This window comes from Saccostrea cucullata, unplaced genomic scaffold (assembly GCF_032062105.1).
Source record: "Saccostrea cucullata isolate Sc308-1 unplaced genomic scaffold, CSIRO_AGI_Scuc_v1 ctg130, whole genome shotgun sequence".
Taxonomy (NCBI): Eukaryota; Metazoa; Mollusca; class Bivalvia; order Ostreida; family Ostreidae; genus Saccostrea; species Saccostrea cuccullata.
The window spans coordinates 340568-584360 of NW_026939106.1; the positions used below are offsets into that span (position 1 = coordinate 340568).

Below are 243793 nucleotides of genomic sequence, written 5' to 3' on the forward strand. Positions count from 1 at the left end.
TGATATCCTCCCAGATAGTTCTCACAGACCCCATAACTACACAGACTGCTGCTGTCTCCACACTCATCAATGTCTGCCAATATCAAAATTCATATAAACTCATCAATGTCTGCCAATATAAATTCAGATTTATGGTAAAAAAGATTGTCAAAGAAATTTAAAATACAGTAGAGCTTTGTTAATCTGGACACTAATACTCTGGACACTCAACATTTCCAACAAAGTTTGGGATTAGCAATTTAACTATAAACACTAAGAATATTTTGGTAATCCAGATGTTTCATTATTCAAAAAATTTGATCTTGATCAGGTGTCCACATTTAAAATGCTCTACTGAACTGTTTAGTTCTATTCAAAAAATGTTTCCAAAATTAAAGCTACAGATCTTAGTTAAGGAAGATGACCTTGACAGGACTGTCCATCAGGGGAGAGAATGAGTCCTTCAGGACATTCACACAGGAAAGTTCCAGGAAGATTCAGACACTGTCCTCCTTTACAAGGGGCAGGTAACTCCTCACATTCATTTATGTCTACAAAAATCATCATATTAAGTTAGTTATGACAAAATTAATCTTTAAACACTTAAATCAGTCAAACATTCAAATGACAAAATATGACTAATACCCTATGATCCTGCAAAAATACAGAATTTTCAATAGCAACCATTTTCCTCAAATTGTAGGGAGATATGTAAGCATTCAAAATAGGGGTGGAACGATATACCAATACACCGATACATATCGATATTTTCCTCTAAGATACGGTTTACGATACAAGCATTCAAATATCGGTACGAAACGATACACGAACGACTTATCCAAAATTGAAAATGAAAGTACATGTCCTTGGAAAATGGCGGCCCGTACGAAGCGAAGAGATGATGTTGATTATTGAAAACACACTTTAGAACTAATAAGACGTTGTTTAGGGGTAAAATGTTTTCACTTTTAAGCAGCCTCGGAAGATTGAACTAGAAAAGTTCAGTATGTAATGCGTGCTATACACAGAAAGCATCGTTTCCAGAGCATTTGTTATTATTAATTGTAACAGTTAGTCCATCTCGTTTTTTTGTAATCTCAGCTTTGCTACAGACTTTCAGCAATAAATAATAATGTAAATGTGATGTTTTTAAATGAATTTTAGTTGGTATTCTCTGAAGAACTACACAACTATTTGTAAACAACTTCTTAAAAGTAATTTGATAATAATAATATGTACATGTATTATTTTTTTTTTGTAAAGTTTTAGTGAATGAATGATAATTGATAAACTTTAAGTATTAATTTCAAAGCACACATGATTTGATATAGAATAATTTGTTGATTTAATGTCAAGGCAAAAAATGAAATAAAATACTTAATAATTCTTTTGAATAGTTTTATAATTTATCATGTTGATTTAATGACAAGACAAGAAATGAAATAAAATACAGATTTTTAAAAATAGTTTTATAATTTATAATATCGAGATACGTATCGTATCGTGCCAATATATCGAGATACGTATCGTATCGCAAGATCTGTGTATCGTCCCACCCCTAATTCAAAACAAGAGGCCCATGGGCCATATAGGTCACCTGAGCATCATGCAACAACTTTCAAATGATTGAATTTGGTTCATGTTTTAAGCTAGATGCTATGGCATTCACAATTTTGAAAGAGGCACCATTGCTAATCATAACTATACTTAGCAATTGTTAAGTTTGTTTACTTAATACCGATAAGCAAGGTAGGGGAACAAAAAAGTATGTCAACTAATCAGTAATATTCAGCAATAATCAGGAGTGCTCCTACCACACATGAACCCCTGACCCTAGGTCTACACATTGCACAATTTTTGAAAAGGCACACTTGCTTATCAAAAATGTTTGATTAATACCAAGGATCAGATTTCAAACAATTCATTTTCAGTATATAAGTAGAGCCCCCCCCCCTCCCCATTTTGGTATCCCTGACCCAGGGGGCCTTGAAATTCACAATTCTGGAAGAAGAGCCCAATTCATAACTATGTAAATAGTTCATCTGCTTATTACCCAGGAGTAGAGAAAAAGATTTTCATAGATGTACTGTATTTTCACCATATAATCATTAAAGTGCCCCGCCCTAACACCAGAACCCCTGACCCTGGGGCCATAAAATTCACCATTTATGTAGAGACACTCTTGCTCATCATAACTATGTACTTAATTAGTTTATCTAAAACCTAGGAGCAGAGAAGATTTTCAAATATTTCATGCATTTTCACTATATAATCAATAGAGCCCCGCCCTAACACCAGAACCCCTGGCCCTGGGGCCATGAATTTCACAATTTTGGTAGAGGCACTCTTGCTCATCATAACTATTTATATAGTTAGTTTATTTAATACCTAGGAGCAGAGAAGAAGATTTTCAAAGATTTAATGCATTTTCACTATATAATCAATAGAGCCCCGCCCTAACACCAGAACCCCTGACCCTGGAGCCATGAATTTCACAATTTTGGTAGAGGCACTCTTGCTCATCATAACTTTTTATTCAATTAGTTTATTTAATACCTAGGAGCAGGGAAGAAGATTTTCAAAGATTTAATGCATTTTCACTATATAATCAATAGAGCCCCGCCCTAACACCAGAACCCCTGACCCTGGGGCCATAAAATTCACCATTTATGTAGAGACACTCTTGCTCATCATAACTATGTACTTAATTAGTTTATTTAATACTCAGGAACAGAAAAAAAGATTTTCAAAGAAATAATGCATTTTCACTATATAATCAATAGAGCCCCGCCCTAACACCAGAACCCCGGACCCTGGGGCCATAAAATTCACAATTTTGGTAGAGCCACTCTTGCTCATCATAACTAAGAACTTAATTTGTTTATTAAATTCCCAAGAGCAGAGAAGAAGATTTTCAAAGAATTAATGCATTTTCACTATATAATCAATAGAGCCCCGCCCTAACACCAGAACCCCTGACCCTGGGGCCATGAATTTCACAATTTTGGTAGAGGACTCAATGCTGATTTCAATCATACCAATAGTTTGACTGCTTGATGTCCAGGAGTAAAGAAAAAGATTTTTAAAGATTGCACTAATTTTAGTGGTTTTTGCCCCACCCCCCAGGCCCCAGGGGGGCTGGGACCACGAAATTCACAATTTTTGTTCCCCTTCACCCATAGATGCTCTATGCCAAAATTGGTTGAAATTGGTTCAGTGGTTTCAGAGAAGAAGCAGAAAATGTTTAAATGTTAACGCACGACGCACATTGCACAACAGACGACGACGGACAAAAACAGATAGCAATAGGTCACCTAAGTTTACTCAGGTGACCTAAAAATAGGATATTATAGTATCATTTCTACTTCAGACAAAATATCCGAGAAAAAAGACTTACCCATACACATTTGGTCCATCATGACAGGCCTAAATCCTGGGTCACACTGACAACGGAACATCCCTGGAGTGTTGATACAGGTACCATTGCTACAGATACCAAAGGAGATCTTACACTCATTGATATCTACAATCAAAACACGAAAAATACATTCCAACAGCTGATCCACTTGTGATTTAATACTTTGTTTTGATGTAATTTATATACGTACCTAAGCAAGTGGTTCCAGTCTCATCCAGAGTGTATCCCTGATTACATTTACAGGTAAAGCTTCCCACTGTATTACCACAAACTCCATCTTTACAAATGTCTGGGAACTCAACGCATTCATTGATGTCTATAAAAAATAAAATAATTAGCACACAAATAAGAACATCCTGTAATTTTTAAATTATAAGAGTGAGATGGACAAAAATTGAATAAATACATTTTTAATACCTGGTTGTTTCGTTGTATCACACAGCTGCCTGAATTCATCTGTAAATAATAAATTCATGTACTTTAAACAGGCAGAACAGACAAAGTTACTATAGCTTACTGCAGCTCAAATTGCATATTACCTAAAAATGCAACTGAATTTAAGTAAGGTAAATCAAATATTTTAAATGTGAAAAATTCAACTAATTTACATGGTTATTTCTGTTATGTCCCCGGTATTCCGAAAATATTGTTTTTAGGGAGGTAGGCCAAATCTTTCTTCCTCCTGTGGGCATGACAACAATTACAGACCCTAAAGCGTGCTACTACACCTCAGAAACGAACTGTACCGTTCCGTGCAGAAAGCGTACCGTACCGTGCACAAAGTGTACCGTACCGTCCACAAAGCGAACCGTTCCGTGAACAAAGCGTACCGTTCCGTGCACAAAGCGAACCGTTCCATGCACAAAGCGTACCGTACTGTCCACAAAGCGAACCGTACTGTTCACAAAGCGTACCGTACCGTCCACAAAGCGTACCGTTCCGTGCAAGAAACGAACCGTACCGTTCTTTGGTTAATTATGCAAACCACGCCCCCAATCATTTTTGAATCGTATAATGACCAAATAAGTCATTTTGGTTTATTTCTCGCTACGGCGCCTGTGGAAGAAGGACGGAGGTTATGTCTGCCTGTTCGAAACACCATTATCAAGTATCATGCGTCTGGATCTTCAACTGTAACCAGAAGTCTCTGTCGAGACTGTAGCTCTACTGGTTTGTACTTATCAAAAACCATTGCACTATTTTATGTATCTTTGTGTAGTCTACTTGTGTGCCAACTTATTTTGAAATCAAACTAGAACTGTAGAAGGAGTAGCGTTTTTAAGGAATTTCACAGAAAATTCTATTTTTAGTAACCATGGTAATACCGTTAATCGAAATCAGAAACCGATGCACTATTCTATGTATCTTAGTGTAGTCTACTTGTGTGCCAAGTTATATTGAAATCAGACCAAAACTGTAGAAGGAGTAGCGTTTTTAAGGAATTTCACAGAAAATTCTATTTTTAGTAACCATGGCAACTACGTTCATCGAAATTAAAAACCAATGCACTATTCTATGTATCTTAGTGTAGTCTACTTGTGTGCCAAGTTATATTGAAATCAGACCAAAACTGTAGAAGGAGTAGCGTTTTTAAGGAATTTCACAGAAAATTCTATTTATAGTAACCATGGCAACACCATTCATCGAAATTAAAAACCGATGCACTATTCTATGTATCTTAGTGTAGTCTACTTGTGTGCCAAGTTATATTGAAATCAGACCAAAACTGTAGAAGGAGTAGCGTTTTTAAGGAATTTCACAGAAAATTCTATTTTTAGTAACCATGGCAACACCGTTCATCGAAATCAAAAACCGATGCACTATTCTATGTATCTTAGTGTAGTCTACTTGTGTGCCAAGTTATATTGAAATCAGACCAAAACTGTAGAAGGAGTAGCGTTTTTAAGGAATTTCACAGAAAATTCTTTTTTTAGTAACCATGGCAACACCGTTCATCGAAATCAAAAACCGATGCACTATTCTATGTATCTTAGTGTAGTCTACTTGTGTGCCAAGTTATATTGAAATCAGACCAAAATGTAGAATTCTATGTTTCTACTTGTGTAAGGAATTTCACCAAAACTGTAAAAGTTCTATTTTTAAGGAATTTCACAGAAAATTCTATTTTTAGTAACCATGGCAACATCGTTCATCAAAATTAAAAACCGATGCACTATTCTATGTATCTTAGTGTAGTCTACTTGTGTGCCAAGTTATATTGAAATCAGACCAAAACTGTAGAAGGAGTAGCGTTTTTAAGGAATTTCACAGAAAATTCTATTTTTAGTAACCATGGCAACATCGTTCATCAAAATTAAAAACCGATGCACTATTCTATGTATCTTAGTGTAGTCTACTTGTGTGCCAAGTTATATTGAAATCAGACCAAAACTGTAGAAGGAGTAGCGTTTTTAAGGAATTTCACAGAAAATTCTATTTTTAGTAACCATGGCAACATCGTTCATCAAAATTAAAAACCGATGCACTATTCTATGTATCTTAGTGTAGTCTACTTGTGTGCCAAGTTATATTGAAATCAGACCAAAACTGTAGAAGGAGTAGCGTTTTTAAGGAATTTCACAGAAAATTCTATTTTTAGTAACCATGGCAACACCATTCATCGAAATCAAAAACCGATGCACTATTCTATGTATGTTAATGTAGTCTACTTGTGTGCCAAGTAATATTGAAATCAGACTAAAATTGTAGGAGGAGTAGCGTTTTGAAAAATTGTTTACAGACAGACGGACAGACAGACGGACAGACAGACAGACAGACAGACAGACGGACGGACGCCGGACGCATTACTATCGCATAAGCTCTTCTGGTCTCTGACCAGTAGAGCTAAAAATAAGGAAACTACTCGAAGCAAACTACAACTGCAAAACAAATAGACAGAGTGTGAGACGATTCCTTATTTGCTTTAAATTAAATCAACTGGTTGTGTTTGTGGTCAAAGGTACAGTACAGGCCACGAGTTTATCCCGCAAAACACGTACGGGGCACTGTGGACCTCGAACAATGTCGGCGTCTTTGAAGTCTTTCATTTTCATACTACAAGTTTAAGCAAATTAAATCAATTAAATTAAATAAATTAAATCAATTTCCTTTTGAAATATTAGCTGTTTTTAAATATTCGTTATTTAACAATACATATATTTAAACTAATATTATAAGATGCCCCAAAATTCAATATAATTGTGCTCGTGCCGGGGAAAAAAACCGCTTAAATGTGCACATGTACAATAATTCATGTTTCATAATCCTATACATGTAATTGTATTTGACATAAAAAAAAGTTCAATATACTATAATACCACTAAAATAGAAAACGCTTTCATGAATTAATTCCCTGGTTGTCTCTACTTTTGATTTTAATTCTGCTCATTTAAATTATTAATTTAAATCTTATCGGATTCAAGCATTTTAAGCATGCACATATCCGATGCCTGATTTTACTAATGAATTATTTTGTAAGAATTTTAAAACATATATAAACTGTCAAATTTAAAAAAAGATCCGTATTAGACTCTCACATTAATTCTGTTAAGATTCTTACTATAGGCGAATCATTGGTGCAGTTATACTTGCACTGAAAATCTGTAATCATGTTAAATATGGATTAAAATACTACATGCAGTAAACATGAAGAATTCTACTGAACAGACATAGATAATAATCTTACTGATAAAACTGTGATCAACTTTCACTCTGCATACTTCATTCTGAAATACATCTTATGAAGAATGAAAAAAAAAACAGTTTGCGAAAAAATGAAGATATTATAAGGTTTGTTACACTGTACCCCCATCCCCTTTCTAGAAAGCAATACGAATTAGCTGGTTAAAAGTTCTTTAAAAGTCTGCAAAATGGTACGTTGTTGTAAATTAAAATTAATCATAATCTACAGGAAGCATTTTTATAAGTGTCTGAAAAAGTTAATTTAATAAATAAAATGAAATTAAAAAAAAAAGTATCAATCCTCTTTCAAACCATATTACATTGTATGTTTGTTACCCCCCCCCCCCCTGCTCTAGAAGGCGATACTTTTGCGAATTTATGTGGCTTTAAATTGTGCTTTCGCAAAAAAAGAAAATAATATTATAATTTAGGGAAACATGCTTATTTATTTTTGTCTGAAAAGGGATAATTTAGGAAGTAAATTTGTAATCAGTGTTGTGGTGAAACCTGGAATATGAGTTTGCTGGATGTCTGTTGAGTGATTAATTACACTTGATGTGGTCAGAACTAAATAATTTGAAAGGTGTGTTAAACACACGCCCCCACCCCTCCCCCGTCTCTCCGGTTGTGACCCAATATTTTTTTTTTAGACAGGTGTGAACTATGAACTGACCAAAAGAATGTTTCATATCACAGGAGAAATTCTACCTGCGTAAACAGACTTTTGGGGTCACCTAGCGTCATACCATTTTGATTGACAGGTGATGCACGAGGATTTCATGCGGCAGCATGCATGTACAGAGAACGGATTATTCATTGCACAATATTTGTAAATGGGTTGATTAAATAGCATCATGGACTGATTAATTGTGACTTTGGCGATGTAAATAAAACGAAAAATGAGAATAAATACAAGTTATTTTTTTTACAGATAGTGTACATGTATTAAGGGTTTTCATCTCTCTCTCTCTCTCTCTCTCTCTCTCTCTCTCTCTCTCTCTCTCTCTCTCTCACGACATTGTTTTTACAGACTTAACAAGAATAGAATAACTTAATAAAATTAAAAAAAACTTCTAAAAATAATTAATACACTGAAAGGATTATTGAAAACATAAATACTTGTCTGTGAAAAGAATGTTTTTTGTTACGAGAAAGCGCTCGGAAGTTATTGTATTAATTTTGTGTGTCTGCTGTTGATTTTTGTATTTATTTTGTTTACTAATATTTCTCTTCTGAAGCAACGTTTAAGCGATAGATCTACAATTAAAAAAAAACAAACAATTTACATATCTAATTACTAGGAATAACCAGAAGTCTCTGTCGAGACTGTAGCTCTACTGGTATGTACTTATCAAAAACCATTGCACTATTTTATGTATCTTTGTGTAGTCTACTTGTGTGCCAACTTATTTTGAAATCAAACTAGAACTGTAGAAGGAGTAGCGTTTTTAAGGAATTTCACAGAAAATTCTATTTTTAATAACCATGGCAACACCGTTCACCTAAATTAAAAACCGATGCACTATTCTATGTATCTTAGGGTAGTCTACTTGTGTGCCAAGTTATACTGAAATCAGACCAAAACTGTAGAAGGAGTAGCGTTTTTAAAGAATTTCACAGAAAATTCTATTTTTAGTAACCATGGCAACATCGTTCATCGAAATTAAAAACCGATGCACTATTCTATGTATCTTAGTGTAGTCTACTTGTGTGCCAAGTTATATTGAAATCAGACCAAAACTGTAGAAGAAGTAGCGTTTTTAAGGAATTTCACAGAAAATTCTATTTTTAGTAACCATGGCAACATCGTTCATCGAAATTAAAAACCGATGCACTATTCTATGTATCTTAGTGTAGTCTACTTGTGTGCCAAGTTATATTGAAATCAAACTAGAACTGTAGAAGGAGTAGCGTTTTTAAGGAATTTCACAGAAAATTCTATTTATAGTAACCATGGCAACACCGTTCATCTAAATTAAAAACCGATGCACTATTCTATGTATCTTAGTGTAGCCTACTTGTGTGCCAAGTTATATTGAAATCAGACCAAAACTGCAGAAGGAGTAGCATTTTAAAGGAATTTCTCAGAAAATTCTATATTTACCATGGCAACACTGTTCATCGAAATCAAAAACCGATGCACTATTCTATGTATCTTAGTGTAGTCTACTTGTGTGCCAAGTTATATTGAAATCAGACCAAAACTGTGGAAGGAGTAGCGTTTTAAAGGAATTTCACAGAAAATTCTATTTTTAGTAACCATGGCAACACCGTTCATCGAAATCAGAAACCGATGCACTATTCTATGTATCTTAGGGTAGTCTACTTGTGTGCCAAGTTATACTGAAATCAGACCAAAACTGTAGAAGGAGTAGCGTTTTTAAAGAATTTCACAGAAAATTCTATTTTTAGTAACCATGGCAACATCGTTCATCGAAATTAAAAACCGATGCACTATTCTATGTATCTTAGTGTAGTCTACTTGTGTGCCAAGTTATATTGATATCAGACCAAAACTGTAGAAGAAGTAGCGTTTTTAAGGAATTTCACAGAAAATTCTATTTTTAGTAACCATGGCAACATCGTTCATCGAAATTAAAAACCGATGCACTATTCTATGTATCTTAGTGTAGTCTACTTGTGTGCCAAGTTATATTGAAATCAAACTAGAACTGTAGAAGGAGTAGCGTTTTTAAGGAATTTCACAGAAAATTCTATTTATAGTAACCATGGCAACACCGTTCATCTAAATTAAAAACCGATGCACTATTCTATGTATCTAAGTGTAGCCTACTTGTGTGCCAAGTTATATTGAAATCAGACCAAAACTGCAGAAGGAGTAGCGTTTTAAAGGAATTTCACAGAAAATTCTATTTTTAGTAACCATGGCAACACCGTTCATCTAAATTAAAAACCGATGCACTATTCTATGTATCTTAGTGTAGCCTACTTGTGTGCCAAGTTATATTGAAATCAGACCAAAACTGCAGAAGGAGTAGCGTTTTAAAGGAATTTCACAGAAAATTCTATTTTTAGTAACCATGGCAACACCGTTCATCGAAATCAAAAACCGATGCACTATTCTATGTATCTTAGTGTAGTCTACTTGTGTGCCAAGTTATATTGAAATCAGACCAAAACTGTGGAAGGAGTAGCGTTTTAAAGGAATTTCACAGAAAATTCTATTTTTAGTAACCATGGCAACACCGTTCATCGAAATCAAAAACCGATGCACTATTATATGTATCTTAGTGTAGTCTACTTGTGTGCCAAAGTATATTGAAATCAGACCAAAACTGTGGAAGGAGTAGCGTTTTAAAGGAATTTCACAGAAAATTCTATTTTTAGTAACCATGGCAACACCGTTCATTGAAATTAAAAACCCATGCACTATTCTATGTATCTTAGTGTAGTCTACTTGTGTGCCAAGTTATATTGAAATCAGACTAAAATTGTAGGAGGAGTAGCGTTTTGAAAAATTGTTTACAGACAGACGGACAGACAGACAGACAGACGGACGGACGCCGGACGCATTACTATCGCATAAGCTCTTCTGGTCTCTGACCAGTAGAGCTAAAAATGAAGAAGGAATAGTCATATTTATTTCTTTAGATCAATCAATAAAAAATAATTTATATATGTGCATAGCGTTATATGTATAGAACAAGTATATACGTGGTATATATTAATTCCTTTTCATTATGTTACAACTTTATTTTAAAGTGAAAAAATATTTCATTTTTTTTTCCTTTTTTAAATGAAGGGTCAGCATACGTAAAAATTAAATACGGAAATATTTACGAATTCTGTATATATTAATAGCTTCTGTACGCTTTGTGCAAACACAAACGTTCTGTATATATTAATATACAATATGTGCAAGATTAATAGTAATTTGTTAATAGCTGAAATTCTGTATATATTAATAGCTTCTGAAGATTGAAAATGAAAGCGCTAAAGCTTAACTGAGGATTTTTGTGTTTTCTTTTTACCTTTTTTTTAATATTAATACATATTTATACATAATGCAAAAGACATCAGTGGGATGATGTTTTTTCTTCCTTTCATTTTTTTTTTTCATTTTTCCTCCATCACCGCTGTAGTGTAAAATGTTTAAATTGAAACCGAGAAATTAATTTGTTAATAGCTGAAATATAATTATATACATGCATTAAGTACTTCAAAAGTCATTGAAAATGAATAAATGTTTAGCAGCCAATCAAGAATTAAAGTTAATAGGCTCCGCCCACTTCATTTGCATACCGTTTCACAAAGCGTACCGTTCCGTCCACAAAGCGAACCGTTCCGTGCACAAAGCGAACCGTTCCGTGCACAAAGCGAACTGTTCCGTGCACAAAGCGTACCGTTCCGTTCTCAAAACGAACCGTTCCGTTCACAAAGCGTACCGTTCCGTGCACAAAGCGTACCGAACCGTACCGTTCAAGTGGTGTAGTAGCACGGTTTAGGGTCTGTACCTAGTACTCCTTTCACTGTCTATCATTACATAAGCTTGATGCAGAAGAAAATTAATGTTTTAAGACTAACCTGACCCTCTGCGGGGACATGCTGAACAGTCTGGCCCCCAGGCCTTCCCCAGAGAGCAGCAACACTTGACCTTGGAGTACCTCCCTCCCACTGGACGTTCACAGGACCCTCTTCTGTACTCCAAATAACAGGTGCCTTCCCTCCTATCTGTATCAAAAGAATTCAGACTTTTCATATGAGTTCAGTCAAATACTGAAAGGTACTCTAAAGAATACCAACCCATATCATGGATCTTCTTTAACTATATTTTAACTATATTTTCAGTTTGTCTTTAAACATAGTGGTTTTTAGGAACATATTTTACAGTTTTTAATCTTCCTGAATTATAAAAAAAAAAAAATTTATATTAAAGCTATCTTTCTATCGCTTACCTATACATTTCCTGCCAGAGGCATCTAGAATAAGTCCAGGGGGACAGTTACATCTAAAGGACCCTTGACTGTTGACACATAAACCTCCTCCTTCACATATGTTCTCAAACATCTCACACTCATTTATATCTGTTGACAAAAAAGATTTTCATAGTTTCTATTTTTTCCATCTTTGATAGGTGCAAAAGTATGTCCATGTTAAAATGCATGTAGAAACAAATAATTCTGTACAACATTCAACACAAAATACAGCCCTTATTTACCTAAGCAGTTTATGCCATCATTTGTGGCATACCCTGGGGGACATTGCCTCTCCTGTGATGTGGGACACTCCTCACAGGGACTGCCCCAGGCTACACCTATGCTTCCACAACACTCTGACTTAGTCACCAAGGTCCGAGCATTGTTCTCACAGCGACCATTGTTAATCTCTAACCAGCAAGATCCTTTTCTGTTGTCTACAACACAACATACAGACAAGAGATGTTTGAGAAACATAAATACACCCCGTGAGGCAATTTTAAATGGAAATAACTTTAAATTTTGAATGTCTGGAAAAATAGTGAATTTTTTTTCCTACTTGTCAGGGCAAACATAAAACTATTAAAGCCTGATCTCTGTCTGACTGGAATTTTTCATATTTTGTGATTAAAAGAAATTACTAAGTCAAAAATCATGATTTTAAACAAAAGTACTTTGAATTTGTTATTAGTGAGAGTTCCTCAATAACAAAATCTATGTGTTCCTCAGGGACAATTTAAAAACTGTTGGAATTCCAATGGGAGTTAATTGTGCTCCTTTACAAGCCAACCTTTATTCCGTAACTTCAACATACATGTATAATTTCTCAGAAACCCCCCCAAAAAATTTAATGAAAATTCAGAAAAAATGATAGGGTATGGGGCAATTTGATGGGTCAGTTCAAGTATATAAAAAAAGATTATTTTTCATAGTTTGCCCAAACAGATTCACCATATATATGTAACAGATGTAATAGAAATACTAAATACAAACTAATACCTAAACATATCCTTCCAGTAGCATCAAGTTTTGTTCCTGGATCCAAACAGTCACATCGGAAACTTCCCGGAATGTTGTTACATGTCCCTCCAATACAAGGGTTGCTCTGCCTGCACTCATTTATATCTGTAGAAGTCAACAATATCAATTTTAATCACTTGCGTTTTCCTACCCGAGAAATTCAAATTCAATTTAATTTTCCTAACATGATATTTGACATAATGATTATTAATGGTTTCCATGTTACCTTCACAAGCAGTAGTGGATGGATTGAGTCTGAAGCCTGAGGGACAGGTACAATGAAAGCTTCCTATAGTGTTCTTACAGGTTCCACCATCACAATAGCTAGGGTACCTCTGACATTCATTAATATCTGCAATGAAAAGCATTACAAAATACATAGCATTATCTGCAAATCTAAATCCTGACACCAACTTTTTGAAGCAGTTCAGATTTATCAAATGTTTTCTTAATTTTTTTATTTATTAATATCTATGCTTTGAGCATTCCATTACTTTCTCTTACCAAGACACTTTTTCCTTGTGGGATTTGGGGTGAAACCCTTGTCACAAACACATCTGTAGGTTCCTTCCAGATTCTCACAAGCTCCATTTTCACAGATATTTGGATTCAGCATACATTCATTAATGTCTGAAATAAATATCAAATTTTCAATAAATGCACATTGGAATCAAGTTGCATAAATCATCATAACTATATATACATGCATAAATAGTCAGTTGTCATTCATTCAAAACTCCATAGAAATGAACAGAACAAACCAAGTTTTACCTTTTCTGGTTAATATAATATTATCTAAGCAACACTGACCTGGAATGTCTCTACAGAGCTGTGAGTATTGTGCCTCTCCTTTCCTTGGACACAGTTCACAGCGAGTTCCCCATGCCTTCTGCACATCATCATCCATACAACAGCACAGTGACTTTGACATCTGAGCCGCCAGAGCATTGGAGCAGCGTCCCTGTCTGTACTCCAGGTAGCAACTACCACGTCTTATATCTGACATTTGAATCAACAATTTTTTTTTTAAATTAAAAGAAACAATACGTCTCTACCATTTGAGATCATTCAAATCAAAAGCAAGCCTTCTTTTACTCAAGGTCAAATTTATGTAGCAAGAAAGAATGGTCTCACCTTGACAAGTTTTCCCATCGCTGTGTAATTGGAAGCCGCTAGGACACTCGCACCGATAACTTCCCTGGTTGTTAATACATATTCCATTCACACAAGGATTTCGGAGACATTCATTCACATCTAGAAAAATCAAAATTCATGTAGTTTTATAACTGACAAGTGAGTTAAAAAACTACCGTAATTTACGGAATATAGGTCGATACTTTTTTTCTCAGAACCGCTGGGGTCGCCCAATATTCAGAATTCGACCTATTTAAAGCTCAAGTTTACGAAAAATGCCCCAAAATCAGTAAAATTTACGTCAATTTCAAAGGAAATTTGTGCCACTTTCTTAATTTTTTTGATTATTTTTCGCAAAAAAATTTAATGCCCCGGTAAATATTTATTCTATAGCTTTCTTACAAAATAAATTCCATTAATTATCCGTTGACATGGTTGATGACAAAGGAAAACAACATTGCTTCATCTATTAAATAATTCCTCAAGGTATTTTCCATTTACATCATGCGGTATCCATCTTGTGAAGTTAGGAAGTCGCGATCGTGTACTAAAAGTAAAACCTCAACCGTATCAAAATTTAAAATACGAAATTTTTTTACGAACACAACTGTAGTGTTTTAACCATTTATTAGTAGCGATAAATTGAAATAGTATATTAAAATATTTTTTATTGTCTTATGTTTATTTAAATGTAAAATGAGTGAAATAATTTGTTGCCATTTAATTACCAAAAAACCCCGAGTCATTACTTTTTTTTTTTAATTTTAATTAATTATAATAATTATTAAAAACAAGAAGTACATTGAATTACCGGTATACAAAGATTGGCTTCTAACAGAATTTTTAATTGTCTGACAGATAAAGGGATTTACACTGTGTACGCAAAGGTGTTAAAACCTGTGTTGGTTTAATGCCTGCGGGGCATGATTAACAAACCCACGTGCCGTGGTAGGGTATTAGTGTTACACATCATTGAACAAACAAAGCCGAGAAATTCATGTTGACAGTGAAATTGTGAATGTACTCTCAATCAAATTTATAAATTAAACTTATAGAGTGTTAATATGATTTCAATTCTTTACTGTTGCTTGATATATACATTCAATGATCATTTGCGTGTTTTAGCAAATCCCTGGAGAAGAAAAATAAAAATGGCGACACTGTTTCAATTTATCGCTACTAATAAATGGTAAAACACATCGAAGTAATTGTCGTCCACCGGTAAATAATGTCTGAATAAAACTTATTAGGAATGTGTCCAAGTTGTTCTGAAATCGGAATTACTATTCTTTGGTCTCGGGTATTTCCCGAATTATAGCTGTAAAATAATAACCTATTTACGTGTTATTTATGCCTCTGATTTAACAACAGTGTGAAACTACGGAGGCATTGAACAGGCAAGTTGGAGAAAAATATAAGTAGTAATAACACAATTCAAAGAAGTTTGAACATTTTTAAAAAAAAAATTATTTAATGCTTTACTCATTAAAATACCTGTTTATTTTCTTGATACGTTAATGTCACAGAATAACCCCAGTAATTTTAGGGTTTACCTGTTCTGATACGTTGTATCTGCGTAAGAATCTTTAGAAAACGGGAAACAAAGCCTCGTCCTATATAGTAAGTTCGTCCTATCTTAGGATTTTTCAAAAATTAAGGCTGAAAATGAGCCTTTCGACCTATATACCCCATCGACCTATAATCCCAAAATTACGGTACAATTTTTCTTTTAAGGACACTTCTCCATAAAAAGCAATTCCTTAAAAAATTACACCCTAAATGAAAATCCTTACACATATGATTGATCAAAAATTCAACAACAAAAAAATTCCAACCTCTATTTTCCTTAGAATCAATGTATGCCCCTCTCACCAAATGCCCCACTTTTCCCTTCAAAAACTTCTTGATATCAAATTCAACCTACCAAGACATGTTCTGCCATCAGAAGAAGATGTGAATCCAGTGTTACACACACACTTGTAGCCACCATTTAGGTTTACACATACACCATGTGTACACATACCAGTACGAGCACACTCATTGTAATCTGTAAAGAATGTAAATCTAGTTAAAAATTGTCAGTCTGAACTTTTAATTTCACTCATTTGTAATAAGGAAAGTTGTTTTAAGAAGAGTTACAAGTAGAATTCTGGATCACTGTTTTACATCCATGCATTAATTCACGTAATATTTTAACAAATTGAAAAGAATGTGATAAGTAACATATTTAAACAGCTCATTCATTTAACTTCTTAAGTAAGGTACCTAGGCAGTAAGCCCTGTCTGGAGACAGCCGATAGCCTTGGTTACAGATACACTTGTAAGATCCCTCTGTATTCTGACATCGACCGTTAGTACACAGTTTACCATTCTCTGTACACTCATTTATATCTGAAAAACACAATCTTTGCTACTCAGAAGCTCAGCCACTCAGTGGCTCAATCACATAAAGCATTTAAAAAGATAGGTCCACTGGCCATAATCTGATTAACTCTGCTTTGATTCCGTACTCTCAAAATATGTCAACAGACAACTTTGACATCATAGTTAGAATTCATTGTTTACCGATCCCAGATTTTTGGCAGTTGTATAATTATAAATAAGAGGTATCTCACTTAAACCACTGTATTTTCATTCAAAGGGTGACAACACAGTTGTAACCCTGCATGCTCGTTTGCACTATTTCATTGTCATCTGAAAGGTGACAACAGTTGTCACCTTGCGCATGAGGGAGACATCACAAATTGTCTCACCTCATGTGACATGTTCTAAACCAATCAGATCGACTGTATAATTGTGAAGGATAATAACATTAAATATATCCATTAAACTCCTTTACAGTGGACCCCAAACCTGAAGATTTGCAGACAATAATTAAATCTCTAATTTTTTTGCATGATGATCAAAATCAGAAGGAATTATCTAAATATGTGACTATTATCCTTCAAAAATCTTTTTTTCCTTCCTTCCAGACCTTACCTACCATAACAGACCTGTAGGTTAGATGACGGGCGATAACCTGGGTTACATTCACATTTGTAGCTACCGTCCATGTTAACACACCGACCATTGGGACACATCCTACTTGTGGCACATTCATTCACATCTAAAAACAGAATATACACTTTTAAACCTAAATAATTTATTTATTTTAATATTTCAACATTTTTTTTTTTTGGTGGGGGGGGATGAGGGGGTGTTTTTTTTTTTATGTAATTCAGAAAATAATCAAAATATAATTTTTGCATATTGCAGAAAGTTAAGCAACATCAAAATAGCATAAATAAAGAACTATTATAACTTTATTATTAATTATTTTCTTTTTTTTTGGTCACATACCTATTGGTTCATGCCTTTCAATGATTCATGTCAAATAGTTAACAAGAGGCCATGGGCCACGATGCTAACCTGAGCCACCTTAGCCCTTCTCTTCTTCAGACTTATCCCCCTTCTTTAATCTCATTAAAATTGATTCCATACAGTAATCAAACCCATACCTAGAGGTTTCTTGACTAAATAGACCTTAAAAAAACCACATAAGAGGGTGTAAGCTTGCATATGACTAGGAAAAATTGATACAAAGAACAAAGCTGAAATTCAGTTTCATGCTTTTTTCTTGATTATCTCTCCTTAGAAAGCCTATGGCACTTCATTGAACAATTTTAAATATCTTTAATCCCAGAATGCTTTATTACAATTTCCAGATGAAATTGGCCCAGTAGTTCTAGAGAATGGACAAAAAATGTGTAACCTTCAAAAGACCAATTTAAAGAACATCTGACAACTAGTGATCAGAAAATATCAATTACTGTAAACCAACTTTTATTCGCGACGACTTTATTTCGCGATTTACCACGGATAAACTAGTTCGCGACGATTTATTTTCGCGATCAAGCCTTTTTGGATCTGTTGTTAATAGACACATACACTCTAAGGACCGGTTCGCGGCGAGAAATATTCGCGATGACGAGACTCTCGCGAACTTCGCGAAAATTTCTCGCACGCGAATAAAAGTTGGTTTACAGTAATTGGGCTAATAGCACAGGTGCAACCAAGAATATTGTAATATTTACTATATCACAATTATATCATGATCATGCACAAATCAGCCTTACCTGACACTTACCTGTACATTTCCCATCTGATGACAGTACGTATCCACGGTTACAACGACATCTGTAACTTCCAGGAGTGTTAAAACACTGACCATTACGACAAACACCTTGCTGTTCAGAACACTCATCTATATCTATCAATAAAAAAGAAATTGCAAGTCAATTATTTGAATCTGTGTCATCTTTCTATAATAATGTCTCCTTTGGAGGAATTGTAGTTTTTTGTTTTCATTTGTCCACAGAAAATTCATATTTGGTATCTTTCTTGTAGTGACAGAGAAAAGCAAAGTGAAACGAGCAAGAAAGGTTTTCATACATTACTTCATACAACACTTAATTAATCAAATGTTTTAGCAAAACCTAATGGGAATACCATTAAATAGTTGCTTTACCATACTCTTGCAAAAAAAGTCTTCTTTGATTCAAGAGTAAGTTAACTAATTTGGTCAAAAACCTACTGGCTATAATTATAATAATTTTCACAAAATATTTCATATAAATCATTTATAAAAGAATTTGCTTCTGTTACATCAATTTTTGAAACCTAGCAAGGCCATAACTATTACTTTGAGAAGTATTTTAAAGCAGCCAAATTCTTTGTTTTATGATTACCTGTGCACCTGTTTTTGTCTGTTGTAGGTTTGTAACCTGGGTAACACACACACCTGTAGGAATACTGGGTGGACTCACAGCGAGCGTTCACACACAGATTGGGAAACAGTCGGCATTTGTCTCGAACTAAGCCTCCCCCTCTCTGACAAAGTGCAGAATGGGCCTCTTAAAAAAAGAAATTAAATACATTAACATATTGAAAGTAAAAAGAATTGTAAAGCTACTTCACACTTTATCTTGCTAGTTGATATCTGGTAATTCAGGGCTTAGCTAACTCAGGAAAGGATCTTCCATAAACTTTTTTATAATATCAAGCAGGACTCTATCACATGAAAATTTGATATAATTCTGATAATTAATTGAAGACTTTTAATCTTGCCTAAATGGAACCCCAATCATTAAGACATTTTCAACATTAGAATGAACTGAAAAGGGACTAAGAGTTTTTCATAAAAATATGTAAAATTTCTGAATACACATTTAGATTAGACAAGTTTTACATGGCAATACAGCAAATAACACCATAATCAATACGGTTCATACTGACTTTACGAAGCAAGCTAAATATATAGCAATGAACATTACCCTCTCCAGGTTTTGGACAGACTTGGCAGTTAGAGACATCTCCCCACCCTTTTCCCGAATCACAGCAGCAATCAGCCAGTGATAAAAGAGGTACCAAGGGCCGAGAGCATCTGTTGTTGACAGCTTGCAGAAAGCATCTTTTCAACTGTACTTCTACAAATTAGATTATTCAAATTTTATTTTATAAATTGAAAATGGTAAGACATTGGTGAAAAATTTTGCTCTATCATTTTTTTTTTTACCTCAGATAAGCCATTAGAGGCTCGGGTGAGCTTTTTCTGACTGTTTGTCAGTTGTTGCTTTGTCTGTCTGTCTGTCTTAACCTTTTGCATTTCTGCTTCTACTCAAGAACCAATGGACCAGTTTAACCAAACCTGACATAAAGCATCCTAATGAGTAAAGTGATTCAATATGTCATTTGTTCAAATGATGGGTCAAACAGTACTATTGAAAGGGAAGGGATAAAAAAAAAAGGCCAAACGGTATAACCTGTATGGGTGTTTTAAAAAATCTCATTTAGCTAAAAGAAATAGCTTAAACTTAGGTGGAAGTCTTCTGACATATAGAATAAAATAAAATTTGATTGAATCAGGTCCCATAATAGGACTATGATTAATGCAAGCATCCTCCACCCCCACCCACAAGAATGTATATATACCTATGAAAAACAATAAATCTCAATCAAAGTTGAAAATGCGACTTGTGAAAGAAGCCAGAATTCAGTCAGGTGAGATTAAAACAGAAATTAAATTTAAAACATTAGTGCAGGATAATAAATGTAAATGTTCTTTAGTTTTCAATTGCTTTGTCCTTTATCAGCTGATAACAACCAGCTTAAATTCTAGAATTTATCTCTAATTCTAAACCTCTCAGCATCTGCAGCTGCACTTTTACATCATACCATGAAATGAATGTAAACACTCAAGGTAAATTAAGTCCTTGTGATCTACACTTTAAACATCATGAAATCTTTTCAGGCAAACGGTAGGAACAAATTAAAATATTTCTCCTAAAAGGCAACATAAATGCAGACTTATCATTTCACAGAACACATTATCCATTACATTATTATCAAAATGAATGTTCTATCAACTTCAAATTAAGTACAAGAGAGTCTTTAATTCAGAGATTTTGAGAAAAACTGATACCCTCAATTCCCAGCTAAAATCACTTGTAATTAATGCATTACGTAATTCAAACAAAAAAAAAACCCTCATGATTGTTTACACTCTGGTGTTAAACTTCTGTGTTTTTCTTTAGAAATGCCTAAGAACTGTAAAGTGGATCTTTAATTCTCAGTCAATGCTCTCAAAGAGCAATGCATGTATGTAAAGTAGCTTCTGCATGAATCACAGAATTGTAAGATGTCAGAACTTCTTTTTCGTGAAGTAATATAATCCATCAGAGATGATTAAACCCCAGCTTGATACCTATCAGATAGTATGGAGAACAAATTACCCCAAAGCCTTACAATTACCCCAGCCTCCCTCAAACTACACTGAGCTGGAAGAGAGAAGATTGATGGCAGAAATGTCTTTTTCAAAATAAATAAGTGTCTGGAATTTAATTGAAATGATAAGCAGGCTGCAAGATTCTCTCTCTAATACTTTTATACTTGGAAGTACATGTATATCAGAAAATTGAAAGTTCAAAAAGGCCAAGCTCTATATCTTTTTGCTTTAAACATCTTTAATTATTAACAGATAATTAAAATTTCTCTTTCTGATCTAGACAATGATATTGGTTGATTTTTTTTTTATAATAATAATAAGTGTGTAATCCAGAAGTCTTTAATGTGACTTAGCTCTACTGCTTTACAAGCAAGACAGCTCACTGAATTTAAGTTAATGATTAAGTAGATAAATAAAATCTTGATGTGAGCTGCTTCTTGTATGAAATCAGGCAAGTGAAGGACATTCTAAAAATTGTTTATGACAGATAGATGGACATTTCGCCATCATATAAAATATGTCTATGACCAGCAGAGAACTTTTGGCTGCAGTGAGTGAATTATAATCAATCAAATCCTCTGAAATTCTTTGTGAATAATTCAATTGTGGATTGCAAAACATAATTAAATGATGCTAAAGTCATTAAACTAATTCCAAGAAATTAGTTTCCAAAATAAAGCTTTTTCTTGTTATCCTTAGGGAACAGGCCACGTACAATATATGTTATCTTCTACATTTATTTGATCTACTATTTCCTATAAACATGTATACTATATCTCATCTCCTGTATCATATGTCAAAGTTTCAAATATCTAACCATCAGTCCTTCTATACATACCTACACAGGTAGATTTATCTGGGGACAGTTCAAACCCCTCATTACAGGTACAAAAATAGCTGCCTTGGGTGTTAGTACACTTCCCATTCCTACATATATCTCTTCTCTCAGCACACTCATCAATGTCTACAATTAAAAACATCTACAGTAAAACTCAGCTGTAACCAAGTCACTGGGCCTATAAAATTACTTCGCTATATCCGTAATTCATTATATCTGTATAAGGAATTTGTTAAATTTATATATCCAGGGAAACAAGATATTTTCATTATATCCATGAATTCGCAATATCCCTGTTTGTAATAAACGAGTTTTACTGTAAGTACTTAGTCTGTCCCATTATGTCATACCAGCCTACAATTTTTACCCTAAAATTGTTTAATGTACAAGATTATAATACCTTCACAGTCCTGAGTGATAGGGTTCTGTCTCTGTCCCTTCTTACATTCACACCTGTAGGAGCCTACAGAGTTCACACACGTTCCTCCTCCACACACCCCGGGTATAGCTACACACTCATTTACATCTACAACAGATTACTTTATGTGTAATACAGAAAATAATCTGAAAAAAAAGATTTATGCACAGAAATAAAATAACACTTCATTAATAATTTTAATAAATAATACTGACAGTTCTGCTTTAAAATTATGCAGAAATAAAATGGAAACATTTATATTTTGAATTCTTTACCTATATGGGAATTATAGGATTGATCTCACAGACAACAAGAAAGGCAAATGTGATTACCCAGTGGTCTTGGTCAAGATCAAGTCCATGCAGTGACAATACTTATTTGAATCTTAGCATCTTGATTTAATATCCAAAACAGAGGCCATGTAGTTCATTTACTAATTTCAAGGTCAAATGTCAAGGACTAATTCAAAGGTAAATACATCTATTTAAAAAACCTGGTTAACTTAATTAATCAAAAGTTCACAATTCACATCAAATCATATGCAGATGAAAGGCATTGGAGAGGAATACATTTTACCTTGACATGTGTTAGTCTGTAGGTTTGGAATGTAACCACGGCGACAAGGGAATGGTCGAACAGGGCACTGCTCACAGGGATTGCCCCATGCTTTTCCTACAGTGGCACAGCACAGATTCTTTGTACAGACCAGCCCCGTCAGCTGACCCCTGCACATGTTGTTTGAGAGTTGGGTAAAACATGGTCCTATTCGATAATCTAAACAGGAAGAAAAAGATTGAGACATGAGCTAGGGTGTAATAAGTTCAGCTTTTGTAGATGAGCTACAGGTTATTGTAAATGTTATACACATGTGGGTAAATTTAAGTACTGTAATTAAATACGACAGAAAACCATATACAGTATTTGTTGTGCACTATGAAACTTTGATGTGAAATTATCAGCCATACAGAGTGAAATGGATCAAAAGACAGAGACATATTTTATCCTCTTTTCAATACAATCAATCCAATCTTGTCATGTTAGGCCATGATACCTTTCGACTGTAAATATTCTACTTGCATCCTTGGTCATTAAAAAATTCTTCTAAACAAAAAAAATCAGCTTTTTTCAAAATCAATTCAATTTAATCAGTATTTATCTATGTATACAATCAATGTAAATAATTGGACTTGACATCAGGCATGACCTGTTTAAGTTATCTTTTCCAAAATGCTTAAAGCATTCAGTGGATGTTTTGATTTATCAAAGTCAAATGCTTCTTAGCATAAACACGTCGTTTTGAACCGTCAGCCTCTGACAGCTGAATGGTAAACTATGGACTGGCAGGTATGACTTAATATCAAATGTCGTAGGAAGCACCCCCTAAAATAACCACTTCTATTGTGAAATGGTAAACAGATCTTAAAATAATCTACAGATGTGTTATTACAGAGCATCCGAAATAACGTCAGGTTTAATCTACTTTCAACCTGACATATATTGCCTAAAAGCCTTGAATTCACCTACTGACATATAATGCTTAAACGCCTAGAGTTGAACAAACCATGCCAATAAGAGTATGATAAATATTGCTGACATGTATCTATAATGAAAAATTAAAATCTAAAAAAAAAAAATTTCTCCCAATATTATATTTCACTATATGCAAGTGCATGTACTATATGCTCCTTGCATGGAACCTTTCTAAAAAAAAGTCTTCCATTTCAAACAATATGCTACAAATTAAATGTTTTTGCTGATTGACTTATAAATTATGATAACAGAATAGTCCTAATAGAGCAGCATGATCAGTCATATGAATATATATGCAGATCGAGAGAAAACTTGTTTCTTAGTAATCAGTTTGAGAATAGAAAAATGTTTTTGATGTCTACTTAAATTTATTCAACTTTGCAGAAACAGTAAAAAAAAAAACGATAAATCCACCATAAATGTCTTTCAAATTTGTTTTTCAATACCAGGTATGCAAAAAATGGCAACCTAATAGGTCACTTACGGTTTAAGTGGTCCTGTAATTTGATATTTAAATGCAATAAAGTAAATCAATTTACATTGTGTACTTATAAAAAATATTTTTAGAAATGCACATAATTCCAAAAATGCAGTAATAAAATGACCTATTAACAAGTTGTTAATGTCAGAAATTTACAAATGTTCTGACCTGAATTTCAACATTCTTTAACAGGTACAGTGTGAATAATTACCATTTTCGCACCGTTTCCCTGAGAATCCATAGGAGCAAGCACATCTATTGTTTCCGATACATCTTCCTCCATTTTGACACTGGGGGTTACACACAACTACAAAAGATCCAATAAACTTGTGGATTTGCTTTTATAAGTGTAGCTTCTTTTTCACCTTTGAAAAATCTAAGCTGTCCAACATTCTTTGATAAAAAAAACTTAATTTAATAGGGTACATATAAGGGACAAAAATTAAGATATTTCAGGGCTAAAATTAGAATTCTAATATGTTGACAGTGCAACTATTATTGTGAGCAAGGAAAAAAGACATATATTATTCACTAAAATATATTTTAAATGCAAAATTAATTTATGATTTATAATTGATATTTATTATAAGTAAAATAAAATTAATATTTACGATTGTGTGTGTAATTTGTTGTTATTTGTTTGGGGTTTTTTTTCAAATATAAAGTAAACACAGTATATGTATAAAATTATATATTTTTAATTTTAATAGGGCTTGTCAATGAAAATTAGGGCTTAATTTTTATAGATTTCCCCTTGATCTAAACATTTTTTAAAGGAATTTCAACTAACTTAAAAATAATTAGCATTTACAAAAAATTAGGGGTGTAAACAGCCTGCAATGGAAACAAATAATTTGAAATATAAAATCACATTAAAATAATTCAATAAAAAAAATATAGTTTTGAGATTATTTCCCTTTGTGCGCAATCTTTAGGCATAAATGAGGAATTTAATCTAAAACATATTTCTTTTTCAGGCATCTCACGTGAGGAGAGGAGTACCATTTTTTAGCGTAACTGACGCCAGACACATTTAAAATAAAAATAAATATCGAAATAATATAAAAATATATACATGTATATTAAATAAAAAATATATACATTTATATAAAAAATTGCCAATTTGCTTTCTTAAAAACAGACAGGTGGGATGAAAAGATATTTATACGATGGATACATTGCATCATCGATATACTGGTTTATCATCACTATATGATTGTCAGGATGCACTCTTCAACTCGAGAATAACTAAATTAATATAAAGGCATCATTTTTAAAAGCAAAACAATCGTAACAAAAAAGGAAATATCAATGGATGTGAAAATTTTTCGACGAGGGTAGAGATATGGTAGGGCTGAATCGATACACCCCCTCCACGGTACGATACATATTGCAATACTTGTGTCACAATTCAATTTTTTCGATACGATACATTTTAAAAAAGAAACAGATCATTATAGGTTAAAGAAAACATAATTAAGATTCTAAAAATCATAGAAGGTGGCGATACAAAAAGAAAACGCTTCTAGTGCTTCTGTCGTCTTGATTAAAATAGCGCATTGTCGGTGTCAATTCTAGAAGCGGCAGCCAGCTCTGAAACTTTTCTGTCTCAGTTTTCTCTCTCTTGAGTATCAAACTGAGGACAAAGTTGGTCATTTCAAGGGATAATCTAACCTGATTATAAAAAAAATGTATTGAATTGAATATTGAGGTAGTGAATCCAATATTGAATTGAGGAATTATATTGAACAATATCGATATTTCAATGAATTGTTTCAGCCCTAAGATATGGACCTCTAATAAATATGGTACACATGCATCTGATCATTGCACATCAGCAATTTAAATGACCTATTGATTCTTCTCCTTATTATAACTTAAAAAAACACTAATTTTTTTTTTTTTTTAGAAAATGTTCGTACAATCAAGAAAATCGATTTCTTTTTATAAAGACTACAACGTTTTTTTTTCGTTTTCAAGTACCCTATAATTGAAAGTAATATTGTAAATATGCATAGTTGAGCTTTATAAAATCATCAAATGCATCACTGCTTAACATCATTATCTTTCCATAACATTTAATAAATCCTAATTTATTCATGCACGTTTGTATACAGAAATAACCTGTCTCACTTCCATGCTGAAATTAATACTTTTTGCGCCTCTATCGTAGGAGAGTTACAAAGCAGCAATAAAATAACCCTCTCCACAATACAATTTAAATTTATTTCTTTTTTGGGGGGGGGGGGAGGGGTGGTGGTGTCCAGGTTTCCCTTCCCCTGAAAACATCAGCTAATAATTATCGTAGGGGGCTATAAATGCTACAATATCTAGCGTGTTTTCCAACGAGACAATTTAAGCAAGAGTTATTCCCCTTGGTCGCCATATTGTAATCCTACAAGATTGCGGCTAAGGGGAATAACTCTGACGCAAAATACATCATATGAAAACAGTCTACACTAGAGTTACTTGAATAAAAGTTTGTAAAATCAAGATGTACACAAATTTAAATCAGATTCATATCAATCCGACAAATTGAAAGAAAGCGCGATGCCTCTCTTTTAAATTCAATCACGCCGCGCCAAACTTTCACGCGTTTGAACAGTTTTGCAACAGCAGTTGATGCAAACTGCAATTGCAAAGACATTTAGGCCTATAAAATATGCTTTCCTTTTCATTAAATGTTTGTTTTGGAATATCATAAATTTCTAAAATAACCAAACAGCATACATTAGGCCTACATGGACTTCGTCTGTAATCTGTGAGGCATTCGAACCAGACGACTAAACTGAATTTGGTTAGGTCGTACGAGTCAGAAGTCGTTCGTTTTTTTTGTTTTGTTTGTTTGTTTGTTTTTTTTTTTTTGTTTTTTTTTTAATTCTACTAACTTGAACATTTTGAACTGAATTGTTAGAGGTAATAATGATACAACATAAAAATGCATGATAAATCAAGCGGAGGACATGTGGACTTAATATACAATCTATAGATCTAGGCCTAATGCAAAACGCCAGTGTAAACTCATTTTTTTTATTATTATTATTTATGCACACTTTGTTGAATTTCAGGTGCCAGCATGACATTCGTGTTTTGCAAATAAATTTCTAATCATTTTTTTCATAAAAGGGTTTTCTTTCTCACAAATCTCAAATGGTTAGGGGGGGGGCTTGACAATACTGCAGCACACAGTGGAGGGAGACAGACTAAGATTGAAAATTTCCCAACTATACTTTTCTCGCAGTTTCAAAAAAGGGGTTGGGGACTGGGGATCGACATCCCAACTGCTATTATATAGGGTAAAGAAGGCTTTTTTTTCAACTTTATTTACCTGCATTTTGACAAGAGGTGGAGGGCTGCCCATTTGAACACAAACACAGATTAGGGCGAATACATGTTCCCCCGCCACATCCAAGCTGACAGATTGCTGAAAAAGTAAACATTGAACTGTATTCAGTATACATGACGTCAAAATACATACATGTACACATAAAAATTTATTTTTCGTTATCATAAATTTACATAAGAGTCACAATAATATTCGCAAATGAAGACATCGTAAATTTAGTAAATATCTGGTCTGATGACGAATTTTTGACTTCATCCTACATATTTGAGATATTAGGACTTACGTATAATACATCTGTATTGTCCCGGCTGTCGAGTCCACCCCTGGCAGCAGTATCTTCTGGAGGCCGAACCGCATGTGTTTGGTCTGAAAAAAAAATTTGAAATAAAAATTCAGGAGAGACTACACCACAATTTTGGTCTGTGGGAAAGAATGGAGAGAAATTTCGAATAAGCAAGACTTGACCCCCCACCCCACCCCAATTCAATGTTAACATCTTTGATCCTTTCAGTGCTCTTTGAATCGAGAATTTTCATTAAATCAGTAACTGTTCATTACGATATTTAGAAAAATACTTAGACGTGTTTATCTGTCAATATCACTTGCAAAAATATTTTTCTTAACATTTGCCACATTATATGTTCTTTGTCCGAATAATATTATGGTGGTGTAGGGAAGGATGGGGTCTTTCGTAGTTCTCGAGTACATTTCATATTCTTCTTTATAAATGCAACTCAAGTTGAGCATCAAACACCATAACAAATCTTTGAAGTGAGGCAAGACGGGATTTTGATTATTGTTTAATATGAATGATAAAAACGAATGTTTGAAAGCACTTGATAATGTACGTTGATAGATATAAGTGATGGAAAGAAATCCTCCTGAAAGTTAATAAGTAAAATTCCTATTTCTTAAAGGATTACTATCGTATTTTAGTGCACATTTTATTTACCAGTGAAGAAACAGGAGACGGCTGTTCGTACTGAACAGGCATAACCCTGAAAAATCACTTTTAGCCAGTTTTATAACATAGTATCTAAACAAATCAGTGTCAAATCTTTCCTAAGCTTATATTGACCAGATGCAGTAACCTGTTACACCCCATAAGGACTTACCATAATGATTTTTCACTGTATCCAAAAAAAAAGTGAAGAAAAAAACCAACCTTTATAATATATTGCAGTGCTATTTCATGTATCTTATTAATTATAATTAGAGCTAAATCTTGTTTTACTGTTGGTAATTTTCTAAAGATTATAAATCAATTACTTAGTAGTCAAAGCATGTAGAGAATACATTTCGAATTATAACTTTCCGCAGTCAGCCAGAAAACGGGAAAAAGTCTACGTTTGCCAGATATATATCCCAAGTCAGCAGACGATATGACTTGTGCCCCCCAGACGATATGACTTGTGCCCCCAAATCTGCCTGTCGAGTGTCAAAATGGTAAATTAGAATTACATAGACACTTATCGGCTAGTTTTAACCCAAATGACCAAAGGAAAAATTTAGTAGCTGTTGAATTTCGCCAGCAAGAGCCTGAACTTCAGACAAACGACTTGATAACATTTTACGAGGTTGTGTACATAGATTTGATAGTATGAACTCTATCAATCTTTTAGATATTTATTTTAATTATAACGTTTTTATGTGTATTCTACTGGGAGATGCCGACTCGTGAAATTCTTCTGACCCTGGCCACGTTAAAGCACATCTGTAATGTATTACACAAAACCAATAATTTACGCTAAATAGATTCTCTTTTGATCCGCACTCAAATAGAAGCTATGCCCTCTTCTGTAACAACGTTACTGTATTACGAATTCACCGGAAAAACAGACACCAAAGTAAACAAAAAGTATTCTAAATACACAAGAAACTTTGATGAAGAAAGAAAACTTATGTTTTTAGATATTTGCAAATGGAGTGTGATGAAAGCAGTTTACCCTCTCAGAAAGTTAATATCCTGTCTTGCTGAACTTTTGCTGGTACGTGAGTTAGAACTATCTCTTTGGTAATAAGACCAGTAGTTTCGCTGTCTTTTATTGCTTTGTCCATTCACATAATGTCTTTCAATGACACTTATAAACACGGCAGTGAAGATGATGATATTTAATTTTTTCCTCACACAACTCATTCTGGGTCCTCTATGGCTTTGCTGTATCAAAAAATGACTAATTTTTTTCTTCTTCCACAAATGATCAAATAACACACAAATACAACTTTTTAGCTTGCCATTTCCTTGAAATTTTGTGATAATGGCAAAAATTAGGTTGAAAAGTCCCGGGTACAGGGTTCCAAACCCGTCAGCAAAAAAGCAACAGTCACAAAAAGATTAAGTGGACAAAAATGTCAGCCAATTTTATCTCGGGAAATAAAACATTTAAATCCCATGCTTCACTTTCCAAAAAAATTCCCAAAACGTAAATTCTTAACCCGTCTAGCAATCTCTCCTCATGAATGGAACATTTGCAACTTTGTTTGCATCAAGTGTGCTACTTCACGACTACCGAGAACCCATGTGGATCACCGGTCTTATTGCAGTCACCGTAATCCTACAGAAGGATGGAGGCGTGTACACTGTAACCTATTAATGATACCGTGTTGCTTCTGTTAAACGTTTGTCGACCACCTGTTATTTAAAACATTTAGCGTAGCAAAGCCCCCCGCTCAACGCAGGAATGCAGGGTCCACAATGTCAAGAGCTCTTAACTTTCCTTAAGTGCCAAAGGATTAATATATCTTAACCTCTAATTTGTATCATTTCTTTAATTCATACTTATCTGTTCGGGAACCTTGAATATATATAGACACAGAGCCTCTGGATTTCAAACTACTTTTCTGCGTGTCACCTTCGCATAAATTCTACTGCATATGTTTACCGTTTGGCGGATAAATGTTTAGATTTTTAAAATTTATTCTGCTCAAGATAAAGAAAAAAAATATTGGCTCCCTTATCAGCAAAGGTCTAGAAAAGTGTGAGTATGTCGATATCGCAAATTACACTGCATTTTAAATGAGCTGAGCTGATAAGCAGGGATGTATGTTCTGTACAGTTAGTCAGTTTAGTGAATATGCAAGCAAAGTCAAAGAATTGTGGTCCCCCGCTCACGGTATCTTAGTGGATGGGATGACATTATTTATGGCACTCTGTGTCAAATATGAACGCCATATTATATGTCATTCAAAAGTAATCACCAGGTTTTTGTTTTTTGTTAAGTCAAAAATGAAGGTCAAGGTCGAGGGGTCAAAAATCATAGCATGATCGTAAACATTTTGTGACACGTAATAGACATCTCAAATTTAAAAGGAAATATAACATTTTTGAAAAGTAGGTCAAATTTTCAAAGTCAAGGTGATAAGACAAAAATACACATAATGTTTTACAATATTTTGTCTCACAGGTAATGCATGTATTTAAACGTAAAAGCCCTATCAGTGTTTCAAAAAGTTACGTATATGGCCAATTTAAAGACCTGTTAAAATTCACTGTACAGGTCAAGGTTGTTTCATGTATAAATTCACAATATGTTGATAACGTTTTCATAATTGTACTTATGAAATATGAAAACATGTTTTCCTTTAAACGTTATTTCAAGGTTAATTTTTTTAATACACTAAAAGAATATTTAAATTTAATTCGACAGTTCAATAATTTTTTTTTCACTTTTCAAGTACGCCCCGATTCCTGTCTATATCAATCAAAAGCGCCCTCGTTCTTGCTAGACCATTATTTTCATGAATATACCATCCATTTTTTTCTGCTTATCCGGTCATGACAAGGAGCATATATATAAACGGCGTAACCGGTCGACAGGGGTGTTTATAACCTCCATGGCACCTGATCCCAACTCGGATATTCTTAGAGAAGTTGTTTCGTCTGCTCTCTCTCTCTCTCTCTCTCTCTCTCTCTCTCTCTCTCTCTTTGATGATTGTTTGTTAATTTAATATTTCATGATTAAATCTCGAGGTAAATTATAGTTGTTATGATTTGACATATTTAAATTTGACAAACTCGTGTTAAAGTCAAAGAAAACATTACTAGTATATATGTTTTGTATTTTCTCTGATTTCGTTTCGATTATACAAGACGGTACCTTGGTGTTAAATGTATTAATAAAATTTGAATCAAGGTAGACTTGTATATATATGATTCCTGCATATTACTAAAGAGGCTTATTTCTGTCATGTCGATTATACATTTTGTTTAACTGTTTCATTTAGCGTTAAAATTGAGATCTATAAAGGTACAAATTTCACACATGGGTAAAAGAAAATCGTTTTAAATACTACAAATACAGATTTGATGTTTATCTACATTTCCTAACTAAAATTTTGTGCTTCAACTGTGGGGCTTACTTTTTTTTTTAATGCTAATTAAGTTGAGTTATCGAATATTTGTGAAGGAAATAATTTACAAAAACCTTTGAAGTTTGGTATCATTTGATCATCTCATATACGTATTCATAAATAGGTATAGGAGTGTGTGATGGTTTTTGTGTATATCATTCAGTGAAGTTTATCCATTACTGGTAAATTAAACTAATTTATCTCTAGTTCTGTTGTGGGCGAGTTATTCTGATTACACTGTATCATATTCATTTATTTATTTATTATTTATTTGTTTGTTTGTTTATATACAGTATTTATTTATTACTGCACTCTTGATTAGTATAAAATTATTTTAATACTTATATAATTGGTTTAGATGCGATTTTCACAAAATATACATGTATATTGTGATATAAAGCACTTTAATTATTGGCGCCTTTTCAGTTATTTATTTTAAAAATTATCTAAAATGTAAAATATTTATAAATAAGGTGAAAGGGGGTACAACTATGACAAATGGTTTTGTTCTGTGGCTTTTGTAAATTTACACATTTGGTTGACTTTAAAAACTTTTACTTTACAGTCTTCGAGTTATCTTTCTTCTTATTATTTCTCATGGCTATACCCCTACTTAAGCTTCCAGAAATTCATTGCATGCATACTGTGTACACATTATTAAAGATCATATATAATTTCAAGTACATTTTGGTATCCGGATCTAAACTTTGTAAGTAAAGGGTAGAGTGTCGTCCTTATAAGTAGGGAAAACTGACACTCTGAAACAATATTCAGCTTTTCACAGGGAGGGAAATTCGTTCTTAGATTATAATATTGTACAATCATGTAGAACGCACAGCATTTAAGGGTTCAAGAGAGAGGGTTCTGATCAACCAATACATGATTTAAATATGAATCGGGAAAAAAACTAATAAACTGGGAAAAAAACTTAAAAATGGGATACCCATAAATTCTATAATCATAATGTAAAAGCTCACGTTTCATTTTAAAATCGGGAGCCGTTTTCCATGGATCTAATTACATATTATCTCAAACTATAATATAATAAACTTTTCTGAAGCTTTTAAATAATTCTTATAATTTCCAGCTATTTTTTGCATTGTCAAAATTTGCATGTATGGAAATTGTAATCTTGAATATCAAATCATAAAAAATATTATATTACATGTGTCTAATATACATATGATAAAAAAAAAATCCATTGATTGCTATCCACGGGATGATGGGGGTAATTAAATATGGGATAAATCTCTCTCTATCTAACTATCTCTCTCCCTCTCTCATTTTTCTCATATATTTCTTTTTTAATTGATATGAATTTTTTGTCATCATTATTATTGATCACCTATGATAATTTGTATTCTGTTTTGCTTTTTTGATTTCGTTTTTGTTTAACTCTCTCTCTCTCTCTCTCTCTCTCTCTCTCTCTCTCTCTCTCTCTCTCTTTGGTTGAAGGGGGCGGGGTATTTTTTATTCAGGTTTTCAGTGAAGCTACATGTATATGAAATCCCCTTACGTAAAAACATCGTTGACATATATACTTGTAGATTTTTTTTCAAACTGGTATAAACACATCACATACACATTTATATCACATATCTTTTTTTATCCCAGGTGTTTTAAGTATTTCCCTAAATATTGACCCACACGTCACTGTCCGAATGCCCGGATTCTAGACTTCGCTCCCCCTGTGAGTGATACTTGGTATGCGGATTTCTATAGAAGCTTTTAATTCATACTTTGGAGTTGTCAGCTAAGTCCATTAAACGCCATCAAATCTCGCCTTGAAATAATCAGACAATTAACCTGTGAAGATTTTCTTGAGTAGTACATTCCTGTGAACAATACCTGTTATTGACTTGCAGATACACCGTTTGTGTAAATATTCACAGTTATTCCCCCTGTTTTATTGACTCCCCACACCATACCGATATAGATAGTTTGTACGGACACGGCGACAATATTGATAGTTCTTCATGATAGCATATTCAAAAGTAACGTGTATGTTTTTATTTTGCAATAACCTTTCCACCCCACCTCTCCCCCCTTTTTTTCGTTTGTTTCCTTTTTTTCTTTTTATAAACAGAAATAAACTACAGCACGTTAACTCTTTAATTTACTAATGTTAATTTTTGTTTTGTATTTTTTTTAGGGAGGAGGCTTTTTCTCTCTTGCCTTTTTTTCAATTTTGAAAATTCATTTGATATGGGGTGGAATGGGTTTTTTTGTATTGTTGTATGTATTTTTATTGTATTTTTACTCTGATTTTTATTAAATTAGATTGTGGTTGAACTTTTTTTTATATTCAATGAAAATAATTTGTCAAATTTTTAATAAGTTTAATTAGGTTTTCAGTATTTAAGTTCGACTTAAATAAGATTTTTACACATAATATTCGTGCATCTCCGTGTTCAGTTTAAATGTACATATCAGTTGAACTTTATTTTTTGTTTATTACTTTAAATCGTTTATGCTATGCTTGTAAACTATTGGTTGAAAATGAAAAACATTTTTCAAAGAAATTGTTAACCCATGTGATTATAATACTACAAAACGTTTATGTAACTACTCTTTAAAAAATGCTTTATGCAGAGAAAACAAATTCAGAGACTAGAGACACGATAAAGAATTGTGTAAAATTGTATTGCTTGCAATTATATTTTTTCTTCTTTTTTCTGTTGTATGTCATTGGATTTCTTATTTTGATTGTATACCAACATGGTGATGTCAATAAACTAGAGGTACTGTGAGCGATTAGCTCACTAAATGATACCCCCCGCCTCCCATATGGTTATAACTGGTGAAAAAGTCCATGTTTTCCTGTGGCCTGGAAACCCAAAATATGTGTCGGATCAAAAAGTAAAATAGGAGGTGCACAATGGCAATATGTAATAAAGATTCTGTGAAAGTTGCATCAAATTTCATTCAGTGGTATGAGAGGAGTTGCGGATAAGAGATGGGTACCCCAAAGCGTAACAGACGGACGGACGGACAGACGGAAGGACAGACAGACGGACGGACGGACAGACGTACAGACGGACGGAATTAACGATTACTATATACCCTCCCGCTTTTCAAGCGGGGGGTATAATAAATGAACTGAATTATTACGGTAAACGTTTATAATTGTTAAATTATTTTCATATGATAAAATACGTAGAATTTGTAAAAACGATATACGTGTGCAAAGAACCATGACTTAGTAGTATATAAACACATTTTTTGCCTGATAGATAAACTTTATATTTTATTTTTTTTTAAATAAAAATTGAATGTCAAAATGTTTTTCCTATGATATCAGAGTTGCTTATACATTTTAGAGATAAAGAATTATATTTATTCACGTTTAAATTTAACTATCGAACTGACACAAACCATTTTATAACAACTGTCAAATCATGCAATTGCTTTGTTAGGTAAACACATCCAAAATAACAGTATCCCTTTTAATTAAATTGCAAAATTACCACAGCAGTTGGATCTGACAAATTTACCAAAATTTTCAGTAAAAGAAAAATAACGCAATGTTTTTTAAAATAACATTTAATTCTTTTGATTTACTAAAAAATTCCGGTGAAATTGGTAACCGAAATTTTCAGTAATTAAAAAAACATATATACGTTACAATAATAATAATAACAAATAATATTAATTAAGTATCAAGTATTTTTTTTATTTACTAAAAATTTACTTAAAATTGTAAGGTATGTCAACTCCAGTGAAATAACACAGGGATAACGGTTGACGCCGGTACTATCATACACAAACTAAGTAGAGCGTGCAAGGGGCGGGGAAGAAAGTAACAGGTTAATTAAAATGACGTAACACGACGCGGGGGGCTGGTGCGACAAAAAATGTCGAGAACTTGACTGAAGGGAAAACGGGTCCGTATGGTCATGCCCTGTTCACACGGAGAGTTTAATTCGAATTAAACGTAAAGTTACTGCGAATTAGCTTCGCTTAGCGTTCACACGGAGAATTTAATGCGAATTAGTTTAATTCGAATTAGTTTACTGCGCATTAAATTACTTCGCATTAGCTCCGTGTGAACGAAAGTAATTCGAATTAAATTTTGACGCATGCGTAAGGCAAGAATTAAGTCACAGGACGCGTGTTGGTGGTTATATATAGGTATTTGTTTTATATTTGGTTCAAAAACTGAGGGAAAGTATGTTAATCACTAAAATCAATGAAGACCTGTTGCTGCTACATGATGTATCAAAGGATGGCTCTGCATACATGACGTGATTTACAAATGACGTCATAAATATATACTGTAGAAGAAAAAATTTAATTCGCATTAGTTAACGCAATTTAATTCGCATTAATTTGATTCGCATTAGTTTACTTCGCATTAATTTACTGCGAATTAAACTCGTCGTGTGAACAGGGCATCATAAATCTGTCAAGTCAGACGAATGCCAATAGAGAAAAAGAAAGTATTCAAATCAAAATTTGGAGTGTGTTGCATAAGTACATCTGCAAAAGAGAAACATTTCATACTATACAAAGGAGTTTCCATTCCAAAGAAAAATAAAATCACAAAAAAAGATAAATATAAACTGATAAACCGGTCTGTCCAAAAAAAAAAAATTTGGAGAGCTACAGTTCTGGAGCTAAAAAAAAAAAAAAGAAAGAAGGAAAAGAAATAAATGTAATTAATTTTAATTTCAACTTTAATAATTTTATTTTTTTAAATAATTGTTTTATTGAATGGGTTACCGAGTTAATTGAGACCTGCATTTAAAACAACAAAACTGGGGTCATCTGTATTTTGTGCACCCAGCGAGACAAATATTTTCGGAGAAGATCCAGTTTAATATTTTAAAAGTCCGAGGTTTGTTGCGGCTAATGGCCACGATAGTCATTGCTTCTGGCATGTACAGCTAAAAACGTGGGAACCTCGACACTTCCACTGGAGCTGAAAATGACCAGGGCTCTCCAATTGTTTGTTGATCTTTGTCAATTAGTAAATCCGTCCGTTTAATTCCTTATGCAAATAAATTCAGAGTTATTATCTACTTAAAAGGTTGGTCTTCTATATGTTGTAATTTTGGAGTAACAAAAGGGAAAATGAACAGTTGGTATCGGGCTAGAAGACCACGTGCAGGTGTTAGGGATAAGTTGAAAACTTCTGAATTGAATCCAAACAAACTCCTCAATGATGACATCATCGTGACAAAATTTCTTCATTTCCAAAAAGCATTCATTTTCGAAGAGTGGCCGAAGTTCCCATGCTTTATGGCCTTTTACAAATGTGTGTGTTCAATTTTAAAACTGACATTTTTCAATATTTTTTAAATTAAAAGTCATTATTCAGAAAAAATCTAATTATCCTTTGGTATGAGTCACCCAACAAACTGATATGAAACGATGGAATTGCATAAATAAATATTAAATATCTGCATGAAGAGATTGGGGAAAAGGAGTTTTAAAAATCTTATGAGTTAATTACTTTAATTAACAAGAAAAATAATAATTTTCATTTTAAAGAATATCATTTGTTTGTTTTAAACATATTTTATTGACAATATGTCAAAGGGATTGGACACAAGTTCCAAAAACTTAGATAATCCTCTCGCATACATAAAATCTGAATAGCCATACAACATTTACAAAGTTTTACAATAATATATACATGTACATAGAAAAACAAAAACAATTGTTTTATGAATAAGAAAACAATATCAATAATTATCAATAATGGTGATAATAAATACAGTGTTGATATTGTAAAAATATACTAATTTCAATAGAGATAATACAATTTAGTGTTAATTAAAACGACCTGATTCCTGAATAAATTTTTGAATATCATTTCATATACAAAGATACAAAACATAAAATGTTTGCAAATATTTATCAAAATATGATAATTTAATGCAAAGATAGATTAATAATCTTCTTGCCTTTTCTAACATTATAATTGTTCATTTGAACAAAAACTTCTGGATATAACCAGAGATTTGTCAAACATTTTCAGCATTAATTTTTTTCCAGAAAATTTCTTTTGGAGTGGACTATTGAATCCGGGGGCCAAACTTGACATGTGTTTTGTGCCGTTTTATACAAAGGGGGATTAATTCAGAGCTGGCTTTGAACATCGATTGTCGATTTGTCGCTAAACAGTCTTTCTCAATCCACAGTCAAAATATTGTTATAAGCATTAAAACTGACTGGTACAAAACCATTAGCAGCAAGGACATTTCATTTTAATGTTGAGCGAAAATCGAAGTACATGAATTGAAAATTGTAAAAACATATTACGGACAATGAGTATATATGATGTCCCGTATTGTTGGTATTGAATTATTCATGGCAAATCTTGTACTGGGATTAAATATAGGCTAAATTACTTTAATTAATGATTACTTAACTAATTCCCATCGTATTTGCTTACGTCAAATCATACAGAAGTAAAGATTCATAAGTTTTCTTTGCAATATCTGGATTTCCATTCACAAGATTTTTATTTTGTAGTTAATGGCAAAGTAATATGAAGACCAGTGACAATGTATAATTTATTGTATTTTTTATGACAAAAAATTACATTATTACGGTAAGTATAAAAAAAGGGAATCGTCAAAATTCTATTATTTTACTGGTGGTCATCTTTCGTGGCTTCAGTATAACAAAATTAATGAACAGACACTGCAGCAGTAGTTGACTACCCAGTAAAATATTTTGCATCTACATGTAGAGGCGTAATAATTTCAATAATTATAATTATTAAAATAATAATTAATGAAGCAAATTGCGTATTCAAAGCTTCATCAAGAGACAAAAGCAGATTGTGATACAAATCTTCTGAGATCAGAGATGACATTTTTTTCAATTGCAGGTCGGCATTTAAAAATCCTTAAAGAATTCGAATTACATGGCTTTTTTGCAGTCTGAGTGATCTGCCCTCATTTTGATATTTAAATAAAATAATTTGAAAATCGAATTTCATGGCATTTTATGCAGTTGGAGTGATCTGCCCTTATTTCGATATTTAGATAAAATAATTTGAAATCCACCGTGTATTATACTCACTTTGTGATAAATTCAGTCACTTTTCTATACCATATTTATATAAAATATTCAATTATCTACTGAATTTATAGCAGTATTAATTATGTTTCGTATGTGACCATCAAGGTTTCTTCTTTCAAATACATTGTAACTCGGATTTCTATTGTCCAGTCATTTCTTGCACTTGAAATTTCGTGAAAAATGGGAAGTATACGCCCATTTATTTTTGCCTTTGATTCACAATCGCTTTTACGTTGCAGATCATTTAATTATTAATAGAAATTACATTTTTTTTAAATTACACCCTTTCTTGCATTACTTTAGGGTATTTTTCTAGCAAAGTGTTACTTTACGTTAGGATATCTTTGCAGCAATGTTTTCAAATGTAGATGATAATAAAATTTTAACAGGATATAAATACTACACTTTTTTCAAAACACATCTTCCGAATAAAAATCTTACAATACACCGTGAAAAAATGCAGCTCTTAGTATGATAAAAAGTTTTGCACGATTAAAATGAGCACGTACTTTTTGTTGACCCAATTCCATGTCCCCTGAATTATATCTTGGTTTATTCTCTCTATATATAAATATTTTATAAGGAATGTCTTAATTTCTTTAATTGCCAAATAGTACTACGTACTTTATGATAAATGTGGAAGATTTAAAATCTTAAAATGTCGGAAATTAAAACCATAAAATATCGGAAAAGTTGAGTATATTTAAACTTTTAGGGAATGAAATGCAGCCTACAATATTAATTGGGTTTTCGAATTTAGACAACTTTTCTTGCTTTTTATTTTGTTTGTCATTTATTTTGTTATTTTTAGTTAAGAACACTTTCTTACGTTCAAAAATGGCACAATATATCTTCAATCCCAATGAATGTGTTGTACATTTTTCGCTCCCCCAACTGTTTCAGAGTACACAGTCATTCTTTCAAACTACACAATTTTGTATGGAAAGTTCTATTTATATTGTACAATTAATTTCGGACAAAATTTATCATTTAGAATCAAATTTGGAGAAACTGGTAAAATTGTTAAGACTATTATTGACTTATTCAACAACGGAAAAATATATGTCTGTTGTGTAAAGAAATGATTTCGCGATAATTCCAATGTTTTAATTTTTGTCAAAATTCTGGAGATAACAATAACATGCAAAAGATGTACACACCAACGACTTTGTGGAACGTTAATAAAGTATAAGCGAAGCACGCCGGTCTTGCTTACCGATTGTTTCTAGTCCAAAATTCAAACAAACAAACATGCTAAATCAGGCAATATTTTCTAATCTATTGTCAAAACTTTCAAAATATTATTTTGCCATTTTAAATTGTTATTTTAGGGGGGTGGACTTTGAAATATCGGATATATCTATTTCCTGAGTATAGTCACTGAATTTCCGGCCTTGAAAAAGGATTAAAACGATTGATTTCAGTTTGTCGAGAACTTGAAATTCCTGTGAACACCTGGACTATCCAAAGAAACTTTGTTACTTAATATTTAATTGACCAATTGTGTGTCGGAGGGGAGAACATTTACACGTTATCTGCTTCAGTGTTACTAGAAATGGATACCAACAAACCCCAAACCATTGTTTTTCCTAAGAATTTATTCCCAAAACGGCGAGAAATAGCTTGTAAAACCAACTTATTTATGATTAATGGTCAAAATATTTTAAGATTGATACACAAAGATTAGTGAAACCCCTATATAATCGCAACGTTTTAAAACTCTTGACCAGAAGTAGTTTGGTCGGAGTACTTCACCGTTAATGCAAATTTGAAAATCAAACAAAAAGCCCAAAGCATTTGTTGATCTTTTGGATTGGTCTTCCTGATGCTGCAATATGGAGCTCGGTTCTCTCATTATGTTCGTTGTTAATTATGAACCCGTTTTATTTGCGGAGGGAGGTCTTCGATGATACAAATTGAACACCTGGGCACAATACACAAAAATATCTGTGGAATGGACAAACAAACCGACAGTCCCGTGTTTGACTCTGGTCAAAATTATAAGAGGATAAACCATCTGTTAATCTGTCCCAGATTCTTAATTAGTTACATGTAAGCTCTCTCTCTCTCTCTCTCTCTGAAAAAAAACAGTAAAATAGAGAAAAACTTCAAAAAGAGGGTGACTATTTTTTTGAAACGATTCTTCAAGTCATATAGACCACTATGTAGGCAATAAAGATTGCAAATATTCAAACGTATATCCACTATATATCAAAATCACTACTAAGGAATAAAAAAAAGATTAACAATTTCAAATTTTTCCTGATCTTACACAAAGACAAAATTCCCAAATTACCGGTATAATGAATTAAATCAATATTATAAAAATAATTTAAAGAATAAGTTATGTCTTGGACTCTAAAAAAGGAAAATGTCTTGGTCAAATTACAAGTACTTTTTTAAAGTATACACTGTAAATAAATATTTTCAATGTTTTTATATGTTTAAGTTTGATTACATTTTTTATAAACTTGTAGGAAATTCATGAAACAATGTTGTTCTTTTGTATTTTCATTTTAACAATATTTGAATTACAATAATTAGGAAGTGGAAAACATGTTCATAAAAAAAATATCAATTAAGATTTTGTATCATGACACTTATTAGTAATCATAATTTCCCCCTTCTCTTTGCGATGTTCAAATACTTTGTTTGTATTTCTTTAAAGTATAATAATCTTATTGTCTTATTTCCTGCTATTTTTTTCTCGAAAAGAATTCAAATTTATACTGATTGATTATAATAAAATAAATCCGGAAGGAAAATATTTTGTAAAATTAATATTTTCTATATTTTGTCAACTTTAGTATTCAGTTCAATCTTCCTTTTTTAAATATTTATTTATATTTAATTTATCAATCATAATAATAACCTTTTTTCAACACAATTCCACGAGTATTTATTTTCTTAGTTTGCCGACGAACATAAAACAGATTAGTTGTGCTATAAGTTATTCACTTTTTTGTATTTATAATATATTTATGTTGTGTTAAAAGAATGTTTATTCAATTTCATAAGAAATTATGCATTCTTAGATGAATAATTCTTTTCGAGTTTGACTCCGTTAATCGGTGCTTAATTGGATTAATTGCTCTCGGGGAATTAATGGGCGACAAATACTGTCGGAACCTTTGATATGTTGCTTATCCAATGAAATATTTTATAGATTCACAGCTATTATTTTATAATCCAATAATATGTAATAAAAATGTATTTAAGCCAAACACAATCAATTTAGAAATCTAATAAATAAAATAATTCATACGTGAATAAATAAAATAATATCTATGTTTCGATTATACATGTATATATGCAGATACTTGAAATATTTAATTAATTTATAGCCAGTTTGAAAAGTATCAATATTTGAAATATTTCTGTCAATTAAATAATTTTATAGACAACGTTTTTCACAGACATTTAATCCCCTAACATGTTCGTATGGATTATATAGATTTGTTTCCTTGTGGATGCCTGTCAAATTTCACATCTAGTAGACTTTTTTTCAGGTGGGCCCTAGGGCCACAAGATTGCAAGTAACACTCGGGGAAAATCGCAAAACAGATAATTGAATTCCTTGGAAAGTTGTCAATGTCTCGAAATGACCCTGTGTAGATTACAATAGGTATCGTGTAAGTTTCCATTATCATCGTTAGATGTCATCATTGCCTGAAATGACGGGCAACTTGACATCTTGTTTAAACCTGACGTGTCTATTTCGGGTGATTTTTACGCATTGTAACTTTTTTTGGCCACATGCTTTTTGATTTTAATTTTTCTTTAAAAATCAAAACTGGAACATGCATTGACTTGTAAGACAATAGCTGTATGCATGAGATTTTTTCTAGGTTGGTAGGTAAAAAAAAAAAAAGAAAAGAAAAATTATGTTTCTGTTTGTTACTTTCTTCAATGAAATACTATATGGATATATAAATAGTAAAAAAAAATATATTTATAGATTCCAATCAATTTCTAAAATCTAAACAAATTTATGATTTGTGATACAAAAATTGATGGAAAAAATTAAATTATTTGTTTTATTAGTCCTGAAAAAAATATTAATTAAATGCTAGAAACTGATACCTAACGGTTTCTTAATTCGGCGGAGGGAAAGAGAGAGAGAAAGAGAGAGAGAAAAAAAGAATTTTACTGGTCTCTTGATTGATTAAGTTAAGAAAATTAACTTCAGTAATCATTTATACAAACAAATAGCACCGTCCTAATCCCCCTTTATCCCCATTTAGTCTGCCCTTTCTCCAGATAATCTTGTTACGTGTAGATTCACTTTCACTTTGAATGAAGCCGACTCCCTGAAAAGGCGAACGAAATCCACCTGTAAAAGTAGACTGAAGAAGTCTCAAAATATTTATTCAGACTTTAAGAAGGTTATTTTTTGATTAATTCTATCAAAAGTTAGATAATCTTCATTGTTACTTGAGGAATTGATTATAAGATCTAAATTTCAAAGGTAAACAGCTAATTAAAGATTTAAGAAAACAAATGTATTTTTATAATTGATTTTATTTATTAGAAATGATTTTAATTTTTGTAGATTCCCGAGCATGGGAAATTAAAGGAAATCCTTTAAATAGTAAACACACATATATAAAGTTTCTCAAAAAAAATTAAATACGGGAAAATTTTATTCAGACTGTTGAAATAAGGGATACGTTGGTTGTGATTGCAGCCCTTTTTTTGAATAAACAAAATAAATATATTTGATAAAAAGTAAATTAATCATCCAATGCTGTGCTTTTTTTTTGTGTTCCGTGAAAAAAATCTTCAAAAATGCATAAAAACCAACAAAATGGTATACCTTATTTATATTTTTAAAATATCTAACTCAGCAGAAGAGGATATCCATCCCCTATTTGGGAACCCCGCGACGGTCTATGCACAAACAATCTATTTTTTTCAAATAAAATAAATCGAATGAAAAAAGGGGGAAATAAATAATTAAGCTTCAGACATCAATGTATACTGCAAAATTTCATACATACTACAGGTGATTGAAGTTAACATTTTCAAAACCGTTTTTTTTTTTTTTTGGGGGGGGGGTTCATTACTTTATGAAAGTCACCATTTTACAATTAGTGTCAACCTCCTTCTCGTTGAAGTTCTTACATGAAATTTTCCTGTACAATATCATTATTTTTTTTTCTTCAATTTTTTGTATCTGACTGTTCATTCACATAAAAATTTAAAAGGAAAAATTCTTTAAAAATTCTTAATTTGCGGAGGATAATATAGTTTTCAGTTAACATACATGTAGAATTAGAACAGGTAATTGATGAACGCCAGTGCATTATTGCCAGTTTTTTGTTGTTTTTTTTTTTTCAAAAAACTTTTCCTAATGTCTTCAATTTTATCTAAATTCAAATTTATTAAGTTCCCTTCCCTGCAAACAATCGCTCCAAAAATTATCGACACTGACCTGCATGGTGCACGCGAAAATTGTTTGACATTGGCCAGAACAATATTTTTACCAAATTTTCATAACATTTACTTAATTTTCCCGGGATGATTACTGTTACTACAAAAGCTTATAATAAGTAACAAATTTTCATATCTAAATAATCACGCTTATCAAAACTATCTTCAAAAACATATTGGTATAAATCACCGATCTTAAACATATATTGAAATAAAAACACTAAACATTGAAACTGTTGTTTGCAAACATTTTGATTTCTTGTCGTATATTTTCTCAGCAATTTCTCCCCAAAGTTGTTTCTTTAATCATTATGCAAACACGGACCTAACTTGTAGGAGGAGCTAATTTTGGTCCTTCATTCAAAAACAAATTAGTGATTTCACAGTAGGTTGGTTTTACTGTACACTTCGTATCCAGGGGCGATTCCATATTCAACTTTCAACTGACCGTTAATCTCCTTACAAAGAAGTAGTTAAAGTCAATTAGCCTATAAAAACATGCTTCTGGACTGCAACTGACCAATCAGAAAGCTCGGTGGTGTAATTCTTTATATCATAGAATGGTAAAAACTGAAGCGAAAAACACGACTCATCATAGGTTAACTCTAACCTTTCCAGAGAAAACATTGACTTTTCGAATTCTCATATCACAAGTAAAATATTTTTTCAAAGAAGAGATAATATTAATTTTAATTTGAAACCAAACCATGTTAGAGAGCAACGCCGCAGTTTTGGGTGGACATGATATGGAAGACAAGTCCTCCTGCATGATGGCATCCAACGCACACATGATGCAGAATCCGGTCAACATGTATGGAAATATTCCTCCACCCCACGGAATCACCGAGGAAGATCAGACCAACAGGAATCTAAAGTCGGACCACAGCGACTCCGAAATCCCGGATAACGTGAATTCCCCGGAGTCAGACATTGACAATTACGACATGAAATTTTCCGGAACTACCACCCTTTCCCAGCAGAAGAGAAGATTCGCAGACGTCAAGCCGCCGTATTCTTACATCGCACTCATCACGATGGCTATTGAAAGTTCTTCTTCAGGAATGATGACATTAAACGAAGTTTATGCCTTCATCATGAATCGTTTCCCTTATTTCAAAGACAACCAACAAAGATGGCAGAATTCCATTCGACACAACCTGTCGCTGAATGACTGTTTCGTGAAAATACCCCGAGCCCCCGGAAGACCAGGAAAAGGAAACTACTGGGCTCTACACCCGGGCTGTGGGGATATGTTCGGCAATGGAAGTTTTCTGAGGAGGGCCAAAAGATTCAAGCTTCAGCGGGCAAAACGCGAGGACCCAGCCCACGTACAGCATGTGAATTCATACGGACATTTCAGTTTGTACGGGTCCCCCTCCGGTTACAAGCCCTACCCCTCCTTTAACTCTATGGCGCTTTCTGCGTTTTCTCAGGGACTACCACAACCTCAACAGTATGGACTTCCGTCAAAACCGGAATCTTGGAACACGTCATCGCACGGTGGGTATTCTCCGTATTACAACACGCCCGGGATGAATATGAACTCCACCCTCGGATCTTCTCTCGGATCGTCCCTCAGCGGGTCCTATTTACCCGGATCTCAGGTCCCTCCTGTTCCGTCCTCCACCGGTTCCCTTCCCGGATATTCCTCCCTACCCCCGCCATCAACCTACTGTGGGTCTCAATACGCAGGTCTTCAAAGACTACAAACAGCCCAGTGATAATACGCAGAAATTCGTGTGATACATTGTGATATCGTTTTATACTCAAACCATTGGAATACGTTGTCTCCAAAAACTCATGTATTTTTTGTTTATTAATGTAATTTTGACTTCTTGGACTTGTTTTAGTGCTATGGTGAACATTTTAATTGATATATAATTGTAAATAATATTTGTAAATATGTAAAGTAGATTAATAGTTCATGTGCACAAGTACGCAATTTTTTAATGTATAAATTACCTTTTGAATACAAGTATTCGTATGAATGTGTGTGAAAAGACATTTTTTGGAGATGAGGAATCTCACTAAATAGTGCAATAAATAAATTGATTTAACAGAAACAGTTTTGTTTTTTACTTTGAAAAATTCGTATATTTATCTTATCAAAGAATTTCCTTTTGACTTTTTTTTTCTTTTCTTGCAAAAAGAAAATTGGAACAAGAAGGTAGGAAATATTTAATTAAATGTTGATTTTATTTTATTTATTTATTTTTTAGACTTTCAATTAAATGGTAAACATGCCGGGTTTCTTGCACCGTATCTAACTGATGGATGCTTCACAGTTATTTCACAAAACTAAAATATACGTTCAACATATTTGTAATACAAGGAGGTTCATTGAAAGTGACTGTTATTTCTTTGGGGGTGTTGATTTTATCAATAAACGGTTTTGATACATTGATAATTAATAAATGCATTCATTAGAATTCTTTCCGGTAATAAAAGGCTATGATTATTGGAAGTTATAAGGTCAACATTTTTTCACCTTCATCAAAAGAAAATATTTAACCAGTAATAGACCGAAGAGGCGATGTTTGCGCAGTGTTGACACATATATTTGTTGACCAAATACGGTGATTTACCGAAGTATTTGCTTGTCTTGAGAGAGTGAAATGACACCGAGCAGGTGCCAGCAAGTAACTAGTTGTGACTTATATACATAACTAAGGAATGGTTTGAGAATTGTTTCACTTAATTATAATACATTAAAATTTGACGCAACCTCTTGACAGCAAACAGAACCATTCCGAAAATTATCTTTCAGTTTCTACTGACGAAATTTTCAAAACCCCGCCGTTAGCACAGGAACAGAAATAGATAATTAAAGGATATACATCCCCATAATATTTTTTACTCTTAAAAATATCTGTTTTACTAAATGTTTTTTTTTTTTATTTACGTATTGCAAAGAAACTTTTATTTTGATACATGTATCTGTTGTATACTATGTTATAAAACATGTACACGTAAATTGTTTCCTTATCGCAGTCATTAATCTGTAGAGGTATCCAATATAAGAACACAATATCAACTGGCTTTCTTTGATATTTTACCAATATACGTAATTGTGATTTTTAAAAATCAACAACGACCTAAAATAATCTTTTTAAAACAGATTTTCTCCACCCCCCTTCCAACCCCCCAACCCCCCCCCCCCCCCCCCAATAATTCCAGATCCAGATACCTTCATTCCCCGAAATGATTTTATATATAAAATAAGTAAGAGTAATCACAAAAAATTATTAATTTATATTCAAATTTGTAAATAAGTGTCCTATATAATGATAGAAAGAGAACAAACTGTGTAGATTTATAAGGAACAATCAAAAAAAGATACTTGTGACCATCATAGAAAATATAACACTTAAAAAAAAATAAAAATAATTTTATATTTGCATCGTTTTTCATGTTTTTGGAGGAAAAATACAAGAAAAAAATCGAAAAAGATATACCAATCTATGCAATGTCATCCATTTTTTTTTGTTTGTGGCAAGTTTCCAAATGGAATAATGACAAACAAATGAATAATTTTCCCTTACACGTTTGCGTATTGATGCTGAATGGAAGCAATATTAACTCCACGAAGATGCATGCTTAATAATCCTATGCATGCAGAAGTGTTTTGCGTTAGATTACCTGATTTTAACTTAAATTGACTTCCCTGGTCAAATATTGGTGAATCGTAAACGATCGTTTTTCTATGGTGAAAATATTGATAGACTAGTATACAGAAAGGCTGTTTTCCATAAAAATTAGACAGAGATTTGTAGCAACAATATAATCGTCAAAGAAAGAGCAATTTTAGATAGACGAAGACCTGTTTTTGCATGGTCTTTGTTACGAGTTTCTTGTTTTTATAGTTCCTGGGGCTATTCTTAAATTCTTTCAATAAAGATTTTTCCGAACGGCTGCTTAATAACCCCATGCAGAACTTCATTATGGAATTAAAGAAAGATAAAACCATTCCTGTGTCAATAAAATTAAACACGTAATTCCTCCTGAAAATATTGTTCTAAGAGATCGCAGAAAGAATTCTTCAGCGACATTTCGAAAAGTATAAGTGCCTTAATGTTCTGGGATAATTCTTGAACATGATAAATTCCGGGATAGATTCCATTAGAGTTAAAAGGAATTTTCCTATGTGAACATACAAAAGACTTTTTGCAACTTGGTGAAATATTTCAATGATTCAATTTAACTTAAATTAGACCTTAGTCAACACAAAGTGTTTTGTTAAAAGTTGGAAAATAATCATTTTCAATGTATATAAGTTTTATAATAAATATAATTTGTTATAAAAGTTAATGTAATTTGGATCAAACAATTTTTCTGTTATATCGGTATTTTAAATGCAGAGAGCAATGACTTTGGACATACGTGATGCGAGGGCAAAAATGCATACTGTCCAATCAGATTTCAGTCAATAAAAAATAAATCATTTAATTAAATAAAGTAATAATTACAGTAACAATTACAGTAAAAAAGTTATATTTTTTTCGAAATTGAGACTTATTTTTTTTTTTATATTAAAATAAAAGAGTAAAGTGTATATTTTATCTGAAAATGTGTCCCAGTGTTAAGGCTTGAATCGATTTAATTTTAATTTGAATACTTTAGTAATCAGGCAACATGGCCACTTTCACACACATTTAGATTGCTGGTTTAAAATCAAATATTTATTTTTAATAAAATAATATCTAGAATAATATTTCTGCAGTTGTCATAGATTAGTATTCAACTAATTCTCCGCCCTTTTCGATGCTTTATTAAAAAAAAAATCAAGATATCTGGAATTTGACATTTCATACCCAAGAAAAGAAAGTCAAATTGTTAAGTAAATATTGACCGATCAGCAGATAATGAGTTGATTAAATAGATAATAGGTAATTTGTACTTTGTTAATCTTTTAATCTGCTGTACTTGTCTATATGCATGTCAGTGATGATTAGATCGCACCTTTCAATTCTATAACCCCCGGCTAGAGTGTCAAAGTCAATTTTCTCAGCATTGCAAAAATATTTGTATTCAAATCGGAATAAAAACAAATTTTCCTCAAAAGGTTGTTTTTTTGTATTTAAACACGCTGTTAAATAAAAAAAATGATAAAGGATATGCGCAACGTACATGTTCACTCTCTCTATAAAGTATACTTTTCCCACTGAATATTTTCTGAGATATAATCAATTTTCAACTCGTAATAAGGTGTTTTTAAACGAAAAAATATCGTGCGTTATCAGTTTACAACAGATATAAAATAATGGAAATCCTTTCATTTTTTAAAAATAATTTATCATAATAAGAGTTTTAGCTGGTAACACCCCCCCCCCAATAAAAAATGTAGAGGAGGTCTGCAGTATTACCTGGGATCATAAAATCACAAAAGAGATCCTTCATTAATTGGAAATTTTTGAATTTTTGAATTTTTGAAATTGGAAATTTCAGTTGGACAGGGAATAATGAATTTAAAAAAAAACAAACAAACAATGTAACTGAAATTCTAGTTCCCTTTCGTCGTGCATGTGTAATCGTTGTGGTGGTGGGAGGGGACGTTAGTCAAGACCTTTATGAATTAAACAAATCAAATAAAAAAAAAAGATAATTGGCTTAAAAACTAGTTAAGCCATAAGATCAACATGATCAATATATAACAAAATAGTCAAACATCTCCAACAAATAATTAATATATATATCTTCTGAAAAAAAAGTCATTATGAAGACAGTGCTCTGATCTTTACCACAAGTATTTCATGTATATCCCCCTTATATATAGAAAATAAAATGTTTCAAAAATGTAAATCGGTAATACTTATACATGAAAATACAATTTAGTTAAAACACATACATGTATGTGAATAACATCTCATCGACTCTAAAAATATCTCAGTGTTCAGTATATAGATCGAGGTTGAATTCTTCGCATCCATATTTTCAGCCGAATTCTTTGTCTAGCCGTATGGTTTTTCAAATTGTATTAGAAAACATAAAAGATTTTGAGGAGTTGAATGTTTTCAGCAAGAACACACATAGTTCATTTAACGAAAAAATGCTCGGAAACAATTTTGTTACGGTTATTTAGATAGAGTTACCTTTCTTTACCCTTCGTTTTTAAGGAAGAGGAGCTCACAAGGATGAAGTGATAATTATATTGTTTAACGCCGAGTCGGCAATATTTGAATTTCAGGCATATTTCGATGGTGAAAAGCTATGTTCAGGTTTGATATATTTTTGGGGTTTCTCTGGCAACCTCCAGTGAGTCTCCTTTTTTTTTTTCGAAAAGCGGAAAACTGATCTTTTACGTGCCTGACTGCAGTCAAGAGAAGGTAGATATACATTTAAACATATCACTTGCATTGTTGAAATCTCATCAGCAAAGTACTAGTAAATGAAAATTTTGACCCAGCAGCTCAGCCTACTTAAATATGTGCATGATGGAAACAACATCTCTTAACACCAGAACAAAAGTCAACACGTTTGAAATTTTAAAATCTATAAAAAGTTCTAAAAAAAAATCTTCTTTCTATTTTCTTTAATTCTAGTGGAACAGTTACGCAAATTCCAACTGCGCAAGTTCGAGGTATTTTGGGTTTATTTTACGAAAATAATATGCTGAAAAATATTTAACAAGATGTGTTTGTGAAATAATGATGCCTCCCTATGGCAGCTTATGGCGAGGGTTGATTTTTGAATCAATTTTCTCAAATGCATGTTAAACTCTCAAGGTTTAAAAATTTTGGAGGTCTTATCGCAAGGAATACACCTGTGAAATCCCTTGTTCTAACTGTTTAAAAGTTAAAAGTAAGTCAAACTCTAAGGTCAAGGTAAAAAATATTGATACCCACTGAAAGGCCTTGTCTCAATAAATACACAAGTATGAAGTATGAAAGCCCTAGCACCAACTGTTCAAACGTTAGGACCAAGGTTAAAGTGTGATCATTTTTTTGTAAAAGTGGGTTAAACTCTTAGGTCAAGAGGTTAAATTTGGTGGAACCCTTAGAAAAGTCACAAGGATTTCAACTGTAAAATTTGAAAGTCATAGCCCCTCAACTCAAAAGTTATGCACAGGGTAAACGTTTTTGCGAACAAACAGACAGACAGACGGACGGACAGGGCAAAAAATAATTATACGACGAAATGGAGTCTAAAAGGATATTTCATCAATAAGCTTAAAATACCGTAAGTATGAAATGCCTATAAAATCATTTATTTCAGACATCAAACAATTGGATAATGTGTGCATCCAAGGTCGGGTTATGATGGTCACCATGCTCATTCTGGAAAAGGACATTGGGGGGTCGGACCCCCCTCCACCGGAATTTGCAGCGTTATTGTTTATACTAAACCAAGTAAAAGTGACATTGGACCCCTAGACAACGCAGATTTGTCCTCAGAAACGCAAATCTATGTGAAATTGGTACGAAAATCATAAGTTATGAAGTTTTTAATTTGCTTGTCAGGAAATTTATGGGTTGGATTTTTTTTTGACTGGAGTTCCCCCCCAATGGGCCTTAAAAAATAAAACTGGGCCGTGCGGATACTTGAGAACACTCCATTAAATATTTATCTACACCTGCACTCCATTTAATATGGAAGGGAATTACCGCCAAAAGTCTATGTATCTTGCTTTTATTCTTATTCTGCCTACTTCTTTATGCTTTGTTATTATTGTAATTATATGTCACTTTATTGTTTTCATATTCGTCTTTATTACATTTCACTTTGACCCCCCGGCTAACAATGAAGCATATTCAATGAAGACGAAAAAAATCAAAATTTAGTGCGGCATTATAACGCTAGGTGGCGTAGTGTTCGCTACGAGTGGTTGGTAAGAAAACTAAAAAAACTATGTTCCCTTTTTGGTAAAGGTCAAATAAGTTAATGTAGTACGTATAGTAGGAAGAAAATTTAAATTTGATTTTATAGAAGAAGTTGAATCTAACTCAAAACCCACCCCGCCCCCGAAATAGGATTTAATTGGGTTGACCTTTGAGAAACTCCATATTTTGAGGAGGGGTGGGGTGGGGGTGGGTTTTTCCAGTCTAGATCCGCACCTGGACATTGAAATCAAATTTCATTTCTCTCATGGAAGTACATCTTCCCCAATCAAGAGTTTCTGCTCCGCTCCGCTGCAAAGTTTATGTGGAGCGGAGCGGATCAGAAACTCTTGACTTGGGAAGATGATGGAAGTAATTCAATGTAGTTTTCGAACTTTTTGATCACCCCTCTTATATTTAAAGTGCACAGGTTGTGAAATATACATGCTGTGAAATGAATATAAGAATATGAATATAAGAATTGCGAAAACAAAAATTCTATAGATCAATGGGCCTTAAAAAAATAAAACCGGGCCGTGCAGATACTTGAGAACACTCCATTAAATATTTATCTACACCTGCACTCCATTTAACAGTCGAAAAACAACTGATGACCGATGCTGACATGCATACCACATGACACAATACAATATGAAAATAATTTTTCTTGTTTTCTCATAATTATTTTCATAGTGCTTTTACTTTTTAAAATACTGTAGTAGCCTGATCATCACCTTCATAATTTATTTGCTATTATATCGTCATGCATAGAACAAATTACAGTGTATAAATGATTATTACAGAAAGACAATATTTGGGAATACAGAAATTTTATATAGATTTGTGAATATATAAATATTCAGGTAACCATATTTTTAATAGAAACTGCGACTAGATTGATACCAGGATAACCAATTAAAAAATGAGAGCTTATTTCCAATGGGGTCCTATCTTGAATAAAATTATGATACCAATACAAAGCTTTATAACTAAAGCACCATAAAAATTGTTTGGGTCTATAATTTAAGTTCTGTGCTGCATAAAAATCGAATAGGATTTACATTGGATGATAATATTGATGGAACTTATCAAAATAATTATAAAAAATGTTTTTAAAAATTAGGTATGAAGCATATTACTTTCATGTTCTAAATTGCCCTTTTGAAGATAATCACACTTCACTTGTTTCTTAGCTGCAGATCTGTAGCTTGCTGGTCAAAATAATTATAAAAAATGTTTTCAAAAAAAGGGATGGACTTGTTCCTTAGCCAAAGAGCTGAAAAAAAGGGATGGACGACCAAAGAGCTACAGTGCCACCCATGTAAAAAAGTGTATATTTTTCACAATAACCCTCCGGGGCCTAAAATTGAGTCCATGAAAAATTCGTTCGCCTGTATGTTAGTAGTACATTGTTATATACGGAGAAATTATTCGAGAATCAGATACAACGCATTTTTTGTTGCGCAATAAATATCCTAAGTACACTTTTTTCAATGGGTACCACTGTAGCTCTCTGGTCGTCAATTCCAATTATTTTTCAGACCAGCGAGCTACAGATCTGCAGCTAATTGTTTCTTAAAAGCACTGACTCTTTCCTTTAGTACATTTAATTGAGACTGGTAAAAAGTTCCAGTGCATAATGCCATTATAATAAAAAGTGTCTGCTTGACATACTTTCACATGAGGTAAAAAAAATCTTCACTCTGGTGTTGTACGAAGACAACTGATTTTTTAAAGATATGATGGCGCCATGGAAGATGTTAATTGGTTTCGTCTGAATCGTCATGCCTGATTTTCCATATTAAAAAAAATTAATGAACTAAGCTCTTTGTAGTTGATGGAATGCGTTGTAGCAAAAAATGCAATTCATCCTCAGCCGGACTTGAGGTGCAGTAACGACAGACTCTCACACCTGGGGAGAATTTTATTTTTATCCAGTTTATTAAGTTTCTGTTTCTACTCTAAAGCAATGATAACTAATTCTGAATTTTGCGAGAATTACCCGATTGTCCTGGTTTTTCATATTAAAGTATTTTCAAATAAATAAATAAATAAATAAAATAAAAAATTTCTATACAGTACTTAAAATATGTACTTAATTTACCAAATTCTTTTAAATAGTTGGTAACGGTTATCGTTTCAAGAGTTTTAAAATCTATAACGTAATTGCATTTTAATGTACAATTTAAATTTGTTTTCACTTCATTAGCAAAAATCTTATCTCAGTTGTATTTAGTACGTATGTCACTTTCCTACTAGCATTATCTATATAGATGAATATTTGACTTAAGCTCAAGGGAAAAAAATCACTGAATTTGATCTAATGTTGAATTTTCGCATTAAGTAGACAAAAAGTACAGATTTTCCCCCAATTTACGTGTTTATTTTTTCGCCCTGTCAGATTGTGAAATCCATAACAATTACTCCTAGTTTAGAAAAATATATATTTTTCACATAAATATCCAAATTAACCCCCCCCCCCCCCCCCAAATGGTTATGAATTCTCTAGTCCTTAAAAGTACACATGTAAGTGATATTAATTTACATTTCTCTGCCCACACAATGTCATCTAAGTAATACATGCACTTTTTCGAATTCCGCACACGATTTTTATAAGCTTCTTAGTAGTAGGGGGACACCCGATCAAAGCCTCTTAATACTATAGGGGCAGGACCAAATCAAAGAGATGGTCAAATTATAATGACCCTCTTCACGACATGTTGATCATATTATCGCATACCTCTCAATACCACAATAAAAAAAGAAAAGTCTTAAGTTAACAGTAAATTCAAAACCGGTCGAAACGAAAAGGAACATAGAAATGTGAATCTGTCAAAAGTTGCGAACAGTTCTTTAGACCACGGTAGGTAAGTTTTTAACTGATTTAACATGCAACTTAAAATGCTTTGATCACTTATGTCAACTAATAGCAAGGTAAATAAATGTTAACATAGGATTTCTTTAAATGCAGTGATTTGGCAATATAATGTCAGTATTACACGGTTTTCAGATATCCTATCCAGATATCATCTTGTATCTCGAGTCACATCTTAAGATGAAATCAAAGGAGGAATAAATTAAGCGAATGGTTCATTCTCTGTAAGACTGTTTTCCGTTGTACAGCGACTTCAAATTAAAATTTAAGGTAATATTTTTTTCACTTAAAAATTGCTTGAATCATAAGAATAAATTAATAATCCAATTTAGTGATAAATGTTGTTTGGTTCTGTAGTATTTGTTATGATTTAGGGTCACAAAGTTTAATTAGCATTAGGGTAATGGCTAGAGGGTAGGTACGTTTGGTAACTCCTACATATGTCATAACCACCTTTAACCCACAACAAAATTTGCATGCAAACTTCTTATTAACATAAAAAGTGACTACAAAATTATGAATTTGGTTAAAGGCGGGTATGACATCTAAATAAAACTTTTTGTTTCATTTTAATGATAATTGTAGGGAAATCTTTCTTACTCTAATTGAAAACTATCACCTTCTTTAGATTATTTGATGGGTTAAAATTTTAGTAAGCGTACAATTTCTAGCTTATAAAGGAAAATGAATTTAAACCATGCAATTTTCACTCAAAAATATAATTTTATAAATTGAAAATTCAAGACCCCGCCCCATCTTAGATTTGATGATCGAGTTGATTTTCAACTGAATAGGTCTGAATATTATACTCACATAAAGTAAACTATGATTATTATCATTATTTTTCTTACTGGGACAGTTATCTTTTATCAGAGCCCCCCCCCCCCCTTGACTAGTCTTTGTCATGAAAAAATTTAGGTAAATCCGTTGTCTGACATTAAACAGGTTAGGGTCACTAGTTTTTCTGATTGAATCGAATATTTCCTGTTTCACTCAAAACTACTAAAAATGTGGTTGCGAAGATATTGCATTTAAGAGAAAACTTTTGAAACTTTTATATGTACAGTCTTCACTCCATTCCGCTTTTTAACCCAATCCGTCGGAAGCCACGGGTTTTAGAGAGAGCCAAATGTGCCATTATGATAAATACTAGAACAAGCTAATTCAGAGAATGTGTGCCCCGCTTAAAGGTGCTTATGAACACAAATTTGATGTTAATATTTTCTCAAATTTTCTGTATCATTTCATGACTTATATGTTGCTATAGCATTTCATACGAAAATATAATAAAAATCTTATTTTTTCTGGAAGTTATTGAAACTCTGAATTTGTAGACGCAGTTCCTTCACAACTACACTTTTAACTTCATCCTTCATACTTAAAAAAGTAGCAATTTCGTTCTGTATTAATGATACATATTGGTAGAAATTGATGGAAGAGGACCCATCAGTTGCTCTGCTGGTTTAGCTTTGTTGCGACAACATTTATTGCACGGTCGCTCCAATTTCCGAATCTCCTCTCTATCGGATATTATCCAAAATCGCGATAAGATAAAAAACAGAGTATGATTTGTTCCTGTTCAATACACCTTTTCCTTTTTCATGATATTACTGGATAATAAGAGTTGTGACATAATTGTGTCTCAGAGGAAAGATGGGATACAGTATCTAACATCATAAGGTAAGAATTATGCATATTTCAATCGTCCATCACATCTCAAAAGTCCATCTTCATCATTCACAGGGTTTGAATACAATAACTTGCTGTTCTGTTGGATAGTTTTTTTTTTAGGTCACCTGAGTAAACTTTATAGCCCGAATTCTGTGGAAAATATCGTCTAACTCCCCCCCCCCCCCCCTTAATTCAAAAGCTGGAAATAGGGATATTTTACTATTTAGCACAAATATTAAAATAATTAATCAATTACAGTTGAACTGTTCTTTGTATTAACAAAGATTTTATGACCAAATTATCAATCTTGAATGAAATGGTTGTAAAATGTAGGCGGGAATCGAAAGTTAGCATGTGTAGTTCTTTATGACTTTGACCTTTAACCTTTTGACATCAAAAATTTCCCTAGACCCTGTAGGGAGTTGCTGTGTAAAATTTCATTGCAAGAGCTCAAAAGCTTCTCGAGATATCGCTGGAAACGAAAGTGTTACAGACAGACAGAAATACAAATGAAAGGACAGACGGACGGACAGGCGGACCAAAATTAATATTCCCACTTTGTGAAAGTGGGGGACAAGAAGCTAATATTTAAGTATTTTTTTTTTATTATTCATGCAAATTTATTATTCAGCCGTGCCCGAACTTAGTGTCAAAAACAATACAGACGTGTCCTGAATTAGTAATTCTTTACACAATAATAAGTTTTATGTGTCATTGTCCACAGAGATCAGTCATCGATCCTAGGTACAAAGACACCTATATATATGTATACTGTTCTTATGTAGTTGAATTTCTTTGTTTTAAATATGCCCTTCGTGCATTTATCTTCTCAAGTAAGTAGCATTAAAATTTTAATATTAATTGTGCTGAGAAATAACTTGCTTATTTCAGAATATTTCCATTTCTTATTTTTGTCTCTTTGATAACTCTTTGAAACTTAGCGGAATTAATTTCTTGATAAATCTGCCGGAATGTAAATTAGGCAGGTCGAAAGGTCAGGGGCTAGGGATGCATAATATGCATGCAAATCTCGTGCGCATCTGTCTCTGTGTCTGACACCAAGAATGCCAAATATGCATGAAAATCTCGTGCGGCTGCCTTTGTATTTGACGTTAGTGGGCGAGGGCTATGGAAATTGGCAAGGAAGTCCTCGTGTAATTTAAATTTATGTCTACATTTTAAAAATATAAATCTACAGTTTTATTTCACAATGAAATGGAAATATAAGGAATCACTGTTTAGTTCGTATAGTATGCCAGGGACATCAACGATAGTGGGAAACATGGGATAATTTATGCATAACGGGCTTCGCCCGTTATGCAAATTATCCCATGTTTCCCACTTTCGTTGATGCACTGGCATACTATACGAACTAGACGGTGATTCCTTAAAAAAATCTACGAAAATTCTTTATATATAAATATTTAGCATCGCGTTTTGGATTAGTCCTATCTTTACCGACTCTGTCATTATACGGCCCCAATTCAGATGAATTAAAGTGGCTTTAAATAAAAAATTGGACATCATAATTCTTGAAGTGATTTTCATTCCCTGTGATTTTGAACCATATCTTAGACTAGTGTTAACGGATATAACGAATTGCGTTTATAACGATCAAAATTGGTCTTCCATAGCACTTCGATATAAGCGTGTTTTACTGTAACTAAAAATGTGGTCTCGTTATTTATGCAATTTTGACATACCCCTTCTCCAATCGGAACATCTCTAGGCCTTTTCAGTCAAGTCAAGAAAGGCCTGAGTGATGTTTCGATTGACCCATATAAGGTATCGTTACGGAAGTTGATGCAAAAATAAATGGATTGCTTAATTGCTTACCCTTTTCAATGAATATTAATTTTACAACTTTAATTGAAATAGCAAAAATCATTAATACCGATTAAAAAAAATCACAAGCTAGTTCTGTGACATTGTTTCTTGTCTAAGAATAAGGTACATACTAAGTATATAATTTAATAACATTTGATAACCCTTTTCATGATGTGCACTTATGCACGTGTCTAGTATAAAACATTGTGTAATCAGTATCCAAAAAAAATCTCTTTTTTTTACTTAGAAGCTCACCACGTCTGAATCTTGTGCCAGCTGAGACTATGGGGATTCGGTCTGCCGATGTGGATGTGATCCTTCGCGAGCTGGGGGCTTACGGTCCCTACCAGATATGTCAGTACGCATACTCCCTACTCCTGATGCTTCCGGTCTCGTATCCGGCCCTAATCTACGTCTTTATAGGTACTTAACATCAATTACATGTATTTACTTTTATACACAATATACGCATTACAGAAAAAAATGTCCTTGTGTCATTTGCAGCTGTAGCATATTCAAAAAAATGTTTTGCTAGTTGAACAACTTTTCAATTTTTATTTACCCTGCATTTTTACCACGTCATTATTATCCGGAAAACCATGACGATTTCCTTTCATATCTCACACTCTCGAAAACAAAATGTGTCTGTGAAACACTGATGCCCCCGTATGGCAGCTAATGGCAAGGGTTGAAATATCTCAAATGCAAGTTAAACTTCAAGATCAAAATTGTTGGTACTCAGTGGAAGGTCTTCTCACAAGGAATACACCTGTAAAATATTTAAGCCGAAGTACTAACAGTTCAACAGTTATGGTCAAGATTCAAAAAATTTAAAGTGGATCAAAATCTAAGTCAATCAAAGTCAAAATTGTTGAAATTCAAACAAAGGTCTTGTTACAAGAAACACAGCTGTGAAATTTGTAGCCCTAGTGCTAAAGAGTTAAACGTTACAGTCAAGGTTATTTAAAAGTGAGCCATACCTTAAAGTCAAGGTCAAAAGGTCAAATATTTTTATATCCAATGAAAGGTCTTTTCACAACGATTACACATGTAAAGTATTTACACCAACTATTCAAAAACTATGGCTATGGTAAAAAGTTAGAAAATTTTAAACTCTATGCCCTACCCACTCAAAAGTTGTGGACAAGGGTAAAGGTTTTGCGGACAAACCGACAGACAGACGGATGAAGATGGCGAAAACTATATACCCCGAAATCTTCGATTACGGGGGCAGAAAAACTTGGATTCAATGGTTAAAAATGTTAAAGACAGAAACATTGAAGAACTTGTTTTGGTCTTTTTGAATGTACTAGATGGAATAAATATCACAACACGCATAATAACTGCTTGATCCATTGGGCTAAATTTGCGTTTCTTAATTACATTTTGACTATGTAAATTATTTATATTGCAGGATATCCTCCAAATTTCCAGTGTAAGAATTTTACTGCGCCCTCTAATGCATCGGTGCTAATGGAACCACAGACTTGTGACGTCACCTACATAACCACGTCATTGAATAAATCGGTGTCTACAGATACCCCCTGTCCAAGTGGATACAAATACGAAGGTCCACAAACTGCAGTAACGGAGGTGATTTCATATCTACTGATTTTAAATAAAACACTTTTTTCACTGAACACACGTAAAAAGAAACAATTGTATCGCGAAGTGATTTTAATTCCTGTAGATTTTAAACGTTTTATAAACTGAATTACCTCTAAGGCAAAACAAAATTGACTGTCCCTGGTACTTCGATATGAGAAATTTTTGTACAATATATATTTATTATCACAATCACACTACATACCAATGCCGCCCTTTGTTGTAGTGGGACCTGATATGTGACAGAGAAAGTCTGGGACAGATGTCGACTGCTGTGGTCATGGTGGGACAAATGCTGGGAGCCACCATCTTTTCTGTTATTGTAGATAAAAATGGCAGACATGGAGTCACGTGCTTCTGTTTCATAGCTCTGACCGTCTGCTCTCTTGGCCTTGCCTTCAACACCTTTTTTGCACTGTTTGTTATTCTAAGATTTCTTATTGGTGCATTTCAACAGGTAATCAATTTAGCTTGTTCTAATTTAGTACTTGACATATATGTCAAATGATGGTCAGTTTAAAGCAGTTTAAGTAAATTATTCCTAATTAGTGGAAAATCTAAAAAAAAAATCTCATGTGTATAAATTATAACAACATCTGAAATATTTATACTCAGGGGGTCCAAATGGCGCAAGGTTCGCTTATTATAGAAATGTTTCCGGCGGAATTCAGAGCTACCACCACCCTAATAGGTGCTTTAATGTGGGCGGTGAGTGTGGCGTCCCTCTCTCTCTTCGGCTACCTCCTAAGAGACCAATCTTGGAGATACTTGCAGCTTCTTGTAGGTCTCATCGGCATCCATTGTATTGGAACGCATTGGTGGGTCTGAAGTTATTACTTCCTCTTGCTTCTCCTTGAGGCGTGTAATTTAGTACAACTCTCTGTTATCCTTGGACTTTCTCAGTAAGGCGTGGTATTCTCCACGTTACATAATTAAATGTAGCGTCTGAAATTTACACAGCCTTTCATTCACTGTTGAAAAACTGAGTACACATGAGATATAAATTCGGGCGAATGTCAACGAGTGAAGCAATGATCCAACGACAGCGTTTCCTACGGCAAAGAGGTGGGGTCAAGTCATCTCATCGTTGTCAACAACAATTTAAGCTGCTGATGTTATTATGAAAACTTGAGAGACGTTATATAGCTTCGAGAATACCATGCCTCACTAAAAGTCCAAGGATGACAGAGAATTGTACTAATCAATGTTGTTTAAACAATCAGGTTACAACACGAATCTTTACGGTGGTTGGTGGCGAATGGCAAAGATGAAGAGGTAAAAGTTTGGATACGTAGAGCAGCAAAATGGAATAAAAAGGACCCAGAAAAGATTTTGAAACGGTTGTACACGCCATCAAAGGAAGAAGTAGAGATACTGCTTGCGAATTCAGATCATCAAATAGCAGACAATGAAGATGATCCGATGAAAGAAAAATACAATATCCTCGACATTGTACGAAAAAGAAGAGTTTTATTCTTATCTTTTATCCTGTGGACTGCTTGGTAAACAATTTTGGGCTTTTAGAATAAATTTCTTACCATTTACAAGTGCTAGAGAAAATTTTACATGTTGATCTCTATGTTATAAAAGTTAAATATATTTTTGTTGTTATTTAACTAGGTTTGTCGTCAGTCTGTCTTATTACGCCCTGTACCTGATGTCCAGTAGTTTATCAGGAAACAGATTTCTGAATTTCTTTCTAAATGCGTTGGCAGAAACTCCAAGTCAGTTCGTTCTTTGGTATCTTGTCGGAAAGTAAGTTATTCAGCGGAAGTGACGTAACCATCAATGCTTAAAGTTTACTTAAAAAGAGCACGCGTGAATACAAATTGAATCAAAAAATTTTGACCTATATTTGCTTTAGGATAGGAAGAAGATATACATCCATTGGCTTTTTCGCTCTCTCAGGATTCTTTCTCATTGCATCTGCACTTATTTTGAAATATACAGGTAAAAACACAACTTGCCTTTATCAATTCATATCACATTTTATAAATATATTCATGCTCTTGAGAAGATATTTAAACAATGGAAAAAAATTAATGTGTGACCAAATTAAACTCTTGAATGTCTCATAGTTACATGTACCAAAATATTTGCTGAATATGTTGATAACGAAAAACGTCTATCTCTTAAAGTCAACCTTATTGTCCTTTCGATGATATTTAGCCTGGTAGGAATGTTTGGAATTGCTGGTGCTTTTTCCTGTCTGTTTCTCATCACGCCAGAGTTGTATCCTACCAACCTACGGTAAGAATCAGAGCTCAGTGAAGATAAACCACTTTGTTGTTATATTACCTACTTAAGGTAATGATTAGAAATAGAGAAGTAAGCCCATTTTGTTAGTTTTCTACCAACCTAAGGAAAGGGTCAGAGCTCAGTGAAGATTGCTCACTTTGATGTTATCTTACCATCTTCAGGTAAGGATGAGTAAAGGCTGCCCACTTTGACGGTATGTTACATGTACCAACTTAATCTGAGCGTCAGAGATCAGTAAAGGTAGCCCGTTTTGATAGTATCCTACCAACCTAAGGTAATGATCAGAAATAGAGAAGGTAACCCATTTTGATGTTATCTTACCCCCTCAATGTAAGGATCAGACTAGTGAAGGTAGCACTCTTTGACGGTATGTCCTACCAACCTACGGTAAGGATCAGATTAGTGAAGGTACCCCACTTTGATGTTATCTTACAAACTTAAGGTACGGATCAATGAAGGTAGCCCACTTTGACGGTATCCTACATGTGCCAACTTAAGGTGAGTGTCAGAGATCAATAAAGCTACATGTAGCCGTTTTGGTGACATATACTTCAAAATATAGATCGGCGAAATATGGCTGAAATATTTCAGACTCGGCATACAACACCAATAATCAATCAAAATATCGACATTTCTTTGGGATTTTGTAGAAGCACAGGCCTTGGTCTGTCGTCCACAGCTGGTCGGATTGGGTCCATTTTATCGCCATTTGCCTCCTCTTTCGTAAGTGTTCAACTGTCAGTATTATTTGTTTGTCTGCCTTTTTGACACAAAGATTTGTCTACGCCGTGAATTTGAAAGTTATTAAAATTTTTGAATATTTATAATTTAAGAGCTGTTGTGGTTAATAAATGTATGCGCATGCGCGTTTGTATGTATACAAATATACACACGATTTATGTACTGTTTTTCGTTTTAAATCAGAAAGATTTTTTTATTTTTAGGCTCTACACGTGCCTTGGGGACCAGGGTTAACATTTGGAACTTTGTGCTTGATTGTTGCGTTCCTTTTCTTGTGGTTACCGGAAACGAAAGGCAAATTGTTACCTACAACCGTTAATGATTTGGACAACCCACCAAAGTCTGTCTAATCAACAACTGTTAAATCACTTATGTTTCACTTCATACAGACATTATACTGTGTGTATACCGCTAAGGGCATCATTGATGAATCTTTATCAATATAGACATACAGCTTGAAAAAAAATTTGAAATTGAAAAAAAATGTTGAAAAATGACCCTGAACCTGAAGAATAGTACGTGTATCATAATGTTTTATTTTATTTATTTGTTTGGTATTTTTATGTTTCTTCGAGAGTACTACTCTCACAGTGTGGGGCAACCACTTGCTGATAGAGGGTTGCAAATTTTGTCCTTTACTCGGCATTTAGGGCCATTGACGGATCTTTTTCATGACAATACTAGTACCTTCTCGTTCATGTGGTCTCATCCGAAAAAAACCAGTCTCCATGTCCTGCAGTGTGATTCGAACCCGCAACGTAAGAATCAAATCTTCCATCGATCTAACTACGGCAAGCAAAGGGGACAGCGTTTTAAGCAATTTGCAAATATAGTGAATATGGTAACTCTCCAAAAAAAAAATTAAAGTATGGGACCAGATCAGAGTCAGGTTTCTTAAAAGGAGGCGGGTATGCAGCCGAAGGTCTTAGTTGGGTACTTTCTTCGTTATGCTATTTCATTTGAAATGGATAAAATTACTTATATTTACTATTTTCATTGGTCCTGGTGTATTATTTATTACATGTTATAAGATATTTTTGTTACAAAAATACAGTGAAATTTGAAATATTTTGAAAAAAAACTATTTTGCATATGGGTTGTTATTTTTTAAACCCTGTCTTTTAAATGAAACATATGGAGGTAACGAACACTGTTCAAGATCAAAAGTCCATAAAACAATACAAAATAGGAGCAAAGCAAACAAGGACCTCCAAAAAATCGGATGTGGGATCAGGTGCCATGGAGGAGTGAGCATCCCCTGATGACCGGTTCGATATTCTCAAAATTTTACACAATCCATGGTGTTTGATTTATTTAGCCTTTATTAAACAGTTCTAATAGATGTAATAAGAACATAAAGTCCGCCGAGAACCTGTTTTATACGCGATAACTCTCCTCATGCCCCTGCGCTAAAAATAGCGACATGTAATACTATAAATACTAATAAAACAAACGGGGTGGGGCACTTTGAGAGGGGCGAGAGACGTCCTAGGGAGTTTTGGTATAAAATTACATTGCATAAGCTCAAAATCTTCTTGAAATATCGCCCGGAAATGATAGTGTTACACACAGACAGAATGTATAAATTTACGACCTTGAACTTTGACCTTTTGACCTCAAAATCAATAGGGGTCTTCATTAGGCCACAGGGAGTTGTTATGTAAAATTTCATTGCAATAGCTCAAATGGTTCTAAAGATATCGTGTGGAAACGAAAGAGTTATAGCAGAATTTGCTTATTTATGACCTTGACCTTTGACCTTTTGACCTCAAAATCAATAGGGGTCTTCTTTAGTCCATAGGGAGTTGGTATGCTAAATTTCATTGCAAAAGCTCAAAGGGTTCTTGAGATATCGTGTGGAAACGAAAGCGTTACAGACAGACAAAAAGACGGACGGACGGACGGACAAACCCAAATTAATATCCCCCACTTTTCAAGCGGGGGACAAAAACGTCAGACACTGAGACAGATACTTCGGATGGTATCGGGTACCAGGCTACGAAAACCAGACAATTTGAACCTTTAAGGTCATAAGCAATTTTGTTTGAACTTTATTGGGATATTCTTTGCATCGAGTTGAAGAGTTCCACTAAATGAAGTACCTTTTAATGTCTATATATGGATTGTACACAACTTCTAAAACACATTTTGATAGGAAAAATTCTGGAATTGATGTTTTGTATCTTTTGTATATTTTTCTTTGAATAATGCAAAAATTTTCAAAAGTTGATATCTGTTCAAAACGCCTGGTAACGCATGCTGATTTTTTGTCTAGGAACATGTAATGGTACCATAACATTAAATTGATAAAATCTTGAAAAATTATCGGTAGGTAAGGTACCTTGCGTATGTCCTTATATTCTGACATATAACTGTCTGCTTATAACTTCACGACTTTGCTAAAATAGCTGGTTTGTACATGTATTTTGGGTAATGTCCCTCTCGGGAAATTTTTACTGATATGGAGACGCCACCACTTGCTGTGAAGGGCTGCAGATTTTAATCTATGCTCGGCACCCAGGGCCACTGACCAGTGATCGAGGGATCTGTTTCGTGCCAGCACTTACAGCGACACGGAACCTCGAGTTACAAAGTCTCATCCGAAGGACTGGTCTCTATGTCCCGCTGTGAATTTGAACCTGCGACGTAAGGATCAAGTCCTTACTTCAGAACTCTGAAGCAGACAATCTTACCACTGCGCCACGTGGGCAATGACATTGCTATGGAACAATATGTGTTTAGTTTTTATTTCATTGAATTTCAGACATTTCATTTTGGTTGAAGGCCCTGAATGGCAAGGGAAAATTATTGTCCCCTGCTTTCGCGAAAGCGATGGGAGATCGAATCTCATTCGTCTGTCCTCTTACTGAACCTTGGTCATAACATTTGAATGAAAAATTAAAAAAATGGAACTTTGGTAATAACTTTTGAATGAGAAGAGATAGGGCTTTCATATTATACATGTGTATTTTGGTGGTCCGTGTTTGCTTCATTTTTGTTTTGTTTAATGGACCTTTGAGCTTTATTTTTCATATTTCACAGTGACAAGACCTTTCTAAATACACTGCGAGTTTTGACCCTTTGACCTTGACCTTCATGTTTGACCTAATTATTGATGATGTTTTTGTATGGCATATGATAGTGCATTCACATTTGATACAATGTGCTATATACAATGGCATTCCATCCACTAAAACACTAAAAGCGGGAGACCACAATTCTTTGAATTTGCTTGTTTTGAAAGAATACTTCACATTTCCAAGGTCTTCAAAATACCTGTATGATACAATATCAAAAGCTTATTGAAAAAAGAAAAATTGTATGAATTTTTTTTACATTAATTACATTATTTCACTTAGAGATACAGAAAAAGAGAATGACCGCACATACGAAAACGGACAATGAGTTGCAGCATACCGCTAAGTAACGACGTGACTAAGAAAACAATTCACCTATTTATATGACACTATAATATTGCGTTAGTCTCGGATTTTCACTATACACGATTCTACAAAATGGCAATAACACAAGACTTGGATGAAATTTTGCGTTCTTTGGGCAAATATGGACGATTCCAAGTTCTCCAATTCGTGTACAACCAAATTTGTCTGCTACCTATAGTTTTTCCGGTCCTCATTTTTGTGTTTATAGGTAATGTACTTTTGTTAATTGCCTTAAAGCTTTGTGTTGCAATTTCTTCTAACATTTATTGTAAAAATCTCTTATATGGTTTTTTTTGACGATTAAAAAAATTGCAAAAAAAAATTAAATGGTTTAAAAGAAAAGACGAAGAATGGTAAAAATTATATGCGATTTATTTTTACCCCTCTTTTAACTTTAAGTCGATCAAAATTATTTTTTGACTGGAGTGGTTCCCTAGACCTGAATTCTAGAGAAAGAAAAGAAACGAAAACATGCAAAAAGCAAAGAGAAACATAGGTAAAGCACAAACAATGAAACTTAATTAACGAGAATTTTTTTTTTTTTTTTTACAAAAATCAAACAAAGAAAAAGAAACATAGATGTACATACATGCATTACTACCAAAAATTCTTACTACCTCTACATAAAATGCTTTATTGCGGGTGAATGATAATGCTGCAAACGTTATCGAACACCTCTAACATTTTGACTTTGATTTTTATAACATTACATAATAAATACATGAATGTACATTTCCCAACCAAGTTCCCAAAGCAACGCTGAGAATGACACGATGCTGAAATATTTTTCTGAGATAAAATTTATAAATAAAAGATGGTCTGGCTTTTCCCCTTTATTGAATTGAAAATTAACAGGTCAAGGTAATGTAAAATACAATGAATATTTCCAAAATTGTAAACTTAACTACAGAAACGTGTTTTATTTCACTGTAATATTTCAAGTTGAACGATACCTTTTCACCGATGTATTATACATAACAAGTAGAGCTTTTTAAAAAAGCTTACCGTCTTTAGCAACAATCTTAAACAGTAAACTGATCTACACCTATGAGGCCGTATAATTCTTTTGAATTTCTTGATTTTGTATTTCTACATTAGCTTTTTACTGGCATTAGCCCTACCACGGTTGTCGCTCGGTCATCTCCGTAAACTTTGACTGGCGGAGAGCTTTCGACAAACCTCGGCTGATTCCATTCCCTTCTTCAAACAAGAAAGGGGAAAAGAATAATAACAAATTGTAAAGCCTGCAAGCAATAAAAATCAAATTTTATTTATAATGAAATTAAAGAGATCTTTTATTTATTGCTATACAAAAAATCATGTTATTAGGAATTAATTACTGCTGATTTTGTTGTTCGTTTTGTAATTCTTTTTAAGATTGAAAATCTTGCAAAATTGTTTAGTCGTACGAAAATTAGATCATCAGAAGGTTATCTCCCTTGCCTTGAACAGCATTTCAACCAATGAAATAATTGAAAAATTTCTCATCATGCATTTTCTACCAATCACAAAAGAGAGGAAGTGCATAGTCCGAAGACTGTAAAATACTTCAACTATACAATAGCGTCTTCCAAGGAAGACGGTAATGAATAGTTGAATTTTATAGACCCTTACTATTGAGCAAAGAGAGATAAATCGGGGTTTTCCAAATTCAATGAAACGTATAAATGTACACTACATGTCAAAGGGCCTGTTTTCGAATGTTACAATTGAAATTGACACTTCAAGGAAAACCATTGTCAACCGACGCGTCAGCGGAAGTTAATAATGGTTTTTCCGAGGGATGTCAATTTCAACTGCTACAGTGTCGGTTGACAAAATTGCAAGGGCAGATAAGCATTGTATAGGGAAAACTCAGAGGGTAATCGAAAGCGAACAGTAACACTCAAGGACTTCCAGCTTCGCGGAAAAAATGGGTCGATTCAGCGAGATGAGCTCAAATCGAAGAAGTTGTATCCGTTTACTGTTGATTAAACGCGAGTTCACGACTGACAACCTCATCAACATTTAGGAAAATCATCACTGTAGGGGACAGAGCCATGATACCGAAATAAATTAATGGTTTAGAGTCCAGAAATAGGCACTGAAGTGGGCGGGGGTATTTTTTCCAAGATGGGAGCTTGGGTCCCTTATAGAGTTTATGTATATAGGTGTGGGTATTTTTTTAAACGTGGTTTTTCTTGACTGAAAGTGTCAGAATCTTTATTTTAACAAGTTTTAAGTGTATTTAAAGAAGATTCAAAATTTTAAAAATATATTTTTCATTTACCAATCTGTAAGACAAGCCCCTATGATTGTGACACGGGACCTCAGTTTATACGGTCTTATCCAAAGGACTTATTTAATTAATCCACGTCCCACAGTGGGATTCGAAACCGCGACGTAAGGATTAATTTCGTACTTCGCGACTCGAGAGCATACGCTCTAACCACTAGGATGTGTCAGAAAAAAACCGTCTTTTAGTCCACGTTTAGAAAGCTTTCAAACTCCCCCACATGTTTTTCTTAGAAAGGAAGCTTTGAAAAATATTCACCGACCTCTTTATTTTTTTGTTTGATACTAAAGAGGTCTTTAATCATCTTACGTTTTGTAATTTCTGCACTCGCAAGCATGTTTAGTCTGTCCTTTTCAAGTAACCTATATCGGAAGCAGTGACGTCACGTTTATTCGGCTTCTTTCAAACGCACAACTGACGTTTTTAAGAATTCTACGGATATCCACACGCGCGCAATTTGCACGCATGTGACATTTTCGTTGTGTAGCCCATTGTCAATTGAGTTGCTTACGATGAGGGTAACATTACGGATTGTTAAATGCATCTAAACCAATAAGATTTTAGTATTTAACATTACGGATTGTTAAATGCATCTAAACCAATAAGATTTTAGTATTTAAAATGAAAGAACATTAATATAAAACTCATAATTGAAATATTTACATGAAAGACTCTTCAGGAAATATACCAGATTTTCGTTGCCGAGACATTTCCGTTATTAATTGGAACGGTAAAGAAATTTCTACGAATAGCAGTGACGTTGACATAAACTATCACAGATGTGACGTCACTATTCAAGTAAATCAGTCAAACACTATTGGGAAATCTCAGTTGACATGTATCAATGGCTACGAATACGAAGGTCCAGAGACAGTTGCAACAGAGGTGGGTTATTTAAAATTCGTCTTTCGAGATAAGATTGTGTCAGGCAGAATTTTTATGCTTCCTTATTCTTAAATACATGTTTAACCTCCTTTCATCGAAGTTTCGTTTTAAAAAAAAATTAATTACCTTGCGTATTACTTGTTCGTCATAATTGCCGAAAAGAAAACTTCCCAAATATACCTTTAAGAATTAATTTGTGGAAAAAAAACCTTGTGTATTATAGTGGAATTTAGTTTGCAACAGAGAGGGTCTAGGTGCCATGTCCACAACGATACTCATGGTGGGTCAGACGCTTGGCGCCAGCTTGTTTACACCTATGGCTGATAAATATGGACGTAAAGTCTTGGTGTACACGACCTTCCTGTCAATGACCATTTGTACATTACTTGGAGCAGTTGTTCCATGGTTTCCAGTTTTTGTCATCCTACGATTTTTAATCGGAGCTTTTCAGCAGGTAAGACGGTTTAGAAGAATTGCATAATGTTTGTATTTTAAAACGCTTTGGTTTTAAACTGCGATAAAGAAAAACAGCAAATATTGTCCATTACTTGCAGGGTTTTGGACTTACTCTCGCTGCCTTGTGCATAGAACTTTTTCCAGCCGAATGTAGAGGACCAATGATATACATCACATGCATAGTTTGGTCACTAAGCATATCAAGCATCCCCTTGCTTACTTATTTTTTGCGTAATGAATCTTGGCGCTACACAATGTTAGCAGCTGGGCTCACGGGTTTCCATTGCATTGGAACACGATGGTAAGAAGTACATGTGTATTTTGACAGTCTGTCTGTTTTCCATATCCAAATATTCTGTACCATACGAGGAAAGGAATTGTTTAATATCATTCCTATGACTATTTAATAGTTTATTACATAACACAAAATCCATATTTTCAAATCCTGAAATTTACAATTTTTTTTAGGATATTGGCTGAATCACCCCGTTGGCTCATGGCAAATAACAAGACGGAAGAGCTGAAGGCATGGATAATAAGAGCTGCAAAATGTAATGGAAAGCAACCATCAACAATCTTAGAATTAAGTAACCTTAATTCTACATCAAATGCCTCCCAGTCGTTAACTGGTGGTGAAAATGGTGAATTGCAAAACTCAAAGCATCATGTCACCAACGAGACATATACTGTTCTTGAATTATTCCGCAAAAGGCATATTTTGCTGACATCCATTATAGTATGAATTGTTTGGTAGGATTTTTTTTGCATTTAAATTGAACAATGCTCATATTGACAGACTTGCATGGTTTTATCATTTTAAGGGGACTTGCATAGAATGGTATATATTTTTGCAGGTTTGTAAATAGCTTGACATACTATGGTATATTTCTGACGTCTGGAACCATGACCGGAAATAGATTCTTGAACTTTTTCATAAATGGTATAATAGAGATTCCAAGCATGTTCGTTTGTATGTTCACGGCCAACAGGTAAGAGCAAGGAAAGTGATTTATTTTATTCTTTTTTGTGTGTGTTGTAATTAGCGAAACTTTTTTTGTGCATTCCATGACACGATATTTGTTTCCCTTTTTAGTCCTTTTATCTCGTCAACAAATATTTTGGAATTATCTTTTGAAAAAAGGATTTTCCCAACTACTTACACCTACCCAATAATTTTACCCAAAGTCGGGAGAGGACTATAACTATTTATTTTAAAAGTGGTCTTAGATATTGTTTATGTTTAGGTATGGTAGAAAGAAAACGTGTATTGTGTTCCACGCCATTGCAGGAATCTCCCTTGTCCTATCCGCCATATTGTTGACATTGAAAGGTATTCACTACTGAAAATTCAACTGCATCTTTATAAAAATGTAAACATTAATTTTTTTTTAATTATAGCGAGCATCGCGAAGCGAGCTCATTAGATTTCCCAGAATTCCTTTGCTACCAGGATTCCGTGCGATAATGGCTTATAAATAACATAAAACATAAAAGGCTTTTGGGTTTTGTAGAAATCTTAAAGAAGAAAATACTCTACAACGAGTTTCAACCAGACGCTCGGCTTTCTTTGTAAGCTACGACATGCTCCGTGACGTCGTGTGACGTCACAGCTAGTCGAGATGTTTCGTGCGACTTGACATATATTATATGACATTTATAAAATGTACGATTTATGTACACTTTTTCCATGTGTGCAAAATAGATGTTTTTTGATCAACTTTGCGTTTTGTCCCTTTGCAACGAAGTTGGAGGGAATACAGTAACTTTTAGATTGTGTGTTTGTCCTTGAACGAAACGGAAGTGACGTAATTTGCATTCTGTCTTGATTTATATATTTATGTACATGATCTTTAGCTGCAATAATGTAGCCCTCTCCTTGTAATATGTTAATTATTTTTTTTTTTTTTTTGGGAGAGGGCAACAACTCCTTACCCCACACAGGATCTCTATAATATGCGGCAGTGGATCACTATTTCGGCTCAAATTTTTTATCAGTAAACGGCTATTTTATTATTAGCTCTTACCTGGAATCCAAATATGTAATTATGCAAAACATAAATCGATCCAAAAATATTCACAACGACCCATATATCGGTTATTTTTCGTGTGTGTCACCAGCTTAACTTGAATTTATCCGCCATGTTTACTGACCTTGATGGATTGTATATATTGGGACAGCCAATCTAGAATTTATTCTTATATGAGCGGATCTTTTACTAGGAATTCCCTTATTTTAAGCATACGTACGCTGTTTGCGCAAAAAAACACTTGAAATGGTTTTATTTATCGATGTTTTTGTAATGTAATTAAAGCACAATCGTTTATAAACAGGTGTACATTTGCTTCATTTGGTTGTTCCAAATTTCAAGCGAAAGTCTCATACGTCACGCGTGAACTGTCATGGCTGCTGAATATTGCAGCTAGGAAAGACACAGATTTATTTTACATGGTTTTCGAGTTTAACAGGCTATGTTGTTGACAGTGAATAAAAATTCCGTCTTATAAGAAGTAAGTTTACTGTAAAAATAATTTATTTTGCCTCCAATCACCCGTATCAAAAAAATATATTTGCACCATTACGGAGATGCGATGGAATTGTAGCCCTCTCCAGAAAATATCAGATAAAAAAAATCGGAGAGGGCTACAGTATTGCAGCTATCTTGATTTATATATTTATATACATCTCTTTATTCTTTGGAGGAATGTTCAGCTTCGCGGTGCCCTTGTAATATGTTAATGTATTAAATGACTTCTCTGGATTTTTCAGAACATTAAAACAAGAGTTGAAAAATAAGTGTACCCCACACATGACTTCTATATAAAAACAATTATGTCAGAACTATCATATGGAACTTACAACCAAATTTTTTATGCACTTAAAGAAATGAAACGACAATTAATGTCTCGTTTTCCCTCATAAAAACTAAATTACTGGAATCGATATTCAGAAAAAAGTATATTACTAAGAATCGATATACAGCAAAAGTCGAGTATATATTCATCCATACGCTAAATACTGATTTGTAGTGATAACATTGATCTGCTTAACTATTCATTTGTTTTAAAAGATTTTCATATACATGTATAGTGTAGTATATTAACCGATAGACAGGTGCTCGCAACATCTAGTTTTCTTAATTGTTATTGAACTTATATGATGTCATCTTTTACTAGACATTAATATTCTCACAAAATAGTCCCCCAGATACCAGGTACATGATACCCCCGTTATCAAAAAACTTGGGGTATGTAGTTGTTGCCCTGTCCGTCTGCCTGTCTTTGTTTGTCCACAAAAGATTTAACCTGCGCATAACTTTTGAGTGGATGGAGCTATGGTTTTCATATTTCAGGTGTATTACTTCAGGCTTTCTTTGGGTACCACCAAATTTGATCTCTTCACCTTGTAGCATAACCCACTTCTACAAGAAATTACCAAACTTTAACCTTGGCCATTACTTTTCAATAGTTCGCACTAGGGTTTTCATACTTCATGTATTCATTGTGACAAGATCTTTTAACGGGTATGAACATTTTTGACCTTCACCTTTTACATTTTTTTTTTAAAACTTGAACCTTCGTCATAACATTTGAACAGTTGGTACTAGGACTTTCATATTTCACAGATTCATTGCTTATAACAAGATCTATCTTACCAACAAATTTGACCTTCTTACATTGACCTTTGTATTTGAGAAAGTTCAACACTCGCCATAAGCTGCCATATGGGGGCATCAATGTTTCACAAGCACATCCTGTTTTTCATGCAATTATTATTATCATTATTTTTTTTGTTTAGATAGAACGTCACTTGTAGATGGCTTTTCGGCATTTTTTAACTTCATGGGAAAATTTGGAATCAGTGGATCCTTTGCAACCATTTTCTTGTACACTCCCGAAATTTATCCAACTAACTTAAGGTATGTTTGTCCTACACATGATCATTTAAGAATTTAATTGAATCATTTTCTGAATTTTATATGGTAAGACGCGCGAAGAGAATGTCTGATGGCAAGTCATATAATTATATTCGATTGATAAAAAAAAAATGACCTATTGGGTAGACTGTGCCCAACAATCAACACATCAAGTATAATACTAAGATTTAAAAAGATCTGACTTTGTGTGATGGCATAAATACTTTATGTATCTTTCGATGGAAAAAGTCTTCTCATGAGAATGTATGGAATCCGGATAGGGCCATGCAGTTCACTATCGCATCATCGCACCATCGAGGTTTGGGTTGATAAAAAAACGATTTTGCGATGACGATGAAGCGATGGTGCGATAACGATGAAGTGATGGTGCGATAGTGCGATGACGATGAAGCGATGGCGCGATAATGCGATGACGATGGTACGATAAATGAAGCGATGGTGCTATGAAGCGATGGTGCGATAACGATGGCGCGATGGTACGATGACGATGAAGCGATATTCACTTTTACTATCGATCTATCGCACCATCGTCATCGCGCTATCGCATCATCGTCATCGCGCTATCGCACCATAGCTCTATCGTCATCGCACCATCGTTTCATCGTTATCGCGCCATCGACCTATAAGTCGATGCTCGATGGTGCGATAGTAAACTGCATGGCCCTATCCGGATTCCATAAGAATGCGAGGGTTTTTTTTTTTTTTTTTTTTAAGAATTAAAATGACTCTTTGGTTACGTACAGTAATATCAATAAAAATTGTTTTTGTAATCGAGTTTTTCGTGTCTGCTTGGCGCATTAATAGTTGGTAAAGTACAAGTACATAAAGAATGAAAGGCTATGCTAATGGTTGACCAACTTTTTACCAAATTGAAAGACAAGTTTGGCATCAACGCAAGTTTAGAATAGATTTAAAAACAAATTCAGGATATATGTTACGTCTTTAATCAATATCATGGATCTCTGTCATTGAGTTCAGGTACGAGCCACATTCATTTTATTAGAGGAAATGCAACCGAGTTGTTTAATGTAATAATAGCATGCTGTAAATTTTAAATTTACTAGGAGAGGTAAATGCAGAACGTTATCGTGTAACTTTTGCATTTACCTCCCAATAGTAAATTCAAAATTTACAACATAAAACCATGCAGACAATACCTGTATTGTTTAGGTCTGCTGGATATGGCATGGCGTCTGCCTCAGCCAGGATTGGCGGGATGCTGTCCCCATTCACCACAATGTTTGTAAGTTATTGTCGAGTTGTAATTATTACTAATCATCTTTTTTATATCTGAATTTCTTAATGAGAAAGATGTGTTTCTTCTTTCAGGCAGCATTGATCGAATGGGGTCCAGGAGTTGTGTTTGGAAGTCTCTCCATTGTTGTTTGTGTTCTGTTCCTATGGTTACCGGAGACCAGTGGTCGAGAGTTGCCTACAAATCTAGATGATCTTACAGATTTCTATGTTATTAAGGTCAAACAACCCAAGAAGTAAATAAAAAGATTGTTTTCTTGGGTTCAGTTTTGATTAAGGAAGCTTACCATGAGTTCTTATGCCTTGGATTTTTTGTATACTTAAAACCGGAATATCCTTCATTACATCGTGGAAAAGAAAAGGAGGAAACAGTACTACCTTGCCTCACAATTGCAAATACAAATGTATGTACACATAAACAAAGAGTAGTCATTAGGGGAACATCAGATTTAAAATACAGAATACAATTTATGTGCTACGTACAAAAAGGACGCGGAAGTAAAAGCACGACATGCAATTTCTTGTAACTGATAAAAACTATAGAATAACAAAGATGAGCACCGTGGTATAAAATCCGGACAGATACTAAATGTTCCCTAATTTCGTATCTTTTAAAAGATATCTTTGTGTGTAAACGTGTATTTTTTATCCCCACGCATAAGAGCTGGAGGGAATATAGAAACGCAATCGTGTGTGTGTTTGTGGGCGTGTTATGTCCTGTGAGAAACGAAAGTGACATAATTTGCATCGAGATCGATGTCTAATCGAATGTTGCCTTGATTCATATGTGAAGTATGAATACCTTAGCCCTTACCGTTCAAAAGTTATGGCCAAGGTTAAAGTTTTTTCATAAGTACGGAAATCTCCAAGGTCAAGTTCAGGTCAATGTTTTTAGTATCCAATGAAAAGTCATGCCAAAAAAGAAAAAATACATATAAGAAGTATGAGAGTACTAGTATCTACCGTTTAAAAGTTATGGCCAGAGTGAAAAAAAATGGCATTTTTGTGTAAAATGGGACAAACTCCAAGGTAAAGGTCAAAATGTCAAATTTGGTGGTACCCAAAGTAAGATCTTGTCACAAGGAATACACATATTAAATATGAAAGTCATAGCTCCAATAAATGAAAAATTATGGTAAAGGTTAAAGATTTTGCGGACAAACAGACCGTCAGATAGACAGACAGACATACAGACGGACACGATAAACTATATTCCCCCGAATCTTCGATTACGGGGACATAAAAAGAAATGATCTTCAATTAACTTTTCATATTATGATACAGTATAAAGAAGACGTTACAAAAATGAAAATGTTTGTTCTGATTTTCATATTAAATTCTCTGAAAAATATACTCAGAATTGAGTAAAAAGGTGGAGTAAAACAAGAATTAAGAAATGTAATAATGAATACTGTGTGCTAAATCAAAAGATTATGTCTTCATGTATATTTTTTGCATTAGAATGTATATTTTACGCTAGCCCATAGCTTTACAGAGCATATTTTAGGTGTTAATACCCACCCCACCCCCTTACTTATTTAGGAGGAAGTCGATTATCAACAAAAGCAACAAAAACAAAACTACCCTACCTTTATTTTTCTATAAGGAGGGACTAAAAATAAGCTTAAAATAATCTACTATTCTACTAATTTTCAACTGTTACTTTGCCACAATACTTTCATGTATATAAATTTTGTATCACTTTAAAGGGGGTCATTTTTTCAATGGGGGTCAATTTTTTATAGGACTAACATATAAAATAATGACCCCTAGGACTCTTTTTCTACAAAAAATGTTTTTTTTTCCTACGGGTGGGGGTCATTTTTTGTCGTTGAAAAATTACCCCTGGTCATTATTCGATGGGGGTCATTATTCGTCTTTACACTGGCGGAATTCAGAGCTACCACCACCTTTATAGGTGCCTTAATGTGGGCGGTGCCTTAATGTCTTCGGCTACCTCCCACAAGACCAATCTTGGAGATACCTGCAGCTTCTTGTGGGTCTGATCGGCATCCATTGTATTGGAACCCATTGGTGAGTGCTGTTATCATGTCCTCTGCTCCTCCTAAAAGCATGTGATTGAGTACAATTCTCCGTTCTCCTTGAACTTTCAGTAAGCGTGGCATTCTCGACGTTACATAATTAGCGTCTGAAATTTACACAGCCTTTCATTCACTGTTGAAATATACATGGGATAGAAATTCGGGCAATAGCCAACGAGTGTAACAATGATCCAATTACAGCGTTTCTTACAGCAAAGAGGTGGGGATTAGTCATCTCAACAATTTAATTACTAATGTTATTAAATTCTTAACAATGACAATTTGAGAGACGCTAATCGTTTAGCTTCGAGAATATCACACTTCACTGAAAGTCCAGGGATGACAGAGAATTGTACTAATCAATGTTGTATGAACATCCAGGTTACAACACGAATCTTTACGATGGTTGGTGGCGAATGGCAAAGACGAAGAGGTAAAAGTTTGGATACGTAGAGCAGCAAAATGGAATAAAAAGGACCCAGAACAGATTCTGAAAAGTTTTTACACGCCATCAAACGAAGTAGAGACACTGCTTGCGAATTCAGATCATCAAATAACAGACAGAGATGACGACTCAATGAAAGAAAAATACAATATCCTCGACATTATACGAGAAAGAAGAGTTTTATTCATATCTTTTATTCTGTGGACTGCTTGTTAAACATTGTGGTTTTTTAAAATACATTTCTTGATTTTTCATTTAAAAATGCAAGAGAAATTGAACACGTTGATCTATGTTACATAAAAGTTGTTGTTTACCTAGGTTTGTCGTCATTTTGTCTTATTACGCCCTCTACTTGATGTCCAGTAGTTTATCAGAAAACAGATTTCTGAATTTCTTCCTAAATGCTTTGGCAGAAACTCCAAGTCAATTTGTTCTATGGGATCTTATCGGAAAGTGAGTTATTTAGCGGAAGTGACGTAGGCATCAATTTATAAAGTTAACATAAAAACATCACGCGTCGATGCAAATTAAAACAACTAATTTTCAAGTACAGGTACATGTATATTTGCTTTAGGATAGGTAGAAGATATACATCAATTGGCTTTTTCGCTCTCTCAGGATTCTTCCTCATTGCATCTGCACTTATTTTGAAATATACAGGTAAAAACATAACTTGCCTTTATTAATACATCTCATTTTATAAATATATTCATTCTTTTGCGAAGATATTTACATCATGGAAAAAATAAATGTTTGACCAAATTAAACTCTTGAATGTCTCATAGTTACATGTACCAAAATATTAGCTGAATTTGTTGATAACAAAAAACTTCTATCTCTTACAGTCAACCTTAGTGTCCTGTCGATGATATTTCACTCTAAAAAAAGTTTTACTTGTTGTTTTTAAAATAAGATATTAGATTAAGAAAAACTAGTAATTATTAGTAATTCATTTAGTCAGAATAGCAAGTAAATGACTATTATGGTTAGTAATTGTAAACATAATTAGTAATAAGGATGAATTGATTTACTTATAAAATGATTTACTAAGTATCAATAGAATTAGTTTAACAATAGGAATTATATTACTTAGTAATTGAAATACTCATTTTTGGTAAATTATTATTACTTAATTTAGAGATAATATGCTTTCTATTTACTAAATTTTATGAATTATTACTAAGTAAATGTAATACTGAAAAATCTAGAATATTATTACTTAAAAGAATACAAGGTAAATGAAATAGTTATCATATTTACTAAAATCAATATTATTTACTAGAAACACTGCAATGTACCGACCCTCTGATAAGAGAGATAATTTGTAAGTACAAAATATGAGTACTTCTCGCAGTGTTCTTGATCAGACTTCCCAAATTGAGACCTTTGAGTATTCAGTTAGATGGAATCGACATCTGACTGTCACATGATGGAAACGATACTTTCTATTTCTTTTGCCAATTTCTTTGTAATTGTTTTATTATATTTAACAATAAAACATTTAATTCCAACATCAAAAGCCTTATAAATTGAATAAGTTGTATCTTTTTAAGGACCATTTTAAAAATGGTTTAATGCTTCAAGTACTTATTTCAGCATTTTTATTAGTATGACATTTTTTTTCACATGAAGGAATATTTAGAGGAAAGATAACTCCTCCTCACAGACCAATTTAAATGTTACATTTCAAGAATGTAATCCCGATAGTAATTAGACTACCATATTTAAGTAATTATTTTACTGCAACTGCTCTGAATTTTCCTTAATTAAGGAAAATTCAGAGCAGTTGCAGTACAAATAATTTCATAAATATGGCAAATTTAATATATTGGTATTTCTTGATATCTCCAAGGTCAAGGTCAAAAGGTCATGGTTGCTGGTATCAAATGAAAGGTAATTAAACAAAAAATATATCTGTGAAGTATAAATATCCCGGTATTTACTGTTCAAAAGATATGGCTAAAGAAAAAAGTTTGGAATTTTTGTGTAAAAGTGTGTCAAACTCCAAGGTCAAGGTCAAAAGGTAAAATTTGGTGTTACCCAAAGAAAGGTCTTGTCACGAGGAATACACATGTGAAATATGAAAGTCATAGCTCCTCAAGGTTAAAGTTTTTGCGGACAAACAGAGAGAGAGACAGACGGACGTACAAGACAAAAACTATATACCCCTGAAACTTCGTTTTCGGGTGCATAAAAATATTTTGTAATAGTTAGTAAATAGTAAATAGTGGCAAAATGTAAGTAAAGACCAAGTAATGTTATTACTTATATACACAAATTTAAGTAAATATAAATTACTAAGTAAAACATTTTAGTGTGTAAGTAAAACAATTCTTTAAAATACAAAAATCAAGTAAAACATTTGAATTTAGTAACTGACATATATTTCAGTAATTGATTTAAAATTTTAAGTAAATGCTTGTAATTATCATAGTTATATGTATCAAAATATTGTGAATTTCAAGATAAAAAATTACTCTTACAGTAAAACTTTTTTAAGAGTGATTAGCCTGGTAGGAATGTTTGGAATTGCCGGTGCTTTTTCGTGTCTGTTTCTAATCACACCAGAGTTGTATCCTACCAACCTACGAAAAGAATCAGAGCTCAGTGAAGATAGCCAACTTTGATGTTATATTACCAACTTAAGGATCAGAAACAGAGAAGTTAGCCCATTTTGTTAGTTTCCTACCAACCTAAGGCAAGGATCAGAAAAGAGAAGTTAGCCCAGTTTGTTAGTTTCCTACCAACCCAGGGCAAGGATCAGAAAAGAGAAGTAAGCCCAGTTTGTTAGTTTCCTACCAACCTAAGGCAAGGATCAGAAAAGAGAAGTTTGCACAGTTTGTTAGTTTCCTACCAACCTAAGGCAAGGATCAGAGCTCAGTGAAGGTTGCTCATTTTGATGACATCTTACCACCTCAAGGCAAGGGTTAGTCAATTTAAAAGTTGCTCACTTTGATGACATCTTACCGCCTCAAGGCAAGGGTTAGTTAATTTAAAAGTTGCTCACTTTGATGGTATATCCTACCAACGTCAGGTAATGACCAGAAATAGAGAAGATGGCATATTTTGTCAGTTTCATACCAACTTAAGGTAAGGATCAGAACTCAGTGAAGGTTGCTCACTTTGATGACATCTTACCATCTCAAGGTAAGGGTTAGTTAAAGTTGCCCATTTTGACGGTATCCTTCATGTACCAACTTAAAGATAAGCGTCAGAGATTAGTAAAGTAGCCGTTTTGGCGACATCTACTTCAAAATATAAATCCGCTGAAATATTTCAGACTCGGCATTAAACATCAATGATCAATTATTCAATCAAAATATAGACATTTTCTTTGGGCTTTCACAGAAGCACAGGCTTTGGTCTGTCGTCCACTGCTGGTCGGATTGGGTCCATTTTATCGCCATTTGCCTTCTCTTTCGTAAGTGTTCAATTGTCAGTATTATTTGTTTGTCTGCCTTTTTAACACAAAGATTTGTCCACGCCGTGAATTTGAAAGTTATTTAAAAAAAAAAAAATGGAATATTTATATTTCAAGAGATGTTGCGGTACAGTGTATGCGCATGCACGTTTATCTGTATATTCCCGGTATATGTTTTGTTATTCGTTTTAAAACGGAAAGATATTTGTTCTTCAGGCTCTACACGTGCCTTGGGGACCAGGGTTAACGTTTGGAACTCTGTGCTTGATTGTTGCGTTCTTTTTCTTGTGGTTACCGGAAACAAAAGGCAAAGTGTTACCTACAACCGTTAATGATTTGGACAACCCACCAAAGTCTGCCTAAGCTACATGCTTTATCGCTTATGATTCATGTCATACAGACATTATATTATACTGTGCTTTGTCCTGCTAAGAGGCCAAATCGATGAATCTTTATCAATTTTCTAGCTAAGAAAAAATATTTGAAATTAAAAAAGAAGTTGAAAAATGACCCTGAACCTGAAGAATAGTACATGGACCATTAATGATAATGTTTTGTTTTATTTGTTTGTTTTGTATTTTTACGTTACTTCGAGATTATATCTCTCACAGTGTGGGGCAACCACTTCCTGGAAGAGGGTTGCAAAGAGCCATAGCGTATTTGATAGTCACTTTCGCCTACTCTAGAAGGGATTTTTAAAATACATTTTTTTCACCAAAATTTTGCCATACAATGTTAGTTTATTATGGTGTCCCGATAGGGCCATTGCAAAAGTGTATTAGCGCGTTAGAAACAACGCGCAAGCGCATTAATGACAATGCGCTAGCGCGTTAATGACAACGCGCAAGCGCGTTAATGACAACGAGTTGTGTGTTAGCGCGAAGTCGTGTTTTGAACAACGCGCTAGCGCACTAATGCAACGCGCTAGCGCGTTAATGACACCGAGTTGTGTGTTAGCGCGAAGTCGTGTTGTGAACAACGCGCTAGTGCGTTGACATTAACGCGCTAGCGTGTTGTTAGAATACAATAATCCACGTGGAATAATAGCATATTCTCATTAATACAAGAATACAACAATACAAGAATACAACAATACAAGAATGCATCAATACAAGAATGCAACAATACAAGAATACAACAATACAAGAATGCAACAATACAAGAATACATCTGTAGAGTATTATCATTAACGCTCTAGCGCGTTGTTCAAAACACGACTTCGCGCCAACACACAACTCGTTGTCATTAACACACTAGCGCGTTGTCATTAACGCGCTTGCGCGTTGTTTCTAACGGGCTAATACACTTTTGCCCCTATCGGGACACCATAGTCCCGATAGGGCCATTGCAAAAGTGTATTAGCGCGTTAGAAACAACACGCAAAGTGCGTTAATGACAACGCGCTAGCGCGTTGATAGAAACAACACGCAAGCGCATCAATGACAATGCGCTAGCTTTAATGTCCGTGGTCTAGTTTGACGAGGGATTTTTAATATTTGCAAGTATGATGCGCCTTTCTGGCTGCAGTGTCCGTAAGTTTAGACCTCAAAAGACTGAAAACAGAAAGAATATGGTTGCAGGGAATTTATTGGACGGAGTTTCAGACGAAAATACTAGTGCTGACCTACTTCGAAAATCCAAGATGGCGGGTTTCGATGGGTACCTTGTTTATTATTGGGTATGTGTATATTTTTTTTCATTAAAAGAAAAATAAATAACGTCAGGTGCCTGTGATTTAGTTTGAATGTGAATTGAAAAGGTACATGTATCTATAAATAGAAACAGGTGATTTCCTTTTAAATACTTGAGTCGGCCGAGTAGTCGGTAAGGCAGCTATGGCTCTTTTGTCCTTTACTCGGCACGTAAAATCTTTGACGGATCTTTTTCATGCCAATATTAGTACCTTCTCGTTCATTTGGTCACATCCGAAATAATTGGTCTCCATGTCCTGTAATGTGATTCGAACCCGCGACGTAAGAATCAACCCCTCCATCTAACTATGACACGCATCGGGGACAGCGTTTTAAGCAATTTGCAAATGTAGTGAATTTGATTGATTGATTGTTTAAAATCCCTCTCGAGAAATTTTCACTCATATATATGGAGATGCCACCACTTGCCGGTGGAGGGCTACAAATTTTGTCCTAAGATGCTCGGCACTCTGGGATCCTTTTCGTGCCAGCACCTTCTGCGACACGGGGCCTCGGTTTATGCGGTCTCATCTGAAGAACCTGGCTCCACGTCCCACTGTGGAATTCGAACCCGTATAGTGAATAATTATGATGTCTCTCCAAAAAATTAAAGTATGGAAACAGGACAGAGCAAGTTTCTTAAAAGGAGGCGGACAAGCAGCTGAAGGTACCTTCTTCGTTATGCTATCAAGAGTTTCATTTGAAATTGATAACCTTACTATTTTCATTGGTCCTGGTGTATATATTTCATGTTATAGGATATGTTTGCTACAATAATACAGTGAAATTTGAAATATTTTGAATTAAAACTAACTTGCATAATGGGTTGTTATTTTTCTTACCTTGTCTTTTAAATGAATTATATGGAGATAACGAACAGTATTCAAGATCAAAAGACCTCCAAAAATATTAGAGGTGGGATCAACTGCATGTAAGATTGAACATCCCCTGCCGACCGGCAAGTCTTTTCTTCTTTTTACGCATTTCAGATTTTGCATAAATTCTGCTTCATATGAATATAAAAATAGGTCTGCTAATAACGGGGCGCAATTGGTACCCATGGATTTCCAATAGATTGTTGGAAGACCAGGTCTCCAAAAATGACATAGATATTGTCAATCAGAAACTTAAGCATCTTTTTGATGTCAACATCAGAGTACTTGTGTGTACAATCAGAATGTTTTCTAACAGAATAAGTTTGCAAATGACAAAGTTAGTAATTAATAAATTTACGAGTTCTATTTTTATTGAAAAAGTAGGTGTCAATGATATCAAGAAGCCTAGACTTTAAATTATTGTGGGGAATGGTTGTGTATAAAGTTGAAAAGTTGTAAGTTTATAAGCTGTTGACTTTGGTGAAATCTTGATTTCAAATTGTTCAGAAGTTCCTTTGAATTTAAAGTATCCATTTCTAATTTACACCACTTCTTGAATATATTGTTGCAGAGTATTCTTGAAGTTTCTCCTTCACTACGTTCAAATTTATTGTGATTCTTTGGGATATTAAAAATATGCAAAGTTGACATGTGATTTTGAAGAATTTTTTTCCTTGGAAAGGGAAACTTTGCAAATAATCGACTAAAAATCGAATTTAGTTTATTCCAAACTGGAGGGTATCTTTGAAGCAACCAAATCTTAATTATAAATGTCTTCGCCGCCATCTTGTTTCGCTCAATCCAGTATACATGATCACGACTGTGACAATGATATTATGCAATAAACATTTTATTCAGTAAATTAAGTAAAAATTGCAGATAAGGTATTGTTACCCAAAGTTTAACGGACGGACATATAATTATATGTTTTAACGGACAAACCTAACGTTTTACACCGCCCCAATTTTGGAATTGGGGGGGGGTCTGAAGTCGATTAGAGAAAAAGAGAAGCCAATAATCATATCCGATAAATTCATCTTTACAAATTCACACATCAAATCAATGTGTCAAAAATTGTGACATATAATTATCTGTTCATAACTTCAAGACATTGTACCGGTCACGGTAGTCTAGTGGTAGAGCGTTCGCTTCGTGATCGGGAGGCCCAGGTTCGATTTTCGATCGCGGCGCCGCGTCATACCTAAGACGTAAACAAGGGTAGTGACTGTTCCTTTGCCAAGCGCTCGGCACTAGAAGTGAAAGTCTCAGGTCTTTCGGATATGACCTTAAAAACGTAGGTCCCGTGTCACGGTAGGCGCTGGCACGATAAAGAACCCTCACTGCTCAAAGGCCCTAAGTGACGAGTATAGGTCAAAATTTGAAGCCCTCCGGCATACGGTGACGTCTCCATATGAGTGAAATATTCTCAAGAGAGACGTTAAACAATATATAATCAATCAATCAATCAATCAAGACATTGCAAGCATGTCCCTCTCGGGAATTTTTCACTGAAATGAGACGCCATCACTTGCCATGGAGGGCTGCAGATTTTAATATATCATCGGCACTTAGGGCCATTTAGCGGTGATGGATCTGTTTCGTGCAAGCAGCTACTGCGACACGAAACCTCGATTTGAACAGTCTCATCATAATATCCACGTCTCACAGTGAATTCGAGTCCTATACTTCACAATTCTGAAGCAGACACTCTAACCACTGCGCCACGTAGGCATCGACATTGCTATGTTATTAATAAGTGTTTAGTTTTATCTCATTGAATTTCGCACATTTCATGTTGGTTAAAGGCGCTGGATGGTAAGGGAAGATCATTGCCCCCCGCTTTCGCAAAAGCGATGCGAGATCGAATCTCATTCGTCTATCCGTCTGTCTTACTTAACCTTGGTCAAAACATTTGAATAATAAGAGATATGAAATTCATATTTCACATGTGCATTACTTATAAAAAGATTTTCTAAATTTACTATGGTTTTTGACCCCGCGACCTTGATCTTGAAGTTTGACCCATTTTTTAAAACAAATTTTAACATTTCATTAATTGGCCATAAATCCTGAAAGGGAAAAGGTAATATAGACCTCTCATATTACACACGTGTTTTAACTGTGACAAGACTTTTCTATATACAGTACGTTTTGACCACGTGACTTCGACTTGAAGTTCATACGTTCTTTTCAAAAACTTGAACTTTGGTTTTTGAATGAGAGGAGATAGTGCTCATATTATACATGTGTTTTTAGGAAGTCCGTGTTTACTTACTCTGCTACAATTTTGTTTTGTTTAATGGACCTTTGAGGGTCATTTTGTGTTCGCTATTATCGTCATATATTTCACTTCGACAATATATATATCTATATATATGACGAGATTTGACCCCTTTGACCTTCTTGTTTGACCCAATTAAAAAATAACCTTGATGATTTTTGAATGGCATATGATAGGGCATTCACAATTGATACAACATGCCATGCATATATTATGACATTCCATCCACTAAGACACTGAAAGCAAGGGGCCACTTTTTTAAAAAGAACTGCGGACGCTATTATTGTTCTCCCGCCTACCTCCAAGTCAATTTTCAAAAGTTAACATATTCGATGATATGTTTTATAGATAATTATATGGATTTTCATAAAACATGACTTATTTGGGAAAACAAAGAGAGATAACTTTAAAATTTTGGTAAAACTTGTGTTTTTCACTATAGAAATCAACGGAAAACGAAAATTATTTTTTAAACATCTCCCCCCCGTGTCAGAAAAATTCCTTTTTACATGTGATATGAAATGTTATTTCACAAATTCATACCAAAACTTTTTGTGTGACACGGAAGGGGGGCATATGTTTATTGAAAAAAAAAACGATAAAAATGCTTATTTTTCACCAATTTCAAAGCGATTTACAACAGAAACATTATATCATATTGTAATATCTACGTTTTATTTATTTGCCTAAAACATAAGAAAAGATGTAAGGAACATTTAATCATATCCAAGACTATTTCAAAATATGGTGATGCTTGAAACTCCGATTTCAATGGAAAATATCGTCTACCCTCTTTTTTCAAGAGCTGGAATTATGGATAATTAACTGTTTAGCGCTGGTATTAAAACAATTCATCAATTACCATTGAACTGTTCTTTGTATTAAACAAAGATTTTATGGCCAAATTGCTATTTATATTGAATTAAATTGTTCCAAAATGTAGGCGGGAATCGAGAGTTAGCATGGGTATTTCTTTGCTTGTTATGATAATACTTCATAAGACTCTAAGACATTTCCAAAGTCTTTAAAATATCCTTATGATGCAATATCAAAAGCTTCTTGAAAAAAGTTAATTTTATGATTTTTTTTGTACATTATTTACATGATTTCACTTAGAGATAGAGAAAAGATGAATGGCCACGCATACGAAAACGGACGTTTTGCAGCATACCGCAAAGTAACGACGTGACTAAGAAAAAAATCATCTATTTATAAGACACTATAATATTGCGTTCGTCTCGAATTTTCACCACATGCGATCTTACAAAATGGCAATAACACTCGACTTGGATGAAGTTTTGCGTTCTTTGGGCAAATATGGAAGATTCCAAATTCTCCAATTCATGTACAACCAAATTTGTCTGTTACCCACGGTCTTTCCGGTCCTCATTTTTGTGTTTATAGGTAATGTACTCTTGTTTATTGCCTAAAAGCTTTGAGTTTTGTGTTGCAATTTCTTATAATAGTTATTGTAAAAATCTCTTAAATGCTTCTTTTACGATTGAAATCTTCAAAACGAAAAATAAAAAATAATTAAATGGCTTTAAAAGAAAAGACGAAGAATGGAAAAAGTTACATGTGAATGGGCTTTAGTTTCATCCCTCTGTTAAACTTTAAGTCAAAATTATATGTTTGACTGAAGGGTACCTTGAATAAGACTGAAAGAAAGAAAAGAAATGGACACATACCAAGAGCAAAAGGAAGCGTAAACAAAACACATAAACTTAATGAACGAGAAACAAAATTTACAAAAATCAAACAAGAAACAAGATGTGTTTGTGAAACACTATGCGCCCGGCGGCAACAAAGTTCGAATAGCAATGTCTGTCCGTTGTCCGTCACAAAAACTTTAACCTTTCCCATAACTTTTGATTTAGTAGAGCTATGACTTTCATATTTACATGTGTATTCATTGTGACAAGACCTTTCTTTGAGTACCACCAAATTTGACCTTTTGACCTTGACCTTGGAGTTTGACCCACTTTTACACAGAAATTTCAAACTTTTACTTTGGCCATAACTTTTGAATGGAAGGTACTAGTAATTTCATATTTCAAAAATGTATTGCTTGTGGAAAGACCTTTCATTGGATACCAATATCCTTGACCTTTTGACCTTGACCTTGGAGATTTCCGTATCTATGAAAAAACTTTAACCTTGGCTATAACTTTTGAACAATAAGTACTACGGCTTTCATACTTCACATTTATAATCCTGATGAAAAGATCTTTCATTGGATACCAAGAACTTTTACCCTTTGACCTTGACCTTGGAGTTTCAACTACTTTTTAAAAAAAACTTTTTAGACAAGGACTTTTATATTTCACATATGTATTCCTTGTTGCAAGACATTTCATTGGATACCAACAACCTTGACCTTTTGACCTTGAAGATGAAAAACTTTAACCTTGACCATAACTTTTGAACGGTGAGGGCTAGGGCTTTCGTACTTCACATATGTAATCTTTTTGAGAAGACCTTTCATTGGATACCAACAACTTTTACCCTTTGACCTTGACATTGGAGTTTTAACTACTTTTAAAAAATACTTCAACTTTGGTCACAAAAAACTAGGACTTTTATATTTCACTTATATATTCTTTGTGATAAGGCCTTTCATTAGATACCAATAAATTTTTACTTTTTGTCCTTGACCTTAAAGATTTACGTACTTATGTAAAAACTTGAACCTTGACAACAGCATTTGAACGGTAAGGGCTAGGGCTTTCATGCTTCACATATGTAATCCTTGTGAGAAAACCTTTCATCAACAACTTTGACCCTTTGATCTTGACCTTGGAGTTGACCTACTTTTAAAAAACGTTAACTTTGGCCATAACTTTTTAACGGTCAGGATAAGGGTTTTTATCCTTCAAAAAAATCAACTTCAATGATAATTTCTATGAAATGACATATGATAGGATGTTCATATTAGACACAATATGTCATAAAAAATAACATCTCACCGACAAAGACACCGAAAGCGGGGGACCACAATTCTTTGAATTTGCTTGTTAGCATATAGGTCACAGTCATTGTTGTCCTTGGTGTCATTTAAAAGCACGTAATTAGTGGAGTATGCATATCAAATATCAAGTCTCTATTTTCTTGGGTTTTAAAAGTTATGGCTAAAGTTCGAAAATATTTAGCATATAGGTTAAAGTCAAGGTCACAAGGTCATTGACCTTGTTGGCATTTGAAAGAACCTATTACGTGGACTAAGCATTCCAAAAATGAAATCTCTATCTCTCCTGGTTCAAAAATAAAGGCGAAAGTTAGAAAAAGCTATTTTAAGCATATAGATCAAGTCAAGGTCACAATGTCATTGACCTTGTTGACATTTGAAAGAACTTAATTAGTGGACTAAGCATACCAAATATAAAGTCTCTATCTCCTATAATTTTAAAAATAATGGCGAAAGTTCGAAAAATCTAATTTTAGCATATAGGTCACAGTCAAGGTCACAAGATCATTGACTTTGGCGTTATTTGAAAGAGCGTCATTATAGGGGTATGCATACCAAATATGAAGACTGTCTCCTATGGTTCAAAAGTAATGGCAAAAGTACGAAAAAGATAATTTAGCATATAGGTCACAGTCAAGGTCAAAAGGTTATTGACCTTGGTGTCAATTAAAAGTGATTGATTAGTGGAGTATGCATACCAAATATGAAGTTTCTATCTCTCACGGTTAAAAAGGTATGGCGAAGGTTAAAGTTGACAACAGACAGACAAACAGCTAGACAAACAGACAGAAAGGACAAAAACAATTTACACCTCGAATCTATCGATTCGGGCCCATAAAAAAAATATAGATGTACATGTATTTTACCAAAAATTTCTACTACCCCTACTTAAAATGCTTAAGGGCGAGTGAATGATAATGCTGCAAACGGTGTCGAACACCCCTAACATTTTGATTTTGATTTTTACTTTACATAATACCGCTGAATATATGTACTAAATGTATGTCCACCCAAGTTCCCAAGGCAACGCTGAAAATAAAAACGATGCTGAAGTATTTTTCTGAGATAAAATTCATAAAGATTGTCTAGCTTTTCCCCTTCATTGAATTGAAAATCAACAGGTCAAGGTATTGTAACCAGAAGTCTCTGTCGAGACTGAAGCTGGTTTTTACTTAAAGCTAAGGAAGAGAAAAGTAGCTGTTGGGAATTGAAACTTTATAACAGCAATAAATTATAGAATTATAGAATAATGATCCTTGATTAAGTCTCTTTATGTTCTTAGTGTCTTCTTGCATGCCACATTATATACTCACGGTAGAGCTACAGTCTCGACAGAGACTTCTGGTTAACTTCTTCTCTAGAACCACTGGGCCAATTTTAAACAATTCACATAGAAATATGTATATTTGTATGTCAGTCTGTCCATCTGTCTCAATAAATTTAACCTTGGTCATCACGGTCATATCTATTGAATGAGAAGAGACAAGGCATTCATATTAAACATAATTATGTATTTGTATTTACCTGTGACAATGGCATGATTTTTTTTACCCGTAACCTTGAAGTTTGACCTGCGTGCAAAAAATTACATGTTTTAAATTCATCATTTTGAAAGGGAAAAGTTAGAGCATTCATATTATACATGCATATATATTATAACCTGTGATAAAACCTTTCCAAAACCAGATGTCTCTGTCGAGACTGTAGCTCTACTGGTTTGTACTTATAAAAAAGGATGAGAAAAGAAGCCATTGACATCAGACCAAAACTGTATAAGGAGTAGCGTTTTAAAGGAATTTCACGTTCATCGAAATAAAAAAACCGATGCACTATTTTATGTATCTAAATAATAAATCAGGGTTTTTTTTCCAGATTCAATGAAACGTAAAAATGTACACTATATGTCAAAGAGAATATATTTTAAATGGTGCCTGTTTTAGAAGGTTTCATTTGAAATTGACACTTCAAGGAAAACCATTGTCAACCGACGCGTCGGCGGAAGTTTGCAATGCTTTTTCCGAGGGATGTCAATTTCATCTGCTACAGCGTCGGTTGACAATGGTGTTCCTTTTTGTCCTATGCTCGGCACTCAGGGTAGGCCATGGAGCAGGAAGGGGTCTTTTTCGTGCCAGCACCTATTGCGACACGGGACCTCAGTTTATACGGTCTTATCCAAAGGACTGGTTTCCACGTCCCACAGTAGGATTCGAAACCGCGACGTAAGGAAGGACTCCGTACTTCGCGAATCTAACCCATACGCTCTAACAACTAGGATGTGTCAGAAAAAAAGCCATCGATCGTCTTTAAGTCCACGTTTAGAAAGCTTTTAGACTCCCCACACCAGTTTTCGAAGAAAGGAAGCTTTGAAAAGATTCATCGGCATCTTTATTTTTTGTTTGATACTAAAGAGGTCTTTAATCATCTTATGATTTATTATTTGTTTAGTCTGTCCTTTTCAAGTAAGCTATATCGGAGGCAATGACGTCACGTTTATTCGGCTTCCAAACGCACAACGGACGTTTTGAGAATTTGACGGATAATCACGCGCGCGCATTTGAAAGCATATCACATTTTCGTTGTGTTGCCCCTTGTCAAGTGATTTGCAAACGCTGAGGGTAACATTTCGAATTGTTAAATACGTCTAAACCAATAAGATTTTACCTTTTAACTTGAAAGTACATTATTGTAAAACACATCATAATTCAATCATTTACATGAAAGATGGCGATAATAGAATTAATCAAATAACAGCAGTATAATTATCTTTTTAGGAACTATCCCAGATTTCCGTTGCCGAGACATTTCCCTTATTATTTGGAACGGTAAAGAAATTTCTACGAATAGCAGTGACGTTGACATAAACTATCACAGATGTGACGTCACTATTCAAGTAAATCAGTCAAACACTATTGGGAAATCTCAGCTGACGTGTATCAATGGCTACAAATACGAAGGTCCAGAAACAGTTGCAACTGAGGTGGGTTCTTTAAAATTCGTCTTTGGAGGTAAGATTATGTCAGGGAGAATTTTCATGCTTCCTTATTCTTAAATACATGTTTAACATCCTTTCATTGAAGTTTTGTTTTGTTTTTTAATTTAAATACCTTGCATGTTCACTTGTTCGTCATAAATACGAAAAAAAAGCTTCCCAAATAAATCTTTAAGCATTAATTTGAGAGAAAAAACTTGTCTATTATAGTGGAATTTAGTTTGCAACAGAGAGGGTCTAGGTGCCATGTCCACGACAATGGTCATGGTGGGTCAGATGCTTGGGGCCAGTTTGTTTACACCTATGGCTGACAAATATGGACGTAAAGTCTTGGTGTACACGACCTTCCTATCAATGACCATTTGTACAATACTTGGGGCAGTTGTTCCATGGTTTCCAGTTTTTGTCATCTTAAGATTTTTAATCGGAGCTTTTCAGATGGTTAGAAAGTTTAGAAAAATTACGTAATGTTTGTATTTCAAAACGTTTTGATTGAAACTGTGATATAGAAAGGAAGAAAATATTGTCCATTACTTGCAGGGTTTTGGACTTACTGTTGCTGCCTTGTGCATAGAACTTTTTCCAGCAGAATGTAGAGGACCAATGATATACATTTGCTGCATAGTTTGGTCTCTGGGCATATCGAGCATCCCCTTACTGGCTTATTTGTTGCGGAATGAATCTTGGCGCTACACCATGTTAGCAGCCGGGCTTACGGGATTCCATTGCATTGGAACACGGTGGTTAGGTCTTTTCATCTAATCAGTGTGACAGTCTATCTGTTTGTCATCCGTTTTTTTAATAATATGTAACGTTACCATACGAGGAAAAGTAGTTGTAGTAGTAAATTTTATTTATAGTCGGACTATATACACATAACAAAGAACATGAGCTATCAAGTTCTTTTACCGACTAAATAATATACTTGTTTGATATCATTCTTAAGACTAGTTAACTGTTTCATGACACAAAATCCATATTTTCAAAACCTAAATTTACAAATGTTTTAGGATATTGGCTGAGTCACCACGTTGGCTTGTGGCAAATAACAAGACAGAAGAAATGAAGGCATGGATAATTAGAGCTGCAAAATGTAATGGAAAGCAACCATCAGCTATTTTAGAATTAAGTAACGTTAATTCTACATCAAATGCCACCCAGTCGTTAACTGAAGGTGAAAATGGTGGGGCGCAAAACTCAAAGCACCACGTCACCAACGAGACTTATACTGTTTTTGAACTATTCCGGAAAAGGCATATTTTGCTGACATCCATTATTGTATGGATTGTATGGTAGGATTTATTTTTTGTACTTAAATTGAACAAATATTGATGCTCATATTGACAGACTTGCATGGTTTTATCATTTTTAGGTGACTTACGTAGAAATGGTAAATGTATATATTTTTGCAGGTTTGTTAATGCCTTGACATACAATGGTATATTTCTGACGTCTGGTACCATGACCGGAAATAGATTCCTGAACTTTTTTATAAATGGCATAATAGAGATACCAAGCTTGTTTGTTTGTATGTTCATGGCCAACAGGTAAGAGTAATGAAAGTGCTTTCTATTATACTTTTTTGTGTGAGTTGTAATTAGCAAAACTTTATTTTTGTACATTACAGGACAAGATATTTTTTTCCTATTTAGTCCTTTTATCTCGTCAACAAATATGTTGAAATTATCTTTTCAAAAAAGGATTTCCCAAACTACTTATACCTACCTAATAATTTTACCCAAAGTCGAAAGAGGGCTACAAATATTTACACTAGATGCTGTCAGAAGACAGTAATACCCGCATTAAGGTGTTTGCCTCTAAATACACACTCCTACATATTGGGCGGTTTTCCAAGGAAAAAGTCAAAATAATTCTATAATTTACACAGAACATGTACATGTATTCGTCAAATTGAGTATGAAATTCTCAGTCCTGTGACCATGTGACCTATGACTCAGAACCTCTTAAAAATATGTATTTTACATGCTTAATTTATTATCAGTTTGAATTTAATTAATGATGTAAATTAGATTTTGATAAATGTTTTGCTCATAATAAGACCTTTTTAAATTTACTAAACCCCCCCCCCCTCGACACCACAAACACACGGCACGTACGTTTTTTTTTTTTTTTGGAATAGGCTAGATGGAAAAGTTTTGTTAAAACATCGTTTGTTATGAATTAATTTAAAATTTGTTCTTGTACTACATGTATACATGTTTACATGTACATGTAAACAACACCTTTTGGAAAATTTCTACATCACATTGGGTTGCTTCACCCATTATCATATTTTTAGATTAAGCAGCACTCGGACCACCTTGGCCGATTCCTACTTCATCTGATAAAGCGACGGAATCGACCAAGGTTTGCCGAATGGGATAGCATTAGCACATGCTGCAGTCTGGTGTGCATTGGATTAATTAATTTTGTGTTATAATTGGATTATATTTCATGAAGTTGACAGGACCTATGACAGTCGGAAAGTACAAGTTTAAGTATAGTGGGGTAAAATAAACCAAAATGCAAATGATTAGGTTAAAGTTCAAAAGGGTCAAAGATCATCGCATGCCACTGAAGACGAATTTCATATTGTGAAGTTATCTCCCGTTGTAGATGTAACATTCAGTTACTGCCAATACGGGTGCAGATCCAGAATTTTTTTTTCGGGAAAGGGAGGGGGTTTACATCTCAGTCAAATAATTCCAGCCCAGAATTTCCTGACAAGCAGGAGAAAAAAATGAAAACAAATAAACAATATAAAAACAATGATAATGGGGTCGTGGGGTCAATGTTTTCTAAGTAAGGGGGGGGATGCCCAAAGTCATTTTTTATTTGCTTCAGTATATAGTCATTTAAATACTCAGTAACAAAGCAAATTCCAAGGGGGGGGGGGGGGGGATCCAATCTTCCTAGCCACCCCTTGTCCCTGAAATAACAATCAATCTTGTGACTCCAAAATAGTAGATTTTTTCCCATTTGACTAACTATACATATTTTGTTTCTTGTGTTTATATTATGTCTGTCTGTCTATTTGTCTGCAGAAATGTTAACCTTGCCCATAAATTTTAAGTGGGATAGGCTATACACATGGCTTCCACATTTCATAGGTTAATTCCTTGTGACAAGACTTTTTATTTGGGTACCATGAATTTTGACCTCTTGATCGCTTGACCTTGGATTTTTACACGTTTTTACAAGAAAAATACCAAACTTTAAACTTGGCCTAAATTTTGATCAGTAGGTGCTAGGACTTTCATGCTTTACACGTGTATTCATTGTGAACTTTCAACAGGTATAAATATGTTTGACCTTGACCCTAGAGTTTGAACCACTTTTTAAAAATAATTAAACCTTGGCAATTAACTTTTGAACAGGAAGTACTAGGGATTACTTATTTCACATGTGTATTCCTTGTGACAAGACTTTCTTCTGATACCAACAATTTGAACCCTTTGACCTTGACCTTTGAGTTTGACATATATTTGAGAAACTTCAACCTTCACCATAGGCTTCCATACGGGGGCATCAGTGTTTCACAAACACATCTTGTCTTCATTATTATTTGGTGGTGTCTCTATATGAGGGAAAAATTCCCAAGAGAGATGTTTTCACAACAAACAAACAAATTACTAAAGAAAATATAAAACATGAATATGTTGGTCATATGTCTGCATGAAAAAAAAAACAGCTTTTCAAATACTGTAACCATTGTAACTCTTTCAAAACACTCATTTGAGCTTTTCTGGTTTCCTTATCATATAACGCCTGTCGTCCATCTGTTTGTCTGAAAACTTTTTACATTTATAACTTCTGTAAAACCACTGGGACAATTTTACCCAATTCACATAGAAATATGTACATTTGTATGTCAGTATGTCCATCTGTCTCAATAAATTTAACCTTGGTCATCACGGTCATATCTATTGAATGAGAAGAGACAAGGCATTCATATTAAACATATGTATATGTATTTACCTGTGAGAATGGCATGATTTTTTATATGTGACCTAGAAGTTTGACCTACTTGCAAAAAAATTACATGGTTTTAAATTCAACATTTTGAAAGAGAAAAGTTAGGGCATTCATATTATACATGCATGTATATTATTACCTGTGATAAGACCTTTCCAAATAAATCATGACTTTTGACTCTGTGACCTTGACCTTGAAGCCTTACCTACTTTTCAAAAATGTTGCATTTGCTTATAACTTTTGATTGAGAAGAGATATGACTTTCAAATTTGACATGTGTATTAATTACTCATAAGTCTTAGAATTCTAGATGTTTCCCAGCATGCAAATTGAATGCTTTTTACCCCTTGACGTTGATGTTTTACCTAATTTTCAAAATAATTAACTCTCCTAAAAGATGATTAGGCTTCTGAGTAAAATTAAGGAGGAGTTCAGGGAAGATAGGGCTTTTTGCATAAAAAATATCATTTTTCGACCCCCATTCGACCCTCCGGGGCAAAATCAAAATTCCAAAACCTTCCTGCCCATCTACATGACACCATCAACCATCTCCCTAAAGGTGATTAGGCTACTGTGTAAAATGTAGGAGGAGTTCAGGGAAGACAGGGCTTTTTGCATAAAAACATTTTTCGACCCCCATTTGACCCCCCGGGGCAAAATCAAAATTCCAAAACCTTACTGCACATCTACATGAAACCACCAACCGTCTCCCAAAAGGTGATTGGGCTACTGTATAAAATGAAGGAGGAGTTCAGGGAAGACGGAGCTTTTTGCTTAAAAAACGTCATTTTTCGACCCCATTTGACCCCCGGGCCAAAATCAAAATTCCAAAACCTTACTGCACATCTACATGACACCACCAACCATCTCCCAAAAGATGATTAGGCTACTGTGTAAAATGTAGGAGTTCAGGGAAGACGGGGCTTTTTGCATAAAAAACGTCATTTTTCGACCCTCTTTGATCCCCCCGGGGCAAAATCAAAATTCCGAAACCTTACTGCACATCTACATGACACCACCAACCATCTCCCAAAAGATGATTAGGCTACTGTGTAAAATGTACGAGGAGTTCAGGGAAGACGGGGCTTTTTGCATAAAAAATATCATTTTTCGACCCCCATTTGACCCCCCGGGGCAAAATCAAAATTCCAAAACCTTACTGCACATCTACATGACACCACCAACCATCTCCCAAAAGATTATTAGGCTACTGTGTAAAATGTAGGAGTTCAGGGAAGAAAAGTGTGACAGACGGACGGACGGACATGAGTAACAACAATATACCCGAACTTTCTTTAGGTTTAATTAGAAGTTGTTTATGTTTAGGTATGGTCGAAAGAAAACGTGTATTGTGTTCCACGCCATTGCAGGAATCTCCCTTGTCCTATCCGCCATATTGTTGATATTGAAAGGTACTAGTATTCATTGCTGAAAATTCAACTGCATCTTTATAAAAATGTAAACATTAATATTTTTCAAAATTATGGCTAGTGCAGCGAAGCTCGCGAGGCGAGCTCAATAGACTAACTTGTAAGAGCAGAGGAAATTCGGAATGAAGTCTGTAAAAACGCCAAGCAAATTTTTTGTGTGAAACCTTCCCAGAATCCCTTTGCTACCAGGATTCCATGCGATAATGGCGAGTAAATAACATAAAACATAAAAGGCTTTTGGGTTTTGTAGATTGAAATCTTAAAAGAAAGAAGAAAATACTCTACAATTACTTTTTCAAAAAATTCATTACAAGTTTCAACCACCTAGACTTTTTCAAAATGATGTCACAGCTAGTTGAGATGTCTCGTGCGACTTGATGTTTGAAATGGCTGATCAAAAATGTTTCAAATGTGTTGTTAGACCTGTCTGACATTTATAAAATGTACATTATAATACTCAACAAAGAAAGTTAAGGGTTTCTTCGTAAGCTTCGACGTGTTCCATGACGTCACAGCTAGTTGAGATGCCTCGTGCGACTTCATATTTGAAATGGCTGATCAAAAATGTTTCAAATGTGTTGTTGAGACAACTGTCTGACATTTATAAAATGTACATTATAATACTCAACAAAGAAAGTTAAGGGTTTCTCCGTAAGCTTCGACGTGTTCCATGACGTCACAGCTAGTTGAGATGTCTCGTGCGACTTGATGTTTGAAATGGCTGATCAAAAATGTTTCAAATGTGTTGTTGAGACAAATGTCTGACATTTATAAAATGTGCATTATAATACTCAACAAAAAAAGTTAAGGGTTAAGTATAATATACCCCGGTAGTTAATTTGAGGAAATTTCAATTCTGAAATTTATTATGAATTGATGTGAATGTTTATCCATAACTACATGTGTTGTTTGCTACACTTCACTACTTTATCAGTCCACGTGTTCGAAGCCAAACGAAAAGTATCAACCCTAGTCAGCATTGCAGAGTAGAACTGGTAAGCATGTCTTTATGAAATACATGTACTGCCAATATTTCATGCTGACAATAAATAAGGACAATTTAACATCTTTTATACACAAATGAATTACAGGTGACACCTCAAAGAAGACGTTTGACTGTACAGGAAGCCGGTAGGGCCATAGGGATGCTACAAACTGGAATGTCACAGGCTGCAGTGGTCGGATGTGGCAGAGATATCAGATTACAGGATCAGTCCAGGAAAGGCCTCGAAGTGGAAGACCACGATGTACGACGGCCCGACAGGACCGCCAACTTGTACTGCAGGCAAAGCGAAACCGATTTAACTCGGTTGTTGCTTTGAAAAGGGACTTTCACAACACACATGGAATAAACATCTCTACTTAAACATGCAGGAATAGGCTTCGTGAAGCTAATCTAAAAGCAAGACGACCTACCACACGCCCAATTTTGACTGCAGATCACAGAGTAAGGAGACTGGAGTTTGAAAGAGACCATGCAAATTGGCAAATCCGCTACTTGAGATCGGTACTCTTTACAGATGAATCTAAATTTTGTGCAGATCATAAATGATGGAAGGCGACGGGTGTGGAGAAAGAAGAATGAGCGTTTGAGTGACTGCTGTGTGGCTGAACATGATCGCTTTGGTGGAGGTTCTGTTATGGTGTGGGGAGGCATTTCTATTCAGGGGTCCACGGAGTTGTACATCATCAGAAATGGAGCATTGACCGGTGTCAGATACAGAGATGAGATCCTTCAGCCAATTGTTAAAACATTTGCCGGGGCAATAGGAAGGGAATTCATTTTGATGGATGATAACGCCAGGCCACACAGAGCAAACATCGTAAACCAGTACCTTGAGGCAGAGACTATCGAGAGAATGGAGTGGCCTTCGAAGTCAGCAGACCTCTACCCTATTGAACATGTCTGAGATGTTCTTCAGAGGCAAATTCAGCAGCGGGACCCTGCCCCATGCAACACCAATGAACTTGAAGCTGCTCTGTTAGAGGAATGGGATCGGATACCTCAAAGGACCACTCATTCGAAGTTTCCCCAGGCGTCGCAGGGCTGTTATTCAGGCAAGGGGAGGCCACACCAAGTATTGAGAGTTGTCAGGATAATTGTCAGTCTTTAATTAAACAAATTATGCAATTACTGTATATGAAAATTCACATTAAAACCCAGAAGTCTCTGTCGAGATTGAAGCTCTACTGGTACTTATAGTCAAGGAAGAGAAAAGTACTTAAGCAGTTGGGAATTAGAGCTTTACAACAGCAATAAACAGAATAATTATCCTTGATTAAGTCTCTTTATGATCTTAGTGTAGTCTATTTGTATGCCACATTATAATATAATCAGACAAAAACTGTATTTGGAGTAGCATGTTGAGCGAATTTCACAGAAATTTCTATTTTTAGTAACCAAGGCAATAATGTTCTTCGAAGTCGAAAAACGATATATATATAGAATTATGTATCTTAGTGTTGTCTACTTGTGTGCCTAGTTATATTGAAATCAGACCAAAACTGTAGGAGGCGTAGCAGTTTGAAAGAATTTCAAAAAAAAAATCTATTTTGAGTAACCACGGCAACAACGTTCATCGAAATCATAAACCGATACACAGAATTATGTATCTTAGTGTAGTCTACTTGTGTGCCAAGTTATACTGAAATCAGACTAAAACTGTAGGAAGAGTAGCATTTTTAAAAGAATTTCACAGAAATTTCTATTTTTAGTAACCACGGCAACACCGTTCATTGAAATCAAAAACCGATATATAGAATTATGTATCTTAGTGTAGTCTACTTGTGTGCCAAGTTATATTGAAATCAGACGAAAACTGTAGGAGGAGTAGCATTTTGAAAAATTGTTTACTGACAGACAGACGGACGGACGCCGGGCGCATTACTATCGCATAAGCTCTTCTGGTCTCTGACCAGTAGAGCTAATAAGGGTATCCATAATTGTTAATCTTGTTCTTCTGTCCAAGTGAACATTTACCATTACTTTTTTGTCAAATGTGTTATAACTTTACAGAGGAAATTATGTAATTTATTTTGATTAATTATACTTTTTCGACCTAGAAATTATAACCCTTTCATAACCCTTAACTTTTTTTGTTGAGTATATTATATAAACTTCTTCCATGTGTGCAAAATAGATATTTTCTGATCAACTTTGCGTATCATCAGTTTGCACGGAGTTGGGGGGAATAAAGTATTTTTTTTTAGATTGTGTACGTGTCAATCGCATCATCTCGGGTCTTTCCGTCAGTGGTCGGAAAAACAACCTCGAATGTATTAACATCGCCGGATGTTAAAAATTTATACATTTCCTGTTTAGTCAAATGTAGGACAGACGGAGTTAGAAGTCTCTTCTATAGTATATTTTAGGTAATATCAAATGAATAAAGTTAAACTCCATATTCCACAGATAAAAGGTCTCCATGCATTTATTTCAAAGATCGTGAAAAAGGAGGGTTGTAATGGCGTCTACCACATACATTCGAGGTCGTTTTTCCGCTAGTCGGAAAGGCCCGAGAAGTTGCGATTGTGTACGTGTTTGTCCTTGAGCGGAAGTGACGTAACGACATGAAGCGACATTAATGTCTCGTTTTCACCCATAAAAATATATAATTACATGTACTAGGAATCGATATTCAAAGAAAGTATATTACTAAGAATCGATATACAGCAAAAGTCGAGTATATATTCAACCATACGCTAAAGACTGATGTAATTGCAGTGATAACATTGATCTGCTTTACCTATTCATTTGTTTTAAAAGATTTTCATCTATAGTGTAGTATATTAACCGATATGAACTTAAATGATGTACATCTTTAACTACACATTAAAATTCTTACAAAATAGTTTCCCAGTTACCAGGTAAATACTTTGATGCCCCCGTAATCGAAGAACTTGGGGGTATGTAGTTGTTGCCCTGTCCGTCTGCCTGTTTTTGTCCGAAAAAAGATTTAACCTTGCGCATAACTTTTGAGTGGATGGAGCTATGGTTTTCAAATTTTAGGTGTATTACTTAATTTAGACTTGACCTTTCTTTGGGTACCACCAAGTTCGACCTCTCCACCTTGGAGCATAACACACTTCTACAAGAAATTAGCAATCTTTAACCTTGGCCATTGCTTTTGAATAGTTAGGCCCAAAATAAAATATTGTTTGTTTGCAGTTGCTTACCGACCCACTGAAAATGTTCCTGTCCCAAACTTTTTTCCAGCCACTTTGTAATATTAAATTTTTTCCCAATTTTTCAGGATATTGAAACTGTTTCATTTTCAATTTTTGTCTTTATCAATCCAGTATTTTATACCAAGAGTGGAGCATATTCGTGTATGGAAAAACTCTCTTTTATGTTATCTACCAAAAATCTGAAAACAATTTTTTTTTTCACCAAAAAAAAAAAAAAATTTTATTGCGTTTAATCGCAATAATTATTGCGTTTAAACGCAAAACATTGCGTTTAATCGCAATAATTATTGCGATTAAACAATGGCAACAAATTGCAATATTTTGCGTTTAAACGCAATAATTATTGCGATTAAACGCAATAATATTTTTGCGTTTAATCGCAATAATTATTCGTTTAATCGCAATATTTTTGTGCATTTAAACGCCATAATCTTTGGTTTTAAAAGCAATCATTTCTATTGATCTTTGAAGAGTGTAATGGATCCTGGCTGATATGTAGTAACCTATGAGGAGAATGGTGTATTGTTAAGCTTTATAGATTCAGATTCTTCTGAACAAGCATTTTCTGAATGGTTAAATCAGTGGTATAGATTTAAGGAGAAAGAAGTGTCGGTCTGTAGAAACAAAGACAACCTAAGTAAGATTGATTGATTGTATATTGTTTAACGTCCGTCTCGAGAATTTTTCACTCATATGGACATGTGGAGACGTCACCGTTTGCCGGTGAAGGGCTTCAAATTTAGACCTATACTCGGCACTCAGGGCCATTAAGCAGTAAGGGTTCTTTATCGTGCCAGTGCCTACCGTGACACGGGACCTTGCTCAATTGCTTACAAACACAAATGACATTTCTTATATTATTTTCTCTACGTTTAGTTTTTAAAACTATATAAACAATTTTTAAGGATTTTCGAAATAAAAGACCGGAAAATTAATAATGATTGAAAACTATCACTCCACGTTGCGGCCACAAAGTTTAAACCCTATACCTGTATAAAGGGCTTAAGGAAACAATTGATAAAATATTTAGACTTATGATGTATATGTACATGTACATGTTATGTATATGTATATTCACATCCTTTCCTTTGATCACATACAGTAAACACGAGAACACGAGAATTAATTAGCTGTGGTACCTAAGGAATTGATTAATGGCTGCGTTAAAAGCGCTGGGCTCTAATAGCTTTATGAAACTTGGTTGTTAGGATGCCATTGTTAAACTTAAAATCTCACAAACTGCAACATTTTCAAAAAGACACAAAACCAAACGGCTCTTCTTTAAAGAATCGGGCCATAGTATTTATCTTAATCTTGCATTTAAATATAAACTAGATGCTGTCATGAGACTGTAATACCCGCAATAAGGCGTTTGCCTCTAAATACACACTCCTATATATTGGGCTTTCCAAGGAAAAAGTCAAAATAATTCTATAATTTACACAGAACATGTATTCTTCAAATTGAGTATGAAAATCCCAGACCCTGTGACCCATGTGACCTATGACTCAGAACCTCTTATATGTATTTTATATGCTTAATTCATTACCAGTCTGAAAAAACAGAATTTAGTTAATGATGTAAATTAGATTTTGATAAATGTTTTGCTCATAATAGGAGTCCCCCCGACACCACAAACACACGACTCGTACGTTTTTTTTTTTTTTGAAATAGGCTAGATGGAAAAGTATATAGTTTTACCGTTCAGGGGCGTAGCCAGGGTACATTTGATGTGGACTCCTGGATAGGCTGGGGGTTTGGGGGTCGCCTTAAGGCCCCCAATGGGGGTGGTGAATTTTCGACGATTTCGATGTTCATGTTTGACCCTTCTGAAAATATTTTCTTACCCTTTTTCTGTTTGTTATGCAGCCACATTTAAGGTCTGTTCTTTCCTTGTATAAAAAGCGGATAGTCACTTAAAAATGAGAAAAGATCTGTCCAAAAGCGAACCCACTAAAATACGTATGGTAACATACGGTAGTTGGTTAAAGTGGTTGATTGGTTTAGACAGACCACGTAATTGACTGATAGTCAGGCTTACATTAATATTAAAAATACATCTCTAAAGATTGAAAATAACAAAGACAGAAGAATTCTTTTCAACACATTTTCTTGCACATTACCTATGTATACATTGTATACATTTTAAGATGAATGTTCATAAATATTTAAAAATCTGGTATCTTAAACTTTTTGCAACAATTATAAAAACATGTAAAATATACTACTGGTTTTAAGAAAGTGTTACGGATGCCTTATCAGGGGTGGATCCAGGAATTGAAGTTAGGGGGGTGCAAGATTTAGGCAGGGGGACTGGGGGCCGCCTTGAGGCCTGGTGGGGCCCAGGGGGCGAAGCCCCGGAAGCTCATGGATTCTAGAGGTTTTGTAGGGTAAAAATGAGGTCTACCAAGTACTGCGAGTAGACGTTTTAAACATTAATTTTCTCGACAAAACTATGTTTATGCTAACTTTGACAATTTTAGGGGTGCGCCCCCCTTAAATCCGCCACTGCTTATTATTATTTTTTTAAAGGTTAAACTGAATTTTACCAATTTTTCGATTTTTGATGTTCATATATAAAGATGAATAATGATTTTTGAAGTCTCCCATGAATCCGATATTACTGAGGTTAAAATTGGGAGGGGGGGGGGGTTATCGTTACAGAAGTTAAGCATTGCGGTTGGAAGGTAATTTCCATGAAGAGAAATTGAAATTATTGGCATTAAATAAAATTATCGTTTCTTTTAAGGGAACCGACTGGGGTTTTATTGTGTGACATCTACAATAGAGAAACTCTTTAAGAATGTAATAATTTATTACACTTGAAAAAAAAATCAGCAATATTCGATAGTTAATCAAAATCTGGGAAAATCTTTTGATTTCAGGTAGGTGTATAATATCGTATTTTCCACCAAAACTGATTCTGTTGATTTTGATTTTCATTTATTTTTTTTTTATCGTTAATTCTAAATTGTCTCTAAGTTTTTTTTTTATTTTTAAAATTATTTACTAATATTTTGAAAAAAAATGTGAGTACGCTTTCCAATATGTCGCCTGTCTCGTTCTCTTCTCCTTTCTTTTTTTTCTTTCTTTCCTGGTTCATACTTCATGTAAGAAGTCACGAAATGAGATGAAATGGGTTGGTGGGTGGGGCAATTGTCCAAGACAGTGCTTCTGGTAGAGTCAGCGGCATTTAGCGGCATTTCTCCAAGACAGACCTTCTGGTAGAGTCAGCGGCATTTGTCCAATACAGACCTTCTGTTAGAGTCAGCGGCATTTAGCGGCATTTGTCCAAGACAGACCTTCTGGTAGATCAGCGGCATTTAGCGGCATTTGTCCAAGACAGACCTTCTGGTAGAGTCAGCGGCATTTAGCGGCATTTGTCCAATACAGACCTTCTGGTAGAGTCAGCGGCATTTAGCGGCATTTGTCCAAGACAGTGCTTCTGGTAGAGTCAGCGGCATTTGTCCAAGACAGACCCTCTGGTAGAGTCAGCGGCATTTAGCGGCATTTGTCCAAGACAGACCCTCTGGTAGAGTCAGCGGCATTTAGCGGCATTTGTCCAACACAGACCCTCTGGTAGAGTCAGCGGCATTTAGCGGAATTTGTCCAAGACAGACCCTCTGGTAGAGTCAGCGGCATTTAGCGGCATTTGTCCAAGACAGACCCTCTGGTAGAGTCAGCGGCATTTAGCGGCATTTGTCCAAGACACACCCTCTGGTAGATTCAGCGGCATTTAGCGGCATTTGTCCAAGACACACCCTCTGGTAGATTCAGCGGCATTTAGCGGCATTTGTCCAACACAGACCCTCTGGTAGAGTCAGCGGCATTTGTCCAACACAGACCCTCTGGTAGAGTCAGCGGCATTTAGCGGCATTTGTCCAATACAGACCCTCTGGTAGAGTCAGCGGCATTTAGCGGCATTTGTCCAAGACAGACCCTCTGGTAGAGTCAGCGGTATTTGTCCAAGACAGACCCTCTGGTAGAGTCAGCTGCATTTAGCGGCATTTGTCCAAGACAGACCCTCTGGTAGAGTCAGCGGCATTTAGCGGCATTTGTCCAAGACAGACCTTCTGTTCTTTTTCCATGGATTTACTGATATACAGTAATTAATGGAGAGATGGTTTACAATTTTATGTATGAAAGATACTTAAATAGTATAATAATATTTGCTTTTCCTTAATGACAGGGACTTTCTCAATTAGTAATATGTATATATATATTTTTTCATTTGATTTGGTGGTATTTCCAGTATTATTAAAGAAATATTACCCCAGTAATTAAATATCAGTTTAAATTGTACAAAGAGCTCTTTGTACTTTGGTAGTATATTTGAAATAATTCAATTAACAGCTTTATCTTGGTCAACACTAGCCATAAGTATCATGCTAATTATCAATTTGCAGTTAATGATATCTTGCAGTCAGATACAGACAAAATTACCACCATTATAACAAAACAGAAGATGATTAGGGAAAAGGTGTCAAACATCTGGCTTCATGCATTTGATATTGCTCGATTATCTGATTATTACTTATAAATTAAAAGTACAACATGTATAACATATTAATTATTAAGTTATATTTATGAAAATATGTCAAATAAAATACAAATGTACTAAATAAAGAAAATAGTGTAATTACTCCATAAATTACAGTAACAGAAGAAGCTTTACTTTGAGAATGCTTCAATATTATCTCATTATAAGTAGGTGTGTCTTAATTTATTCAACAAATAAACTCTCTGAACAATAAATAAAATCTACAAAACTATTGGTCAATCAGTGTAATTTTATCTACAACAATACCCAAATAAAAGTCGTGATAAAGGTTCAATTATCTCTTACTTCACATCATCGCCAATCTTCTTCAACCAATGACCCTTGTTTAAAATTTCTACGTATTACAGCAATTACTGTCTTTTCAGTCAACACTATCATGTACAACTGTCAACTTTGCAGGATTTAAAACGAAAGTAGAATGGTAGATGAATACCGATCTCGATGAGAATTAAGACAAAGAAAAAAATCGAGGCAGGGTATAAATTCTAGGTGGGCAGGGATGAGAATCTAGAAATATATTTATTATGGCCAATATTCAGTAAAAGATATAAAATTCAGATAGGTTAAAATTCTGTAATCATGCAGTTTATTCCGTAAAAGATATAAAATGCAGCTTATTCCGTAAAAAAAGATAAGTATGCAGCTAATAGTCCGTTTTCCAATACCCAACTCCGGCGTTGGTTTCCTCTTTTACATTACCCGCGATCACGTGACACCAGACATTCCTTCGTTGTTTACAAATGGCGAGTAGTTGCTTCGCTTTGTTGAAGGTAACTGATTTGCAGAAATATTTATCAGATCGTGGCATTACTGCTACAAATTTACGGAGGAATAATCTTATTGAACTTTGTGAAGCTGTTAAGTCACTCGATTTATCAATTGATCCTGATTTTACATGCAATACTACACTTGATCTAAAGAAAAAGTTGGTACAACTACCCATTTCAGATCCATTCCTTGACAACGACTTCACGCCCGATTTCTCAGAGATTCCATCCAATTTCACTTTATATGACATATTTAATTATCTTTTACACAAAACATCAGACTATGATAAAAAGAAGTTAAGAGCCTACAAATCGTGTGAGGATTATAGATTATTTATAGACGGCCACGTAGAGAGTCTGACATTCAACAAGTGTGGAGATGCTGAGGTCTGTTTGTTTCGAGCGAAAGTTAAACCTACTCAAAAAGAGACTACATATATGAGTACAAAGTTTTACCAACTATGGTTCTCTATCAAGAAAGCAACTGGAGAAGTCGCTTCAGCCTACTGTACATGTATTGGGGGGTTAGTATGTTTTAAAGAATGTGTATTTAAGCTTGTTAAGTAAGTCAGCTGATTGCATATTGTTACATTTGAAATAAGTAATTTCAGTTCAAAAAGGAATATGTGATGAATGTTCTTTTTATGATTTTAGAATGGATGGTGCTTGCAGACATGTTTCTGCTGCTCTGTATGAGCTTGAAGACTTTGAAATGAAGTCGGTGACAGATGGGGAAAACAAATGGATGAAAAGACCCAGAAGCCACGACTGTCCAGTGCCTGTTAAAAGGCTAAGGATTGTAAAAGCAAAGTAAATATTAATACAAGTTGTTTTTGTTTTAAAAAATTCATTACATGTTCTTGTTTTTATTTTTCATTTCTATTTTACTTTTTTGTTTATATTTTCTCTTTGTAGTTGAGGTTTAATTTTGAATAATTCAAGAGTGTTGACTGTTACCTGTGTTGTTGAAACTGAGAAGTCAGTGAGCCGTTGCTCACTAGTAAGTAAATCTAAATTAAACATGCATTTCTTATGTTTTTCTATGTATTTATTATAATATTTATAGAACACAAGGGTAGTTTGAAATCTGACTCAAGTAATATTTTGCTTTGTGAAAAATCTTTCATGATTTTCTTTCATTTAACAGATTTTCCGTTTTGAACGAAGAGAAAGAAAATTTGCTGGATCTGTATGATCCTAGATCAACTGAAGATCGCAACAAGGAGATCAACATAGCTAATTTTGCCAAGAATTTAACACAGGTATTATTACATCAATTATGAATGAGTTGTTAAAACATTTTTATGTATGATATTGTACATTTTATCATTCACTAAGGAATCTGTTGTATTTAGTTGCAAGCAGATACACAGGCACTAGACATTTTAGAGGATGGCAGTATTAATCCAACAGCTGAATCAAAAGATACGGATATGTCATGCCTTGCCAATTCAGTGAAAGAACAGTTAAAGAATATTTCTAGTAAGAAATTAATATATTGTAAGAAATTAATATACGTATAACATGAATTTGCATTTTCATCCCAGCATGATTAATATTTCTTATTCATAAAATTGGTTATACCAGCTGTAATTTAAAAGTCTGTTTATAGTTGTTAGGATGTAATATAAGAAATTCAAAGTGAGATATTTTTGTTTTGATGTGTAAATTTTAAAAGGAAGTAATGTATTACTCAAAGCTTTTTTTCACATATCACCTATTTTATAATATCAACAAAATACATTTCATGTTTTTGTGCATTTCTATTATGATCTTTGAATTGTTACAAAATTTCAAAAAGTTTCTACATCCAATTTGATTTTTTGCATCAACTTTTGTATCATACATGCATGTATTTTTACTGGATTTTAGTGTCTGACCACGGAACTCCAACTGTATCCCAGTTTCGAGAAAGTTTTGGACAGTTGCACCAGAAATTATCATGGATATTGAGCAGAGCACTAGAGGTCAAACTGAAAATCCAGCATGGACGGCTATGAGATATGGAATGCTTACAGCTTCTAATTTTCGTAAAATTTGCCAAGCAGTAGACAAGGGTCACTGCCCACCGTCACTTCTAAAATCAATCATGTTGAAATACAACACAAGCATTTCTGTGCCTTCTATAAATTGGGGGTTAAAAAAAGAGAAAGTGGCTCGTGAGCTTTACACAAGGGCAAGTAGGTGTTTTCACAAGAGAGTGTGCGTCGAGGAAAAGGGTCTGTATGTCATGAGTGATTACCCTTTTATTGGTTGTAGTGTAGATGGAATTCTTTCTTGCCAGTGTCATGGAAAAAGAATTTTTGAGATAAAATGCCCATTTTCATTAAAACATATGCATCCTAAAGAGGTTGCTGTTCAGAAAGGCTGTTCAGTTGTTGATAACATGTCTTTTGTCACCGAGAAATCTGAATATTATCATCAGATGCAAGGTCAGATGGGTATTTATGGTATTCCACACTGTGATCTTGTCATTTATACAGAAAAAGGTATCCATGTTTCACAACTTCCATTTCATGAAGCATTTTTCAGAGATATGATAATGAAAATGAATGTTTTTTTTGATCGTTATTTATTTCAACAGTTGTTGACTGATGTATCAAATATGGAATGAAAATTAAAATGAACATGATGAACTGTACTTTTTTTCACAGTTCCAGTAAAAAACACATGAGTATTAGTATATAGTTCTATACATTGTCTTGACCATAATTAGAAAACAACTGCCACAGCATATGATATCATTGATATGCCCTTCAAATACAATATATAAAGTTAACATTGCAAAAGAAAAAAAAACAACTTTAACACAAATTTCTTATTTTTTCCATTCCTTATACTCAATGTGTATATCATGTGTTATTAGTAAGAACAAATAATTCATTACATCTTGATCGCTTGTGATAGTACAGTTTTAAAAAAATCCATGTGCATCTTTGTTCATTGTACATTTCATGAATCAATTGATAACAATGCTGAAGCTTAATAAAATGTCAGATAACTAGTTATTATGTTTATTCTTTAGACTATTGAATTATTATTTTAGTGAGACACAGCACTATGCAATTTGTTAAAGAAATATAAAAAATAAAAAATACATTATGCAACATCACATAAGTTATAATTACTTTACACCAAATTTATTTGAAATCTGTGGTAAGCCAGCAATAACTATTTAATAATCTGAAACAAACGATCAACTGTAATAAAAGAGGCTAGATTTTCTCTGCTAAATATTCCCAGCACTTATCTGGCATACATTTCATATATGCTACATTATTTCACTAGCTGGTGGTCTAAATTGCATAAAGCTGCACACAAGCATACTATCTGATCAATGATGGGCTTTAATTTAAGGGGTATAACACCCTGCAAAATGTTGAAACATTTAAGTCGACCAATTGCCCTCTCTACATGTATTCTTGCCCTAGCTATGCGTCTTGTTTTTGTTACAGCTAAACCCGATAGTTGTCTGTTAAAAGCAAAGGGGGGAATGTTTAGCGTAGCTCCTTTTAGAGCCAGGTTTCCTCTTATCAAAAAGCCTTGATCTGCCATTATGTCATCCCCTCTTTCTATACATTCTAAAAATCCAGATTCTTCAACTATCCGTTTATCAGAGATGCTGCCAGTGAATAAACTAGACAAAAAGCAGATTGATCCTGTTGGGGTAATTGCAATTAATGACTTTAGAGTATTGTGGTGCTTATAAGATGACCAAGTAATTCTCTGTGAGGAAGGTAGACTGGGTTTTTGAATAAAAAACTCTGTGCAATCAATAATACACCTTGTGCTGGGGAAATATTTAAAACAACTTGGTAATTTTTGTGCAATTTGATTTCTAGTTGGCCATGAAATTAGAAATTTAAGTTCCAATGCAAGAAAAGTTGTCCATGTGAAAAAAATTTTACTGACAGTTCCAGCCTGTACACCAAAGATAGCACCCAACGTTTTTGTATCTATCCCTCTTCTGAGGCGCATCAGGGTCATCACCATTTCTTCTCGAATAGATAATAGTCTCTTTGACCCTCTCCTTTTCATCTAAAAATGTAGTATAGTTCTTGAAGAGTTCTATAAATGTCACTAACAATAAATACTAAATTTTAATTTAAGTTTAAAACTTAAACCTATTTTTCTATACACAATTTGAAAATTTTGAATATTATAAATTTATGTAAATACTTGAAAATCCTATGAAATGTGGATGATCAAATAAGGCAAGAATGTACAATTATATAATCCCTAGGAGTTAATATATTATCTTAATAAGAAGCAATAATACCTCATTATTTTCCAAGTTAGTTTCCTTTCCCCTCCAGTATGAAAGTCTGGCAGCTTTGTCTTTGAGCAAATTGAGCAACAGAAAGAAAATTCCAAGAGAAAGCCCTGTTATAATATTCATGGACATAAATTATTGTGAAAATTATATATCAAGAAAATACCGTACTAATTTATGCAAGCATCATAACAGTGTAGACAGCTTGATGCTAAATGAATAGTCTAAGATTTATTGAATTAAAATTAATTAAAAATAGATTTTGACATACCAGTGTAGAATTTACAGGATGCATCATTCTTCAGGACATCATTCATGACATGGCTTCTTCTCATACTGCCTTTGTCCTTCAGATGAATATCATCATATGCTGATAAATCTTCTAATGTAACATCAGTCTGACACTGTATACTGGTAGTGGAAACAGCTGTGGTGTTGGCTTTTGAGCAATATGAATGGTCAACTTAAAAAAAGAAAAATAAATTGGCCATTTTGAAGCAAGTAAATTTTGCCACCAGATTAAAACCAACCCTCAATCCCCCCCCCCCCCAAAAAAAAAAATATAGATCATTAATGTGATACCTTTGGGGATGTCATCCTTTCCTTCTATTACAGGCAACACTTCCACATCTTCATTATGTATTTGTAGTACATCACAGTCATCACCACTTTGAATTCCTTCAACTTCTGAAGACATTTCTTCATGGGCACCCACATCCCAGCAAAATACCTCTGATTAAAAAATGTTATTTTCTAGATGAATTATTAATTAAACCAAAATACATAACAGAAAAATTATTACTCAACAATACAACAGATCAATTTTAATACTAGTATATAATGAGTGATATTCATTTGAACTTGCCACAAAGGTGATTTATAGATCATGTACCATTTTTTATTTTATTTTCCTGTGGTCCATTTCCGTTGTCAGTGTCAACTCTGGACAACACTCGTCTCTTTTTCCTGTATGCTCTCTCTATATCAAACGAAGTGCCTGATGCTGGCAACGGGTCTGGGTGCTCTTCAGTAGGCCTTCCAGATACAAAATGCTTGGAGCATATATAAGTGGACTTGTTTACATTAGCTACGGAGAAGTTTTTTCCTACCACACAGTTTCACCCACCTCTGGCATTTATCTGCCTGGGAAAACGGTTTTGGAAAAGGAATCCACGTTACTCCACTCATGTGCTGTCTTTCTGAATACCGTGAATCACTCTTACAGGTTCCCCAACAACAATGTTTAACCATACTGGCACTTTACGCAAACTATAGCTGTATCAGGTCAAATAAGCCGCGCGTCGTAATGTCTGGTATCGCTTAAAGCATTGATAATTATGACGTCAGGGCTCCTTATATCATGTATAATTGGAAAATCGACTATTCCATAAAAGATATAAAACTGGGATAGGTTAACATTTTGTACTCATGCAGCTTATTCCGTAAAAGATGTAAAATACAGCTCATTCCGTAAAAAAAGATAAAAAATGCAGCTTATTCCATAAAAGATATAAAACTGGGATAGGTTAGCAATTTGTAATTATGCAGCTTATTCCGTAAAAGATTTTTAAAAATGCAGCTTATTCCGTAAAAGATATTAAAATGGGATACATTTTATTATCATGCAGCTTATTCCGTAAAAGATTTAAAATGCAGCTTATTCCGTGAAAGATATAAAACTGGATTAAGTGAACATTTTAAAATCTAACAGCTTATTCCATAAAAGATATAAAATGCAGCTTATTCCGTGAAAGATATAAAACTGGGATAGGTTAATGTTTTTTAAATCATGCAGTTTATTTCGTAAAAGATATAAAACTGGGATAGGTTAGCAATTTGTAATCATGCAGCTTATTCCGTAAAAGATTTTTTAAAAAATGCAGCTTATTCCGTAAAAGATATAAAACTGGGATAGGTTAACATTTTGTACTAATTGTAGGCCTACAAATAATGTTTTGTACTTTGGTAGTATCTTTAAAAATAATAAAATTAACAGCTTTATCTTGGTCAGCACTAGCCATAAGCATCATGCTGATTAGCAATTTACAGTTATTGATATCTTGCAGTAAGATACAGACAAAATTACCACTTATAACAAAACAGAAGATGATTAGGGAAAAGGTGTCAAACATCTGGCTTCATGCATTTAATATTGCTCGATTATCTAATTATTATTAATAAATTAGAAGTACCCCATGTATAACATATTAATTATTAAGTTATACTTATAAAAAGTTGCAAAATAAAATACCAATTAAAGAAAATAATGTGTTTACTCCATCAATTACAGCAACATGCAGAAGAAGCTTTACTTTAGAATTATAAGTAGCCTTGTTTAATTTTTTCAACAAATATGAAGATCTGTCTTGGAAAAATGCTGCTGACTTTATCAGAACGTCTGTGTTGAACAAATGCCGCTGACTCTACCAGAGGGGTCTGTCTTGGACAAATGCCGCTAAATGCCGCTGACTCTACCAGAGGGTCTCTCTTGGACAAATGCCGCAGACTCTACCAGAAGGTCTGTCTTGGACAAATGCTGCTAAATGCCGCTGACTCTACCAGAAGGTCTGTCTTGGACAAATGCCGCTAAATGCCGCTGACTCTGCCAGAAGGTCTCTCTTGGACAAATGCCGCTAAATGCCGCTGACTCTGCCAGAGGGTGTGTCTTGGACAAATGCCGCTAAATGCCGCTGACTCTACCAGAGAGTCTGTCTTGGACAAATGCCGCTAAATGCCGCCGACTCTACCAGAGGGTCTGTCTTGGTAAAAATGCCGCTAAATGCCGCTGACTCTACCAGAGGGTCTCTCTTGGACAAATGCCGCTAAATGCCGCTGACTCTATCAGAGGGTCTGTCTTGGACAAATGCCGCTAAATGCCGCTGACTCTACCAGAGGGTGTGTGTTTGACAAATGCCGCTAAATGCCGCTGACTCTACCAGAGGGTGTGTGTTTGACAAATGCCGCTAAATGCCGCTGACTCTACCAGAGGGTCTGTCTTGGACAAATGCCGCTAAATGCCGCTGACTCTACCAGAGGGTCTGTCTTGGACAAATGCCGCTAAATGCCGCTGACTCTACCAGAGGGTCTGTCTTGGACAAATGCCGCTAAATGCCGCTGACTCTACCAGAGGGTCTGTGTTGGACAAATGCCGCTAAATGCCGCTGACTCTGCCAGAAGGTCTCTCTTGGACAAATGCCGCTAAATGCCGCTGACTCTGCCAGAGGGTGTGTCTTGGACAAATGCCGCTAAATGCCGCTGACTCTGCCAGAGGGTGTGTCTTGGACAAATGCCGCTAAATGCCGCTGACTCTACCAGAAGGTCTGTGTTGGACAAATGCCGCTAAATGCCGCTGACTCTACCAGAGGGTCTGTGCTGGCCAAATGCCGCTAAATGCTGCTGACTCTACCAGAGGGTCTGTCTTGGACAAATGCCGCTGACTCTACCAGAGAGTCTGTCTTGGACAAATGCCGCTAAATGCCGCTGACTCTACCAGAGGGTCTGTCTTGGACAAATGCTGCTAAATGCCGCTGACTCTACCAGAGGGTCTGTCTTGAACAAATGCCGCTAAATGCCGCTGACTCTGCCAGAGGGTGTGTCTTGGACAAATGCCGCTAAATGCCGCTGACTCTACCAGAGGGTCTCTCTTGGACAAATGCCGCTAAATGCCGCTGACTCTACCAGAGGGTGTGTGTTGGACAAATGCCGCTAAATGCCGCTGACTCTACCAGAGGGTCTGTGCTGGCCAAATGCCGCTAAATGCTGCTGACTCTACCAGAGGGTCTGTCTTGGACAAATGCAGCTAAATGCCGCTGACTCTACCAGAGGGTCTGTCTTGGACAAATGCTGCTAAATGCCGCTGACTCTACCAGAGGGTCTGTCTTGGACAAATGCCGCTAAATGCCGCTGACTCTACCAGAGGGTCTGTGTTGTACAAATGCCGCTAAATGCCGCTGACTCTGCCAGAAGGTCTCTCTTGGACAAATGCCGCTGACTCTGCCAGAGGGTGTGTCTTGGACAAATGCCGCTAAATGCCGCTGACTCTGCCAGAGGGTCTGTCTTGTAGAAATGCCGCTAAATGCCGCTGACTCTACCAGAAGGTCTGTGTTGGACAAATGCCGCTAAATGCCGCTGACTCTACCAGAGGGTCTGTGCTGGCCAAATGCCGCTAAATGCTGCTGACTCTACCAGAGGGTCTGTCTTGGACAAATGCAGCTAAATGCCGCTGACTCTACCAGAGGGTCTGTCTTGGATAATTGCTGCTAAATGCCGCTGACTCTACCAGAGGGTCTGTCTTGGACAAATGCCGCTAAATGCCGCTGACTCTACCAGAGGGTCTGTGTTGTACAAATGCCGCTAAATGCCGCTGACTCTGCCAGAAGGTCTCTCTTGGACAAATGCCGCTGACTCTGCCAGAGGGTGTGTCTTGGACAAATGCCGCTAAATGCCGCTGACTCTGCCAGAGGGTCTGTCTTGTAGAAATGCCGCTAAATGCCGCTGACTCTACCAGAAGGTCTGTGTTGGACAAATGCCGCTAAATGCCGCTGACTCTACCAGAGGGTCTGTGCTGGCCAAATGCCGCTAAATGCTGCTGACTCTACCAGAGGGTCTGTCTTGGACAAATGCCGCTAAATGCCGCTGACTCTACCAGAGGGCCTGTGCTGGACAAATGCTGCTAAATGCCGCTGACTCTACCAGAGGGTCTGTCTTGGACAAATGCCGCTAAATGCCGCTGACTCTACCAGAGGGTCTGTCTTGGACAAATGCCGCTAAATGCCGCTGACTCTACCAGAGGGCCTGTGCTGGACAAAGCCGCTGAGTTTATCAGAGAGTCTGCCTTGGACAAATGCTGCTAAATGCAGCTGACTCTACCAGTGAGTCTGTGCTGGACAAATGTGATGGTATGATGTTGTTTGCCATGATTTTCGTGACAACTTACATGAAGGAATAGCCTTCTTTCCTATTTTTTTTTTTTTTTTTTGTAGAAAATGATGTGGACGTTTTTGCGTATAAAAGTACGCCTGGCTAAGCGCATGCCGTTTGTTATGAATAAATTTAAAATATGTTCTTGTATTATACATGTTTACATGTTATGTAAACACCTTTTGGAAAATTTCTACATCACATTGGGTTGCGTCACCCATTATCATATTTTTAGATTAAGCATCACTCGGCACACCTCGGACGATTCCCACTTCATCTGATAAGATGATTTTCCCGAAGGGATTATAAGCACATGGTTTGGTGTGTATTGAAATAATTGATTTTGTGTTTTAATTGGATAATATATCATGAAGTTGACAGAATCTAAGACAGTCGGTAAGTACAAATTTAGGTATAGATAGGAGTAAAATAAACCGCAGATAAGGTTAAAGTTCAAAAGGGGTCAAAGATCATCGCATACCACAGTGGACGAATATTTCACATTGTGAAGTTATCTCCCGTTGTTGATGTGACATTTAGCTACTGGAGTAGATCCAGATTTTTTTTCGGGCGGGGGGGGGGGGTGTCACACCTCGGTCAAAAAAATTCCTGACAAGCAAAGAAAAAAAATAACTTAAAAGAAATCAACAAAATAAAAACATTGATAGTGGAGTCGTGGGGTCAATGTTTTCTAGGGGGAGGATGTCCAAAGTCATTTTTTATTTGCTTCAGTATATGTACAGTCTAATTCAAATAACAATTCAAATTCCAAAGGAGGGGGGTTACAATCTCCCTAGCCACTCCCTGTCTCTGAAATTACAATAGAACTTGTGACTCCAAAATAGTAGATTTTTTTTCCATTTGACTATAAATATATACATATTTTATTTCTTGTATTTATATTATGTCTGTCTGTTTGTCCGCAGAAACTTTAACCTTGCCCATAAGTTAAGCTTTAAGTGGGATGGGCTATACACATGGCTTCCACATTTCATAGATTAATTCCTTGTGACAAGACCTTTTATTTGGGTGCCACCAATTTTGACCTCTTGACCTTGACCTTGGATTTTTACCCATTTTTATCAAACTCTAAACTTGGCCTTATTTGGGTGCCACCAATTTTGACCTCTTGACCTTGACCTTGGATTTTTACCCATTTTTATCAAACTCTAAACTTGGCCTAAGTTTTGATCAGTAGGTGCTAGAGCTTTTATGCTTAATATGTGTATTCATTGTGAACTTTCAACAGGTATAAATATGTTTGACCTTGACCATAGAGTTTGACCCACTTAAAAAAATATTAACCTTGGCTATTAACTTTTGAACAGGAAGTACTAGGTATTTCTTATTTCACATGTGTATTCCTGAGAGAGGTGTTTTCACAATAAACAAACAAATTACTAAAAAAAAATAATAAAACATGAACATGTTGGTCATATTTCTTGTTCTCCCTTGAATCAGAAATGATGATATAAATATTTTAAAAATAATTATTATAACAGTTGAAAAGGTTGTGCATCTGAAAATTGAGTAAGTTCTGTGGTTGAACTAGCTCTGATATGTTTAATAGCTTTATTTTGCTGCTCAAAACACCTTGATTGACTATATTCAATCATACTGTTTTCTGAAATGTTCAATTTTTTCAACAATGGATACATGTCATACATTTTCAGCTTTTCAAAACATTGCATGAAAAAAACTTTTCAAAAACTGTAACCATGATAACCCTTTCAAAATACTCATCTGAGCTTTTCTTGTTTCCTTTTGACATTATGTCTGTTGTCCATATCTGTTTTTCTGGAAAGTTTTTACATTTTTAACTTCTTCTCTTGAACCACTGGGTCAATTTTAACCAATTCACATAGAAATATGTACATTTCTATGTCAGTCTGTTCATTAGTCTCAATAAATTTAACTTGGTCATCACGGTCATATCTATTGAATGAGAAGAGACAAGGCATTCATATTGAACATATGTATTTGTATTTACCTGTGACAATGGCATGATTATTTTTTTACATTGACCTTGAAGTTTGACCTACTTGCAAAAAAATTACATGTTTTAAATTCATCATTTTGAAAGAGAAAAGTTAGGGCATTCATAATATACGTGCATGCATATCATTACCTGTGATAAGACCTTTCCAAATAAATCGTGACTTTTGACTCTGTGACCTTGAAGCTTAACCTACTTTTCAAAAATGTAGCATTTGCTTATAACTTTTGATTGAGAAGAGATATGACTTTCACATATGATATGACATGTACATTAATTACTCATAAGAATTCAAGATGTTTCCCAGCATGCGATGATGTTTTACCCCTTTATGTTTCACCTAATTTTCAAAATATTTAACTCTCCTGAAAGATGATAATGCTGATGTGTAAAATGTACATGTAGGAGGAGTTCAGGGAAGAGGGGACTTTTTGCATAAAAAACATCACTTTTCGACCCCTATTTGACCCCCCGGGGCAATATCAAAATTCCGAAACCTTACTGCACATCTACATAACACCACCAAATCTCTCCCAAAAGATGATTGGGCTACTATGTAAAATGTAGGAGGAGTTCAGGGAAGACGGGGCTTTTTGTACCAAAAAACGTCATTTTTTGACCCCCATTTGACCCCCCGGGGCAAAATGAAAATTCCGAAACCTTACTGCACATCTACATGACACTACCAACCATCTCACAAAAGATGAATAGGCTACTATGTAAAATGTAGGAGGAGATCAGGGAAGACGGGGCTTTTTGCATAAAAAACGTCATTTTTCCACCCCCATTTGAACCTCCAGGGCAAAATCAAAATTCCGAAACCTTACTACACATCTACATGACACCACCAACCATCTCCCAAAAGATGATTAGGCTACTATGTAAAATGTAGGAGGAGTTCAGTGAAGACGGGGCTTTTTGTACAAAAAACGTCATTTTTTGACCTCCATTTGACCCCCCGGGGCAAAATCAAAATTCCGAAACCTTACTGCACATCTACATGACACCACCAACCATCTCCCAAAAGATGATAAGGCTACTATGTAAAATGTAGGAGGAGTTCAGGGAAGACGGGGCTTTTTGTACAAAAAACATAATTTTTCGACCCCCATTTGACCCCCCGGGGCAAAATCAAAATTCCAAAACCTTACTGCACATCTACATGACACCATCAACTGTCTCCCAAAAGATGAATAGGCTACTATGTAAAATGTAGGAGGAGTTCAGGGAAGACGGGGATTTTTGCATAAAAAACGTCATTTTTCGACCCCCATTTGACCCCCCAGGGCAAAATCAAAATTCCAAAACCTTACTGCACATCTACATGACACCACCAATCATCTCCCAAAAGATGAATAGGCTACTATGTAAAGTGTAGGAGGAGTTCAGGGAAGAAAAGTGTGACAGACGGACGGACGGACGGACATGAGTAACAACAATATACCTGAACTTTCTTTAGAAAGTGCGGGTATAAAAATTATTGCCATTAAATGCAAAAAATTATTGCAATTAAACGCAAAAAAATATTGCGATTAAACGCAAAAATCATTGCGATTAAACGCAGTATTATTGCGATTAAACGCAAAAAAATATTGCGATTAAACGCAAAAATATTATTGCGTTTAAACGCAAAAAGTGTTGCGTTTAATTGCAAAAGTATTGCATTTAATTGTGATTAATGATTGCGATTAAACACAAAGTACTTTGCGTTTGAACGCAATGATTATTACGATTAATCGCAATGTTTTGTGTTTAATCGCAATAATTATTGCGATTAAACGCAATAAAAATATTTCTCTCTCTGAACTGGCCTCAACAGGATTCCGTACCTACCTAACTACCCAGTCTAAAATTTATAGGTCGGAAACTGCAAACAAAGAATTTTTTAAGCTTGGCCTTAGCACTAGGAAGGCAACATTTATGAACTTGACCTTTTACTTACTTTTTTTAAAACCTTTGTCATAACTTTTTAACAGCTGGTACTAGGACTTTCATATCTCATGGATCCATTGCTTATAACAAGGTCTGTCTTTGGATACCAATAAGTATGACCTTTTTACCTTGACCTTTGTATTTGAGAAAGTTCCACAATCGCCATATTAAGCTACCATACGGTGGCATCAGTGTTTCGCAAACACATATACTGTTTAACATATTATTATTTTCATATTTATTTTTGTTTAGATAGATCGTCACTTGTAGATGGCTTTTCAGCATTTTTTAACTTCATGGGAAAATTTGGAATCAGTGGATCCTTTGCAACCATTTTCTTGTACACTCCCGAAATTTATCCAACTAACTTAAGGTATATGTTTATCCTAAACATGATTATTTCAGAATTTATATTGAATTTTCTGATTTTCACAGGGTAAGAAGCACGAAGAGAATGCCTCATATGGCAAGTCAAACGTTGCAATATTCGATCTTTTCCATTTGTATGGTAAAATTTTCCATTTGTATAATTTTTATTTGTATTCTGTAATTTTCCATTTGTATTGTATAATTTTTAATTTTCCATTTGTATTGTATAATTTTTCATTTGTATTGTATAATTTTCATTTGCATTGTATAATTTTTCATTTGTATTCTATAATTTTTCATTTGTATTCTATAATTTTTCATTTGCATTGTATAATTTTTCATTTGCATTGTATAATTTTTCATTTGTATTCTATAATTTTTCATTTGCATTGGATAATTTTTCATTTGCATTGTATATTTTTCATTTATATTGTAAAAAAATCATTTGTATTGTATAATTTTTCATTTGTATTCTATATTTTCCATTTGTATTGTATAATTTTTCATTTGTATTGTATCCGAGTGATTGTTTATTTTGGTTTGTTACGAAGGATTTCATTGGTTTAATCTAATCTTATATCGGATTTGGTTATACTCAAGATGTTCTGGGAAGTTTACACGTGTTATCCAGTCTGAACATAGACTGGCTTGCCTGTTTGATCCTCGATAAACAGACAGGTGACCAGTAATGTAAAGGGCCTTGCTCATAGGCTATCAATTATAACAGCCGATGTCTCTGCACTCTGTCGCATAGGCGTCAGAACCGGCTGCATTTTATTTCCGGAATTTTTTGTAATTATAAACTTTTCATTTCCGACATTTTTTATTTTTCATTTCCGACATATTTCAAATACAAATGTAGTACTTTTAGTAACAGATCTGAAGACCTTAATTATGAGAAATCTAAAGAAAAAAATCATAAATAAATCATTGAAATCCAATATATGAGTTTTGTAAACCTATCAATGACTTGGACGTAAATGTGGTGCTGTCACTGACATTTAATTCAATGCACATTAAGTGTGGTGAAAAAGTTTTATGCTCATTGAACTCTTTTACCTAGACTTAGCGCTAGATGTATGCATATATATGTGTAGATGTTTTTATTTTAATTTTTATCAATATTTTGTAAAAAATACTTTTAAAATTCCATTTTCACTTACTTAGAAAACCTTGAACTGCCGCACAGGTAAATTCCAGAAATGAAAACAAACTAATGTCGGAAATGGAAACAAAAAATGTCGGAAATGAAATAAAAAAATGTCGGAAATGCTATGCATATTTCCGGAAATGAAATGCAACGTCGGAACCGCGGGGGGGGGGGGGGATAGCGGGGGGAGGGTGCTTAGCCCCCCACTTTTTTTTTGCAAAAGTAGACATTATATAGGCATTGAAAATTGGGATTTAACTTTTTTTGGTTGGGTTAGCCCCCCCCCCTTTCTATTAGCCCCCCTTTCAATTTGCTTTCGACGCCCATACTGTGATCTGTTTTTGTTTCCCCGAGACGGAAACCAAAACATATCACAGCATAGGCGTCGAAAGCAAATTGAACGTAGGGGGAGGGCTAATCAAGAAGGGGGCTAAACCAACCAAGAAAAGGTAAAAAGGCACTCTCATAGGCGTCGGAACAAGGGGGAGGGGGCGTAACAAACCATACAATGCAAATGAAATATTATAAAATACAAATGGAAAATATAGAATACAAATAAAAAATTATACAATACAAATGATTTTTTTACAATATAAATGAAAAATTATACAATGCAAATGAAAATTATACAATGCAAATGGAAAATATAGAATACAAATGAAAAATCATACAATACAAATGAAAAATTATAGAATACAAATGGAAAATTATAAAATACAAATGGAAAATTAAAGAATACAAATAAAAATTATACAGTACAAATGAAAAGTTATACAATACAAATGGAAAATTATACAATACAATTGCAAAATTATAGAATACAAATGAAAAATTATAGAATACAAATGAAAAAATTGACAATACAAGTAGAAAATTATACAATACAAATGGAAAATTATACAATACAAATAAAAATTACACAATACAAATGGAAAATTATACAATACAAATAAAAGTTACACAATATAAATGGAAAATTTTACAATACAAATGGAAAAGATCGAATATTGCAACCTTTGACTTGCCATAGCCTCATAGCAAGTCATATTATTATATTCGACTGATGAAAAAGAATTGACCTATTGGGTAAACTGTGTAAAGCTAATCAACACATTAAGTATCATACTTAAACAGTTTTAAAAAGGTTTGACTTTGTGATGGCATAAATACTTTATTTATTTTTCGATGGAAAAAGTCATCTTCTTCTCATGAGAATGCAAGTTTTTTTTTAGATTTGTATTAGAATGACGCTTTGCTTACGGAGAGTAATATCAATATAAAGTGTTTCTGCAATCGAGTTTTTCGTGTCCGCTTAGCGCAGTAATAGTTGGTAAAGTACAAGTACATAAAGAATCAAAAGCTTTGCTAATGGTTGACCAACTTTTAACCAAAATTGAAAAAGAAGTTTGGCATCAACGCAAGTTTAGAATAGATTTCAGGATATATGTTACGTCGTTATCCAATATCATTGATCTCTGTCATTGAGTTCAGACACAGGCCACATTCATTTTATTAGAGGAAATGCAACCGAGTTGTTTAATGTAATACTAGCATGTTGTAAATTTCAAATTTACTAGCAGAGGTAAGAAAATTATCGTCAAAATTTTGCATTTACCTCCCAATAGTAAATCTTGTAAATTCAAAATTTACAACATAAAACCAGTCAATACCTGTTCTGTTTAGATCTGCTGGATATGGCATGGCGTCTGCCTCAGCCAGGATTGGCGGGATGCTGTCCCCATTCACCACAATGTTTGTAAGTTATTGTCGAGTTGTGACTATTATCATCATTTTCAGACCTGAATCTCTGAATGAGAAAGATTTTTTTCTTCTTTCAGGCAGCGTGGATCGAATGGGGTCCAGGAGTTGTGTTTGGAAGTCTCTCCATTGTTGTTTGTGTTCTGTTTCTATGGTTACCGGAGACCAGTGGTCGAGAGTTGCCTACAAATTTAGATGATCTTACAGATTTCTATGTTATTAAGGTTAAACAACCCAAGAAGTAAATAAATTAAAGATTTTTTTTCTTGGGAAAAATATTTTTAGCTCACCTCGAAGGCTCAAGTTGATCAAAATTTGTCCGTCGTCTGTCGTTGTCGTCGTCGTCGTTGTTGTCGTTGTTGTCGTCAACTTTTCACATTTTCATCTTCTTCTCAAGAACCACTGGGCCGATTTCAACCAAACTTGGCACAAAGTATTCTTGGGTGAAGGGGATTCAAGTTTGTTCAAATGAAGGGCCACGCCTTTTTCCAAGGGCAGATAATCATAAATTTGTTAAAAATTAATGGCATTTTTAAAAAATCTTCTTCTCCAGAACCACTGGGCCAGGAAAGATGAAACTCATGTGAAAGCATCCTCAGGTAGTGTAGATTCAAGTTTGTTCAAATCATGACCCCCGGGGCAAGGGTGGGGCCAAAATGGCCAACCCAAGTTTTACATATGAATATATAGGAAAAATCTTTAAAAAATCTTCTTCTCCAGAACCACTGGGCCAGGAATGATGAAACTCATGTGGAATCATCCTCAGGTAGTGTAGATTCAAGTTTGTTCAAATCATGACCCCCGGGGCAAGGGTGGGGCCAAAATGGCCGACCCTAGTTTTACATAGGAATTTATAGGAAAATTTTTTTAAAATCTTCTTCTCAAGAACCACTAGGACAGGAAAGATGAAACTCATGTGGAATCATCCTCAGGTAAAGTAGATTCAAGTTCGTTCAAAGCATGACCCCTGGGGCAAGGATGGGGCCAAAATGGCTGACCCAAGTTTTGCATATGAATATATAAGAAAAATCTTTAAAAATCTTCTTCTCCAGAACCACTGGGCCAGGAAAGATGAAACTCATGTGGAATCATCCTCAGGTAGTGTAGATTCAAGTTTGTTCAAATCATGACCCCCGGGGCAAGGGTGGCCAAAATGGCCAACCCAAGTGTTACATAGGAATATATAGGAAATATCTTTAAAAATCCTTCTGAATATCCACTGGGCCAGGAAAGATGAAACTCATGTGGAATCATCCTCAGGTAGTGTAGATTCAAGTTTGTTCAAAACATGACCCCCGTGGCTAGGGTGGGGCCAAAATGTCCAACCCAAGTTTTACATGGGGATATATAGGGAAACCTTTTAAATTTATCTTCTTTTCAAGTACTTCAAAGCTATGATTAGTGATATTTATATGGAATCATCCTCAGGTAGTGTAGATTCTAGTTTGTTCAAATGATGAATGATGTTTTTGGGCCTCTTGTTTCCAGTTTTACGATAAGTTCTCATGCCTAGGATTTTTTTTGTATACTTGAAACAGGAATATCCTTCATTACCTCGTGGAAAAGAAAAGGGGGAAACAGTACTACCTTGTCTTACAATTGAAAATATGTACACATAAACAAAGAGTAGTCAGTAGGGGAACATCAGATTTAAAATATAGAATATAATTTATATGCTACAAAAAAGACGGACGAGGAGGTAAAAGCACGACATACAATTTCTTGTAACCGATCAAAAACTGTAGAATAACCAAGGTGAGCACCTGGAAATAAATTCCAAACAGATACTAAATGTTCCCTACTTAAGTATCTTTTAAAACATATCTTTGTGTGTAAACGTGTATTTTTTATCCCCACGCATAAGAGTTGGAGGGGATATAGAAACGTAATCGTGTGTGAATGTTTGTTTGTGGTACATGTACAGTGTATGTCCTGTGCGAAACGGAAGTGTCATCATTTGCATCGAGATTGATGTCTAATCGAATGTAGCCTTGATTCACAGATCTGCTCTTTGCAAATGGATGCCTATCTACATGTATATGGTGCCCCTGTTAAAATTTCAGCCTTATCCCTAAGACAGTCGTACGAATCTGACTCCTAGAAATGTAGTATTAACTTCTTCTTTATGCAGTAGTAACTTATTCTTTATCTTTAATCTCTAAGGTTGTTGAGGCATAACAGAATATTTGAAGTTCATTCGAACATAAATATTGCTATCTGAGAAAGAAAATATGAAAAGACCAAAGAATTGACTGAACAATCAGACGCTTTAACATTGGTCAGCAGCTCAGTTACAATCAAGAGTTTGCATGATGCCTAAATAATTCACAAAGTTATCTACTCCATCATTACAATAAATCAATATATACAGTTAGTGCAATCAGAGATACTGCAAATGAGCTCATAAATGATACCCCGTCGAATAAACGTATTATAACGATATTATTAGCCTGAATAAGGTCATATCGTCACGCACTGTCATATAATTATTCATAATATAACGTAAATTGTCACCGACGACAAAATATCGAGTGTGAAGGTAACCAACTTCGTCCGTCTAGTTAAAAATAGTACCATTATTAATATAAAAGTACTATAAGACTGAACTTTGTACCAACTAATACTGCTACTTTGATGTAAATTCAAGTTTTATCGTCGCACAAAAGCTTACGGTCCTCACAATTCACAAAATCAAAAGCAACATTCTTTCCCAAATTTATTTGGTTCACTTGAAAATGATATTGTGAACAAGATCGATGGGAATTTGTATTCATTAAGCTTGACTGGCTGAATTGTCAAGAAGACATCAAAAAACTAAGACATTAGATATGACGTCACTTCCGATATACATGTATTTTTGTCCTGAATATCGCGCGTTATAGAGCTTCGTTTATAAAGACTTTCATTATCTTTGAGACATTATTATTTCCGTCATTCGTTTAATACATGATTTAATAAAATTCACGAATCAAACAAAAGACCTACGCACATGTATTCATATTAGAAAATCCCCCTTTCATCCTTAAGTTTTGACCTTATCTTGAATTACGCACCTCCCTGGTAATATTCCTTAGTCGTGTCCAGTTTGTGAGAATTCACTTATCAGCATCAAATGTTAAAGCAAATCTCAGATGTTTTCGCAGATTGTTACTTATGAATGCTTATCAAGATTTACAGGTAATCTAACCAAACAATCGTATGGTCGCTCTAAGAAGTGCATCAAACATCGGTTATAATTAATACAGGCCGCAAGGTTGACGCTCCAATATAGTGATAAATGCGAGATTTCGCGAGAACGCTTCACATCAAAGAAGTTAATTTATCTTCGAGACCAATTCATATACATCGAACTTTTTTTTCTTTATTTAAAAAAAAATAATAAGAGACAGAGGACAAATATTCTGAATCAGACAGTTCAAGGATCGTTGTGTGCAGGATCATTCGGATATTCCTGAATTATACAGGTAAATCAAATTCAGATATTGGGGCAATTGGAAGAAATAGCTTGTTTAATGATTTAGTCTTGAAATTATTGGCACTTAGAATTTTAGAATCATTATTCACCTACTTGAATTATATAACCGAGGTCAATTGCAGCATTGTCATTGGATTCCAAGAGCCCCGTGGTTAATCTGGAATATTAATGCAAATCCACCTCATTATTTTGCGGATATGATTGCCATTAACATTAGAAGAGTGTGTGGTTGGTGTACCAAGCATTGTCATCGGATTTCTGTCTGCGCTCTCTTTCATTATCAATCAAAGTCTGTAGAAACTGGGTAGATGGTGTAGGGGGAACAAGAGAAAAGAGATCGTCCCGTTTCCTGATTTTCCAATCGATAGATATACAAGTAGGGTAAAACTGAGTTTGTCCAAATGTTTTCAAATAAAATTCAATGACATTCCCATCCATGCCTTCCGGCAACCGAGACTTTTCAAATACGAATCTATTAAACCAGTAAATGGAAGGATGGAATCGCGGATGTTATAGATTCAAAGCAAGATGCCATTTCTGTAGGTTTATAATTACTCTTTGATAAAGTGCAGAATTGATGAAAAAGCTTTCTAATGCTAGCTATTTCTACGTCCTACAACAACACACCTTTTTATTTTACGATTACGACCCGATTCGGAGGAAAATAGATATCAAAACAACTGTCATATCTGTAACTTTTAATGGTGAAAAATATGAAGAAAAAAAAATCATGTCTTTTTCGTGCGCATATTGATTTCCCGCGGATGTGGGCTGTCAATTTCATCTCTATAATATATGCTGAGATGAACTGTGAATCAAGAAATGAGCCATGCGTATATTTTTATGACTTCTTGATCACAATAAAATCTGATGGATTAAGTATTTTTCATCCGAAGTCAAACCCTGTACATGTGTAATATAGATTTACTTCTAGTAGTGGTTAGATTGCAATTTGGATAGGAAGGTTTTCTAAGCTCTGATCTCGAAGGTATGTATATTACTTTGCATTATAGTTTTTTAAGGTGGCAATTACATAAGAACACAGTTTTACTTAATTAAAAACTTCACCTTTGTTAAGTTTTAATTACAGCTATGTTTGCTTTCGGACGGTTCAATGACATTGAGATATTGGTTATAACACGTACATCAGTGTACGAACATATTGCAGTTGAATAGAACCACTGTCAATAAAACATGCATCTTGGGGGTTCTTTTAAAGGAAGCGACGCAAGAGTATATATGCCTGGGTTTTTTTTCCACATGTCATAGGAATCGTTTTTACGCACCCCGCATCCCTGTAAAGACTGTGATTTACATATGAAATTTAGAGATAACGAACAGTATTCAAGTCCATTCAAATAATACAAATAAAACACGGACCTCTTTAACATCGGAGGTGAGATCAGGTGCCAGAGAGAAGTGAACATACCATACCGCTTTATATGTGCAGAGATGTACCAGAACTCTAAATCAAGATCATCTACGTTAATCGACGTTTACAGTAGTTTTTATAGATTTTGTTTTGCTCTGACTTTGCCATTTATTGATATCAGTCCAATAATGATCTAGCTTGTATTAGTTCTGAAAAAAAAAATAGACGCGTGTATCATTTGTTTATTTACTATAATTCACTTCTGCCAAATTGAAATTTTGATTGCAGTCAATGCTTGTAATAAAGTTTTTTTTTTATCTAAATCTAAAAAAACTACATATAAAATCATTGTTACAGCTAGAACATCTTTAAATTGAGTGAAGTTGATTTTTACGGGGTAGGGGAGAAAAAAAAATAGGTAAATCTCTCATAATCACTACATAGTTATCAAGAAATAAACATGTATGTGAATCAAAAGCAAAATAAGGAATTGAAAATAATTTAAAGAAGTGACATTATTAGTACAATACCGATTTGTAATAAAATCTTATTATTGCCTCGTCCGTACCTTGACTTATAACACTGAACAAGATTCTGTTTTGAAAAAAACCCAGTAATTTTATTGGTTAAGAAATACCGGTATTTTACAAAGCAAAATATATCTCTTGATAAAATATTTGTTCTCTTACATATATTTTTTCTTTCTCTTTCTTTTTCAAAAAGGAGCAGCATCTATTGCTAATATATATTTCTTGAACTTTGTCCAACTTTTTTTGGTCCCGTTTTCGAAGATTCGGGAGTTTATTACGTTTGCCCTGTTCGTCCGTCTGTCTGTCCACAACAATTTTAACCTTAACCATAACTTTTAAGTGAGTGAGGCTTTGACTTTCAATGTATATTCCTTGTGACAAGACCTTTCAATGGCTAGGACTTTCACATTTTACAGATGTATTTTTGTGACAAGACCTTGCTTGGGATATCAGCAATATTGACCTTGGAGTTTGACTTCAACCCTCACTATAAGCTGCAATAAGGGGGTATCAGTGTTTCAAAAAACATTTTGTTCTCTCCAAAGACGCCGAGGGTCCTTAAAATATTAGCCCCCAAAATACTAAAGATTAAGAAATGTATTCCTATTGTCATAAACTTTTTTTATGGTAAAGGGAAAAACCCCTTCATGTTCAAGCTATAATATTTTTATGTAATTTCCTATATATTAGATATTCTTCAAATAAAATGGCCATGCTCACGCATCCGAGTAATTATCTAAATGACATTTTACAGTTCGTGGTGGAAATAAATTCGTCATCATACATCATCGAAAATTAATCCTCACGAAAATTATTGATTTTACAGTACATTTAGTTATCTTTCCATATAACGGTACTTTGAAGGAGAAAAGTCTATTTGTAAAACGAGAAATCTCCCTTTCGAGAATAAAGATCGGTGTCAAAAAGTGATCATATCTGTTATAATTAACGGAAAGATCTATCTCTTTCTGGCGCTCGATTCATTTTCATCAAAAATGAAAACGAGGTTACCACGCATGACAAGAGGACATCAAAAAGTAATCTGCTTATGATATTCGACATAAACCAAATAAGATGTCGCTTTTTTATGAAAGGAGCTTAATCATAAACCAGTGATGTTGTAACAAAATACGGGTCTATTATACCATGTGCTGCTCAGGTTTTATTCTAGCATGCGCAGTATCGCCATTTACTTCGTTATGTACAGAGTGAATTTACTCGCTCGTCCTGAAATGAAGTGATCTGTTTTATTGCATGGATCTCTGTATTATCAGAATGTAAATGCAGATAACGATCGAGGCTTATCTGGGTACAGTGTGATAAATGCAGTAAAAAGTACACGGAAAAAATATGTTAATTTAATCTGCTGCAGAGGCTTCTATTTTCTTCAACATGCAGTCTCTGTAAATGAAGAATCAATTTTCGTGATTGGGAGTGCAAGAAGAGAAGCAAAGTTGCATTCTAGCTTGTATACTAGTATTACCAAAGCAATTAGCATCAAGTGAGGGTTGTTCTACGCAAGCAAAATCTTTTTTGTTTTGTTTTATTTTTAAAAATCCTTTCTTGTTTTCAGGAATAGGTTTAGTCAAAACGAAAACGTAAGTAAAACTTACATCCTTGTGGCATGTGCGTTTTCTTAGGAAGAGAATATTTTTCACAAAAACTATAATTATTTTGCTTAAAAAAGACTTTTTATGAATATTTCTGTATTGTCAAAAATGATATCTCAAAAAAAATCAAAAAAAATCAAAAAAAAAAAAAAAAATTGGAAAAAAAATGAATCAAGGAGAAATTTGCTTATGTTTTGAAGATTTCTATTTTGGTGAGAGATATTTAATTGAACAAGGTATCTTTCAGAGGGATCAACTCTTTTTGTGTGTGTGTGTGAGGGTGTTTGTGTGTATTAATAGAGAAGCATATATATCTTTAACATAAATTCACTATTCAATGAGATTTTTTGCTGTTAAACGAGATATCTCTCTTAGACAGTTAAAATAAATTTCCTCCAAGAAAGAAATATCGACATTGATACACATGTACCCTTTTAGATTTATTCAAGGATATCTCAATATATAAAAGTGCTTTCGGTTTAGATAGAAGCTAGGTCGACTTGCCATTCATGTACGTGTACATGTAGAAAAAAAGTACACCTGCACATAAAAGCATTTAACTTTCAATCTTTGCTAAAAGTCAGTAGTTAGGTTGTATGGTTAATATTCACAAGGTATCCATATTGTTTAAGTTCATTTTCAGTCATAGTTCTTAAGGATCTTTTTCTTAAGATCTTCATATACGAAGCTTTATTACATTTTTAATGAAATACTGTAATTTATATCAAACATGGATTCTACTCATATCCATTAGATACAACTACATGTACTTGGATAAAAATCCGCGGGTATGCTTTATTCATATCTAATTTCGGTTTTGACTCAATCCCTCGCTTCAAGATGAAATTTTATCAAAAACGTTTACGCAAATGAAATGTGTTTCACGGATGCCCAGTGTAGCAAAATTTAAAGATTTTTTTAATGCATGTCAAAGTCAAATGATTAGAAATGGTGTTACCTAAAGAAATGAATAAACTGTGGGGTACGAACCGTTTAAGTGTTGGTTAAAGTTTTTTTTTTTTTTTCAAAAATGGTAAAACTTCAATATAAAAAAAAAGAAAAAATAATGGGTCCTAGGGGAAAGTTTTGTCATAAAAAATTAACTTGTGGATTATAAAATCCCTAGCACCAACTGTTTAAAAGATAACGGTTGTCAAGGTAAATTCTTTTCAAACGTAGGTCAAATTCTAAGGTCAAGAACAAAAGGTAAAAAATTGTTGGTATTCAAAGAAAGGGCACATAATAAGGCATTCCCCTGTGAAAATACGAAAGCCCCTACTGGTACTAAATGATCAAGAGTTATGGCCAATTAAGGTTTAAAGAAAAAGCTTTTCAAAGCGAAACTCTCGGGTTAACGTTAAAATGAAAATAAACATATTTAAGGAAAGGTGTTGTCACAATGAATAATTATATCTGTGATGTATGAAAGCTCTAGCTCCAACTGTTAAAAGGTTATGGCCAATGTTAAAGCATTGTAAATGCTTGTAAAATGTAAATGCAGATAACGATCGAGGTTTATCTGGGTAGAGTGTGATAAATGCAATAAAAAGTACACGGAAAGAATATGTTAATTTAATCTGCAGTGGCTTGGATTTCCTTAAACATGGAGTCTCATCAGAAGAGGAATCAATTTTTCCTGATTGAGAGTGCAAGAAGAGAAGCAAAGTTGAAATCCTAGCTTGTTTTTTACCAAAGCAATTAGCATCAAGTGAGGATTGTTCTACGCAAACAAAATCTGTTTTGTTTTATTTTATTTTTTTAAACCCATTTATCAAATTCAGGAATATGTTTAGTCAAAACGAAAGTATTGTTGTGGTAAAACTAAAATCCTGGTGCCAATAAACAGAATATATTTTTTACCAAAACTTAAACTGTTTTGCAAAAAATCTTATATGACTTCACAAACTAGTTTTTATGGATAATGTGGTATTATCCAAAATAATATCTCTAAGACTCTTAACAAGTTAACACGAATCAAAGAGATATTTGTTTGTGTTTTAAAGATTTCTCTCTTTTGGTGAGAGAAATTTTATTGAACAAGACAATGATAACCTTTCTTCTTTTGTTGTACATTGAGATACATATATCTCTTTAACAAATTTACTATGCTGTGAGTTTTTTTTCTGTTAAACTAGATACCTCTCATAGACAGATAAATTGAATTTCCTGCAAAAAATATCAACATTGATATACATGTATCTTTTTAGATCTATTAAAAGTACTGTATCAAAGGATATTTCAATATATAAAAGTGATAGCTTGCTTTCAGTTTAGATAGAAGTTAGGTCTACTTGCCATTCATGCACATGTAGAAAAGAAAGTACGTAAAAGTATTTTTCTTTCAACCTTTGCACAGAGGTCAATAGATGGTCATAACGGTTAATATTCACAAGGTATCCATATTATAAATCAAGCAATTCATTTTTAGTTTAAGTTCTTTAAGGATATTTATCTTAAGGTCATCAAATACGAAGCTTTATTACATTTTTCAATGAAATACTGTAATGTATCGCAACCTTGGATTCTACTCATATCCATTAGATAAACGTACTTGATCCACGCGTATTCTTAATTAATAGCACACTTCCAGTTTTGATACAATCCCTCGCTTCGAGATGAAATTTTATCAAAAAACTCTTATGTGAATGAAATGTGTTTCTGATACACGGATGCCCTCGTGTAGCAAAATTTAATATTTCTCTTATGAAAGCGAGAGATAAGAAATGTTGATACCAATAAAATGAATTAATTGTGAAGTACAAACCGTTTTTAAGAGTTGGTCAAGGTTAATTTTTTAAAAAGTGGTTAAAACTACAAGATCAAAATTAATGGAACCTAGGGGAAAGTCTTGTCACAAAAAATTAACTTGTGGAATATAAAGGCCTTTAGCACCAACTGTTTAAAAGATGACGGTTGTCAGGGTAAATTCTTTTCAAAAGTAGGTCATATTCTAAGATCAAGATCAAAAGGTAAAATTGTTGGTATTCAAAGAAAAGGCATATAACAAGGCATTCTTTTGTGAAATACGAAAGCTCTTTCTAGCATTAAATGATCAAGAGTTATGGACAAGGTTAAAAAAGGTTTTAAATGTGGCTCAAACTCTAGGGTCAAGATTAAAATGAAAATATTCATACAGTGTACATAAGGAAAGGTCTTGTCACAATAAATAATTATATCTGTGAAGTATAAAAGCTCTATCTCCAACTTTTGAAAGGTCATGACCAATGTTAAAGTTTGGTAAATTTTTGTGAATCAAACTCCAATTTCAAGAAGTAATGTATATATGTTGGTAACCAAAGAAAGGTCTTGAAACCATGGCTATGCCGTTCATGAGAAGATTTTTGGAAGATTTTTCCTCCATAATCCTTTGTAAAACTTTGAACATCCATTGTGGCCCCATCCTACCCCCGTGGGATCATGATTTGAACAAAGCTGAATTTACAATACCTGAGGATGTTTCCACAAAAGTTTCATCTTTCCAGCTTCTTGAGAAGATGCCATTATTTTTTTTCACTAATTCCTAGTTATCTCCCTTTGAAATAGGGCGTGGTTCTTCATTTGAATAAATTTGAATCCCCTTTACCCAAGGATACTTTCAGGCAAGTTTGGTTGAAATTGGCACAGTGGTTCTTGGGAAGAAGATGAAATTGTGAAAAGTTTACAACGACGACGACAGACAATGGACACATTTTGATCAGAAAAGCTCACTTGAGCCTTCGGCTCAGGTGAGCTAGAAATCCTGTCCGACTAGTGAAATAAGTTAAAACCAACTGCAAAACATTGAATATCCTCTGTGAATTATTTATTGTATTAGTAATAATGCACTGAATGCACCAGCAAACAAAATGCAAACATATGCATACATGTATTCCTATTCAGTTGTATTTTTGATGCGTAATTTTTGTTTTTTATTCTGTATTACCATATTCGATGAGATGCAAATTTTACTTGTAAATACTGTAATAGGCGGAAATGTCGTGGGAATTATCACTCTCTGCTTTTGTTATTGAACTGTCTTCAAGACTAAGCAGGAGTACTATAGTTATGACGTTCCCTTATTCTTAAGAGTGTGTGTTTTTGTCCAATGCAAGACATCTGAGAAATTAAGCTGTATCTTCAATTTTGGAAACCACAAAACCTTTTTTGGGATATACCCAACATATTTGACCTCTTTGATGTCTTATCACAAGGAATACACATTTGAAATATTTGAGCAATAGATCCAACCAATCAAGTTATTGGCAATTTCAAAGTTTTTTGCGGACAGACAAACAGATAAACAGACAGACAACCAGGCATGTGGACGGACGGAGCAAAAACTCTATGCCCCGAATTTATGATTAAGGGGACATAAAAATTCCACCTCCATCGACGATAAACAAGGAATGATGGTAATTTTATGGTCATAGGAATAGGAATATCCTTTATTTTTAAGGAGGTCAAAAATTTAATAAATTCCAGATTTAACTTATTTTTTTTTGGTATATTTAGCTGTCAACTATCATTTGGCAAAGAAAAAATTCGTTTTAAAATTTTATCATTTTGTATATCTTTATATGGAGCTCTCCTTTTAAAGGAGATTGAAATAGTCTAAAAATGGCTGCCACCCCCTAGCCTCGTTAATACCTAACAACGTGTAATCTGGTCCTGAAAGAAGTTACAACATGTAATAAATTTAAATTTTCATTCTTTATTTGTCTACTATTCATTTCAACCGAAAGTAATAAAGTACATTTTTAGAGAACTAAGATAAAATGTATAAGAAATGAGAGTCCGATTTTTTGCTGGCCATTGTCTTACGTCACCACAAAAAATGATGATAAGATACACAGTATACACAATAATTGGTCTTCAATCCGATACCCTGTTAGAACGAGAAAGTAATGACATTACGTGGGGGAGATTAATGAGGCGATCTGGTGGGCCTAATGACCGTCTTCTGTCTTACCTTCTCCAATCTTTCGACCTACGCATTTTGGCATTAAGGAATCATTTTTAGTCTTAATTTTGGTTTCACTATTTTTAAAAGAATATTCAATTTTATATACGTATTCTGAATATGATAAATTAACAGAGATTTATCCCTTTTTAAGCTGTTTTATAGAGTTTGGTACAAAATTTACTTTTTTTTTTCATTTTTGCGATTTTTAATTTTTGTTAAATTTTCAATTCAGATCGCAGGCTACGAAGCTCATCTTTGATAATTTGGATACACAGATATCAAAAAATAAATCAAAACTGGCATATTCCAATGTATACTAATCATAACACATGACGTACTTTACACTTTGATCTATATATTTCATTCTGGTAGTACTTTAGATGACTAATATTTTTAAAAATTCATTTAAACCCAAAACTCAAACGGTTTTAGAAAAGATTTTAATAAGTATAATAATGGTCATACGGAATTCAACAGATTGAAATGTTACTTTGAAAGAGGGCATCTATTTTCACTTAGAACAGAAATTTACGGTGATTGTTATGTGGGCAGACATTAACTATATAACACTAAACCAGATTATTAGATTGTCATAAAATAATCTCTTGTATTTCATGTCCTAGTTATTACATATTTAACTCGAGAAGAAAGGCAACTGCTCTTTAAAATCAGCCTGAGGTTTTTGGGATAAAAAGTTCTAACATTATCATTTTAAAGACAAAACAAAGTTTCGTAACACTGACTAATAATTGATAATGATAACAAAGATTTTTTTAAAGTAGTTGGGTGGGAGGGAACTTAATTTAATTACACTGGGCCAACAGGAATCTTGTCCACACCTGACATATTTTTCACTAAAGTTCAAACTGCATGGAAAAATGAATCAAAGATTAATATATATGTAGATTGAAAATAGACCGACGTGTGACTTGTGCAATTTAAAATCTCAATGCTACATAATTATATGTATACAATGTACTAAAAATAACTGAATAATTTTTCTATTAAAAAGTGGGTGGTTCTCATTCTCTCTCATGAAATTTGGCAAAAAGTCTACGTAATTGTGATCAAAATATATTTTTTGAGACATAAGTGACATGCATGTATCTGTAAATCATTTTTTTTAAAATTTGAAGTCGTACAAAAAAGCATTCAAAAGAAACATTGAAAAGGGGTTATAGGTAAGACCCCCCCCTTTTTTTTCCCACTCATTCTCACCTAATGATTCTAAAATATGCCTACCTATTTATCTTGTTGCAACTCGACATAACTGACACTAATACATGTACATAATTAAAAATCAGACTTTCACTTACATCAGGACGCCCCGACATTTGAATTTGCGAATTTTGTTATTGTGAAGGTATCCAGGCAAAGAGCGGGGGAGGGGGGAGGAGGTCCGACAGCCCACAACTTTTAAGTCGCATACTAAACGAAGATCTATTTTCCTCGATCAACCGTGACATAATTTGAAGAGTATGTTGCAGGTCGAGTGTGACACTTGATACGATTTCAATTTCTATTTCAAGAAAAACCCTCCCCAGAGTTTAAATATCGGCGTAGTGATAAATGACTTGCATAATGCAGCAACAACTCGCGGTTAAGCGTTTGAAACTCGAAACATTTAATTTTTTAAAAGTAAATCTGGAAATTCTTTCAGCTCTTAGTGTGTAATGATTCGAAGCTCCAAAAGATCGTAAAGAATTTAATGTTTTTAATTAAATTATTTCGGAAGCTGTCGGCAGAAGAGGACCTAGTATTTTGTCGTCATGCTGTCGTCTTAATTACTTTGATCTTCTATTCCTGTCAAATTTAGTGGATCTTATTTCATTACAAAATACGAAAATTGTCAATTAGTGCACACCAAAACCAATGTTTTACAGTATTTGAGAGCTACAAAGCGGATTTAATGGCTAAATTTTGAATTAATGTTTGGAATTTACGTCGAAGTTTGCACTCAATTACTTTATTTTATTTACCTTTTTGGTGAAGGTAAGTAAATGTCAATTTCAATAGCTTTTCTTCCGGGATTGCTTAGAAATCATCTCGACATAATATTGTAGATTTTATAATGTATACTGGCAAAAATTGTTTGAGAAAAATTTAATTGCACTTTTAACATCGTGATCTCGAACACCCAAATCTCGAACACTGGCAGGAATTTGTCAACTGAAAGTGATTTGGCAGTCCCAAATTTCGTTTCACCTCCTTATCTCGAATCCCCGGATGTCTCAAAGTTTCCCTCAGTCCCGTAGAGTGTAGTGTGAGATGGCCAGGTTTGACTGTTCAGTGTAGTTCACTTCCTTAGCACCATCAGTTCATTTTGCAACGAAACATGGTATTCTCTCCGAGAAGGATTCAAACTTTTGTGGAGATTTCTCTCTCGTTGAGGGTAAGCGTTATGTGCTGGGGGCTGTGTTTGTGTGTGTGTGTGTGTGTGGTGGGGGGGGTTACAGTAATGTGATAAAAATTTCGAGAATTTACAATACAGTCATTGCAAAAGTTATAATAAAGGTTAGTTAAAAGATAAAGCCAAATTGTTTTGACTTTCTTCTCTGTTGAGAGAAACTGGTGCGTGTTTGTAGATTCTGATTTTATAAGCATAGCAGCTTTTTTGGCACATTAAAAAAATATTACATTGTAGCCCATAAACTTCTTAGTGAAGGGAGGGGGGGGGACACATCATGACATAGATTTGAAAATTCCACAAAAATTTATCAAATTATTTTTGGGCCCTCGTAAGCGAAGATTTGGGGTTATACTGTATAGTTTTGTCCTGTCCATCTGTTTGTTCGCAAAAACCTTTCCTTGCCCATATAATATGATTGGTGAGAGTTATAACTTCCATATTTTAAATGTGTATTTCTTATGACAAGTCTTTACTTTTGGTACCAACAAATTAGACCTCTTAATCCTTCCCTTGCAGTTTGGCCCACTTTTGCAAAAAATTACCTTACCTTAACCTTGGCTGTAACTTATTTCTTTTGGATACCACAGATTTTTAACCTTTTAACTGTAACCTTAGAGTTGACCTACCTTTAATAGACTTTAACCTTGAACATAACCGTTGGACATTTGTGCTAAGGCTTCTACATTTCACAAGTTTTTTTTCTTATGACAAGGCCTTTTCATTGGTACCATTATTTTTTACCTTAACCTCGGAGTTTGACCCACTTTTATAAAACTCAAACCTTGGCCATAACTTTTGAACGGTAGGTGCTTGGTCTTCATATTTCACAGTCATGTATATTCATTGAGACAAGTCCTTTCTTTGGGTAACAACTTTTTTTATCTCTTGACCTTGAAGTTTGACTTGCAACTGCCATATGGAGAAATGTTTCAAGGGAAGAAAAAAAATATTTTGACGAAGAGCGGTTCGAGATCCAGCTTAGGGGTCGAAATGAAGATTCAAATTATTTCTCGACATCGACGGGACAGTCGGAAAATGTCGAGATATCCGAGGAAGAGATATCAGAGTTTCGATGTCCTTAATTTTACTGCATAGCAAAACCATAGACTTAAACTGAACAGACGTATAACTACAGGTACCTACATGTCTTCAATTAGACTGTAGCTTATTTGTTTAAGCTATTCCTCTATATTTATTAGAAAATTTGAGAAGTTTTTCACAAATGTTATTTATGAAATGCTTTCTTTTTTTATCGAAATCTTATGATTTTACTAAAAACCGTTCTCCATCCAGCATTCGATCCGCGTGCCACTAGCTCTGTCAGAACAGGAAACGAAATGCGCTCTATAAACTCCAAACTGCAACGGTTCGACTTGACATACGGAAAAAAATTAATGCGTATATTTTTTTTTTAAATTATTTCACTTCACTTCTTTTTTATTTCATAACCATTCATAATTAATATTCATTTCATTTTCAAACCAAAATTAAATTGGAATTGCGCATTTAACAAACTTCATGATGTTACATATGCATCCATATTACGACGGATGCAATAGTCGTTGTTAGATTTGATTGATCTAAATTCATTTTTACAATTTATAAGTTAAATTGAATTCATTGTGTATATTGTTCCTTGTTATTTAGTTCCTGTTTTTTATAAAATGTTTAATTCGATATAAATATCGAAGATTTATCAATGATATTACCCAAGCTATACATTAAACAATTAACGTATTAGAGACGCCGAGGGGGCTTGGGTTTCCTCTACAAACGGGCAGTATGTAGTCAAAACATAGGTGTGAAAGGTGTGAATTTCTGACGACGTCGAGATACACGGAGTCGTCCGTGCGTGACGAGCGACCAGCTGACAAACAATTTGGTTAAGTAGAGTAGAAAATTGCCCCGATGTCGACATATACCAGGTAAATTTTGCTCTTGGGACTGTGAAATACGTCGAGATAAGCGGGGTAGTCGACATTACCGAGGTCGACATATCAGAGTTTTTGCAAATCATTTATATAGTAAATAATGCCGGGACCGCGGACGGACGTCGACATATCCCAGGTTGTCGACATATCCGATGTCGAGATACCGAAGTTTACCTGTAGTTGATACGGTGTATAGTTTTGATTACATTGAAGGCTTTTGTACACGATTCTATTAATGCTGTGTTTTTACATTGTTAGATCTTTCTACAATCTTTTACTTATTTTCCAAAGTATTATTTTTCAATTATCAAAATATTCCCGAAGGCAATATTAAAATTCAGTTTAAACGAATTTCAATTTCCCTTTATTTTTCTCACGGGAGAAAAAAATTAATGGTTATTTTTGTTACGACGCTGTATTAAGACTATATAATAAATGTTCCTCTGATAGTAAACTAATTTAAGGCTTCATATTCGATTTGCTTCTAAACACACTATTAAAAATGTCACGTTTCAATACATCTCAAAATGTCGCCAAATGTTAATTTGATTTTATAAAACCGACACAATCAGTTTCATCAGTGAAGGCTAGCTCACGACAAGGAGCAAGATTCAATTGATACAGACATTAAAATTTTATAAGCAACAATGGGGAAATCTAAAGCTTTGTTGACCGTGTTAATGCTGAGTTGAAATCTCTGCCAGTTGCATGCAATTAATTCTCGAATGGCGATGAAACTGTCTTTTTTCCTTTTGTCGACTTAAAAACGATTCCACTTTGGAAACAATGCATGATTGAAATCCACGAACATAAATATATCATATTTGACCCAGAGTGCAAAGTCATAGGGATTCCATTTTATATTCAAGAAACTTAATAGCCCTAGATTCCTTTTATTTTCAAGTGATATTTACGAATGTGTATGTCCCTTAGGAGACTTCTCATATTTACAGAAAGGAAAATGTCACCTCCGATGTCGAACGAGGCTAGCGCAGAAACCAAGTAGAAAGAATGCGCCTAACGTGCTTTGACTGCATTTTCTAATCGATCAAAAGGAGTTGTGTGACTTTTACTTCTGACATGAGTCAATACGGAAGAAATATCATCTATCTTTAAAAAGTATAGATATCTAAACCGAGATGGTTTGGGGCATATCATAAAATGGTCACCAACTTTCAACTACCCGATTACAATATCCCTTACCATTTCAGAATTTCAGAATTTTACAATATCCCTGAAAACAAATCATCTTTCCAATAATAAAATAAAATACAGTGACAGTTTCAGATATTAGGTTTCTGGGATATCGAATTGCCATCACATTTTACATTACCCTTTATATTTCTATTTAGTATAACCAAGGAAAAAATATAGTATTTTTTCCAGATGAAACAAAGTATATCTTGTAATCTACATGAAATATGAACAGAACGAACAGTAAGCAAGCTCAAAAATTGAAACAATAAAAATCAGGAGCAAAGCAAACACAAAATTATACATAAGAGGTGCGATCAGGTGTCATGGAGATGTAAGCATCCTCTTCCGGTAACACCCGCCGTGTGCTCGTTGTCATGGACGGACTCTTGAAGAAGTCCACGAACAATTCAGTGTGTAAAAAATATTCTGACAATCTGTATGAAAAACGTCAGTCAGCTTTCGACATAATACCAAATTTTATTTGCTGACAATTCATTGTATCACAAGAGACTTTGCGAAAATACCGTAAATCTGGAAATTTTTGCTGTAGATAAATTTTTAGCAAATTTGCGAGTTCATTGCATTCGCAAAAATATTTTTCTTAAAAATAAATTACCAATAAGAAAATGTAAACAAATCAGAGGTGATTCGCAAAATTTTGAAAAGTGAAAATTAATCAACACCATTTTGACCCGAATTCGCAAAATAAAAAAATTTCCAGATTTACGGTAATGTTGATTTTAAAGGAGACTGATGATATCCTTGTTTCATCAACTTGTTGATTAATAGCCTGTCTCATTTGAGATTTTTTTTTTCATACGTAGAGCATGCTCTTGCGTATCGAATCAACTGGGAGACATACAATTGCACACTCTATGTACAGATGAAAAGGGTGTATTGTTAGATGTACATAAATAAGGGAAATTGTTACTAGAAAAATTAATGTCATCACGTTTATCATAAAGTTTTTGTTAGATTGCCATCAACATATATTTAATAAATATGAAACAGATGTATTAGACACTGTTTTATCTTTTATTTCGAGTTCAAGGGGAAATAATGAACAACGCAGGGATGATTGATTGATTCAATTTGATTGTATTTTTCTTAAACGTCCCTCTCGAAAAGTTTTCACTCATATGGAGACGTCACCACTTGCCGATGGAGAGCTACAAAGTTTGTCCTAAACTCGGCACTAACGGCCATTGAGCAATGAGGGATTTTTTCGTGCGACAATGGACTTCGGTTTATATAGTCTCATATGAAGAACAATCTCCATGTCCCACAGTGGGATTCGAACCCGCGACGTAAGGATCAGCTCCTTACTACCCGCCTCTATAACAGACACTCTAACCACTGCGCCACGCGGAAGCAGGGATGATAAAACGTCGACATATCTAAATGTTGATGTCTAAGCTTTATATGTGAATTTTGAGTCATCCTATATTAGTAGTTATCTTAAATATACTTTAAAAATTCTTTGATATAACTCTTGACAACAGTTGTCACTTTCCTACGACAGCCCTCAGCGGAGTCTTTCTGACTATGTCAGTTTCCTACTTGTTTTCAGTAAACCTCCGTACGATGTTTTAACTTTATCTCAGTGCTTCATGATATCTATACTCTGTATAACAACCCAACACGCCTACTGCAGCTATTACTTTCTCTGTGTGGGTCTAATTTCATAACAAAAGTCATAATCTAAACTTTTCAAATCCTTTTCCTCCATTAATTCGTATTTCTTTTCTCTCTTTTTCTGGATTAAATACATGGTATTGATCGCCTACAGGTAATAGTTATGCTGTCATCTGCCTAGGGTATGGCTTGTATTTTTATTTAAACAATGATTTACTGCTAAGAAGTCCCATTCGCCGTTATATAAAATAAAAACTTTAACCATTTTTCTTCTGTCTTTTGCAGCGCACCTTAATAAAGACACCTTATCATGTGATCTAACGATGGAGTCCGTGATTGACATCAAAGACTGGTTGCTGACCAAATGCAAAACAAACTCGACAACGTCCAGTAAGAACAACAGAGACTGCGGCAGCAACATAGGTGGCGCCATCACACCGGATACGATTCCAGAGTTTGTGATTCCTAAATCAAATGGAGGCTCCAGAAGAGGAAGTTACGACATTGATAATTTCGACAGCGAGCACCTCTTTTCTGTCTCGCGCAGAAGCAGTATTTGTTCCACTAAAACGAGTCCCGGAATTTCACCCAGTGCCTCGGCAGTGGTTTTGGAGACACGGTATGCCTCGTCGGCTCCTGGATCTCCGAGACATGAAATAAAAGATATAGTTTCAAGACACAAAACATCCAAGTCTATGAACTGCATTGGGGATACCAACTCTGATCCATTGTCAGTGGCGGCCATGTCACTTCATCACTTCCGTTCAAAAACTACGTATGGATTTAGTACATTATCACAAACTCCACACACTAGAAGAAAAGAGTCCCTTTTTCACATTCAAGGAAATGGTCTATCGTCACGTGATTCTCAGCGTCTGAGGTCACTTGAGGCCCTCTCGATTAGAGGCCGACCAGACATGATGGACGACGTCATCAGGTTTTCCGACCCAGACATTTCCACGAGGAAGCACACTCCTTCCGTTATAGTTACCCCTTCCGCTTCGCAAATAAGTTCTTCAGAGATGTTGTCCCCCGAACGTCAGCCAAACCATCTCCTCGCCGCATCGCGCTTGTTTATAAAAAATGGAAATATTGCCAATAGAAACTTGAGGAAAGGTAATTTGTACTACAGACGCCGATCCTCTTTATTAGGTCTCGATACAGACGAATCAAATACCTCTTCTCAAGATTCTCTTGTCGAAGTCAGCCAACCAAAAAAATCTAGTAAAAGAAACGAAAAGGATGTTGTCGCACTGAAACGACACTCTTCCCCGCAGCTAAGGGAGTCTGGACTCGTCGAGGCATGTGAGCCGCATAGGTCAAAATCGTGCGCCCTAATAAATAGTTCCAATTCAAAACATACAACCAAACATGGAGAACTTAAGTTTGCCTTCCAGTACCTAGCCGCAACTAAACAACTGAAATTAACACTGATCAAAGCAGAATGTCTCGGTGGTTCCGACAAAACGGACTCAAATTTGAACCCTTACGCAAAAGTTTATCTTATGCCTGGAAAACTTCAAAAACAGGTGTCTGAATTGTTTAAACATACACGAAAACCAGTATTTGACAAAAGTTTCTTTTTTCAAGGACTGTCATTAAAACAGCTACATGCCATGACACTGAGAATTAAAATTTTTCACAAATCGCATAACCTACGACCGCCAGAGCTGGTCGGAAGAACCGACCTGGAGTTGGAAAATTACGACCTCATGACAGAAAACCGGATGTGGAAAGACCTGGATACAGTTTGTGAAAGCGAGGTAATCTGATTTTCTAGACATCAACATTAATTAAGGTCTGATTTTTCAAGACATTGACTTAGTCGAAATGAAAAATGAAATCTATCATTGTGTTCATCCGACGTCCGATTGTTCATACCATACTTATATATATCATATAGTATTCTCTTTGGCAAAGCCTTTCCACTAAGAGAATAATATCTATGGATAAATGATTTTACTTTTTATCCCCTTTTTCTTATTGGCTTTACCGTCTATAGTAGCTCAGTCGATAGGGCGCTAGCTCGCTCCGTGATCGGAAGTTTGCGAGTTTGAATCTCAGCCGCTAACCTACATGTAAGTCGATTAAAAATTAGTTGGTAGCAACTGTTCCGTCGCCATGCGCTCGGCACTTCGAAGTGAAACTTACGGGTCCTTCGGATGAGACCTTAAAAAACCAAGGTCCCGTGTCAAAACAGGCGTTGGCATGATAGAGATCCATCACTGCTCAATGGCCCTGAATGCCAGTAAAGGTCAACATTTGAAGCCCTTCACCAGTTAATATATGTTGATATCTCTCTATGAGTAAAAAATTTCTCGAACTGGACGTAAAACAACATACAATATAATCAATCAATCTTCACGGCTGAGGTAAAGGTCATAGAAATCCTCGGTATGTAACCGGAAGTAAATGTCTCCCACAATTTAGGTGAAAAATCGAAATCTTGCAATGTCTTCTTTGACCTTTATAAAAATATCAAGGTTGTAACGCTTATGAAATGCTAAAAAATATTGGGATTTCCGTTATGGCTTCGATCTGTCCCGTCAGATTTTGCCGAAGTGACCTTAGATCTGGGTAATGACACTTCTATAACCTTAGGCAATCATTGTATTGGATTATGGTCTTTGCAAACGGAAGAAATACATGGCAATGGCAGTGATTAAACACCAATACTAGTACACAATAAAACAGGGTAGTCTTTTATTAATACTCGATTACCCCTTAAATAATATCCACCAGATATACGTCTATATTCATGTACATTATTAAAGAAACTGACGTAGAAATACACCTGTTTGTCAATACATGTAATTTGTACTTCTCAAACAAGTGATGTGAGCAATCGTATTTGTCTATGAAGGCAATAAAAAAGGGTTTTTTTATAGTATTGAAATAAATAATAAGGCCGAGGTTGTAAAAAGTCCATGTATGCCTGTCTGAATGTTTGTCTTCAGATATAATTCAATTTTTAATTCATCCCATTGAATCGAAAGTATAAAAGCAATGGCATGTGTCTTTTTTTTTTCTCTAGAAACGTGCACTTTTGCCCAGTGACCTCAACTTGGGATTATGACCTTGAGTGACTTTCAGTTCAAAGACAGCCCCATGTACATCAATAAATTTATTTCAATTTGTTTATCACAGTAACCTTGACCTTTGACCAGTTAAAGATTTCGAATTTTTAATATGGCCAAGACATAATTTTAACATTTCTTTGACATTTCTTTGACATTTCTTGCTTTAATCGGTGTAACATACTCGCATCTGAGTTTACTTTAGCTAAAGGCACTATACACTTATACACTGGTTGTGAGTGGCATAGCTCTTTTATCAAACCCGCTACAGGGAATGGTCCCTGTCAAGGGTTTGATAATAGAGCTATCCCACTCGCAAACAGTGGATAAGCGTTTTATTACACTGATGTATTATAAAATATCGTCTTCATCTGTTCATAGGAAACAAGACAATGTCGCCTTCAGTGGGATTAAAAAGACAAATTTAATTTGGCATAGTTGCCTGTCCGTCTGTCTGTAGCTTACGAAATTGATTTTTCTTTGGATTGCTCTTACTAAACCAGGAAATCCCCGATAAAACATATGCAAGTACGAATTTAAGTGTATAATAAATATGTACAAATCACTCGACACGTTAAGGAAATCACATGAGGATAGTCACCAAAAGTAAACCATAAGATACTTCCTATCATTGTACATAGGATTACTATGAAGGATTGATGTAATTTGGCCGGTAAATTGGTCATTAACAATTCGGTTGAGCTTTAAGGAACCCTCCATTTCCATTAAGAAAAAATCCTGTAATTCCCAAACCGTTGCCTTCGATGTAACATATTAGATTAAATTGAAAGGAAAGTGGGTTTTTTTTTTATATACGAGCTTATGCTCTCATCTGAAAATGTAAGTCGGGTCCGCAATTACTGAGTGATCCAAAAAATTAATAAATGACTCAGGAAAAGTTCAAAGGAGAGCTGTAAATCACTATATAAGATCAACGTGAATTCTATTCTAATTGTTTTTTTTTAAAGAAATCAATATCTTCTCAAAGGCTATAGATAACAGAACAATTAGGTCAATGGGGCTCTAAGACTAAAACTCAATGATAAAACACTCTGCCAAAAGCGGAACAGTTAGTTAATTTGTCGATGACGAAACATTTCAGAACTTTGAAGAGATTTAAAAAATCTTGAATTGGCGAAGAAGTTCAAATTTTATCTTTTTCTTAACTTTCAGGAAAAATTTGGTTTCAAGGCATATAACTTTTTTCTTAGTTGAAATTTTTATGCTCGAAAGATTTTTACTTTATTTCAATTTTAAAATCGTCCAACAAATTACCATTGTTTGAGGAGGGCCTAAAAAATGGTCCAGTTTATTTTATTTTGGTTACATTTTTCCTCTTTTCGTTATCTTAGATGATTGGTTGTTAGTTTGTTACAGTAAACGGCAAATGATCATATGGTTCAATAGTGATATTATATCATCATTATTTATTTTTGAAAAGTGGTGAAACAATTTAGTTAGAAATTTTAATATGCCTAATTCATTGAAGTACATCATGTTTGTTTTTAAAACTTCATATACCTTTTTTTTAATTTGCAGGTTTCATCTATTCATGTTATGTGTTGGATGAAATTTAAATAGCTAGGAGAATTTGTAACTACAAAATTTTATCAAATTTCAAGTGAAAATATCTTAATCAGGTATTGTAAGTGGTTAAAATGTGACATCAAAAGTCATTTGGCAAGAAGTGGTGACCAAATAAGGAGGGAAATATTCATTTTCAAAATTTTCACATTTGTATTTTGAAAACTTCAGAAAGTAATTAAAATAGTTCATCATGTAAATTGGTTTCAATTTTCTTTAGTTTAAAGTGGGACATTCTTACATTCTCGTTGCAGGCAAAAGAAATTGGCTATGTGTGACAGTCTCATTACCTGCAGCTAGAGTTGGTCTTTATTCGTACTAAATGTCATTTTCGTGTTGAGTCTCAATTTGAAGCTTTGATTTTAATGATTTTTACCGGTATTTCTAAAGAACAATTGTAATTCGGCGACTAAGCAAAACCAATTATTATAAAAAGCAGATTTAATTTTACGTAATCGACTTATGGATGGGGGGGGGGGGGGTTGATATTCTCTAATAGCACCTAAATGTATACGTATGCATTGTTGAATAATGTGTACGTAGAATTTGAAATAGTAATAGTTAGAATACAGGCAACTACAAAGATTCTCCTTATATTCTGGATTCGCCAAACTTCTTGCATGAAACAGAATCGGGTTTCAATTAAGACGTTTTGGCTCGCGTAGAGCAGATGGATTTTCTCACTAGCGAGAACTGTTATTAAGAACAGGATATAGTTAAATGAACTCCCCAAAACTCCATAAAAATTGCGTTTAGAAAGACAGAATCAAGTTCCAAATTAGGCTTTCTGGTTCGCTTAGAGCAGGTGAATGCATTAATTGTTATATATACGGGATTAAGTTGAACGAACTCCTCATATTTAAGATTATATTGTCTCCAGAAAGACACTCAATAAATCATTTAGTATACTATCTTACTATAGCAACAATGCTGCAGATTTCCCGTATGGGTGATAAGTCTTAATGGAATTCTTTAATGTATAGACTGACGTGAATTTGAACGAGGAATAGTAACGGAAGACAAAACAAATTTAGTTCCGTCAGTTGTTGAGTCAAGGTGACCAATGGCAGCAACCAGCTGTATATCCACATTAATCTAGAAACAAAAGAAACGAGCGATACTGACGTGTAAATTTCATAAATACATAAATTTTGTGATAAATATTTCATTCTCTTTTGTTTGCCCTGGGTGGGTGGGGGATATACCGGTATTCCGAGGACCTACTTACTAGTACTAGACATCATCTGCAAAATGGCAAACTTGTCAGTGCATGCTGCACGTTTTTATTTTCAGTTTAAAGAATAAGGTAACCAACAAAATAATTAAATAAAACAACAAATAAAAACACAAGTTTTTTCGTTACTTCATTCTTGCAATATCGAATCGAAACGTACTTAGTAATCATTTTGAAACTGATCGCATGTCATACGATTATCTTGCCGATCAGTATTGTTTAGAGAGGATAAAATTGCAATAGTTTCCAGGCATAGAGACACATCTACATGTATCTCAGACAGGTCATTAAGTAATTAACCAAAAAATCCCTGAAAAAAGGACACATGCCCTTTACAGACAATTATACTCTCTTATTATACAACCTTAGTACCTATTTGCAGTTCATGTTTCAAATGAAGGATATGCCACTGGTTTAAATATGTGATTTTATTGCGATGCATCAAAACGTAACAAAGAACTTCATTAATTGATTTGTTCAAAATGAAAAAAAAAAAGGTAACGAACTGTGATCGATGTCAAAAAACTACAAGCAATACAAATCTCATCGTCGGATACCCACGGGTGATCTTCACGTCATGAGTAAAAGACGAGATCACCCGTGGGTATCCGACGACGTACAAATCTGTAAACCGAGCATAAAAAGTCCCCCCCCCCTAACCCCCCCCTCCCCCGCAAATTTCAGAGGTGACATCAAGTGCCTCGACGGAAAGAGCACATCCTCCGTTGACCTGTAACACCGGCCGCAAGACTGTGCATTGATCAAAAAGACGGAGTATGAAAATGTTTTTAAACCAATGAAAACTTGGTGTTTTACTGTACTTGATTAAATAAAAAAATTACTCAATAATGTATAACTCATTGTACTTTATTTCTCCTGTAGGACCTGGGTGCCCTTGAAGTCAGTATGCGGTTCGAACCAAGAGAAGGCTGTCTTGTAATAGGAGTGTGTAGAGGAATAGGACTACCAGAACATCAAATCAAAGGCCCTCCAGGTGAGGGCAAATTGGGACGGGGATGGTCATTAATGTGTTACAGCTGTCTCCTATGTGGTATAAAATGCATACAGATATTGAAATGAACATACATGTATATCTTCAGCTATAATGTAGTTTTATTTTCTGGAGAAAAGGGGTTCCTATACACTGCCCATTAAAAAATACTAACGACCCATTAATGAATGGGGACACGAAAGGGAAACACTTTCACGTACATGTATTTTTCAAAATTCTTCTTTAGTGTTATTTCAACGAGATAGATTAAGGGTCTAGTTTCGTGAAAGCGATTGGGGGGCTATATATGAATTTTCTATCAATAAATGGCCTCTCAAATAATGGAAAGAGAAACCACACAAAATGGTTTCTGCAATTTGCAAGTAAGAAATGATGAATGGTGAAATTTGATTGTCATTAATATGTTTCTGTATAGGCGTCCTGAGCTTAATTATGTTCAAAGAACAAGAAATCGAGTTCGTTAACAAAAACTGAACTAATTTTAAAAAAATCACTTCTTTTTGTCTAGACCCCTACGTCAAAATAGAGGTCATCCAGCCAGGAAAATCAGCCTTGAAAAGAGTTACCAAGACCAAGAAGAGCACCAGAGACCCAGTTTTCAACGAAAATTACAATTTCCCGGTGTCTTTTAAAATGGACGACATCAGTTACACCTACGTCACTCTGACCGTCTACAGTCACGAACGAATTAAGAGTGACGAGATCATCGGTCAGGTTGGACTCGGATTTGTAGCAACTCAAGATTCTGAAATCAAACATTGGCGGGAAATGATGCAAAACCCCGGTCGGGAGATTTCTGAAATTCACAATCTGCTGGATCTAGACGACGACCAAAAGCTAAAATTATAGCACCATCCATAAAAAATACGATGTTTTGATGTTTTTTTTTTCAAACTCGATAAAGTGAAAGAGAAATATTACCATGGGGCAAGGAACATCCCCCCTACCGGTTTTTCAGTGTTAAATCAGTAAACTATTTTTAAAAAGTTGGCTCTTTTTGGCAAATGGGCCTCATTTTTGAAAAAAAAATAAGATTGATTTCTGTGCAAACCAAGAAGATTTCTATCTGATTACGATTCTGAAAATATTTCATAGGGGGAAATGGACTAATACTAGATTGGAAATGGAAGTCCTCCACAAAATTCATTGATCCGCCTTTGACACCAACCAATATTGAACATCTTTCTTGCATTTACGTTTAAACTAGGGTAATCCTGTGATTTGGAGCAGTGATAAAAATTGGGGTACATATTGAATTTTACAAGGTTATCAACAGTGTTATTTAAGATATGCAAGGTGCTCGTCTGATAACGTTTTATACACAGACGACACAGTTTTGTTTACTAGGGATTGAACAAATGGTTTTGATAAAAGATATTTTCCCTTGCTTTATGTTATGTTTATGAACTTTAACATGCTTCTTTTTTTGAATCTTAACCTATTTTTTAAAAGTTAAACAAATAAAAGTACAACGCAGTTTGAAATACTTTTATCTCTATAATACACTCAGTTACCCATCACGTGATATCGAAGAAAAAAACACCCAAAGATAGTCAGTTTTTGTGATAGCAAGCTGTTTTAATCTAAAAAGATGGAATATTTGCCAATAACCTACAGCCCTCCTGGACCCGAGACCCCGCACAATCCCACACCGATCAGGGATTTATTGAAATCATTGCTACACGAAGAACTGGAAAGTCACAAACAAACGAAACAGAAACCCATAAAATGGAGCAAATCATTCCAACTCCATCACCACTTCCACCCAGGTGAGGTTAAAGTCTTTATTAAGGATGGTATCTTACGGGTTCATGCGAAACACGTACGAGGAGATGACGACGAAAACTTTGACATTCGAGAATCCAAGCGTTGTGTTGTTGTCCCTAGTGACGTCAACCGTAGTCAACTCCATTGTTATAGCCATGGTCACCAGGTGATCGTTGAAGCCCCCTTAATATCTAAAGATGAAAAGAATGAAGAGGAAGGGGAACAAGTTAAGGTGGAGGAGGCAGACGAGATTCCCGATGAGAACGAGACTTCCTGTTTCCGACAAGACATAGATCTGTCCGTCTTTAAAAGTGATCACATCACCGTACGGCGTCGAGAAAATGACGTCACTATCAGAGCTGACCACTGCCAGGATGAGGACGGGGTTAAGGTGTCGCGATCTTTCCATCGTGAATTCAAAATTCCCCCAAACGCTGATGCAGAGAAATTGTGTTGTTATCGAACCAAGAAGGGAAGCTTGGTTTTTAAAGCTCCACTCAACGCTGAAAACGATGGATGATATGTTTGTGTTTATTCATAAAATGCTGAATACGATGCAACTTTTAATATAAGGAGGGTTTTTTACAATGAAGAAAATACAAACTTTGAACTCATCAAAGAGACTAAAAAAGACGAGTGACTAATGCTTGCAAAAGAAACATCTGGAAGTGCATGTTAAATATTGGTTGAAACTTCGAAAATAAACGAAACAAATTTATTTATCAAAAGTCTTTGATGAGTTTGTAGTTTTACTGGTTCAAAGTCATATTAAGGAAGCTCTAAACACTGTACACTAAAGAGTTCCACTATTAGGGTAATTTTTTTATGCACTTAGAGTGATCTGCCCTTAGAAGTAGGATTGAAAAAAATGTTATTTTCAGCCAATTTCACGATCTGTATTAGATTAAAATATTTTCAGTATTATATAATACCAAGAATAAATAATTAAACATAATTAATCAGTATTTTCATTAATTTTCCCAAGGTAAGTAAACAGCAGTGATTTCTGTTCACAAGTAGTCCAATGTCTTTGAACATTATTCTTGCATAAATGAGACAGGTACCCTATGTTATACATGTATTGAATAGAAAAGTCTCAATATGCACACCTTTATGTGATATACTTTTCTTCAAATCCAAAAAGCAGGTTTTGTTAGTGTTTAGAGCTTATACTGTAATATTTCCAATTTTTTTTTTTTTTTTTTTTTTGTGATAACTTTGAAAGTTAGAAGAGTTTATTTCTGGATAAATCTACTGGAATGCAAATTAGGCAAATCGATAGGTCAGGGGCTAAAGGAGGCCAAATATGCATGTGAATCTGAATCTCCTGCGCGTCTCTTTTTGTGCCTAATGCTAAGGAGGCCAAATACGAGTATGCATAAAAATCTCCTGCGGCTGTCTTTGTATTAAAAGTGGGTGAGGACTATTGAAATTGGCATGGGTGTCCTCGTGTAATTTAAATCTATTAATCTACATTTTTAAAATCTAAATATACAATTTTATTTCACAATGAAATAGAAATATAAGGAATCGCTGTCAAGTTAGTACAGTATGCCAGGGACATCAACGATAGTGGGAAACATTGGATAATTTATCCATACGGGGCTTCGCCCGTTAGGCAAAGTATCCCATGTTTCCCGCTATATCGTTGATGTCCTGGCAAACTATACTAACTAGACAGTGATTCCTGTGTTCCATCTTGTTTAATGATCTTTCTAGAAATCGAACAAAACTGGCACAGCTATTTACCGACAAACAGACAGACCTATACCGTAAGTTACATTAGTATTGATATGCCTTCCAGTTTCTGAACAGTAGACCCAAAGATGAATGTGTGGTAACTGGTAAGACAATTGGAACATTAGTTATAACTAAAGTATGTAAATAAATAGACTTTTATATTGAAGATTCTATAATTTATTTTTTCCTGAGAAACAAATTAAAACAATTTCACTTTTAAAATGTCATGTGATAGAAATTAAATTCACAACAGAGTTCATAAGTAAATGACAAAAATATATTGTTGACGTACATGTTATTATCACTTTTTATCACAGTCTGTGTTTACTTGGTTTTATGTAGAGAGGCACTGCCACTTTTTATTTTATCAACTCTGTCCTGTCCAAGCACTTTAGCAATTCTATAAAGGAAATCAAAACTATAAAATAAAATAAAAAAAGATTTTAATTTGTGTTAATACTAAAATCAGTCAAATAAAAAAAGAAAATTCATTAAGGAGAAGCTTTACTATAAACAAAAATACTCATGAAAAAGAGATAAAAAGAGACACAAAACAATTACAAAAGTTCTTCAGGTTTTAAATCGAAAGAGGCATAAGAATTTGAGGAGTGCGAGCATTTTCACCAATGATCAAGTTAGGTTGTTTCTAGCTTCATCCCTCTTCTCAAGGGACTAGAATTTTCAATTAAATTAATATATCATTCTTTTTTTAAACCAATCATATAGTTTTTCTGCTCTATCACTAAACAAGAACATTTTCAAACATTTTTCATTACAACCAACCTAGCCTTGAACCTTTCATTCATTGGACAAAAGGATGTAGGAGAAAAAATTCTCATGATAAGGTTACAGTCCATATAAATGTCATGACAAAAGGACTTTTAAGGTTTCATTCATTTTATGTCATATGATCGACTTCCATAACTTTAGGTCTTGGAGCTTTTGATATGGTTCCAGAGAAGGTAAGTTATAAATTCAGAACAGATGTACCAAAATAAACTAACACTGATTTAGAGGCTTCAAGGAAAACACTGAATAAAATGTTCAACAGTGATTGGTGACTGTGCACCTTATATATACATGCAGTAAAGCTTGATTTTTTAGAATTCCTTTATAATAAAAATCTTGGTTTAATATAAGGGATATTTACCTTTAAACCACCTAAATGACTTGGCAATGTGTTCCTTATATGTTTACAAAGAACCCCTATTTTAAAAAAGTAAATTTGAAATCCGCATGATTATTTTACTACCAATTTATACTCTTTTGTCCATATGCAGATAATTCGGCAGTAGGAGATTTTTTTATGACATGATATATTACAAATATTATACTTCTGATGAAAACTACACTATAAAAGATCAATTATGCATCCTTCTAACCTTTTGGCTGTTGATGGAAGGAACTGGAAGAGATACACATAAAATAGTTCAGGGTGAGGTGAGATCCACACCTCGTCCAGTCTGTTTGCCATGGCGACGGCCATCAGTGTGGCACACCTCTCAGAACTCATCCTCTTCTCCCGGGGATCCATAGTGACTCCCAGGGACTGGAAAAAAGAAGAAAAAGTGTCTGATTCAGTCAGGGTGTTAAAAATGCACCCCCAGTAGATGTGGAGCATAGTCCATAGTCCATAAGTTACAACCCACTCTGACTATACTTTGGTGTATTAAAGTTCACTTGCCTGAAATACACAGTTTATTTACATGTATGTAAAATGTTCACCTGGGGCTTTACAGGAATCTCTTTTTTGCAATACAATGAATATTTTTAGCTATAGCTAGTTGATATATAAATTATAACATTTTCACATTTTTTATAATCTTCATCTGGTATATCAAACAGAATATCTCTAATACCAAAGGCATGTCAAAGTGATTTGAAAGTCCTTTAAACCACATATTTCTTTTTGAGGTGTATTCCCCTCTAGAATAAGAATATGAGGTATATTTACTGTATCTATTTTATCTGTAAAAGCGTGAACCAGGGCTTCTGAGAACACAGGTCCTGGACATACAGAGGTTACATTTATATTGTAGGGGTACATCTCGGTCCTCAGGGCATCCAGCCAGCCCTAAAACACAGAAACTAAATACAGTATGAAATAGACATGGAAACTAAAATCTCAAATTGTTTGCTCTTGTCTTTTCACAAAAAAGTCACACTTGGCTTGTGAAGATGCTAAAAACTCTTAGATAAATCAAACACCAAGAAACTTTGAATTGTGCATATAAGACAGGAGATGGGAAGTTGTGAAATATTGCTAAGATTACAATGCTGTTACTTTACCTGAAGTGCATGTTTAGAACAGGCATAGGATCCCAAACCAGGTGATCCTGTAATTGACAAGAAAATATTGAATTACTGTTGCACAGCGATGTGTGTTGAACAAAAAAATTACCAATTTATAATCTTAAGAATCAATACATATTGGATTTTTGAATCTTTTCAATCATAAAGAGTCTCATTAATCATTTAATACATAGATTTTAGGAGACCTGGATATCTAAAGTTTTAAATTCATATCTTCATACTGTCATTACAAAAACCATTTTTAAGTACATAGTCCATATGATTTTACCAATTTTTCCTGCTATGCTACTTGTAAAAACAACATGTCCAGCTATTCTCTCCATGAAGTGTGGAAGGACAGCTTTGGTCAGTGATATGGGACTGAGTGTATTAATCTCGAAAACTTGTCTGTCCACTTCGACTGGGCATCGCTCAATCAGGGACCTCTGGGATCGACCAGCATTGTTCACCAATATGTCAATCTACCACAAAATATTTTCAAGTGTATCACGAGGGCACATGATCTACCCATCAGAAAAGAAGGCCATCATAAATTGTATGTGCTTTGACTATGTATAACCATAAAATTTAAAAGTGAGGTCGGAGTGACCTATTTTGGGGTTGTGACTTATCTTGACCCCAAAATGCATCAACTAACAAAGTTTAATGATTACATATTAAGATTTGAGACAAGATTTGACTATATATAACTAAACAATTCCAAAATGAGGTCACTGCAACCTACTTCTGACTTGTGTCACACTTTTTCCCAAAATTCAACAGTTCAACTGAGTTTTTTTACTAAGGTGAGATAAAGCTATTCTGACCCATCAACTTTTTATGGCTGATGAGTATGGGACATGATAAGGCATTGATATCAAGTGATGTTTTACCTTCTTAAAATATTTCAAAACTGTTTCTACTGCATCAGAATGAGACTTTAGATCAAGCAAATCCAGTGGGAGGACCAGTATATTTTCTTTCTTCAAGTATCCACGATCTGTGCATGAAAAAAAGTCGGATACAATTTTTCTTGTATTCTGATTGACTCATTTCAGTCGTTTACAATGTACTGTATGACTTGTTTCAGTTACGGTACTTATGATTTTCTGTATACCTATCATGTTCTGTTTGACTTTTTATAAAGTAACCTATGATGTTCTATTTGACTTAATTGTGATAGTTACATGTACTTCTGATGTTCAGTTTGCATTCTTTAAGTTACCTATGATGTTTTGTTCATCTTATTTTAGTACTTATGACTTATTTTAGTTACCTACCCCAGTATAATGTTTTACCTGACCTGTTTTGATTATACCTATAATGTTCTGCTTGACCTGTTTTAGTTACCTATGATGTTCTACTTGACCTGTTTTAGTTACCAATAATGTTCTACCTGACCTGTTTTAGTTACCAATAATGTTCTACTTGACTTGTATTAGTTACCTATGATATCTACTTGACCTGTTTTAGTTACCAATTATGTTCTACCTGACCTATTTTGATTACCTCCAATGTTCTGCTTGACCTGTTTTAGTTACCAAAAAAGTTCTATCTGACCTGTTTTAGTTACCTATGTTGTTCTGCTTGACCTGTTTTGATTACCTATAATGTTCTGCTTGACCTGTTTTGATAATACCTATGATGTTTTACTTGACCTGTTTTAGCTTGACCTGTTTTAGTTACCTAAAATGTTCTGCTTGACCTGTGTTAGTTACCTAAAATGTTCTGCTTGACCTGTTTTAGCTACCTAAGATGTTCTGCTTGACCTGTTTTAGTTACCTAAAATGTTCTGCTTGACCTGTGTTAGTTACCTAAAATGTTCTGCTTGACCTGTTTTGATTACCTATAATGTTCTGCTTGACCTGTTTTGATTACCTATGATGTTCTACTTGACCTGTTTTAGTTACCTGTGATGTTCTACTTGACCTGTTTTAGTTACCTATAATGTTCTGCTTGACCTGTTTTGATAATACCTATGATGTTTTACTTGACCTGTTTTGATTACCTATGATGCTCTACCTGTTTTAGTTACCTATGATGCTCTACCTGTTTTAGTTACCTATGATGCTCTACCTGTTTTAGTTACCTATGATGCTCTACCTGTTTTAGTATTCATTACCTATGATGTTCTGCTTGACCTGCTGTAACCTTTCCTCTCTCCTGGCAGACAGCACCAGACTACAACCATCAGCAGCTAGTCTATAAGCCAGAGACTCCCCTATACCACTAGAGGCTCCAGTGATCCAAACCACCTTATCTTTCAGTGTACCTTAAAAATTATTTTCAAAAAATTAAATGGGTATACATTTGAATGAAAAATGTTACATAATCAAACAAATATACTAATAACTGATCTTGAAAATGTGCCTCTTAACCATTGAAAAAAAGGTGAAATTATTCATCTGTTTTTTGTCTTTATCTGACTCTAATCTGATGAGAACTATCCAATATGAAAAATAACTAATTCAAGTACTAAGGTCATGGCCATTTCATAAATGTGTTCTCCTATTTGAAAATTATTTACCGTAATCAGATTCAAAAATTAAAATAACTTTAAGCAGAAAAATATAATTGTATGTGAAATTACTATAAAGGACTGCAATTTATTCAGAAAAAGAGATTCAATGACAGCAATTTTCTTTTCTAAATTACTACTCCTTGTTTTTGAACCACCAATATGTTATTCGATAATCAAGATGGAATATGAAGTCTCGGAAAACTTTTGAACTGTTATTACATAATAAAGACAGAGAATGAAGTCTACAGCAATCAACTCTCCTGGGATAAAAAGTAAAATTAAGTTATAGAGTAATATAGCAGAGACCTTGAAGTTAATGGTGCTGTTTAATAACTGAGATAAAAACTCACCGAAAATGCTTATTGACAAAAAGAAATGCTAGTAACCGTATGTATGCCCTTGAATGTCTGACTCAATCGTACTAATTGTCACACAAAATATACATTTAAAACAAGGATGAGACATGTTAAAAGATTATAAATAAAAAAAATACATGTAATGTATACCCTGGTAGTACAGTGTCCATTTACTCATGTATATGTAGTCCATGTCTGTACTCCTACAAGTAAGAGTCTCGGTTAATGTCTCTATGCTCCTTATATACCATTGACATGGTGTCAAGTCGCTGTGAACCTCTGGCATGCTGGAGTATCCATGCTTTTCAGTGAAAATCTGAAAGCTTAAGCAATTCATTACCTCCCACATTTTATGAAAAATCATTTCTTACCTGTTGCATATCCAAACTTTTCTGCCCATTGAAGTTCTAAGTCACAGTCTGAGAGAAATAATCGCACACACTGGACAATCATACCCACCACCAAAAGCATAACAATAACTGATAGCCAGTCCATTCTGTAAACCTGAAACTAAATATTCAAAATATTCAGAAATGCATGGTTTTTTCTATGCACAAATTTAAATATTTCTGCTGTTAATACACGTATATACAGTGTAACAGGAAAAGGGAAAAATGCTACAGACAAGGATTTTAAACCATGCAGCCCCCCTACCCCCTCAATCTCAAGTCAGACCGCCTCATTCCTCCTTGCTTAATTACTTACTGTAAAATCACATATTTTCGTCGGGTGAAATTTTCATGGTTTGAGGAAATAATATTGGTTTGGGGGAATTGATTTCATGGTTGGAAAATGTTAAGTGGTAATGCTTAGAAAAATTTTCATTTCATGGTCATAAATTTGTGGGTCTCTCCATACCTAGAAAACAACGGAAATTAACCCCCAAGTGATTTCTCACTAATTAAAGGTCTTCAGCCCTAAAGACACCATCCCAGACTCTTCCCTGGCAGGTCTTTCACCCATTACTTCCAGGGCATATTGGCATTGGTACCAAACAGTACAGGAAAGGTGAGAAATTCAATTGCAATGGACCAGACCAGTTTCAAACCCCAGACTCCCTAAATCTCCAATCATGTACTCTACAAACTATTATACTATCAGACCACCCACGATCAAACCTGGTCTGAAGTCTCTGGTCTCCATCAAATTTCCCTTCCTTTTAGTAAACAGTCCTGTAGGAACTGGAGGAAGGGGGTTCAATAATTATGTTTGATGACCTTTCATTTCCCATGTCAAGGATTTTTTGATTGCTATTCCCCCCTCCCCCAATACATTTTATGCTTTATTTGTAATGGCATACTAGAATTTGGGAGTGGGACAGATTTTTCAAACAAGATGTGTTTGTGAAAAACTATGACCCTCGGCAACAAAGTTCGAAAAAAAAACTATTTTTAGCATATAGGTCACAGTCAAGGTCACAAGGTCATTGACCTTGATGTCGTTTGAAAGAACCTGATTAGTGGAGTATGCATACCAATTATGAAGTCTCTTTCTTTTATGGTTCAAAAGTTATGGTGAAGGTATGAAAAAGCTTTCATGTCCAAAATTTATGGCGAAGGTTATAATTTGCAGACAATAAAGCTATTTTTAGCATATAGGTCACAGTCAAGGTCACAAGGTCATTGATCTTAGTGTCATCTGAAAGAGCTTAATTAATAGTGGAGTACGCATACCAAATATGAAGTCTCTATCTTTCATGGTTCGTAAGTTAAGGTTCAAGTTTGAAGACATAAAAGCTATTTTCAGCATATAGGTCACAGTCAAGGTCACAAGGTCATATTGATCTTAGTGTCATTTGAAAGAGCTTAACAAATGCTAAATTAGTGGAGTATGCATATCTAATCTGAAGTCTCTATCTTTCATGGTTCAAAAGTTATGGCGAAGGTTATACTGTTATAGTTTGCAGACAAACAGACAGACAGGACAAAAACAATATACGCCCCGAATCCATCGATCCAGACGCATAAAAATATTTTTGAGAGTGCAAATTAGGTGCAAATGCACAGCATGCGCAGTGATACGGAATTTAATTTAAATCTTCAAGTGAAAAACTCAGGGTGTCAGTTGTTGAACGATCCTGTTACATCAGATTGGGGACACTTATCGGGGAGAAAAGTTTACAGCTCGAATGACGCTGTTTTCTAAACCTTACCTGACTTTTTGGTCAAAATCTACCACCGATCGGATCCTTCGGTCTCACACAAGTTCTTCTGCACGTGCAACTTCCGGTGTCTTGTAAACAGAAGGGAGGTATAATATGAATACATTTTTATATCTCGTAACCAGCCTCTATAACCAGGCAGAGCGCATGCGCGCAACAAATTTACATCGAGTTCGGAAAACAGCAGAGAGGAAATTCGGAATATATAACGAAAACTAGTAGTGCTATTCTCAGATGCAGAAATTTATGCATAATTCAATAAAATTCTATTTAAAAAGCCGAAGAATTAATAACTCGACATTGCAATTAGTTTTTATTTGTTTATTTAATCTTTTATTTATTTATTTATTTATTTATTTATTTATTTATTTATTTATTTTTATTTTTTTTTATTGTAATAATTATTAATAAACTAAGTAACTTATTTATTCATTAGGAAATTTATTTGTCTGTTTATTTATAAATACATTCTTTTCTTCATTAATTAATTATTCTAATGAGTAATCAATTCTTTTATTTATTTATTTATTTATTATTATTTATTTATTTATTTATTTATTTATTTATTTATTTATTCATTCATTCATTCATTTACTTTTTTTCTCTCTCTCTCTGTTATAGACAGGTTCTGTTTATGTATTGCAAGGGTTTATGTTCCCATAACCAAGGTTTGTATACCCTTCACCAGAATCTATATACACATCACCAGGGTCCATTTTATCTATCACCAGGGTTTATATACCAATCACCAGGGTCTATATTATCTATCACCTGGGTCAATATTATCTATCACCAGGGTCTGTATACCCATCACCAGGATCTGCATACCCATCACCAGGGTCTATATACCCATCACCAGGGTCCATATTATCTATCACCAGGGTTTATATACCCATCACCAGGGTCTATATTATCTATCACCAGGGTCTGTATACCCATCACCAGGGTCTATATACCCATCACCAGGGTCTATATTATCTATCACCAGGGTCTGTATACCCATCACCAGGGTCCATATTATCTATCACCAGGGTTTATATACCCATCACCAGGGTCTGTATACCCATCGCCAGGGTCTATATTATCTATAACCAGGGTCTGTATACCCATCACCAGGGTCTATATACCCATCACCAGGGTTTGTATTATCTATCACCAGGGTCTGTATACCCATCACCAGGGTCTGTATACCCATCACCAGGGTCTATATACCCATCACCAGGGTCCATATTATCTATCACCAGGGTTTATATACCCATCACCAGGGTCTGTATACCCATCACCAGGGTCTATATACCCATCACCAGGGTCCATATTATTTATCACCAGGGTTTATATACCCATCACCAGGGTCAATTTTCACATCACCAGGGTCCATATTATCTATCACCAGGGTTTCTATACCAATCACCAGGGTCTATATTATCTATTACCAGAGTCTGTATACCCATCACCAGGGTCTATATACCCATCACCAGGGTTTGTATTATCTATCACCAGGGTCTGTATACCCATCACCAGGGTCTATATACCCATCACCAGGGTCTGTATACCCATCACCAGTGTCTGTATACCCATCACCAGGGTCTATATACCCATCACCAGGGTCTGTATACCCATCACCAGGGTCTGGTTACCCATCACCAGGGTCCATATTATCTATCACCTGGGTTTATATACCCATCACCAGGGTCTATATACCCATCGCCAGGGTCTATATTCACATCACCAGGGTCTATATTATCTATCACCAGGGTTTCTAAACCCATCACCAGGGTCTATATTATCTAACACCAGGGTCTGTATACCCATCACCAGGGTCTATATACCCATCACCAGAGTCTGTATACCTATCACCAGGGTCTGTATTACCTATTACCAAGGTTTATATACCCATCACCAGGGTCTATATTATCTATCACCAGGGTCTGTATACCCATCACCGGGGTCTGTGTACCCATCACCAGGGTCTATATACCCTTCACCAGGGTCTATATTTTCTATCACCAGGGTTTGTATACCCATCACCAGGGTCTGTATACCCATCACCAGGGTTTATATATCAATCACCAGGGTCTATATACCCATCACCAGAATCTATATATCAATCACCAGGGTCTATATACCCATCACCAGAATCTATATATCAATCACCAGGGTCTGTATACCCATCACCAGGGTCTGTATTATCTATCACCAGGGTCTGTATACCCATCACCAGGGTCTGTATTATCTATCACCAGGGTCTGTATACCCATCACCAGGGTCTGTATTATCTATCACCAGGGTCTGTATACCCATCACCAGGGTCTGTATTATCTATCATCAGGGTCTGTATACCCATCACAAGGGTCTGTATACCCATCACCTGGGTCCATATTATCTATCACCAGGTTCTGTATGCCCATCACCAGGGTCTATATACCCATCACCAGGGTCTGTATACCCATCACCAGGGTCTATATTTTCTATCACCAGGGTTTGTATACCCATCACCAGGGTCTGTATACCCATCACCAGGGTTTATATATCAATCACCAGGGTCTATATACCCATCACCAGAATCTATATATCAATCACCAGGGTCTATATACCCATCACCAGGATCTATATATCAATCACCAGGGTCTGTATACCCATCACCAGGGTCTGTATTATCTATCACCAGGGTCTGTATACCCATCACCAGGGTCTGTATTATCTATCACCAGGGTCTGTATACCCATCACCAGGGTCTGTATTATCTATCACCAGGGTCTGTATACCCATCACCAGGGTCTGTATTATCTATCATCAGGGTCTGTATACCCATCACAAGGGTCTGTATACCCATCACCTGGGTCCATATTATCTATCACCAGGTTCTGTATGCCCATCACCAGGGTCTATATACCCATCACCAGGGTCTGTATACCCATCACCAGGGTCTATATACTTATTACCAGTTTCTGTGTATTGATCACTTTTCTCTATATTAACAATGGTGTATATCAGGAAGAGTCTGTATTTGCAAGGGTTTGGTTTTTAATATAACCAAGAGTATGTGCATCGCAGAGGGTTTGTCAAGGGTCTTAGTATTAACAAGGGTCTATGACTCTATGTATCACGCAGGGTTTTTGTCATCAAGGGTCTATGTATCATAAAAAGTATGTATATTACCAATGCCATGTGTTTCACCAACGGTACGTGTATCACCAAGGGACTGTATCACGAAGGTTATGTTTATCATGGGTCTGTGTATTACAAAGGGTCTATGTATAACCAAGGGTCTGTGTATTACCAAGGGTCTATGTATCACCGAGGGTCTATGTATCACCAAGGGTCTGTTTATCTCCAAGGGCCTTTGTATCACCAAGGGTCTGTGTATCACAAAGGGTTTGTGTATCACCTAACGTCTTTGTATTACCAAGGATCTGTGTATCACCAAGAGTTTTCACCTAGGGTCTATGCATCACCTTGGGTCTTTGTATCATCAAGGGTCTATATATCACCAAGGGTCTGTGTATCACCAAGGGTTTGTGTACTTTTGTCCATTAGCAATGATCATTAATCCATCAGAAGAGTGTGTATACTTATTACATAAGTCTGAAAAGCCATATTAAGGATTTTCCCTCTTGTTGGGCCGAAGTACCTTATTTTCTGTAGGATGTCCAACATTTTTTGCATTATCAAAATGAAATCCAATTTTTTGAAGGATGTCTTTGGGTGTGTTCAGTTACAAGGTTAACATCTTATAGAGAAGGCCTGATCGAATTGTATAATGAACTATAATGATTGTCTTGAGATTAAAGCCATATATGGCGTATGTACAATGAAAATTATTAGACTAAAATAATAAGAACTTATTATTTGTATCATTACTTTATATAAAGATAGAACTTTTCCGTAAATTACAAAATCTAAGTCAATTGCGTTATAAAGATATCACAATTTAATTTGCATTCTCGGAATTTTCTCCGATTCGGAAGAAAATACAAAAGATTTAAATAACACAATACAGAGAAGATAAAATCGTATAGTTAGTTGAAACGAGGTGTTCTCCGTGTTCAGAATTGTATGAAAAGTTTTAATACAATGAAGCGCGTTGAAGTGGTAAAATTTTCCTTTCGGATGAAACGTTCCGAGTCATGTTTTGAATGTCAATTATAACAAAATGACACGCCCATTTTTTTTAGAAACTAACAAGAAATATTCGTCGTAATGTTTTAGGAAACCCCACTCTTTGCGACAAGCAACATGTATTTCACCGAAATGGAGATTTTTAGAGTTATAAAAAATATCTAGAGAGTCCCAACTTCTGTAAAACACGTATTGCAATGAATTTGTACATTTATCATGTTTATTGGAGTTACAATAACACATGTATTGGTCGAACACGTGCTTACTCTGTGTTTATGAAGACCGTCAATATGATTGGATATTATATTTATGGAATACCTGTTCTACAGGTATTCGAATGAAGAATTTGACCGATTTTTCCTTTCTAAAGAAATAGGCGTGACAATCAAAATTCTAAAGATAGCTCAAAACGTTCTATTCAAACGGGAAATTTTACCACTTCAATGCGCTTCGTTGTATATATAGATGTATTTACTATATTTCTTCTCTTAATTTTGTATTTTTTAAAATTATACTTTTTGATCAGTTACGCCATATATGGCTTTAAAATTTCTTGATCTAAAGTTATTATTTTATGTTGTCATTATAGCATACCTTTTTTTATTTTGTAGTTGAATCCTGTTAAGGAGGAAGCAAAGGACATTGAACTTTATATCGATAGACAAAGATTTTTTATTTATGTGGAAATATTTTGACATTGAAAATTTCAGTCATTATGTATCTTGATTCATCTATTTCATAAATGGAAAGAAATCATAAAATTCCATTATGTTGTTCATTTGTTCCACAGAAAATCCGAACATATACATCTCTTCATAATTAATGAATAAAGTGTGCAATGGTAGAAATCCTCACAAAAGTAGATCGACCAACACAAAGTTCAAATTTCATTTATGTTCGATGTAGAGGTTTATGACAGTAGAACAAAAGTGCCAAAATAGATGCATTCTACAAACTCTACAAATTCTGAATAATGACATTTTGTCAAGCAGAAAACCAAAGTGTAGTTTTGCTGCAGGGAAATGATATGCAGTGTCTGTGATTTTTGAATGGGATGCAGTCGTCTATGGCAAAGTTCATTTGTCATATCTTTTCACATGAAGATGTAAAAGACCTGTCTCATCAACTGCAAAGCTTTGGCCAAGATTAAAGTTTTGTTAAGGTCAAATGTCAAGGTCAAAGATCATATGCAAAATAAACTGGACTCCTAATAGTTTTGTCAGGGGCATTACACAGGTGAATTATGCTTTGATCAGGGCACCAGTAATTCTTAGCCAGCCTTGTTGCTGAAAGAAAAATTGCTGGCTATTGTCAGGTTGTTTGAGACAGGAAGGGGTTGACACCGGCCACAATCGACCAATTAAACTTACGTATAAAATTGTTATCCTTACCCTTAGCCGCTTTTGATTTATAATAAATGTATGAAAATCAAACATTATCATAAGATAAAAAAATAAAATATTCATAAACGGTTTGTAATAGATAATTCATATGTTGAATAGGAGAGTCTGATCTTCTGAAAGGTATAGGGGGTCGACCTTTCAATGAATATGTTCAAAAGTTAAATGATGCGTTTAGAAAACAGGGGGAAGGGGGCAACACCACCACCCCATGTTACGTGCCTTGTCAATACGTTAAGTGCCTCTTAACATATATGTGCAACATACACATAGAAATTTCATGTTACTTTTATAGATGCAGGTAAGGAGGTTTTTGTTATAAATATAACTCATGTATGTACAAGTGAAATCTGAATTACTAAAATTTTATTTCCATCAAATGTTCCGAATATTCAACTATCATTCGAATAAAGTAAATGAGTAGTCGACTAAGGTATAAATAAATATTTTGTTAATAAAATTTATCTCAATTTATCCAAAAGAGGAATCAAAATACATCATGATTCACATTAACAATGTAAAGATATTTCCACAATCCACACAAATAAACTCTTTGCCCATCGTTTTAAGTTAATTTGAATGTCCTTTGCATCCTCTTTAACAGGCTTACACTACAAAATAAAAAGTAAATAAGATCAATATTAGAATCAAGAAATTTTAATCATAAGAAAATCAATATACATGTATTTCTTTATGCAATTCGATCATGCCTTCTCTACAAGAGGTTAACTTTACTAAACACATCCACAGACCTTCTTAATATTGGATTTCATTTTAATAATGCAAATTATGTTAGACATATAGGCCTACAAAATAATGCAATAAAACCCTGCAAGAATAAAAATTTCCTTGATATGGCTATTCAGACATATGTAATAAACATGCACACTCTTATGATACGTATTCAAACCCTGCTGATGGACAAAGGTGCACAGACCCTCGATAATACACAAACCCTTGGTGATACACATATCCTTGGTAATACATGTACAGACCCTTGGTGACATACATACATACCCTTAGTGATACAGATCCTTGTTGATAAAGACCCTAGGTGATACATAGACCCTTGATGATACATAGACCACCGGTGATATACAGACCCTATGTGATGTATAGACCTTTGGTGATACACAGACCCTAGGTGATACATATACCCTTGGTGATACACAGACCCTAAGTGATACATAGACCTTTGGTGATACACAGACCCTAGTTGATACACAAACCGTAGGTGGTACAATATATACCCTTGGTGATACACAGACCTTCAGTATAATACACAAACCCTTGGTGATATACATATCCTTGGTAATATAGACCCCTGGTGACATACATACCCAAAGTAAACTTATCCTTGTTGATACAGACTCCAGGTGATATATAAACCCTTGGTGATACATAGACCACTGGTGATACACAAGTCCTAGGTGATACACAGACCTTTGGTGATACAAAGACCACTAGTGATAGACAGACCCTAGGTGATACACATACCCTTGGTGATACAGAGACCCTAGTTGATACACCGACACTTCGTGATACACAGACCCTAGGTAATACACATACCCTTGGTGACAAAAAGACCCTTGACGACACATAGACCACTGGTGATACATAGACACTTGGTGATACATAGACCCCTGGTAGAACACAGACCCTTTATGATACACATTCCCTTGGTGATACACATAATCTCAGTGATACACATAATCTTGGTGATACATAGACACTTGGAGATACATTTACCCTTGTTGATACAGACCCTAGGTGATAAATAGCCCCTTGATGATACATACCCCTGGTGATAGAAACCCTAATTGTTGAAACACAAATATCTGGTTATTGACAGACACTTTATGATGCACAAACCCTTGGTAATAAATATACCCTTGGTGATACATAGACTGTTGGTGAGAGACACCTTTAGTGGTAGTACACAGACCCTTAATAATACACATACCCTTGGTGATACCGTAATCTTAGTTATAAATAAGGCCTTAGTGATAAAGACCCTGAGTGATACATAGAGTCATTTTCCCCTTATTGATACTGAGACCCTTGACTGACCCTCTGCGATGCACATACTCTTGGTGATATCAAAACCAAACCTATATAAATACAGACTGTTGGTGATAGATCCTTGTTGATAACGAGAAATAGGTGATCGGTATATAGACCTTGGTGATTGATATATAGGTTCTGGTGATGGGTATACAGACCCTGGTGATGGGTATATGGACCCTGGTGATGGGTATATAGACCCTGGTGATGGGTATATAAACCCTGGTAATGGGTATATAAACCCTGGTAATGGGTATACAGAGCCTGGTGATAGATAATACAGACCCTAGTGATGGGTATACAGACCCTGGTGATGGGTATATAGACCCTGGTGATTGATATACAGACCCTGGTGATGGAAATACAGACCCTTGTAATAGATAATAGAGACCCTGGTTATGGGTATATAGACCCTGGTGATGGGTATACAGACCCTGGTGATGGGTATACAGACCCTGGTGATAGATAATAGAGACCCTGGTTATGGGTATATAGACCCTGGTGATGGGTATACAGACCCTGGTGATGGGTATACAGACCCTGGTGATAGATAATATTGACCCTGGTGATAGATAATATAGACCCTGGTGATTGGTATATAAACCTTGGTGATAGATAATATGGACCCTGGTGATGGGTATATAGACCCTGGTGATGGGTATATAGATCCTGGTGATGGGTATATAAACCCTGGTGATGGGTATATAAACCTTGGTGATAGATAATATGGACCCTGGTGATGGGTATATAGACCCTGGTGATGGATATACAGACCCTGGTGATAGATAAAAGACCCTATTGATGGGTATATAGACCCTGGTGATGGGTATATAAACCCTGGTGATAGATAATATAGACCCTGGTGATCGGTATATAGACCCTGGTGATGGGTATACAGACCCTGGTGATGGGTATACAGACCCTGGTGATGGGATACAAACCCTGGTGATGGGTATATAGACCCTGGTGATGGGTATACAAACCCTGGTGATGGGTATATAAACCCTGGTAATGGGTATACAGAGCCTGTTGATGGGTATACAGACCCTGGTGATAGATAATATTGACCCTGGTGATAGATAATATAGACCCTGGTGATTGGTATATAAACCTTGGTGATAGATAATATGGACCCTGGTGATGGGTATATAGACCCTGGTGATGGGTATATAGACCCTGGTGATGGGTATATAAACCCTGGTGATGGGTATATAAACCTTGGTGATAGATAATATGGACCCTGGTGATGGGTATACAGACCCTGGTGAAAGATAATACAAACCCTGGTGATGGGTATATAGACCCTGGTGATGGATATACAGACCCTGGTGATAGATAAAAGACCCTATTGATGGGTATATAGACCCTGGTGATGGGTATATAAACCCTGGTGATAGATAATATAGACCCTGGTGATGGGTATATAGACCCTGGTGATGGGTATACAGACCCTGGTGATGGGTATACAGACCCTGGTGATGGGATACAAACCCTGGTGATGGGTATATAGACCCTGGTGATGGGTATACAAACCCTGGTGATGGGTATATAAACCCTGGTAATGGGTATACAGAGCCTGGTGATAGATAATACAGACCCTAGTGATGGGTATACAGACCCTGGTGATGGGTATATAGACCCTGGTGATTGATATACAGACCCTGGTGATGGGTATACAGACCCTTGTGATAGATAATAGAGACCCTGGTTATGGGTATATAGACCCTGGTGATGGGTATACAGACCCTGGTGATGGGTAAACAGACCCTGGTGATAGATAATAGAGACCCTGGTTATGGGTATATAGACCCTGGTGATGGGTATACAGACCCTGGTGATGGGTATACAGACCCTGGTGATGGGTATACAGACCCTGGTGATGGGTATACAGACCCTGGTGATAGATAATACAGACCCTAGTGATGGGTATATAGACCCTGGTGATGGGTATACAGACCCTGGTGATAGATAATATAGACCCTGGTGATGGGTATATTAATCCCGGTGATAGATAATATGGACCCTGGTGATGGGTATATAGACCCTGGTGATCGGTATATAGACCCTGGTGATGGGTATACAGACCCTGGTGATGGGTATACAGACCCTGGTGATGGGATACAAACCCTGGTGATGGGTATATAGACCCTGGTGATGGGTATACAAACCATGGTGATGGGTATATAAACCCTGGTGATGGGTATACAGACCCTAGTGATGGGTATATAGACCCTGGTGATTGATATACAGACCCTGGTGATGGGTATACAGACCCTTGTGATAGATAATAGAGACCCTGGTTATGGGTATATAGACCCTGGTGATGGGTATACAGACCCTGGTGATGGGTAAACAGACCCTGGTGATAGATAATAGAGACCCTGGTTATGGGTATATAGACCCTGGTGATGGGTATACAGACCCTGGTGATGGGTATACAGACCCTGGTGATGGGTATACAGACCCTGGTGATAGATAATACAGACCCTAGTGATGGGTATATAGACCCTGGTGATGGGTATACAGACCCTGGTGATAGATAATATAGACCCTGGTGATGGGTATATTAATCCCGGTGATAGATAATATGGACCCTGGTGATGGGTATATAGACCCTGGTGATGGGTATACAGACCCTGGTGATAGATAATATTGACCCTGGTGATAGATAATATAGACCCTGGTGATTGGTATATAAACCCTGGTGATAGATAAAATGGACCCTGGTGATGTGTAAATAGACCCTGGTGATGGGTATACAAACCCTGGTTATGGGAACATAAACTCTAGCAATACATAAACAGACCCTGTCTTTAACAGAGAGGGAGAGAGAGAGAAAAAATTATAGTAAATGAAAAAATAAATAAATAAAAACATTATTAAAATAATAAATAAATAAATTAATTAATTGATTAATTTTAAGAGAATGTTAATAAAAAGGAATAAATATGATAGATAAATAAATAAATAAATTATTTATTAGTAAATCAAACATTTACTTTAATTATCAGAAATAATAAATAAACCAATAAATAAAGAAGGAAACCAATAAATAAATAAACAATCAAGCAAAATATAAAGTAAGTAAACAAATAAACAAACAAATTAAAATATAAATGAATTAAAACATAAATAATAAATTAATCTATAAATTTATTAATTAAATAAAAGAATAAATTAATAATAAATAAATAGAAGAATTGATTACTCATTAGAATAATTAATTAATGAAGAAAAGAATGTATTTATAAATAAACAGACAAATAAATTTCCTAATGAATAAATAAGTTACTTAGTTTATCAATAATTATTACAATTAAAAAAAAAAAAAAAATAAAAATAAATAAATAAATAAATAAATAAATAAATAAATAAAAGATTAAATAAACAAATAAAAACTAATTGCAATGTCGAGTTATTAATTCTTCGGCTTTTTAAATAGAATTTTATTGAATTATGCATAAATTTCTGCATCTGAGAATAGCACTACTAGTTTTCGTTATATATTCCGAATTTCCTCTCTGCTGTTTTCCGAACTCGATGTAAATTTGTTGCGCGCATGCGCTCTGCCGCGAGATATAAAAATGTATTCATATTATACCTCACAGAAGGCCCAGAGGCCACAATGCTCGCCTCAATCCCTCACACACGTTAACACTTGGCAAAAATCCATTAAAGATTGTTCTATCGTTAAAATCAATTTGTTCTCATTCAAGAATAGAATGTGAGTCTCATAAATTTTCAGTAGACGGAAAAATAGCTAAGATTATTCAGGGGGTGGGGGGTTTCGCCTCATATCCCTCCCCAGGAGTCCCCCAATTCCCCCAGTCCTGTCTATGTAATATAAAAAATTGCAGAATTGTTAGTAGTTTCGTTCTAAGCTTGAACATTTGTATTTGACGATTTCATCAGGGACATAGTTTATATCTCCCTGATTTCATAAATATCCTCAATGCATTACATTAAATTAAGTACCTTTTGAAATGAAATTTTGAACAATTTTTGCATTTTATGAATTAGTTTGAGTCATCCCCTGTTGAGAATAAAAAAATGTATAAATACTATTTCATTATTATGTAGACATTAAATAAAAAATGACTGGCCTTTTTTTTACCATAGTTGATAGATGGGGAATTTGAGTGCCTATAATTTAATTTTATTGTGTCAATTTTTTTTCCATACATGTATGGGTTATCTCTCTTTGCCCATTTCATTCTTACAGTCATATCAAATAAAAACATTTTTAACTGCAAGTTATATGAGGATAAGCACAACCTAATAAAGTCATTATAATGCATAAATTTTGATGTTTTACATTGAAATAAAATAAAAAATTGCTTTTATATACTTTATTTTTTGTTCCATTCTTCAATATTGTAAGAACAAAATCACCATAAACTGACAAAAAAAAAATCACAAAGAATGGATAAATATTACAACTTCAGTCTGACCCACAACTTTAAATGAAAGATTTTCTAAATGATTGTACAAAAAGTCACACTGGTATATCTACTCATCTATTATTTAACAATTCAATTTTTGGTATCTTTATGTAACTCATTATCAAAGTAGGTCGTAATTTCATGATTCAATGCACAGTAAAAATTTTTTTTTTAAAATCAAGGTACTACAACCGGGAAAATTAGTTCAAATATCGGTAGACAAATTTCTGTCCTCCAAAAAAAAATGTCCAAGATGGTATGACACACAATAGCATCTAATTTATAATGAAAGAACATTGTATATTTATAAAAGTTCTCATACTAAATTCAGACAATCTTTCAGAAAGATAAAAATCAAGTATGAGAATATATGTTAATAACATACATGTAGTACACATAAATATATTTTTATACTTATTTGTCTGTCAGTTTTTGCTTCAAAAAGAAGAGTTTTAAGGATAAGAAAGATAACTCTCATTATAGACTATAACTATTTCTACAATTGTTTAAACACTAAGGGTTATGTGAAAATTTATCTTCTCTTCTTAATCTAAAATACTGTCTAACCAGTCCTCAAGATCATCAGCTGTTACAGGAAAAAAAAGAAATACATGTAATACTCATTAATAAACAAATTAAAAATTTTAAAAATAACTAAAGAAAGTCACATGACATCCAGATACATGCATGTACTTTACCTGTTTCTCCTTTAGTGTGTACATTCTTGGGAATTCGTGTTTTTTCGGACGTTTCCATGGACAACAGTGCGTCAAGTTCCTGGTCATCTATACTTGGGGTCTGGAATTTCACTTCCGTTTCTTCTGAATTTTGAACAACAGGATTTTGTTGGTCGCTTTCTACACAAACGAAGTCAGTTTTTGATTGAGTTTTGTCATTTTTGCACAAGTCCTTTTGAGCTTTGGGACTCTCTTTAGTGTCACCAGTGAGGTTTCTTTGAGGTGGAGTGTGTTGTTTATTTTCTTTGGGAATATTGTCTTTATCAGATGAGTTTTGCATTGATTGGGTCTCCATTATTTGTAGTTGTTCCTTCTGCAAAAATAAGTTTAACGTATTTCATTTTGGGAGAAATTAAAAAAATTAACCAAGTTCAAATTACCATATACAAAACTTCTCTTCTGATTTTGTTAGTTCTTTTCTGAAATTAGGGTATATAAATTCAATTTAGGATATATAGAATGATTTTGGAATGGCTTTTGGTATACAAAAATTACACTGTAGATGTCATTTATAATACACCTGGGTTTACCTTCCAGTGCCACACTTCTTTTCCTAAGCTGAAAATTTGGACAATAATTATATAATCCTATGAACTAAAAGGAAAAGAATTTTCAATATAAACATCAAATGATTTTCAGCTATAGGTCACCTTTATGGGAATATGGGAAGGTAAGTGTTTTCTTTTAAATAATGTCCTTACTAGGGATGTGCGATTTTATTGGTATACCGGTATATCGCGATTTTTTGTTGCGTGATACGTATCGTGATACGGAGACCTAAATACCGGTATTTAGGAACATATTATAAAGTCCAGAAACTATTCATTTATTTCTTCAATCTTTCAAATAACAATTACAGAAAGTATAAAAAATGTTGTAAAAAGTGAAAAGAACGGCATCTTAACGTCCAAACTTAATTTATTTTATATACCGGTACATAAAAATTTCAAGAAAGTAATTTTTTTTCTAGCATATTTTTTAGCAAAATAATGACTTTTCATATAAAATCATTGTGAAAACTGTTTTTAAAAATATCATGATATTATCGTGATATTGTGGGAAAAAATCGTGATATATCGCGATACGAAATTTTTGGCGATACCCATCCCTAGTCCTTACAGTAAAATGTTCTTTGCTGATACCCAGCTTTTGATACAGGGGAAGAGACTGCAGACTGTCAGATAGAGCCACGAGATCTATTGACATCTGATCGTAATGTGGACTGGCGGCCTCCTCTTCCCACAATGCCTCATCCTTAAATCTGAACTGCGCAGCTGATGCCCCTGTGGAGACAAAAGATAATAATCTTTTTTCCGTGTTTCACAATCAATGCAGCTATCTCAGGCCTTGAATATTTTTAATACCACAGATTATTTATTGTCAAGACAGTTGAATTTTTTTTCCCCAATATTTTAATCTCAATGGATATCTTGTAGTTTTTTTATATTTATAACATCGATCAATATATCAAAATCTTGGACGTCTTTTTTCAGATCTATTGAGTTCAAGGTTTTTACATCTGCATTATTTATTTGATAATACAAATTGCAAATTAATTTTTGTGACATTTTTTATTATCAAATCACTGTTGACAGGAAAACTTTTCTAGTCAATTCTCCTTCTTACGCACTCCGAGAGAATAATTTTCCTGAATAAACAACCATAATGGTCTACAAGTTATAAACAACCATAATGGTCTACCGGTTATAAACAAACATATCAGTCTACCAGTTATAAACAACCATAATGGTCTACCAGTTAAAAACAACCATATCAATCTACCATGCAGTTATAAACAACCATAATGGTTTATCAATCATAAACAACCATATTAAATAGTCTACAGTTTTAATAATCATATTGGTCTAAAAGTTATGAGTCCAATTATTACCTTCATATTTTAAAAGTTTTTCAAAGCTTTCTCCTTTTTGTGTAGGTCCTATATAGGGATCTTCCTCTGGAGGCAGTTCATATTTCTCCCAGTTACTTTTCACTTCCCGTCGAGAAAATCGGGCTACATTAGGGGTATGGCCGCTACCCTAAAAAATGTATAATTTCGGTTAATTTAAATACATATCATGAAAGCCCATTTATTTCCTTTACTTTGATGACCTTATTGGTAATTTATTTCTGGACTAATAAATGAATTTCAGATAAAACAGTTTGTTATATCTGACATTGATTTTTCTGTCACATTTCCCAGTTGGGGAATTGTGTGAGAAAAGTTACAAAAACCTAACAGAAATAAATTCCATACACCAGTAGATCTAAAAATTCAGTAAAAGTTGGATTTAATACTATGGATTATAGAAATAATGCCTTTTTTTTTAAAATGTCTTTTTTTGGCACCTTGGGAGATTGCATAAGTAATACCAGCTCCTATAAGCATAATTTTAGAAATTTTCCCATATTACATTAAAAATCCAAATTTAAATCTGTAACTCATCCAGGTAAACTTGCAGCAAAAATCAGCTCAATATATAGTGTGTGTAGTAAAACATTTGCAGAAAACCAAGACAGACTGAAAGACAAAGAGATAGATGGGAGGGAAATAATAGTTGCCTTCAGTTTCACTAGTAGATGGAATAGCAGTTCAGGGGAGGAAAATAAGGATACAGGTAAGTTGTTAAACATAAAGTGCCTTTGTGTGGCTTATTCGATTTATTTGTGTCGGAACCGATGCAAAGATAGAATATAGGCATTTAAAACTGGAATTTACCTTTTTTGTTGGTTTAGCCCCCCCTTTCAATTAGCCTCCCACTTTCAATTTGCTTCCGACGCCAACATGTATGATTATAGACTCATTTTATGGTACCGTTATAAACCCTCTTCAACAAGATTATTTAATATACCGTAGTCAACCTATATTCAAACAATACCTGTTTTGTGTATATCTTAAATCATTTGAAATTTGACATCATTGCTTTAAGCTAACTAATCATTAGTTTTGATTAAGAAGAAGGTTGATTTTCGATTCCCTTGCTGGATAAAATATCAGACATTAGCAGGTCCAGTCCAAAGACTATTTCTACCTACGTAGGTATTAATAGTAACCTAGGTATTTAAAGCTACCCAAAGTAGCTATTTTTACCTACTTTCTGCTTTACTTGCATTTTGTGGCCGAATGCAGGAACAGCGCAACATAGTGAGCACAAAATTTCTTGATACAGTCACACTGATGATGAATATGACAAAAAATTGGCCAAAAAATGAAAACTTCGTATATTATCAATTTTGCATAGAAACTAATGTAAAATTGCCGATTCAGGAAGTAATCATTTTTTGGCCAAAATTTTGTCATATTCATCATCAGTGTGACCGTATCAAAAAATATGGTATTCACCATGTTGCGCCGTTTGGTCTTTTGGTCGCAAAATGCAGAAATTATATAAAGTAGGTAAAAATAGCTACTTTTGGTAGCTTTAAATACCTAGGTAGCTATTAATAGCTACATAGGTAGAAATAGTCTTTGGACTGGACCTGATTAGAGTATCAGGAGCATAGCAGCAGCGAGACTGTGTATAATCCGAGATTCCTCTGACTCTAACCCCTGCTTTTATATTGTGACTTGTGCTCCCCTGCACAAGTCACAATATAAAAGCAGGGGTTAGAGTCAGAGGAATCTCGGATTAGACTGTGTACTGTTTGACCACCAAAACAGAAAAGTGAACAATTACTGTACCGATCTGTCGCTAATATCAGTTTTCACCGTGTTCGCCAATGTTTCTTCAGTATTCCCTTTTTTGTCTTTAGCGGTTTCCCCTTTTCTTTCTTCCTTTATCCCATGTTTCTTTTTGTACTGTGCGTTTTTCTTCTTTTTGTGCTCATCTGGTCGCATGTTTCACTCAGCTTTAAAATGAAATGAAAATGAAAGTAGGATTTTTTGACAGTGCTGTACCCGTGTATTCTTTCTTTTTATTATTTTTTATCTGTTTCAAATGCTTTATTACAACTGAATTATTAAATTTTGTTTCTTATAAGATTTAATTTTGTGTCGCTTAAATGTGATTAGAAAATCGGATTTCTGTCATCCAACGAAACCACGAGTTATCTCGTGTCTGCACATGCTACTTTCGTTTTGTTAAGCAAAACACAAAACATGTTCTGCACAAATTTAAATTAGGCCTATAGTCTATACTCGACTATAGATTGTAACTCTAATTTTGTCAACTTTTAAGCAAATAGGTAATCGATATCGATTAATATGATCATCAGAAAGAATCGATTCCGTTATAATTGTTAGTTAATTTTATCTTTTTATCAATGAAATCAGAAATCACGTACCCCTCAGGCTTTTGGGAGGAAACATATATAGAACCTTCACCAATATTTTTGTGAATTCATTTTCGTATTCAGTGATGTGAACGTACTCGATCTACCACAATCATGACTATGCATTAACCTGTTAATGCTATTAATGCGTAGCTAGGGTCTGTAGATCTACATCAATATCTGAATAAATTGCACTAGGTAAAACACGTATATTTATGGATTGATTTATGGTGGGTTAAAATTTGTTTAAATCTAGCGATTGTCTGTTTGAACTGGTGAAATCATTGCATCATATATGTATGTACAGTATTTATTGTTCAGTCTTTTTAAAAAGCCCGCTTGTATATAAAGGAAAAGAAGGGGGAAATGGGTCACGTTAACTATGACGATGCGAGATATTGCTGTGTTCTGTGAAAAGTAGACCGTGGACCGGTGAACAAGGAGGTAAGTTCTATGGCCTCTTTTTTTCTGATGTCCCAAGCTTTAACTGAGTTTTCATTTCTCTACCAGTCAAACATATCCAGCACTTGATGAAAGTGAATTTTGATTGTAGTAGCTATATAAACATGTATTAATTTAATCATGTGATAATTGAATACATGTTCTACATAGAGTATGTTTTCAGATGCAATGTGATCTATAAATTTATTAAAAATTATAATGTTACAAATATGCTAAAGGATACTTTTACATCTTTTTTTTTTTATCTAACTAAGTATTGGTCTTGTCTTGAAACTGCTGGGCATGAAATTTGTGGCTAAATTCATTTGTTATAGCAGACGATATTAGAGAATAAGTTACACAATTTGATATATTAAGTTCCTGAAAGAAGATCTAGTCTGTTTTCAATTGATTTCTTTTTTCTTTTTGTAAATATGAGCAGCGCTTTAAAATATCCATAAAATTTTTAAAAATAATTAATCACTGAATGAAAACGGAACTTGCTGGTGTTAAATCATTTTGATCTGTGTTAATTAGCACAATTTTAAGATGCCCTTTCTCATCTCCTTCAACTTGTCCTTATTATTAGACACCAGGAGCTTTAACTAGTTTACTTATACCAACATCTTGTGAATGAAAAGACTTAATTTTCAAATAATATTTATAAGAAATCAATTGTTTTTTTCTTCTTTGACATTAACTTAATATAAGAATCAGAGGTCAGTGCAAAGCTATACACAAGAAATTAACACTTGGGTGATGGCAGATTTAATATTATCTTACATTTCCATCCTAATCTCATAAAATGTGTTAATTATATTGTAATGAAGCTGAATTATCAAGGCCATCTGTGAATTAGATATTTTGAATGGTATATATAGATTCTTCTCTTATTGATCTAGGTTTGAAACCAACTGGATTAAGAAGTGTGTATTCCCCAGTAATTTTTGGTTTGTTTGTTTATTTGTTTGTTAATATTTTAATATCTACTGTTTCATTAAGGAGCAATTTTCTAAAAAAAAAAATGTGTTTGTTCACTTAATATTTTACCATATATATTCTGTTTACTGAGTGGAAATTTATTAATTAACTACTGAAATAATTTTTTTTCATGAAGAATATTAAAAAAAATCTGATTTAAAAAAGTATTTAAAAAAGACAAGAATAAAATATATTTAAAGTAAATTATTAAGTAAGTAAGTAAATCATTTATTACACTGACATTTATATAAATAAATATAATCATTAAAAATTTTTAAACTGCTCATTGGACCATCAGTGTTTTCCCTAAGAACCCACTACCGGCCAAATTGACCTCTTCACTTGAGTCTTGACAAAAATGCCTGTTTGAAATTTAAAAAAAAAAAAATCAAAATTTAATTGTTGTAAGGTCAGAAGAGAACCTCTGACCCAGTTTGTTATAACTGATCTCTATGACCCTTTACTTTGAAATTAAAACGCTGGACCAGACATATATGTCACTCTTTTAATGTACTAGTGGTAAAAATAAACTTGAGGAGAAATTACAGTAACTTTTATTTATGTAATTTATGTTCAAGTTAATATGTGCATATATTAAGTTGAACATAAATTACATAAATAAAAGTTACTGTAATATTGATGTGATTAATTTAGCCCTGGGTTAAAGATTGATGCTTTAATTATTATAACTTCAGTGAATTTTAATTATCTTAAGAAAAAAAGTAAAAAAAGATAATATTAGCATATATTAAAAGAAGATAATTTTAAGAAAGATAATTTCAGATAATATTTTCTGATTTCGCCAATTTGCAACTCTCTGCACTCTCAGCCTTAATTTCTCAAGAATTTTTTTTTTTTCTCTTAATGATGATTAAATTAATTTAATTCAATTATTCACTTGAAGAAATGTAACACACCAACATTATCTTTGAAAGTTTGAAATATGTTAAATAATTAATATTGTAACAAATTTTGAAATTATTAAATGTACAAATTCATTTGTGATGTTAAATTCCTGTTTGTACATGTGTGGTATTTTAATATATTATTCCTCCTTCGGTGTACTGTGTGTACATTTCAACAGCTGTTTCAGTCATAAGACCTATTAAGTGTAAAGAGGTCAGTGCAAAGAGGTCATTGTCATCTTTTATCTAGAAAAGGCAGATATTCAATGGAGGAAAAATTCATGAAATAGTCAGCTGGTATTAAGAGCATGCATACAAATTTTCAGCTAGATGTATGTGTAGAATTTCATATGCATTAAATTTATTGAAAAAATATATTTACTTAATTCCATCTTTAAAAAATTGTTTGTTTGCCCTCTCCCAATTGACTGGCTAAAACTTTTTTCAACCTCTAGGAATTAAGATTTTTTTTTTCTTTTTACTCTTGAATTTTCCCATTCCATCAACATATTATATGTTAAAATTTTCTCTAAGAAATTTTTTTCCCACCTACCAACTACCCAAATTATTTTACCCTGAATTAGGAGAGGGCAAACAAACAGTATTTTAAAGATATATATGGCCTAATGTGTAACTATTCATTAAATTTTTAAACATACAAAGAAACAAACCATTACCATGTTCTCCTCAAAGAGAGTTTTCCAACCCAAAATGATTTCGCTAATATTGTTAGTGGAATTTATATTCACTGGCCACAGAAATTTTATTGCTTTTCACTCGTGCATGTACATTTTTACAATACTTGGACAAATGCAGTAAAAATTTGAGTCAAAATATACTTTTTCTATATTCAAGTAAGCATGCCATCTAAATGCAGTAGCACAGATTGTTTGTTTGTTTTTTGTTGTGTAACTTTTTATTTCAAAACCATGTCTGCATTGGATATTTTGATATTTTAATTCAAGCATAAAATCACCCTTTTAAACACAGCCCAGGTAATAGCCATATATACACTCAAGGCTATCTTTGAAAGAAATGTAAAATCTTGGGGAAATGTTGAGATAATTTAAAAAAAATTCTAAAGAATATAATGAATACCCTTATGCGTTAGAATCAATAATTGCTTTTCAGTGGAGTTCAATTGAACAAAACGCTAACTTGCGATATTTGCTTTTCCAGTCCTAAAAGTAGAAATCAATTAAATATTGAATTAGGGATGCAGACAGAGTTGTCTACCCTGTAAAATAGGTGCAATGACATACATCAGAGAATTCAGTTTACCACAACATTTGACTATTGCAGACACTTTTAAATCAAAGTACAGAAAGTACTGACATGTGCTTGGCAACAGTTTATGCCACAAGCTAAAAGGAGTGTTTGAGGCATTGGCATAAAAAAATTTTGAGATTGAGTTTTTGCACTGCAATTAAAAAATATACATTAATTAAAGAGTTGAAGACAATTATGAACTAGAATTAAAGGCAAGCCCTCAAGGAATATGCAGTTTCCTGTCAGGTTTGATAAAAGAGCTATCCCACTCTCAGCCAGTGGATAAGTGTATATTGTCCTATTTTTGTCCATATAAATTGCAGTAAAAGATGTTCAGTTAACCAAAAATTCAGTCAGCCCTTGTTGCATCAAACTGAATGGGTTACAGAGGTATCGAAAGATTCTGAGATGTTGGGGTAAAAAATACATTTTAAAAAGTTTTTTACATATTGAACTCCTTTTGACATATTCTTGGCATTTGAGACATTATACTGCTGCAGATATTGAAGTTCAACTGTTTGTCTCCCTCCCTCTCTCTCTCTCTCTCTCTCTCTCTCTCTCTCTCTCTCTCTCAGTCTGTAAGTTCATTTACACCTGCAGCTCTTACTGTGGTTTCATCAGTTTTTGTGGATTTTGTAAAACAGATGTTTTTTCGTAATCTCATGGATGAAAGCATTTTCTATACTATAGGATTAAACGTTCTTTTTTCAGAATTTATGGCCATTTTACTCACAAACTAAATAAAAAAGAATTTTCTATACATATGAATAACTCATTTCTTAATTCAATGAACATTTAATTTCGTGGATTTGCTCAACAATGAATTCCTCGAAAATTGGTGCTCAACAAATATTGATGAAACCACAGTATTTTTCAGTGGCCAGGAGTGGGTCTTCAGTGATAACTATTAACACTGTAATACTGTAAATCACAGTTTTATTTTTTTAATTAAATTTGAAGTTTCATGTATTCAATATTTCACGTAATTGCTTTCATTGTTTATACGATACAGCATCGATGCTCACGAAAAATTTCACTCTCACGTATAATAGAATTCCTTAAGATTATAAAGAGTAATGACCACAAATCGTGAAAATTTTGTCTCGCTAATAAAGAATCAATGACAATCTCGCGAAAATAAGGTGTCGCAAAAATTAAGTGATCTACAGTATTCATGTACAAGTACATGACTATCTTTATGCTATTGTTTCAGAAGACAGTGGACCGTGGAGGAAATTTTATCCAGATCATTTGCTATCATGGACAAAGAGAAGGGAGTTGATACAGCTACTGTAGAAAAATGCTTGACTGATATGACTCTGCAGGGCAATTTGCAAAAACCAGGTAGCATTTCTTATAACCCAATCTCTGAAGATTTTCTAATGAAATCCTGACTTATGAACTCTATCAAATGAAGTGAATATAATACTTATACAAAAGCACTTGAAAATCAAAACACGTTCAGACAGATTTAATTTTTTTTTTCTAACACAAACTGTAGATTCTGAAATTTGCATGTGGAATTCATTATCGCGTAATTTTGCGAGAAGCATGAAATAAAATTACTTGCCTTTTAATATTTTAATGATGCTGAAATCTATGTAAAATCTCTTAATCAACCGTCCATTTGTGAATTATTATTCTCGCGATTTGACATTGAAGAGCCCATTTGCGATAATACTAGCGAAAAATAAGGAATCTACAGAAGAAGAACTCAATCGTTTCGAAAAGACATTTGCCAAGTGCCTGTTGACAATTTTAAAAGTAACTAAAATTAGTAATGCGCACACATTATGGAACTTAGTAGGCAGTCAACTAGTCACACTATAGTAAAAAAGAATCTGATTGCCCTACTACAAATCTTCATATTTCACATCGTGTTTCACTATTGTGGCATGACAATGCGGCAACCGAGATGTTTTTTCTACTGAGTGAATTAATATTGTATACTAGTATATCGTTAAATAATTGTGTTGATTCAATATTATAAATATAAATATTTAGAAAAGTTTTTCATGGGTGGGGTTCTAAAGTTACTGGAAGGGTTCAACACTGTAGTAACTTGTTTAGTACGAACATGAATATTGCAAATTCACAGATATAGAGAGGTTATCTAGGATTCACAGCTGTATAAATTTAACGAATTCCCTACATGGATATAGCGAATCACGGATATATCGAAGTAATTTCATAGGTCCCAATGACTTCATTATTTATAACCGAGTTTTACTGACTATAACAGTAGCCCCCTGGCCCAAAACAATTGAAAACTGAGTTTGGGCTACTAAAACAAGTCATCAAGCTTGTCCTATAGGGCTAGTGAAAATTAGGATATTAAGCATACCCTCACTTAAGGTCACACGCAACGTAGTTTGAACTTTATTGGGTTCTTCCCTGGAGTTGAAGATTCCACTAAATGAATGACCTGTGTGGAATACTTTTAATGTCTATTTATGGATTTGTACACCTCTTCTAAACAAATTTTGATGGAAAAAATATCCTGGAATTTATGTTTTATAATTTTTGTACAATTTTCTTTGTTTAATGCAAAAATTTTCATACCTGGTAATATGATATCTTTTCAAAACCCCTGGTAACACATGCTGATTTTTTGTCTAATTTATTACATTAAAAAATTCTGAATTTGCTAGCTAGGGTATAAGGAAATTAATTTTTGAATCATCGTTGTCATATAAATTGAATTGTTGCATTTTCATTGCCACCATATTTATACCCCTGCTCCGAAGGAGAGGGGGATATACTGTTTTACTTTTGTGTATTTGTCCATCCGCCTTTCTGTCCGTCTGTCCGTAACAAATTTTCGTCAAAGTTTTCTCATTGCAGATGCTTGAAATTTTGACATAATCTTCTGTAAGACATGCCATATGTTGGGATCCATTTTTGTTCAAATCTGATGTCAACTTCCTGTTTATCTTTGCGTCTGTCCATTTCGTACATAACAAATTTTCGTCTCAGTTTTCTCAGTTTTCTTCATTGCAGATGCTTGAAATTTTAACACAACCTTCTCAGAGACATTCCATATGGTGGAATTTAATTCTGTTCAAACCTGATGTCAACTTCCTGTTCGTCCGTGCATAAATTGTCCGTTTCATACATGTTTCATGCATAACAAATTTTTGTTATGATATAAAACAGAGAGTACAATATTTTAAAAAGTTTGTATGTGAAGATTTTTAAAAATAATTACAGTATACCCATTTGTTTTTTGTTTGTTTTTGTTTTTTTTTTTACATTAATTTACACAGATTAGGTCAAAAATATCAAAATTATAATTTCTTAATTCAGACACAGAACCAGATTTTTAAAGGAGAGGGTGGGGTTCCACTCCATTTTTAGCTCACCTGAGCCGAAGGCTCAAGTGAGCTTTTCTGATCACATTTTGTCCGGCGTCCGTCTGTCTGTCTGTCCGTCTGCCTGTCTGTAAACTTTTCACATTTTCGACTTCTTCTCAAGAACCACTGGGCCAATTTCAACCAAACTTGCCAAAAAGTATCCTTGGGTGAAGGGGATTCAAGTTTGTTCAAATGAACGGCCACGCCCTCATTCAAGAGGAGATAATTGGGAATTAATGAAAATTTGGTGGCATATTTTAAAAATCTTCTTCTCAAGAGCCACTGTGCCAGGAAAGATGAAACTGTTGGGGAAACATCCTCAGGTAGTGTAGATTCAAGTTTCTGCAAATCATGACCCCCGGGGGTAGGGCGGGGCCAAAATGGCCGACCAAAGTTTTCATAGACATATATAGGAAAATTCTTTAAGAATCTTATCTCAAGAATGACAAAGCCATAATTCATCATATTTATATGGAAGCATGTTCAGGTAGTGTAGATTCAAGTTTGTTCAAATCATGACCCCAGGGGGTAGGGTGGGGCCAAAATGGCCGACCAAAGTTTTACATAGAAATATATAGGAAAATTCTTTAAAAATTTTCTTCTCAAGAATGACAAAGCCATAATTCGTCATATTTATATGGAAGCATGCTCAAGTAGTGTAGATTCAAATTTGTTCAAATCATGACCCCCAGAGGTAGGGCTGGGCCAAAATGGCCGACTAAAGTTTTTAAAGATATAAATAGGAAAATTCTTTAAAAATCATTTTCTAAAAAATAGCAAATCCATGATTGATCATGGGACTACTTTTGGATTTAAACTTTACAATAAAAAGCCATTTTCTACTTTTTCCTACCCTTAGTGCTCAGGTGAGCGATGTGGCCCATGGACCTCTTGTTAAATGAATTCAACCCATAAATTTGTTTACAAGCAAAATAGGCTCAAAAGAACATAACTCGATCCATTCCAAATGTGAAATACTTTTTCTTGAAGGTAAGATAAGGGTCAGGGCTGAGGTACTGTAAATTCACTTTTTATTCGCGAGAACTTTATTTTCGCGTAATTACGCGAGACGGTATGCTCGCAAAAATTTCATTCTCGTGTATAATAGAATTCCTTAAGATTATGTAGAGCAATGACCACAATTCGTGAAAATTTTGTCTTGCTAATAAAGAGTTAATGACTATCTCGTGAAAATATGGTGTCGCGAAAATTAAGTGATCTACAGTACTTATAAAATCTGCAATTTCCAGGGGGAGATGGGTCCAGACGTCCCCCTCACCAAAACTCTTTCTAAGTTAGTGTATGAAATTTAATGGCTGATGTTCCAATTTTATGTAATAATAACAGACTAATACACTGATATTCCAATTTTATGTAATAATAACAGACTAATACATAGTACATTGAGATAGATATGAGAAAAATGTTTGTAATCTAATAACTAAGCCATGAAAATATCCAGAGGTTAAAAAAAAAATGAAATATTATTTAGCCTTATTCAAGCAGAGAAAATGATCCTAAATGTTTCTGCAATATAAAGGACAAAAACTCTACTATTCCTGTGAGTAAAGAATTATGAATTTAAAATAAACAAGATTTAAACTTTTGAAGGAATCTGTGGCATTTAAATATTAATGAAATTATAGGTTGCCATGGAAACATTGTAACTTTCCTAAAAAGTTAAGGTATTTCCATCCTCCTACGATGTCATAGAGTTTTTAACAGTTATGCATGTAACAAATAAAATAATTAAGTCAAATAAATTTTAAAAGTAATAATCAATCTTTTGTAAATGTTGCTAAGGGCAATAACTCCTTGTTTCTCCTACCTACTTAGGCATTTTTGTTATCGTGTTTTTAATGTAAAATGGTTTCCATGGTATTCACATTTCAATAATTCTTAGAAAGTGGCAATTATATTTGGGAACTTTCAGCATGAGAATTATGCACATTGTATATTTGCCAGTTTTTACATAATTTTCATGATACTGACAAACTTTGTTAATATCTTGAACTCATTGGGACCAAGAAAAAGCTTCGAGATATCCGGGGATTGAAGATATCGAGGATAAAATACTTAAAGAATAAGGGGTTGGGACTTCAAAATCACTTTGATATATCTATAGTATTCGACATATCAGAGTTCAAGATACCAAAGTTAAACTGCAGTGTACTTCATTCTAAAAATGAACAAATTTTTAATGCTGACATATTCCTCTGTTTATTATAATGTCTTACATCTTAAAAGAATATGGCAACCTATACATTTTTAGCTACAATTATTATTATACAATTATAATTATACAATTATTAGTTCTTTTAATTAAATTGTATTCAGTGAAAACAAATCCAGTTTTCCTATTTTTAACCATTAACATTCTGAGGATGAATATTAAATTCATAGAAGGTCCATGTAACACTTAACTAAAATATTAAAATATTAAATTTCAATATACCAAATCAGTTTGAGTTTTTATACGCCCGTCTTAAGACGGGACGTATTATGTTATAGGCTTCGTGTAAAACTCTAAATCATTTTAGAAATCCGTTGTTAAGCTTTTCTGTGTCCGGCTCATAACTTTAATACTATAAGGCCTAGAGTTATCAAACAGCTGATACATCTTGGGTAGAAGGTGTGTCGCGCAGAAATTGTGTAAGGTCGCTCTGACCTATAATTAAAAAGTTATAGCCAAATATGGAAAAATCCATCATAATAGAAAACTATTAGACTTAGAATCATCAAACTTGGCCAGTTTATGCATCTTGTAGAAGGTGTGTAAAACTATTTTAAGGTCACTGTGACCTTTAATTTAAGTGGAATTTTTTTAAAAAAAAATGTCTTTTTTCCTATTCATTTACACATTCAAAAAAATGTAAAACTATTGCACTAACCTTATTAGAAAAATGTTAAACATTGAAAATACTTATTTTTTTAGCATATACTTGACACAACAAACAAATATAATGTATGTCTGAGAAATTCCACCACTCCCATGAGTCTAATTATCAAGCACTGGTCAAGAAGAATTTTGATAACAGAAAATTGCATGTCAAATTAAAGAGAGAAATTAATGAGTTTAGTGTGAGGAGTAGCTGTAAGAGCATCGGTGCTATCTATATCCCTTGAGTATTGGGCCAAATGGGTAAGCCTGTTGGATTAAAAATAGCTCTTGTTGGCTAGCCTAAGTTTTAAAATGAATTTGATAAGAAGTAATTAAAACTAATTTGATATTGCATATTAAACTATTTTGATATTCCAAAATATTATGAACTTATTATTAATTTTATGGGGGTATAATAATGTTGTTCATATGAATTGCATATTAACAATTAACTGTCTGACATTAAATCTAAAAAAAAAAATCATTGATGTTTTACATGTTTTAAAAATGTTTTATGGTAGATAGTGCAGATCCAATAATCTTTTGGGAGTAATGAGTAGACAAGCATCCAGTTAAAGATTAATTAATGTGTTCAATGTAGAAGGCTAGCTGCATGTCTCTTTCATTTCTTCAGAGCATGGTCTTATCTCTCCTTCGGGAATTAGGCAGCAGAACTGTTGGTCAGTTTATATTTGATGGCCAGCCTTTTATTTCCAAAATTAATTAGGTATAGATTAAGTTGTGAAGACTGATTTGATATTGTTTAATATGATAGGCATTTGGCAAGGTATAGAAATCTATGAATGATGCAATATTTGCTATAATTAATGCCTACACCACAGGAGATGGATAAAAAAATTTTTTAAGGTGTTTGTAAAAATCGTTGAAATCTTAAAATCAAGGTTGACATGTTTTTCCTGCACTTTTAACTGTTTAAGATACATTGTAATTGTAATTTTTTGACGGGCGTATCATGCTGTGGCGTGGCACTTTATTGAAATTTAGAAAATTGAACTAATGTATTAACATTCTAAAACTCTAAATCATTTTAGAAATTTGAATTGTTAAGTGCTACACGGACCATAGAAACACAAATTGTTTAAACAGTTAAATAAGTTTCAGAAATTGTGTAAGCATTGAGATTTGCACACTTATATTTATACTCATCATTATAGATTGCAGGTTTGACTTTCTTGGTCTGTTTGGAGGTGTAAAACAAAAAAATTCATTCGATTAAACCAACAATTTCATTTTTTGGATTATCTTTCTTAGAACTAGCAAACATTGATTAGTTCAGTAAGAATTGTCTTTCATACATATAATAAATTTATAAATCTACCCATGAAGCGCCAAAGGCGTTTATGCATAAAATTATCATGCAAGCCAATCAATTGATCATCATCATGAAACCAAAAAATTTGACAGTTATTCATTATACATGTATTTGCATGCTCTTGATTCAACAAATGCACATGCTATAAGCCCTGGGCACTTCTGTCTCTATATTTGTACCACCCTGCACATTTTTTTTTACCATGCCTATCGATGAACCAGTAGATTTATGAAGAAAAGTATTTAAATTAATTATATATATTTGTAATTTTATCTCGGACTAAGACATTGGAAATGTGCATATTAGAATAATACTTGTAGTCTTTTTAAAAAATTGAAACATGATTTATGATACCAAAATTAGAGATTGCAAGACATCAAAATTGATTAATATGTACTCTCAAGTGCTTCTTTCTCTTTATTGATGTAGCATTATTTGCTTGTGTTTTAGAAGCTGAGGGTACCAGTAAAGAAAAGCCAATAGTCCTTCCCGATGATAGCCCAGACATGGGAGGAAAAGGGGAACAACCCACATCTTCACCTAGTGAGGGTAAGATAAGTTGTCTTTCAGTTAAAGAAGATGGTCACATCAAAGTGACTGTTGGCATCAAGGATTTTTCTTTCAATGGTCTTTTTATTATATTTCTTTAGTTTTGATGGAGGAGGCAGGAACATCACAAAAATTAGCAGTAATTGTGTTTCATTTTTGACTTAAAGAAATTGAATTTTTACTTTTCAGTACTTTTTAGTACATAATATTTTATTAGTGTATATTGTCTCAAGCCACGGTTTGGAGTCCACATACTGTAGATTCCTAAATATACGCGTGGAATTAATCATCGCGTAATTTCGCGAGTAGCACCACACGCGAATTAAAATTATTCGCTTTTATTTTTATGGTAGTTAAGTCTATGTTAAATATCTTGATCAACTGTCCATTCGCGAATTATAATACTCACTTATTGATGTTGAAGGGCTATTTCGTGATAATAAGTACTCGCCAAAAATAAGGAATCTACAGTATAGCTCTCTCATACCCATGGCTGTTTGATCACATGAATAGTCATTATCTTGAATATTGACACCTCTATGCTGTGTGACATCATGTCATGTTCAGCCAATGACAATATTTATTTCCATCGCAATTGAAATCAACATTGACATCTTAAGTACACAACAAATATTTCGTAAACTGTGAAAGGGATTTGAAAGATTGCAACAAAGATCATTTTCCGACTATGCTTTACTTGCATTGGTCAATATTTTAATGAAGTATTATATACCGTATAATCTCTATTAACCACCCCGGGCGCTTAGAAAATTGCAAAAGAGGGGCGGTTAATTTGGTATTCTCTTTATAATATTTAATGTCATATTTTAACTTTAAAAAAATCTTTATAAAACCAGAAGTCTCTGTCGAGACTGTAGCTCTACTGGTTTATACTTAAAACAAAGGAAGAGAAAAGTAGCAGTTGGGACTTGAAACTTTAAAACAGCAATAAATAGAAAAATGATCCTTGCCGCTCGTCAAAATAAAAACCGATGCACAGAATTATGTATCTTAGCATAGTGTACTTGTGTGCCAAGTTATATTGAAATCAGACCAAAACTGTAGGAAGAGTAGCATTTTGAAAGAAATTTGCAGAAATTTCTATTTTTAGTAACCATGGCAACACCGTTCATCAAAATCAAAAACAGATGCACAGAATTATGTATCTTATTGTAGTTTACTTGTGTGCCAAATTATATTGAAATCGGATCAAAGCTGTAGGAGGAGTAGCATTTTGAAAGCTTTTCACAGAAATGTCTATTTTTAGTAACCATGGCAACACCGTTCACCAAAATCAAAAACCAATGCACAGAATTATGTATCTTAGTGTAATCTACTTGTGTATCATGTTATATTGAAATTGGACCAAAACTGTAGGAGGAGTAGCATTGTGAAAGCATTTAACAGAAATTTCTATTTTTAGTAACCACAGCAACACCGTTCATCGAAATCAAAAACCGTTGCGTAGAATAATGTATCTTAGTGTAGTCTACTTGTGTGCCAAGTTATATTGAAATCAGACCTAAACTGTAGGAGGAGGAGCATTGTGAAAGCATTTCACAGAAATTTCTATTTTTGTAACCATGGCAACACCGTTCAACGAAATCAAAAACGATGCACAGAATTATGTATCTTAGTGTAGTCTACTTGTGTGCCAAGTTATATTGAAATCGGACCAAAACTGTAGGAGGAGTAGCATTTTGAAAGAATTTCACAGAAATTTCTATTTTTAGTAACCATGGCAACACCGTTCATCAAAATCAAAAACTGATGCACAGAATTATGTATCTTAGTGTAGTCTACTTGTGTGCCAAGTTATATTGAAATCGGACCAAAACTGTAGGAGGAGTAGCATTTTGAAAAATTGTTTACAGACAGACAGACAGACAGACATACAGACAGACAGATGGACGGACAACGGACGCATTACTATCACATAAGCTCTTCTGGTCTCTGACCAGTAGAGCTAAAAAAATGAATAAAAGGAACCACTAAAATAATGTCTATCTTTACTTAAAGTGAAGTCAATCCACCCAAATTATGCTAAATTATTCATTTTCCATGAAGAAATTGGATAATAGACAAGTTTCATTTTCACTTTCTTCAATTTTTTTGGATACAATTCTAGTTGATTTTAATCGCTGTACGGGGGGCCCTTATTTCCTGACAATTGAAAAAGAACTAAGGGGGCGCTTATAAGGGCAGAGGCGGTTAATAGGGATTATACGGTATTCTATTCTAATTCAACCATTGCCAGAACTTTTAAAGTAATGAATATAACAGCTAGTAGAACTCCAGTTTTTCTTTCAATTTTTCTTAACTTACGGTATCTTGAAACCCCAGATAGCTCAATGATATATAATTCTAGATAATGAGGTTTGACTGTATGTGTTTTAAAACTAAAAACTTCTTCACAGTTTAATCATCATCTAAGCTGACTGAAAACATCAAGGGATAGTCAAACCAGTTTAAGTTGAGTCAACTAGTCCAGGTAAATTTGGATAAACTTAACCCAAATTTAGTCCACACTTAACGAGGCTGAGTCTAATTTGAGTGCGCATGACTTTGCACAGCTTTTTAATTTCATGCAGTCATAAGAGTGACAGTACATGCACCTTTCCCAAATACTGTGATTTTAATATAAAATTAGCATTTTCTGTAACACCTACTGGTCTGAAAATGAGATTTTACGACAATTATTAGGAAAAAACACTGAAATGGCTCTAACGACGTCACTTTTTCCCGATTTTATAATCAATGCACAAAGCTGAAGAAGGGAACATTACTCGCTTATATGTTTTTAGACATCCATGGATATTATACTAAAAACTGATGACAGAATATCAAAATAACATACTAGCAATCAAAATTATTGCTTTTTTTTACGAAAACAAATTATCAGCGCCGATAATTCAACTGCATCGATATGTATTTATTAGTGTTGGCAAAGCGGACGATTTTTAGTAACCGGTTACTCGCTCAATCTTCCGATCGAGTACCCAGTTAATCGGATGATTTATTCATATGTATCCTTTATCTCATCTTTTACTCGTGGGTTCTAATAAAACACAGAGGTATTGTGTATTAACTTTATTTATAAACTTGAAAAGAGCACGCACGCAATATCTTGAATTATATATATAATTAATATAATCAAAATATTAAAATCAGAAAAAAATAAATATTCAATGTTTCACGCTATTTTACAATGGTTTTACTTTTCAACCCCCGGTGTATGTCACGATCAAGGAGAATAATTATTTAAAAATTTGAAGTCACGATAACTCCAATTCACATTAATTACATTTTACAAGTATGCCCTCCGCTTTTAAAATACCTCCAAGCTATACATGTGCATATATATATATATATATATATATATATATATATATATATATATATATATATATATATATATATATCTTTAGCGGCATCTTGTTAAATTTTTAATGAGGTAATTATAATTTGGGTTTCAAAACTTGTTAAACCTGCTGGTAATCAAAGCTATCAATTAAGTGTGAAAACCAATCAATCCTAATTAGTGAAACCATACATGTAGATCATTAAATCTAACGGTTAAGAAAATTAGAAAAATGTTTATTTGTACGCTTAAAAACAAATAACCATTTCATTTTTCAGTCATTAACCATATAAGATGCATTTTATCCGAGTAACCGAATAGCAATTTTACTAACCGATACTCGCATCGTTCGACGGTTAACCGGTTAACCGGGTACTCGTTGCCAACACTAGTATTTATACTGACTTATGGCAATTTTGGAGGTACTGGGCATCGAAAAAACAAACTTTGTAACTAAGATCGAGACCAACCTAGATGATCAAATTTTATGAAATTTCACAAGGTAGGGACTTTTAATAATAACTTTCATCTCCTTGACTGAAAAAGAAATCTCTAGGGAATACAAAAAATATGGGAAAAATATGATAATTTGGCTCTTTTCCAGCAAATTATAATAGGGTCCAATAACTTTTGAGATAGCCCCCTAAAAAATTGGGTGGTAAATTACATTCGATTTTTTAATCTTAAAAAAATAAATTTAACAGTAAAAATTAATTAACAAAACATTTTCAAAATCCCTAGGGTAGAAATAATTAGACTTGGCCTCGTTAATTCACCCTAAATTCTTTTGGAAATGTGGTTGTTAACCCACGAGTTGGTCACAGTGGTTTGTTTGTGGTTAAGGTTGTGGGTTCAGTTAACTAATTAATTGTTAGTTACTTTAACACGGAGTGGATGCATTATGTGAATTAAAATTATCTTGTGTTTTCCTGAGTTTTTCTTCATAGTGTGGACTAACTACCAATTTATATAATCACATATACAGTCAAACTTCGTTATCTTGAACCTGCTGGGGTAGAGAAAAAACTTCGAGATATCAGATGATTTGAGATATTGAGGGTAAAATACTTAAAGAAAATGTGGTTGGGACTTCCACATCACCATGACTTATCCAGGGTATTCCAGATATCGGAGTTCGAGATACCGAAGTTCAACTGTATCATGAATTTAATAATTAAAGTGTTTCTTTTGGACATGATTCTACTAGCATAGTTTTCATGCATGTTTATCTGTGAAGTTTCATCTGTGAAATCTGAAGAAGTGTAAAGTGTTATTTTAAATTTTTGTCTTCAGAGGCAAGTGGTGGCATCTCATTATGAGGAAAAAAGCTCAAAAGAACATTAAACAAACAAATAATGTTCTAATGACAAGAAGTACATGTATCAGAGTACTTATATAGGAATAACACTATATACATAAGATTGACTACATGTAACTGTCAATGTTGAGTCTTTGTACTGTTTGAATCCTACTTTTTCAATATTTCTGTGAGCTTATGTTCTCTGTGTAGAAGTTGCAGCTACCTTATGAACAAAAAATGTGGTGACACAGAGGATACATTAAATTGTCTGAACTTTTTAAGGATCTTAAAAGTGAGCTTTTCTGATCAGAAAAGTGTCTATGTGGTGTTCGTCTGTATAACTGTTGTGTGTCTTCTGTTGTCTGCTTATTTTTTGCCTGAAAAACCTTCTCCATAACCCCATAACCACTAGGCCAGTTTCATCCAAACTTAGTACGAGACTTGTTAAAAAAGCTCTTGATAACTAATTCTATGTTTATTCATCAAAACATTTGTTTTTAGCTCACCTGAGCCAAAGGCTCAAGTGAGCTTTTCTGATCACAATCTGTCCGTTGTCTGTCGTCGTCGTTGTTGTCGTTGTTGTTGTTGTCGTCGTTGTCGTCGTTGTAAACTTTTCACATTTTCATCTTCTTCTCAAGAACCACTGGGCCAATTTCAACCAAACTTGCAATAAAGCATCCTTAGGTGAAGGGGATTCAGGTTTGTTCAAATGAAGGGCCATGCTCCCTTTTAAGGGGAGATAATTAGGAATTTGTAAAAAGGTAATGATGTATTTTAAAAATCTTCTTCTCAAGAACCACTGGGCCAAGAAAGATGAAACTCATAATGAAGTATCCTCAGGTGGTGTAGATTCAAATTTGTTCAAATCATGACCCCTGGGGTAAGGGTTGGGCCGTAATGGATGAGTAAATTTTAAAGAAGAATACATCAGAAAACCTTTAAAATTTAAAAATCTTCTTCTCTAGATCCCATAAGCAACAGAGTTGTGATTAGTTACATTAATATGCAAGCAACCTTATTTAGTGCGCATTCAATTTTGTCTAGTTTGTGCCCATACGAAATGATAACAGATTAGGTTTACCTTTGTTTATTTTTTTTTTCGATCGGGCGCGGTGTACCTAATAAATGAAAACGAGGCTCACTGCTTCAGCCATTTTAGATGTGGACGGTGAAGAAGTAACCGAATTTTAGTGTTTACACGAAACTGAAACAAACGTGTTCATTGCTGATTGTTGTTTTCATTCTGTAAGGTTTGAAGTGTAAAGGATTTAGCTGAATAATTACAACCTTGCGTATATTTTTTCATGCAGCATTAATTTGTTATTATGCAGTGTTTAGGCACAGCGATCGTACTGCGCAGTTGAAGTCTCCTTCGGAGAAAAGTCACATGGAGAAAAACAAGTCCATTTAGACACTGCTACATTTTACTAGTGTTAAAGAAGATTGAGAAGATGGTTTATTTTTAAAATTTACTTAGTAGAAGGAAGCGTAATAGTTTGTCATTGCATAATATAAATAGACGATTTTTTTTTACATTTCTAAGAATTGTCGGCGTAACGCGCGTTTTCCCACTGTCTTTGTCCTTTGTAAGTTACTTGTTAATATTTTTAATCTTCAAACGTTATCGGACAATTTGGATCTGTACCTGTATTGCCAGAGTATGGGGTAACGTAAATTATGAACATATTCATACAGATTTAATTACTAAGAGTAGAAGTAAGATACTGACCTATAAAGTTGGTAAGGTTATAGAGGGAAAACAGTGCCTTACGCTGGTTGACCCCGGATAGTTCCCACAAAGGGAAATAACTTTTGTAAATGTAAGTCGTCTACAGGGACAACTCTTGCATATAGGTACACCTGTCATCAGGACATATTTATAAAGGATAATTTATTATTAGTGAAAGTACTTTAGTAGCAGTACAAAGTGTTTGTCGAAGTTTGCAGAAAGGAAACTCCTACATAAATTGTGAATTTGTGTCAATCGCAGAAATGAGGAATATCGCCTACACAGGTTCCTGACAATTGGCTAAAATAAAGCATAGTAGTGTGCGTAAAATGCTGAAAAAAAGACAACAGTACAATAAAAAGACTATAGATCTACTTGCAGTTCATTATTGTTTTATGGGCATTTCTTATTTTTAAAAAATTAATAGGAAGGTGTTATTTTCATGATTTTACAATTCTGCCTTTTATATTGCACTTGTTCTTTGTTTTATATTGTACTTGTTAGCTCTACTGGTCAAAGACCAGAAGAGCTTATGCGATAGTAATGCGTCCGGCGTCCGTCCGGCATCCGTCCGTCTGTCTGTCTGTCTGTCTGTGTGTCTGTAAACAATTTTTTCAAAACACGACTCCTCCTACAATTTTAGTCTGATTTCAATATTACTTGGAACAAAGTAGACTACACTAAGATACATAGAATAGTGCATCGGTTTTTAATTTCAATGAACGGTGTTGCCATGGCTACTAAAAATAGAATTTTCTGTGAAATTCCTTAAAAACGCTACTCCTTCTACAGTTTTAGTCCGATTTCAAAATAAGTTGGCACACCAGTAGACTACACGAAGATACATTGAATAGTGCATCGGTTTTTGATTTCGATGAAAGGTGTTGCCATGGTTACAAAATATAGAATTTTCTGTGAAATTCCTTGAAAACGCTACTCCTTCTACAGTTTTGGTCTGATTTCAATATAACTTGGCACACAAGTAGAATACACTAATATACATAAAATAGTGCATCGGTTTTTGATTTCGATGAACAGTGTTGCCATGGTTACTAAAAATAGAATTTTCTGTGAAATTCCTTTAAATCACTACTCCTTCTACAGTTTTGATCTGATTTCAATATTACTTGGCACACAAGTAGAATACATGAAGATACATAGAATTATGCATCGGTTTTTAATTTCAATGAACGGTGTTGCCATGGTTACTAAAAATAGAATTTTCTGTGAAATTCCTTTAAAACGCTACTCCTTTTACAGTTTTGGTCTGATTTCAGTATAACTTGGCACAGAAATAGACTACACTAAGATACATAAAATGATGCATCGGTTTTTGATTTCGATGAACGGTGTTGCCAAGGTTACTAAAAATAGAATTTTCTGTGAAATTCCTTTAAAACACTACTCCTTCTACATTTTTGGTCTGATTTCAATATAACTTGGCACACAAGTAAACTACACTAAGATACATAGAATAGTGCATCGGTTTTTGATTTCGATGAACGGTGTTAACATGGTTACTAAAAATAGAATTTTCTGGAAATTCCGTTAAAACGCTACTCCTTCTACAGTTTTAGTTTGATTTCAAAATAAGTTGGCACACCAGTAGACTACACAAAGATACATAAAATAGTGCTATGGTTTTTGATAAGTACAAACCAGTAGAGCTACAGTCTTGACAGAGACTTCTGGTTCTTTTAATAATTGAAAGTTGGAAGGTCTTATCACAAGAAATACACCTGTGAAATGTGAAAGCCATAGTGGATGAGGAGCCACTCAAAGGTTATAAGCAAGGTTAAAGTTTTTGTGGACAAGAAAACTATATATACTTCCAAAACTTGCAGACTTTATGATGATAAAAATGATGTAATTCAAAGGAATTGATTTTATCAATCTTTTTTTAAAAGAAATTTCAAGGTATTAAATGCTAGCAAATTAGAGGAATATTTAGAGGAAATGGCAGAATAAAAGGTTTTGACCAAAATAGGAAATTTTAAGAATCCTGACTGTAATTTCTGATACGAGTTATGAAAAAATAAAGATGCATGTAGTGGCATAAGGGAGAAAAAAATGAAATGGCTTAAAGGGTTGCTTTTATAATTTTGACTGCAGGTTAAATACAATACCAATGTACACACAGTCCTCGATAAACATGATGAAAGAAAATTTAATGAAATACCACAATGGTTAGGTACCATATAGCAAGTTTTCTTGGCCGGTGTAAAATTTGGCGTTATGCATGCTCAAAGGTATGCCAATAAATTTGGCGCAATTTATTTTAGCTAACACAGAGTTTCGGCAGTTTGCAGATTAACACTAAGATGAGTATTGACTATTTTTAGCGTTTAAACTTTTAGCGGACTACCATCAAAATGCCAAAATAAGCTAAAATTATCACCCCACTAAAATAACCCGCTATACGGTATGTAATTTGGACTTAGTGCACAAAAGCTATGCCAGTATATTTTGTATACATATATATGGTACATATAATTTCTTGAATGTGTGTCACATTTTCAAGGTAAGTCTTGTGTGAAAATGGTTTACAAATTGCATATAGCTTGTGTTTCTCATAAAATGATTGATTGTATGTTATTTAACAACCCTCTGAATTTTTCATTCATATGAGACGCCACCACTTGCAAGTGGAGATCTACAAATTTTTGTCCAATACTTGGCACTCAGGGCAATTGAGCAGTGAGGGATCTTTCTCATGCCAGCACCTACAGAGACACAGGACCTCTGTTTATACGGTCTCGTCCAAAGGACCAGTCTCCACATCCCACAGTGGGATTCGAACCAGCGAACTAAGGATAAAGTCCTTAGTTTGTGCCTCTAGAGCAAATACTCTAACCACTGCGCGACACAAGTGACCTCTTTAAATGAATGTTGTCATATGTTTTGCATGTGATTTTGAATTTAACTTTCAGGTTTTGAATCTTTTCAACTTTCTGCTTTCTTTGATTTGATTTGTGCTACAAACTTGTAATAAGTAAATATTTTTAAAAGTATCTGCATTGTAGTCTCAAACAAATGCTCTCAAATCTGAAAGTGTCAGTGATGGCAGCATTATTAATTTGAGAATGTGTGTTAGTATCAAGTGTAGGCTATGCTGATCCTTATTATATAGTATAGATTAACATTGTTATATTTTTTGTAGATCACAGAATGCCTAGGAAGAAGAGCTGGAAGAAAGCTGCTGTGAAGAAGACGAAATCTTGTAAGGCAGATGTGGGTGACAAGTACCCCACAGATGTTGGCCACGTCCAACCATCTGTGCCTCTGGGTGTAGGCCACGTCCTAACACCTATGACATCTGTACCGGCAGGGGTGATCTCTACCACCCCTGTGACAGTGGTCTCTGCGGCTCTCCCTGAGACCACTTTGACTGAAACTATGCCTCTGGCTCAAACTATGCCTCAAATGTTGCCTCTGGCTCAAACTATACCTCAAATGTTGCCTCTGGCTCAAACTATGCCTCAAATGTTGCCTCTGGCTCAAAAGTTGCCTCAAATGATTACTCAGAATTCCTCTCAGTTGCTTACTCAGAATATCTCTCAGATTACAACTCAGAATATTACTCCGTTTACAATGAACAATATACCAAATGAAACAACACATGCACTGCAAGGTAATTGTATGCATCAGAATTCAGATAATCTCGTGTTTGGATCCTTCCATCAGGGAAGCATGAGGTTTTCATCATTTTCAAGAGGTAATCAGTGTACATGCAATTCACTTATGATGTTGTCAAATTCATATGAAAATTTTTCATTTACTAGTTCCTTTTTAGATCAGACTCTGCTCAAGGGAGATAATTTGTACAACACAGTTGTAAAGAATCTCCAGAGTGCTGGAAATTTTAAAAGTAGATTACTGATGTTTGATGAACTACCAATTCATATTGATTCTGGTGAAAATCACCACATGGTTGATAAGTTTGATACATTGTTTGGCTTATTAGTTACAGATGATAAGAGAAATCAAATTCAAACTCTACATGAATGTCTGCAACAAGCATTGAGGTTATCTAGATATGTATTAATAATGATTGGCTCGATATGTTCAGCACTGTACAAAGATTCAGACAATGATTTTTATTTTTTTGACTCGCATTCTCATGGGGAAAATGGTTTGTCTGAATGTGATGGAAAGTCTCTGATGAGACACAGTTGCTGCTTAGATGATTTGTTAGGATTTCTGTATGCAATGTATGAAAGTATGCACATTGAATTTGCAACTGAGTTTGAAGTGATGCCTGTTGCCTTTTGCACACTTATTCATAGCTTCCCTAGTAATAATCAAAGTACACATCAATATTGTAGATTAGATCAGTTAACAACAACTGCTCTCACAAACAAACAATCTGTTGGTAGTAGTACTGGTCACTTGAAAACAACTGCGATAAAGAAAGATAAAAAGGATTACATGAGAGAATATATGAGAAACAAGAGACAGGAATCAGAGTTCAAACAAAAGGAAAGGGACAATATGAGAAACAAGAGACAAGATCCAGAGTTTAAAGAAAGGGAAAGGGACAGTAAGAGAAACAAGAGACAGGATCCAGAGTTTAAAGACAATGAAAGAGACCGTATAAGAAACAAACGACAAGATGCAGAGTTTAAAGAAAAAGAGAGGGACAGTAAGAGAAGCAAGAGACAAGATCCAGAGTTTAAAGACAATGAAAGAGACCGTATGAGAAACAAACGACAAGATGCAGAGTTTAAAGGAAAAGAGAGGGACAGTAAGAGAAACAAGAGACAAGATCCAGAGTTTAAAGTCAAGGAAAGAGACAGTAAAAGAAACAAGAGACAGGATCCAGAGTTTAAAGAGAAGGAAAGGGACAGTATGAGAAACAAGAGACAGGAACCAGAGTTCATAGAAAAGGAAAGGGACAGTATGAGAAACAAGAGACAAGATCCAGGGTTTAAAGAGAAGGAAAGGGACAGTATGAGAAACAAAAGACAGGAACCAAAGTTCATAGAAAAGGAAAGGGACAGTATGAGAAACAAGAGACAAGATCCAGAGTTTAAAGACAGGGAAAGGAACAGTAAGAGAAACAAGAGACAGGATCCAGAGTTTAAAGAGAAGGAAAGGGACAGTATGAGAAACAAGAGACAGGAACCAGAGTTCAAAGAAAAGGAAAGGGACTGTATGAGAAACAAGAGACAAGAGCCAGAGTTTAAAGACAGGGAAAGGGACAGTAAGAGAAACAAGAGACAGGATCCAGAGTTTAAAGACAGGGAAAGGGACGGTAAAAGAAACAAGAGACAGGATCCAGAGTTTAAAGACAGGGAAAGGGACAGTAAAAGAAACAAGAGACAAGATGCAGAGTATAGGCATGATGAGCAAATAAGAGATTTAAAGAAGAAAAAAGAAATGAGACAAAATTCTAACCAGTTAGAAAAAGAAAGATTGAAGATGAAAGAAAAGAGAAAAAATGAAGAGTATCGATCATCAGAAAATATTGCTGCAAAACAATCAAAAGCACACTCGCGGGGGAATTTGGACTATATTGAAACTGAAAAACAAAGATACAGAAAAAGTAAATTTGGAGTTGATGCAATCGAGTGTGTTGACAATTTTCACAACAATGTAAGATTGGGTCCTGTGTTTGTATGCACATGTTGCCAACAGACATGGTTTCATGAAAGTGTTTCAAATGTAGATAATGTTTTGTTGCATGCTGAAATCAAAAGGAAGTATTTTACTAATACAAAGTCTGTAAATGAGCAGGAATGGATATGCAACACATGCAATTCAAGTTTAAAAGAAAGTCGAACGCCAAAACTCTCTACTGCAAATGGAATGACATGGCTTCAAAAACCAAGTGAATTGAACCTGTTACCATTGGAAGAAAGACTTGTATCCTTAAGAATTCCCTTCATGCAGATAAGAGAATTACCAAGAGGAGGGCAGTATTCAGTAAAAGGAAATGTTGTAAATGTGCCAGTTGACATTCAACCAACAATCAATAGTCTTCCCAGGAGACTTGATGAAAATATTACAATACCTGTGAAGTTAAAAAGGAAACTATCTTTTCAGCACTCTTACTGTCATGAAAATATCCGACCTACAAAGGTTCTGATTGCTTTACATTGGTTAATGAAAAACAGTGAATATTATCAGAATTCAAACATAAACATAGACGACAACTGGTTCCATGAGGTCACCAATTCTGCAAGCGAATTAATGAGAGAGTTTATAGAGGGTCACACCAATCAAGATTCAGCAATGCATGACCAATCAGATGAATCAGACTCTGATGAATTCTGTGAAGTTGATAGTGGTAAGGATGGAAATCGTGATACTCTACTAGACAGTGACTCGTATGACATGAATCAGATCTTCACATTTGCTCCAGGAGAGGGACAGCGACCAATTAGTTTGTATCAAGATCAAATGGCTGAGTATTTGTCATTTCCTACAATATTTTGTGGCAAAGGAAGGGTAGAAAACGATCAGCGTCAAATACCTGTTTCATATGCTGATATTGCCAAGTGGGAATTACGAAGTGTTGATAGACGTGCTGCACAGTCGGTACCAAATTTGTTTTTCAAATTGAAAAAGATTCAACTAAAACAGGTAACAGACAAATGCAATTTAGCCCTTAGAAAGTGCAAAACAAAGGGGAAAACCTTTACTGCAAATGAAATAAGAAATCCTGATCAAATCAATGACATTGTTAGACACAATGAGGGATTTTATGTTTTCAAACAGTTGAGAAATTCTCCTCCTTATCTTGAAACAAGAAAGAAAGACGTTTTTGCAATGATACGACAGCTTGGTCTACCAACTTGGTTTATGTCCTTTTCTGCTGCAGATACACGTTGGAATGATCTGATCAGAGCATTAGGAGTTTTAAACGATGACAAACAGTACACAGATTCTGAAATTGAGAGCATGACATGGACCGAAAAGTCAAAGTTAATTCAGAAAGACCCAATTACATGTACAAGGTATTTTGATCATCGTTTTCGGACTTTTTTGAATACTGTGCTTAAGAGTGATCATCATCCTATTGGCAAGGTACAGGACTTCTTCTATAGGGTTGAATTTCAACAGAGGGGATCACCACATGTTCACATGATTGTTTGGATTGAAAATGCTCCAAAATACTTAGAAAATGATAACAAGGAAATTGTTGCATTTGTTGACAGCTACTTGAAGTGTGAAAGGAATACAGAAGACAATTTGACAGAATTGCAAGTTCATAAACACTCACAAACATGCAAGAAAAAAGGAAAGGCTGTTTGTAGATTTGGATTTCCACTTCCACCACTCCAAGCTACTATGATATTAGAACCTTTGGACAGTGACATTGATAAATACAAGAAAATGCATAAGACTATGCAAGACAAAGTGAATGACTTTAAAAATGGATGTGACATAAGCTGCACTTTCCAAGACTTTTTGCAGAATGTACTACAACTATCTGAAGATGATTATATAAAATGCATCAGAAGTTCTTTGAGAACACCCAAGGTATTTTTAAAACGTAAACCCTGTGACTTGAGAGTGAATGCTTACAACAGTACTCTTCTTCATGCTTGGGCAGCAAACATTGATATTCAGTATGTTTTGGATCCATATGCTTGTGCAATGTACATTGTCTCATACATAAGTAAATCCCAAAGAGGAATGAGTGAGCTGCTGAGTAGAGCTGCTAAGGAAGCAAGAGAGGGCAATCTTGACATTAAGAGACAAGTTAGACACATTGGAAATCAATTTCTTAACAGTGTTGAAGTTGGAGCACAAGAAGCAGCATATCTAGTTTTGCAAATGCCCCTTACAAAAGCATCAAGAGATGTAATGTTCATAAACACATCTCCAGTTGATGACCGTGTAATACTTGTCAAACCTGATTCAGAACTTGAAAAGTTGAATGCTAATTCCACAGACATAGAATGCAGTAACATAGTCAAAAGATATGCAAAACGTCCAAAACAACTTGAAAACTGGTGTTTAGCTGACTATGTGTCACAGTTAGATGTAGTTTTCCCAAAGGAAAGTATAAGTGAGCTGTCTGAAATGGAAACAAATGATGATGAGAGGCACCAGTCAGAAAATGAAGATAGTGGAACTGATACTGAGGCTGAATTTAAAGAAGACAGCACATTAGTTGTGTTGAGAAATGGAATTAAAATCAAGCGAAGAAAAACACCAAGAGTTATAAGATATGTGCGTTATAGCTTAAAGACAAACCCAGAAAATTACTATAGAGAAAAACTAATGCTGTTCACTCCATGGCGAAATGAATGTTCTGATCTTCTGTGTGGACAGCAGAGCTTTGAGCAGTCATTTAACCAGAAAAAATTTTTCTTGGCTCAGAAAATCAAACAGTATGAACACAATGCTGATGTGCTTGAGCAGGCAGAACAGATGGCACAAGATGATTTGACAGAAGCATATGATGAATTAGCTCCTGGTGCTCAACAAACTGATGCAGATGATGAATATGAAGGAAATGTTGATTCTGAAACATTCGTTCACTTTAATCCAGAAAGGCCAATTGAACAGAGAGAGTATGATATAGGAAGTGATGTTGGAATTCCATCAACAAGACAACTGAATGAGCAGAGTTCTGTTAGATTACCTGATGATGAGTATTTAAAGCTTGTAGCCAGTTTAAATTTGAAGCAACGTGAATTCTTCAATCATGTTATGCAATGGATCAAGTCTAAACAGGAACCTATTCATGCATATCTTTCAGGAGGTGCAGGAGTTGGGAAGTCAGTGTTAATCAGAGCGCTTTATCAAGCTTTACATCGGTATTTATGTGCTAAGGAGGGTGAAAATCCAGACGATATAAGAATTCTTCTTTGTGCATACACTGGTAAAGCTGCGTTTAACATTGGTGGTCAAACAATTGCTTCTGCATTTCACCAGAAAATTAACCAAAGGCAGCAAAACATGCATTGTGATGAACTCAACACATTTAGAACTAAATACAGAAATTTGTCAGTTGTCATCATAGATGAAATTTCAATGGTTGGCAATGCAAAGTTGGAATTTATCAATGGCAGACTTCAGCTTCTTACTGGTTTGAAGAGGCCGTTTGGAGGCATCAGTATTATTGCTGTTGGAGATTTCTTTCAACTGAAACCAATTATGGATGGCTGGATTTTTCAAGATTTAAAACAAAATGCCCAAGCACTTGCATGTAATCTTTGGAAAGAAAACTTCACCTTATTTGAGTTAGATGAAGTAATGCGACAAAAGGATGATTTAAAATTTGCACAGCTTTTGAACCGTCTTCGTCACAATGAGATGACTTCTGAGGACTTGGATATAATTCACAAGTGCATCATTGCTGAAAATAGTCCAAATTATCCACACAATGCTCCCCATCTTTTCACAATGAATGCAAAAGTAGATGAATATAACAATAAACTTATAGAGCAACTTCCTGGTGAAAAAGTCATTGTAAAAGCTATTGACAGTGTCCTCCAAGACCACAGTAAGTCTGTGAAAGACCACCTACTCAGATCATTGCAAAATCAAGATGATGTAAGCAAAACTGCAAATCTCATGACAAGACTAACTCTAGCCATTGGAATGATATATGACATTACAGTTAATATTGATGTTACTGATGGCTTGACAAATGGTTCATCATGTACTGTATTTCTTGTTGAAAACAGATTACCTGGTGTATCAAGGCCAAGTATAGTATGGGTGAAGTTTTTGGATTCTGCAGTAGGGAGAATTGCTCGACAGAAATACAAACATCTTTTCCATGATGGTGTTATGGATGATTGGACACCGATATTTGATTGTCAGCGATCTTTTGTTTTCAATTCAATTACATATCAAAGAATACAGTTTCCTTTAAGACCAGCTGCTGGTAAGACAATTCATAAGGCTCAGGGCTGCACTGTTGATGAAATTGTAGTAGATTTATCTCAGTCAAGGATAAGGAAAACACCCCACATACATTATGTAGCTCTTAGTAGAGTTAGATCTGTTGACAAATTGCATATTCTGAATTTCAATGAGCAAGCATTAACTGTTGATGAAAAAGTTGTAGAAGAAATGGAAAGAATGAGGAAGGAAGCACCTCTAAAACTGTGTTATCTTCCATTGTACAAAACAGAGCAGAACAAACTAAAAATTATGTTTAATAATGCAAGATCTCTTCACAAACATTTTGATGAAATTAAAAATGAACCCAATGTTGTAGCATCAGATGTTATTGGTTTTTCAGAAACAAGACTAACCATCAATGATGAACAAAATTTTATGATGGAAGGTTACTTGACTTTGTTTAATCATGAAAAGAGAAGTGACAGCAATCGGCCTCATCATGGAACAGCATTATACGTTAAACAAGACCATTTGATGACATGTATCTCAAAATTCAGTAACACTTTGCTTGAATTCATCATAGCTTTAATAAATTTCAGAGACCTTGGAGAAGTGCAGATAGTTGTTTTATACAAGTTCCCAGCATGTTCTTTTAAAGAATTTGAACGTGAAGTTATGTTACACTTAAAACCTTTTGTAGACACAGGGAAAAAATTGATAATTCTTGGAGATTTCAATTTTGATTTGTTTACAGGTCACAAAGAATTTCTGAACTTTATGAAGTTGAATTTAAAATGCACACAATTGATAAAAAAGGTAACTCATGATTCAGGTTCACAACTTGATTTGATTTTCACAAACTTCCCTCATTGTGAAACTGATGTGATTGAGGCATATTGGTCGGACCATAAAATGATTTACTGTACATATTCTTTATAAATCTGATATAAGGGACGCAAGGGTATTTATTTGGGGGAGATATGTCATCTTGTCCCCTCTCCCACCTACCAATGTGCCACTGTCACTTAGTGACATTTGGTACATTGATTACTGTATACAGGGTTATATTCGCCCTGGCTGTGTTATTTTCAGCCTTTCACACAATTTTTCAGCGTTTTAAATTATACCCACTCACAGTTTTATTGAAGAAATCATACTGTGTTCTTTTAATTTACCCTGTTTTAAATTTGTCTATACCTCAAAGATGGATGACAGTGGGAAAATTAAATGGGGCGAATATTTCCCTGTATACAGTATCATATAGACACCAATTACTTGATGTAAATCTTGTTTGTTTTTAGTAATATGTATACTTTAAACTATTTTTTATATGCATGCATGGAATAGCCTAAAAAATTTGCTGCAAATAACTCATTAATGATCACAAAACAATTGTACTAAACAGGAATCCTTCATAATGACTTTTTATTGTGGATTAATTTTCAACAGACAGTTAATAAATGTACAAATAATTGAATGTTGCATGTTAAGGGAAATTCATGTACCATCAATAACAATCATTCATGTCAACAAAAAAAAAAATGATGATCATTGTACATATTATGTGTTAATTAATATTTAGAAATTATGAATATACTGTATTGATGTTTGTGAGTTAACAGTTTTAACTGTTTAGATTCTTTTCTTTAATGATTATACATATGAATATTATGAACTTGTATTTTGAATACCGGTATACATGAAATATTTTGAGATTACATGAAATGTTTACAAAGTTTGCTTTAAAGAAAATAATGAGTTCTGCTAAATAATGATTAGAGTTGTACTAGAAATATACACTAGCATCAAGTAATTGGTATCTTTGATATATGTTCAACACTGTATTCTATAATTTTATGAAGTAAATTCATCGAATATTACCGGCATCTGTTCATATAAAATTTGCTGTATAGAAATATTGTAAGTTTATTAATGGTACTGTGTCTTGTGTCATTTAGTCCCTGCTGAACAATACTGGAGTACATGAGAGTATAAACTTTTACAGTGTATATGAATTAATATTTTTTCCAGAGGAAATATTTTTTTTTTTTACATCATTTTGTTATGAAATCATGTATGTTCATTGTATATATGAAACTTTGTGTTGAAATAATTTGACTTGAATTTTTATCTTTTTTGATTTTTTTTTTTTTGTCTTAAAATGTTTAAGTTTATTGTATTTTTCTATTTCAAATTATTCAGAAATTGCTTTAAACATTTACTTTTACTAGCTTTAGTTTATACCTGTGTAGAATAGGAAAGCAACCTGCATAATCAGACAGAAACTGACAACTCATTCTAAGTTACTAGTATATTGCTGATTTCAGTCAACTCCATATTAATTGATATTTATTTTTCTCCAGCATTGAGATATTTAATATGTGACCACCATTATATTATAATTTCATGAGAATCGACTTATACCCAGGTAAGTATGAAAAGAGGGGGTCAATGGCCAGCCCGTAAAGGGAGGTAAACCTACCTCTTTATAAAATTACAATTTTTCCTTTAAAAGAGAGGGAAAAAAAGGTGGATCACTATAATTTCTCATGACTGGGCTTTAAAATCAAAATTATTGATTGCAAAAATCTTAATCACTCCATTTTGGAATAATACCATCAAGTTTAGGTTATCTGATTCCTGCAGGTACTTCAATTACCAGTAAATGTTACTTACTAAAAATTCTTTAAAAATAATAGTTGATGTTCAAAGTCAGAGTCTGTTGACCATCATATAATTATTCACTTTCAGTTGCAATCTTTCCAATTTTCGCTTTCGTTATGTATAGGAAAGATTTATTATTACCTGGTAAGTGAACTTAAAAATAAATACAGTATATTTCGTATCTTTCAAACGATTACTTTGATGTATTTAACTTTCCTCTTAACAAATTTTGAACTGTTTACAAAGCATCTATGTTTACATGTAATGTTATTGTCAGGAAGTTTTGCATTTCTGTCACAAAATTGTTGCAATATTGCATATTTGATACTGTGTGCACATATTTCTGTTGAAGTCATATGAAATTTAGATAGTGATTGTTATTAACGCTTCTTAGTTTTTATTATATTCTCTACTAATTGTCTGATAAATTTTCACCAAATCTGTTGAATTTTGTAAAGAAATAAAAGTAAAATCTTATTCACATTTTCTGTTTTTATTATAACTATCATAGCTAATGTTACACCACCCAAAAAGGAGAGAAATGTTATTGTTCAATAAAAGCATATTACACTTCAGAGTTGACAGTGATAAGTGCTATATATTTAGTTGTTTTCTGACTTACACTTCACTGATACATTTAAAATAAGTTACTCATTATGATTTTATATGCAAATGAGCTACTTAACCTATAAGTGACTTATGATAGCCACTTATCTTAGTCACTTATAATGTCAAGCATTAACCCTTCATACTTTATCAAGTATTAGTCACTTATAAGTGACTTGATAAGTGACCTGTAAGATCTTAATTTAGAACACCATGCAGGGGTTAGATATGTTCAAAGCTATTTTTCACATTTACACATGTATCTGCACTTTAGATGAAATAATCAAGTAAAAATTTTATGGAAAAAATCACTTTCATATGACATTTCTTTGATGATGCAAACTTAACATATTAATTCAGTTTACAAACAAGAATGTTGGACAAAAAGGCAACAAGATTTAATGACCTTGAGGCTTCTTCAAATTTATGAAATCTAAAAGCAACTGAGTCAATTCATTCAAAATTTCATGCAAAGGAAGTTAAAATAGAGAGATGATGTAAATAGAACCTACTTGTTGTACCTGATGTGAAGGCAAACTCAAAATAAATCTAAAATTCTATTCTCTGAATTGAATTGAGAGAAGTCTAGTATAGGGTAAAAATTCTAAGTCCACACTTATACTTCACTCATACCCTGATCTTCACTTATAAGTGAGGTATAAGAAATAATTATGTAGCTCATCTTTACTTATAAGTGAAGTATTAAGAAATCCATTCCTCACTTATACTTACTTTGAAGTAAATTTCAAAATTTATATGTGACTTATAAGTTACTAATAAGTGGATTATAAAACACTTATAAGTTTCTATTAGTTTTTTGTGTAAGGGACAGTACAAGTGCTATATTCTGCAGAAATACTGAGATTGATCTCTTTATGACTAAATTGATGATGAGGTACACTGTAGGCATTAAGCTGGTTGAAAAGAAAGCCATTCTAAGCAATTTTATGCTCAGATCAAGCCCAATTACAGAAAATGAATAAAAAGAAGAATTTCATACTCTAACATCTACATGCATAATTCTTGCAAGTAAAGGTCTTACACTCAGGTGAGCGATGTGGCCCCTGGGCCTCTTGTAATATTTCAGTTTTGGTTGAAATAGATAAAAAAAATGGATATTTTTAATGTTCCAAGTCATTTTGAGGGCTCAGCTAGCAGGAATTAACTTAATAAATATAAATTACTGGTAAATGAATACTGAAAAGAAAATTCTGTCAATTTTTTTTTTCTTTGTTTTGGTTGATTTCAGAATAAAAATTTGGGTAAATGAATACTGAAAAGAAAATTCTGTCAATTTTTTTTTTCTTTGTTTTGGTTGATTTCAGAATAAAAATTTGAGTGAAGATGATTGTATAAAAATGAGGGAATTGATGAAAGCAACGTTTCTATAGATATGTCACTGTAAAATTCAACATTAATTTATGCCTTTATAATGTTAGAAGTACATTGTATGCTTCTAATTTTAGTCTTGGAAAGTCGGAAACTCAGCATGAAACTGGGTGTGACAATCACTTTAAAATCCCGATGTTCAACTAATCCCCAAAAAGATAAATGTTTTTCTGTTGCTCATATTCAAAGCAATGCCTTCTTTTCATAATATTTCCGTATTAGAACTAATAATATCCATTGTGTTGGTTCTCAATAATAATAGATTTTTTTTTCCTGCTTCATATAAGACAGAATTTTAAAAGGACTTGACGCGGTGCCAGTTCTTAATCATTATCTTGTAGCTGATCTTTTTGCCTGGGTCTAGAGAGGACATAGGAGCTATTGTTTCCTCCAATACCCGCCGTTAGAGGGGACGCACTGCGGTGGCTAAATGCTTTTATTGTGTACCGTAATCTACATTTTTTAATTTTGATCACGTGACCCTTTACAACCTAAAGCCCAATGTAATAATGACTTCATTCAATACACAATACTCTGTAAAAGGGGGTAGCTTCTTTTTTATTTTTTTTTTTCAGCATTATAAGTGTGGTGTTGTAGAGAAAAGAAAATAAATAATAAATTTCAAAACTAAATCTATATTCGGTGTGATGCTATGCTAACAACACAGCAGAATTGAACAAGTTTTGAAATATCAAACCTTTAAATCTAAATCAGTAAAATTAAATCCCCCCTTTGGGGGACCCCTCACACTGAGAACTCGGGTAGATAGAATGTATAGGTAGCCAGGTAGAGCCATTTAATATTGACGTTGTAGTTGAAAGAGTTAAACGCGGGACGACGGCCATGCAACATTAAGTATTTTTCGCTGGCTGGACACAGAAATTAACTAGAAATCATGACAATGGACTGCTTAGTACAGCAACCTCTCTGGACAGGAGGCTACCATCACGGTGGCCTTGCCTCACTTCACTCTCATTACTTCGCTCCGTACTACTTCCCCAGGAAACGCAGTTCCTTCTCCTGTTCCTACTTCTCAGGTATTTCGTTTTGTTTGATTAGTGTTTGTTTATCGGATATTCAGCATTTTGAGTCAATACATGTATCTTAAAGGGAAGGGCAGGGTATAATCAATTGGTTCCAAAATACATGTACATGTCTAAACCATGAAGAAAGTTGTTTTGATGTTTATTTTTGTTTTGTGACAGCCTGTTTTAAGTTATGTAAGAGATAATTGATTAATTAAATGATGTGTTATTTTGACTAGACAGTTATTTTACATGACTCAAGCTTTTTTCAGAATTTTTCAGGACAAAAATCCTATCTCTCATTTAATATTTTACTAAATATATTTGAAGACTCTTTTGTTCAATGTCATTTTAAATATTAATGAAGTTTATTGGATTAGGTCACATCTCCCTTTGTTGTTGTTAATATGTATAAATTAAAATTTAAAAAAAGATATTTTTGTGAATTTATAACTGGATTTTCTTTATGTTTTTTTATAAACATGGTGTAGATGTCTTTAATGTATTTCTAAGCATTTTTTCTCTATCATCATTAAAAAATAATAATAATAAAAGGGAAACATATTGGCTGGTACCTAAATACCAAAGTCAAGTTGTCATCAGTAATACAAAGAATTAACACATAACTCAGGTTTATTAAGTACTTATAATGTCAGGTGTTCAAGATCAAGATGAAATTTTTGGAATTGAGCCTTGCTCATTTAAAAAAAAATAAATGATGATTCCAATTCATCCGAATTGAAAAAAAATTCAAACAAAAGGAAAAAAATGAAGAATAAAAATGTACAAATTTTTACTACCTTAGGATAAACAATGAAGATTTAATTTTCTCTTTTACAAATGGAAAATAGCTAGATTTGAATTCTAATTCTCAATCTTCATTGTACTTTTAGTCCTCATTTAGTTAAACCTTTTAGTATTTGGCCTTCAGGCTGTGCATCATCATTTGACAAATGTGTTATCTAGGTCTGATCGTGACCCACAAATTGTCTTCCCCCTAGTTTCAATGTATCTCTATATTTATTTGACTTTTGACTCTAAAAACAAAGTATTTGCTTTCCTGGCAGGGCTTCTAGTTTGGGCTAGAACTTTTTTCCTCATTTTAATCTTAACTGACATACTACAGTCAAATCTCAAAATCTTGGACTGAGTATAAGTGAGGGGATAAAAACTTCAAGATATCCATGGGTTTGAGATAATGAAGGTAAAATGCCTAGAAATGTTTGAAACTTTCAAATAACTTTGACATATCCATATTAAGTATTTAAGATAATGGATGTTTGAGATACAGGAGTTGAACTGTATTTCAAGCACTTTATCAGAAATGCTGTATGTGCCAACATGACCTATGTATAATATTATCCTAGAATGCAGAATAGCATTTCTGATGCATTAGTCTTTTTCTTCATTTCTGATTTGTGTTGTAACAATTCAGATTTCATTACAATATAGGTGGAACTTTGCAATATTTCACAAGTAATTAAAGGGTATTGTATTTATATAAAAAAAAATATATCAACAGATCAAGAATGTGACATGTAAATGTTGTATTAAATAGCAATGAAACAGTCACACAAAATATTAACTTCTTTTTTTATCAAACGAGGATCAATTTCATGGAATAATGATCTACAATTATGAATTGTTGGGTTGTTGTGTAATGGATACAGCATCTTAATCAATATTGGAAAATTTAGTGGCTGATGAAACGATCCATGATTCATAATTCCTTTATTTATGGTTACTTTGAACACTATATTTTTTCTTTTAATGGGATAGGACAAAAGTTCTTAAAAAAAAACTTTGCTAAGGTGTGCACTTTTCCTATATGTTAAATTTAATTGCAAACATTTGTTACATTTATGAAACAGGTGACACATATAGGTTAAAAAAATACAGTTCAACTTCGGTATCTTGAATAAAATGGGCATGTTGAAGTGCTTGTGATTTACTGATGTGTCCCAACCAATTATTCTTAAAGTATTTTACATTTGTTTTCTCAAATCCTTGGATATCTCAAAATTTTTTCTTGGTTCCACAAGTTTGAAATAATTAGGTTTGGCTGAAAATGTAAAAGATCATCTAACGGTAGTCAATATTTATGAAATTTTTTTATGAATTATGTAATATGTGATAGGTTATATTAAGATTCACTAATGAGAAATTGTTTTTATTTGTCATGTTGATCATTCTTACATATAAAACCTTGTTATGCTATCTATCTCTCATGTTGAGGGAACAGTGAAAAGAAAACCCTGAGATTTCTAATGGTTCAAGATATCTAGGTTATACTGTAGTGTAGGTCAGTAAGATAGACTTTGTGTGTTTTATGTACGGAAAATCTTATTTTTGTGTTATTCTATCTGAGGTCTGGAAAATTTCATTCTTATTGATTTATTTATTTGCCTCAACAACCAAAAGGTTATGACAAATTTTTATTGCTTATTTATATAACCAAATAATCATCTTGCGAAAAAAGTTGTCCTATTATTTGGTGTTCTGCTATAATTTTTCAATGTTTTATAAAAACAATAAACATTCATTCCAGTGATGAATAAATTTTACAGTATTATTTCAATTCAGCTTGAGCATTCTGTTTTGATTCATGTATTTCAAAATTTAAAATTATGTAACTTAAACATAATTGCAAGGTCTTGCGTAAATGGAGCATTGATACGCAGATAACTTTAATTTTAAGTTGAACGGACCTGAAACAATCGTAACTTTCTTTATATTGATCTGACATCAAAGCGTATATTTCCTGCCATTCGGAACCTAAATAGCTATAGGTTCATTAGGCCTGGTCTACACGCCTACTCGCGGGAAGCCATGTGCCAAATAGAGCATGGTATTGCACGTACAACAGAACATCTCAATAAGAAATGTTGGTCATGACTTGCGAAACCCTGGTGCAAATTAGTTTGTTATACAATGTGTTTATATATATCGTTTGAGAACATTTTTTCCGAAGAACCCAAATGTATCTCATTATATTCTTTCAAGAATATATCTGAAAGGTCAAGGTCACTCAGCAATCAAATGCAAAAAATAACTTCAGAATTCTGTCAATGATTTGAAATAACAAAAGTTCTAATGACAATTGTTACTTGCATAAGTGTTTTCAAAGATTGTGATTTCTTTCTATACAATCAATACTTTTCTCTGGAATCTAGCTTCCAGAAATGCCTAGTAATTTACCCCATTTTTTCATGAAGCAAAATATTTCAACCACAAAATCTTGGAAAAAGTTATACATGTATATATAAATCACATCAGATCTTGACAACATTATTATTGTCTTTGAGCTGAAGCTTAGTTATGTCGAATATGTCCTTGATTAATTGGTCATTGGCAATGAAATGTTGAGATTTAATTTCATGTAACATATGAAGAAAATTTATATTTGAAATTATTATGTGAACAGTAAAACTTGTTTAGCACAAACACTGATATTGCAAATTCACAGTTATAGAGAAGTTATCTTGGATTCCCAGCTGTATAATTTAACAAATTCCTGATATGGATATAACGAATTACAAATATAGCAAAAGTAATTTATAGGTCACAGGAGTGAATTGTTATAACAAGTTTTACTGTATATAGTAAAACTTGTCTTATTTTAGCCACTATTGGTTCCAAGATATTAACTGGATTAGACAACATATAACAATTGAAGATTACTAAAAAGGACTTGAATTGAATATTGTATCAGACAAGCAGGTTTCACTGTAGATAATAACCCAATGCCTCTGTTTGAGCATGAATTGGAATTAAAATGGAAAGTTTAAAGTGCTCTTTGAAATATTTTGACCATTTTATATGAAATTTATATGTCTAACTCAATGCAATGATATATTGTTAAGCATCATATAATATACTTTTGATGTGGAAAAAAAATCCAAAGTTTCTGAAGTTGTGGAAAGTTATTTCTTGTCCCTTCTGTGTGATTAATTTGAGTAATCACCTGAGATTCTGTCTTAATTTGCAAAATATAGAAATAAATGCAGAAAGCACTGATGCTTGCTTTCTTGCCATACCATTTTGAGTGCAGATGAACTTTGAACTTCTTGACCACTTGTCATATATATTTGATGCTATAAAGCATAATATATACAAGTACTTGAAAAGAAATTGCTAGTTTCCAGATGATAAGGCTGTGGCCTCAAATTGAACCATGGTTATTTGGTTAAGGACACATGGACTGAAGCAATAAATTCTTATTCGAATTTCAATTTCAAAATGTAGAGATCAATTGCAGATGGTTAGTGGTTTGGATGGTGCAGTGGTTAAAATGCCTGATAAAGGGTATGGAGTTTGATTCCAGGGCTTTCTTGTCAACAATTGGTACCATTGAATGCCCCTCGCAAGTGAAAGTCCAGCTGAGTTGCAAGGGGTCAAGGAATCTGGGTTGTGTGATTTAAAGAGGGAGGAATGTAGTGGTTTTGGTTCATGAACATTGGATATCAGTCAGGGTAACTCAGTGGTTAGACTTGTAATGTAGGGGTCCTTGGTTCAATTTCTGGTCCGGCCATAAATTTTTCCCTCTGTTACACAGAAAATTTGATAAATAAAACAATTTTTTAACAGATGAAGTCAGAGGAGAGATCAAATAAAGCAAAGATGTGAAAGTGGAAATATTTAAACGAAGTAAATTTTAATTTGTTATGAAATATGTTTTTGAATTATGATTTAATATATGTGTAAGTGTTGGGATGGGTAATGACAATTTATTGAAAATGGAATAAACTTCAGGTTTTAATAGATTATTTTGGTGGCAAGTTTGCTCAGGTTTTTAAAAGTAGAAAAAAAAATTCGCAGGTAACCATTAAAATAATTAAATTTATTAGCAATAGATAAGATATGAATCAATATGGTGGAACAGCGAGCGTAAAACTCTCTCACACAACTGCTAGATAAAGTATCAATAGTTTCATGAATTTTATTGATTAATGCTCGGGTGATAGGATTTTCCGTATTTGATTAAATGGCAGGGTCAAAGTAAATTGAAGTTTAGTATAGAATATCATGTTAAGGGTGTAATGCTTAGGGTTTGTATTCATGTTGAGACTGTAGGGTTTTAATTTGTGTGTCTAGCAGAGGTACAACCCTATACAATATTCCCCGTATGTTGTCATTGGAAGTTTCTATTTTGAGGCAGGATAGGCGATTCTTATCATGAAAACTAACGCTTACATTTCAATACAAGCTGGAAATTCCAGTTTTGGAGTTCAAAAACATGTTCGCAATGTATTTATTATGTTCTACTGCTCAATTTTAAAATAGAAATAGCATAAAAATATATGATAAATATTTATCTAGAATATGAATTATAAAGAAGGGGGAGACAACAAACTTCATTTTAATTTTTTTTTTATTTTATTCCGTATTTACAAAATAGATTTGCATAAACCAAAAATAAATAATGAGTCAGAGGAAATTATACCAACCTTCAAATACCTATTAAGTAAGTTGGTGTAGGAGTAAACATTGTCACAAACAAGCGAATTAAATTTTGAAAAAAAATTTAAAAGGACTAAATGCAGTAATGAGTTTATGTCTACCCAACTAGTTGTTGTTTTTTTTTTTAAGTCGATCAAAATTACACAAATGTATACAATGAGTGTGGAAGTGTCAAATTTTAAAGCTGATTATATTTTTGTGCATGCATGCAATGTCACGTGCCAGAGGACCTCTTTGATAGAGGACTAAAATCATTTAAAATGTCATTTTACTATGGCATATGAATGCATTGAATTCAATTAAATTTAGGCAATTTATATTTGATCTGAAGTTCTAAACATTCCATTTTAAAAATTATAGATGACTATTAAAGTTTGATTTGATTTACAAGGGCCATTAAAAATATGGGCACACTTGCAGACAACTTCAGCATATCATTTTCCATGAATTAGATTTTCATATTTTTCATAATTATGTAATATTTCCTTTCATTTTATTGATGTTTGAATTTCGATCAATTTGCTTAAAATTGAACTCAAGTTATTCAATATTAAAATGAATGCTTTGTCGCCACAGAGCACTTTAACAACAGTGTAATGTACATTGTGAAAGTTTCTCAAAAATGCACTTTTTCTACATTTTTCAGCCATAAATCATTGCACTTTTCTAACTCATTAATAATGTCTCCATAATTGACACTTGGTTTTCAAACAGTTTATATTCAGATAGCATAAGTTAATTTGTCAGGACTTTTAAATTCTCAAATTGTAAATTAAACAAAATTTTATTTAATATACAAAATTTCTCTCTCATACCTCTTGGTGCAAAACTTATTATGACTTAAGAAAATGTTAGCTAGGTTATTACTTTTACACTACATTTTTTTCTCTTTGCCCAATCATGATAAAGGTCACACATTTGGTGTGATAGGTCAACAGGGAAAGCTCACTCCTCCATGGCACCTAATCCCACCTCTGATGTTTTCATAGGCCTGTGTTTGCTTTGCTTTGAACTTGTATTGTTTCTATAGACTTTTGAGCTAGAATACTATTTTTGTTATCCTTATATTTCATTAAATTTTATTATAAGATCAAAAAAGGGGGGACTGCTGGGTTTTGAACCTGCAGGTACCCTCACAGCGTGTGTCGGGTACCCTCTTCACACTAAGCTATCAAGATTTATACAAAATTTTATTCACATAAGTGAATGGGATTGGGCAGCAGGCAAAGCCTATTTTAGCCCTCTCCTTTGATTTATTTTTTATTTATACAAAATTAAAGCTATCAAGATCTATAGGTATAGACAAATAATATATAATTACGAGCATTTATTAAAAACAGTGGATTTAAATAGGTCAGTATCCTTGTGTCTCTTTGTTCTTTAAAAGCAATGGGCCTCCATCACTCCTTTGGGACTCCTATCTAACTTAATGCTAATAATTTTAAGTAAAGGTGGAATACTTGGACAGTAACCTCCATACTTAATTTTCCACTGCTTGATTGGATTTTGATGATTATAGTTGTTTTGCTTTAATTTTGACCCCTGAAAACATCTGAGAGGTCATGCAGGGTCAAGTTATGGCTATTTTAAAGATGATGTCCATTCTTTTCAGTTGTAAGCTAGCGTCTAAAATCACTGGTTTTTCAGTAGCTTTGTATCCTTTGTATGAGGTACAGGTAGTTACTGTGGAAGTATTTGTGTTAAAACATTCTTTTATATAAGTGTTACCTTCATAAATTGTAAACTGACAAGTGAAGGACAGTTTTTTAATGTATCACATTCTTCTATTTATATACATGTATTCATTTTAAGTATTTTGCTCTTTAGCTCTCTTTCTCAAGTGCAAAAAGTAATAGTTTTATAGTCCTTAACAATTTATAATGATATTTTATTGTACAGTAAATCACTTTTTATTTGCGAGAATGTTTGTTGTTGTTTTTTTACGTTTTAATTACATGTACATGAAGCAGTTTGCTCAGAAAATAACCTTATCCAATATAACTTTATAACGTGTATTAAAAATTATGAAGAACAATGACAAGAATGGGTGAAAAATGCCTCCTTGACACTTATAAATTCAGTACAGTAAAACCCATTTAGTACAAACACGGATATTAGGAATGCATGGATATAGCGAAGTATTTTGGATCTCCACCTGTATAAATTTAACAAATTCTTTACATGGATATAACAAATTACAGATATAGCAAAACTAGTAAATTCACAGGTCTCAGTGACTTTGAGTTTTATACTATTATCTCGCAAATATAATGAGTAACAAAATTTTGGTGACTACAGTACTGTAGATCACTAAATTTTTTTATGATAATTGACTCTTGATTAGCGAGACAAAATTTTCACGAATTGTGGTTATTGCTCTATATAATCTTAAGGAAACACATTTTAGCGAGCACACTGTCTCGCGTAAGTACGCGAAAATAAAGTTCTCGCGAATAAAAGGTGATTTACAGTATTTATGAAACTGTTACAAACGAGCAACACATTTTAAGACTTTCTGTACCTCCCTGACGCTCATAAATTCAATATTACTATCTCCCAAAAATAAAGAGTAACAAAATTTGGGCTATCTACAGATGTTATGAAAGTGTTACAAATAAGCACCACATTTTAAGGACTTTTCTGTATTTTCCACAGGTCCGTATGGTCTGCCCTCTAGATTAGACGACGATGTGGCTTTTCCCACTGATATTAAATTAGAGAGACCGGACGACTGTACCCCTGAGGAGGACAAGGAATTCAAGATCTGCGTGGTCTGCGGGGAGCGAGCCAGTGGCTACTACTTTGGGGCTCTTGTCTGCCTGCCCTGCAAGGTAATGTATCTAATACAGTCAGTTTTCTGCGGAACATTGTGTCGCATGTGCGTTCTTGACTATAATAAGATTTTGTGTGGGGACCGAGCCAGTGGCTACTACTTTGGGGCTCTTGTCTGCCTGCTCTGCAAGGTAATGTATCTTATAAATACCCTCGGTGCTCTGCGGAACATTGTGTCACATGTGCGTTCCTGACTATAATGAGATTTCTGCGTTTCTATGTGTTTTAGCGGGATTTTTTTTAATCAGATGTTGATTTTACTCTTGCGATATTTAATCTTGGATCAGTCTTACAGCATATTTCATTTTTATGTGTTGGTATATTTTGGACACCCCGGCAATGGAAAAATGTCCCTTTTCTGTGTCAATATTGCCTTGTTATTCGACAACAAGATTCACTCATTTCCTATTTTTTATTGAAATGAACTTGAGGTCAACAGCTCTTAAATATTCGATCAGCGTAACTTTATTTCTAGAAACTCTCTTTTCCTGCTTTTCATTTCTTTTGAAAAATTGAAAGCTTTTATGAGATTTTTCTTCATGGCTTGTTGAGTTCTCTTGACTTAAATATTTTTATTACATGTAAGATTATCAAATCCATAAATACTTCCAGGCTGGGGTGCCTGGCTCTTTTCCAACCATTAATCACATTGACCTTTAAAATATGTCAGAATATTCCCTTTGAATAGTGCAGCTGTATTCCTGCAATGACATTAATGACAATTAATTATTCAACTGCAACTTGGCATAAAACTGCTCTGAAAAGACAAAATTCAAATGGATGTACCGGTACCTCAATAGGAAGTTCTCTTGAGCGCCTCTCTCACAGTGATATTAGCCAAGACAATTTTATTTGAAATAGGAAAATTAAGAATAAGTATGAAGTTTTACATTTAATATCGTATTGTTTATGAATTATATTGTGAATGGTTCCTCGATATCAGTCGTTAAAGTATAACCTTTTAAATACACAATGTCTGCTTCAAATGAGAAAAAATAATGCACATTTAACCACCCCCACCCCCAATGATATTTTTAAAATTTGAATCTTTATATACAGTCAATTCTGATTATCTTGAACTCAAGGAAACCAAGAATAAACTTTGAGATATCCAAGCTAGAATTTGAGATAATATTATAAGGGTTAAAAAGTATCAAGAAAAAGTTGTTTGAATTGCTGTCTCACTTAAATAAATTTAACCCTGGTTTTCAAGATATTCAGGTTTTCACTGAAGTTCAACTGTAGACTTAGTCCAGTTAGTTTTTTTCACTTTTAGTCATGTTCCCTTTCATAGTGTTTTGAAAAATATATGTAATATTTTGAATCTCGTATGGTCTGTACAATGTCAAATAAGTTGTTTTACTCCTTATGTTCAACTGAAAAATGATTCTACATTCAAAATAACCTTTGTATTTATTAACAAAATAACATAATCCTACCAATTCCTACAAATTTGTTCTATTTGTATATCTCAGAATCTAAGGAGCTATATAGCTACTTGAATCGAGAGCTTAATTCTTAGCGTATCAATATGTTAGTTTATTTAAAAAATTTTCTAGAAGAGTCTCCTCGTAAATCAATTGAACTATTGATTGATTTCTGAACTAGATTCTGTACTACTCTGTAGGAGGTTGACCTGTGGTCATCAGAAAGTTTATTCCAGTACACTTTAAAACTGCAAAGTTAAAGTATTTTTTTTTACTTTTTTTTTAACTTTTTGTATTTTTCATATTTTTGGTTAAAACATGAAATCAATTCATATTTTTAAAAAAAAGGAACATCGTCTGACCAGAAACGCTATCAAGTTCCTAGAAAACAGCAAACCTTTAGAAATAATTTGGGATTTCTTAAAATTGAATGAGGTTTTGATGTCTTTGAGTGTTATTTTAAACTTTTTGTGCTGAAAGATGATCTTTCTCTTGTGGTTGACTCTGTCTACGAAAATATTTACTTAAATGGGTTTAGATGGAGACTTGTTTCTTTCAGATTGCAATTATTAGATTAAATAGTGGAATATGTTTGAAATTCTATCCCCTTGGGGGATTTCGCAATTTTACATCGGGTTTAACCGCAAGTTCACTCGCTGCACGGTTTCTGACTTTTTAGTACCAAACGCAAATGTTTGTCTTTTACCAATTCCAACAATTAACAAGTTGAAAAAAAAAAATAAAATAGCTATTGCTTTGAAAAATCGATATATGTTGTTTTTTGTATTACGAGGGTTTCCTTTAGAAGCTGCAGTATTCACTAGATTATATAGCCATTATGACAATTAGTTTGTTGGCTTGCACACATTACGAGTGCGGTAACTATAGATTCTAATGCCATGCATCAGTGAGTCTGCAAACATCAATACCCAAAGAACAGAATGCAAAAAAAAAAATTGCATCAACACAGAAATTCTCCATAGCTGTGAAATAAACAAGTAGCCTGCATGTCTTCACATGCTTAATATTTCTCCATTTAAATTTGACCGATTTCTTTGCCTTTAAAAAGACATTTATGTACTTGTATTTATCCTTCAAACTTTTTTTAAAATCCCTATCTGCTCTCATTAGAGAACATGTGATTTTTATGGATGATATCCAAACAAGAAATTGCTGTTTTTAGCTCACTGCAATGGGTTTCAGAGAAACCCTATTAAAAGCCGTTTTCATTGGTATTCAAACAAATGTGATAAAAGGTCAATATATTTGTAGCTAAGTTTACTAATGTTATCCTGAATAAACTCTATACTCAGATCGAGGTCAATTATTTGTCCCTGTGGAATAACACAAAAGACCGGTTTTGTAAGGAGAATTTTTAATTATTGCATCTTCAATTTAGTTTAATTTCTGGGAAATATGGTGTCTGAAAACCTTCCAAGAATACACCCTTTTATCATTTGTGCTATGGTTGTGTGACCCACATTATATATGGATTTGACCCATAAGATTGGTAGTAATGAAATAAGTTTGTGTACTTGAAGAGAATTTTTAAATAATCAGAGGTCAGCTCAAAAATTCCCTTTTTTGCTTGATAATGAATGACCTATTAACATTCTAAACAGCATTGCTTCCGTAAATTGTAACAAAATGTTGATACAGTCAAACCTTATTGTCTCAAACTTAATGGGATCTCAAGAGAAATTTAACTTCAATTTACATGTGAGGATTTGAGATACCAAGGGTAAATGCTTAATATAGAACAAGTGGCTGGGACTTCCAAATCTCTTGCATATATCCATGATATTTGTGATATCAATGTTGGAGATATTAAAGTTAAACTGTAAACTTTAAAGGTGTAAGTGCATAGCTCATGCACTAACTTTGATCTCTGACAAAGCATTATGTAGTGGAAAAGTGAGATTGAGATGAAAAATTAGCTCGTCTAAGTTTTATGGCCATAGAACCTGGATGAGCTCACATTTGATCTCAGTCTCACTTTTCCACTATATGTTCCTTTGGTAAAAGTGAGACCGAGATCAAAAGTGAGCTTGTCTAAGTTTTATGGCCCCCAGGCCAGATGACTCAGTTGGTAAAGCACCTGTCTAAGTTCAAGGGTCCAGTGCTAAAATGGTCATCTTTTTCATACATTTTCTCCTTGCCATATGCCTCGCTCTAGAAGTGACAGGTGAAAGGTATCTATCAAAGAGCATTGGTTTGTGTCTTTAGAGGTGAAGACCTTTAAGAGGGAGGGTTGTGGTAGTCAGATAGGTTCAGTTGCTGGTGACCAGATAGCTCACTTGGTAGAGAAACCTGACAAAGAGTTCAGGGTTTGAATCCCTGGTATGATCTGTAAAATTTTCTCCTTTTTTAAAATAACTACTTTAATTATTCAACATTATTAGAACTCTATGGCCAACATTATTAGATCTTCAAGGGATTGTTTATCCAGTATTTTATTTCTTTTTTTTAAATTGCACTTTGAAGATTTACCCCCCCCCCCCCAAAAAAAAAACATTCATTCAAAGAGCACCTTTCTGAAATGTATCTTTCTTTCAACATATATTTCTTTGTTTCAGTGCATCTCTTTGTGTTTTATAGGAAATCATTGATAATCATTTATAGCATGCAGGGGTGATTTTCCTACTTTGGCTGCTATCACTGTAATCTGTTTCATATTAGACATGATCTAATAGAATTATATATTGAGAATCCTTGGTAATTGAAAATGGTACTGTATTTTCAAAGTTTTCATTGATTCTCTTGGTCCTTTAATTATCATATTCTTTAATTGATGAATGAATGAAAGTTAATTAAAAGCTCCATTACTGGATCTGCTTTAAAATGTAATCTCATCTGGAACAAAAAAAAATTGACTTTTTTAATTAAAGCATGTATGAGTGGTTTATGGGAAATTGCTAAATATTTATAGGAAATTGCTAAGGTGTATATAAGTATTATTATAATGATTTCAAGTCAAATGTATTGTCCAGAGACCTCTTATTTTAATTTTTCCTCTTTATTTTTCAGAGTTTTTACATAAGATGCACAAAAGATGGTGAGCCCACTTTCACCTGTCAGTGTAATGGCAATTGCGACATCGCCAAACAGGGCCGAATTCGCTGCCAATATTGCCGTTATCAGCGCTGTCTTATGGCGGGCATGTGCAGAAAAGGTGATTTGATCATTTTTGTAAAGTATTTTTAGAGTCTTTAATATAAAATTTTGTTGTACCAGTAAATGATTTCATTAGGAAAATTATTGGATAAGTGTGTTTCATTGATATTTTATCTCTGACAGTACTGTTGCCTGAGTCAATAGTTTAATCCAACCTCATCATAATACTATGGTGACGTAATAATACAAGTAGTATCAAAACTCGCTGCTTTGTTTGATATACATCTGTCACAGAATATTCTTGTAAATTAAAACCTTATCCAGTTTTTGTACATTGTGTTATTTTCTTGAAGCAAGTCTTTATCTGGAGAGAAATTCTGACATTAGATATTGTTCTCTCATGAGATATATATATAAAATGACGGAAATTGATGGTTGAACTTTCATGTGCAATATTAAAAATTAAACTTCTCTGTTTTTAGAAAAACCAGAAACAGTCCAGCCAGCCGATGGCCAAGTTTTGTGTAAAGTCTGTGGGGACATAGCCAACGGAATTCATTTTGGAGTGAATACATGTGAAGGGTGTAAGGTAATGAGGCTGTTTGAAGATCTTCTGCCAATGTAAATTATTGCAAATTTTCATTTTTTGAAGAAAAGCATATCTAGTTTTGAAAAAAAAAGTTCCATGGCCTTTTAAGATGTGTCTCAAAATGTGTTCATTTTAAAATTTTAGTTAAAGGGAGTTAATTCCACAACATTGTTACACTAGATTGAATAAATGTTTTATTTTCAAATTCATTTTTATGATAATTGATCATTTTTCAGAAATTTTTTCGCCGTGGGTTAGTAGAAAACCAAAGTTACCTGTGCAAAAGTGAGAAGAAATGCACAATCAACCCACGAAATCGCAACAATTGCCGATACTGTCGTTACCAAAAGTGCATCAGTGTTGGCATGTCCAGAGAAGGTAGGGCAATAGATAGTCTTTTGAAAAAAATATGTTTTAATTCAGTGTATCTCTAATAAATAGGGTAATCCAATGTGAGATTCCATGAAGAGTGTAGTATTGATTTCATTGATATAAATTAAAATCAAACAATTTTTGAAACTTTGAAATTGCTTTTAAAATGTTGAATTGATTTGCCTGAACTAAGATTTATGTGCATAATGTCAGCGTGATCTTCTATTTTAAAGTCATTTTGAATCATTAATCAGTTCTATTTATTTTATTTTAGCTATAAAGATGGGTCGTCCCAAGAAAGCCGAAACCACAGAAACCAACAATTCTGCAAATGCTGCAGATGCTACAGAATCTCCCTCCATTTCTCCCATTCCATCCCCCACCCTCAACTTCTCCCCAGGATCCTCCCCCTCCCGACACCAGGTCACCGACAACATGTTCGACCTCTCCAAGGTCAAGGCTGAACCTGCCAACTGTGACCTTTCAACCCTGTCTGCTACATCTCTCAACAGCTCCACTGCAGAGGTCAACTTGCCCAAGGCAACCTACAGCAGCCCAGCTCAGTCTTTCTCCATCCCATACACAGAGAGCTGGTCAACTTCAGGTCAACATGACATGCACTGGTCTCAGAATCAGAGGACCTCCAACATCAACTGGCATCAGGAGATTGCCCAGTCTGTTGCTCAACAACAAATGGTATCCAGTGTAACAACTTCCCAGACAGCCATGTCGGTCAGCAACACCATGCCGGTCCAAAATTCTGCCATTCAGAGCAATAATGTTGTGTATGAAGAAGATGACATGGATGACATTTTAGCATACCTTTCCCAGGAGCAGAACCCAATGGGACCCAAGAAAAGTTGCATGCAGGGCATTCCAGAACAAGTGCCCAATCAGAACTTCTCTTCAGACAATGGAATGCAACATCAGGCTTGCATGATGAATAACCAATCCTCTGTGCCCAACTTTCCCATCCCTTCACCAAAGCAGTTTAAACAACAGATAAATGATTTCAACAACCAAATGCTTCAGAATGATGGGTATGGTCAGTTGAATGTGGAAACTTCACCCGCCCATTCCAGCTGTTCTAACAATGTCAGCTACCCAAGTCCAGTCTACCAGTACGGCAATGGATCCCCACACCACTACAGTGGTCAGACATCCCCTGAGCATTCCTATGGCCCCCACTCCCCTCCTTGCATGCCCCCATCTCCTCAGTATCAGCAGCAGTCATCCCCATACTCCCCATGCCAATACCAGAACTCTCCATCGGAAGCCAACCACTACCATGCTAACTCGCCCCCAGTGGCCAGCCCTGGCTACCCCACATCTCCCTCCAACAACAGATACAGCCCCATGATGCCCTACCCCCAAAACACATACGCTCAGGGACCCCCAGCAGGAGGCATGATGGCGGATAATAACCACAGCCAAGAACTTCCCTATGCTGACATGAAAGCTCAGATGAAAATCAATCAAATGTTCATGAATTGTGATGATAATGTACAGAACTACTCAGAAGATGCCAATGCCAGTGGATTTTTTTCTAGAACGGACTTTGACAGACACGTCATTTTGAAGACATTGCAGAACTACAGAAGAGGTGCACCCGAGTATTGCTCAAGCCCAGAATCCTCTCCTCGAGGTTACCATGACAACAGCGATGACTCAAACGAAGCTTTCTACCCAAACAGCTGCGGCCAGAAGCGTAAAGCCTGCAATGCCATGGGGCTACAATATGGAAACATGGCAAATGCTGGGTTTTATGCTGAAAACGGGAAAGACTTTCAGTGTGAGAACTACAGCATGATGAAATCTCAGGCCTATTGGAATGAGCCACTGAGACTGTTAGCTCAGGGTCCACCATCAGAAGACATGATCGCCTTCACCAACCACCTGGTAGCAGGGTACTCCAAATTTGTGGCTTCCTGTGATGAGAGCAAAAAGCATTCATACGATGACTTACTGAAGGTAAGAATTAGAAACAACCATGTGACTTGAAAGTCTTTTATGTGTCAACCTTGAAAACCAATATCTCTAATATCATGGTTATGTTAGTGATTTTGAGTCCCTACCCCTTATTCTATAAGTATTTTTACCATGGATATTTTGAATCCTTGAATATCTCAAAGTTTTTTCTTGGTCCCATTAATGGGATTATAATGGGTTTGAGATTATAACAAGGTTTGATTGTATTCAGTACATTTTGTATATTTTTCATTTCAGAGTCAGTGGCCTGCTTTTGGAAAAGAGGAAAGTCACTGGAACCATGTGCAGAGAAGAGTGATCAGAAATATCGTCTCATTCATGAACTTCATTAGAACTGTTCCAGGTATATACAAATTATGGCCCCTTGTATTTTTTCTGAGAAAATTTCCATTTGATGCAATGTTTATTTCTGTCAAGTAATCAAATATTAACAAAACATGGAAGTTGATGGAAGATGGTTTCATTTCCTTTTGGTGTAGGATTTGAAAACATCAACTCTGAAGATGCCACTGAGCTATGTTTGATGAACTGCTTCCATATTGGAATCATTGTGGCTGCCAACAATTATTATGACAAAGAGTCCAAACGATTCCAGTATTTCTGGAACTGGACACTTTCTCCCAACAACCCAATGTACTTCTTCAAGTTACGTCTGCTCCAATGTGGAGAACAGCTCAGCCAGCTGAACATGACTCCAATGGAGGAAACATTCCTCTCCATCATCTTGTTCTTGAGCACAGGTAACTCAACTATACTTGTAGATCAATTTTCTGTATGAAATAGAAGTAAACCTCTTTATGTTTTTTGGCAAAAAGCTCTGCTATTTTATATGAATCCTCTTTATTTGACATCACACCTTTCTTGTAAAAAAAAAAAAAACTATGACGTCATGCACTGTGGTTGAAATGAAAACAATATCAAATATCACCAGTATACTGTATAAAGAAGTAAATGTTATAAGCTATTGGAGGAAATTTGTCATATTTTTCAGTTCTGCCCCATGGAATAGAACATGTTATGAAGACATTCTTTTATGCTAAAATCTTTACCAATTTGTAGTGTATCCATTGCTTGAATGTAAAATGTTATTACTTATGATTTTTTATTTAGATCTGTTAAACTTAAGAGATCCTGCCACTCTGGAGACACTGAGGCAGAAGATGATTCACATTTTCCAGGCCCAGTTGATTGGTAAGTATACAGTGTACAGTAATACATGTGTAGTCCTAGGCCATGTAGACAAGAACAGTAACTCTTACAGAAGATTGTACAGTAAATCATAGCTGTGGTGTAAATGCTTAATGAATTCAGGCTAACAGTGTAGTGATTTTAATTTCATTCTTTGTCATTCTTAACAGTATTATCTAAGGGACATAACAAATTATATTTATAATTAATTGATCAAAATTGTTAATCCCTAGCACTGTATATTGTACACCAAAATATTTTTGCACCTTTTCTTTGAATTAATGTTCAACAGTAAAAAAAGGTAAATGTGGGCAATCTCCTTTACCATATTGAATTACATAGCATAAACTGTCCCTGGAAGACCAAATATGCAAATTAATACTGGTATGTGAATTAAAATTGACTTTGATATATTTTTAGCACAAGGAGTGGACCCCATTAAGCGCATCCAGGAACTGTTCAGTGTAATGCCAGAATGCCGCCATTGTAGTATGTGGCACAAACAGCTGATGAGGAAGATGAAGATCAACATGGAGATCCAGGAAGTCCACCAGCTCTTCGACAAACTGGACCTCGAAATTCAGTAGAACGTGTCGTCACGGTTCAGAACCTCGAAATTTAGTAGAGCGTGCCTGCATGGTTCTGAACATTACTGACTCAAATTTGTTTTTATACATGTATGACGAGAATCTGTTCTTTATATACATGTACCACTTGAAATCCTGGTGATTGCGTTGAGTAACACTTACATATTGCTTTATTCACAGCTTAACATATGAACTCGACAATTGTCCAGACTTTGGACAAGATTAGTTTTAGATGTAATATATGAACAAGCTGTCAATGGAGTGAAATGTAGTGTGGTCAGGGGGAGGGGATATCGTTACATTTTTTCATTTAAATCACTTCATTTTTGACAAGGTTCCTATTTTGGAACTGATAATCCATTATATATCAACTTTTATGCTTTTAATTGTTAATTTAAGTTAGCTTTTTTTTTTAGTGTATGAATTTTTGCGATGAAAACAGCTGAAACTCTCAATCCCATGTTTCAATTCTGAAAGGGATTGATGTGTTTTAGAGATTTTTTTTCTGAAAGGTTTTGCATAATATGATGTTTTCATTGTTTGCCAAAATGAAGATATAATTGATGTGAACTTTTTTAAAATTACTAACAGTCACTGTGCAATTAGACTTTTCACCACCCAGATGGGAGGTGAAAGAAATACACATTTTACTAACTTTACAATTTTTTTTAAAGGTCAAATGGAAACATTTTCTTTTTGAAAATGTAAAGAAGTTTATAAAAATATTTTTTTAAATACATATTTTAGATTCCATATTGTCTACAAGTGCAAACTTGTAAATGAAACTGATTTTTTTTTTTTCCTTTTTATTTTTGTTGTTATTTACGTATTTTTATTATAAATATATTTATGTATGCTGAATTACTATTATAAAAAAAAAGTTGAATTACTTTACCAGATTGGTGTCTTGGACCAACATAGCTGAATTGTGAAGTATACTTATTGCTCTTTGATTGTCACAAATTTCAATTACAGTCTGTATTTGGTCCAGTACATCAATTTACTATTATGTTGTTTTGTGCATGAAATGAATGAGGGTATGGGTTGGTCACTATAAATGCCATATATTTGACCAACAAAAAAACAATACAAAATGTCAAATTTTTGAGATATGCTCTGTCCCTTTTTCGGGGCAAAGAAAAATTAAGAAAAAACAAAGGGAAAGAAGAGAAACAACATAACTTTTTTGCTCTACGGATAATTATAAAACCTTACATACTTACAATTTTACTTGTTTACTTTAAATGTTAAAATTATTATTAGACCAGTATACATTTCATATGAAAATTTTTTGGATCTCTTTGAAATATGTATGTCTGGTGTACTAAAAAATGCACCTCTTCTCAAATATTTTGCAATATTTAAGAAATATAAATGATATGTTAAAAAAAAAATTATTTAGATGCAAAAAATATTTGCATTTTTGAAATTTTAAAAAGTTCAATACAGTCAAATTTTTTATTATCTTGAATTTAGTGGGGCCACCAAAAATGGTGATATAAGGATCATATTGTGGTTTAAATACATAAAGAAAAAGTAAGATTACATGAAATTTAATGTATCCAATTCTATGATACCAAAGTTAAACTGTTAAGTTCAAATTTAAAGAAAAAAAATGATTTAGTTTGATTTGGTTTCAGGGATTAAATTGATGTTTCATATGCATAAAACTTTTCCCCATATTTGGGTTTCCATAATTGTTTTTTGGATAAAATTACATAATAATTATATATTTGTCATTAAAATATTTTAAAATATACATCAAATTGCAAGATTTCAAATTATTTTAAATTTTCTTTTGGGGGAAAGTTTTAAAAACATACATTTTTGGTCCATGGGCAACATTTTATGTACAAATTTATATGTATATTATAATTAATCATAAATGTATTGAATATAAGTTTAAATATCTTTAAATGTATTTTACAAATTAATGGATTTTTTGAATGAAGCATTATTAAGAATGTGGCATAGTTACTGTTAAAGGAAACTTTATACAGATACCTTGCAGCTGGAATTTCATTTGTAATCATGTCTTTGATTGTTAAAACATTATTCCTGTTTTACAGGCTTTCTACTGAAAAAAGGGGTAGAAAACCAATGTGTATGTTAGTGTTGTGTTTATGGAAATTTTTATCTTGCAATCTTGTTGAATTTTTTCAAAACAGGATGTTAGAGCAATTTTGTTTTTCCCAATTAGGGAAAGTGGGATCGAAGAGTAAATTCAGGTGGATCCAACTTTAATCAGAAAGTTGGCATGTATGCAATTCCAAAATTTCTAGAATTGAATACATGTCAACTTTCTTTCACTTAATTTGCAACATTCCATATGAATGAACATTGCAAAAAGACTGATAAACAAAAAGTTTGTTTTTTGTATGGGCCCTGTATAAGAATTGTGCCTTAGAATATCATATATTGGTCTATCTGTCTGTCAAAACATCTATGTGATGGATATTCAATCATTATGTTTTAAAGTTAACAAATTTTTACATTTTAAGGTAATAAGGAAAAAAATATATATAGCGTTTAAGATCACTAAGTTAAAGGCCAATAAAATGAAACATAAGGGGAAAAAAATAATATTGATCGACCCATTATGCTTTGTCAGTTTCAGAGTTATTCTTTCATGTGGAATAACATGCTCATTTACAATTTTAGCAATTTCAATTTAGTAGATAATTTTTTAGCATTCCTCTTATGTCTCAGATAGAAACATAGTAAAATATTTAATTAAAACATTCCATTGTCCATAGCTATTGTGCAAATACCATATTTTATTTTATATGAAGATGTTTGTATAATAGAGTTATAATTGTATATGGTTGTGCAATGCTTCTTCTATTCAACCTTTAATTTCAAGTATAAAAAAAAAGAATAATGCAAACATACTTAAGGAATCAGTACCACAAAACTATATTTAATTTGTCACTTTCATTTGATCATCAATAAAAAAAGATTCTCTTTTTTTCAAAACAGTTTCAGTTCAGCAAAACATGGCATCTGATGATTAAACAAAAATGTAGTATTATCAAAATTAGGTTGAGTAGATGTTGAACTGCTGTAGCCATATTGTTGCTACTTTCATGTATGTGTGCTTTTTCTACAAGCTTTCATTGTTCATATCAAGCATGTTTTTATCAGATTTCTTGAAGTTCTTTATTTTTCTCCCAATTGAAATTTTAACAATTAAACATTTTTCATTTTAGAAATTTAAAAATCAAAATAGAAACGAATTTGGCATATAATCAAATTAAAAGAAAGCTTTGTGCAAAAGAGAAACTAATTGAATTATAAGTGGGGGTTTTATTTTATTTTAAAAATTTGAGAATATTCAATGTTTTTGAAAAATATGACAAAAGGTCACAAAAATAGCTTTAATCTTTTGTTAGTTACATTGATTGATAAGAATTTCATATGCTGTATCCATTTTTTTTAGTTCATAATCATATCACTGACGATATTGACAAATCTTATATTTGGAGAGAATAATATCAAAAAAGGTTTCTTTTATATTTTTTCAAATTTATTTTAAATGTAAATTTTCTTCTTTTTTTTTTAATTGATTAGAATCAAAACTAGTTTTACTAAATCAGATCTGTTGTCTTAATTTCATGTTTTTTTCCTCAAAAATAGAAGAAAAAAATATTTGACAGTTTCTTGCTTTCTGTATGAGATGTCAATAAAAGCTATTTTTTGTGTGACTGTGTTGTTTTTTCTTCAGTAAAAAAGTATCATTTCTTATGGTACTTTGGAAAGGTACACAGGATGAAACTCCACCATTTATTTGACTGGAAGGTGACTGAAAGTGTACTGAAATGAGACTGATTAGGACTCAGTGACTTTTCCAGACCATTTAGTTATAACTGAATGATTTTAGTTCATCTTGTGGTTATGGAAGCATATTCTTGAAAAGCAAGTAGTCAACCAAATATTCTGTAAGACTTTGAGAGTATAGAAAGAACTCCCAAATGTATATATGTCACACATTACATTAAGCTGTTTGCAATATGGCCAGTATATAAAATAAAAAAAAACATTTTAAGGATTTATTACCAAGTAGTTTGAAAGACAAATGGTCATGATGTTGAGCAAGAAAACCAAGAGCAAATCTTGAACAAGGATGAACAAATAAAAAACAAACATAAAATTATATAATAACACTAAAAATACTTCATCAAGTTCAACAGAAAATATAAAAATAATGAGGAGATATCTGTTCTAATCCATTCCCCCCCCCCCCCCCCCCAAAAAAATTATATTTTTCAAATGTTACAGAACATCAAACTTCAATATTTTGGCACTTTATCTTTGAGATCATTCAGAATTTTGGGAGGATTGGCTTCAGTGGTAAGAGGTGCTGAAGACGGTTTCCCATCCTTTGGTTTTAATTGGCATCTTTGAAAGCGGCAACAAACTCTTTTTACCAATGCTGTAATTGAACCTGAATCTCCCTCAGGTCCCAGGAGCAACAAGAAAGAAGTGAAGCAAAACAAAGAGAGGAACAAGGATGTGAATACAGTAATCATGACAAAAATTCCGAATTGATAGATGAATTGAATTTGAGCACCTAGCATAAACACAGAAGCCCCAAATGTTGTGAAGGCCCCAGAGAGGACGGAAAGACCCATCTTTTCCAACATGTTGCGAGTTTTGTCCTGTCGCTTCATACATGGTGACATGTTGTAAGCCTCTGCTAAATGGACAACGTAATCCACAGCTAGGCCTACTACCATACAAAGGTTGAGGGACTCAAGGACCTAAACAAAACAAAAAGGAAATCAATATTTTATCAGGAGGCCTTAGAGATGGATTCTTAGAAAAGCATTCATTGAATGAGAATATGATATTCTGGATGATGAATCATCTCTATACATACAAATATGGCAGGAACATTTACTCTGAACATAGAGGTAAAACCTAACTGCTTTGAGAAGATTCAGATATAAATATCTTTAATGTTAATAAAATTATAACATACCCCTAATTTCCAGCCTAGCAGAGGTATAGACCCCAAAACACACGTCGTCACCAGAGCAATAACCATCCACGCTAGAAATCCTATGATAAAATTCATAGTGGTGAGGATCAAAACAGGAAGAGCCACAGACAAACCAATGATGATTCCAAGGTATGCTGAATCTGAAAGTACCTACAAAAGGGTTAAAGAAACTATTGTGTTAGTTATTAGTCTGTGTCTACATAAATTTCTATTGTTTTTATCATTTTGCTTATTATTCTTTCATCACTAGTCCGTTTCATGCAGTATTAACCATTTTGCAAAACATTTTGTAAACGTTATTTCCATTTGATTTTAAAGATTATGATTACACCTGTTCCTCATCTGAATACTTTATTGAACTTTGGATGTTCTTGTGCAAAGAAATGGTATTTAAATTTTTATAATCTTTGAGTTGTATACTTCACAACACAATGATCACAGGCATGGATGCATAATGCTTGCAATTCAATTTTATGAGTCTCTTCTTGCAAAATACCATTTCTTACATCATTCTAATGTGAAATAACATAAACAAATAAATATTAAAACCTTGAAAAATCAATCTTCCATACCTCTTGAACACGTATCCAATGCCACGTATTTCTTGTACACTGGAATCCATTTTGTAAAGATGGTGGCATTTTTGCTTTCTTGAAAAAAAAATACAATTTTGTTTCAAAATCCATTTAAATAATTATGCAAAGAGAAGGGAATTATTTTAATTTGTATTTAAATATTTAAATTCATTTAAATTACTGACCTCTGTGATCATAAACTGTTCCCATGCACGATAGAGGGGTCCACCTTCGCTGTATCCCAGGGTGTAAACACTCACTGTTAAGTTGACTTGAATTCCAAAATACTTTAGCTTTGTACCATAATACAGTCCTAAATTAACAGAATAATAAAAATAATCTTTTATAGAAATAGATTTATTAACTTGCACAAATGCATGTATTCGGGGCTTAATGAAAAGCCAATTGGCAATAGAAGCGTTTTGCGACGATTAGTCAGAGAAACCATTGCAGCGACCAAATCATTTGTCTGCAGCAATAAATATTTTGAGTCCATATTTTCCGCATACGTATTGAAGCTTAATCGCCAGACAAAACCTTGGCGAATTTGAACAAAGTTCTTTTGAGCATCTTTTCCTAGAATATGTTTGCATTTTAGCATGATTTTGCTAGAAGGTAGATTTTTGAAATTGTTCTTTTTCACCAAACGTCTATGCATTACATTCCTTGCATATGAGCCTAAATATATAATGTTTCTGTTTTTAAATTCTTGTAATAACTTTACCTAAATGTGTGTTCAGGGCAATATTTGTTTCTCCTACGATATATTGCTCTCCAAGAAGATGATTGTACAGAAAGTAGTCCTCATGTAGTCTGCCTGTATATCTGTTGGTAATCCAATAACCAAGTCCGATCTACAATATAACAAGGTTTCCAAACGTTAATTACATCTCCCCCGCCTATCGCATTCATTCCGGGCCTATCCGATGTAACGACGAAAAGTGACCCCGTCGTTACACCGGCAAACTCTGAAAACCTTGTCGGAAAGGACCGAAAAGTTGCGATTGTCCATCCACGCAAATCAGTTCACCGCATCGAAACCAACGAACCCCTGTTAGCGAGAAAATTGTCCAAACATATAAAGACCGTTGGAAAACTGGTTAATTTGTATGCTTACCTCCAGCCATCTGTTATAATCCACGGGAAGATTAAGTTGTTTACCATAGATACGCGGGTTGTAAGTCATGAATTTTGTCATGTTGCCTTCATCCAGTGGGACATCAACATTCAGATCAGAAGAGTTAACTCCAGACTTTTGAACATCTTCCTATGTAGAAGACAGTTTTTCACTTGAAAGAAATGTTGAGTAATAATAAGAACACTTTTTAAAAAGTAAAATACATTTAAAATCATACCCGAAGAAATTTTTCCATGGCTGTCAGATAGCAACTGACTTCTGGTTTGTTAGTAATGGCATTTCTTCTTATTTTCAGTTGATCGATTTCTGCATCGCTTGCATTTTCCAAACGTTGACACAGATTCTATTGAAAACCAAGAAATAAAGGTAGTCAAATGTCGACCAAATGTAAAGAAAAAAAAATACTTTAAAAAAGTCATGCCGAGGCTTCAGAAAAGGTTGTATAGTTACATAGACTGCCGTCTGTGCCTCTGGTGAAGAGGAGTCAAATGTGTTGTCCCAAACCACCGTCCCGCTGCAGAAATCGGACTTTTTACGACTGCATGTACTCGTGTCCTTCTCATGCATTCCCCATGCAAGGAATACACTTGTGTACTCTCCCTCAAAATTCCTTTGAAACGTGTAGTAATGGTGGTACGAAGCTCTTCCATGGTTGTGTGTGGATCGGAATATTTGTACCTGAAAAAAAGTATTTTTGTATCGAATGTGAATTTACAACAAGTAAGGCTTCGAATATGTATTGTAATTTTTGTTGAAAGAAAACAAACCTGTTTGCTGTCGGGTTCCAATGTTGTGGCACTATATATGAAAAAAGATGAAACCCCGAAGAAAATTATGGGAATCACAAAACGGACTACTCTGAGGGACATAAAGGAAAAGAATCCATGACGGAGGAACCGAACGATTAGCATCCGCTCCTCAAATTCTTTCCTAATTTTATTTCGTTGTTCTGTGGGCTCCTTGTCTTCTGACGTTGACTCTTGCAAGTTATCTAAACTTTTTTGACTATGAATAGGGGGTATTTTAGCCGGGAAGAGACGCGTCGTGTCCTCTTTGGCTGTCCTACGGGGGGAGCACAAAAACGAAATGGAAGATGTCGAAGACCCTGCGGTCCCTGACTGTTTTTCATTCAGATCTGTTTTCTGGTTGCAAACTTGACATTTCAAGGACTTGAAACATTTTCTATCAAATAACCATGAATAGAATCTGTTAGTTCGAGGTCTGATTTTTTCTGAATACAAAATGATAGCGGTTGGGAAATATATCAAGTCACATATATAGTTCACTCCCACTAGAACACCCGTAAAAAGACCAAAGGATGCCACGGGGAGGAGCGGAGAGGTACCACTAACTAAGAAAGCTGCCATTGTAGTCACAGATGTTATAAATGTGGTCTTGGCAGCTCTGTAGTAGCAGTCGGTAAGTCGATGAGCAAGTGTTGGGTATTTACCATCGCCCGTAAGGCGCCAGGAATCGTAAAACACAAAAACATCGTCTGCTCCAATTCCAAGAATGATAAACATGGAAATGATGTGAAAAAATCCAAAATATTCGTATTTAAACACATAGCGATACACTAAATTTGCAAGTAAAAAGCTTGTTAATATACTGAATATTCCGAAAAAAGTTATGAAAAACGATTTGGTCTGAATCCACATTACAAGAAAAATGAATAGAAAACTCCCAATTGCGAATAGCATGTCGTCAAAAGCCTGCTGTGTGACGTCATTATCAAAAATCTTTTTGCTTGTGTAGTACAGTTGCATTCTATCCCCAAGAATATTGTCGCGAATATGCTCAATATTTGGTTTCATTTCGTTGACTAGGAAATTATTAATTCTGTTTTTACTATTACCACCCCAGAGGGGATAACCCATTGTTAAAAGTATTCTGGTAACAGATGACACACTTCCGGGTTGACATGGATCATATCCTTTGGCAAAGATAAACTCAACAAACTCCTTTGTTTCATCCAATTTCGTTGCATTGCACAAAACTTCCTTTGAGTTTTCAAAGGTAAAATTGTTGAATTTTGAATTAATACTGTTGTATGTACCATCAAAAAGGCGAATTACCGACCAAGGTTTCATACACTCAAAAAACTCGTCTCTTTGACAGTATGTGTGCTTATAATCTTTAAAATTATACATTAAATTTTCTATATGTTGGATAAGTTTGATGTTGGATTGGCTGAATATATCCCCATCGTCGACTTGTAGGATCACCTCTACGATGTCCTCGACTTGTCCTCCGACCCACGTGGGATAGTATATCCCGTAGACCGGCCTAGTTATCCTTAAGGAGTAGGAGTCTCTACTGCGCCAGGCCAGGTCCTGCTTCCTAGTGCTGTCATCATACAGTACCAGGGGCAGCTTCTTGAAGTCAGTGGGGAACACATTATCCCCAGAAACAAACAGGGATACTGTAGTCACTATTGCACAAATGTGTATCGTAGAGGACAACACTGTAATAGAAACAGAAAGTATTGTAAGAAAAATGTAACTGTCATCAATGTATGCATATGTTTTGAGTGATATTTTGTTACTGTACACGTAAAATATTTTTAAAAAAAACTTTTTATAACAGATTTGAAGACTACATATAGGCGCGGATTTAGTTTTTTTTTTCCGACGAAAGGGGGAAGGGAGTTTTTTTTCGACGAAAGGGGGAAGGGTGCACAGCAACTCTAACAGATGTCAGATTCATCTTGATAATTAAAAAATGGGGCGGGGATGTTTGGAGAAGACGTTTTTATAAAAAAAAATTATGTTACCCCTCACTCTCTCTCCCCTCTCTCTCACTCTTCCCCTTTCCCCACACTTTCTGTAATCACTCTCCCTCTCTCCCCCTACTCTCACTCTCCCCCCAATCTCTCCATCCCCCACTCTCTCTTGACACTCTCTCCTCACACACTCTCTCTCTCCCCACACACCCTCCCTTTCCCATCCTCTCTTCCCCTCACTTTCCTCTACATACTCTCTCCACTCTTACTCTCTCTCTCCCCACTCTCTCTCCACACACACACTCTCCCACTCTCTCCCACACACTATACCCCTCTCTCTCCCCACACTCACTCTCTCTCTCTCTCTCTCTCTCTCTCTCTCTCCCCTCGATAGAGTGGAGTATGAGAGAATCATCTTCTCCCTACCCCAACCATGAGGAGGGAGTCGACAAGGAATAGGAATAGGGCAGTTAGAGAGAAAGGGAAAAGTTTCCCTTTCGTTTTTCCCTATCCCCATGTCTCTCTCTCTCAACAGATTTTCTCTCACACACCTCTTTCTTACCCTCTCTTTCTTTTTTTATTTCCTTTTTTCTTCTTTACGAGGGTTCGTTAAGTTTCGAAAAGTTTGTATACGGAAACATTATTAAAAAGTAATAGTGTTTTACGTCTGGTGTTACTATTATCGCCAAAATTTACTGTACTAGTTAGTTTTATTCAAACTAAGTCACAACCAATAATTTCTTACTATGATTTTGAACATTCTTGTAAAATTAATTTTCAAAAAATAAACTAATCATTTCATTTATAATCACGAAATAAACAATAGAAATTTGCGACGCATACAAAACGTTTACGCTAAGAATATAGATTTTGAACCATTAAAAGTGCCTGTGTGATTCCCATTTCAACTTAAACATAATTTACATTGTCTGTTTACATAAGATTTTCAGTTTTAAATTGCTTTGCAACTTTTATTGGTAATTAAAAAGACTGTATATGATATGAACCTACATTATTATTCACGTATAGGTTGAAATTTACTTTACTGTAATTTATTCATACAATATGACAATAAATATGAAACTAAATCAAAAGACACATCGAAATTGAACATGTTACTAAACGATTTTCAATCCTTTTATCGTTGATGTGAATGTTTCTGGTCATAAAGGATTTGATATAGGCCTATGCATTACTAGTATTTGGTTTACTCTACTGATGATTTGGTGTTCACTAAATCGCCTCTGGTGTCAGACTGCCGCCGTAGCGGGATCTTTCTGAATGAGGTGTCAGTTGGTTGGTTATTGGACCAATTAATCAATTATAGAGGTTTTTTTTATATTCCAAGTCATTCGGTTAAGTATTGAAGTTATGGAAAAGGGGGGGTATCATATTTTTTTAAAATGCTTTACGGTAGATTCAGAAGAGAAAAATAAAGACGGCGTGTATGTAATTTGTTTGCTGGGGACAGGGGGTGAAAGGGGGAGTTCCATTCAGTCAACATAAAACTTTCATGAAACTAAGGCTTCATTTTAATATATTTCAAAAATATGAATTATCTATAAAGATAATAGGACATACTCTGTTAAATTCCATTACCCCTATCAATACAAGTATATAGAAAGGTAATGTGTCAGATTTCAAGGCGCACGTGATTTTTAATTCAGAAAAGTGTAGATGAAATATGGTAAGATCTAAAATATAAAGAAAAAAAATGGGGGGGTGCTAAGACTGGGGGTCGAACCCCCCCCCCCCTTCCGATTTTGCAGAATTATTAAATTATGTGGTGAAGCAAACAAATATGCAAATGTAGATACGACTGCTCATTCTTTAAGAGATTCTCTTGATATAAAATATTTATTTATTATAAAATACCACAGTATTTTATTTGGTACCCATGTTTCCAATCGGAGGAAGGGGTGGTTCCGAAGTCATTCCATTATTACCTTTGACTACCAAAGGAGATAAAGGCAAGCCCCCCCCCCCCTTCTAAATACAGAAAATGAATAAGGAAATGTAAACGAGAAATAGACCATTTTATAACATTGCGAAACTTACATTCATCTTCATTATTCTCTTTCATGATCAATATAATGAATAGAAGTGAGAGATCTATTTTAAATATTAAGCCGTAGCAATCAGATAATATTTACACTATGATTTTAAACTTCGTGATCTGTTTCATTGTTCTGTTTCCAGTCCCTTTTTTGAATAAAGACATGTCTATTGAATTCAAAGACGGTGTTTGCTTTGTATTTATCGATAAATGATAAAAAGATTGTACTTACGAAAAGCTAGTATAGGAAATTTCACAATAAATCTACAGTAAAAGAATGTTTTAGAAGAATTTTCCGTCTCTGAAACGTCTTTTTCATTTTGGTCCTCTAATGTCCCCTCCGCTGCTGCAGCGTGTGTTGCTAGTGGGAGGGGATCAGCTCCTACTCCTACTTGGGAGGATAGTTTCTTTAGATATCTCCTCTTTTTCTTTTTCTTCGGTACTTTTGTGATGGGCTCTAAACGTGGGGGAAGTTTAACATCGTGATCCAAGACCGCTCTTGGCGAATCTGTCTTGTCAATAATATCTCTGTTGTTTAATTCACAATGTTTTCTGATGATTTCGTAATCATTGCTGGAATTGGTCAACTGGTCATTTTCTGTCACATTTGCTGAATGTTCGGATTGATCTTCATTCTGAATTTCCATTAGATGTTTTCAATGTCTTCTATAACTCAATCCCTTATACATGTACACAGAAGCTAAACACAATATCAATACGTTAAAATGCCTGGGTTTCAATAGACGCTGTGTTTTGTGGTATAGGTTAGCTTAAAGTTCTTTTCTCTTCGCTACACGTTTAAACATGTAGGGTATTTAAAAATCGTCACATTAATTAAATGCCTGTCGCTTTGATCGTAAAAGTAACATTTAATTGAGTCTTGACAATTATATAATTAAAACGGTCTGTTTTGTTCTCCTTTAGAAAACGTGACACCTAATTTCTCTGAAATTTGAACTAAATCATTACACATTGATCTTTTATCCTTTTGTTGTTTATATTTCAAATTTATGAATTATTTATTATTGTATGAAATATTTTGATTTTGATTTTAAATATTTATTTTCTATTCCAATTGTCAAGCAAAAGAAATATATTATTATACTAAAAATATATAAATATATCCTATGATTACATCTTGTCAAGACAAGACAAGACTTTATTCTCATGAACTGTACAAAACAGTATAGAGAGGATATTACATTAAATATTTACAATGAACAATTAAGCATGCGTGAGACAAAGAAAAAGAAAAAACAATGAAAAAAAAAATGACAATGTCACAGACCAAGAGAGCCGACTCTCTCCATTATAGTTCCAATAAATTTACATAATTCAATTAATTTTTCCATACTGTTCAAATTAAATAGTTGGTCAGAGTATTCAGTATAAATCCACATTATTATCACGATGAAATTTTACTGTAATGAGAGATTTTTCTAGTTTCTAAAATTAAGCTAATGTTTCTTAAAACAACTCTTCCTAATTTTCTGAGCTTTTCAAATTATTTTCTATATTGAATTTACGACTCTTAATCTTTATTGAATTATATCATGGGAGATTTCAGTTAATCCAAGCTAATTGGTTTTTAACACCTGTCATCGTTTGATATTGCTAAATTATCTTTAGGCAAATTAACATCAAAAGGGCGATAATCCAGCCCTCAATTATATTGAGGTTTTACTCAAGTGTCAAAACTTTTTATCTATTTATCTCCAAATGTAATTTTTGCGCATGTCACATCATAATTTTTATATACAGATATATACTGTTGAATTTGTTTTGTATAATCAATCGGAATCGGACAGCCGTCCCGAGTACACCGACCTGTATCAAAATTTGTCAATTCCATATTAAAAGTTAAAACGCTGGTCGGCGTTTGTCTTAAATCTGTTTAATAAGACTCATAGCTGGAGAAGAACGCACATCGTGACTGACAGAATCTTTGGACAGGATCGTCAGGAAAGCAGGATCGTCAGAGATCTTTAAGCAAGAAATAAGTCGTTCACGTTTTCTAGTGGGGTCTTATTCTAGCACAGCCCGAGTGTTGATCGGGATTGTTTACATTTAAAATGTGCTGATTAATTGTCATATACAAATTTTAATTGAAAAATTCAAATTTTTGTAGAGGACATTATTATGTTTATATGACTAGAATTACGTTTTTCCCTTTTCCTGGAAGATATATCATCTTCTTTAAAGAAATCATTAACTTTTTATTACTCTCAAATGAGCGGGAAAAAATCACAGTCTTGTAACAGAACTAAAAGGATGGAAAACTGACCAACAATTTTCTAAAGTTAACAATTAATATATAAATATTTACATATGATTAAAAATTACAAGAATTAGAAAAATATCAAGACATTCGTTTTGTGATTTCGTAACTGAATACAACTGTAAACCCCCCCCCCCCCCCCCCCAATGATTAAAACATTGCACTATTTCGGCATATTATATGCTTACGCTATATAAATCCTTAGAACACTATGCGATAATAGTAGGGTATGGGTTATTTAAGGAATCACTGTCTAGTTAGTGTAGTACAGTATGCCAGGGCATCAACGATAGTGGGAAACATGGGATAATTTGCATAACGGGCATAAATTATCCCATGTTTCCCACTATCGTTGATGTCCCTGGCATACTATACTAACTAGACAGTGATTCCTTATATTTCCATTTCATTGTGAAATAAAATTGTAGATTTAGACTTTAAAAATGTAGACTAATAGATTTAAATTACGAGGACTTCCATGCCAATTTCAATAGTCCTCGCCCACTGCCGTCAAACAGAAAGGCAGCCGCACGAAATCTACATGCATACTCAGTATTTGGCCTCCTTAGCGTCAGACACAGAGACAGATGCGCTCGAGATTTGCATGCGTATAAGGCCTCCTTAGCTCCTGACCTATCGATTCAATCTTTCAATTGAAGTAAACATTGGCATTTTTGCTGCTGTTCACAAATTTATAAATGAATCTTGTAGATTTAACTAGATATATTATTGACTCTTATTTGTACAAGTTTTTTTTTTCTACTTTTTGCATGACTATGTGTTTATGTTAAGGAGAAGAACTAGTAAGTTGTTAGAACTTGTTTCTTATCCTTTTGCTTGTCAATAAAATATGTTCAAAACAAAAAAACCTATCGACCTGCCTAATTTACATTCCGGCAGAATTATCAAGAAATATATAAGAAATATAAGAGATGTAATCATAGGATATATTTATATATTTTTAGTATAATAATGTATTTCTTTTGCTTGACAATTGGAATAGAAAATAATGTTTAAAATCAAAATCAAAATATTTCATACAATAATAAATAATTCATACATTTGAAATATAAACAATAAAATGATAAAAGATCAATGTGTAATGATTTAGTTCAAATTTCAGAGAAATTAGGTGTCAAGTTTTCTAAAGGAGAATAAAACAAACCGTTTTAATTATATAATTGCCAAGACTCCACACATCCACATAGTAGTAAAATTGTTGTAACAATGATATTATACGGAAGGTTAAAAAACAAGAGGCCCATGGGCCACATCGCTCACCTGAGTAACTTGGGTGATGCAGATCTTTACCAGATTCCCCCTCTTGCTATACCAATCATGCCCAACAACCCCCTTCCCTTTTTTATTTAAAAACTTTAGAATCTACACTAACCCAAGGATGCTTCCACATAAGTTTCAGCTTTCCTGGCCCAGTGGTTCTTGAGAAGAAGATTTTTAAAGATTTGTTCTATATATTTCTATGTAAAACTTGGATTCCCTATTGTGGCCCCGCCCTACTCCCGGGGGTCATGATTTTAACAATTTAATAACTACACTACC

The 243793-nt window shown here is 34.1% G+C and overlaps 11 protein-coding genes, 2 long non-coding RNA genes and 1 pseudogene across 18 annotated transcripts in view; 9 read left to right on the forward strand and 5 right to left on the reverse strand.

Annotated features, from left to right (window-relative positions):
* The window catches only part of LOC134252260 (fibrillin-2-like), a 64041-nt gene extending 34359 nt beyond the window's left edge, over positions 1 to 29682 (reverse strand). Inside the window, exons 1-26 of the mRNA XM_062734698.1 lie at positions 29492 to 29682; positions 27829 to 27911; positions 27528 to 27623; positions 24411 to 24506; positions 22765 to 22962; positions 22171 to 22296; positions 21771 to 21896; positions 19482 to 19634; positions 18897 to 19061; positions 18296 to 18418; positions 17153 to 17275; positions 16435 to 16560; positions 16094 to 16216; positions 14170 to 14289; positions 13846 to 14034; positions 13540 to 13665; positions 13262 to 13387; positions 13015 to 13140; positions 12258 to 12452; positions 11995 to 12123; positions 11624 to 11770; positions 3815 to 3853; positions 3588 to 3713; positions 3377 to 3502; positions 405 to 530; positions 1 to 73 (exon numbers count right to left, since the gene is read on the reverse strand). The exon at positions 1 to 73 is cut by the window's left edge and continues 53 nt beyond it. Coding sequence (XP_062590682.1) covers positions 1 to 73; positions 405 to 530; positions 3377 to 3502; positions 3588 to 3713; positions 3815 to 3853; positions 11624 to 11770; positions 11995 to 12123; positions 12258 to 12452; positions 13015 to 13140; positions 13262 to 13387; positions 13540 to 13665; positions 13846 to 14034; positions 14170 to 14289; positions 16094 to 16216; positions 16435 to 16560; positions 17153 to 17275; positions 18296 to 18418; positions 18897 to 19061; positions 19482 to 19634; positions 21771 to 21896; positions 22171 to 22296; positions 22765 to 22962; positions 24411 to 24506; positions 27528 to 27623; positions 27829 to 27911; positions 29492 to 29682 — 3377 coding nt within the window. The remainder of the gene's footprint in view (positions 74 to 404; positions 531 to 3376; positions 3503 to 3587; positions 3714 to 3814; positions 3854 to 11623; positions 11771 to 11994; positions 12124 to 12257; positions 12453 to 13014; positions 13141 to 13261; positions 13388 to 13539; positions 13666 to 13845; positions 14035 to 14169; positions 14290 to 16093; positions 16217 to 16434; positions 16561 to 17152; positions 17276 to 18295; positions 18419 to 18896; positions 19062 to 19481; positions 19635 to 21770; positions 21897 to 22170; positions 22297 to 22764; positions 22963 to 24410; positions 24507 to 27527; positions 27624 to 27828; positions 27912 to 29491) is intronic.
* A 15388-nt stretch (positions 29683 to 45070) lies between these two features.
* LOC134252267 (forkhead box protein B1-like) lies at positions 45071 to 46084 on the forward strand. The gene has a single exon (XM_062734706.1). It carries the CDS (start codon positions 45071 to 45073, stop codon positions 46082 to 46084), a length of 1014 nt encoding a protein of 337 aa, XP_062590690.1.
* A 10599-nt stretch (positions 46085 to 56683) lies between these two features.
* On the forward strand, positions 56684 to 63685 carry LOC134252280 (organic cation/carnitine transporter 2-like). Its single transcript, XM_062734719.1, has 11 exons — positions 56684 to 56732; positions 58798 to 58973; positions 59965 to 60143; positions 60382 to 60612; positions 60771 to 60973; positions 61379 to 61657; positions 61776 to 61910; positions 62020 to 62105; positions 62294 to 62405; positions 63065 to 63137; positions 63359 to 63685. Exons 2-11 carry the CDS (start codon positions 58835 to 58837, stop codon positions 63503 to 63505), a joined length of 1584 nt encoding a protein of 527 aa, XP_062590703.1. The 5' UTR covers positions 56684 to 56732; positions 58798 to 58834; the 3' UTR covers positions 63506 to 63685.
* Positions 63686 to 66642: 2957 nt separating this feature from the next.
* Positions 66643 to 75664, forward strand: LOC134252279 (organic cation/carnitine transporter 2-like). Its single transcript, XM_062734718.1, has 10 exons — positions 66643 to 66806; positions 69553 to 69758; positions 69982 to 70212; positions 70313 to 70515; positions 70683 to 70964; positions 71069 to 71203; positions 71459 to 71544; positions 74011 to 74131; positions 75320 to 75392; positions 75479 to 75664. Exons 1-5 carry the CDS (start codon positions 66671 to 66673, stop codon positions 70954 to 70956), a joined length of 1050 nt encoding a protein of 349 aa, XP_062590702.1. The 5' UTR covers positions 66643 to 66670; the 3' UTR covers positions 70957 to 70964; positions 71069 to 71203; positions 71459 to 71544; positions 74011 to 74131; positions 75320 to 75392; positions 75479 to 75664.
* A 1691-nt stretch (positions 75665 to 77355) lies between these two features.
* Positions 77356 to 78764, forward strand: LOC134252275 (uncharacterized). Its single transcript, XR_009988944.1, has 4 exons — positions 77356 to 77437; positions 77827 to 78343; positions 78465 to 78550; positions 78736 to 78764. It is a non-coding gene; the product is annotated as an uncharacterized LOC134252275 (long non-coding RNA).
* Positions 78765 to 87406: 8642 nt separating this feature from the next.
* Positions 87407 to 125146, forward strand: LOC134252268 (solute carrier family 22 member 21-like). The gene is made up of 11 exons (XM_062734707.1): positions 87407 to 87562; positions 91895 to 92100; positions 92323 to 92553; positions 92653 to 92855; positions 93123 to 93404; positions 93525 to 93659; positions 97414 to 97499; positions 120407 to 120527; positions 123357 to 123429; positions 123512 to 123672; positions 124970 to 125146. The coding sequence occupies exons 1-11, from the start codon at positions 87412 to 87414 to the stop codon at positions 125097 to 125099; spliced, it is 1779 nt and encodes a 592-aa protein (XP_062590691.1). The 5' UTR covers positions 87407 to 87411; the 3' UTR covers positions 125100 to 125146.
* On the forward strand, positions 106946 to 110008 carry LOC134252269 (uncharacterized; annotated as a pseudogene).
* LOC134252270 (uncharacterized) lies at positions 111583 to 112685 on the reverse strand. Its single transcript, XR_009988943.1, has 3 exons — positions 112199 to 112685; positions 111889 to 112038; positions 111583 to 111769 (listed from the first exon to the last, which is right to left on the reverse strand). It is a non-coding gene; the product is annotated as an uncharacterized LOC134252270 (long non-coding RNA).
* A 2287-nt stretch (positions 125147 to 127433) lies between the features above and the next one.
* LOC134252246 (synaptotagmin-1-like) lies at positions 127434 to 150809 on the forward strand. Of its 2 annotated transcripts, none has more exons than XM_062734674.1 (4): positions 127434 to 127894; positions 142819 to 144296; positions 149311 to 149422; positions 149949 to 150809. In XM_062734674.1, the coding sequence occupies exons 2-4, from the start codon at positions 142857 to 142859 to the stop codon at positions 150287 to 150289; spliced, it is 1893 nt and encodes a 630-aa protein (XP_062590658.1). In that variant the 5' UTR covers positions 127434 to 127894; positions 142819 to 142856; the 3' UTR covers positions 150290 to 150809. The 2 variants fall into 2 exon arrangements, with proteins under 2 accessions (XP_062590658.1, XP_062590657.1); XM_062734673.1 differs by lacking the exon at positions 127434 to 127894 and adding an exon at positions 137689 to 137752.
* Positions 150810 to 151031: 222 nt separating this feature from the next.
* On the forward strand, positions 151032 to 151727 carry LOC134252262 (uncharacterized). Its single transcript, XM_062734699.1, has one exon. It carries the CDS (start codon positions 151032 to 151034, stop codon positions 151725 to 151727), a length of 696 nt encoding a protein of 231 aa, XP_062590683.1.
* Positions 151728 to 153123: 1396 nt separating this feature from the next.
* LOC134252236 (dehydrogenase/reductase SDR family member 7-like) lies at positions 153124 to 160337 on the reverse strand. 2 transcript variants are annotated; one of them, XM_062734659.1, is made up of 9 exons: positions 160269 to 160337; positions 158488 to 158626; positions 157362 to 157511; positions 156133 to 156239; positions 155529 to 155721; positions 155237 to 155283; positions 154902 to 155021; positions 154330 to 154496; positions 153124 to 153347 (listed from the first exon to the last, which is right to left on the reverse strand). In XM_062734659.1, the coding sequence occupies exons 2-9, from the start codon at positions 158609 to 158611 to the stop codon at positions 153272 to 153274; spliced, it is 984 nt and encodes a 327-aa protein (XP_062590643.1). In that variant the 5' UTR covers positions 158612 to 158626; positions 160269 to 160337; the 3' UTR covers positions 153124 to 153271. The 2 variants fall into 2 exon arrangements, with proteins under 2 accessions (XP_062590643.1, XP_062590644.1); XM_062734660.1 differs by having other exon boundaries at positions 160274 to 160312.
* Positions 160338 to 172190: 11853 nt separating this feature from the next.
* LOC134252277 (cell death regulator Aven-like) lies at positions 172191 to 176906 on the reverse strand. Of its 2 annotated transcripts, none has more exons than XM_062734716.1 (5): positions 176749 to 176906; positions 174931 to 175078; positions 174159 to 174322; positions 173001 to 173352; positions 172191 to 172888 (listed from the first exon to the last, which is right to left on the reverse strand). In XM_062734716.1, the coding sequence occupies exons 1-5, from the start codon at positions 176875 to 176877 to the stop codon at positions 172848 to 172850; spliced, it is 834 nt and encodes a 277-aa protein (XP_062590700.1). In that variant the 5' UTR covers positions 176878 to 176906; the 3' UTR covers positions 172191 to 172847. The 2 variants fall into 2 exon arrangements, with proteins under 2 accessions (XP_062590700.1, XP_062590699.1); XM_062734715.1 differs by having other exon boundaries at positions 176722 to 176906.
* Positions 176907 to 177643: 737 nt separating this feature from the next.
* Positions 177644 to 229823, forward strand: LOC134252265 (uncharacterized). Of its 2 annotated transcripts, XM_062734703.1 has the most exons (12): positions 177644 to 177755; positions 182121 to 182251; positions 188925 to 189023; positions 219020 to 219195; positions 223651 to 223795; positions 224220 to 224326; positions 224563 to 224704; positions 224973 to 226669; positions 226925 to 227030; positions 227167 to 227427; positions 227798 to 227878; positions 228296 to 229823. In XM_062734703.1, the coding sequence occupies exons 2-12, from the start codon at positions 182167 to 182169 to the stop codon at positions 228460 to 228462; spliced, it is 3066 nt and encodes a 1021-aa protein (XP_062590687.1). In that variant the 5' UTR covers positions 177644 to 177755; positions 182121 to 182166; the 3' UTR covers positions 228463 to 229823. The 2 variants fall into 2 exon arrangements, with proteins under 2 accessions (XP_062590687.1, XP_062590688.1); XM_062734704.1 differs by lacking the exons at positions 177644 to 177755; positions 182121 to 182251; positions 188925 to 189023 and adding an exon at positions 210641 to 210916.
* A 2895-nt stretch (positions 229824 to 232718) lies between these two features.
* Positions 232719 to 240910, reverse strand: LOC134252254 (protein dispatched homolog 1-like). 2 transcript variants are annotated; one of them, XM_062734691.1, is made up of 10 exons: positions 240188 to 240910; positions 235945 to 237641; positions 235628 to 235855; positions 235395 to 235520; positions 235157 to 235306; positions 234764 to 234893; positions 234300 to 234352; positions 234037 to 234114; positions 233444 to 233614; positions 232719 to 233222 (listed from the first exon to the last, which is right to left on the reverse strand). In XM_062734691.1, exons 1-10 carry the CDS (start codon positions 240600 to 240602, stop codon positions 232752 to 232754), a joined length of 3519 nt encoding a protein of 1172 aa, XP_062590675.1. In that variant the 5' UTR covers positions 240603 to 240910; the 3' UTR covers positions 232719 to 232751. The 2 variants fall into 2 exon arrangements, with proteins under 2 accessions (XP_062590675.1, XP_062590674.1); XM_062734690.1 differs by having other exon boundaries at positions 234225 to 234352; positions 240188 to 240909.
* Positions 240911 to 243793: the final 2883 nt, after the last annotated feature.

What these genes read in the sequence shown, in the direction of transcription:
- LOC134252267 (XM_062734706.1), top strand. Translation starts at nt 45,071, where the DNA reads ATGTTAGAGAGCAACGCCGCAGTTTTGGGTGGACATGATATGGAAGAC.
- LOC134252280 (XM_062734719.1), top strand. Translation starts at nt 58,835, where the DNA reads ATGGGGATTCGGTCTGCCGATGTGGATGTGATCCTTCGCGAGCTGGGG. An exon ending in TTATTGGTGCATTTCAACAG is followed by an intron (nt 60,613 to 60,770) that starts GTAATCAATTTA and finishes ATTTATACTCAG; the next exon opens with GGGGTCCAAATGGCGCAAGG. An exon ending in CGCCATTTGCCTCCTCTTTC is followed by an intron (nt 63,138 to 63,358) that starts GTAAGTGTTCAA and finishes TTTTATTTTTAG; the next exon opens with GCTCTACACGTGCCTTGGGG.
- LOC134252279 (XM_062734718.1), top strand. Translation starts at nt 66,671, where the DNA reads ATGGCAATAACACAAGACTTGGATGAAATTTTGCGTTCTTTGGGCAAA. An exon ending in CAGAGACAGTTGCAACAGAG is followed by an intron (nt 69,759 to 69,981) that starts GTGGGTTATTTA and finishes TGTGTATTATAG; the next exon opens with TGGAATTTAGTTTGCAACAG. An exon ending in CATTGCATTGGAACACGATG is followed by an intron (nt 70,516 to 70,682) that starts GTAAGAAGTACA and finishes AATTTTTTTTAG; the next exon opens with GATATTGGCTGAATCACCCC.
- LOC134252268 (XM_062734707.1), top strand. Translation starts at nt 87,412, where the DNA reads ATGCGATCTTACAAAATGGCAATAACACTCGACTTGGATGAAGTTTTG. An exon ending in ATTTATCCAACTAACTTAAG is followed by an intron (nt 120,528 to 123,356) that starts GTATATGTTTAT and finishes TGTTCTGTTTAG; the next exon opens with ATCTGCTGGATATGGCATGG. An exon ending in CCCCATTCACCACAATGTTT is followed by an intron (nt 123,430 to 123,511) that starts GTAAGTTATTGT and finishes TTCTTCTTTCAG; the next exon opens with GCAGCGTGGATCGAATGGGG.
- LOC134252246 (XM_062734674.1), top strand. Translation starts at nt 142,857, where the DNA reads ATGGAGTCCGTGATTGACATCAAAGACTGGTTGCTGACCAAATGCAAA. An exon ending in ATACAGTTTGTGAAAGCGAG is followed by an intron (nt 144,297 to 149,310) that starts GTAATCTGATTT and finishes TTTCTCCTGTAG; the next exon opens with GACCTGGGTGCCCTTGAAGT. An exon ending in TCAAATCAAAGGCCCTCCAG is followed by an intron (nt 149,423 to 149,948) that starts GTGAGGGCAAAT and finishes CTTTTTGTCTAG; the next exon opens with ACCCCTACGTCAAAATAGAG.
- LOC134252262 (XM_062734699.1), top strand. Translation starts at nt 151,032, where the DNA reads ATGGAATATTTGCCAATAACCTACAGCCCTCCTGGACCCGAGACCCCG.
- LOC134252236 (XM_062734659.1), bottom strand. Translation starts at nt 158,611, where the DNA reads ATGGACTGGCTATCAGTTATTGTTATGCTTTTGGTGGTGGGTATGATT. An exon ending in TTTTGAAATATTTTAAGAAG is followed by an intron (nt 155,722 to 156,132) that starts GTAAAACATCAC and finishes ATTTTGTGGTAG; the next exon opens with ATTGACATATTGGTGAACAA. An exon ending in GTTCTAAACATGCACTTCAG is followed by an intron (nt 155,022 to 155,236) that starts GTAAAGTAACAG and finishes TCTGTGTTTTAG; the next exon opens with GGCTGGCTGGATGCCCTGAG.
- LOC134252277 (XM_062734715.1), bottom strand. Translation starts at nt 176,877, where the DNA reads ATGCGACCAGATGAGCACAAAAAGAAGAAAAACGCACAGTACAAAAAG. An exon ending in CTGATATTAGCGACAGATCG is followed by an intron (nt 175,079 to 176,721) that starts GTACAGTAATTG and finishes TACATTTTTTAG; the next exon opens with GGTAGCGGCCATACCCCTAA. An exon ending in TCAGCAAAGAACATTTTACT is followed by an intron (nt 173,353 to 174,158) that starts GTAAGGACTAGG and finishes TTATTTTTGCAG; the next exon opens with AAGGAACAACTACAAATAAT.
- LOC134252265 (XM_062734703.1), top strand. Translation starts at nt 182,167, where the DNA reads ATGGACAAAGAGAAGGGAGTTGATACAGCTACTGTAGAAAAATGCTTG. An exon ending in GGGCAATTTGCAAAAACCAG is followed by an intron (nt 182,252 to 188,924) that starts GTAGCATTTCTT and finishes CTTGTGTTTTAG; the next exon opens with AAGCTGAGGGTACCAGTAAA. An exon ending in CATCTTGTTCTTGAGCACAG is followed by an intron (nt 227,428 to 227,797) that starts GTAACTCAACTA and finishes TTTTTTATTTAG; the next exon opens with ATCTGTTAAACTTAAGAGAT.
- LOC134252254 (XM_062734690.1), bottom strand. Translation starts at nt 240,602, where the DNA reads ATGGAAATTCAGAATGAAGATCAATCCGAACATTCAGCAAATGTGACA. An exon ending in ATTATAACAGATGGCTGGAG is followed by an intron (nt 234,894 to 235,156) that starts GTAAGCATACAA and finishes GTTATATTGTAG; the next exon opens with ATCGGACTTGGTTATTGGAT. An exon ending in AACAGTTTATGATCACAGAG is followed by an intron (nt 234,115 to 234,224) that starts GTCAGTAATTTA and finishes TTTTTTTTCAAG; the next exon opens with AAAGCAAAAATGCCACCATC.